General features: G+C 35.8%; 1 pseudogene; it reads left to right on the forward strand.

Moving 5' to 3' along the window:
• Positions 1 to 9,299: 9,299 nt before the first annotated feature.
• LOC118847165 lies at positions 9,300 to 199,983 on the forward strand (annotated as a pseudogene).
• Positions 199,984 to 288,358: the final 88,375 nt, after the last annotated feature.

Genomic DNA, 288,358 nt, shown 5'->3' on the forward strand with positions numbered 1-288,358 from the left:
GAGCTGAAAAACATTTGGCGGTGCAAATGTTCTAGCAGAACAAAATGCAGTGCAAACTCTAATCAAGTGATATCAAAGGCAGGGACATTTCTTTTTTAAAGGGCCTAGTCTATGGGGGTAAAAACACACACACACACACACACATACACATATATAGATACACACATATACATACATGTATGTATATAATATACATGTGTATATACATAGATACACATACAGACATATATACATATACAAACACATATATGCTTACAAAGTATATTATTATTTAATATGATATTCTGTATTCATAGCCTGGCATTTTAAATATTTTTAAACAAATAGGACATGGAGGAAGAACAGGAAAAAGAAGATGACAAGGAGGAGGAGAAGAAAGTGGATGGAGAAGAAGAAAGATCAATTAGACATATGCCCTAAGCTTTTATTATGTGTCAAATATTATGCTAAAGAATACAAACACAACAAAAACGAACAATCCCTATTGCCAAGGAGTTTTTTTAAAAAAAAATTAACTTATTTATTTTTAGTTTACAACATTAAGTTCCACAAGCTTTTGAGATCCAAATTTTCTCCCCCTCTCTTCCCTCCCCACTCCTCAAGATGGCATGATATAGTCTGTACATATACATTCATATTAAACATATTTTCACATTAGCTGTGCTGCAAAGAAGAATTATAAACAATGGAATGAACCATGAGAAAGAAGAAACAAAACAAAAAAAGGAGCAAACAGAATTCTTTGATCTGCATTCAGACTCCGCAATTCTTTTTCTGGAAGTGGATAACATTTTCCATCCAACTTCTGGAGTTGTTTTAGAAGCTTGCATTGCTGAGAGGAGCCAAGTCTATCAAAGTTAGTCATTGCACAATGTGGCTGTAAATGTGTACAATGTTCCCCTGGTTCTGCTTCCCTCACTCAGCATCAGTTCATATATGTCTTTCCAGGTTTTTCTGAAATCTGCCTGCTCATCAGTTCTTATAGCACAATGTGGTATATATTCATATACCATAACTTGTTCAACCATTCCCCAACTGATGAGCATCTCTTCAATTTCCAGTTCTTGACCCACCACAAAAAGAGCTGCTACAAATATTTTTGTACCTGTGGATTCTTTTCCCATTTGCATGATCTCTTTGGGATACAGCCCTAGAAGTGGTATTGCAGGGTCAAAGAGTATGCACACTTTTATAGTCCTTTGAGCACAATCAAATTGCTCTCCAAAATGGTTGGATCAGTTCACAACTCCACCCAGTGCATTTTCCCACATCTTCTCCAGCATTTATAATTTTCCTGTTTTGTCATGTTAACTAATCTGACAGGTGTGATGTGGTACCTAAGACTTGTTCTGATTTGCATTTTTCTAATCAATAGTGATTTAGAGCATTGTTTTCATATGACCATAGATATCTTTAATTTCTTCCTCTGAAAACTGCCTGTTCATATCCTTTGACCATTTATCAATTGGGGAGTAACTTGTATTCTTATAAATCTGACTCAATTCTCTATATATTTTAGAAACGAGGCCTTTATCAGAGACACTGGTTGCAAAACATCTTTCCTAGTTTTCTGCTTCCCTCCTAATCTTGGTTGCATTGGCTTTGTTTGCACAAAAACTTTTCAATGTAATGTGTAATCAAGAGTTTGCATTATTTTTTGGAGAGAAAGCATATACATATCTAAGTATACATAGAATAAATATAGAAAGAATAAATGCAAAATAAGTACAAGGTTGTTAAATAATAAAAAATACTTAAGGAAAGAGAACAATAGAAATTTGTGAAAATAAATAGCATTCATGTAGATATTAATACTTGAGCTGCTTCTTGCAGGAATCTTTGAGGCCAAAGTGAGGAAGGAATACATTCCATCCATGTCAGAGGACTAATGCAAAGTCACTAAATAGGACACGGACTACTGTATTTGAGGAACAGAAAGAAAACTGGTTTACCTGGAATGTAGTGTGCCAAGAAGGAACATTAAATATTATGAGGCTGGCCTTGGAACAGAAAAGCTGGGTTCCAATCATACCTCAGATTCTTACTAGGTGTATGAATATAGACAAATTAACTTAATCTCTCTGGGCCTCAGGTTTCTCATCTGTAAAATGAAGAACTTGGGCTCAATGGCCTTGAATTTTCTTTTCAGCTATAAGTTTATGATCCCATGGGGCCAAGCTGTCAGTCAAGCATATGAGATGCTTACTACGTACCAGATATCCTGATAAGGTTGTAAAGGGCTTTAAAAACCAAATAGAGGAGTGTTGGTAGTGATGGTAGTCACAGTGGTAGTCATGGTGGTGATGGTGATGATGACTATGATAATGATGGTAAAAAAGCCTTTTACATTTGGGAATTTTGGAGTAGTGGGTAGTGATCACATATTATTCACTTCTGATATATTGTTATAGCATTTTAAAGACTAAAGCTTAAATCCCTGTCATGGAGAAGAGTAATTGCCTTCACCTACTCGCCTCTCTGAAATAGCCACTTTATGGTATTAGTTTATTATGTGTAACTTCGCATTATCAAAGTTCATTGATTTTCACAATAACAACACTAGGATTTTTCCCCCTGAGGAGATACACTTTTATGTACAGAACATGAGACAGCATAATAAATTTAAAGAGTAGCATTCAGATTCTCCTTACCCAAGCAGAACCAAAACAATTTAACCTTGAACCCACATCCCTGAAACATTGAATAAATAACCTAGTTTGTTGATTCTTTAACCTTCCTTCACATGGCTTCTATCCTTTACTCCTCAACTCCTTAACACTGTGTCTCTCAATTTCTTTGAATTAGCTTGAAGTGCGCTGGTATAGCATGCCTCAAAGGACATCTGTCAATCCGGACATTTCTTTCCTAGTGACACAAAAGATAGATCTGAACTATGTACCTAGAAGAAAATGTACTTTGGGAGTCAACATTATACATGCACAAAAAGAGGTGAATGTCGTATAGAGGATACTACAATTTTATGGTATGGTATGACTATATTCAGGTTTGTGATATCAAACTATCTGGGGGAAAAGTGACACTACACAATAATCTATGTTGTTTATTTACATGATGCCACACTTATGGATAATTCTATCCAAGTCCTGATATGATTTTGACCATATAAATTCTAAATATATATATATATCTATATCTATATCTATATATATATATATATATATATATATATATTGAATCAAATTGTGATAATAGAAAATCAGATTCATTATGTATATCTAAAATTTAAATTTTGCCAGCCTAACAGTTAGTAAATGAGGTTTTCACTTGGGTTTTTATGCTTTGCTCAGCAAAAACAGTCCTAATTTCTTTTACTACAGTATTTTGCTACAAGTTCAAAGTGCTCTGTCAAATTAGGTCAACAATCACTTATGAAGCACTTTGTGCAAGCCACTGTACTAAGTGCTGTCAATGAAAATACAAGAAGGAAAGACAGACAAAAAGAAAGAAAGAAAGAAAGAAGAAAAGAAAGGAAGAAAGAAAGATGGAAGGAGGAAGGAAGGAAGGCCCACATCCTTTTGCTAGTTAGGTCTCAAGAGATGTGAAACACTCAAAGAGACATGCAACCCTTGAGAGGTGTGAAGTGCTCTGACCTTGTAGAAGTCTATAAATACTCTGAGGTTAGCATTTTGTTTGGGGCTCACTCATTGGAAGAGTATTGGTGTGGAGATTCGGGGTAGCCATTAAGGAGCCCTGCCCAGATGTTGGTGCTTTTCTCTCAGGTAACTATGTAAGTATAACTTTGGTCAGACAGCTAGAAGCCAGTCTGTTGATTTGTGTTATTTGCTCTGTTTATATTTTCTCTGTATGTAATTTCTGTTTGTATTTGCTCTGAAGTTCTGGGTGATGACTTTTTCCCCTGAACTAAGTGAATATGTTTAATTATATATATGTATGTATGTTTGACTAAAGTGGGTTTGTAAACCCTTAAAGTTGCTTTCCTTAGAAAAGCATGTAAAAGAACCTGTGCTAGTAGCCCTCCTGTGTGCTGGTGTTTTTGGCCTTACACAGCCACAGTAGCGGCAAGTAGTACTGTTATTATAGAATCCAGAGAGAAATTCCACAAACTCAGTTATAGAGCCTCAAATGGAATAAAAATATGTCTGTCCTAAGTGTTTTACTTGAAATAAAGGTTTTAAAAGGAGTAAGACAGAGGAAGAGGCTGCAGTGTGATAAAACCAGTGGTGGAATGAACTTCTGGAGCAAGAAGTCACTTAAGGTATGAAAGAGAAAGTCTACACTCTAGAGTTAGGAGTCAAACCTGTGGAGGAATGAAGACATTTTAATTACAGACATAATTATAAGATAATAAAGATAAGGACCAGAAGCACTTGTATGATTTTCTTTGTGGAAATTTGAAAATTGAGTCTCAGAGAATTGACAAGAATTGTGGAAGAGTGATCAGAGGTTTAGTTGACTGATGAAGCAGTTGCATCAGTCTTCACTATTTTGAAATACTGTAGTTTTTAACACGCCGAATTGCTTATATTAACAAAGAGGTCATGTTACCTTAGAAACTATTACTGTCCTTTCACGGCTAGAGAACCTACAAGTGGCTGAAGACTGCCATCATCTCCTACAGGAATCAGAGGACTACATAACCTTTGCTGCCTTAAAGGCAGCAGAATGGCATAAGTAGTAATATCTGGCAGCTAATTCACCACAAAAGACCCCAACAAATAGCAACATCTACCATAGTCTAGTCCACTTTTAAAGCTTAGCTCAAACAATATCTCCTCCAGAAGGTCTTCATTAAGCCACCAAATTGGTCATGACTGTCCTTGGCACACCTTACTTAAAAAGTTGCTTTGTAACTCTGCAAGTTACTTAATCATGTGTTGAATGCTTTATCTGCACTGTAGCTCAGCCCCTTTATATAAAGTAGGCTTAGTGAGAGCTGGGCTTGTTCTTATCTACAATTTGTATTTACCCCACAACCTAACAGAAAGTCCTATACACAGTTTATTCATAGAATCAACAAGCCTCAAACCCAGAATGATAATATATGCATTTGTATAATCTTTCACATTCATTACCTCCTTTGGCTCAGAGACAACCCTATTAGATGGAGAGTATGATTGCTCTCATTCACAATTTACAGTTAAGGAAGGTGAGGGTCAGAGAGGTTTATTTTTTCAAGGGCATTAAGCTGGAAGAATTTTGATCCATGATGGTCAATGATTCTAGGGAACAATGATGAAGAATGTTACCCATGTCCTGACAGAGAGGTGATGTGCAGAGTGTAAGAAGAAAACTAAAGATACTGAGAGGTTAAGCTAAAATATTCTGCAAGATGGTGGCTGGAAAGCAGGGACCAGTGTGAGCTCCCCACCGAGTCCCTCCAAAAACCTATAAAAAATGGCTCTGAAACAATTCTAGAACTGCAGAACCCACGAAATAGCAGAGGGAAGCAGGGCTCCAGCCCAGGACAGCCTGGATGTTCTCTGGGTGAGGTCTATCTTGCACACAGCTGGGAGCAGAGCAGAGCAGAGCCCAGCGTGGGCAGCGCGGACCAACCAGACCAGGAGCCGGGCAGAGCGTGCCCTAGCACCCTGAATCAGTGAGCTGCAGCAGTTACCAGACTTCTCAACCCACAAACACCAAAGACAACATGGAAGGTTAGTGGGAAAAGCTGCAGGAATGGAAGGAGTTCGGGGTTCGGCTACCCTCCCGGGGGCAGCGGAGGCGGAGCAGATACAGAACTACAGCTGCAGTTGCTTCCGGCCCCAGGCCTACCTGGTGGGAGGAATTAAGTGGGGGATCAGAGCAGGAGTGAAGAGCCTGCTGAAGATCTAAGTCTAGTCCGGGTTGGGGGTTCTTGGGGAAGGAGGAGTGCTGGTGTGACAGAGCTGGTGCATCCCCCCAGGCTTGGAACATAGTTCTCTTAACTCTACAAGAAGTCATACCCCGCTGAAAAACTCAAGGGTCAGGTTAGTTGGCTGGGAACATGGCCAGGCAGCGAAAATGCACCCAGATTCAGTCTGAGACTCTGGAATCTTTCTTTGGTGACAAAGAAGACCAAAACATACAGCCAGAAGAAATCAACAAAGTCAAAGAGCCTACAACAAAAGCCTCCAAGAAAAACATGAACTGGTCTCAGGCCATGGAAGAACTCAAAAAGGATTTGGAAAAGCAAGTTAGAGAAGTAAAGGAAAAACTGGGAACAGAAATGAGAAGGATGCGAGAAAACCATGAAAAACAAGTCAATGACTTGCTAAAGGACACCCAAAAAATACTGAAAAATACACTGAAGAAAACAACACCTTACAAAATAGACTAACTCAAATGGCAAAAGAACTCCAAAAAGCCAATGAAGAGAAGAATGCCTTGAAAGGCAGAATTAGCCAAATGGAAAAGGAGGTCTAAAAGACCACTGAAGAAAATATTACCTTAAAAATTAGATTGGAGCAAGTGGAAGCTAGTGATTTGATGAGAAATCAAGATATTATAAAACAGAACCAAAGGAATGAAAAAAATGGAAGACAATGTGAAATATCTCATTGGAAAAACCACTGACCTGGAAAATAGATCCAGGAGAGATAATTTAAAAATTATTGGACTGCCTGAAAGCCATGATCAAAATAAAGAGCCTAGATATCATCTTTCAAGCAATTATCAAGGAGAACTGCCCTGATATTCTAGAGCCACAGGGCAAAATAGAAATTGAAAGAATCCACCAATTGCCTCCTCAAATAGATCCCAAAAAGAAATCTCCTAGGAATATTGTCGCCAAATTCCAGAGCTCCCAGATCAAGGAGAAAATATTGCAAGCAACCAGAAAGAAACAATTTGAGTATTGTGGAAACATAATCAGAATAACCAAAGATCTAGCAGCTTCTACATTAAGAGACTGAAGGGCTTGGAATACGATATTCTGGAAGTCAATGGAGCTAGGATTAAAACCAGGAATCACCTACCCAGCAAAACTGAGTATCATGCTCCAAGGCAAAATATGGATTTTCAATAAAATAGAGGACTTTCAATCTTTCTCAGTGAGAAGACCAGAGCTGAATACAAAATCTGACTTTCAAACACAACAATCAAGAGAAGCATGAAAAGGTAATCAAGAAAAAGAACAAGAAAAAGAAATTGCAAGGGACTTACTAAAGTTGAACTGTTTTGTTTACATTCCTACATGGAAAGATGATGTGTATGATTCATGAGACCTCAGTATTAGGGTAGCTGAAGGGAATATGCATATATATATATATACATATATATATAATGTATATGTGAGTGTGTATGTATGTTTATATGTGTGTGTGTATATATGTTTATGTATATATATGTATATGTGAGTATATATGTATGTTTATATGTATGTGTGTGTGGAGATATATATATATATATATACAGAGAGAGAGAGAGAGAGAGAGAGAGAGAGAGAGAGAGAGCAGGCACAGGGTGAGTTGAAGATGAAGGGAAGATATCTAAAAGAAATAAAATCAAATTAAGGGATGAGAGAGGAATATATTGCAAGAGGGAGATAGGGAGAGATAGAATGGGGTAAATTATCTGACATAAAAGTGGCAAGAAAAAGCAGTTCTGTAGGAAGGGAAGAGAAGTCAGGTGAGGGGGAATGAGTGAATCTTGCTCCCATCAGATTTGACCTGAGGAGGGAATACCATACATACTCAATTGGGTATCTTACCCCACAGGAAAAAAGGAGGAAGAAGATAAAAAAGGGGGGATGATAGAAGGGAGGGCATATGGGGGTGGAAAACACTTTCGAAAGGGAACTTGGTCAAGGGAGAAAATTCAATCAAGGGGGATAGGTTAGGAAGAAACAAAATATAGTGAGTCTTTCACAACATGAGTATTGTGGAAGGGTTATATATAATGATATGCATGTGGCCTATGTTGAATTGCTTGACTTCTTAGGGAGGCTGGGTGGGAAGGGAAGAGGGGAGAGAATTTGGAACTCAAAGTTTTAAAAACAGATGTTCAGAAACAAAAAAAAAAAAGTTTTTGCATGTAACTAGAAAATAAGACACACAGGCAATGGGGCGTAGAAATTTATCCTGCCCTGCAGGAAAGGAAGGGAAAGGGGGATGGGAGGGGAGTGGGGTGACAGAAAGGAGGGCTGACTGGGGAACAGGGCAACCAGAATATACACCATCTTGGAGTGGGTGGGAGGGTAGAAATGGGGAGAAAATTTGTAATTCAAACTCTTGTGACAATTCTGAAAACTAAATATATTAAATAAAAAAGGAAAAAAAAGCTAAAACATTCTATAAACTTAAGGTATGTAGCTTATGTCTTCAAAAACATTAATGTTATAATTATATATATACATATTGACTTCATATATATACTGCATATACACTATATATATTATTATTTATACATATTTAATCATGATATTAAAGTACTTATATATATATATATGTATACATGTATAGGTATGTACACACATGTGTATGCACAAAATAGGCACACACATATATATATATATACATACACATATATATGCATGTGTGTATATACATATATGCATACATATATAGATCTTAAGAAAATGTGCAGTTGTATCACAATTTTATTCACTGCTAAGTGATTCCACATTTAAATGCCTAACTTTAAAAAGTTACATAACATTTAAATAAATGTATTTTTTCTTTAAATATCATGTGTTGTGTCCAGCTTGAGAATGCTTAAGAGACCCCGGCTAAAAATGTTGTACGTTCAAAAAACAGAGTGATCCTTTGTTGATAGAAGAGTGAAAAATTCTATTTTGATTGCTCAAGAATAGTTCCTCTTAACTAGATTTTAATTACTTTCTATTTCCTCAGAATGGAACAGAACATATTAACAGTATGAAGTTAAATGACCATGTGTAAGTTACTTCTTTCCTCTCGGCCTCAGTTTCCTCATTTATAAAATGAGGGAATAAGAGTAGGTGACTTAATGTTCCTTCCAGATCCAAAACTACATTCTTGTGGTCTTCGGCAAGACTTCTAATGAAGTACTAAAAGCCGCAGAAATGAACTGATCATCATACATTCCGTGATTCATTCACCAAATTCTGACAACTCAGAATTCAACAGAGGGCTGGGGATTAGGTCACAAAAGGCCCACTCAATTTAGGTTTCTGCATTTTTTAAAACCAAATTAAATATTTTGTGCCTATAACTCATTCCCAAATCATTCTGAGATAGTTATGTTTTGCCTAAATGTTGTGGTTGGTTTTTTTTTTTTTGCTTGTTGATACCATTGAAAAATATCAGTTCATAACATATAGTTGGTTGCAACTAATAATGAGATTGTAAACACTGCGACAGATGACTGCTGATGATTTAACTGGTAATTTTCCCCCAAATGTGAACTCTACCTCCTCAACACAAATTTTTCCAATATGTTTTTCATCTACTAAGTCTGAAAATAGCAAGACAGCAGATTTTCATTTTATATTTTCACATTTAATTACTTCTGTTTCAAGTCTTGACTGAAACATTGACTTTCACATCAATATTGTTTTTCCCATTTAAAAGTTAACCAGACCTTAAAAGATTCATTGCAGATATGGAAGCTTCACTTGTTTTTTTATTCTGTGTCCACATAATACCAAAACAACATTCAAACTGAGTGAGTAATTAGGTCAGTCTGGAGGGTTGGGGGTTGGAAGGGAAAAGGGCAAATTCTAAATAAAGGAAGAGCCTTGTGTTATTTTCTTTCTTGGATATTCTTCATCCATGTAATGCCCACTAACGGTAGGTATTCTAAAGCTTTGTCCTAGGTCTCATCTTTTATCTGTACTTTTATTTCATGATTTCATCATCTCCAATTACTTTATTACCACCTCATACCATGTAGATGACTTCCAGATCTATATAGCTAGTGTCCATCTCTGTCCTGAGCTTCAGTCTAATGTCACAAACTGCCTATTGAATGTTTTGAACTGGATGCCCTATATGTATCTCAATCTCAATATGTCCAAAAACAAAATTTTTATCTTTTTCCCAGAAGCTATTTATTTTAAACTACCTTATTTACTGTCAAGGGCATCACTATCCTGTCAGTCACCTAAGCTCACAACCTCAGTGTGCTCCTTGACTCCTCATTCTTGCTTACTCCACATATCTAATTGGTTATTAAATCTTGTCATTTTTCTCTCCACAATACAACTCACATATGGATCCTTCTCTCCATTCACACAGTTATCTCCAGAGTTCGGGCCCTCATTGTCTCTCTCCTAGATTATTACAACAATTTCCTAATTGATCTTCCTTCCTGACGTTTCATCTCACTCCAATGCATCCTCCACACAGCTGCCAAAATGACTGTCATAAAGCATAGGTCTGACCATGTTCACCTTCTACTCAATAAAATGTAAAGGCTCCCTATTACTTCTAGCATCAAATGTAAACATTTTGGCTTGGTATTTAAAACTTTCCACTGACCTGGCTCCCACCCTATTATTCCAGTATTCTTAACGCATATGTACTCTCTTCCACACAATCTACAGGTCAGTCATACTGGCTAACTCATTGTTTCTCACACATAACACTCCATCTTTCATTTCCATGATTTTTCAATAGATTTCTTTAAGCCTGGAATAAAATTTTCTCTTTACTTTTGCCTCTTAAACTTCTGGTTTCCTTCCAATTTCAACTTAGTTGCCACATTCTATGCGAGACATTTTCCAATCCTTCTATTGTGACTAGTTTTCCATATGAAGTTAACTTCCACCTACTTTTTTATATCTGATACAGCTATAGCTTTAAATTTTGTCTCCTTGTAAAAATGTAAGCTCTTTAAAGGTAAAGCCTGGGTTTTGGGGTCCTTTTCCTTTGCACAGTGCCTAGCACGTAGTAATTCCTTAATGGAGGCTTATCAATTATAAGGTAAGGTCTATGATCAGGACTTGTTTGCTAGAAGACAGATGGAGAAGGAGGTTACTGCATCTGATAAGGTTGAAGAATGCCATGATTAGGATGATAGTGGGGCCATGAACATGAGTATTGAAGTAGCGGTTCTGTTAGCAGGGCATGGCTTAGAAAGGAATATTTGAACCAGATGTTAAACTCATTAGTAGAGTCAGAAGAAAAAATGACTAGAGGTTGATAGATATCAGTGACAAGTCTGGGGAAAGAGTAGAAGAAAAAGATGGAGGAGGAGGAGGAAAAGCACAAGGAGGAGGAGGAGGAGGAAGATGAGGAGGAGGTGGAAGGAGAGGAGGAGGAAGAGGAGAAGGAAGAAAAAGAGGAGGAAGGAGAGGAGGAGGAAGAGGAGGAAGAGGTGGAAGGAGAGGAGGAGGAAGAGGAGAAGGAAGAAGAAGAGGAGGAGGAAGGAGAGGAGGAGGAAGAGGAGAAAGGATTCTGGAAAGACAGAGGAATAGGTCAGAAAATTCCAAGCTCTAAAGATTTTCCTCCACAGCAGAGATAAAACAGGACCTCAGGGCAAACACAGAATGGTAAAAATAAATAAGAGAATGGCCAGAACAGGCGTCCTCCTGGGACAATCTGAGAAGATCTTAAAAAAAAATCCCCTAACAAAGTTCGGTCCCTGGGAAGAGTAAACACCTCCAGACTAGGGGCTGCTTAAACAACAAGCATCAAGCCCTGGGGTTAGCTACATTGAGAGGCTCTCGGAGCCCCAGCCATAGGAACTTTTGCCCCCAGAACAGCAAGGGAGCAGTCAGTCTGAACCACGGAAGACTGACAAGGAATTCCAGACCCAGCCGTGCTGTGGAGGTGCCACAGGTGATAGAAAGAACCAGCACAAGCCTGGTGAGTGCAGAAGCAGTGGGGATGGAGCTACCGCTGGCTGTGGGCACTTACAGGACGTTGGAGGCCTTGGTTTGTTTGGGTTGCAGGTCAGAGAGGAGAACTAAAGGAGGATATGAGGCCAGAGGCACCACCCTCCACACCCCAAGGCTAGAGGTTGTTACAAAATTAAAAGTAAAAATAAAAACGCACAGGCAAAGGAGAAAGAATTCATTCATAGAGAGTTATTATGGGAATAGAGAAGACTTTAGAAGCTATATCACCAATGCATGGCCACAGCAGCTGCTATGAATATGCCCACGTATTCCCATGTTTGAATTGCAAGACACAAAAGACTGTCTTCGTGGAAGACCAAACCAAAACATTAATTCTAACATCAGAAAGCCAAATATCTCATAGCAACAAAGAAATCTATACACATTATCAATGAAGGGGGCACTGCCATCCCCCAAACCTTCCCTCCATCAAGCTTCCCCACAAACTCCCTTAAGCAAAGTCACCCCCTCTCTCACTCACACTGGCTGCTCTGCTCTCTCTACCTCCTCTCTCTCCAATCTCCAACTCACTCCAACTTCCTGTCCCACCCCTTCCTGCTCCACCTATTCAGCAAGCTCCTCCCACCACAGGCTCATGTGACTCAGGTTTCCATGTGACTCAAGCAGGTCACATGGGCCTGATAATGGACAAGAAAGAGCTTTCCATTTCATTAACGATACATTAACAATACAGAAGGGGACACCAAAGCAAAGAAACCCTCTACTATCCTCAAACAGTAATGTATGTATGTATGTATGTGTATATATGTATATGTGTATCTGTACATCAATATCTATATATAAATATATCTGTGCTTAATTGTGGCCTGGGGGCAGGGGGAAGGAAGAGGGGGGAAGAACAAAATAAAAAGTGTACAGCAGAGAACAGAAGAAAAACCAAAAAAAAAATGACAGCTTTTAACACAACATGTAGTTTGAAAAATATAGGCTCTCTTGAAACAAAAATTTATTGTAATATCTTTTGAATCCTCTCTTACATTCAGCTGTGTAAGACATTTTTTTCTTTTCTTATTTTATATTTGTTTTAGTATTTAAGTATATGTTTCATTTTTCTTATGTATTTAAGTTTTAGTTTTTGAGTCTTAAAAAAGGTGAAAGAACAAAAGAAAGAATGAAAGAAAGTAGCATTTATGTAGCATTTTAAGGTGTTCAGAAAATTTTACATTCATTATCTCACATGATCCTCATAGCCTGTGAGAGAACTATTATTACAGATATTACAGATGAGGTAACTAAGGGTGAGAGAGATTAAGTCACTTTCTCAGGGTTGCACAATTACTAAGTATCTGAGGGAGGAAGCAAATTCAGATCTTCCTAATTTCAAGTCAACTAGATTTTCCAGTATACAACCTAGGCACATAAACAGAAGACATGAGAGTTACTGTTTTTTTAAAAATACATTTCCCCCAATTATATGTTAAAACAATTTTTAACATTTTTTAAAGTTTTGAGTTCAAAATTTTATTCCTCCCTCCCCCAATCTCCCCGCCCCCCCACCACAGTAAAAATCAGATATGGGTTATTGCACATTCATGGGGATTATGGTTGAAGCAATCATATGTTTTGTTATAGCATGACAAACTCATCTCCTGGGTAAGTTGTGTAGAAATACCCTTATATAGTCTATATTGTATGAACAAATATGCTCTAACATGAAGATTGAAATTATTAGCTAACAAAAGCTGTAATTAATACACAAATTTCACTTTGTATTGCTTTTAAAAAATTGTGGAAGCTTAATAATTCATTCTTTTCAATTGAGAGTTATAAATAAAATTTATGTAGATATTTTGTGAAAATTTATAGTGTTTCCTTAATTTATAGTTACTTCCCAGTGAATAAAGACCACTTACTCTGTGCTAAACTATGAAAAACTCTGAGTGTTAGCTTGGCTCTGTCAGTGTCCACGGAGACTATATAGCAACAGAATTTATATGGCATCATTCTTATAGTGTTCCACTCAGGACTTAATGATATTCTATAAAATAACAGAAGCTAAAGTACTACACCACCAAAATCCAAACTGAAAAGAATGGAATTCAATTTGTTCTTAAAGAATATCAGCAATCCAGTGTTTGATGACAAGGAAAGCAGAGGTCATCAGATAAGGTTGCTTATTATTTGTGTGAGCTATCAGGGAAGCAGGGAATTATCAAGTTGAACACACAAAAGGACTCACAGGACACAAGTAAAAATATTAAACTCAGTGCAAAATATTACTAGTCAAACAAGTCAGAACTAACCGAGAACAAAATGTTAGAAACTTTTGTATAAATGCTTTTCCTTGCCCTCTGCAATTCGAAATAAAGCAAAACTAAACAAAAACAGGGTTCCTACTGCATGTAAGGCACTGTGATTAAAAGTTGGAGGAATACAAAAGTAATTAACACATAATCTCTTTCCCTCCTCCTTCAGCATCTTCAATTAATAAATAAATATTTATTAAGTGCCTAGTATGTGCCAAGCACTGTATTAAGTGCTAGGTATGTAAAAAGAGGCAAATGACAAGAGGCAAATGTTTATAGGTTCACATAGCTAGTAAGTTTCTGAGGTTGAATTTGACCTCAGGTCTTCTTGACTTGAGGCCAGCACTCTATCCACTATATCGTCTAGCTGCCTCTGAATAACAGCTAAGGTCCTTTTTAGTATTAAATCCTGACTTCTCTTTCTCTTTCATTTTTAATCTGTGAAAGGCACTTCACTTCAGTGACATGCAAATACCTTGTCTGTAACAATGGAAATATATTTATAATATAACCACGATACCTCCCTCTTGGAGTTGTGAAAATCAAATAAGATGCTCTAAGATCCTGGGGATGTTAAAAAGTTATGTAAGTATTGACTATTTCAAAAATATTTTAACCGTTAATGTCGTTGTAAATTGCTCTAATTAAGTGAGTCATAACATCAAAAGGCTATTACTTATCTTCGAATTGATTATTCTTGGTGTAAAAACTAAACACAATTAATCACATTCCTAGAGTCTATAAGCAGAAGCCTGATGTGCTAACATCACCTAATAAAAACACTGTCAAATGAATTTGTTAAGATTAATTAAATAAGCAAATGATGAGATGAAAGGCTATACACATATCTTTACTAATCTACTCTTTCTTGTACACTGATAGAGGACACCTGGTCAATAACATACATGTATCTATGTATGTATGTATATACATATATGTGTGTGTGTGTGTGTGTGTGTGTATATTACATTGATTACTTTTGACTTTATGTCAGTGTCATTGGAGATAGAGAATCCTTCTCTCCCTCTTCTGAATATAATTTTCCCTTTCAACAAAGAAATGTTCTGAAAAAAAATGGCTACAGGAGTGACTAAATCTACAATGTATGTAGTATTTGGCTCTAGTAGACCTTCATTGCTTTGCCACAAGGAAGGAGTTTGGTTTCATTTTATTATCTTCTGGACCTTTTGCAATTACTCAGATTTTGCCTTCCTTTGAGTGATCTTTTAATTTATCCCATTCTAATCATTGCATATATGGTTCTTTCAGTTCTGCTTATTTAACATTGTCAGTCCATATATACCTTCTCATGCTTTTCATTATTTCTAATATATATTTTTTTACTTCATATTATACAAGGATATGCTCTTAAATTAGGACGCTTAGGTGGTACAATGGATAGAGTGCCAGGCCTGGAGCCTGGAAGACTCTTATTCCTGAGGTCAAAGCAGGCCTCAGATGATCCTGGGCTAATAACTTAATTCTGTTTGCCTCAGTTTCCTCCTCTTATAATGAGCTGAGAAGGAAATGGCAAACCTCTCCAATATCCTTTGCCAAGAAAATCTCAAATGGGATCACAAAGAGTTGGATATGACTGAAAAAAGACTGAAAATTCCTTTATATCCAACTATTTTTTTTTGCAGCTAATTCTCAATCATTTGGGCCGCACTTGCATTTCAAGTTCTTTGCTATCACAGAGTGCTGTTCTGAATATTTTGTCATTAATAATCAAATTAATATTAATAATTAGTATTCAAATAGTGCTTTGCATTGTACAAAGCACTTACTAAACATTATCTCATTTTATGTTCACAACTTCCCTGAGAGGTTATTGTTATTATTATCCCCACTTTATGAATGAGAAACTGAGACAAAAAGAAGTTAAGTGACTTGCAACAGATTCCGTAAGGAGGAAATATCTGAAACTAGATTTGAACTTGAGTCTTCTTGACTCCAGGTCTTGGTTCTAGTTTTAGGCCACAGGGGAGAAGAGAAGGAGGATTTGAAGGCAGAGGCACCATCTTCTACACCCCAGGACTAGAGGCGATTACAAAAAACTAAGCTAATACAAAAAAAATGCACAGGCAAAGAAGAAAGAATCCAACTATAGAGAGTTAATTCAGGAATAGAAAAGATAGAGGTTTATCTTCAGAAGAGGATGCTAAAGCAAAGAAATCCTCTTCTACCCCCAAAGACTAACATCAAATGGTCATCTGCTCAAAAAGAATTCGTAGAAGAACTTTAAAAACCAAAGAGAGAGAATGAGGAAAAAAAAAACAATGCAAGAACAACAAGAAGATTATAAAAAGAAAGTCAACCAGTTAGAAAAAGAAATCCAGAATCTTAAGGAAGAAAATGACTCCTTGAAAATCAGAATGGGTCAAGGGGAAGCCAGGAAAGTTTTAAGACACCAAGAAATAAAACAAAATATAAAGAATAAAAAAATAGAAGATAATATGAAACATTTCATAAGAAAAACAACTGATCTGGAGAATAGATCAAGAAGTGAAAACATAAGAATACTCAGATTGCCTGAAAGCGATCATCAAAAAAGAATCTTGATACAATAATACAAGAAATAATAAAAAAAGTCATTCTGAGGCATTAGAATGAGAAGGGAAAGTAGCAATAGAAAAAATCCACCAATCACCACCTAAAAGAGATCCTATGAGGAAAACTCATAGGAATATTAGTCAAATTCTCAAACCCACAACTCAAGCATAAAATATTGTGAGCAACAAGAAAAACCAATTTAAATATGGCAGTACCACAATTGGAATCACATAGGACCTAGTAGCAGCAACACCAAAAGACCACAGTATATAGCAAAGAGCGAAAGAACTGGGTTTCCAGCCGTAAATGTCATACCCAGCAAAGCATAATCTTGAATGGAAAAAAAAAAGGACATTTAATGAACTGTCAGACTTTCAGGATTTCAGGATTTTGTTTAAAAAAACTGAACTTAATAGAAAATTTGACATACAAGAGCCAAGAGAAATATAAGTTATTGGCCAAGGACTAATTATAAGGGACTCAATAAGGACAAACTATTTACTTTTTATGTGTGTAAAATGTAAAACATATGTCTAAGACTGTTATTAGTAATTGGGTAGTTCAGAAGAAAGATTGGGGTAGACCTGAGTATGATATGACTTTAAAAAATAAAACCATTTAGGAATAGCCAAAAAGAGTAATTATTTTATACAAATGAGGGGCAAGAGAAAGAACTGACACAGAGGAATTAGAAGGGGAAGGAGAGTTGTTAGTTCTGGAAACCTACTTTCATCGGGAATGGGTTCAGGAGGGAATAATATGTATACACGTATGTACATATATATATATATATATTTGTATATATTTATATATACATAAACATACATAGATGAGTATAAAAGTCTTCTAAATTCAAAAAGAAATAAAACATGAAGGGGATGGGAGGGGGGAGAGGATAAGGGAGGTATCTCTAGAGGGGAGGGTGAGGAAATAGGTTAATGATGGGTGTAGAATAGTGTTTTGAATAAAGGGAATGAGAGGACAAAAGAGGGATCCTTGGGAGAATAAGGGAGAGATATTTAGAGGGGAGGGAAAGGGAATAGGTTGAAGGAGGGGTATAGAAGGGTATTTAGGTTTATGGGAATGGCAGGATAAGGGAGGGATATTTGGAGGGGCGGTAGGTTAAGAAATAGGAGGGCATGGTAGAGGACAAAAGTAAAGTAGAGGAGTTAGGAGGGATAGAAAATAAAAGTTACAAACATAAAAACAAAGATCAAAAGTAGAATTTGTTAGGGAAAGTATATGTCTATGTATGCATTCATGTATGTATATATGCATTTATGTATGTATATATGTATCCATATATCTATATATAAATATATCCATACTTAATTGTAGCCTTTTAGGTGGTGAGACTGGGGGTGTTACAGTAATTAAGGTGGGACTTTTTTACCTTCTTGGAGTACTTATTTAATCAAGTGCACTTGATGAGTCCAGCCTTTGTTTTTTTTAATTAAATCAGGAGTGTTTAATGACCTGCTTGCCTCAAGGGATAACCAAGTTTACATGGGTTTGAGTCACAGGTTTGTGATGCTTTTAGGTCATGTGGGTGAGCTGCATGTTGTGACTTTGACCCTGAATAGGGTATATAAACCCAGAGGTTGGCGTTTTTCCTTTGAGGGGCTCTGGGCAAGTCTTTGTAACTGCCCCCTGGCTTTGCTAATCCAGACCCATTGTTTCTTTGGTAATTATGAATTGGGATTTGGTCTGATTATATTGCCTCTGTAAATTGCTCTGAAGTTCAGGTTGCTGGCTTTTCCTCCTGAACTAAGTGAATGATATATGTATGTTTGCTTAAAGTGAGATTGTTAACTCCTTAAAGTTGCTTTCCTTAGAAAAGCAGATCAAAGAACTTGTGCTAGCACCCTTCCTGTTGTTGGTCTTGTGTTGGTCTTTCACCCCCATATAGCTGCCAGCCAAATTGTTGTTACAGGGGGAAAAAGTAAAAAAAAGTGCACAGCAGAGAGCAAAAGAAAACTGACAAGGAAACAAAGAAAAGCTGTCAACACAACATGTAGAATTCATTGTAAACGCTTTCTTGAAATGGAAATTTATTGCTTTATTTTTGAATCCTCTCATGTTCTGCTGTACACATGACATTTTTTTTCTTTTTTTAGTTTATATTTAAGTTTATAATGTGTTTCTTTTTTTCTTTTCTTATTGTGTATTTGTTTCACTAATAAAAAAGCAAAAAAAATAATATATACATGTGCCTATCTTCCTACACCCCTCTTGTATTAACTGTTCCCTCATTTTGTCATCTTTACCAGTTTGCTGGGCAGGAAGGAAAATGTGAGTGTTGTTTTGACTTGTGCTTCTCTTGTTATTAGTGATGTGGAACATATTTTCCATTGGTCATTTGTGGCTTACAAGTTTTTTTTAACTGTTGTTGACATTCTTTGACATTTTTTCAATTGGAAACTCTCTCATTTCATTGTGTTTAATGTAAGAAAGAGCAATAAAGTCAGTGTGCCTAGATCAGAGTGTGTGGGAGTGATGTATAACAAGTTTGGAAAGGTATATTGGAGATAAGTTACTAAGCCCTAAATGAATTTTTATTTTTTTCTAAAGTCAACAAAATCCTTTCTGAGCTAATTGAGCAGGGTAATGATCATAATCAGACTTGTACTATAGGAATATGCTATAACAGATGTGTGGAGGGAATGGGTAATGAATGGGAAGGGAGTAAGCATTTATTAAGTACCTACTATATTTCAGACACCGTGCTAATCACTTTACAAATATTACCTCATTTGATTTGGAAGATTAAAGTAGGGAGAGACTTGAGGCAGAGAGATTAATTGGGGCATATTACAACCTTTTAGTTGAGATGTTATAAAGGTTTCAATTATATTGGTTGTGGTATGATTAGAAGGAAAAGGCCATGCAAAAGGTCTTTCATAGAGGTAGAAAAAGCAAGACAGCAACTAATTGGTTATGTGGTGTAAGAAAAAAAGAGGAGCTTTCAAACCTGGGAGACTGGAATTTTGGTTGCTTCCTTGACAGAAATAGGACAATTCAAAAGACAGGAAGGTTAAGGGGAAAATATAAGTTCTATAATGGAGTCTGAATTTGAGATGCCTTTACACCATCCTTTTGAAATATCTAATAGTAGTTGGAAATGTATTACAGGAGCTTAGGAGACAAAATAATCTAGGAATTATTTTCACATATAATTGTAGGAGCTGATGAAATCACCAAATTAGAGAGTATAATTATGGCTTATGGCAGAGTTATGGTATTGTTTAAAAATAGAAAAGTAGATCAATGGGATGATATAGATCATAGGTCGGTAAACAATATTATGTTTTCTGCTTTTGTAAAGTCCATGAGTTAAGAATGGTGTTTACATATTTTTATAAAATTTTATTCTATTCTGAAGTGCAACATCGTTCTTAGCTCAGGCCATATAAGAACAGACCGTGAGCTGATTTGGCCCTCAAGCTACAATTTTCTGACCTTTGAGCTACATTGTTGTACTGATCTACTTTTCTATTCTTAACCAGTACCAAATTGTGTTGGTTATTTTTCTTTATGAAATCCGAAGTCTGGAAGTATTATTTCTGACAGCGTTGTTATTGTTGTTCATTCTTTTCAGTCATGATCTATTCCTTGTGATCCCAATTGGGGTTTTTTTTGGCAAAGATACTGGAGTGGTTCGCTATTTCCTTCTCCAATGCATTTTACAGATCAGGAAACAGAAGCAAACAGGTGATTTGCCTATGGTCACACTGCTAGTGTCTGAGGCTGGATTTGAATTCTTCCTGACTTCAGGCCCAGTGTTTTATTCACTGCGCCACACAGCTTCTCTGTTTCTGACATTATTTTTAGACATGGAGACTTTGAAATCCTGATGGAATATTAATGTATATACTCTGAAAGAGAGTTAGGAATTCAAGCATGTATCTTAGGATGTAAGTTTATGTTAGGGACATAATTGTCGGTGTCATTTACATCAAATCATACGATATTATTGATGAAGAGGATTTCAGAACACTCTATTCCAATCTCTTCAGATAAAGAAACTACAGATTAAGATAGTAAAGTAACCTAGTGAAAGATCACAGATGTAAAAGTTTAAGCTTTAGGACTAAGGAAGAATGTCCAAAGAGAGAAAATTTAGGACAATCCCTTGATGACTGCCTAAATTTTAAAGGCAAAAGGGGAAAAAGAGCCAGTGATTCAGATCATGAAAAAGCATGGTTATAAAATGAAAACCAGAATAACAATTTTTAAAAAGGGTATTAAGTTTAAGGAAATTGTGATCAACAGAATAATATGCAATAAAGATCTAAGTGAAGTCTGAGAACATAATTTTCATTGCTTATCTTCTCGAAGACAGTTTTGTCAGAATGGTATGAATTGGTATCATAATTGCCAGGAGTTAAGTTGAATGTGGCACATGTAACTAATTAATCATTCAAAACCCATTGATAAGAAGGAGAGACTGGGACAGAAGCTTGAAGGGGATAGCAGTGTGAAGGGATTAGTTTGGGATGGTATGTGTATGATATTGGTACTGGCTTTTTTGAGGTAGGAAAAATCTGATCATATTTGAAGGCAGAAGAGGAGACAAAAAAGGAGAAGGCAAAAAAAGTAAAGAAAGAGGAGGAGGGAGAGGAATGAAGAGAGAAGAACACAATTGAGTTTATAAGGCCCTGAAGGAAGTAGGAGAGAATAGGATCAAGATCAAAGGTCTAGGAGTTAACCTTGGTACAAATAGAAGGATTTTTTTTTCCCTTCAGAACCAAGATTCAAATTTAAAAGGAAGGAAGAAGAGAGTGATTATTTAAGGCAGAGAGAAGGGACATTGTGGGAGGTCAAGTGGAATACCCTCAATCTTCTCAATAATACAGGAAGCAGAAATTTACCCAGACTGTGGCCTTGGTTGCATGATTAGTTAGCAAATAACAATTACTGAGTATTTACCATATGACTTTTAAAAAAATCTCTTTGAGCATAGTATTCCTTCAAGCTATTGTGTTATGAACTCACTTCCAATCTTCTCAAAAAATTTTTCTACCTACTGACCATTTTTTCCTCACCGCTCAGTCTCTTTTTGACCCCTTGTAACTTACATTTCATTCTTATCTGTCCACTGTAACTGTACCCTTAAATGTCTCCACCAAATTTCCCAATCACCAAATCCAAACATTTTCCTTGATTTTTAAGACCTAATGTGAGTCTCATTCCATACTTTCTCCATCAGCCCACAATACTGCTATAGCACTTAACTGCTTGAACCATTCATTTAGATGGGGAAGGAAAGGAACAAGTTTATATTAATTCTCTCCTATATATCAAATACTGTGCTAAGTGCTATACTGCTAGTCCCTTATTTGATTTCTATTTATGTTCTATTTTGCCATACTTAAGTTTTCTTATGTATGTATGTGCTCATTGAGGGAAGAAGTCTTTTTTATTGCTTGAACAATGAGAACTTTGGTTTAGTATGACTTTCATATTTATATCCCTATCACTCAAAAAACTGAGTGATGCACAGTAGGCAGCTAATTCATGCTTGTTGATTTATTTATTACTATCAAATATTGAATAAATAGTAAAGTAAATATAATTTATAAGAAATATTATCAATAACCATGTATAATAGTGATAAATATTATTTGTTGCAAATTATTCTACTTGAGGCAAGGGGGAAATTTGATAACAAATCAAATTCCTGGAATATTTTGGTCTCTTAATCTTTCTTCCTTTTAGATCATTATTTCCAAGTATGTCATCAATTTTTTCTCACTGACATTGCCTAATGTTCCTTCCACAGTACCCTGACTCACATAATTGAGAATAAGAGGTCAACTTTGTATTCATTCTTGCTGCTTTTGTAGCTCATGACTTTTACTGTAGTATTTTACATTTTGCTTCTTGGGGAATGGGAGGGCCTGAGTAGGAAAGTGCAGTAACCATCAGGATAAGGTTTTCAAGGAGTAGTATAAGTATCTTTTTTGTGCCTCTGTGTTGTGTTTAATATAGAGAGACAAATGATGGAGTGCCTTGATTGATTTTTTTTTTCCAGAATTATTTGCTAGGCCTGTGTTATAATTTCAGGAGGGCATGCCATATCTGTTTGACCTAAAATCACTGATAAATTCAGTCAATTCAGTGAAAGAATCATGCAGACCCGTTGTCTGAACTAGGTAGAGAAAGACAACCAGTTTATTACTACATTTGTCATTTATCAACAGATTGTAAAAAAGAATTAACAACAATTAACAAGAATCTTAGCTTTGCAAGCATACACATAAAAGTCATCGGGGTAACATGTTAGTATAACAATGGCTTTCTTTCCAGGAGATAAATTTGATACATATATTTGTAAAGTGTTTTGTAATATAAACTTCTAAATAAATGTGTCTTGTTATTATCCTTATTTTGGTAGTCAATATCATTAAAAAGGCTGATTATTCAGTTTATGAAATATATAGGCCTTTTGCTTCTGCTGAGTTAATTTTCACCATTTTTGCTAAAGTAAAATTGAATAAAATTAAAATCAGTGCTAGCCTATCTATTATTGTCAAAGATTTAGTTTGGGACAAGTTGTAACTTTTGACTAAAGTGAGATTACAGTATCATGGATTTCAGAGAATTATGTTTTGTCATATATTTATTTTATCTTCGTTCTGTATGATCCCTCTTGATTTAGTACAGATCACTGAGTCAGCTATGAATATGTCTGTGTTCTGAAAAGGATATTAATAGTATTTACTTACTTGCTCTGGCAAAATTAATACTATACCATCAATAAATGGCTATTTGTTATGCAGATCTATATATGTACAGAAAAGACTGTGCATAACTGACATTCTTAAATACTCAAAACTGTCAAGATTTCATAGGGCTACTCCATCTAAAGGTTAAATGCTTTAACTACTAAATAGATGTCCTCAAAGGTATTTTGCAGCTTTGTGAATTTATTATGTAAGGAAGACTCTCAGATACTCAATGTAAATCTCTAAATTAAGTATGTAATGTGAAATGGTGAACAAGGTAAAAAGAAGGGGGCAATTACCTGGGAGCAGTAACTCTGATTTAATTTCCTTCTTATATTTTATACCTCAAAAATGATCATAAGAGAATTAAGTAATTAATAACTAATGTTATGAGGAGAGAGGGCTGAGGATCCATAGGTGAATCATGCCACTCAGCAAGAGAGGTTGCTTTGGGTTATTTTCCAAGTTCTTTTGCCTCTTCAGGTTCACAGAGAAGCTTGCTGTCACTGGCCTTTTGGCTTTTCCTCTTTTGGGTGGTACCTATAGTTTCCTTTTGGTGTAAGGGTTGGATATATATTATCCAATCGAATATTAAAACAGGGAACTCCTAGTCCCTCCCCACCACATACATATCCGAGCAGTTCTCCATTCATCTGTAATATTTTCAATATATTTAAGTAATGGTAACATCCGTAGGGAATTCCTCTTCCATTTTGATTTTGTGCTTAGCATTTTACATGACAACAGCAAGTAACTGTAATAATGTCATTTGGTATTAGTAATCAGAAGATCATCAAGGGTGATTGCAGTGTAGTAAGCATTTAAAATTCACCTCTATTAACTTTACCATATTTTTCAGAGCAAATTTAAACTAATCCTAAATAGATGCAATTTAAACTTCTAGTGTAATTAAACACCTGAAAATTAAATTCCAGATAGATGGGGCCCTGTGACAAATATATCAAAGAATTGAAATAGAAAAAAAAGTAGCAGGTTTTAATGGGGAGCAGTGAAATCCTTATACTAAAGTATTACTCTAATGTCTCATCATAGCATGGCAAAGAAACCCTATAATCTTGAAAGCTATGCCTCCTGGTGTCCCTAAATTCCTTCAAGTCCCTGCTAAAATCTTACCTTCTGCAACAATCTTTTCCATATCCTATTTAAGTCTAGTGCCCTCTCTGTTGATTATTGCCAAAGTATTCTGTATATAGATTGTACAAAGTTGTTTGCATTTCATCTCCCCTATTAGATGGTAAGCTTCTTGAAAGCAGGAGTTTTCCTCTTCTACCTTTTTTTTGGTATCTTCAGTGTTTATCACAGTATATAGCAGATGCTTAATAAATGACCACACTAAAGTTATTTTTTTCTTATTTTAAGGGTTATTTACTCTGGTTGTAATTGGAGCTTCAATGATGCAGGAAATGAATATATTAATATCAATAATAATGTTATTAAATGGTCCAGATTGTTTGGTACATATAACTCAGATCCGCTTTCTAGTTTCCCATTCAGATTTTGTTGTTTTCATTTAGAAATAATGTATAGCAAACAGTGAGAAATGACAAAAGGATTACAAAAGCAAAAACAATTTTTAAAAATGTGATATTAAGACTAAAAGATAAAATTAAAGAGAAGAAAGCTAAAATTTGAATTCTAATTACTTGCAGAAACCAGTTCCTGAAACACTGTTCTCCTTGTGTAAGGAGTATTAATCAGGAGGATATGGATTTAACTTTAGGAAGAAAAAATTCCTTATTGATTGACACACAGAATGATTTCCTGACTGTCACAGGGCTAAAGATCAGAATGTGATAGGTAGACATAGACCATACCAGGGGAAATCTTCAAAAGGAGAGCAGATAGCCCACTGTCCCAGGAGGACCAGAACTCCTAAATGCAGGAACAATTATCAGATGCTCTTTTGGGGTTCCTTTCAGTGATAGAGTTCTACTATAGGATGCATCTATAATGAGAGCACAAGCAAAGTGCCTGGAGATTAGATTTTCTTTTTAATGAAAATATGGAAGCTAAGTTAATGTAATAGTAGAAATAAAGCTTCTTAAGTTTTGATAAAGATGTCATATATCACACTTTTGTATTTAAAAATGGTCCTTAGCATCATGGATATGGTTGATGATAGATTAAGAGCTATAAGGAAATTTAGAGGCATCTAGTGCAACCCTCTCATCTTGCAGGTGAGGACAGTGAGGTGCTTAGAGGTACAGTAATTTGCCCAAGGTCACATAGCTAGTAAATGATTGAGTATAGATTTGATCCCGGGTCCAATATTACATTTATGGATGCTGATTTTATTTTCAAAGTTGAGACTACATTTTCTTTGAAGTTAAAATAGTCTTACCCCGTTTACTCTTAAGGTTCGTGGATTGATGCAATTGCTTTTATTATATACTTTTTCAATTATTTGCTTAATCAAGTGTAACTGGAGCAAAATCCGGTAGCGACATGGTATTTTATATTGTCATGAAGTAATTTGTTCCTAATATGGTGATCCTAGTTGCTGGTTAGATTTTTCAATTGTTAGAACATGATGATGGTAACTTAAAACACCATGCCTCCAGACAAAGATACCTGATGGAATTCTGCAGTCCATTTTTGAAAGGTTACTCTCTGAAATCAGTTGACACTACTTTCTTACTTCTTTAGGGATGAAATGTGTCATTTTAAATGATTGCGCTTTTTGCTATTATGCACCTGCCTTATGGAACATATCACTGCCTATTCACATTCCTCAGTGTTTCAAAGTCTATACTTAAGACATATGTCTGTATTTATGTGTGTGCGTGTACACAAATATAGACAAGATATATGTACAAGTATATATGTGTAGAACAATAGATGGAAGAAAAAAGAAAGATAAAGTATTTGGAAAAGTCAAAATTAGAAAATAATATGAAAGTTTGGGTAAATGAATTACTAATCTGAAAAAGGACTAGAAACAAACATGGCAAAAATATCAAAGGCAATTTAGTCAATTGCATTGATTTTACAGTCTATTTTGTTTTACCTTGACAGCATTTTTTTTCTGAAAATAAGGAAGGGTAAACCTCTAACAGTCAGTATAACATGCACAGAATAATATTTTGAGCAACCTATTTTAAGTATATGTGGACAATATTGTACCACCTAAAATTATTAATGTTAGTGGAGAGTAGTCATGTTAGATATTCTTTTCTGGTAAATTTACTTCCAACTTCATGGTATTTTAGCATCACTAGGTAGTGGAAGCTGGATAATCACAGCAAGGTGTAGGCTCAAGTGGTTAGACATTTCTGGGATTAACGTGTGGCATCTGGACTTGTGTTTATGTGTCTGGAAGAATAAAAAGAATCTGGCAAACCAAGCAAGATTTTCCCCCAATCCTTCAGTGAAAGTTCGGTAGCTCAGGAATCACTGAACTATTTCCCTATGCACAATTAACATTCATTGGAACTTGGGAATAATGGGAATGCTACTACTACTATTAACAACAAATCTACCACACCATGCTCAGAGTATGCAAGAAAAGCTACCAAGTCTAATCATTTTCTTATTTATTGTTGTGATACTAAGCTGGATCACCAGACCAATAGTAATAGAAAATTGAGTCTGTGAGGATAAGATTGGGGGATTGAAAACAGGGGGAAAATAACAGGATTTGCTGAGGAAAAGCATTCTTATATCTCATGGTGAACAGTGCAACATAGAGGATTTTTGTTTGTTTGCTAAATATATATCTATATAATGAAATACTTCTTCCATTAATTTTAGTGAGAGAAAAAATCAACCAAATGGATTAGAATAGAATATATAAAATCAAACCACAATGCCTAGAATTTCTATTATGGTAAAAGAGCATTATAAGGGAATTACTTCTGTAATAGAAATGTTACATATTCTCCTGGGAGGGAAAGCTCATCCAGGAGTAATGGAAATCACTGAGAGAAGGGCTCACTTTAGCAATCTTCCCTCCCTGTATATTTTTTCCCAGTGACTAATTAGAAGGTAGGAAAAAAGATCTATGCCCTTTCTGAAGATAATATTTCCTAAAAAATCCTTATATCTATCATTTCCATGACCACCTTTATAATGTTTATTCCAACTCAAAATCATAGCTGAAATTCTATTCTTAGCTTTATAAAGCCAGTCTTCAGGGTCTCCAGGTACTGCCATATTACACTTCATTATGTGACCCATAAAGATTTGTTTTGTGAAAATGGAAAAGATAGCACCTAGTGTAACACTAAATATTTGATGCTCATTATTACATATTTGTTCATTAGGTATTTCCTATCCTTAAAAGTAGTCTCCTAGTATTTGCTGAGAAAAGAAGCCTAACCAATTTAAAAATTGATAAGTTAGAAAGGTAGCTTTTCTGCCACTTCTCCATAAACTTAACTTGTTTGCTTAAGACCAGAATTCAACAAGGGGACAAATAATAATCTATCCACTATAGCTCTTAGAGATGTAGTCTCTCATTTACTAGCCCACAGGAAAGCCTTTTAGGTCTATATCTAATAAGGCTGTTGATTGCAACTTTTTTCCAAGACATGGCAAACATCAATTGTCATCAAGTGTACGAGTGAATAGGAAGACATTATTGTAGCCTTTCTCTGAGTCACTTATTGAGAAATGTTATGAGGAATTGAAGTTTTAAAATTATTTTGCTTATTTTGCTTATATTTATAACCTAAGTCCTTTAGACTGAGTTTGAATTTATTTGACCATGATTACATCTACTCCAGTAGTTAGTAGCTTTGATCCAAGAAGTCAAGATTGACACTGATCATCCTAATTTACAAGAAATCAGAAATGATAACTTTGGGATAATACATTTAGAGCCGGAAACAGTGATGTGGTGGTAAATAGTTAACATTCCGCTCTCCTAGGGAAAAAAATTGTATGTACAATACACTATTAAATTTAATCTATATTATTAACATTTTCTCCATTGCTTTCTTAAGACTAGACCAGAGGTGGGGAACCTGTGGCCTCGAATCTACATGTGGACCTCTAGGGACTCAATGAGACCCTTTGACTGAATCTAAACTTCAGAGACCAAATCCCTTAATAAAAAGATTTGTTCTCTAAAACGTCCACTCAGTCAAAAGGCCACACCCAAGGACATGGAAGGCCACATGTGGCCTTGAGGCCTCAGGTTTCCCACCCCTGGTCTAGACACTCACTAAAACATAATAGTCTTTTAAATAGTGATGTTGAACACATGTTTATTAAATGTTCTTCATATGAATTCATTTACATACTTAGTGAGCAGGATGGAAGCTGAAAGTCAGTAGATCTTGAGTTCAGGTGTTCTTTCTAATAAATTCTAGGTGATCTTAAGCAAATCAATTAACTTTTCCATGTTTTAGAGACTATAAATCACAGAAAAGGAGCACAATGCATTGCTGTAGTTTCCTCACTGAATAATTCCCTATGCCAGTAAAATCACAAGTCTAGACCCTTATCTATGAATTGATCGATCCACTCTACCTTTAGAGTAATAACATTTAGTTTCATTGTGATCACACATAGACCCAGACAACATCATACCTATGTACACATACCATTTCACTTAATTCTCATCTCTTTTCTATTATTACATTTGTTTTCTTAACAGAGCTTAGGAAATGCCATGGACTCAGATATTGAGAACAAGTGAAGAGTTACAAAAATGTTCTGGAAATAGTCAATGATCAATCAGTGAAAATAGAAAGGTTTAAGAAAGGGATGCTAAAGCATATAATGAAAGAATAGGATTGGATGATCCCTAAAGTTCCTTCCAGTACAAATAGCCCATTACGTCAGCTTATGTGTGATCGAACATCATTTGGCAATGGCTAATATTTGGGGAGTAAGAAGAAGCACTGAGGTGGTCAGGATACACAGATCAGTGGTTAGATTTTTGGTTGTGTTTTGGGGAAAAATAATCTGTTTTGCCATTTCTATTCTCTAGTATGTTGAAAAAACTCAACTCCATGTAGTTTGTTCATGGAGGTAGATCTAAGTTTGGGTTACAAAGAAGATGGCCATCAAGGTCCTTTGATCATTCATTTAGAGATAATAGTTGCTAAACTGATGAGATATTTGAAAAGAGCATATAGCATGTAGAATTGGAAATGTATCTGTGAGATCACCTTTCAAGTAAAGATTTCAATAATATAGAATTCCAAAGACTAAAAAAAGATAATATTTATTAAGAGATTATAAATCCATGATTCTAATCATAAGCCTTACTAAAACTGCACAGAGATGGGAAAAGGGTGATTGCTTTTTTTTAGCAACAAGCAAAGTGGATATTTAATTCACTTAATCATTTTTTATCCGCAAACATGATTTTGTGGAAAGGGATATGGTTTCGTAAAAATGCTGTAATATTTCAGTGCACATTCCCATTTAATACAAATATCCACAAACAATGTGTTAATGAGCTTCCTTAAGTTGCTATAAATATATAAATCAAAGACGGTTCATTCAGCTGTTGTACTTACTTTATGTTGAAATATTTTGCAGCTAAAGCCAATTAAATTTCTAGTAGCTTATCACAGAAATTATATGAAGCAGCAGGCCAGTTAGTAATGACTTTTTTTTTGTTAGAGGAATGCTAAGAATACCTCCAACTGCCTTTCATTACCTGGATTACAATCACAGTTTTAAATTAGGTACCAGTGAAATTCACTTTTTTGTCTGTTTTTGGACTTAATTGTTCATTAACTCGATTAGCCTAATAATTTCATTTTAGTTCTTCTAATTTCTGACACAGCAGTTCTGGGAACTTCATTCTGAAAAATTACAAATAAAGAGAAGAATATCTAAGCATTTCCCTAAGAAGCAAATAATGTTGACGATGAGACAGTTTATAAACATTTTGTGTATATTTAACATTTTCTCAGATTCTATCATTTCTTAAATGTTTCAGTCAACAGTTCAATAAGTATTTTATTTTGAATGGTAATTGTAAACTATAATTTTGTGTTTTTCATTTACAAAACTTTATATGCACCACAACTACATATTGTATTTCTTGAAAGTAGATAGTATCATAGTGCAGTATCTGGTAAAAATGATTTTAAAAAAGGCACCCATTTCTTCATATTCAGTACAGAAAGTGACTGGGTCCCACAGATGTTGCCACGTTATCAGGGAGAGATGCAAAATATAATTAGCTTTTCTAAAGGATTGCAGCACAAATGGAAATAATCATACAAATAATCAGAGTGCATGAAGCTTTGAACCTGAAGAATTCAGAAAGTTACCAACGAGGGAAACACAAGTGGTCAGTATGATGGCTTTCCCCACAAAATTGCCAACAACTATCATCCTTCCTCATTAATATGTAGTTACGATGACCTTAGTATTGTGAGGAAGTATGGCATTGTGGCTAACGTGTAATCCTTGAAGTCAGAAAGAAGCTAGTTCATGTCCTATCATCTACTACATAGACTTGCGTCATGATCAGGGGCAAGATACTTGACCTTCTGGTGTCCTAGGTACCATTCAAAGACTTTAGGTCACATATATTTAGTTAATTTGTAACAATAGAGGAAATTCCTATACTAGAAGTTTCCTATTCCAGTTATGTCATAGATGTAACTCAAATTCTACCTTAATTTTCTCTCATTGTTCCATAGTATAATGAGCATTTATTAGGTACCTATTATAGAGAACCACATATAAATCACAGGGAACACGCAAAGGTTCTATAAGATATAACCCCTTCTCTCATAAACCTTATGGTAACACTTCTTGAAAAATAGAGCTAGTTAAAAAAAAGCTGGTCATTGTTCCACCTGTGAAAGCATAGATCTGGGGAGACATAAACCAAAACACCCTGAAAGTTTTTTCCATTTTACAGATGAACGGTTTTGACTCTAGGGAAAGTAAAGTGACTTGTCTATATGAAAGAGGTTATATGTGATAGAATTAGGTTTTAGTTTCTGGTATTTTTATTGTAATTCCAATGTTTTTCCATTATATCACATAGCTTCAAATAGAAGCTATGACACAATGAAAATATTTGAGAACTACAGATTTGGATCATAACAAAGTATTAAAAATCACTTATCTCTAGCTACTGAAGGTTAGACACAATCAAGGTGCATTCACTCTTACAACAATTAATGAGGTAATCATCAGTGTACTTAGTAACTAAGTAGCGACATAATAATTGACAATTAGTAAATCTTAAGAAAAAAATATATCATCAAAAAGGCTGTTTTTTTTCTTTTGGAGAGATAAATAATTCAAATCAAAGCATTTCCTTTACAAAATGAGATAGGAAATGTCAGTGGAAACAGCTAACAATTATTGTGATGAATATTAATAATATATTTCATATTATTTATAACCTCTCTTTTAGCAAATGTTCTTCCCCTTGGCTACATGGAGGACAGGAGAAATTATGCTGATGGAATGAAAGGAAGTAATTTCACACCTCTGGTAAAGAGGTGATAACCTGATATTCTGAACTGGAAACAAATAACCACTGTGTTGGTGGCATTAGCACTCCCTGAATCTTGCTACTTAGTCCACCCACTTGAGCTAGTGAGGCCTTTAAGGGGCAAGTGGTCTTTGCCCATGACAAGGCCCGCAGGGAAAGTACCCTTCTCAGTTCCAGTTCTCTCTCAAATTCCTCACAACTGTGGAACCTGATCGCTAAATTCCAAAGTTCCTATAGATTCTTTCTAGTGCACTGAGATTTGATTGGGGAATTGCAGTGAGGAAATAAGAATTAACTAAATGTGTCCTAGAACACCTGAGGCTAGGCTGATGATACAACCTGGTTCCTAGACCTTGGATCCTATGCCTGATTCCCCAGACTTTCTCTCCCTTTTCAAAACATTCTCTTCACCTGGAGGTTTACTTACAGAACTAGACTTATGATAAAGCAAATTTTACCCTGTGGCCTCTTCCTCTAATTTATTGGTTTCTCCTAAAACTTCCATTTTAAGGATTCTCAGACCTATCATGTCTTCATTCCTCTTCATGATGCAATCCTGACTCTGACAACTTTCTCTTTTTATATATCTTTTATGTTCTTTGTTTCTTCATTAAGATTATTTAGTTCCTTGTGAGATGGGACTGTCTTTCTCTCTGCTTGTATTCATATTCTCAGAGGTTAGCACAATACCCGGCTCCCAATAAGTGATTAACAAAAGCATTTTGGCTTGACTTGATCTTAAAGAACTCCTAAATGTGGAAAAATAGTACCTTACAGCTGCTAAATGAATGTTTTATTGTTTTAGTGTGCTCTCTCTGGTTATGTTCTGTTGATTTCTTTATTGATTCTATACTAAGAAAAGAAACAAAATGAAGTATAATAAAACTTATTTACTTCTGTGTAAAGGTGATATTGATTTACCAAGGACATATATGTATGAGTGTGTGCATGTACACGTATATATGCACATGCACATATATACACATTCATACATGTATGTATGTGTTCACATATACACATATGCATATATACACAGATACATACATGTATGTGTATACATACATATGCATGTGTGTGTATGTGTGTGTGTGTGTACGCACACACACATTTTTTTCCCAATGAAACACAACTGAGTCAAAAGGCAATGGAATTAGCCGGTGGGTTGCATCTTGATTTTACATTGCGGTTGGCAAATGCATTTCACAAATTCATATGCCCCTTACCAACAATTCTCTGCTTCACCATAAAGGGAAGGAAAACGGAGGGATTAAAAAAGCTCAAATTAGAAACAGGCAGTAATGACTATTGTTACCCATTAGAACATGTAGAAACCAACAGAATAAGAGTGAAATTCTCCAATGGGTGGTTAATAGTATTATCTGGTAATTATGAGTGTGTATCCATGTACATTTTTTTGTTTGTTTATGTATATATGTATACATAGTATTATGACTGGCCATATTTGTAATTTATCAGTATAATGAAAATAGAGATAATATGATTTAATCGGACTTACCATGATTTTCTTTATGGTGTACGTATGCATATAAATATATTTACATATATTTATGCATATGCAATAGTATATATTTTATGTGTATATTATATCATTGCATGAATATTTAAGTATGCTAAAATACATATTCTAAACCTCCTAAATGTTTAAATGTGAACTTACCAAATTAAATAGGAAGGTAAAAAAGTACTTCATTGCTTGTAAAATTTTATTTATTTTAAAATCATATGTACTAGTGATTATATGTGTGTGTGTGTGTGTGTGTGTGTGTGTGTGTGTATATATATGTTCCCCTTCATGTTCTCTCTTCTTGATATCAAGACTGTATTTTGCTCACTATGTTAAATAATTTCTTCCTACCTTCAACAATGAATGCCTTTATAAAAAGTTTTTAGTATTTTCAATGTTTAACATTTTTTATTACAAGCACTAAATTCAAAGAGAAGAAAAAAGGTAACACACATCTTAACAAATAAACCAATAAAATAGCATACTATGAATCTTAGGGGTTATGAATAAGCAGGGGAAATATTAATTGTCTTATGATGTTAATCTCATTCTACTAATTTAATATAGCAATTTGTTTGGGACATGAAACACTTCGAACAGCTTTAGTGACTTAATTCAGACTTTGGCTAGCTGTTGGTACATTAAAATTGATATACCATAACTCATTTTATTTTAATATATATTTATGAATTGTAAATTTCCTCCAAGAAAAATATATATTGTTTGCAACAATTACCTTTAAGTTTTCTGTATGTTGACTGTTCCCACTGACAGAATCAACTAAGTAACAATATAGTGTTTGTACATGAATATGTCAGTAATAATTCCTTGAAGTTAAAGTATTTACTTCATGGTTTTGCACAGTTCTTGTACACTTTTAAATGTCAGGTGGCGGATAAAATATTTTCGTAGGAAGTGCATTTTTGGAGCCTGTTGATGAATTATCTTCAATTCAAGTTTTAAAAGTAAATCAAGCAGAATTTGATTTATAGTGTAATTTCTTATTTTACAAAAATATAAATGATAATTAAGGACACAGAGAAATGGAACTATCCTGTTAACTGATTTTAGACCATCAGAATTATCTCCCATAAAAATGTAAAAAAAAATAATGGTTTGGGCCAAATATTTGATATAAGAAAAAAATGTAACTTCAAATTTTGTTTTTGCTACCACTGTCATTATTAATCTATTTGACTTTTATTTGAGATATATCAGGGGATCATTTGGGGAGAGACCCAGAATGCAGATGTTGGGAAGCCCAGAAATAGTTCATAGGGTCATTCATCTAGACCTTGAAAAGTCTCAAAGGCCATCTAGTGTCACCCCTTATTTATAGGAAACTTAGACCAGAAGAAGTTAAGTGTCAGAAAGAGTAGTTGTTGGAGTTGGAATTTGAACTCAAGTTCTTTGAGTCCAGAGCCAGTACTTCCTAGTTTCAATGTACTACATTACTCTGAAAATACTAATTATTTCTGCATAATTTCTCAGAAACCAGTGTGCATATAGATATATGTCAATATATCTATGTGCACATATGTACACATTTGTATGTTTGTGTGCATATATCTTTATATGTATGCATTTGTATGTATGTTTTATACTTAAGAATAAAAAATAAAAATTTTGAAATTTAAAAAATAGAAATAGTGAACAATTTAAATAACTGGAGGAATATTGAGTGCTCATGAACATTAATGGTTATAACGTTAAGAAAGTTAGAAGAGGACCAAATTAAATACCTTTCACAGGTATGGATAGGGGACAGATTCTTAACCAAGTAAAGGACAAAAGTGATTAAAAAGATAAATAATTTAAGTTGAAGGGCTTTTGGAGCAAAAAATTTTATACAACTAGGATAAGAAGGGAAGCAGATAACTGGAGAAAAACATTTTGGAGAAAGAAAATATTTGTATTAAATATGTCCAATAAGGCTTTGATTATATAGAGAACTCACACAAATATAAGAAGCCAAAAACCATTTTGCAGTGGATAAATGGTCAAAGGAAATTAACAAACAGCTCACAAAATAAGAAGTTCAAAGTACCAGCTGCTCTACAAAAGAATGATACAACTCACTGAAAATAATAGAAATGCCAACTAAAACTGAATTTTCACTTAACCTAGCAAACTGGCAAAAAGAAAATAGAGGGTTCCAGTCAGTGTTGAGGGACTGTGAAAAGGCAAGCACATAGTACTGGTAGAAAAGTTAATTACTGCAATGATTCTAGAAAATAAATTGGAATTATGAGAAGATGAGGGAAGTATGAAAACTTTTTCATACCATTACCAAGCATATACCCTCAGGAGGTCAATGACAATGGAGAAGAGTAATACCTTTGACTGACGAGCCCTTAAAAAGGCTGCTTTCTATGTTTGTTGTCCACCTGCTACACAACTTTTATTTGTGGTTCCAACAAGCTGTAGCATACTCAGCAGTCAAACTCTAGTTAACCTTTATTTTCAGATGGGCTAAACCAGATTAAGTTAACTGATGGGCCTCAAACCACACTGTGAGTTAGGAGGGTATCTACCCACAAAATGTGAAAAATTTGTTCCAATAGGCCATGAAGGAGGCAAAAGCAGGTGCTGTGGAGCACTTAGAACTTTCTTAGGCATAGAAGATGCCAAGGTTATCTACTGCATCCAGAGCCATTGCCAGTCATCTTGACTTTTGTTTTGCCACTGGATTCTGATGATTGTAACAACAATACTGCTTGCAGCTTCTGTGGAGGTGTAAGACTGAAAACAAGAAAGTGGCAACCACATTGTCATAAGTCTATTGTTGAGTCCTTTTGGAAGGCTCAAAAGCTTATTGACTAGATAGGTTTTGATTATGAAAGCTACACCAGCCACACAATCCTCATCACTGTGGCCACTCCAGAAAAATGTGTATTTAGCTCCGACTTTGTTAAGCTTGTATTTATTTGCCAGCCTTGTTTCACTCAGGGCTACAATTTGGATGTGATACCTGCTGAATTCTCTCTCAACAAGAGTTGTTCATTTTCAGTTCTATGGGATTTCTTATTGTCCATAAGCATGCAAGAAATTGGTAACAACAATGTTACTTGCAGCTACTATGGCTGTGTAAGGCCAATAGCACCAGCACACAGGAGGGCTGCTAGCACAGGTTCTTTGATCTGCTTTTCTAAGGAAAGCAACTTTAAGGGGTTTATAATTTTATATTAATTAGACATACATATATCATTCACTTAGTTCAGGGGAATAAGTCAGCACCCTGAACTTCAGAGAAAATGCAAACAGAAACTACAAGCAGAAATTATGTAAACAGAGCAAATAGCACGAATCAGCAGACAGGGTTTCTAACTGTCTGTCCATAGCAATACATACATAATTACCAGAGAGAGAAGCACCAAGATCTGCGTTTTCAAAGCCAGGGGGCTCCTTAACGGCTACCCAGAGTCTTTTCTGGCCAAGTCACAGGAACACTCTTCCAATGAGTGAGCCCCCAAAGCAAAATGCTAATCTCAGAGTATATGTACACTTCTTCAGGATCAGCCCACAGAGGGCATCACAACGATGTGACTCAAACTTATATGACTTAGGCTTTCTTGTGACTTAAGCAGTTCACCAGAGACTCTTGATTCAATCAAAGACTCTTGGTTGAAACAAAGGCAAGACTCAGTCAAAGGCATTTGATTGCCTTAGTGCTGAGAAGCATTCCAAAAGAAAAAAAAAACAGCAAAAAGTCCCACCCTGCTTGCCACCACAATGATTCTGGAAGAGAGAGTAAGGCAACAACTTCTGCAACTCTGCCTCACTTATGCACGAGTCAAAAGATATCATCCATACCATTTTACCATTTTTACTTGCCTCTAAGTCCTATGGCATTTGCCAAGTGACAAAGTGACAGGTGTGGATACACTGGGAATTGTAGTCACAAACCTGTACACAGGCAGCTCAGGCCATAGGTCATCTTCTCACTGGATTGAAGCAGTAGTGGGATTAGGCAGCCCCCTGGCTATCTGAGCAGTCTCTTTTTAAAGACTGTACTGCTCACCTCCTAATGTGAGGAAGGGGATAGAAAAGTTGCCCCCAAAATTGTCTGTTTCATCTATAAATAAATAAAGTAACTCCAGGCTGATTACCTTACCAGGTGGGCATCTTACATTGCAGTCAAAGCATGCAAAAATGTACAAAATCTTTTGCAAAGATGATTCCACACACCATTGGTACATGGAATGTGTGCATGCTTATGGACAATAAGAAATCCCATAGAAATGAAAATGAACAACTCTTGTTGAGAGAGAATTCAGCAGGTTTCACATCCAAATTGTAGCCCTGAGTGAAACAAGGCTGGCAAATAAATACAAGCTTAACAAAGTTGGAGCTAAATACACGTTTTTCTGGAGTGGCCACAGTGATGAGGATTGTGTGGCTGGTGTAGCTTTCATACTCAAAACCTATCTAGTCAATAAGCTTTCGAGCCTTCCAAAAGGACTCAACAATAGACTCATGACAATGTGGTTGCCACTTTCATGAAAGTGTTGTACTATAATCATCAATGCATATATTCCCACCATGACACACCCTGATAAGGTAAAGAAAAAAATTATAAAGACCTGGACATAGGACTTCCCAGCATGGCTTGCCTGCATCAAAGAAAGCACTGTGCTCTATGAGCAAAGCAAAATTGCAGTAGGTCAAAAGAAATGTGAGATGCAAAATTTAGAAACATCTAAACTCCAAATTTTCATAGTCACTATTTGTGACCAACCTGTAGTAGAGTCATCCAAGCTTGTATTGGTCTGATCAACCACAGTTGTTCACACTGTACTTTGACTCCAACATAGTGATGTCATTTTCGATCCTTTGAACACAAAGAATAAAAGCTAATCAATATATCCCCAGTAGGTCAATGGCAAATAGAAATGACTCAAATAAATAAAAAAAATTATATACACATTTTCTTTGTAGTAACAAAGAACTGGAAAGAAAGTAAAAGTCCATCCTCTTGGAATGATTAAATAAGTTACAATACATAAATGCAATGAACAATTACTGTAATATAAAAACAATATCTTAAATATAGAGGTAGACAGGAAAATTTATATGACGTGCAAGGTTAAGTAAACAAATCCAGGAAAAATAGAAAGGAATAACAGAACCTGGAAAAAAAGAACCCTGTGAAATTAAAGTGGTCAAACATGACTACGAAGAAGAGATGGCATCTCCATTCTTTCTTTGCAGAGGAGGACAACTATGATTTTGAAACACTATAAATAATATATGACTTTTTCAACATCTTGGTTAGTTTTGTCAAATTATTTTTTTTTCCTTCTTTTGGAGGGGAGGGTCACACATTTTAAAATGTTGGGGATATAGTAACAAAATAAATCAATAAAATTGTAAAAAATAAAATCATGTGCTATGGATGCAGAACAATAAGTAGTCACAGTGTCAAATAAAGATTTTACAAAAGAACATATACAGATCGTCAATATCACTTGAGAAATGCTCAAGTTCTGTAACAACAAAAAGATGAGTTAGGAAAAACAGACACCTGGGTGCAGCAAGGTGGCTCAGTGAGTAGAGCACCAGCCCTGCAGACAGGAGGACCTGAGTTCAAATGCCACCTCAGACACTTGACATACTTACTACCTGTGCAACCTTGGGCAAGTCACTTACGCCCAGTTGCCCTGCCTTCCCCCCCTCCAAAAAAAAAACAAAGAAAAACAGCCATCTTCCAGTGGCCAGACCTCCTTGTGCTTTAGCGCAGTCCTAGGCAAACAGGTTGACACCAACTGTAGGGTGCCTAGGCAAATAGGCAGTCACCAAACAGCTCCACCCTGCTATTCTTCAGCATAGCCCCCAGCAAACAAGCAGCCTCCAGAGACCAGACCTAATAGGCTTCAATTTAGCCACTGGGAAACACAGAAGCACCCCACCAGACCTCAGCACAGGCCAGAAACCTCTGGTAGGACACCAGCTCAGCACCCAGACTGCTACAGCCTCAAGCAGTTCCAGCCAACCCGCAATGTACCCCCACAGTGCAGCGCCAGACAAGGGGGTCCCCCATGGACCTCGGCAATATCAGTGCCACACCAGATAAACAGTCAAGCCTGTAGCCACTAGCACAAGAAGCTGGAGACAGTGCCACTTTCACCTTGGGAGCAGAACTCAAATTTAAAACAAAGAGGCCAAAAAGCAGAGGGTGAACAGAAAGAACGAAAAGGAATCTAACCATAGAAAGTTATTATGGTAGCAGGGAAGTCCAAGACACAAACTCAGAAGAGGACAACAAAGTCAACAAAACATATAGGCAAAAACCTGAAGGAAAATGGGAAGTGATCTCAATCCCAGAAAGAGCTCATGGGAAAAGCTCAAAAACGAGCTTAAAAATCATATAAGAGAGATAGAAGAAAAATTTTGAAAATAAATGAGAGTGGTGCAAGAGAATTATGAAATAAAAGAAGAGTCAACAGCCTGGAAAATTGCTTAAAAAGTAGAATTAGCCAAATGGAAAAGGAGATAGAAAAAATCCACTGAAGAAAACAAACCCTTAAAGCAGACCTACACAACATCCAGCCCTCAGGCTGCTTGTGGCCCACAAGAAGATTTCTGGCAGCACATGAAAAATGTAGGGTTGCCACTGAGCACGCTCTTACTTGTCATGTATTTGAACCAACCATTATCAGTCTGTCTCTAAGTCTAACCTATCTGCAGCCCAAAGAAGTTGAGCCTATTTAATTTTGTCCTGTACCTACTGCCAAGTTGTGCAGATCTTCATTAAAGAGTACAACTGGCAAAATGGAAAAGAAATTATGGAAGCTAATTGAGGAAAACAATGCCTTAAAAGGTAGAATTGAGCAAGTGGAAGCTAATTACTCTATGAGACAACACAAATCAATCAAACAAATTCAAAAGAATGAAAAAATGGAAGAAAATGTAAAATACATCATGGGAAAAAAATTTACATGGAAAATAGATCCAGGAGAGACAATATCAGAATTAGTGGACTACCTGAATGTCATAATCAAAGGGAAGACCTGAACAGCATCTTTCAAGAGATTATCAAGGAAAACTGCCCTGATGTCCTGGAACAAGCTGGCAAAACAGGCATTGAAAGAATTCACCAATTACCTCAGGAAAGAGATGCCAAAACAAAAACCTCATGGAACATTATAGCCAAATTTCAGAAATATCTGCTCAAGTAAAAAATAAATACTACAAGTGGCCAGAAAGAAACAATTCAAATATCAGGGGGTCACAATTAGAATCACAGAAGACTTGGCAGCTGTAACATTAAAATATCAGAGGTCATGAAACATGATATAGCAGAGGGCAAAGGAGCTAGGACTACAACCAAGAATCACTTACCCAGCAAAATTAAGCATAATACACCAAGGGAAACAATGGTCATTCAACAAAATAGAAGGATTCCAAGCATTCCTAAGGAGAAGACCATAAATAAACCAAAAAAATGACCTTCAATATCAAGACACAAGAGAAGCATAAACAGATAAAAGGGGAAAAGAGAACATAAGGGATTCAATGGAACAAAAACTGTTTACATCCCCATGTGGGAAGATGATATTTGTAGCTCTTAAAAATTATTATCACTAACAGTACAGATAAAATGAATATACATATATCGAGGATATATGAATTTGAGTGAATGACATAAAAAATTAAGGGATGAGAAAGAGGACTACAGAAGGAAGGGAGAGGTAGAATGGGCAAATTATCTCACATGAAGAAGTGAGAAAGACCTATTACAGTCTAGGGAAGATGTGCATCACTTGAACCTTACTCTCATCAGTATTGGCCCAAAGAAGGAATGTTTTTCATGGTTTTCTCACATCTTTCTCATTTCTCTTCCCAGTGTTTCCTCTACTTCTCTAACTTGCTTTTCCAAATCCTTTTTGAGCTCTTCCATGGCCTGGGACCAGTTCATGTTTTCTTAGAGATTTCTGTTGTAGGCTCTTTGACTTTAACTTCTTCTGTCTGTATGTTTTGGTCTTCTTTGTCACCAAAGAAAGAATCCAAAGTCTGAGACTGAATCTGGGTTCATTTTCGCTCCCTGGCCATATTCCCAACCAACTAACTTGACCCTTGAGTTTTTCAGTGGGGTATGACTGCTTGTAGACTAAAGAGTTCTATGTTCCACGTTTGGGGGGCGATGTGCCAGCTCTGCCACACCAGCACTGCTCCTTCTCCAAGAACCCCCAACCCAGACTGGGCTTAAATCTTCAGCAGGCTGTGCACTCCTACTCTGATCCGCCACTTAATTCCTCCCACCAGGTGGGCCTGGGGCCAGAAGCAGCAGCAGCTGTAGCTGCCCCACCTCCGCTGCCCCCGGGGCTGGAAGTCAAACCACGAGCTCCTTCCACTCCCGCAGCTTTTTCCCACTAACCTTCTCTGTTGTCTTTGGTGTTTGTGGGTTGAGAAGTCTGGTAACTGCCGCAGCTCACTGATTCAGGGCGCTAGGGCCCGCTCCGCCTGGCTCCTGCTCTGGTTGGTCCCCGCCACTCAGGCTGGGCTCTGCTCTGCTCCACTCCCAGCTCCCAGCTCCGTGTGGGATAGACCTCACCCAGAGACCATCCAGGCTGTCCTGGGCTGGAGCCCTGCTTCCCTCTGCTGTTTTGTGGGTTCTGCAGTTCTAGAATTGGTTCAGAGCCATTTTTTATAGGTTTTTGGAGGAACTCGGCAGGGAGCTCACGCTGGTCTCTGCTTTCCGGCCGCCATCTTGGTTCCACCACCCATTAATTTTTTAAAAGTTTTTTTGAATATGTCAATTGTACTCACGTCTAACACAGGTCTTGATTTTTTGGACTAGTTTTTCTTGTGTTCTCCTGTGTCCTGTGTCCGCCTGTGTTCTCCTCCTGTCATTCATTTCTTTCCTGTAACCCCATTTGAGGAAGTACCCACATCACCCATGATCACTTCTAAGCTGTGTCAGACACTGTAGACTTATTTTCCACCTCTATTCTAGTGACCTTCTCTTTCTGGAGATCCCACGAACTCTGTGTCCTCCTCTTCTGAGTAGTTAAGTGCTCACCAAAAGATTTATATCTAAGGAAGTAATTGGGTCAACCATGCTCACTTCTAACTAGGCTTAGCTCCAGAATCTTTTGCTTTCGTGACTATCTTTCTACCTTCCTTCAATGTTTTTTCTTCTCATGTTAGAATATAAGCTAATTGTTTGTAGGGGCTGTCTTTTTTTTCTTTTGTTTGTGAGCTCAGTTCTTCTCCAAATGCCTAGTATATAGTAATTGCTTAATATTTATTTTATCTGATACAATTTAATCTTTAAAGTACCCACAGATGCCCCACAGTCTTGTTCAAATCTATTGGTCATCTATAAAGACTTTTTAAATGACTTGGCTTAGCTTATTCTCAATAGTTTTGTCATTACTGTCACTAAAATATAGGTTATGGCATAATCAAATTAGTAGCAGGAAGTACTGTTCTCTTATATGTACATTTCAAAATATTGTAGAGGTAACATTTTGTTAGATGCTTAAATACCTATATTTTCTTACTATACAATTCTATTTACTTTACCTGTGATCTTTTAAATAGAAAATTAAGTATTTCAATTCTTAGCTATTTAAGACAACAACATTTCTGTTAGCTTCGCTTAATTATTTATTTCATATAATATGTACAAGTAATGACATTACGTATATGTGTCCAAGAATGTCATATTAAAACCTTTTCGATCACCTATATAAGATTGATAATTTGTAATTTTCTATAGTACTCAAGAAAATTGGAAGCAAAGACCAAAATTCACATAAAGCCAATAATGACTAGAATCTCCCTACAATATTTTATTATTTTTGTTATTATTATTAATATTCTAGAAGAGTGTCACCCAAGTACAAAAGTAAGTCTGAGAAGCCTTGTTTAAAAAGTTTGAAATTAAAACTAGCTGTCTAGATTCCAATTAATAGGAGAATAATAAAAAAAATTTCTATAAAATATTTTGTAAAGAAATTACCATGACCGAAGCAAAACACCTCACAATTTGCATTAGGTAAATGAAGGAAACAAAGTTAGATTCAAAATTAAATCTAATTTAAGCAGCAGAAGGAAGAAAAGTGGTAAGGAGCATGATTTGATGCTCACTGTACAGAGTTTATTCACTCACCTCACAGTAACACCAACATCTCAAACATAGACATTTCAAAATATTCGAAATTTTAAATTTTCCAAATTTGTTTCTATGGATTAATTTTTTGGAGGTTTTTTTTAACCTATTAACTAAAAATGTAAGATGATTACTTCATGGAAAAAAGGGAAAGATACATTCCATTTTGTAATGTTTTAGCAAAACTTATTTGCATTTAAATGTTTAATTTACAGTTTATAATTACCTTGATTACATTTAATGAATATAATTTAAATTCATTTAAAAAATATGTCTACTTAGGATCCACAAAGTTATAGCAATAAATTTTATATTTTATCTTACTGAATCTGGATTTGGAATGAGAACGAGTGCTGATTGGGGACTTGAATATGTTTTAACTTCAATCTCCTGGAACAACACAATGTTGATATCTGCTGGCTTAACTAACAGCCAAGATATTTTTTTTTTCCTCAATGAAAAGCAAAGTCACAGAATGATACAATTTTTTCCCTGATAACGTGGCAACCTAAAGCTTGATAGTCTTGCACATAGTAGGCATTCAATAATATTTGTTTTTTAGTAAATAAAGTAAAAATTATTGTATGTAGCAATGATGGGATATGTAAATATTTCTCTGTACAAAAAGTACTTTCTCAAGGTTTTCGTTTGTGGATTAAAATTCTGAATACAAGCTTCCTAGGGCTTCATCTGTAATAGCTATTTGCCCAGTTATATAGCAAGTTGCTAATTAGTGTCTGACAGTACAGCTATTAGCCAATGTAAGAAGGGTTTTACTGTAGAATAGTAGTCATACTTATCATTTTAGGCTATGGATCACCTTTCTATAATGGGGGCATTCATGAATCATCTAGCTCTTTAGGGAAATTAAATGCTCTGAGATGAAGTGCCTTGAGGTACATTAAAATGGGATCACCCTTCTTTACAGGTTTACTTTTCAAGAAGAAACTCCTTAAGGTGAGATATAGATCTTATTTTTTAAGAATATTTTCTGCCTAAATTTCTGAAAGAAAAATAAATTTATTTTATTTCTAAATCCATATTTGCAGTAGGGAACTTGGCCCTAGTTTTTGGCCTATTGCAGTGTGGAAAATATTTACATAGAGAAAAGATAAACACTTTTAATAAAAAAGGTCAATTCATCCCTTATCTTTGTGAGCCTAACACAATTATGACACTTTCTCTGTTTTAAACAAAATAGTCTGTCAGAAATATAAAGTATTATAGGACATGCTATAAAGAGGACAGGAATGGAAGTAAATATACCTGAGATCTTTTCAGCAGGTGTGACTGATGATGAAAATTTAAGAATAAAAAAATAGTGCTTGATCAACACATATGCAAAAAAAGACACATATAATACATTCAGATATAGCCTTTATTTTTTTTTCAATCCATATATTTTGTGAACTTTGAAGGACTAGGTGCCATTTATAGCCTTGAAATCTTTGTGAGTCATGATGAATTGAATTCGTTGACTATTTAATGCTTGCCTTATTCATTTAGACCTAGTGTGTGCTTTTAGTTTCTTCATCTGCAAAATGGAACCTCTTGTCTTTTAATAATTTTTTTTCCAGTTATAATGATCAAATGTTGAGAGTGGTAATCATAAAGGCACAATGGCATAGTAAGTAGTGCCCTAGAACTGGATTCAGGAAGATCTGGGTTCAAATCTTGTTTCTGAACCTTCTTTCATTCTTACTCTACTAACTGGCCTTAGATGCTTATTAACTGTATGACACTGGACAAGTCACTTGTGTTGGTTCTTCCTCTACCACCTCATTTGTATAAAATAATTACACTTTTTAGCTGTTCCTAAATGATTTTACTTTTTAAAGTCATACCATGGTCAACCCCAATCTTTCTTATGAACTTCTCAAATACCAATAATGATCTTAGACGTAAGTTTTACATGTTATGTACATAAAAAGTAAACAGTCTGTCCTTCTTGAGTCCTTTGTAATTAGTCATTGGTACGTACCTTATATTTCTCTTGTCTCTTATATGTCAAATCTTCTATTAAGTTCAGTTTATTTTTAACAAACTCCCAAAAATCTGAAAATTCATTAAATGTCCTTTTTTCCATTCAGAATTATGCTTAGCTTTGCTAGGTATTATATTTATGGCTAGAACCTGAGTTCTTTTGACTTTTGATATACAGTGTTCCAAGACTGGAGGTCCTTTAGTATTACCTCTGCTAGGTCTTGTGGGATTCTAATTGTGGCAGAACCATATGTATTTTTTTTCTGGTTGCTCATAATATTTTATGCTTTAGCTGAGGCTTTCAGAATTTGATTATTATATTCCTATGGCTCTTCCTCATGGAATCTCTTTCAGGTGGTGAAAGAAAATTTTCTATTTCTACTTCCCCCTCTTGTTCTAATGCTTCAGGACAACTTTCTTCGATTATTTCTTGTATTATTGCATCAAGATTGTTTTTTGATAGCTTTCAGGCAGTTTTATTATTATTATGTTTTCTCTTCTTGATCTATTCTCCAGGTCAGTTTTTTTTTCCTTTTGAAATATTTCACTTTTTCTTCTGTTTTTCATTCTTTATGTTTTTACTTTGTTTCTTGATCTCTTATAACTTCTCTGGCTTCCCCTTACTGAATTCTGATTTTCAAGGAGTCATTTTCTTCCTCAAGATTCTGGATCTCCTTTTCTAATTGGCTGACCTTTTGAGCAGGTGACCATATGACATTACTTTTTGGGGTAGAAGAGGGTTTCTTTGCTTCAGTATCCTCCTCAAGATGAACCCCACTCTTCTTTGTTCCCTTAGTAACTCTCTATGTTTGAATTTTTTCTCCTTTGTCTATGCATTTTTTTTTATTTGTAGTAACTCAGTTTTTATAAACACTTCTAGTCCTGAGATATGGGGGATGGTGCCTCTGGCTTTAGATCCTCCTTCAGTTCCCCCTCTGGCTTGGAACTGGAACCAAGATCTCCTACCTTTACTGAGATGAGGGATGTGGGGGACAAACTTTTTTCTTTTTTCCATGTTTCCTGATTACCAGATTAGAATTTTAGATGACACTGAAGTACTTTCCCAGTATATCGAAGTCCAACCCCTGAATAAGATTATTCATCATAATAATGTTATTTTTTGGTGTTGTTTGCACTTATATACATTATTGCAGTTGTGGTATATATGATTCTCTTGGTTCTGCTGATCTCAAACTGTATTAGTTTGTAAAAGTCTTTCCAAGTTCTCCCAGTTCTTCATAGTTGACCTTTTTAATGGTAAATTAGCTTTTATTTTCACTTACTTCACTTTCACTTCACTTATAATTTGTTCAATTATTCCCCAGTAAATAGGAACCCATTTTGTTTCTATCCTTCAATCATCTTTCAGTGCTTAATACCACTCCACTGATAAGTGTCTTAAAATGTTAAAAGCCACACCCTTCACACAGAATATTATGCAAGTGCTGTAAACAACAAACTTAGTATTCTTTACAGATATAGCCTAACTGTAAATAAATGAATTGATGATTGTCTGCAGGAATAATAACTTTGTCAGTGAATTCTTCCTTTTGCCTAATCTATGTTCTCTTTAACATAATTTAAATTGGTTTTTATCTCATTCATCCTTCAGTAGCTCAAGAACAGACATAATTTTATATTTGGAGAGGATTTTTCTAAAAAGATGCAAATTTGATGCGTTACTACTGATGCTACTCTAACATTACCCAATAGCAGCTAAATGGACACAGTTAAACTGTCCAAGATGACTCAGTTTGCACTTTATAAAAACACAGAAATATTTTAAAAAGATAGAGAAGCTGGCATGTTTCAAATCCTCTATGAAACATGTTCTCCAACTTCCTATTAACAAAGGGCCTTGCAATAACCATTTAGGATCACTACATACTGATTATGTTTTTCTACAAAGTATAAATAAATGGCTCCCTTTTTACAATCACCTTTTTTTCTATGGGTTGATAATAAGGCTAAAGAAGATGAAGGTCATGTTTAAATTCACATCAGATGAAAACTACTTATACCCAAAAAAATCTTTGTTGGCAATACCTATCTGAAAGTTGTCACTAGGTTTTGCTACTCAGCAGGATGCTGTCAAAGAATTTATTAATAGACAAGGAACTAGAGAAGTGAATCAAAAAGCACAGCATGTCCTTTGGGAGGCTAACAGCCTGACATTCTTGTGATATTAAACTCCAGGTGAGGCTAAAAGTTTACAGAGCAATGGTGTTATTCATCCAACTATGCATGTGGATTTGCCTTGGCTGTCTCATTCCAGGCCAGTTTCTGCAACGATACCTCAGCGACACATTTAACATTAAATGACAGCAGAATCATCAGTAATGAGGTCCCAGAGTATACGTGATTTAGGATGTGATTGCAACTAACTTTGCCAGATTGATCAAGTGAATAGGCTAGAAAGGAACAAGAAAGAAGAGTAAGTTTTGGTGATTTAAATTGGGATTACTGAAAACAAGGTGGAGGGTGGATATTTTGTAAGGACACACCGAAGCACAACAAGATGTAATGTATCATCACTATCAATTGCTGAAGGGGTATAGATAGACCGTGATTGTGGAGCATGGGAAAGTGGAGTGATTTAGTTAAACAGTTAAAAATATGCTTCAGGTGCCCATGAGCCAAAACTAGAAACTGTTCCAAACTATATATAGTGTCCAGAGAATAGACAGTATATATTCTTATTTCGTTTTTGTTAAAAAAGGACTTATTTTTTAAAATTTAGTTTATAGATATACCAATAGGACTATGAGCAACAATATCTTTTAATACAAATAAGTGAGATACACATATGCGTGTATTCACATGTATTTCCCTTACAATGGCATGAGAAAGTATGTAGCTGATTTAAAAGTAATTTCTGTAAGGTCTTTCCATTTTTAACATAAGTAGTCAAAAATTAAATTTTCACAGTTAGGTGACTTGTGTTCACCATTGCAGTTTCTTGACCTTGCATATGACAAGCCAAATTAATAATTATCTTTAATTTTTAAAAGTATATTAACTTACCTACATAAAATACTTTTAGAAACACTTTACTGTGACCAAAAATTAGGTTTGTCTTCCAGATACTGAAGGAATTTATTTTACCATTGTTTTCTTTTCTGAATTAGTAAATAAAGGACAAGGAATTTCTTTTGATTTTATTTTGGGCTTTGTAATTTTCTTTAATTTTTTTTTGGCAGGCATTTGGAGTTAAGTGACTTGCCCAGGGTCATACAGCTAGAGAGTGTAAAGTGTCTGAAGCCAGATTTGAATTCAGGTTTTCCTGGCTCTAGGGCCAACATTGTGATTTTTAAGAGCTCATTAAAAGTCACAATTATTTGAAAAAAAAATAATGAAGCTTTTGTAGGAATCTAAGTGAGTTGTATATGTGTTTAAGGAGAAATAATCTTTAGAAAAAATCTACACCCAGAAGTTGGAGTTTTAATAAAAAGCAATTATTGAGAAGTTAAAAGGGAAACAAGAGCACTTTTTATCACCTTTGACTTTTTTCAATATTGTCTATTCTTTCCTGAACCTAAAGCTAAGAGGGAAGAAATATAACCTCAAGCTGCTTATGTATATCCCCCAAATTAATTGCTACAGGGAGTTATCACAGGTAAGGAGAATAGCAGCCCAGATACCTAGAAAATCCTAAAATAGAGCATCCAATAAAAAAGTAAGTGCCTAATAAAATCCATATCCAGAAATATTTGTATACAAATTCCCAAAGTTTGGATAACAACCACGAACACATGGCAAGGAGAAAAATTTATCACTATTGGTACTTAGTGAAATGAAACTGATGACTACACAATACCTCTATATCAGTATAGATGATTGAGGAGAAACAGGTTAGGGAAGAGAATGAGAGTAGGTGGGATAGCATCGTCTGTTAATTAGGAAACTCTATGTGAGAATATCTAGGAAATTAAAATAGAAAGCATGATGGAGAGTATTTGGGTGGAAGTCAAAGGAGTGAAATGGAAGTATTTTTGCCTGTGGGGTATACAAGAAATTACCTGGATAGAAAGAGAAGTGGAAGTTAATAAGTATTTATATAGCACATACTATGTGCCAGGCCCTGTGCTAACCACTTTTACAAATATCATCACACTTTAGAAGTTTCCAATTCAGATCATAAGCCTGACACAGAGTCACTGTTGTGATGAGGAACTTCAGTTATCTCAAAACCTGCCAAGCTCTCATCCTACCAAAAGCAGTGTAGATAATTTTGTGAATCACCTCAGTGATAATTTCATTCTTCAAAGGATTTAAGAATGAGTAAGGGCAAGATTTCAATTTGGATATAATTCTCACTAATAGGGAACAACTGATTATGGGGAAACACTGGGACTGTGAGGGATGTTATCATTCTATCAAAGAAACAGTGATAGAAAGTAAATCTAGGCATGGTCTTACATATAGCCTATTTTGGGGGAAAGCAGATTTCAAAGGATTCAGAGTAAAGATAGTTAACATCCCAATGAGCAAAATACTTTAGGGAATGTAAGCCCAGGAGGAATAGATGGCACTCCATAATAAAATTCTGAAGACACAAAGAGGAAAAAAAAATAAAACTTCTAGTGAAGAGGAAAGATAGGATTTGTCTAAAGAGGTATGAATGCATGAGTAACTCACTAACTAATTTAAAATTTTAAAAGAAAATTACAGATGACAGGAGCAAGTCCAGGCAACAGATAATGAATAAAAGAGTATAACACAGTAAAAACAGTGGCAGGGATGCTAAAGCTCAGAAAGAACTAATACTGCTGAGGGAAACTAAGGGCAACAAAAAGGTATTTTTAATTGTGTCATGAGAAGAAAAAGGATGATCTAAGAAGTAATGGAGAGATGAAGCAAAGATAACCAATGCCAAAAAGAAGGAAGATGTGATTTTTTTTTCAGCAAAGTAGAAAATCTTTATCCTGGAAATGACAGAGCAAAAATAACTAAAAAAGCCAATATTCAATATAGTAAAAGTACACCAGGCTGGCCTTGATTCAATCAAATTATTTAGTCTAAAAGATCTACATTTCCGGGTTCTTAAAAAGCTGGTAGATGTGAATGTGAGTGATTACAGTGGTATCTGAATCTTAAGGAAAAATAGGAGAGGCACCACAAAATTGAAGGATGATTTTTCTCCAATTTTATAAAACAGGAAAAGAATGGAGTCTGCGAGGTATGGGCTAGTAAGTTTGACTTAAAATCTTGGGGGATGATCTAAAAATGGTAGCAATCATTACAGAGATTAAGCATCAATTCATCAAGAACAGGTCATATCAGACTGACTTTATTTCCTTTTTTTGAACAGTATTGTTAGACTAGTAGGTGAAGAGAATGCATTAGATATAATTTACTTAGATTTTACAAAAGCTTTTGATAAAGTATTCCATTCTGGTCATTTTTTAAAAATCATTTGGATTGGAATCTTGACTTGAGAAATATAAAGGATGGGATTGTAGTTATATATGATCTTCTAACCATCTTGAAACAGATTTTTGTTCTATTCTTCACTATCAACCTGACAACCTGAAGTCATGGCAGAGTATCAAATGAACCACTGTCCTTATAGCTTTCTTCACTCAGTATACACTGTTTTACAATTTCATTATTAAAAGAAACTCTAGCTTACCAGTAGGCATGGTCATGGGAATCAGAAATTTCAGGGTAGAACAAAAATATCAAAAACAAATTCTAGATAGGGTCCACTGGTGGGTGGGCTATCATTGAAATGTCACTAACAGCTTTATAAGTCACTGTCCTCTTCTCTGCATCCTCCTGTCATTTCTTGTGGAAAATTCAGTCAAACATCTATAGAAGTCCCCTTTCATTTTATAATTGAAAACCTTGGACTCACCAGTGTTTGTTGCTGGGATGAAATGTTTAACCAGTCCATTCAGAATGTCACAGTAGTTTAATTTGAGTTCAGCCTCAACTAGTTGGTGATATTCCCCAATCATTTTTAGTTGTCTTCTCCTCTATTGTTTTCTGTATAATGATGCTTGTTATTCTCTAGGATGCTTTCCAAGTTCCCAACAAAATTTTATAAGCAAATGATAATAAATTTATTTCTTCAATGGTCAGTGTTCCATCCATTGTTATTATTTTCTTCATGGACTCCATCATTTCATTTTAGCACTTCGCCTGGTCCTTTGTAATCACTCAAAGGATTATCTGTAGCTGCAGCAGCAATAGCTCTAGCATGTTCTTGGGGAAGAATATATTAGTTTTTAATACAATCAGCATTGGTCTGAATCTAACAAGATGAAATTCAATAAGGGTAAAAATAAAATTCTTGCTCCCTACCCCCAAATAACTAAACTTTATAAATATAAGATGAGAGAAACATTGTTACATAGCAGTTCTGAAAAAGATCTAGAGGTTTCACTGGACTGCACTCTTTATATGTGCTTGCAGTGTTTTGTGGCAACCAAAAAAAGCAAAAGGATCCTGAAGGAGCATAATTTTCACATCTAGGGAAGTGATGCTTCCACTTAGTGACCACAAGGTGCTGCAGTAGGTAGAGCACTAGGACTGGAATCAGGCCTACCTGACTTCAAATATGGCCTCAGGCACTTATTGGCTGTAGGTCATACAGACTGTCATTTAACCTTGTTCTGCATCAATTTCTTCATCTATAAAATGGGGATATGGATATCAAATACCTCACAGGATTGTTGTGAGGTTCATATGAGATACTATTTCTAAAGCATTTAGCATAGCCTCTGACACATAATGACTTAATAGTTAATGCTCTTTTCCTTTGTTCCCTTTCCCACTTGGCTCTGACCTAGTTGGATCTCATCTAGGGTACTGATGTGTTCAGTTCTGGGCATCATGGTTTTAGAAAAACATGGATAGCTAGAGTGCGCAGAGTATAATAGTCAGAAGAGTGAAGGGTCCACAATATATGTCCAAAACACATGAGGATCAGTTGCAGAAAAAGGAGACATTTAGCTTGGAAAATCATTTTTTTGTAAATGAATTAATATTTTCCCCAATTACATGTACGAACAATCTTTAACATTTTTTTAAATTGAGTTCCAAATTCTTTCCTTCCCTTGCTTCTCTCCCCTCTCCCCCATCATTTAGAAGGCAAGCAATCTGACATAAGTTATACATGTGCAGTCATGCAAAACATATTTCCATGTTAGATATGTTGTGACAGAAAACACAGACCAAAAAAAGAAAAGAAAAATAAAGTAAAAGTGAAGAAAAGGTATGCTTTGATCTGCATTCGGACACCATCAGTTCTTTTTAGCTCAGAAAATTACGGATTCAGGTGGTATATGATGCTTGTGGTCAAGTACTTAAGGGGCTGTCATGTGAAGGAAGGGTTTGATTTGTTCTATAAGCCTCGGAAGGCAGAACCAGGAGAAATTAGGGAGAGTTATAAAGAGACAAATTTAGACTGTATGTCCAGAAAAGTTTCCTAAAGAGAGGAGCTGTCCAAAAAAGCTAGCCAGCAGGTGGTGGATTCTCATTCCCTGGAAGATTTTAAGCAGGGACTTCATAGCCACTCATTACTTAGTTTATTATGAGAATTCCTTTCATATTTGCTTTGGATTGCATGGCTGCTGAGCTCCCTTCCAAATTTCCAGTGTCAAACTTTCCCTTTCTTTAAAGTTTTGGATGTGGAATTTCTGGGCTTCTAGCCTTTTTTGTAAAGCTTATCCTTAGGTAAATATACACATGCACACACACAATCTAAGTTTTATCCCTGAAACACATTTGAACAGGATGTATTTTACTGGACTCCTTGTCCCCAACACTTTATGTGGGTTAGAACTGGATTCATATTTGATATGAATACTTTTGGGCTTGGATTAATTTAAATTCTAATTCTTGTAGTTTCTCTTCTATTGCTAAAACGTTGGCATAATTTGTTAGTATTTTTTGTTGATTTAGATTATTCAACTACCTTCTAGATAAACAGAAATAGTTTAATTTACCATTTGGTGTTATATTTGGTTTTATTATCTAAATTATTTGCCTTTCTTCATCTTACTCATTAACTGAAAGTCTGCATCACCCTTTCTGGAAAAAAATCAGTTGCCTAATTTTATTAACCTTGCTGCAGACACACTGTACAAAACAAGAGTCAATTATCATTCTCAGAAACTGAACTCTACTTCTCATTCCCAGGTTTTACATAAAACTTCTAATGAGTCCCATGCATTTAATATGTACGTTTTGTAAATCATTTGAATACTTATTCAAATTTTGGTACCGTTACATGGACCATCACTGTAATTACACAAGAAAGATGTTCTAATTATTGTGGTAAGGATTTGTCACAGAGGCAAAAACATGACTTTTTGCTTCATTTTCCAAAAGTTAAAGTATTTTATAATAGAATTAATATTTGTTAAATGAAAAATACTACTTTTGTTTCCCTTTCATTCCCTCATTGCCCACTTTCCTGGGTATATATGCTCATTTTTAAGACAAAGTTTGACTAGCAGTTAATCACTCAGACACTATTTCTAAGTAACTGTCAGATTATAAAGGAAAGTGAGGTAGTAAGAAGTGCAGTTTAATTATTTTAAAATGGATTCACAAATAGGGTTTCATATGTGGAATGGTTTGTAATGGAAGTGGAGGGAACAGCCTAGAAAAATGTATCCTTGGAGCCGTGTGCAAAATATATTAGTTTAATTGGCTAGCAGACTATTAATGAAAGAAGGTAGAAAAAAGTGTTAGGTTACTTACAGAAAGCAGGATGGCAAAAAGTTTTCCAAGATATTATGCCAGTGGACAAATGCTCTTTTTCTTCTTGAGTAGATCAACTATGGAATAAAGTTATTACAAAATGTTCTTCTTTTGGACCTCTTTGGTCTAAATTTAGCTGATCTCTCATAGTTTAGGAGATTTCTCATGAAATTCATTAATTCATTTAATATTTCTCTACAAATTTCATTGCCAGAGTATAAAGATTTCAAAGTTAATTGCCGATTTGTGACTTCTTTTTTTGTGTTTACTCTGTCCTAGTATGAATTTCAAATATATATTAAATTCTCTCCTTTGCAGGTACTCAAACAAGTTACTTTAACACACTTTTCATGGTTTCAATATCTTCCTTCTTCATAATGTGCTCAGAAGTTCCTTTCAACCCATCAATATTGCAGTAGTTAATATTACCACTTATTAATATTGTAGTAGATTTAGAAAGTTCATTAATCTCATTTTAGATATTAGCATTCTTATATCTCTTCTGACAAGAAGTATTATAGTTTGCACATTCACTTGTTATTAATATCCCTATGATCTTTAATTGGCTACCAAATGCAGAATTCATTTTCCTTCTGAGGTTTCAATTCCAGCTAAGAGTTTCTTTCAGTACAATGAAAAAGAAAATGAAAAGCCTAAGAAGGGTGGCAGTATTGTGCGGTGAATTGCTGATAACTTGAGCAAAACCATATAGTATGGAGAATCTATCATTTTGAATATATTGATGTTTTTCATGAATAAACTAGGGAATGTCACTTATTCTTCTTAAAGTTCATATGATTAGAGTATACTTTACTTTTTGTCACAAAAATATGAGTGGAGATCGTTGAAATGTTGTTTTTTATAGGCTGAACAGAACTTCTACTCTTTACTGCCCTACCACAGTCAAAATATGAATTAGAGTGCTCTCAATATTTTTGAAGTAACAAGGTCACTTTTGCTTTAAAAGAGTATTAGACTACTGGCCTTCCCACCCTGTGTCCCATCCCCTCCTGCCTGCAAAGTCTTGAAATAGAAAGCCCTTCAATGATACTTGAGATAAACACATTAGTTTTACAAATATAGTATCATAAGCATATTATCTTAAGAACATATGAGAAAGGTACATACTGTTCCATGTTGAATTAGGAAGAAAAACTGTGAATGTGAAAAGTGGAGATAACTGGAGAATAAGTGGATCTTGAATATTATGGGATGGCAAAAAGCCCTAAATTGGAGCTGTTGAATTTAGGGGATAGATGTGATGATATCTATATGCATCATTAAAAATTGTATATAAAAATGTCCTTTTTCATCTCTGGAAAGGTGAGCTGTATTGTGAGTACTTTGCATTCATGCTGCTAAGATTAAAACAAGTCAATGGGATAGCAAAGCTTTTTCACTGAATCTTTGAAAATGTCTATATCTCTATCACCCTGTGACCCTGACCCTCTATGGGATGTGATAGAGTAAGGCAGGGACTAAAAGCATGTGTTCAAGGATGGTAGTCAATGGGGAATAAATCAATGAATTGAAACCAGTTAAATATCACTTAGGCATATGAACAAAAGTATAAATTATGCAAAACAAAAATTCCTACTTTGGGAGATGCCTTAATTTTCCCAGACCACTAGTGTATCATTTAAATAAGAAGATAACAATATTGTGCTGTTTCCCTTGTGGATGAAAAGAATATTTCCACCAATAAAAGTGTCTAACATATCTGCTGAAAGCTTTTCACATTAGAGTAATATATCATAACCCTTAGAGGTTAGTGAGATATCTTTTTTATTACTGCATTCTAATTTTGCATAATGTGTTTAACTATTACATTTTATTACTCCATTTAAAAATTACCCTGACAGAAATATATGACTATATGTATGTATATATTTATATATGCATGCATGTATGTATGTACTTCTTAGAATGATGCAGATAGTCTAGTTAAGTATTATACCCACATACCAAAATAACTTTCACAAAGGATAGAGATGTATTTACTGATAGAGTATAATGTTACTCTTTCTAAATCTTTTTTACATGATCTATAACAATGTTTCTTTATATCTTAATTTTAATGGTTCCCCAATTTTCTTGATTTAAAATTATCAGGAACAGAATTAAATATATTACTGGTATCACTTATTCCTGAAATTTGTTCAATTTTTATGTAGGGACTTTATAGTGCTGATGAAATTAAACTTGGAACCAAAGTTCTGATTTAATGGCCATGAGAGGCAAGATGGATAGGAGAAGAACCAGTCAAGTCAAAGATCTGGGTTCACATCCTGATTCAGCAACCTTTTTTCAATGTGACCTTGGACAAATCACTTAAAAACCTCTGCATTTTAGTCTCCTTGCCTATAAATATCTATAGTAATACTTATATATTTCACAGGGTTGTTGGGAGAAAGATGGCATATGAGTGTAAGCCATCAATGAACTCCCTAGGAAAAAATCTCTAGGGCCAGATGGATTTATAAAGAGATTCTATCAAGCACCTAAAGAACAATTAATTCCAATGCTATATAGGCTATTTGGGAAAATGAGCAAGGAAAGAGTCCAACCAAATTCTTTTTATGATTCAAATATGGTACTGATACCTAAACCAGGAAGAGTCAAAACAGAGAAAGAAAATTATAGATCAGCTTCCCTAACGGTTATAGAGGCAAGCGAAAAGATTACAGGAACTTATCACAAGAATAATACACTATGACTAGGTAGAATTTATACCAGGAATGCAGGGCCAGTTCAGTATTAGGAAAATTATCAGCATAATTGCCCATATCAACAACAAAACTAACAGAAACAACATGATTATCTCAATACATGCAGAAAAAGCTGTTGACAAAATACAACACCCATTCCTATTTAAAAAAAAGTAGAGAGCATAGGAATAAGTGGAGTCTTCCTTAAAATGATAAGTAGCATCTACCTAAAACCATTGCAACATTATATGTAATAGGGATAAGCTAGAAGCATTTCCAATAAGATCATGGTTGAAACAAGGATGTCCATTATCACCACTGTTATTCAATAAGGTACTAGAAACATTAGGATTGGCAATAAGAGAAGAAAAAGAAATTGAAGGAATTAGAATAGGCAAAGAAGAAACAAAGCTATCACTATTTGCGGATGATATGATGGTATACTTAGAGAATCAACTAAAAATCTACTTAAAATAACAAACCACTTTGGCAAAGTTGCAGGATATAAAATGAAGCCACACAAATCGTTGGTGCTTCTATATATTACTAACAAAGCTTAAGAGCAAGAGATACAAAGAGAAATTTCATTTAAAGTTACTGTAGATATTATAAAATATTTGGGAGTCTACCTCCCAAAACAAACCCAGGAACTATGTGAATACAATTACAAAACACTTATCATGCAAATAAAGTCAGGTTTAAATAATTGGATAAAACATCAGTTGCTCGTGGGTAGGCTGAGCTAATATAATAAAAATGACAATTCTACCTAAATTAATTTGCTTATTCCGTGCCATACATATCAAACTGCCAAAAATTATTTTATAGAGCTAGAAAAAAAACAATAACGAAAGTCATCTGGAAGAACAAAAGGTCCAGAATATCAAGGAAATTAATTAAAAGAAATGCTAGGGAAAGTGGCCTAGCCATATCAGATCTTAAATTGTATTATAAAGCAGCAACTGTCAAAACTACTAAGAAATAGATTGATGAATCAGTGGAATAGGTTAGGTTCACAAGATGTAGAAGTCAATGACTATAGCTGAACAAGTTGTGCTATATGAATGTAATGGAATACTAATGTGCTATAAGAAATGATGAGCAGGCCAACTTCAGGAAAACCTGGTAAGACTTGAATAAACTGATGGTGAGTAAAGTGAGCAGGCCCAGGAGAACATTGTGAACCAGGAGAACAGTAACAGTCACAACGTGTGATGACTAACTTTGAGAGACATATCTCTTCTTAGCAACACAAGGATCTAAGACAACTCCAAACGATCATGATGGAAAATGCTCTCCACATCCAGAAATAGAACTATGGAGTCTGAACGTAGATTGAAATATATTGTTTGCTCTCTCTTTTTTTGTTTGTTTGTTTCTTCTTTTTTGTGGTTTCTCCCATTGGTTCTAATTCTTTTTTACAACATGACTAATGTGAAAATAAGTTTAATATGAATGTATATGTAGAGCCTTTATCAAATTAAATGCTGTCTTGGGGTGGGGAGAGGGGAAAGATGGGAAGAAAATTTGGAACTCAAAATCTTATGGAAGTGAATGTTGAAAACTGAAAATATATAATATTTTTAAAAAGAAATTCTTACTTAACTGTAGATGAAGCATGTCACCTACCTTCTTACAGAGGTGATAGACTCAAGGCGAAGAATAAGAAATATGCCCGAGGCACAGCCGGTCCAGAACTTGTTTTTATTCAGCTATGAATAACTGTTACCAGGATTATTTTTCTTTTTTTCTCCCACTATGAGAGAGATGGTAAGATGAAAAGAAAATTTATTTTTATTCATTAAAAAATAAAATTCAATTAAAGAAATAAAATCTTGCCCAGATGAAGATGACTGTAGAAGGAGTTTTTTATATTAGTGGGGCAAGTTCTAGAACTACTGCATTCTACCTCGGAAATGATATCCTAAATACTGAAAGAAACGTAAAAGTCTGTTCCTTGTTTCAGATTCTTTGCTTTACCAAATTAGCAGAAGGTGGTTGGTTGTGTAAAGTCATCTCATCCATGGTACATATTTCTAAAAATGTAGGTATATACCTCATTTTCCACTTAAAGTTGTTTCAGGAAGCAGTTTGAACACACGATATATCTAAATTCACTGTTACTTTTTCTAATGGATAGATGATATGGGAAACAAGTATAAAATACTCTTAAACATAATGGAAAGTGTTCTGGACTTAGGGTCAGAGACTACCTTAGACCCTTAGCTGAATAGCCATGGACAGGTCATATAACCTCTTGGGCCTTAGCTTCCTTATCTGTAAAACAAAAATGACAGCAACTGTATTATCTACCTCATAGTGCTTTTGACGGAATAAAATGAGATAATGCTTGCAAAGCCCATTGTAAAACATAAAGTGTTCACATGTAAGCTGATAGCTTTATTATTCAGTGCTACAGTTCTATTTCTGGATGTGGATAGCATTTTCCATCATGAGCCTTTGGAGTTGTCTTGGATCCTTGCATTGCTAAGAAGAGATAAGCCTATCAAAGTCAGTCATCCTACATTGTTACTGCATGCAAGGTTGTCCTGGTTCTGCTCACTCACCATCAGTTCATTCAAGTCTTACCAGGTTTTTCTGAAGTCTGCCTGCTCATCAGGGGCACCTTCGTTTAGTAGAAAGAACACTGGTTCTGGAGTCAGACTATCTGGTTCAAATCCAGTCTAGGAAGTTTAAGACATATTACCGTGGACAAATCAGTTAGCCACCCTGGACCTTGGTTTCCTTATGTCTAAATAGATTGAGTTGGAATAAGTATCTTCTCAGGTCCTGTTATCTAGTTCTAGGATGCTAATTTACCTTTAAATATTTTAATATTCTTCTGATTGTTCAGTCATTTTTTAGTTATGTCTGATTGTGACCTCATTTTGGGTTTTCTTGGCAGAGATACTGGAGTGGTTTGCCATTTCCTTCTCCAGCTCATTTTAGAGATGTAGAAACTGAGAAAAACAGGATTAAGTGACTTGCCCAGGGTCACACTGCAAATGATTGTCTGGGGCTACATTTGAACTCAGGAAGATGAGTCTTTCTGACTCCAGGCATGGTACTCTATCCACTTCTCCACCTGCCTGCCCATTTTAATATATTCATGGCAAATTATTATGTAAGATGATTACGACTGTTGAATCCAGTCAGTCAACAAGGTTTATATTAAGCCTGCCTTCATGTGCTAATGCCATTTTCTTCCTTCAATCCAGCCACACATTTCTTCTCCTACTCACTCCTCTCCCCGTTATTTTTTTTTGGTTGAAGACACAAACATTTGCTGGAAATAAATATAAATGCTTATGAGAACAAAATAAAAGGTGAGCATAAAAGAAAAATAGATGTTAAATAGTATTCGTTGGCTTTTTTATTTAGTGATAGGTATGGATTTTACTATTTTCGTTTAGACTGGTACAGGGCTCACTCTTAGAATGGGAAAGATAGATTAAAAGGCAACTAAGCCTGAGTATTATTAATTCCATAGTGCAAAGAAGAGAGGCAACTCGGGTTCAAGTGATGATTCTGACAAACACTAGCCCTAGTGACAAACACTAGTGAATTTATCTATATCATAACTTCTCTAGGACTCTGTTTCCTCATCCATAAAATGGGATGATATTTATACTATCTCCTACACAGTGTTCTTGGCAAGAAAGAGGTTTCCAACCTCAAAGAACCATGGAAATGCATGCTGCCATTGCTATTCAATTCCATAATGATTAAACTTATATGTATGGCACTGAGCCTGTTATTTTCAGGAATATGTTTAAACACTGTCTGTACTCATTTAAGTAATCGTAGAAATGAAGATTCTGTCAACTACCTTCTCAAGAGGTATTGGTATCATTTCTTCTTATTTACACTAAAGAAGCAATAATCCCCAAACCCTGGAAATTAAATCACCTAATACCACCAGGGGTAATGCTTTATTAAAGGTGGGTGGTATAAGGTCAACACATCAACATTATTATGGCACATATAATCACTTTTTGAGTCCTGCAAAAGGCTCTAATGATACTTGGTTATCAAAAATTGACCTACAAAACAGCAGCTACTGAAAACCATTGTGTGACTATTTGGGCAATTTCACTATTGTATCCACAGCTGAATACAGATGGAAATTTAATAATACAAATTGTTCCTAAGTGTTCATAAAACCCTATAACAACTGAATGACAGGTTAGAAGTGAATACATAATTATGAAGCATTTTCAGACATAGCAAGGACTTCTGACAAGTTACCTATATTTTAAGTCTCAGAAACATGCTTTCCTCATAAAATTTCAATTGCCTGATGATAAGGTAGTTGTCAATATCTCCTGATGTTGCTACTCCAAAGAAATGATATTATGCCTTTGAAATTTATATATCATACCTTATAGTAGATTTATATTTTAATGTATAAGGCATTTTAAATGTTCTAATAGAGTTGACAGTTAAGGTGTTTCATGGAATTAGGAACAAACGCATATGGTTGAACAATAGCCTAGCTAGCATTGATCCCACAAGTGAGAACATTATAATATTGTTGCATATGCCTTGATAATAGTCTTCTGAAGTCATTAAAGTCTTCATTACTGTTCCCTCCAATTTCGTCACTTTGAAGAGTACAATTTTAAATGGCTACACTTCAAGTGAAGTCCTTCAGTCATGTTTACTCTGGCTTAAATGCAGTCTTTAGTTACAGGCAGCAGGATCCTTGAGTACACTAATATAATAAATTTACTGCTAACCTGGCTTTTGAACATAGCTAAATTGTATTTAATTAAGAGTCAATAACCTTTGCAATTTCTTATTAATTTATGTGATGGATGGATAGAAAAATCTTTTGAGGCAGAAGAGTGGGGATAGAGGGGACTTGGCCTACCTGAAAGACAATAACTTGATTTTTATCCCTTAATCTCCTGGCTGATTAAAAGGAATAAGAACCAATATCAAGCTTTCACGAGGCCACGTTGTCCTAGTTCTCCTACAATTCTGATCCCTAACCTTCTGTTTCCTTTGTTAGCTTCCCTTTCTCTTTTGACTCCTAAAAAGAGACTTTCTTCTAGGTCTGCTTCTGTGCTCTGTTTACTTCCCTTCAGGAAGCCCTTCCACTCTGATGTTTTCTATCATCACTTCATATAAATGATTCTTTCATCCATATGCCCTGATCTGTCACCCCAGAGCCCCCACCTAATATTTTTGCCTTTCTACAAGCAGTGATAATGTGGGAACAAGTAATATATTACTTATAATAACTAATAAATTGATGAGCAGGCAATTAGAGCTGTCAGGCACTTTGCACCCCTACAATTTTGCTAGGACAGAGCTCCACCAGGGCTCCCTTCTTCCTGGTGGCATAACTTTTCTCTCTGCCTTTTCTATCCTATTCTATCTCCCTTCTTTTCTAGAGCATGATTTACTTCCAAACCCAACTGCAATTATGACCATACCTAACCCATCTCAGTCAGCCACTGCTGTAATCAGTGACTCCTCTTTCTCTGTAGGATGACCCTCATGAATGCAGTCTCTTTGCTCTGCTGAGTTGATAAAATAATCAATAAATTATCTCTTTCTTCTTGAATGTGAGTCCCTTGCCAGATGGGATGAATTAGATAGATAGTGGCCTCCTATGTACCATGAGCTATGTTAAATACTAGAAATGAAAGAATGAAAGAGAAGGAAAGAAAGAAAGAAAGAAAGAGAAGAGAAGGAGGGAGGGAAGGAGAGAGAGGGAGAAAAGGGGGGAGAGAGAGGGGGGAGAGAGAGAGAGAGAGAGAGAGAGAAAAGGAAGGATAGAAGGAAAGAGAAAGATAAGGAAAGACGAAAGGAAGGAAAAAGAAAGAGATGGAAAGAAGAAAGGAAGGAATGAGAGAGAGAAAGAAAGAAGAAAGGAAGAAAAGAAGGGGAGGGAGAGAGAGAGAAGGAAAGAAGGGGAGGGGGGAGGGAGGAAGGAAGGAAGGAGAGGGAGAAAGGAGGATAGGAGGAGAAGGGAATGAGAAAGAGGGGGACAGGGGGACAAGAAAACAAGAGAGTCCTTGCTCTCAGTGAGCTTAATTTTTAATTGAGGGAAGACAACATATAAAAGAGATGGAAAGCTAAGGGAGCCTGCCTGAGTGGGATAAGGCAGTCAGTGTGGAGGTGGGGCAAATATGAAAGTTAGCAAAAAGGAATGAGCAACATGGCTGCTGCTTCTGATGACATGATGGTTCTGGTCTCACCAATCCTCAAGTCAGGGCCATGGTAGTATCCTACTTAGCCTTCATGGAGATGGGGCAGATGTGAGAGTGAGAAGGAGAGGGGGGAAACTATAGTTTAAATCTTCCTGTTTATGTTTCCCAGTCCCATTCTGTTCACACACATAGTATTTAATTAATCTCAAAAAGATGCAAACACTACAACTCAGGGCTTGACTTACTGTTTTGTTGTTTGCCTCTATTTAAGAAAATGATGGAGAAAATGTAAAACAAATAGATTTAACTTAAAAGTGTCTCCTGATACACGTAGCTTAAAATGTAACTGATTTTAGTAATGTAGGATCCAAGGCAAATTATGGAAATGAAACTTGCAAAAATGCATTGTATAGTCAGCCTTTAAGAAGGAAATGGAATTTTTATTTCTTCCCAAGAGCTAATGGAAAAGGAAGTATCTGAATAAACAAGCAAATGGACAAAAGAGAGGCTTTTCACTCTGTACTAGGAAGAACCTCTCATAGACACCCACTGGCTCTGCTGCAATCTCTATCCTGCCCTAGCATTCAGTCCTGCTGTGCTGCCCTCCAATCCCTCCCACCCCTTCTGGTTCTCTACTTCAACCTCAAGAAAACTCTTGCTGACTCCAGAGAAAAGTCCAAGAGCTTTGCTGCTATATTCTCCGTCTGCTTTACTCTGTTCTGTCAGCCTCTCGCTTCCAAATTCATTTTCTACCTCAACTCCTATAGCTCCATCTCACTCCTGAAAAGCATGAAGAACTGGGAACAGCTGTAGATGAAAGAACTCATACCTTGTCATTTTTGACTTCCCATTCCTTCCAGTCTCTGTAAAAGGGTGTTACATACCTAGAAGTATCATGGAAAGAATCCATAGAAATTATGAAATGATGGGCTGGAATTTAAAGAACTTAGAGATACAGCTCATGTTTCACTTAACTCTGCCAAAGAAAAGATAGTCTTAGGAGAGGATATGGGATATAGTAAGTGAACATCTGGCCAACATGATTGGGTTGGAGAATGGGATTTGGTTCTTTGGACCATGACAAGAATTAAGTTTTATTGGCCAGGGAGGGAGTACAAGTAAAAAAAGAAGAAAAAACCAGAAAACATGCATCTCTGTGGAGGCTGGCTTATCTAGCTACAACAGCTTTAAAATGTAAGAGGGAGAGGAAGGAAAAAAAATTGTCCACTTGAAGTTATTGAACCAGATAACATAGATGGCAATAGTTATCATATAGAATAAACATCTGTCAAAGCATTCAGTATTACATAAGAGATAATGGCAGGGAAGAAGGGCAGAAATGATACCCAGTTTCTGATGCCTATAAACCGGATTATAAATAGATTGGGTTAAAGAAAAGTGAAATGATATTGTAGCATTGGGAGATAAATATGACTTCTTTGTTTTTAAAAATGCATAATTATAAAATGATTTTGCATGAAATGAATGGTATATCTAAAATTAAAACTATGAGGAGAGAATGCTTGAAAGAAATATCAGCTAAATGGGCTAGTGGCAATAGATTGTGACCTGTATCATAGGTAAAAAATTCCATTTCGTTGTGTTCACAAATGTATGTGACTGAGAAATTATCTGACTTTTCTAGGATCGTACAGTCAATTTATATTGGAGGTAGAACTTACACCCAGATATTTCTGACTTCAGTGCTGAAGCTTCTTCTCCAGCTACAAACATTTCATGTTCTTAAAAGCAGGGTTAGAAAACCTACAAACAAACTCACCCAGCAAACTTTTGCTCTCCTGGCCTAAAGAGATATATGGAAGTCCAGGGAAATAACAACCCTGATTATCATTTCATTCATGAAATCTTTTTTGGGGAGGCTGGGGGTAGGGAGGTGTTAAGTGACTGTAAGGGCAATTGCATTGGCATAACCAGGATGACTGCTAGTGCAGGTTTTTTTATCTGCTTTACTAAGGAAATATGACTGTTTCAGGAGTAAACAATCTTTCTTTTTTAATCACATAAAATACATACACAGGAAATCCAGAGAAGAGAAATCAAGACCAACAGACAGGGCTCTATTGCCTGAATCAAAGCTTTACATCCACCACTGAATCAAGAAAGCCTTTACCTCTGAGGAGTTGGGGAGCTCTGAACACATGGCCACTCAGAGTCTCAATGAGGGAACCACAACATCTTTGTCAGAAGTGAGCCTCCAACATGAAAGCTCATCTCTCACAATATATACTCTTTCAGCTAATAGGCTCAGGGCCAGAAGGCATCGCAACTGGACACATTGCCTAATCAGCTTATTAACAAAAGGTGTGCAAGCCTTCCTAGAAGCAAGCAAGCTTCCCTTAATGGGCTCCACATGAAGCCTATCAATGGGTGGGGAAGAGCTTATTCCCCATTAACCTTACTGTGACTTGCCCAGGGTCAAACAGCCAGTAAGTGTCTGCGGTCCTCCTGACTCCAGGGCTAGTGTTCTGTTCACTGTGCCACCTACCTGCCCCCATAAAATCTTTTGAAGGAAGATGGTGGAAGATTATCAGTAAGATCATTTTATAAAATGGTAAGGAGTAGAAGTGACACAAATTTACAGAAATATTATGGAAAGAGCAAATGATGTTAGGTGATCATACATACACTATGACACTTACTCATAATCTTTTGCTCTCCTCCTTTATAAGATTTTATAAGGAAGTATTTATTTTAAATTCATGTAGCACATATGTACATATTTCATTGCCTATCGTGCCACGTTGGGGATGGTACATTAACATGTTTAAATCATCCCAAAGTTATCAATACCTTTTTGATGATCTACTGATCTAAAGCTATGGAAGTCTGGTTTTTGTCTGAAATTTATATATAGAACCAGAAACCTTGACAAGCAGCTCCTAGATGGCTTCACCTGACTGAGCACATATTAGCAAGATATGAATTTTGGTTAATCTATGACACAATCTGTTGTTAATCATGCTCCTTTTATCTTTGGGACAGTTTGTTCATGGCACTCTAGTTTTCCTTTGCAATCTTATTTCCTGCTCTTTTATACTGATTACTAATAAACTTAATATATCTATTAGAAGGTGGGGTGATCGGGGGAGAAGAACAAGATGTAATTTTAACATGCCACTGAATAGAAATGAAGACTGATTATGAGTAAAAATGGTAAGAGTAAAGGACAGAATAACACAATAAGACCATGGGAAATAAAGATTTTTCTGGTGTAAGTGTTTGGGCATTAGCAGAATAACATTCAGAGTGAGAGAGAGTGAATTACATGGGAAAGAGGGCTAGTCAGGTATGGATTCAGGAATACTTATAACTCGGTGGTGTTGAGCAAGTTAATCCTTCAACGTACCCAAGCAACTGTCTATGACTAATAGATTCTGGGTTGATAGGGTTGGATCTAGATCTATTGTTTCACTGACATAGGAAACTCTCTGCTGAGAAAAGTCCCTTTATCAACGCATGTCAATACCTTCTTTGCAACTTATAGTGCTAGCTGGTTTTCTAGAATACTGAGAGGTTAAACACCTTGCCTAACATCAAACAGACAATATATATCAGAAGCAGATATGAGTCTTGGAATCTACCTGGTAGATAATCATCACACACTAACTTGCATACAAATAGAGCCTAAAAATGATTGGGGTAGTCTAGCCATAAGATAATTAAAGGATAGTCAAAGAATAGAAGAAAAAGCCTACTTGAATTTGAATGAAATTTGATAAATATAGAAAAATGTAAAATGTATAAAAGCATGAATGAAGCAATCAGGAAAATCATGTAAAACTAATATTTATTTGAGAAAAAAACTTTAAATTAGAGCAGTTTTAAATAAATTTGTATATAAAAAGACAAATACAAAAAATACTAATAGAGATATTGAAGAAGGAAATAACAAACCACTCCAGCATCTTAGCCAAGAAAACCCTAAATGGGGTCATGGAGAGTTGGACATGACTGAAAGAACTGAACAACAATAATACAAATTTATTAGAAATTATAATTTATATAATTCAACTGCATGCGTCAACCATCTAAGTATCTACTATATTCAGTCAGTCTGCTTTGGTGCTGGAGAAGATACATTGACAAATAAAAGAAGGTTTCCCTCCTCTAAAGCTTACAGTAAAATATAATTAGCTCTAAAATTTCTGACTTCAATTACATGATCACAGCTTTGGAGCTGGAAACACATGAAAGGTCTATTATTCTAGATTGGTTAAGCAACTTCCCTAAGGTCATACTTGCGATAGGTTGCAGAGGTAAGTGTCAAACCAAAATCCACAGACTAAATCCAACAAGCTCTTCCCACTCCACTATGCTGCCTCCAATGTTTAGAAACAAAAACCAGACCAAAAACATACCTACATAGGAGTTAAAACAATTAAAAAAACTCAAAAAACCTGGTGCTAGGCAGCTAGGTGCTGTGGTTGAGAGAGTACTTGACCTTGGGTCGAAAAACTCAAGTTCAAATTTGACCTCAGATACTTAAATGCAAACCATTCCGGTGTCTTTGCCAAAAACAAAACAAAACAAAACGAAACAAGAAAAAAACCTCACCAAAATGGTGTTATGAAGAGTCAGCCATGACAGAACAACAACTCACCAGATGTCTGACCTTGGGCAAGTCACTTAACCTGTCTCTCAGGTTCCTCATTTTCTTGGTAAAATGGGGATAATAATAGCACTTACCTCCTAGGGTTATTGTGAGGAAAAAATGGTATGATATTCATAAAGCATTTAGCACAGTTTGGCAGATGCTCGATAAATGCTAGCTGTCATCATCACCACCATCATCAGCATCACGAGGCTTATCATTCTTAAATCAAATGCTAGGATATTTTGAACTTATTAAGTGAAAAAAGAAACAAAGGAAAATTTTAAATAAAAATTTTTAATTTTTCATAAATTTAAAAATAGAAAATATGAACAATAGAGTTTAACATCATTTGGTTATCCTAATAAGTAGTGGAATTTGTTCTACTTCAGGATTTCCATTGCATAAGGCTTCTTTTTCCTCTGATGAATCACAGATAGCTACTGAGAAAGAGCTACTTCCCTCTAGTTTTGTAACTTGGCTTTCTGAGTGCTATGTATCATTTACCTGTTTTTCCTTATTGACTTGTTTCTCAGTAATAGCTTTAAAATCTATCTTGTTGCTTAGTGCTAGAAATGAAAACCGTATTGGATGTTGGATTTTAACCTCACTCATGTATGTGTTAGGCACTAAACCTCAATCATTTCAGCTCATTCCTGCTGTTTCATTGCTAAGGGAAGATTTGATCAAATAAGTGCTCTATCCCCCAGTTTATTTACTATTTTTTTCTTCCTATTTTTCTCCTCATTTCCCCCACCCCACCCCCTTGGTCTTTCAGAAAATATGGAATGGATTTTTTAAAAATATAAATATTAAGGAACAGTTATGAAATGATCAAGGTACTCATCCATGAGACTCAAAATAAATTTATGTAGCCTTTTTAACACTCATACAAATAGCTCATATGATAACATGTGAGAGGCAGCTAATGCATAGAGAGCTGGACTTCTTTGCAAGAAGATTTGAGATACATCCTCCCTCAGACACTTAATAGCTATGTGAAACCGGACAAGTTATAATTCCTTATTGCCTCAGTTTCCTCATCTGTAAAATAGAGCTAATTATAGCAGCTAGCTCCCAAGTTTGTTAGGATTAAGTGATATATATATATATATATATATATATATATATATATATATATATACACATATATATGTGTATATATATGCATGCTATTTTTAAAAACCTTAATGTAAGTAGGAAGCCCTAAGTTCAAATTCAGTCTTAGACACTTACTAGCTGTATGATCCTGGGCAAGTAATGTGGCCCTCTTTGCCTTGATTTCCTCATCTGTAACATGTGCTGGATAAGGAAGTGGCAAATCACTTCAGTATTTTGGTCGAGAAAATCAAAATGGGGTCATGAAGAGTCAGGCATGACTGAAAAGACTGAACAACAACTATTATCTATATCAGAAGTGTTGAACATGCCCCCCCTCCATACTCCCAATGCCAATGGCACTGACCAGATTAAAATTAAATTAAAAAATAGTTAACAAGATAAATAATGGTAACATAATAAAATGTGGACTACGTACATTTTAAAACTTGTCAATTTACAAAAAAGAACATTTTTAGTGGCCCCTTTTTCGATTTCAGCTTGACACCACTAATCTATATATGTTTTTTCCCCTCTAAAACAACCATGAAATTAATGTGGGTGAATGTGAGAAGAATTTCTCTTGGGTATTTTTTTTTCTGAGACACATTAAGTATCTCAGTCAAGTAATAAGGAGAGGAATTGGAAAAAATGGATGGCAGTGGTAAGTTGGTATTTATTAGTAACTGGTAAGTGCCAGTAAGGGACAATACAAAATTTCAAGCCAATAGTTTTTACTTTTTTACGTCCCCTGGACTTCAATGACTCAGGAAGAAAAAGTAGGATTGATGATTTTGCCTCACTCTGCCTCACTTAAATTCAATTCATGGGCAAGTCATCACCCATGATATCATTGGTCCTCTCTGTGAATGAAGGATAAACAACAACTTATGCATTTCTATACTTCAGCTCAAGCTAATACACAAACTTATTAGTATTATGTGAAAACCATCCCCAACATTTTTCTTTAGTAGAATGGAAACACATTCTTAATTTTGACATTCACATGCCTTACCTGACTTGAATAAAATTGTAAAGATTTTTTTATTAGACAAAAGCTCACATATTTATTTAGGCTTAAAGAGTTGATAAAGAACTTCACATGTATAATTCTATTTGATCATCACAACACCCATTCCCTTGAGATAAGTAGTACAAAGATGATTGTTTTCCTTTTTTGCAGTTGTGAAAACTAAGTCTCGTAGGGGTTGCCACATCTCATATCACACATCTTCCAAGTAATGGAACCAAGATTTCAAAGCAGGCTATTAGATTTCAAGGCCAATGACTCTTTTCTACTCGTAGAAAATTTGAACGTAAATTATTAAATGTTATTCAACATATCATAAAGCTTTAACTTTAAAGAATACGCATTCATTAAACAAGCATTTATCAAGCACTTCCTATGTTCCAGGAACTTTGTAAGACCCTGGGGATACAAAAGCAAAATCATAATGCTTGAATAGAATTAAGCTTTAATCATACCTAAACTTTGGAAATGTCATAAAGTTATAGCTATAGAGATATAATAGACCATAAAGATCTTTTAGTCCACTCATTTTATAGATGAAGAAACTGAAGCTAAGAGTAGGGGATGGTTTTGGTCAAAGTCTACTGCCCAGATCTTTTGGTTATACGTTCAGCATTCTTTTCACTGTAACATTCCCTACTCCTAGAGAGTAATTTCCAAGGCAGGTGGGGATATATACATATATTTTTTCTAAACTCTATATCCAAAATGTGCATATAGCAGGTGCTTGCATAAGTTATTTAATTTAAGTATATGTGCATAAGTTGTTGTTGTTTGTCTTTCATTTGCAGAGAGGACCAATGATATCATGGGTGATGTCTTGACTTGCCCACGAATTGGATTTAAGTGAGGCAGAGTTATGCAAAGTCATCAGCCTCACTCTTTTTTTCCTGAGCCATTTAAGTCCAGTGGTGTCTTTGATGCTTAACTAAGCCCTAAGCATTCAATAGCAGCTGTTCCAGTCACTTTCATGGCTTTTGGAACAAAGTGTTCTCATCAACCCATTCCAGCAGGGAAAGACTTCACATGCTTGGAGGTAGACATTTTCATAACTCATTGATGGGTTTGAAGATTGTTGGTTACCCTCAATCTGGTTTAGCCCTTCTGGCAAGATGGTTTGTCAGGGTGTGGCCTCTGTGCATGCTACAGCGTCTTGGAGCCACAGCTGAGAGTTGGGTGAATCAGGTGGACACAGATGAGCAGCCCTGAAAAGGTCTCAGCAAACCCCCACACAAGAGGTGCCGGTCATTTTGATCACCCCATAGACTCTTAGCGAGTAAGTATGAAGTCTAACTAGTAGTACAAAGAGGACTGGTCTTGGAGTATTTTAAAATTAGGTTCAAATCTGCCATCTGCCACATAATAGCTGTGTAGGCCTGGGCAAGTGTCTTAACATCTCTATGCCCTCAAGTAACCCTACAAACCCAAAATTATGAAGGTGCTCCAGTCTCTATCACCCAGGAAAGTTCCTTAAATACGTGCTTATGCCAGCACCTGCTTTATGCCAGGCTTTGCTTATAATCTTAAGATGTAATAAGCATGCAAGCTATCACATGAAAAAGAGCTTCTAAACTTATAGTTCTTATTCTGAAATCTCTGACCTTTTAAAAATGATATTTCGATGTAATTGATTTTCTTCCTAATTTTATATATTTTATTTTATGCAATTAAAATATTATTTTGAGAAGGGTCCATAAACTTTTCCAGACTTCCAGAGACATATATGAAACAGAAAAGTTCAAGAAAACCTGAGATAAATGTATACTTTGCTTAACATGTTTAAGCAATTGTTTTAAAACAATGACTAAAAAGTTAAGGGAGTTTTCTGTGCTATACGAGATTGAAACCCAACCCCAAATAATGTTGGGTTAACTGTTAGATGTTCTTATCAGTAATAATAAAACAAAACCTACTTCTGCTAGTCCCAATATATTTAACCTGTTTCTATCATAAATGAAAGCTGACAAGTATAACGGATCCAAGTTGTGAAGCGGTATTAAATTTGAACAAAAATAAGTTATATGTTACATATCAATGCTTTGAAATTTCCCTCTGATTTTTATAACAATTTTATGACAAGAACTGATCTGTCTAGTTTCTTCCACCTCCATCAGAGTTCTTATATTACTCTACCCTCTAGCTAGGTTGAAAGAATGTATAGTAATGTCCTAATTTTCAGTTTCAAAATGAACGTGGTAGAAATAAGTACCAAGACCAAGGGCAAACACATCATTTTCTAATTCTTTTCTCCCTCAGAGTCCTGTTCTTTGCTCTGCACAAAGTTAAAACATAGCTGAAATGTAATATATTTTTTACAAGATTAGAGATGAAGTTTATCCTCTAAATCTATGTACCCTTACTCCTTGTTTGGGGCCTTCTGCTACAATAAGCACAAGGAGTATCTGAAATTACATTTATGACCACAAGTTTCCCTCAAAGAGATGGGTATACTAAACAGAAGAAATAGATTTCCCAAAATGAATGCCTTATGACACACCAAAAGCTATACAAACTTGCTTAAAGAAAAAAACTAACCAAACCCAGTTTCAAACAGTTAATTTGAAAGTGACTGATTCAGTCCAATAACTAAATAAAACCTGGTTCAGCTATTTTCTTAAACTTATTTTTCAATTGGAGAGATAAAACAAAGTTGTAATTTTTGTCTTCAATTATTTCCTGTGTTTATATTAGATGCTCATTGATCAGTCATGCAAGCTCTCAAGCTAGTTATTTATTTATGCCTCCTACACAATTGGTACTTTGCTAGGATGATACACAATCAGAATTTTCAGAATTTTTAGAGCTTAAAGAAAACAAAAATCGTTGAGGTTAGAGATCTCTATTTTTAAAAATTTCATTACTATAATTTTTTTATAAAAGCATATAGCCTTAGTGTATGTATATTTTATTTATAGATTACTATTATTGTGTTAATATTTCATACAAAACATTGAAGAAAAATAGAAATTAAAAAAAAGAGATAAATATGAAATAATATTTGCTACTACAGTCAATTGGGAGCCACTGGAGATTACAGAATAGACAAGCAATGTTTGTTAGATTTGGGTTTACAAAAACTATTTGAATAGCTTTATGAGGCATGTATGAATTGGAGAAGGGAGACATTTGAGACAGGAAGATTGTATTAATTGCAATTGGTGGAGAGGTTGTGAGGACCTGAACTTGGAAGATGACTAGGAGAGTATAGAACAGATACAAAATATATTGTAGAAATAGAAACAATATTTGGCAACTAATTGGACGTGTGAGGGGTGGAGGGGCAAGGAAAGCAAATGAGGAGTGGAAGATAACACTGAAATTTTGAACCCATCTCCCCAAACCAAAAGTAGGGAGGCAGAGTTTTACTCACCACTTATTTCTCTAAAATTGAAAGGCTAGTCTCAAGCCCAGAGATGTTTTGGGAGGCAGGAAGTAAGCCTGCTGGGGGTGGGAGGTTTAAGAAGATATTTTTCCCAATGGCACATAGAAAAAATGTTTCTTATTTTGGATGGCCTCTTAGCTCTTATAATTGCCCTGAGGGGCCGACACCAGGCTCAGAAGGGAAGAGATTGGCAGCTAGCCCAGCAGAGAGAAGGGTGAAATAGGGGAATGTTGAAGGCTAAGGATAGATGTGATTGTTTTGAAAGCAAATCTTTTCATTGGCTATGAAGGAGAGCATGGGAAATGACCCACTTTCCCATCCTCTGATTGGTTGATTGAACATCCTTTGAGTTAGGGCTAAGGCCATCACTCTGATCTCAGTCTTCTCTTTCCAAGTTCCAGCTTAAGAAACTGTGGCCTAGACTGAGGGCTTAAATTTCTTGGTCAAAGGCAAGAAGTTAGTACCTGGAAGAAATGAGAGCAGAATACACAACTCTGCATTCCCTGTATTTATTTGAAACTTTTTAAAAATCAGGCATTAATCAAAGAGTACTTTAAATATTTGTTATGTTAAAGGAAAGATAAAAAATTTGTTTCTTGTTAGTTTTGTCTGATTTTGAAAGATAAAAGTTTGTTTTTCATCACATTTTGTCTGGTTTTGAAAATGTACCTGAAGCAAAGCATTTTGAGATTTTTGCTTCATTTTATTTGCTCTAATGGTTTAGGATTAAGCAAATATTAAGAGTTAAAATAATTTAAAAAATCTTAAAACAAAACAAAAACAACAACTTTTGACCTTCAGCACAACATAAAGGTATTTTCATACAGAAAGATCTACAAGGTAGAAATGATGAAGCTCTCCAACAAAGTAAGCGGTCTGTAACATAGTATATAAGTCTAAAGCTTAGCGGGGCTAGATGATTTGCCTAGGGTCATACAACTGTTAAGAATAAAAAGATTGGAAAACAGGTCTTTGGAACTACAAGCCTAGCACTCTGGCCTCTATGCTAAATGAGCTATCCAATATTTACATGCTTCCTTTCTGACAACTTTCTTGGAAATCTCGCTGACTGTTCCTTGTACAGGTTTAGCATATAAAAAGAGCAGGCCTTGCACAGCTAAGCCAGTTAGTGTTGTAAAAATCACTAACATACTGCTTCAATCATTCTATTATGGATGTAAAAAAGAAAGAAAGGTGCAAATGCTAAGAGAATCAAACAGAATGAGGGGGTCGCAGAGTGAGAAAGGACCTGGGAGGTCATCTAGTCCAACCTTTTCATTTTTAAAAATAAGAAAACTCAGGCCCAGGAAGCTAAAGACACATAAGTGATCAGTAGCTGAGCCAAGACTTGTTCCCTAGTCTTCCAACCCCAGATCCAGACTTCTTTAATGTAATGCCTCCATAACATATCCTCGGGAAAAAAATACTCAAAAAAACCCAGATTTGAATTGGACTACCCTCAGTTGTACTTTGCCCAAAGGTACATTGGCCCTGGCTAGCTCCCTTTAAGAGTTGTTACACACTCTTCAGACAGTGAGATGTGGTACTGCTATACACTGATGGCATTTACCACAGTAGCAGCAGCAGCAGCAGCAGGATTGGGAACAAAAGCAAAGACAGGAACAACATTGGCCTTACTGATGAGCCAGGCCTCCTTAGAAATGAGAGCAGCATCACATCGAACCCTTATGTGCACCAGAAAGAGTGAAATGCTGCATATATCATGTACAAGCAGCACCCAAATGGGAAGGGGAAAACAAGTAGGTAAGCAAAGAAGTTCTGGAACCAACCTAAAGAGAGAATGTTTCAAGGCAAGAGGTGAGGGGGCCAAAACCAAGAAATGATGAGGCACTGAGTGGAGCAAGATGGAGAGGAGCAAGATGGAGAGGAGCAAAGTCAGACTTTGCCCTTTGCTTCAATCATGTGGGCTATACATCAGATCAAAGGAAGAGGTTTCAATTTCAAGACAACCTCAGTTCTTTGACTGAGTGGTTGGGGTTTCTACAAGTTTTCAACTAGGATGTGTGGCATCTTAGGTCTAAAGCCATACACAGGTCTGGCGAAGTGAGAGCCTCCTTAACTGGTTGACTCCCTAGCAATACAACATTCTTTACTCTCTCAGGAGAGACCTACCCATAACAGTAATTTAAGTTATTAAGTTCATGAGAAGAGCATGAATCTCCAGTAAAGACCTGGAAGAGTGTCTTTTCAGTTTCTGGTTCAGGTGTGAGGCATTGGTGTTCTTTATCATGTTAAAGATGTATTGTCAGTGTGAATATTTGCATAAGAGCTAAAATGTCATAGACAGACACAGGTCAAATTCTGATGTCCTGGGGTGGTAGCATGAAGGGCAGGGGGAAGAGAATGTTTATACAGTGCCTACTATGTAGGAAGAGCAACTAGGTGGCATTGTAGATAGAGTGCTGGGCTTGGATTTAAGACTCATCTTGGTGAGTTAAAAAACTCAGACACTTACTAGCTATGTGACCCTGGACAAGTCACTTAACCCTGCTTGCCTCAGTTCCTCACTGGTAAAATTAGCTGGAGAAGGACATTGTAAACCATTCTAGTATCTTTGCCAAGAAAACGCCTAAAACAGGGTCATGAAAAGTTAGACATGATTGAAATGACTGAATGGCAACATACTCGAAGTATGCTATGTAAGTATGTCCTTTACAAATATTATATCAACCCTGAAAGCTTAGGTGCTATTATTATCCTCATTTTACAGTTGAGAAGACTGAGGCAAACAGAGTTTAAATGACTTACCCAAGGTCACACAGCAAGTAATTTTTCTGAGGCCAGATTTGAACTCTAGGCCCAGTCCTCTATCCACTACCCTACCTATGTGCCTCAAGCATGAAGTATAGAGTTATTGCTGAGAAACCTTGAATTTTGAACCCAGTCCATTCAAGCTTTCAGCTTTGTTAATAGGTGGTGTATTACTTAAACCTGAAGAGACCAAAGCACAGAGAGTGTCTACTATGTCTAAAGATACTCCACTAGTTATAAGCAAAGACTAGATTAAATGGCCAGGTCTTGTGCTTCCAGCATCCTAAACCATAAGGCCATTTTTGTTTTTGTAATACATATTCACTCTTCTCACGTGTGTTGGATTATAAATTCAGGCATCATATCAATTTTAATTAATATTTTCTAATAATTTCTCAGTTGTCTAGTTCTTCCATTCATAAGATCGCAGACTCTAGGCCTGAATTCTGAAGAACATTAAGCTTTTCATTTTTAAAATGTTCTAACCTTGCCACAAACACTTCTAGAAATGTCATTTTTCATCCAGCTACTTCCATCCTCTTATGGATCTCCTAAGAACTGCTCCAATTCCCTTTGTCATGGAACTGAGAAAATTGAAGCTATTCATCAATCCCAAAGAGTAGCGTTTTAAGCTGAGATACTTTCAGTGACTTTGTGGTGACCTTGTTTCCTTTGGTGTTTCAGAGGTGAAACAGAGCCAAAACATAAAGATTTGGTAGGGCCCTTTCAGAAAAAAAATAAATAACAACAAATAAACCATGAAAGATCACTAGCATGTTTGTGGGTGGACCATATGCCCTTCTTAGTTTGAGAAATTGGAAGTATAAAAAGTAGCTAAAGCTCTTAATAGTTGCATCAAAATGTTGAAACACAGAATGTGGAGAATGACTATCAGATATGCTTTCCATTTCTCCAACATTTGTTAACGCAATCTCTGGCACCCAGAAAACACTCATCTTCAGAGAGTTCTAGTGTCGAGCGCAATAAACACAAATACTTATTGAGTTGCAATGAATCTATTTGGGTAGGTTATATTTCTTCTATAGCCATTGACTAATTAACCCTATTTAGTCATGACCCAACAAATAACAGGAGAAAAAGTTATATCTGGTAACACTGCTCCAAGCAATGTGTTCCAAATTAAAGAAAAGCATTATTTTATGTGACAGAAGACATTGAACACTATAAAAATAACTGACCAAGCTTAGGCTCAGTGATGCTCATTGAAGTAATTTTTTTCAGAAAGGTAGTCTTTTAAAAAATGTTTTGGATTCATTTATTTTCCACTCAAAAGGACAAAACCTCTGCTAATATGTAAAATAGAAGTATAAATATAGATAATCAATAGAGTCATCAGGCATAATAAATAGAGTTCTAGGTTTGAAATCTTTAAAATCTAGGTTTAAATACCAATTTGACATGATCTAGCTATGTGACTCTGGGCAAGATCTGCTAGTACCTTAGGCAAGTCCCTAACGCTTACCTACTGCAGAATAGATGTTAGAAAGAGGTGCCGTGCCATGAAGTCTCCAAGCTTACAAAACTAGATTTCTCTCACATCTAGGTATAATCTATCATCTTAATTATGGTCATTGTTGATATTGTTACATAGCACTTTATGGTTTGTAAAGCAAAGTAATCATCTATACCTACTGCTCACCCCTCCACTGTGCCCACCACAAAAATGGAGATTCAGACAAAAAAGGTCCAAGTATTACGAAAGCCTACAAAATTTTACCTTTATGTATTCATAGTAATCCATTATATATTCCATTTATTCCTATAATATAAAGTCACAGTCGTTAGCCTTTCATGGGCTCAAAAAAGTCTCTATATGTAGATTTTAATAAAGGAAGTTTTCCTTACCTCTAACACTTGTTTAACTCTACCATGCAATCTAACTGCTACCTTAACATTCAGTTTCTTTCACTGTCAAATTTTCAATGAATAGTCTCAATCTGCAACCTGCTCTTCTTCATCATCCTTCATCACTTAGTAGGCATCACTCCTGATTCTCTGCACTTTTCCCATTATGCCACAGTAGTCAATCTCAAGCTGGAATTTTACTGTGACCTGGCTGTCTCATCCTGGAAGTACACTCCTTGCCTGTGGCCTTTTTCTCCTCTGAGAATTTCCATTTTAAGTCCAACCTAGCCATGTCCTGTCTGAAATCCACTTTAGAGTCTCAAGACTTTTTCTACCATATTCCTGTATGGCTACATTGCTCCCCGCAGCATTTCTTTTTGATGTATTTCTCTCCTTATTAAACTGTAAGCTGCTTGAAGGCCAGGATGGTCTTTCTACTTGCTCATATTTGTATTCCCAGAGTTTAGCTTAGTAAGTAGCTTTAGAATATATTGTGTCTAATAAATTCTTCTTGACTGTCATCCATTTTCTCATTAATATTTTGCTTTCACCCATCCCATGATATTGAAACTTAACTCTTACGAGCCCTTACATTTGTTCAGCACTTGATACAGTTGACATCTCTCTCCTTGAAGTCTTTGTGCTTCAGACTGTAATACAACCAGCGTCGGGTTTTTTTTTTTTCTTCTGATTGCTTTTTAAATTTCCTTTGCTGAATCTTTTTAGTCCTGCTAAAAACCTTTTCACCTCAAACTCCTCATCTCTACCTACCTACTGAACATTTCTTTCTGATTGAAACCTAAACTTCTTTCAATGCATCTTTGATCTCATCACTGTCCAGATTCCTTCTATCCATGCAGTTCAGACCTCATCCATGCCTTCTCATCCTGTATGTTTCTTTTCCATATTCTCCAAAAGATTCTGCCTAGGGTAGCATCCTGATCTTTATCTAAGTACTCTATACTATTGAAAATACCATGCTTCTTTTCTCCTTATCCCTCAAAGCACCCAAAGCATTTCTACTTGCCACCCTATCCCTTCTGAGGCAACTAGGTGGCATATTGGATAGGGCACTGGGCGTGTCTTCAGGAACACTCATTTTCCTGAGTTCTCATCTGGCTTAAGACACTTAGTAGCTATGTGATGCTGGATGAGTCACTTAACCCTGTTCATCTCAATTTTCCTTATTTGTAAAATGAGCTGTAGAAAAAAAGGCAAACCACTCCAGTATCCAGTATTGCCAAGAAAACCTCAAATGGAGTCATGATAATCAAACATGACTGAAATTACTTAACAAAAACAGCAACAAATCCCTTTTTAATCCATCTTTCAAGAACAACTGGTAACTTTCTTTAACTACTAAAGCACCAATCATCTCTTTCTCTGAAATTCCACAATAAGTATTCTTTATCATTCATTTGCAGTTAATAATATGCTGACTTTTTAGTTAAATTTTATACATGTTACCTCTCTCTGCACACACACACACACACACACACACACACACACACACAATCCATGTCTTATAAATAGGTGTTCAAATATTGATCAATTTATATTTCAAAAATGTATACTTACAAAGTTACTTAGGTAGTATCAGAGTACTTTTTTCCTCAACCAAAAAGTGAGGATGTTGGAATAGATGACTTTAAGGTGCCTTCTAGCTCCAAAATCCATTATTCTATTTTCTTTGATAGAAGTGAGAGAATGAAAGTGAAATTAGAGTAGTAAGAGCAAAGATAAATAGACCTAACCAGGACTTTTTTAATGACATATCATCAGGAACAATCTGCATGGCAAGAATTACTAGTTGGGGGATTGTGTTTGTATTAAAAACTTGATCTGGCAAAGTGCTATATTTCTATGTTGAAAATAATAATCAGAAAAACTTATGAGAATAACAGCTCTGAATATGTTTCCTCACACATGCCATCCTGACACATCTCCCACTCCCACTTTCTAGACGAAATTCTATCATTTGAAAATCACTTTCCCTAGTACAGCCTTCTAAAATGGGCTTTAAGGCTTATTAATAACATTGGATCTCTACTTATCTTCAGAGTTTATTAAAACAAAAGCCATATCCCATTCATTCAATGGGCCACAAAGCCACTTAAGTGTTTTATAAGTGTTATAGTGGATTGTTGCTGAATATTCAGGCCTAGATTTATTTTCTTTCCATGAATTTTAGTTCTGCCAGAATGTGGCCCATAGGTACAGTAGAACCAAGAGACACACTGTATAACTGAAGCACATCTTTTCCTTTATGGTACAGGCATCCTACCCAAGCTTTTCAGGAAAAGAAGTTCATGTTGTCACATATACAATCTCTATCTGCCACATTTCTAGCTCTGACATTCCAAGTGGAGACATTTGGCTTTATGGGCAATCTACCAATACATGTTATGTATTTTTACAAATAGTTCTTTTCCATTTTATGTACCTCATTTATGGCACTCCCTGCTTCCCCAAGGTACTCTGCTAATCCCCTTTAAACCTGAAGGCATGGCTTTTTACTTCACTGAATCAGAATGCCATCTGAAGTAGTGCAAATCACTTACTGCTTTTCATTTAAGATGTTGCCTGGAAATTTAAAATCAGTGCTCTTAAAATTTATTATTCTCCAATGTTTATGCATAAATGTATACTTTTGAATGTGCCCTTTATTTCTTTTTATTCTCTTGCCGATGGATCATTTGGTAATAGATTGTATCTCCTGGATTCAGCCAGGTAATGAGATACAAATGTGAACATGTAGTTGGGTTCTTATTGTTTCTTTTCCTCAGCCAGAAGCACTGAAAAATACTGTCTGTCCACATGGAGACAGTTGGAAAAAAAGACAAATTAAACACTGAGTAGGAGTGACTACTCCAGTCTTTGCTGAATTCTGCCAAGGTGGAACTCAAGAGATACTTCTGAAATATCAATCTTTGTCTTGAACTCCAGCTTTTCACATTGATATCCACTTGAATAAATAAGTTGGTCATCACTTATTGTGCATGTGGCTGAGGAGGAAGAAATACTCAAAGATTGTTAAAGAGCTGATCACAAAAGTCTGGCTTTTTGAAGTCAAAGTTGGAATCAAGGGGGGTGGAGCCAAGATGGCAGCTGGAAAACATGTACTTGCCTAGGGCTCTCCCCCAGGACCCTCCAAACACCGATAAAAAATGGCTCTGAACAAATTATAGAACTGCAGAACCCACAAAATAGCAGAGGGAAGCAGGGCTGCAGCCCAGGACAGCCTGGATAGTCGCTGGGTAAGGTCTATCACGCACGGAACTGGGAGCAGAGCAGAGCAGAGCAGGCTCTAGCACTCTGAATCAGTGGGCTGTGGCAGTTATCAGACCTCTCAACCCACAAACACCAAAGACAACAGAGAAGGTTAGTGGGAAAAGTTGCAGGGGACAGAGTGAAAGGAGTTCCCAGTTCAGCCACCACACTGGGGGGAACGGAGGTGGTACAACTACAGAACTACAAATGCAGTTGCTTCAGGCCCCAGGCCCACCTGGTGTGAGGAATTAAGTGGCAAATCAGAGCAGGAGTGCAGAGCCTGCTTAAGATCTGAGTTTTTTCTGGGTTGGCAGTTCTTGGGGAAGGAGGAGCACTGCTGTGAAAGAGCTTGCTGTGTAGAAATAGCTCTGAAAACAACAGCACATCCCCTCAAGCCTGAAAGAAAGTAATTTCTGCTCTACAAGCAGTCATACCCCAATGAAAAACTCAAGGGTCAAGTTGTTAGCTGGGAACATGGCCAGGCAGTGAAAATGGACTCAGATTCAGATTCAGACTTTGGAATCTTTCTTTGGTGACAAAGAAGACAAAAACATGCACCCAGAAGAATTCATCAAAGTCCAAGAGCCTACACCAAAAGCCTCCAAGAAAAACATGAACTGGTCTCTGGCCATGGAAGAGCTCAAAAAGGATTTGGAAAAGCAAGTTAGAGAAGTAGAGGAAAAATGGGAAGAGAAATGAGAATGATGTGAGAAAACCATGAAAAACAAGTCAATGACTGGCTAAAGGAGACCCAAAAAATATTGAAGAAAATAACACCTTAAAAAATAGACTAACTCAAATGGCAAAAGAGCACCAAAAGGCCACAGAGGAGAAGAATGCCTTGAAAGGCAGAATTAGCCAAATGGAAAAGGAGGTCCAAAAGACCACTGAAGAAAATACTACCTTAAAATTGGATTGGAGCAAGTGGAAGCGAGCGACTTTATGAGAAATCAAGATATTATAAGACAGAACCAAAGGAATGAAAAAAAAATGGAAGACAATATGAAATATCTCCTTGGAAAAACCACTGACCTGGAAAATAGTTCCAGGAGAGGTAATTTAAAAATTATTGGACTACCTGAAAGCCATGATCAAAAAAAGAGCCTAGATATCATCTTTCAAGAAATTACCAAGGAGAACTGCCCTGATAATCTAGAGCCAGAGGGTAAAATAGAAATTGAAAGAATCCACTGATCGCCTCCTGAAACAGATCCCAAAAAGAAAACTAGGAATATTGTTGCCAAATTCCAGAGCTCCCAGATCAAGGAGAAAATACTGCAAACAGCTAGAAAGAAACAATTGGTGTATTGTGAAAACACAATCAGAATAATCCAAGATCTAGCAGCTTCTACATTAAGGGATTGAAGGGCTTGGAATATGATATTCTAGAGGTCAATGGAGCTAAAATTAAGACCAAGAGTCACCTACCCAGCAAAACTGAATATAATGCTCCAAGGAAAAATATGGATTTTCAATAAAATGGAGGACTTTCAAGCTTTCTCAGTGAAAAGCACAGAGCTGAATAGAAAATTTGACTTTCAAACACAAGAATCAAGAGAATCATGAAAAGGTAAATAAGAAAGAGAAATCAAAAGGGACTTACTAAATTTGAATTGTTTTATTTACATTGCTACATGGAAAGATGATGTGTATAATTCATGAGACCTCAGTATTAGGGTAGCTGAAGGGAATATATGTTTATTATATATATATATATATATATATATATATATATATATATATATATATATATATATAGACAGAGGGCACAGAGTGAGTTGAATATGAAGGGATGATATCTAAAGAAATAAAATCAAATTAAGGGATGAGAGAGGAATGGATTGAGAGAGTGAGAAAGGGAGAGATAGAATGGAGTAAATTGTTTTGCATAAAAGGGGCAAGATAAAGCAGTTCTGTTGGGAGGGAAGAGGGGGCAGGTGAGGGGGAATGAGTGAATCTTGCTCTTGTCGGATTTGACGTGAGGAGGGAATACCATACACACTCAGTTGGGTATCTTACCCCACAGGAAAGGAGGGGGAAGGAGATAAAAAAGGGGGGACAACACAGAAGGGAGGCCAGATAGGGGGAGGAGGTAATCACAAACACTTTCGAAAAGGGGCAGAGTCAAGGGAGAAAAATGTATAAATGGGGATAGGATAGGAATGTGCAAAATATAGTCTTTCACAACATGAGTATTGTGGGAGGGTTTAGCATAATGACACACATGTGGCCTATGTTGAATTGCTTGATTTCTTAGGGAGTCTGGGAGGGGAGAAAAGAGGGGAGAGAATATGGAACTCAAAGTTTTAAAAGAAGATGTTCAAAAAATGTTTTTGTATGCAACTAGGAAATAAGATATACAGGCAATGGGGCATAGAAATTTATCTTGCCCTACAAGAAAGTAAGGGAAGAGGGGATTAGTGGGTAGTGGGGTGACAGAAGGGAGGGCTGACTGGGGAACGGGCTGATCAGAATATATGTCATCTTGGAGTGGGGGAGAGCGTAGAAATGGGGAGAAAATTTGTAATTCAAACTCTTGTGAAAATTAATGTTGAATACTAAAAATATTAAATAAAAACATAAAAAAGTTGAAATCACACTGTGGAGAGTAGTTCCAATGATTTTACTGTATAAGTAAAAAAGAAAGTACTATATTCAAATAATTAATATTTCTCATAAAAATACATGTAGCAGTGAAATATTGCAGGCAAGAGGTTTATAACTGCAAAGGAATACATGTGGAAGCTATTTTCAAAATATTAATTGTCCCCATTCACTTTTTGTCCCCTTGACCTTTTTAGAGAAAAATATCAATGATCAAATATTCTTTAAACACCTGCTATGGGACAAGCATTTTGCTAGGCTCTGACAACATAAAGACAGAAGTTAAATAGTCCTTGAAACAAGGATTTTATATTTTATAGAATGAATTAAAGAGTATTTTCTTAGCATCTCTTATATTTCTCTGTCATCAACACATAAGAAAAAATCATCTTTTGTGGGCAGGGCGAACTCTCCCACTGCCAAGAGGCCCATACTCAGTAGGAAAGGAAGCTGATATGCAAAATGAGTGTCAGATGTAACTGGACAAGTAACCAGAGTAGAACTTGTCACTTCTCAAATCTGGAAATTCAGTTCATCTACTTGCTAGTTGTTGTGGGCAGGCATTTACTTAGAGAAAATATCTTAATTTATAGAAAAACTAGCTCTTGGTAACATTGATGATGCTGCAAATATTTAATCACTGAATCATATAATACACTTTTCTAAGTGGCTACATTAGTGTAATAGGTGTACTTAGCTAAGTCCCTATATCTTTGAAGATGGAGGCCTCCTCATGGGATATGGATAAACTTCAAGGCCAGAGCACTGCATGTTACCAGAAGTTCTTCAGAGAACAGACAGCTCAGAGAAAACTACATGATGTGAGTCCTATAGTACCCAGTCTAGCAGATAAGAAGAGCTCCTTTGATTTCCCCAATTATATTAGGTAGATTGTTAAAACATAAAAGTTGGATAGTTTTGCAATTATTTTTTTCTACCTCTCATTTAGAATTATGCCGTTTGGAAAGTTTATTTAAAGATAACATTAGCTGTCTTCAGTCACAACCAAGAACATTGCCAGCATCCTCAGTTTTGTACTTTTTAGAGATTTCTCTTTCCTGGAGTGTGAGAATTGTAAACATAATTATTCTTAAAATTCTTGGCTTCTGATATGTTAGCAAACAAGGGTTTTTGTTGTTGTTTGGCTTGCATTTTATTTACTAACCAGTGCTAGAAATAGCATTAGAGGTAAACACTAAAGAAAAGTATGGTGATTACTAAGCTATATTTAGGATTTGACCTCACATCTATAATGCTGTTAGTATTTTTTTTAAACAGGGCAGCTAGGTAGAAGAGTGGATAGAGTGCAGGAACTGGAGTCATTAAGACCGTAGCTCAAATCAAGCCTCAGACACTTAGTAGCTATGTGACCCTAGGCAAGTCACTTAACTATTTGTCTTAGTTTCCTCATAGGTAAAATGAGCTAGAGAAGGAAATGGCAAACTGCTTCAGTATCTTTGCCAAGAAAACTCCAAGTGGGGTTACAAAGAGTTGGGCATGGGTGAAATGACTTAACAACAGCCACAAATATAAACATATTACTTAAATTCATATATAACTTCTTACCGAACCTATAATTACATTGTTTTCTGATTTTTTTTCAGTTGAGACATAAGATTTTATTGTTGTTACAAGTTCTACATGGAAATCCCATGTAGTCTCAGAGAATTGTTTGAATCATTGAGAGACAAAGTAATTTCCTTGTATTCACACAGATAATACAGGTCAAATATGGCCTTTGAAAACAGGTTAATTACTGGTTCTTTGGTTAACTTACTATCTACTTACTATTCTGTGTCACCTCTTCATGACATTTGCTTAGACTAATCTCATCACTGAAAATGTCTGTGGAATTTTGGATTTTGTTTTTATTTATTTTGAAATGTGAGTCTTTGGTTTACAAGTTCATTAAAGACTTTTAAAAAGTTTTGTTGTTGGGAAAACTTTTTTTTTCATCTAAAGCTTTCTGTTGTTCAGTTATTTCAGTCATGTTGAAATCTTTATGATACAATTTGGGATTTTCTTGGTAAAAACACTTGAGTGATTTGTCATTTCTTTTTCCAGCTCTTTTTACAGATGAGGAAAGTGTGGCAAACAGGGCTGTGACTTTTCCAGGATTGCATAGCTGGTAAGTGTCTGGGGCCAAATTTGAACTCAGGAAGGCGTCTTCCCAACTCCAGATCTGTGCCACTTAGCTGCCCCAAAACTACCTTGCTAATTCATTATAAAGTCAACATATCCCCAGTTTCTTAACATTTGTCTTTAAGGTCATCATTATAAAAAAAAAGAGTACTTTGCAAAAAACAAAAATGACTTTAATCTTCTTCAGTTTGTGTTAAAATACATTTTTTCCCTCAGGAAGGAAGCATTTTGATGACATTTCTGTTCACATGCGATATGAAATATTAGTATCTGCAGTTTAATAAATTGAAAGTCGCTTCGCTAATGTAGACCACAGAATTCTTAGTGGAAAGCACATGTAGGACTTTTTGGTTCATTGGCCATTGTGAAGACATAGGCATAAAAGATTAAAGTGGCATTTGCAAAGCACTTTCATCCAAAATGCCAATTCATGTGCATCCTTAAAAGACTGAGATTCCAGAAGCAGTTATCTGTATTTCCTCAGAAATACAATATATTCCTACAAAATGAGTCACACCACATGTATGATGTGTGGGAACTTATTTTTAAGGATATTTCAATAGTCGTGATTCATAATTTATTTTTTTTCTTTATCCCTATAGCTTTTATTTTTTATATGACATAGAACAAACTCATTGCTAATTAGGATTATTATTTTGTATCTTCAGGACTACTAAACAAATAGAATAAATTGCTGAATAAGTTTTTTTAGTATAAGGAGGGAAATATCAGGGGAGCCCCTAATCAATTTGAAGAATTCGCACAGCTTGATTGGTTTATCTATCTTCCTCCCTGTTGCAGCTACAACATAATGTAGATTTTCTTTATTAAATGGTATATTTCCAGCTGCTGTCCATATTTTCTTATATCTTACAGCTTTTTACAAACAATTTTGAAAAACAGTAGTACCCTAACCATTCTAGGAATTTTGACTTTCTATGTTATGTGCCCACCCACCCCCCTACCCCTTGTCCTGGAAGGTAGAATTTACACAAAGGAATGTGACTGATAAGCTGGGTTCTGAGACAAGTATACAGATCATTCATTTCACATCAATCTCTTATATAGGAAGGCAGACTTTTTTTTTAACTTAGGTTGAATTGTCTGGATTGATTTTTTTTATCTTGATCAGATTTACCAAGTAATTGCTTTGCTTTTCATTTCACTTATCCTATTTAGAAACAGTATCTGGAGAATGCTCAAGGGATATAGAACAACTTTGCATAAAAATAAAGAACAGAAGAAAACTGGCTTTTTCTTTTTTTGCAAATACACATTTTTAAAGTTATATTTACTTATGAGCTAACAGAAGAATCCATTGATTTGATCAGATGACCTCCTTTCTTTAATGACATGGAGATTTGATCACTTTATATTTTTTAGCTAAATATTCTTAATCCAGAGTTGATAATTTAAGTAATTTCAGCGTATACTTATCAAAAGATAGAAGAATCCATGTTTATAGAGAAATGAACTACATAAAAAAATAATTGTGTACAAAATTGCATTCAGTGGCATACAACATAACTCAGTGTATATTTTGTTTTGGTTTAAGATCTACTATTCTCCTTTTATCTGCCAAAAGGCATCCTCCTGACCTGTTTGCTTTTGAATATTCTTAGAAAAAGGGAGGAACTAACTTTCGGGACATTTAGTTTCAACTCCTTTTCTTTTTTTAACTTTCTCTGAATGAATTACCATTCTTTTCATCTGTTCTATTCTTGATTTCCCTATGGATATCACAAAGGCATCTTTGGCTATGCCCAGATACTTGAGTCAGAAAATGGAAAACATAGAAAAGTACAAATTTAGTGTATGAATCTATGTAGTAGATCGGTCCTTTGTGTAAAAGACAATAGAAAAAAATATTTTCAAATGTTAGTTCTTCCAATATATGTCTTTTTTAATCCCATTGCATTATATATATTTTTTAAATTTTCTCTTTGGTTTTTTCACCAAATTCCTTTTTTCTTACTGCTTATCTCCTTTGAATCCCTTTTTGTAATAAATTAGAGGTGGGGAAACATTTAAGGGAAATCAACAGGGAAAGCAACAATATCTGTCAGTGTATGCTAGATTCAACTTTAGTAGCCCTCGTTTCTCTACCAAGAGAAGGAATTTCTATTTCCTTGCCATTCTTTAGGGCATAAACTGTCCATTAAAGTTCATCAGAGTTCAAACACTTTTAAATGTTGTTAACAAAAGCATTATGCTCCCTTCACTCTATATCACTTTATATGTCTTTTGTTTCTATGACTTCTTCATATTAATTGTTTTTTGGAGTGAAATATTATTCCATTACATTTATATGCCACAATTTTTAAGCATTATCTCAGCAATGAGCACTAATTTTGTTTTTGTTTGGTTTATTTTTGTTTGTTCATAAGAGTGTTGCTAGGAATAAATTGTTATTTACAGGGCCTTGCTTTCTGTCTTAGACTTCCAAAAGCAGAATTTCTACATCAAAATATAATAGTTTGGTGCTTTTTTCACATAATGTCAAAAGGTTTCTAGAGTAGTTTAACAAATTTATAGTCCCACTCACTGTATTTTCTGCTTTCCTATATTCTTACCAACATTATTTGCATTTTTGTCATCTTTGCTAATGAATGGAATGTTGGACCTTAGATGTTGTATTAGCTAATATTCATAGTATTATTGCTGATTCAGAAGATGTTTTCTAAATCTGTCTATCATTTTTATTTTTTTTTGAAAATTATTGGTTCATTTTTCTTTAACTATTAGACAATGGCATCTCATTTTCTTTACTTTCATCAAATCCTTGTATGTTTTTAATACAGAACTTTTTCAGAGATATACAAGTATACTGCAAAAATTATCCAAATAATTTTTTATGATGGTACTTGATTTTGTTTGTACAACAGCTTTTAAAATTTTATTCAAATGAAATGGAATTTTGCATAAATTATATTGTCTATTTTTGTTGTATGATTACTTCATTTCATATTTGATTAAGAATTCTCCCTCTAATTGAAGCTGTGAAATATTCTTCCTTCAGACCTACTCCATTTTCTAATGATCTTTTATTTAGCTTTGGTTTCCTTCTGGGGCTTATTGTGATGGCTGACAATATATCACTAACAAATGTGTTCAGAAATGGCATAAAAGATATCACTATAAGAATGTATACTTTGAAAAGGACGTGGACCAATCATAGAGAGAGAATGAGACAAAATAGATGGATAGACTATGTGCTTGATTGGTTTCCACACAATGTCAAGACACTCATTGGAAGATACCTCAGTTCATTGATTGCTATGCAGAAGATTTTCATTCAGATGTAAATGTCAGACAGGATGGCAAAGCACAGATGGATTGTGATCTGAATCATGGGAAAGAATACTGACATTTATAATATCCCAGATCTGTGAAATATCAATGTATGTAAATATATCTTGGTATCTTAGCAATCAATTCTATACTTGTCATATTAAGAGCTACCTAAGATCTTCTGAGAGATTTGTCACCACAAATTTGACCATAGGCTAAGAAATAGGGAAGAGAAAATTTGATGAACAGAACTAGTGAGATGATAATCCTGTTAGAACTTTACTCTTGTCAGACCTTATCTGGAATATATGTACAACTTTGGGCTCAACATTCAAGAAAGAACTTTAACACATTAGAATCTGTCTATAGGAATGTAAACATGAGAATGAGAGGATGCAACACCATATTTTATGAGCATGGATTAAATATTTAGCCTGGAGAAGAGGTTTCATTGTGATGTGATAGCTATCTTAAATACTTGTTGAAAGTATGTCACATGGAAGAGTGATTAAGCTTTCTCTGCTTGGTATCCCGTGACAAAACCCTATTTTATCTGTCAGGCAAACTTCCTAACAGATACAGGGGGAAAACAGATCTGAAATCAAGCATCCAATGTTTGAATTCTTTTGTTATTTAGTTGTTGAGCGACCTTAGATAACTCACTTTTTGATTGTGGGCCACAGATTCTTCATTTGATGAGTGAAAGGGCTAGATATCATAAGCTCAAAGCTCCCTTATCTAAAATATATGTTCTGTGTCTATACCTTCTGGTGTGACATAATAGTCTCAATGCTTGGAAATTTCTCAATTTAAAGGTGTCAGATTATGTAAAATGCTTCAGTTCCTTAATATAACACCTTTTTATATTCAAAGTTGTTTTTATAATTTATGTTGCAAAAGGAATGCACCTCCCTCCATTGGGACTTGTAATATAATTTGAATTCATGTGTGTGTGTATGTGTGTGTGTGTGTGTGCAGAAGGAAACTGACTAATGAGAGCCCAGTCCTGGGATTATGCCCAGGACAAGCAACTATTTGATGAGCGTGCTTCTGGAAGCTCATTATGGGGTGGATTTGATGGTCCCAGATCTGCACTATAGAGCATTGCACAGGTATTCTTTGACTTCTATTTCCTCTGTATTTACTGTGAAGCAAAGGAAAAAGAAAAAAAAAGAAAAAGTAAAGACTGCAATGTACCCATTTACCAAATAAACCTTGAGACTAACAAGGACCAAGTGAACACAATTCATGGCAATCATGAATTGACATTGAAGTTACAATGATTTCATGACAAACTCATTATCATTTAATGAGTATGTTGCTCCACCATGTAAGGTTAGAGTGAGAGATAGAAGACTCTAAGTGAAAAAGACTACTTGCCAGTGCCAGTCATACACAGACTGCCTGATCTAGACAATGGATCATATACAGACATTATAAGTTAAAAAGACCCTATGAGCTATATCCAAAAAAATATTTGATTTATGAGAGAGGACTGAATCAAGAGGCAATACCTTTCCTGCTGAGTCTTTCAGCCATAGAACCTCATATCGTACAGAAGCATTCCTTTGTGCAAAGTTGCACAGTTAGCCAACTCAAGCCCTTTTTCTCTGATTAGATTCAGGTTTATAAGATGACAGATCTGATAAGGATTATGATCAGCTCATACCTTTGACTAGCATAGGTATAGGAGTAGATAAGTCAACAGGCCACAGGAGAGATGATACTGTCCATCAGTGATCTTACTTATTTAGACTGTCGCAGGTGAAACTTGAGGAAAGGTTTCCCCCTGTAGACAGATGTTAAAGCCAAGGTTTATGATCATATAAGGTGTACCTTAGATGAAGTTACATATCTTCATCAATGCCTAGGTTGTTCACGAATGCTTTCATTTATTTGAATTTTTGTCTTAGATCTTTTTTTTCCTTTTATTGATATTATTCCTACTATGCAGATTCATTTACCTGTTTACTTAATTTGCTTTTTGGCTTATTTTGTTGCTTAATAGGCTTAACGTTATTGTTATGCTTATTTGTTTTTGTCTTACAGTCATTCACATAAACCTGTGAAATGTTCATGAAATATATCCAAAATTTAATTTAGACTTGTGGACACTGAAGCAACCCTAGAAAATGATGCTTTTCATTGTTTTATGTCTGTTATGTATTTTGCTCTTTATTTGCTGTGATTGGTGAGTTAATTAGCATTAAGTTGATAAGTAAGGGTATACATTTGGTGCCATGTTGTATAAATATAGGTCCTAGTCCCATACAGTTGATTTTGCATGGGACTGTAAAACCACAAACCCTGGCAAAGAATGTAACTGTCCTTTTTGTAATATATGAACTGGCTGCCTTGGAGTGGTATCTCCTAAGTAGCTAGAGACCTTGAGCTTTTATTTCTTTCCAAATCAGGAAGAAAAAAAAGCCATTAATGGTTAGAACTCAGGAGATGGAAGTCCTTTTAGTTAGTCACATGGAACAGCAGCATGGTTGGCAGTTGCAATAGCAATAATGGTTCAGCTATTCCATTCCTCAAGTACTCTCAGAGAAAAATAAAGAAGGAAAAGCTAAAGGGTCAAGAAGAAGTAGCAAGGTAGAAGACGTTAGTTTTGTTTTTAATTGTGGTTGTTTCTTCAGGTAGCTCTAACTCTAACAGAAAAAATGCATTATGGGAAAATCATTTCTCAGTGCTTAGGGTTCCAGTCAAGATTCTATGTAGAACAAGGCAGACACTTTTAAAGTAAATAGCTCACTATAAATTGTTTTAGCTTTAGTTAGTCTTAAGAAGTCTAGAAAAACATCATACTGCCCTCAAAGGGACTCCACAACTTAAATGTGAACCACAGTCTGATGAAGATGTTACCCCCTCTGAGATCATAACAGAAATCTCAATGAACTCAGCCTATGTGCAATATTATGCATATAACTATATCTTGCAAGATACCAGAAGCTTTACACCCTACCTGCTAATGTTTGAGTGGGAGACTTACTACTCTATGGAGTTTAATTGAAGAGTTTCTTAGGATGGAGAAACCACTGAAACTAATGACCAATTGATAGAGAAGCCAAAAAAGCTTCTAACTTAGCTCCATGTTCAGCCAGCAAACATGCTAAAATAAATACATAGTAATAAGATGCTAATGTCCATTGTTTGTCCTTTCAACAAGATGATAGGATCCTATTGAAAAATTTTGGTGCTCGTGCTTTTTACAAGTTAGAATCTACTCTCTACCTAGTTGCAGAGAGCCAGGCTTGTCCACTGCACATGAGCAGAAACTTTCAAAAATAGACTCCATACATAGCCACATAGATCCCTTGTGCATACTCTCAGGGCTAGACAAATATTGGCCAGTACATCATTACATGTAACATATATTTGGTATTAAAAATGGGCCCATAATTAATCTCATTAGTTACCTTAGTCTATTCCTCCACCTATAGCCCATATAATAATTGAACTATTAAAGATAGATGAAAATCTATCCTACGAATGATGATCCATTCTGAAAATGATTTCTTGGAATTTTATAATATAATTTTCTCCAAGTTAGGTCTCACCTATCTAAACTATTCCCTACTGGCATGTTAGGCAATCAGGAGAATAACTTATAAATTAGGAGATTCTGGCTCATCGTATTGATATCATTAAACTGTGATATTATAGTATTTGCAAAGAAGCTGTAATTGTTTATGATTTGGATGCAGCTCTACCATTTAATAGCTTTTGAATTTGCTCCATCACAATATTGCATTACAAATACCTAATTTTCAGTGTTGGCACAGGTGTAAGCGTCCCACAGACAGAATGACAATTGTAGTTTTATGTGGGCTTTTCCATCAAGCTTATTATTTGCCACTCACAGGGGACTCTTTGCCCATGAATAAATAATATCCTCATGTGTATTCACTTCCCTAAAAGAAGTTGGCCCCTAGAATGACTAAATACATCATAATACTTTTATTTGGGGAACAGAGGAAGGAGGGGACAAATTCTACTCTGCACTTTAGAAATATGAAAAGATGACTTTCTTGATATATATCCTTATGGGAAAAATAATGGTCACAGCCCAGAAGTGTGTTGAGGCAGGAAGAAATAGATTTTCTTTCAGAAGAAGATACAACAGTTTCCACGATCATATGAGAAATTTCTGGTCACAGTGATGCAGGTTACATGGTGTTTGTGGGAATGGAGAGAACCATTAAAATGAAGTCTATAGTTCCATTTATCTGTCCACAGGGGTACCTTTAGAATGGGTTTTGCCAGTTTCCTTTTAACTAGGTCAGCAGCAGGGTGCGTAAAACTGCCCTGTGGGCCTCAGTGGGTGTGGAACATTTACTATGAATCAGTCCTCAATGGTAAACTTACTTGGATTGGATAGATGAGTCTTGTGATTTGTTTGCTTGTTTTTCTAGCTCTTAACCCTTTTTTCTCCTCATGGTTAAACCAAAATTTTTCAAATTCACTCCAAAAATGTTAGTTATGCTAATGGGACCAACAGAATTCATCACTGAGTCTTGCCTCTCTTTCCAAACTGTACTTCTTCTCCAGCAAACCATTAATAAGGCTTTCATATTTCACAGAACACTTTCAGAGCCATAGATTTTTTTTTCCTTTTGGCCAGCTTTGAAACATTTGAGAGAAGGTGTGAATCCTGCTGTTTTTAATGCAGCCTTTGAAAGGTGATGTGGATATTGTTATCATATCACTCTGATCATTCAGCAGGGAAATCACACAGAAGAAAAAACAATCTACCTCTCTGGAATGTGCTGCTGACCACAAATAACACACATAACTATTGACTGAGTAGTATAAACTGGAACTTCATAGCACCTTTTATCCCAGGATTTCAATAAAAGCAACAACCCTATATATGTAGAGTTCTGTGTCATATTTTCTACTCCTCTTTTTATGGAGAAATTTAGGGAAACATTGCATACATCAGTGATAGATAGATGAATAAGATTTCAGTCTCAATGTCTATAGGTTGCTCTGAAGACCAAAGAACATGTTATTCTGTTCCTTTGTTTTAAAGTTTTATTTTTATCATTGTAAATTGGGGAATAAGTCTTAGAATATTTTCCTTACTCATCAGATGAGGGTGGTAGAGGCAATAGCATAATTACTATCTAATTAAAATAGGAAGGGGGAAAAACCCTACTAAGAATGATGATAATTCTTAGGTCATAGCCATGAAAAAAAGTCAGGATTTAAACTGGATGATTTGAATTTCCTAAAAGGAGACAGCAGGGAAAGAAGTGCCAACTTTTGTTATTCATGTTTCTACCAGTTTTCTTTTCTCCAGCTATAAACATTCCCAGTTACTTCACTCATCCTCATATGTCACCAACTAAAGGTGCTCCATCATTCTGGTTTCCCACCTGGGGACATTCTTCTGCTTATCAATGTCCTTCTTAACCTTTGTAAACACAATACTCCAGATAAGACCTGACTAAGATAGAGTACAGTGGTGTTATCACTTCCTTGTTCCTAAAAGCTAGCCCTCCTGAAATGCAGTTCAAAATTGCATTAGATTTTGTGGCTTCCACTTTAAACTGCTGACTTCTGTTGTAGTCCACAAAAACTCCCAGATCCTTTTTCAGAATAATTGGTAAATAAAGAAACTTGATTACAAAAGGACTCAGCTGAAGTGGGAGGGCAAGAAAATGGAGGGGGTAAGGATGGTCAATTTTTCCACATCCCCCCACCCCACCCACGATACATCTACTTTTTACAGACCTTGCCACCTGAGTGACCTGGTAAGAGGAGAAGCAGTCTTGTACCTCCCATCTACCCCATTTAGCTTTCATTTCTCCCTTTAGACATAGGGTCTGATGCTTGTAACAACAATGCTGCTAGCAGCTGCTGTGGTGGTGTAAGACCAATGACACCAGCACACAGGAGGGCTGCTAGCACAGGTTCTTTGATCTGCTTTTCTAAGGAAAGCAGCTTTAAGGGGTTTACAGTCTCACTTTAATTAAACATACATATATCATTTACTTATTTAGGGGAGAGAGTCAGCACCCCGAACTTCAGAGAAAACACAAACAGAAATTACATGCACGTATACCAAAATAAAGTCAAAATGGGTTCATGATTTGGGAATAAAGACTGATACTATAAGCAATTTGGGAGAACAAGGAATAGTTTACCTGTCAGATTTATAGGAAAGGGAAGAACTGATGACCCAACAAAAGATAGAGAGCATTTCAAAATGAAAAATGGATAATTATGACTATGTTAAATTGAAAAGATTTTGTATGAAAAAAGCCAATGCAACAAAGATTAGGAGGGAAGCAGAAAATTGGGAAAAAATCTTTACAACCAGTGTCTCTAATAAAGGCCTCACATCTAAAATATACGGGGAACTGAGCCAAATTTATAGGACTAGAAGTCATTCCTCAATTGAGAAATGGTAAAAGGATATGAACAGGCAGCTTTCAGAGGAAGAAATTAAAGATATCTATAGTCATATGAAAAAATGCACTAAATCACTACTGATTAGAGAAATGCAAATCAAAACAACTTTTAGGTAGCACATCTCTCCTGTCAGATTGGCTAACATGACAAAACAGGAAAATGATAAATACTGCAGAGGATGTGGGAAAATTGGACCATTGCTACATTTTGGGTAAAGTGAACTGATCCAGCCATTCTGGAGAGCAATTTGGAACTATGCCCAAAGGGCTATAAAAATGTGCATACCCTTTGACCCCACAATACCACTTCTAGGGCTATATCTCAAAAAGATCAGACAAATGGGAAAGGGACCCATACGTACAAAAATATTTTTAGCAGATCTTTTTGTGGTGGCAAAGAGTTGAAAGTTGAGCGGATGTCCATCAAATGAGAAACGGCTAAACAAATTGTGGTATATGAATGTAATGGGATACTATTGTGCTATAAGAAATGAGGAGCAGATAGACTTCATTACAAACTGGAATGGCATATATGAACTGATGCTGAGTAAGACGAGCAGAAGTAGGAGATCAATATACACAATTACAGACACCTAGTCTCTGTAAGGACTAACTTTGATAGACTTGACTCCTTTCATCAATACAAGGTTCAAAGACAGCCCCAAAAGACACATAATATAAAAGCTATGCACATCCAGAGAAAGAATTATGGAGTCTGAATACATATTGAGGCAAACTATTTGCTCTCTTTTTTTTCCTTCTTTTTTGGTTTCATTTCTCCTCTGTCATGATTCATTCCATTCGTTATATTTTTCTTTACGACTGGACTATTATGTAAATAAATACATTGTGAAGGTAAATATAGAATCTACATTGGATTACATGCCATTTTGGTGGCAGGGCGGACAGGAGGGAAGAAGAGAAATTTTGGAACCCAAAAACCTGTGGAACTGAATGCCGTAAAACAGGGCTGTCCAAAATATGGGCCATGTGCCCCTGTGCAGCCTGCCTGTGTCCACCACAAGCACAGAAATTGACACAAATGCTTTACTTAAAACATTTGTGTCAATTTCCATGCCCATCATAAACACAGGCAAGCTGCACAAAACTGCACTGTGGGCCACATGCATCCTATGGGAAGCACTTTTGACAGTATCTGCTGTAAAGTAAAAATAAAAATTAAAAAACAAAAACAGAAATTACAAGCAGAAATTATATAAACAGCAAATAACACAAATCAACAGACAGGGCTTTTAACTGTCTGTCCATAGCAATACATACATAGTTACCAGAGAGACAAGCACCAATATCTGGTTTTTCAAAGCTGGGGGGCTCATTAATGGTAACCCAGAGTCTTGTCTGGCCAAATCACAGGAACAATCTTCCAATGAGTGAGCCCCCAAGGCCAAATAATAACCTCAGAGTATATATACTCTTCTTCAGGGTCAGCCCACAGAGGGCACCACAACCATGTGACTCAAACTCATGTGACTTTGGCTTTCTTGTGACTTAAGCAGGTCATCAAAGACCCTTGATTCAAACAAAGGCAAGGCTCAATCAAAGACATTTGATCGCCTTAGTGCTGAGGAGCACTTCAAAAGAAAAAAAAAAGAGCAAAAGGTTCCACTTTACTTGCCATTACACTGTTAAAAATGATTTCATCTATTTATCTCTTTTGTCAGCACAACTGAGGCCACCAAACTGGTAAATTAGCAGCTCTTCTCCTTCATCTCCCCCCACTTCAGGTTTTTTTTTTCTTTTTCCCCTGAGGCTTATTCAAAAGCATGCTATATTTCTTTGCCTTGAATTAGAATAGAAAACTCTAAATCCCAGTAATCTATTCAAGTTCAAAACACTGCTACACAACCCCCCCGCCCAGTAGTGGAGGTATTATATAAGCAAAAGTTCCTATATTTTGTGTCAACCAAATTTTTCATGGTATTTCTTTTATAGAAGCTGTTTTTCTCTCCTTTGCTCTTATGAGTTACTCACCATGGTTATCTACAATTCAACTGGAAAAGGAAGGTAGATGTTGGATGGAGCAAAGTGGTTTCTGAATCCTAGAGTAGCATTTAAGTTTAGTAAATACAATTGTATTCCTATCTTTTATTGACTCCATCCAGATTGTTTTTCAGTAATAAATAAATCAGATGGAAAGTTCACATAGATATTCTAATATCTCCCTCTCCTCAGTTAATGATAAATAACATTTATATAGTACTATATTATCTGCATCACTGCAGTATAGCATATGTATTACCATATGCCTTATTGCTTCACACTAAAGGCCTTCTATAATTCGTAGCCTACACGTTCCCTCCCCCCATTAGAAAGTGAAGAGAGTAACTATATTCGTTCTATTTGTATCCCCAGCACTTACAAAGCAATGTGCACAAAGTAAGCCTATGTGTGTATATGTGTGTATATATGTGTATGCATATACGTGTATGCATGCATTGATGTATGCATGCATATGTATGTGTGTGCATGTATGTATGTATGCATGTATCTAATCTGGGTTAAGTTACTTGTCCAGGATCACACTGTAAGTGTCTAAAGCTACTTAACTCATGTCCTCCTGTTTCTAGGACCAGTGCTCTATCTACTGTACACACACACACGCGCACACACACACACACACACACACACACATACATACACACATACACACGTGCACAGGCACACTTGTATGCATACATACAGATACAAATATAATATAGTATATATACATATTTATATATGGTACATGTGTATATATGCATATGTATGTATATATGCATATATACATACAGATACAAATAGAATACAGTATATATACATATATATGATGCATGTGTATGTATATATGTTTGTGTGTATATATATATATTTAGTATTTTTCCTATTTTACAGATGAGAAAACATAATCAAAGGGAAGTTAAGAAATTTGACCCTGTCCACCTATTCAGTAAATGATTTGGGTAGGTTTTGACCTGGGTGAACCTGAGTCTTCCTAAACCCAGGTTTGGTGTGTTATCTACTAGGCATGATGCTAAGTTAGTCATAATTCAGGGAACTCTGACTCTGATTAGAAGGACATAACCAAGCCCTCATAATTTGCCGCTTAATTGTAGTTAATATTACAAGAAGAAATTAATAGTATTTGTAGGCAAAGGATTAAGAGGAAATTAACAACAACTTCACTGCTGGTCTAACAAACCCAAAGTGACAGTAATATCTTATTCCCAAAGAACAATGGCTTTCGCTATGGGCCCTGAGCCAATGAACTTGACTGAATGGTCTTGTAATTCCACATTGTACCTAAATAGTCTTGTACATAGTGAGCACTTAATGATTTGAATTGACTGGCAGGGGAGGAGGATATGCATAATGATATTTGTCTTTTAATTATCTTTCACAAACTGTGCTTGAATTACCTGCACTATTTAAGTGTTCTGTGGTACAATGGCAATTAGTTGAAAGAAGTAGGAATAACTTTTTTAACTTTCTAAAGCTTAGGGTACAATGGCTCTTACATACATTATAATATGAGCAAAACACTATCAACCTATTCCTTTTATCAGTTTGATCTTCATTAAATTGTTTATATAATTAAACGTAGAATTATACATCTAGATCTCATAAGCCATATACTCTAAACCCTGCATTTTACAGATGAAGAAATCAATACTTTAAAAGATTAATTGACTTGTCTAAGGTTACATAGATAAAAAAAAAAATATCAGAAACGAGATTAGAAGTTAAGACCTATTATTTTAGAGCTTGTGATTTTGCCAGTGCACTATTAGTCTATATGAAACCTTAAAATCAAATATATTGGCCATTATGTTTATGGACTAAAATATCCTAACTACAAGTTCAAGCCACTGCCTCCTAATGACTTGTTTACTCCTGAGAACCTTTCCTGTAGTTCAAGTATGACATTAGCAAAAAGCAGCACCTTAAGTTTCTAGGTCAAAGGAGCATGAAAACCAAGCTTAATACTTGATTTCATGTCTGATTCATAGGATAAGAAACTTGACCTGATTATAACTAAGCTTCTCAACATGTGACAATTACCCATGCAAATTGCTGGCTCCCAGGGAAAATCCAGGTGATTTATAAAGATATGTGATAATTTAGTTACATTCAATAAGATATAAAAATAATTAAAAACAATAACATAATTCTATCACTTCTCTAATATTCTCTAAAAATAATCATTTATAATATCAAGTGCACTCATATAGTCCGAACCCTGAAAGGGCTTGGAGAAACACAATTTAGTCTTACAATACTGTGGATCCCATGTCGTGAATGCAAAAGAAAGACATTAGCTGAGTCAACTTTTAAAAAATTAAATTTCTCTCTCTCTCTCTCTCTCTCTCTCTCTCTCTCTCTCTCTCTCTCTCTCTCTTTCTCTGTGTCTTTCTTTATTATTTTTGTTTTCAACATTCACTTTTATAAGATTTTGAGTTCTAAATTTTTCTCCTCTTACCCTCCAAGATGGTGTGCAATCTGACATAGGCTACATGTGTACAATTACATTGAACATGTCTCCATGTTAGTCACATTGTGAAAGAAGAATCAGAACAAAAAGGAAAAAAAAAATAAGAAAAAAAATTAAAAAGAGAGAAAATAGTAGGCTTTTGGTCTGTATTCAGACTGCATAGTTCTTACTCTGGATGTGGATAAAATTTTCTATCACGAGTCTTTTGGAATTGCCTTAGATCACTGCATTCCTGAGAAGAACTAAGTCTATCAAAGTTGGTCATTGCACAATGTTGGTATTCCTGTGTACAATGCTCCTGGTTCTGCTCACTTAAGTCCAGATTTTTCTGAAATTTACCCGCTCATCATTTCCTGTAGAACAAGAGTAGTCCATTACATTTATATACCACAACTTGTTCAGCCATTCCCCAATTGATTGGGCATCCCCTCAGTTTCCGACTCTTTGCCACCACAAAAAGAGCTACTATAAATTTTTTTGTACATGTGGATCTTTTTCCCTTTCTAGTGATTTCTTTGGGATACAGACCTAGTAGTTCTATTGCAGGATCAAAGAGTATGCACATTTTGATAGCCCTTTGGGCATAGTTCCAAGTTGCTCTCCAGAATTGTTCGATCAGTTCACAGCTCCACCAACAATGCATTGGTGTTGCAATTTTACCACATCTTCTCCAACATTTATCATTTTCCTCTTTTGTCACGTTACCCAATCTGATAGGTGTGATTTGGTACCTCAGAGTTGTTTTAATTTGCATTTCTCTAATAGGTGAGTCAACTTTTCCTTGCTCTCTAAAATACTGCCAATCAAGCAATATTTCTGGCAGTTATGACTAGAAGTTTCTTGGTCACTGGTCACCATCATATCACCTATATTCTATGTGCCATTTAAATCCAAACTATATACTTACTTATGTCCACAATATGTTCACGAACACTCACATTTATATAACTAATCTTGATGATTCTTTGGCCTATGATTTCTCCATCATTTGTAGCTTTCATCTTTTTTATCATTTATGTGTGTTTTTATTTCATTGCTCATTGGAATGTCTCATTCTGTCAACATTTTTCAAGACAGACACAGTTTTATATGGTAGACAAAAAACACTTGTTTTAGAATCAGAAAAAAAACTGATATTGAATCCCAGTGGTGACAGTTATCTAATTATCTCAATTCCAGTATTTCTCTTAACTTTTCTGTGCCTCCATGTCCTTTTATTTTAATTTCTGAAACATGTTGCTAATAAAACTTGTATCTGAAGCTTCCTACATGTGTTTTCTTCCTCTATTAAGAAATTAGTTCCTTGAAAGATGAGAGTGACTTTCTTCATTTTTCTTTTTTTTAAATTTATTTAATATTTTTATTTTTCAGCATTGATTTCCACAAGATTTTGAATTGCAAACTTTCTCCCCATTTCTACCCTCTCCCCCACTCCAAGATGGCATGTATTCTGATTGCCAAATTCCCCAGTCTGCCCTCTCTTCTGTCACCCCACACCATCCATCCTCTTTTCTCTTACTTTCTGGTAGGGCAAGATAGATTTCTATGCCCCATTGTCTGTGTATCTTACTTCCTAGTTGCATGCAAAAACTTTTTTTTGAACATCTGCTTTTAAAACTTTGAGTTCCAAATTCTCTCCCCTCTTCCCTCCCACCCACCCTCCCTAAGAAGGCAAGCAATTCAACATAGGTCACATGTGTATCATTATGTAAAACCCTTCCACAATGCTCATGTTGTGAAAGACTAACTATATTTTGCTCCTTCCCAGCCCATCCCCCTTTATTGAATTTTCTCCCTTGACCCTGTTCCTTTTTGAAAGTGTTTGTTTTTGATTACCTCTTCCCCTATCTACCCTCCCTTCTATCATCCCCCCTTTTTTATGCCCTTCCTCCTTCTTTCCTGTGTGGTAACATACCCAACTGAGTGTGTATGTTATTCCCTCCTCAAGTCAAATCCAATGAGAGCAAGATTCACTCATTCCCCTTCACCTGACCCCTATTCCCTTCCAACAGAACTGCTTTTTCTTGCCAATTTTTTGTAAGATAATTTATTCCATTCTATCTCTCCCTTCCTCCCTCTCACAATACATTCCTCTCTCATCCCTTAATTTGATTTTTTTAGATATCATCCCTTCCTTTTCACCTTACCCTGTGCCCTCCGTAAATATATCTATTTAACAGTTCAACTTTAGTAAGTCCCTTATGATTTCTCTTTCTTGTTTACCTTTTCATGCTTCTCTTGATTCTTGTGTTTGAAAGTCAAATTTTCTATTCAGTTCTGGTCTTTTCACTGAGAAAGCTTGAAAGTCCTCTATTTTATTGAAAATCCAAATTTTGCCTTGGAGCATTACACTCAGTTTTGCTGGGTAGGTGATTCTTGGTTTTAATCCTAACTCCTTTGACCCACAGAATATTATATTTGAAGCCCTTCAGTCCCTTAATGTAGAAGCTGCTAGATCTTGTGTTGTCATGATTGTGTTTCCACAATACTCAGATTGTTTCTTTCTGGCTGCTTGTAGTATTTTCTCCTTAATCTGGGAGCCCCAGAATTTGGTGACAATACTCCTAGGAGTTTTCATTTTGGGATCTTTTTCAGGAGGCAATCAATGGATTCTTTCAATTTCTATTATACCCTCTGGCTCTGGAATATCAGGGCAGTTTTCCTTGATAATTTCTTGAAAGATGATATCTGCGCTCTTTTTTTGATCATGGCTTTCAGGTAGTCCAATGATTTTTAAATTATCTCTCTTGGATTTATTTTCCAGGTCAGTGGTTTTTCCAATGAGATAGTTCGCATTTTCTTCCACTTTTTTCATTCCTTTGGTTTTGTTTTATAATATCTTCATTTCTCATAAAGGCATTAGCTTCCATTTGCTACAATCTAATTTTTAAGGTCGTATTTTCTTCAGTGGTCTTTTGGACCTCGTTTTCCATTTGGCTAATTCTGCCTTTCAAGGCATTCTTCTCCTCATTGACTTTTTGGAGCTCTTTTGCCATTTGAGTTACTCTATTCTTTAAGGTGTTATTTTCTTCAGTAGTTTTTTGGATCTCCTTTAGTAAGTTGTTGACTTGTTTTTCATGGTTATCTCGCATCGCTTTCATTTCTCTTCCCAATTTTTCCTCTACTTCTCTTACTTGCTTTTCCAAATCCTTTTTGAGCTCTTCCATGTCCTGAGACCAATTCATATTTTTCTTGGAGGCTTTTGATGTAGGCTCTTTGACTTTGTTGACTTCTTCTGGCTGTATGTTTTGATCTTCTTTGTCACCAAAAAAAGATTCCAAAGTCTGAGTCTGAATCTGAGACTGTTTTCACTGCCTGTTCATGTTCCCAGCTAACTACTTGACCCTTGAGCCTTTTGTCAGGGTATGACTGCTTGTAGAGAAGAGAGTACATTGTCCCAAGCTCGAGGGGCTGGGCTGCTGTTTTTAGAGCCACTTCTGCATAGCAAGCTCTTCCACACCAGTGCTCCTTCTCCCCCAAGAACCACCAACTAGGATTACGGCCCAGATTCAGGCAGGGCAACGCAAGCTTTGAACTCCTGCTCTAATCCCCCACTTAATTCCTCCCGCCAGGTGGGTCTGGGGCTGGAAACAACTGTACCTGTAGCTCAGCAAGCAGCCTCAGAGCTGCCCACCCCCCCCACACCACCTCCGGGGCTAGGGGTGACTGTGAACTCCTTTCACTCTCTCCCAGCAGGTTTCCCACTAACCATCGCTGTTGTCTTTGGTGTTTGTGGGTTGAGAAGTCTGGTAACTGCCACAGCTCCCTGATTCAGGGTGCTATGCCTTTTCCTCCTGGTTCCTGGTCTGGTTGGTTCTGGCATGGCCCATGCTAGGCTCTGCTCTGCACTGCTCCTGGCTCCCTGTGATAGACCCTTCCCTGTGACCATCCAGGCTTTCCTGGGCTGGAGGCCTGCTTCCCTGTGCTATTTTGTGGGTTCTGCAGCTCTAGAATTTGTTCAGAGCCATTTTTATAGGTGTTTGGAGGGACCTGGGGGAGATTAAGCAAGTCCCTGCTTTCCAGTCAGCATCTTGGCCCTGCTCCCTAAGAGCAACTTTCTATTTGCATTCCCAGCACTTACCATACTAATTTACACAGTCAACACCCACATAATATTATATGCACACATACCTAAGCACATACATAAATATACGCACATACTTATATACATGCATACATATATACAATACACAGATGCATGCATATACATATATACATATAACATGCAAATATGTGTGTATATACACACACACACACACACATATATATATATACATATATATATATACATATATATATATATTTTCATTCATTCATATTATTCCCATTTTACAGATGAGAACACAGTCTCAGGAAAGTTAACGGATTTGACCATGGCCATCCAGCTGGTAAGTGATTTATGCAGGATTTTTTTTAAAACAAAGGACTTTCTTCACAACAACTGTATAAAGGTGTTTATATACAGCCATTGTGATGAAACTCCTTAGTTCACTTTAAGGTGCTATATAAATGTGAATTATGGGAGGCTGAGTCCAGGTCGCAGATAGAAGCTAGGAAGTTGCCTAAGCTCTCCTCGGTTTCCCTTAGAAACAACATTAAATCAAGCCCATAAATTGATTCTGGAGTGACTGAACCCAGAAACATATGGAATTAAACAATCTTCTTGCTTAAGATAACTTAGAAAGACTTCAGGAAAGGTTTGTCTCACTTGGGTAGAAGGAGTGTGCAGCCAGCCACAGACAATGTGTGGGCAAACTAGTGGTAAGCTATTAGTTTCAACACAGAACAGCAACCTAAGGCTCCTCATTAGTGGTTCAAGAGAAACTGGCACAGCAGGCTGTCTGGGAAGTCTCCATCCCCAGCACGGAAGGCAAATTGCCAGCCTTGGAAGCCTAGAATAATAGGCAGGGCTAGGCGAAGACATGCCTCAGTGGGAAAGCCCCAAGGACCTCAGGCCACAGCATGGAAAGCCAGTGACCAGACCCCTGGCCCTCAGGAAAGAAGCTTTGGACAGTGCCCCATGTGAGCCTGGAGCAGAGCTCAACTTTCAAAAATGAGCAAAAAATCAAAAAGAACACTGACCAGAGAAAGATATGAAGAGGAGCTAGGAAAATCAAAACACAAACTCAGAAGTGGACAACAATATCAAAATGCCCACATGTGAAACCTTAGAGGGGAATACGAACTGGTCTCAAGGCCAAAAAATCCTCTTGAAAAAGCTGAAAAAGGATTTTTCAAATTAAGTAAGAGAGTTAAAAGAAAACCCAGAAAAAGAAATGAGTTATACAGAAGAATTATGAAAAAATAGGTAAACAGCTTGGAAAAAGAAGCACAAAAATTTAACAAAAAAACCCCAAACAATTCCTTAAAAAGTAGGATTGGCCAAGTGGAAAAGAAGGTACAAAACTTAATTGAAGAAATTGATTCCTTAACAATTAGAAATGGGCAAATGGAAGCCAATGACTATGAGACATCGAAAATCAGTCCAACAAAATAAAAACAACTTAAAAAATACAGGAAAATGTAAAATACCTCATTGGAAAAACAGCTGACCTGGAAAATAGATCCAGGAGAGATATTTAATAATTAGTGGATTACCTGAAAACCATAATTAACAAAATCAAGAGCCTGGGTATCATTTTTCAAGTAGTGATCAATGAAAACTGCTCCGATATCCTAAAACCAGAGGATAAAATTCATTGAAAGAATCCACCCATCACCTCCTGAAAAAAATAACAAAATGAAATCTCCAAGGATTATTGTAGCCAAGTTACAGAATTATCAGGTTAGAGAGAAAATATTTCAAGCAGCCAGGAAGAAACAATTCAAATATCAAGAAGCCATACTCAAGATTACATAGAACTGAAGATGTCAGCTAGAAAGCAGGGACTTGCTTTAGCTCTCCCCCAAGTCCCTCCAAACACCTATAAAAATGGCTCTGAACAAATTTTAGAGCTGCAGAACCCACAAAATAGTACAGGGAAGCAAAGCTCCAGCCCAGGAAAGCCTGGATGGTCGCTGGGAAGGGTTTATCACAGGGAGCTGGGAGTGGAACTGAGCACAGCCCAGCATGGGCCATGCCAGGACCAACCAGACCAGGAGCCAGGTAGAACAGGCTGTAGGGCCCTGCATTATTGACTTGTGGCAGCTACCAGACTTCTCAACCCACAAACACTAAAGACAACAGAGAAGGTTAGTGGAAAAACTGCTAGAATGCAAGCAGCTCATGGTAGGCCCTAGCCCTGGGGGCACAGAACTGGAGCAGCTCTGGGGCTGCTACCAGAGCTACAGCTGTGGTTGCTTCCAGTCCCAGGCCCACCCTGTGGGAAGAGTTAAGTGGGGGATCAGAGCAGGAGTGCAGAGACTGCTTGGATCTGGGTCCCTGCCCAGGTTGGTGGTTCTTGAGGGAGAAGGAGCACTGGTGTGGCACAGCTTCCTGTGTAGAAGTAACTCTGAAAACAGCAGCCCAACCCCTCAAGCTTGGGTCAAAGTACTCTCTACTCTACCAGCAGTCATACCCTGACAAAAAGCTCAAGGGTCAAGTAGTTGGCTGGGAACATGAACAGGCAGTGAAAACAGTCTCAGATTCAGACTCGGACTTTGGAATCTTTTTTTGGTGACAAAGAAGATCAAAACATACAGCCAGAAGAAGTCAACAAAGTCAAAGAGCCTACATCAAAAGCCTCCAAGAAAAATATGAATTGGTCTCAGGACATGGAAGAGCTCAAAAAGGATTTGGAAAAGCAAGCAAGAGAAGTAGAGGAAAAATTGGGAAGAGAAATGAAAGCGATGCGAGAAAACCATGAAAAACAAGTCAACAACTTACTAAAGGAGATCCAAAAAACTACTGAAGAAAATAACACCTTAAAGAATAGAGTAACTCAAATGGCAAAAGAGCTCCAAAAAGTCAATGAGGAGAAGAATGCCTTGAAAGGCAGAATTAGCCAAATGGAAAACGAGGTCCAAAAGACCACTGAAGAAAATACGACCTTAAAAATTAGATTGTAGCAAATGGAAGCTAATGCCTTTATGAGAAATGAAGATATTATAAAACAAAACCAAAGGAATGAAAAGAGTGGAAGACAATGTGAAATATCTCATTGGAAAAACCACTGACTTGGAAAATAAATCCAAGAGAGATAATTTAAAAATCATTGGACTACCTGAAAGCCATGATCAAAAAGAGAGCCTAGACATCATCTTTCAAGAAATTATCAAGGAGAAATTCCCTGATATTCTAGAGCCAGAGGGTAAAATAGAAATTGAAAGAATCCATTGATTGCCTCCTGAAAAAGATCTCAAAAAGAAAACTCCTAAGAATATTGTCACCAAATTCTGGGGCTCCCAGATTAAGGAGAAAATATTGCAAGCAGCCAGAAAGAAACAATTTGAGTATTGTGGAAACACAATCATGTTAACACAAGATCTAGCAGCTTCTACATTAAGGGATTGAAGGGCTTCAAATATAATATTCTGTGGGTCAAAGGAGTTAGGATTAAAACCAAGAATCACCTACCCAGCAAAACTGAGTATCATGCTCCAAGGCAAAATATGGATTTTCAATAAAATAGAGGACTTTCAAGTCTTTCTCAGTGAAGAGATCCAGAGCTGAATAGAAAATTTGACTTTCAAACACAAGAATCAAGAGAAGCATGAAAAGGTAAACAAGAAAGAGAAATCATAAGGGACTTACTAAAGTTGACCTGTTTTGTTTACATTCCTACATGGAAAGATGATGTATGTATTTCGTGAGACCATCTCAGTATTAGGGTAATTGAAGGGAATATGCATATATATAGACAGAGGCCTCAGGGTGAGTTCAATATGAAGGGATGATATCTAAAAAAATAAAATCAAATTAAGGGATTAGAGAGGAATATATTGAGAGAGGGAGAAAGGGAGAGATAGAATGGGCTAAATTATCTCACATAAAAGTGGCAAGAAAAAGCAGTTCATTGGAAGGGAATAGGGGTCATGTGAGGGGGAATAAGTGAATCTTGCACTCATCAGATTTGACCTGAGGAGGGAATAACATACACACTCATTGGGTATCTTACCCCTCATGGAAATAGGGGGAAGTGCCTAAGAAAAAGGGAACGATAGAAGGGAGGGAAGATAGGGGGAAGAAGTAATCAAAAGCAAACACTTTAGAAAAGGGACAGGGTCAAGGGAGAAAACTGAATAAAGAGGGACAGGATAGGATGGAGAGAAATATAGTTAGTCTTTCACAACATGACCATTTATGGGAGTGTTTTGCATAATGATACATGTGTGACCTATGTTGAATTGTTTGCCTTCTTAGGGAGAGTGGGTGGGGAGGGAAGAGGGGAGAGAGTTTGGAACCCAAAGTTTTAAAAGCAGACGCTCCAAAAAAAGTTGTTTTTGCATGCAACTTCGAAATAAGATATACAGGCAATGGGGCATAGAAATCTATCTTTCCCTACAAAAATGTAAGAGGAAAAGGGGTGGGGGTGAGGGGGAAGAAGGAGAAGGGTGACAGAAGGGAAGGTTGACTGGGGAACGGGGCAATCAGAATCTGTGCCATCTTGGAGTGGGGGGAGGGTAGAAATGGGAAGAGAATTTGTAACTCAAAATCTTGTGGAAATCAATGCTGAAAAATAAAAATATTAAATAATAAAAAATTTTAAAAAAGGAAGAGAAGGCTGCAGTAACGCAGTGACAAATGAGGAGTTTCAGGGTTAATGGACTGCACCCACCCCGGAATTCATTGCTACTCAACTGGAGGTGGCTGATTGGTCAGAGGGAGTACAGGTGCCATCTGTGCACATTTGGCAGTTCCCCACCAAAGATTGGAGTTCTCAGTGGGCTACTGAGGACTGGTCTAGGGCTCCTACTGCTTAGGCCACTGAATCTGTTGGAGCTACTACAGAGTGGTCTTAAGTTTTACCCCAGATGCTCTAATAGTATTGGAAAAACGCTGATGGAAAAGAAACGTTGGTTTCTTACAAAAAAAAAAAAAAAGAATTGGAAGGAAATACCACATCATGATGAGTCATGAGTTGGATTTTACTGGAATTTCCATGATTTTGTTAAATCTAAATTTAATAGTGAGTTCTTCGTCCGGCTATACCCAGTTATTTTGAAAGTTCCTTCCTTGTGTTCCTATTTAGAATTGTTGGTGTATACCATCATGTATTCATAATTAAGGTGGGACTTATTTTTTTTTTTACTGTTTTCTTATTCGGAGCACTGAAGTAATCAAGTGCCTTTGTTTCTTAGATTGAATCTGTGAGTCTTTGATGACCTGCTTAAGAAACAAGAAAGCCTAGTTCACATAGGTTTGAGTAGCATGGTTGTGATGACCTGTGACCCTGAACATGGTATATAGACTCAGAGGTTAGCCTTTTGCTTGGGGCTCTCACTCACTGGAAGAGTGTTGTGTGATTTGACCAGAGGAGACTCTGGGTAGCTTCTGGAGCTGGGACCCCTCCCCTCACCTGGCCCCGCCTCCCTTTGGAAAAACCCAGATATTGGTGCTTCTCTGGTAACTAGGCATTGCTATGGATAGACTGGTTTGTGTTATTTGCTCTGTTTATTTAATGTATGTTTGTAATTTCTGTTTGTATATGCTCTGAAGTTCAGGGTGCTGGCTTTTCTCCTTGAACTAAGTGAATGATATATTGTTTCAACAATCCAGCTAGCAGCTGCTGTGGGGGGTATAAAACCACCAACCAGGTCACAGAATGCTGCAACCCCACGTTCTTTTTATCTGCTTTACTAAGGAAAGCAACATTAAGGGGTTAACAATGTCAATTTAATCCAGCATACAAATATCTTTCATTTGGTTCAGGGGAAAATGCCAGCACCCTGAACTTCAGAGCAAATACAAAAAATTACAAACATCAACAGACCAAATACAATTCATATTTACCAAGAGAACCATCAACATCTTAGTTCAGCCAGAAGGCCCTTACAGTGGCTGCCCAGAGTCCCGTGCCTCCAGGAGTGAGAGCCTTAAGCAAATAGCTCTGTTCTCCCTTTTCATACAGTTTCAGATGTCATCAAATGCCATCTGAGCAACCAGAACTTAGGCTCTTATGATTGGTTCTGGTGTTAGTACCTCCCTTCATTGGCCCCACCTGGAGCCCCACCTTAGTTACCAATTCACACCCACATAGGCTTAGCACCTAATAGGGGTTTGGGCCTGGGGCTTAGCACTTAGTAAGACTCAACCAAAGACACTTAATCATTTTAAAATAGTAAGAAAGTCCCAACTTAATATTACATATATGTATGTCTGATTAAAGTGACATTTTTAACCCCTTAAAAAAAGATTACATAGAACTTCTCAGCTTCTATATTAAAGGATCGGAGGGCTTGGACTATGATATTCCAGAAATTAAAGGAGCTTGAATTATAACCAAGAATCAACTGCCCAGCAAAAAATGAGCATAATCTTTCAGGGGAAAATCTGGACATTTATTGAAGTAGGGGACTTTCAAATTTTCCTTGTGAAAAGACCAGAACTGAACAAAAAAATTTGATCTTCACATACAAGACTTGAGAAGCTTAAAAGGTAAAAAGAGAAGGAAAAAAACATGTAATTCTATAAAGTTTAACCATTTACATCCCTACATGGGAAGATGATACATGTAACTCTTGAGAACTATATCTGTATCAAGGCAGTTAGAAAGAGGGTACAATAGACTGAGAATGTGGGTATAAGTTGACTTTGATGTAATGAAACAAAAAAAGAGGTGAAAAAAGGTTTGTTGTGGGAGAAAGGGGAGACAGTACAGGGTAAAGTACTTCACATGAAGAGGTGCAGAAGACCTGTTACAGTAGAGGGAAAGAAGGGAGGAGGTGAATATTGTTTGAAGTTTACTCTTATCAGATTTGATTCAAAGAGGGAATAACATAAACATTCAGTTGCATATAGAAATTTGTCTTACCCAATAGAGAAGTAGGAGGGAAAAGGGGAAAAAAAGAGGGGTAAGTGATAGAAAGGAGGGGTGATTGTTAGAGGTGGTAGTCAGAAGCAAAACACTGGAGAGGAGGGATAGCATAAAAAGGAGAGATAAAAGTATAACTAGGTCACCCTTTGTTTAATTTGATTTAAAAAAAGGAAAGAAGAAAACCAAATTACCAGTATCAAAAAATGAAAAGGGTGAATTCATCAGCAATGAAGAGGAAATTAAAGTGATAATTATGAGCTATTTTGTCAACTACCAATAAATCTGACAATCTTAGTGAAATGGATAGCTATTTACAAAAATACAAATTTCCCAGATTAACAGAAGAGGAAAAAAAATACTTAAATAGCCCCATTCTAGAAAAAAAAGAAATTGAGCAAGCTATCTCTAAGAATTTCCTAAGAAAAACATCTCCAGGGCCAGATAGATTTACAGTAGAATTCTACCACACATTAAAGAACAATTAATTCTAATACAATATAAATGATTTGGAAAAATAGACAAAGGAAGAAACCTACCAAATTACTTTTATGACACAAATATCATACTTATACCTGAACCACGAAGAACCCAAACAGAGAAAGTTAAAGAACAATTTTTCTAATGATTATCGATGCCAAGATTTTAAATAAAATATTAGGAAAAAGATTATAGCAATTAATCATGAGGATGATACACTATGACCAGGTTGGATTTATGCCAGGAATGCAAGGCTGGTTCAATATTAGAAAAAAACTATCTGCATAATTGGCCACATCAATAAAAAAAATAACAAAATTATATGATTATCTCAATAAATGCAAATAAAGCTTTTGACAAAATACAGCACCCATTCCTATTAAAACACTAGCAAACATAGGAATAAATGGAGTCTTCCTAAAAATGATAAGCAGTATCTATCTAAAACCATCATCAAGCATTATATGTAATGGGGATAAGCTAGAAGACTTCCCAATAAGATCATAGTTGAAACAAGGATGCCCATTATCACCACTATTATTCACTATTGTACTAGAAATGTTAGTATTAGCAATAAGAGAAGAAAACTAAATTGAAGTAATTAGAATAAGCAATGAGGAATGAAAACTATCACTCTTTGTAGATGATATGATCATATGCTTAGGAAATCCTGAAGAAGCAACTAAAAAACTACTTGAAAAAATCAACAACTTTAGCAACATTGCAGGATGTAAAATAAACCCACATGAATCATCAGCATTTCCATACATTGCCAATAAAGCCCAGCAGCAACAGATAGAAAGAGAAATCTCATTGAAAATAACTTTAGACAATATGAAATATTTGGCAGTCTACCTGCCAAGACAAACCCAGGTACTATATGTATAAGATTATCAACCACTTTTCACAAAATAAAGTCCTATTTAAATAATTAGAAAAAATATCATTTGCTCATGGGTAGTCCAAGCTAATATTATAAAAATGGCAATTCTACCTAAATTAATTTACTTATTCAGTGTCACGCCAATCAAACTACCAAAAATTGTTTTATAGAGCAAAAAAATGCAACAAAATTCATCTGGAAGAACAAAAGGTCAAGAATATTAAGTGACTGAAAAAAATGCAAAGTAAGGTAGCCTAGCTGGATCAAATCTAAAATTATATTTTAAAGTGGTAATCCTCAAAACTATTTGCTACTTGCTAAGGAAAAGAGTTATAGATCATTGGAATAGATTAGGTATATAAAACACAGTTGTAAATGATTATCACAATCTATTGTTTGATGAACCCAAAGACTCCAGCTTTTGGGATAAAAACTTAATATTTAACAAAAACTGCGGGGAAAACTGGAAAATAGTATGGCAAAACTAGGCATAGACCAATATCTTACACCATATAACAGGATGAGATCAAAATGGCTACATGATTTAGACATAAAGGGTGATATCTTAAGCATATTAGGAGAACAAGGAATAGTTTTCCTGTCAGATTTCTGGAGAATGGAAGAATTTGCGACCAAACAAGAGATAGAAATATGATGGAATGCAAAATGGATAATTTTGATTACTTTAAATTGAAAAGTTTTTACACAAAGTCAAGGCAACCAATATACGAAGGGAAGCGAAAACCTGGGAAACATTTTTTTACAGCCAGTGTCTCTGATAAGAGCCTCAATTCTCACATATACAGAGAACTGAGTCAAATTTATAACAATTTAAGTCATTCTCCAATTGCTAAATGTGCAAAGGATATGACAGGCAGTTTGCAGATGAAGAAATTAATGCTATGAAAAATGCTCTTCTCTTTTGTTTTTGTTTTTGGGTTGTTTTTTTTTTTTTGGTTCTGTTTCTTCTTTCTCGTGATTCATTCCATTGGTCAGTTCTTCTCTACAACTTGACTAGTGCATAAATTAATTCAATGCGAAGTTATACATGACAGTTATATGGGATTCCATGCCATCTTGGGGAGGGAGTGGGGAGGGAGGGGAGAGAATCTGGAACTCAAAACTATGTGGAGCCGTATGTGGTAAACTAAAAATAAATAAATAAATTAAAAAATTTAAAAAAAGAAAAAAAAGAAAAATGCTCTAAATAATTATTACTTCAAGATATGCCAGTTAAAACAACTCTGAGGTACCACATCACACCTATCAGATTGGCTAACATGACAAAACAGGAGAATCATAAATGTTGGAGAAGATATGGGAAAATTGGAATACTAATGCACTGCTGGTGAAGTTGTGAACTGATCTAACCATTCTGGAGAACAATTTGGAACTATAACCAAAGGGCTATAAAACTGTGCATACTCATTGAAGTAGCAATACCACTACTAGATCTGCATCCCGAAGATATCCTCAAAAAGGGAAAAGGACCCACATGTACAAAAAATAGTAGCTCTTTTTGTGGTGGCAAAGAATTAGAAATTGTGGGGATGCTCATCAATTGGGGAATGGCTGAATACATTATGGTATGTGAATGTAATGAAATGCTATTGTTGTATAAGAAATGATGAGCAGTGGATTTCAGAAAAAACCTGGAAAGATTTCCCTGTACTAATGGCGAGTGAAATAAGCAGAACCAGGAGAATATTGTATACAGTAATACCAATGCTGTGCAATGATCAACTTTGATAGACTTAGCTCTTCTCAGGAAAGCAATGATTTAAGACAATTCCAAAAGACTCATAATAGAAAATGCTATCCGAATCCAGAGAAACATCTATGGAGTTTGAATGCAGATCAAAGCAACTATTTTCACTTTTTTGTATTCTTTTTTATTTCTCATGATTTTTCCCTTTTCTTCTGATTCTTCTTTCTCAGCACAACTAACGTGAAAATATTTTTAACATAATTGTACGTGTATAACCTGTTATTAGATTTCTTGCTGTCTTGGAAAGGGTGGAAGGAAGGGAAGGAGGGAGAAATTTTTGAATTCAAAAACAAAAATGAATGTCAAAAACTATCTTTACATGTAATTGAAAAAAATATCATAAGTGCCAAAAAGGGAAAAAAAGGCACAATCCTTTTGCCAATAACAGAAAAAATAATTTGAACTATAATAATTTTCAGGACATTTGATGGCTTAAGGAAACAAGGGTGCATAGTATTTAAAATAAAGAATTCAGAATGTATGGCTCCTATGGTTCCAGGAACTTCCCTTCAACTATGGCCTACTAGGGTTAGGAAGTCAGGGAGAAGAAACTTGGGTTTATTTAAATACTTCATTGAGCCTACAAATTGCCAATTAAAAGCTATGGGTATTAGAGAAAAGGGTGGTAGCTTTGCTGCATTCTAACGTTACTTCCTTATTTTCAATAAACCACCTTCTATTTTTCTTCCATCCCTCCCTTGTCTCTACCCAAATCTTCCTCAAATATCAGCCTCAGTTCATTTGCTCCCTTTAATCCAAGGCTTTATTGAATCAGCATTTTGTTGTGTTTCTTGTTATCTCTCTTATTGTCCTTCCTAAAGTTATTTTATGTATCTCATGTCTCAGATTCTAGTATTAAGGGTACCCATATTTCCTCTCCACCCTTAGTAGTGCTGTTACCATTTGAGAAAACATGCTTAAGACAATATATTTAAAATAAAATGAGCAGAGTTACACCAAATTCATTTGAGAGCCCTTTCCCCTCAGCTCATACTTTTCCTACCCCAACATTTAAACGTTAGAACAGTAACCATACTTATCCAAGAATATGACTTTTAAAAATACTTTCAGATATAACTTAAAAGGGTTTAAAAACAAAGATATAAAATGTTTTTCTCTCAGGGACGATAAAAAAGAAATAGGACATAGAACTGCAATTTCCCATGAATTTACTGCTTGCATAGGATTATAGGATAATGCACACATAAATGGCTCACAAAGCCTTTGAATAACAAAATAAAATTCAGAAGTGGCAGAGTGAATAGAGTGCTGGACCTGGAGTCAGGAAGACCTTAGTTCAAATCATTTCTCAGACACTGTATGAACATGGGCAAGTCACTTAAAATCTCTGTGCCACGGTTTCATTACCTACAAATGAGGTCGCTGGACTTCATGACCTCCAAAGTGTCTTCCAGCTCTAAATCTATAATTCTATGAAACATGATACAAAATAACTGATGAGTTGGTAGGTTTGTGCTCCTCACCCTCCAAATTTAGATATATGATTTCCACAGTACTGGGAATTCCCCCTAATAAGACAGATTACAAATTCTTATGAAATTTATCATCACTGAAAGTTGTTTGGGATACTGACAGTGACTTGCCCATGGTCACTGTATGTTAAGCAGGGTGGGACTTTTTTGCTGTTTTCTCTTTTGGAATGCTAAGGCAATCAAATGCCTTTAATGAGTCTTGCCTTTGTCTGAATTAAAGGTAAAGTGGCACTGAGGTAATCAAGTACCTTTGATGACTTTTGCCTTTCAAATGTCATGGCAAGTAAGGTGGGAACTTTTGTTATCTTGGAGTGCTTCTCAGCACTGACTGAGGCAATTGTGCCCTCTTTGAGTCATGCCTTTGACTCTAGAGTCATTTATTGGAAACAATGTATATGATGTGCCGCTAGTGATTAATGATCTTTTCCACACCCTTTTTGCTAAGGTGCTGAGCCCTCAGGGCCCTGAACAGGGTATATTAGCTCTGAGGTTGGCGTTTTGCTTTTGTGGGTACACTCATTGGAAGAGTGTTAGTGATTTGGCCAGATGAAACTCTGGGTAGCCATAGGAGTCCCCTTGGCTTTGAAAAACCAGATGTTGGTGCCTCTCTCTCTGGTAACTATGTATGTAATGTTGTGGTCAGACAGCTAGAGGCCTGTCTGTTGACTTCTGTGTGTTAATTGCTCTGTTTATATAATTTCTGTTTGTGTTTTCCCTGAAGTTCAGGGTGCTGCCTTTTTCCCCTGAACTAAGTGAATGGTATATGCATGTTTAATTAAAGTGAGGTTGCTAACCCCTTAAAATTCCTTTCTTAGAAAAGCAGATCAAAGAATGTGTGCTAGTAGTCCTCTTGTGTGCTCTTGTTGGTCTTTTACCTCCACAGCAGCTGCTAGCAGCATTGTTATAACAGTCACCTAACTAATATGTGTCAGAGGGAAAAAAAGCAAATTCAAATGATATCCCTGTATCTAAATCTGACTCCCTTTCTACTACTCCATATTTTCCATATTCCCATAATATTAATCATGGAATACTTCTTAGAGTAGGATGTGTGTTTTGAAGGAAGAATACACAAGGTTTGTTGGAGAGTATTTGGGGTGATTCTAGGACAGTGGTTCTTTACTTAGACGCCATAGACTTCTTCTAAACAAAATATTTTGATAATTGTGTTTTAATATAGTGGTTTTCTTTTGCAATCCTATACATTTTATTTTTAAGCATTTAAAAACAGCATTCTTAGAAGCCCACTGCTTTTACGAGACTTCCAAAAAGTCCAGCGTGTACACACACACACACACACACACACACACACACACACAAATCAATATTAGAACTCTTCTAGGGCAATGGAATATTGTAAGTAAATACAGAAAAGTAGGAATAAGCAAGTTATTCATTGGGTTGATATTATATTCTTAACTAGAATGAAGACTCCACATCAGAAATGATAATTGGAATAGTGCAAAAGGTTAGTAGATATAAGGCTCTGAAGTTCAAGCAGATGTACTGGGGTCTAATAGACAAAAAAGTTTGAGAATCAAAATATTTCATTACTGGGATTCAGAATAAGAATGACAAACTTGTATTCATATGGGTCAGTAGGGTGTGTTAATGCATAATGATGTTGGGTTAATGTAGGTAAGGAAGCCCTGATATCAAATTTTAATAAAAAGTGGATTTCTGGACTCAAAGGGTCACGACAGGTATAAGAATATCATTAGGAGCTTCCCCTGATTCATCCCATATGCCACCCTCATTTTGATATATGTTCTGACTTAACATCTATAGACCTTTTGGCCTGTGGTGGGTTTTAGGAGATTTGGGCATGCTATTATAAGATGATCTCACTGATACAGCCTCCTAGCCCATGTCCTTGATTCTCATTCAATATTTTTACAGTTAAAAGAACATTAGATTTTGAGTCAAAGGACATGAAGTGAAATCCCACAACCTGTTTGATTTTGACTGTTATTCAAACTACATGAGACTTTATTTTCCTCCTTTATAAAATGAGGGAGCTGGACTAGATGACCTGTGAGATCTTTCCTCACCCTAAATCTAGGGCTCTTGGTTCACATGTGACCTTATGATCCATTGGTTATAGATTGGTTACAGATTTGCTAAACATTTAAACTTGTGATTTCATTGGCTTTGGGAATTTCCAATGATAAAACTTCCTCTATCAATGTAGATCTGTAACAATAGCTTTGCAATTTATATTTAGGGAAAGTTGCCTGTGGTAATCAGATCTTAAATAACTTGGCCAAGGTTACACAGCCATAATGTGTCAAAGACACTCTTGAACCTAGGTCTTGGTGACTCAGAAGCTCTCTCTCTATTCTCTACAACCCATTACTTCTCTTTCTAATTTTTAGTACGCTATGTATATGCCACAAATTTGGGAGTCTCCCTCTCCATCTGCTGTCCTTGCTCATTTGATGGTTACTCACTTTGTTTGCAGTTACATAGATAGTTAATTCATCTCCCTGCCTAAAATCTCTCTGTCCTTTAGTCATCTGCTCAGCTGCCAAAGTGATCTTCAGGTCTAATCATATCACCCTATGCATTAAACTCCAGTGGCTCCCTATGATTTCAAGAAGCAAATATAATATCTTCAATGTGGTCTTCAAGCTTTTCATAACTTGAATCTCCCCAATGCTTCTAGTCTTCTTATACCTTACATTCTTCCCCTTCTCCCCCACTTACTTTGTCATGCAGTAACACTGACACACTGATCTCCTTCTTGTTCTTTGAATAACACACTCCATTTCCTGACTCTGGGCATTTCCAGTGACTATCTACCATGCGTGGCAGTTTTTCCTTCCTTGTCTCTGACCTCTGGCTTCCCATGGCTTCTTTCAAGTCTTAACAAAGCTCTCATCTTCTACAAGAAGCTTTTCCTATTCCTCCTTATAATTAGTTCCTTTATTCTGAGCTTATCTCTAATTTATTATATATGCATATTTATGTATATGTATATACATATATGTATGTGGAAGTTCCTCTCTCTCTCTCTCTCTCTCACACACACACACACACATACACACACACACACACTCTCTCTCTCTCTCTCTCTTTTTCTCTCTCTCTCTATCTATCTATCATCTATGTTTGTACATGGTTGTTTTTATGTTGTCTCCCCCATTAGAATATGTGTTCCCTGAAAGCAGGGATCTTTTTTTCTTTTTCTTTCTTTGTATCACCACTGTTTAGTATAGTTCCTGGCACATAGTAGATACTTAAGAAACATTCCTTGACTTTGAAACCACACAGAGTGCTGGTATGAATAGAAGACCTTCAAGGATGGGGATTATCTCACTTTTGTATTTGTAGCCCCAGGGACTACTTCTGTGCCTGGAACATAGAAGATGCTTAATAAATATTTTTCAATTAATTGATCCATGTAAACATTGTGCTTTAGCCATCACTGTCCTAAGGATGTAGAAAAAGATTGTAGAATTTCAGAGGTAAAAGGCATATCAAGGATTTGTAATCCAAATGATACCTGAAAAAAAATCTCTACAACATACCAGGCAAATATAAATTGGAACCCACAACTTCCCTAGGAATACCAGAGCCTATTAAGCCACTACCAAGAGTAATCACATTTTAAGGGAAAAAGGATTATTTCCTACATTAAACAAGTAGCTAAGATTTTGGTTGTTTTTGCACATATGTTAGGCATTCCAAATCCATGTTTAAAGTTGTTTGCTTGAGCTTAGACAGTAAAAAGGAGAAATGCTGTATTGGAAATACGTCAAGAGATATATACAACACATTTGTGGCCCGAGGAATGCAGTGCCTGTGCTAGAAATATCATGAATACAATGCATTGATTTAAAAGCTTGCTCCAGCTTCAGCTGAATTAGCTGTTTCCAACTCACTAGAACTCTGTTTATTATGTGCTTGAGAGATTTTAGAGGAACTTGGAAAAAAAGACATGCATGGAAGGCAAGCCAGAGATAAGCAAAGCTCAGACTGCTTTTCAGTAGAATGTGTGCTTAGCTGCTTCAGAATTATGAAATAATCAGACAAGAAATAGGTGCTGATGATGTACCCTTAAATGAAGAGTAGCTAGAAATGAGATATCTCCAACTGTTTCTTAAACATTCTAAGCCCAGGGTAAGGAATAAGAAGACAGGAACAACAACAATCACAGTAAAAGCAGCAGCATAGAGAGCATAGCTCTCAAACAACCTATAGATGACATGGAATAGGAAATGCATGAAGACTAACTGAACAGTTATTTAAAAGAACCATCGGAACCGTACTGGGACCAAAAATATTGGGAAGTCCTCTTACAAATATGTTAACAGTGATGCTTAGTTCTGCTTCTTCCCTTTTATTCTTTAGTGTGTTATTTATACAAAACAATTTAAATAGACTCAATAGAGAAGAAATTGTTTCCAGCCAACTATGACAAACTAGTTCTGCTAAGCCAAATGTAAAGGATTAAAAGGACAATGAGTCATCCAAAGAGACAAATATACATATTTAATATGCAGAGAAACACATATATACACATATATGTGTGCTTATATAATCTACATATAGACAGATAGATAGATAGATAGATAGATAGATAGATAGATAGATAGGTAGATAGAAAAATAGAAAATTTCTGATTGGCTTTGAGTGGTAGGTTATACATAGTTATGAAAACTAAATTTGTAAAAAGGTTTGACTTATGGCCTAAACCATATAATAATAATTTTAAGCCCACTTGTGATACTGATTTGCAGATATTTTCAACCTGTTTAAACATCATTCTTTTCCCATAAACCAATTTATAAAGATAAAATAGTGGTATTCTGGTATAGAATCAGAGATTTATTGCTAAAAGGGACCTCAGGTGGCACCTAGTCCCTTTCCCTCATTTCACAATTGAGAAAAGAGAAATCAAAATGCTTAATGAGAGTTGTCCAAAGTTGCATTTCTAAGTATTTGAATCCAGAACCTTGGGCTCCAAATCCAGCACTCTACACTATGCTGTGTTCCCTCAATTACATGAGGAAATGAAATCTACCTTCCAGATAACATTATGTTAAGCTCTAAAAATATTTCTTTTTATGGGGCAAGAGTCGATACTTACTAATCATATAGATTTGGATTGTTCCAACAATGAACCTGGGTTCTGCTATTTTTCTCAGAATTATATGATGTGGTATTCTGTCAATGATTTTTTAAAAAAGCATTTATTAAGGACTTCCTTTGTGCCAAGAACTGTGCTGACAAATAGAAAGAAGTGAAGTGTATCTGCTTTCTATGCTCTCACATTCTAATCGGGAGAGACAATGAATGATAGTTTTGCTACATGGTTTGCAGTCTTTAGGAAGCAATGATGAGGAAGTTAGCAAGACTGTGAGATCTCCCATAAATTACATATGTCCCCTATATGGTTTTAAGGAATAAAAAGACCTCTTCTTATAGGGTGTGGCATTTGTCATTACTTTCCATTACTTTATCATGTTGCATAGCACAGAAAAGATTACAAGTCATTCATAGGACTTTTCAAACAAAACATATGAATAGCTTGCTGTTCAGTCATTTTTCAGTCATGCCTGAGTCTCCACGACCCCTTTTGGGGTTTCTTGACAAAGATACTAGAGTGGTTTGGCCATTTTCTTTCCTAGCTCATTTTACAGATGAGGAGACTAAGGCAAATAGGGTTAAGTGACTTGCCACAGTCACACAGCTAATAGATGTCTCTAGCCAGATTTGACTGCAGGAAGAAGAATCTTCCTGTGTCTAGTCCCCACACTTTCTCCATTGAGAGGCCTAGCTGCCTATATACATAGTTAATAGCATCTAAAGCAAAACACACCCACAAATTTATAAGTAAATACACACACATAATGATGTCCTGCCGTTTACCATGATCCATCAGTTTCCCAAACTATTGACATTATTTAAACCAATTTACCAATATTATTGAATTCATTAAAAAAGTAGGTTTTTTTTGTTGGATCATTTAAGTTACTGGCCCTAGAGAGTTACTGTGGTATATTAGGCCAGTTTATTTATTTCAGACAATAAGTTCTCCAGCCCTCCAGCCTGCCTCGAGGAGGGGATTAATAAATTCCTATGCATTTTTCACTAGCATAGTATTAAAATAGTATGTATGTGTTATTAGGATATAATGAGAAAGATACTTTAAGTCCATGCTCAAAATCAATGAGAACTTTTATATGATTGGAAAATGTTACATACAAAATATTGCTATAGATAAAATCAATATGTAGTACTATTTTGGACTATAGGAAATATAATATAATTAGAAATAATAATTAAAATACCTAACCAGTTTTTGCCAATAAAATGGTTCAAAGCATTGTGAAATAATCATTTAAATAAATTAGTCATATCATAATGCAGTCACACAAGGGAAAACAATTGAATATATAACAAAATCTATAATATACTTCATTTGCTCTACTAATATCATAATTAATATGTGTCTGATCTAAAGTAGCAATGAACGTGGGATGTAGTGGAAGCTATCATGCTACTTGTGGATTTTGGATTCCTCTGTATCCACAGAAGGGTGGTCTGATAGGCAAAGCTGGTATTAGATATAGACCAAATATGGATCATAATATGGACCAAAATGAAGAAAAGAATAAAGTAGGGACACAAAGGATAATAAATGAAAAATGATATTTTAAATGAGGCTTGCATAATTTAGCTGTGAATGTGTCCAGAAAATGATAGGCTAACATTGCAAGGATTATGAAGCTTTTGTATATCCCCTAGAGCACTTTAGAAAGATTCTCGGATTATTTAACCTTCAGTGGAGCAAGTATATCACAGCTTTACTTCCTGTGAAGCAACAGGTATTATATGGGATCAAGGATTCAAAAAAAATTAAAATATTAAGTATAACATCAAATTAAACCAGACAACATTATTTCAAAGAAGGGTTGATGTGACTTACGCCTCTGAGATTTTACAATAGCCTAGTTATTTAGTTATGATATAGTTGGAAGGCATTTAAACTGGAAAATTATAATCATAAGATACCTTCTAAATATAATTCCTATGAGCCATTAGGTTCTGTTGTATTTTGGGGAAACAGTGACATTTATGGGAAGAAATGATAGTTTGTTAATTACAATAGCACTGTCAGAAAAGCACTAACTTTTGAAATGGCACATTCTAAAAATATATTGTATTAGGGTCATTTGTCCTAATGTCCTAAGTAATCTCTTATGTGGTTAGGGAGATTCATGAGTGCTATAACACAGTGTCAAATATATAACAATTATTTTTTCCCAATGTATGACAATTCTATAGCTTTTTATAACACCCAAGTAACTAATTGTTTTTCAGTTTCTTAGACATGTTTGACTCTTGTAAATATAGGCTAAGTGTTTCTTAAAATGGACTTTGAACAACCTTAGTGAAAGGAGTAAACTTTTATACTTTATCCAAACATTTATACTTTATCCAAACATGATTGGTATATCCTAATTGACTGCCCATAAGAGATCCTACAAAATTAACATATGCTATTTTTAGTGTATGTAGTTAGTATACACAAATATGCACATATGTATATACATATCTATGTATACACATGTGTATATAAACCCACATATGTGTACATCTGTTGTGTGTGTAATTAATTATTGAATTTGGGTGTGAATTAAGCTGTATAAAAACAATAACAAGAAAGAAGTAAAACCTAATGCTTAGAGTATTAAACGAGTTAAGAAAGCTAGATTCAAATCTTGCCTCTGTCATTTAATGGTTATGTGATTTTAGGATAGTCACTACCTTCTGTGCACCTCAGGCAGCACCCTAGGCTTTTCCATGTAGATGGATCACGATCTACATTGATAAATGGAGCTTCATTCTTCCTATATGAATTTCTACATCAGGAGATCCCCACACTGAATAAATCACAGAAACAAGAAGACAAAGAACTTTATTAGCACAAAAGGTTACTGAGAATCTGGGCATTCCATTATTTCATCTAATGATTTAAGTTCCAGTGGGAAAATAAGTTATTTGGAATATGAGTGAATAGTAGAAAAAATAATTATATTAATTGAAGTTATTTAGCTCCTGGAGGTTTAGAATCCTTGAAACATGGATAAGTGTTGTTTGAATGCTTTCAATCCCACCACATGAAAAGGATGGCCCAGAATGAATCAGTGAGTCGTCATGAAGTCATGTCATTGGCTATGGAGCCTGAAAAATTGATGACTCAGGGATTATTGGGGAAGACCTGGAGGTGCATACAAAATGTCTTTTTCCTTTGCAGCTACAGGGAGGAGTGAATCTGAGCTGGCTAAAAAGTTAGTTGAGTGGTACTTTTCCTCCCACCCCTGTCCCACTGTAAACCGTGAACATATGACCATTTCTGCTCTTTCCTGATCTTAAGTGAACAAATATTCTGAGATGACAGTGCCAAGTACCCAATAACTTTGGGAGATAAAGAAATACCATTAAAGGTCCATCCCCAAAGATATATGGTAAGAGTGGCCTTCACCACCACCATCACCACCACCACCACCACCACCTCCACCACCACCACCAACACCACCAAAAACCACAGCTAACATTTATATAGCATTTACTTTGTACCAGGCACTGTGCTAAGCATTTTATTAATATTATCTCATTTTATTCTCCCAACAATCTTGCCAAGTAGGTTTTATTATTTCCTCCATTTTATAGATAATAAAACTGAAGTGGAGAGTGCAATTTGCCCAGGATCACAAAGTAACCAGTTTCTACTTGTTAGATCAGATTGAGAATAACAGTTCTCCTAGTTGTTTTCTACACAATTTAAAAAATATATATTATTATAAAAGTAACTTAAACATTTCCTAATGCCTCAGTTGTTTTTCAGTTTGTTTCATTTTTAGAATATTCCAACAGATACTTATATGGTTGAAATATATTATCAATATAATATTTTGCTTCTACATTAGGTTGCCCATCAAATTGCTGAAGTCCTCCTATTTTCTTCCTTCTTTCTAGATCATCTTTCATAAGGGTCTCTAAAGTGGAGTGTGTAAATTCCAAGGAGGAATGTTTAAGGATCCTTTAGGGTATGGAAAGAAAATGTAAGAACTCCTTTTTCTATTGTTTTTTTAATGTTAAAAAAGAAAGAGATTGAACTGCCATTGATTACGTGGAATATATGGAACATGGGGTATATGAAAGAATAATGGGTATTAAACAGTCTTGAGAAATTGACAGTGAGACCCTCACTCTTCTGTTTGCTTCCACTATATTGTGAGATACTATTGTTTGCCTGTGCCCTTTTAAGATTATTTATGGATTATATTATTTATTTTAACTAAACTAAGCCTCACAAAATGGACAAATAGTTTTTAAAATTCCTGTAAATGAATCATGGATTGTAAATTATTTAACAGGGCTTTGGATCCTGTCCATATTATCTAATATGAAGGTAACCAAATGGGAGATTTCATGGACATCCTTCTGGAAGAAGACATTAAGTGTCTTTTTTCACTGTTGGGGAGATAGAATAGGCTGCATTGTAGGAACTATCATACTGGGACAGTTTTTCACTCTTCCTGAAAGCATCTAGAAAAGTAAAGGTCTGTTATCATGGCATTGTTGAAATTAACTGCACTGGGTAGGGCAAAGGGTTACTTTCCCTTCTTTTATTTTTAGAACCTATGGCCCCAAGAATCAGGCTTGAGGTTTTCAGATATTTCATTTGTGATTTTCAATTCTAAATGCAATTGGTAAAGTCCCTAGACCCGGGAGCTTGTGCCATTATGATCTCAGAGACCTAGATTCCAGGCCAGACACTGTTGCAAGATTAGCAGGGAAGCCCTGAGAATCCAGAGTTCCAGTATTGAAACCCATGTGTCTTTGGAATGAAATTTGTTGGGACTATGTTAAATAGAAACTGGAAATAATTTTCTTTTCCTTGATTGAAACTAAGGTGCTATGCAGAGGGGTTATATTCCTTAGGTTGGGAGAGGTAGGTGTTATTCGTATATCGTACTATACCTTTGAAGTAAATATTCTTTTGTAAAAACTAATCTTACTTTTAAGTAGTTAAATAGAACTGAGGTACAGGTGACATCTAGAATTAAAAAATACAATTGGTGGGGGCTAGAGCCAATGGCAAAGACTAGCCACTCCTGAGTGGCTAACGAGAGAGAGAGAGAGGTTAAGGGAGAGGCCTGGGGGAGGGGTGAAATATAACATAGCTGGCATTAAATGAAAGTGAGTGAAAGGAAAATGATGAACCCCCTAATCTGAGAGAACAAGCTCAGGGTGAGACATATCACAGGGTAAAATCAATGATGGTATAATTTGCTATGATAAAATATGAGATAAAATATTTTATTGTAAATCAGTTAATAATAATAATAACAGTAACAACAACAACAATAATAATAATATCAAGCCATGCCAAAACATTTACAAACAGCTTTTGATTCTAGAAATGGTATGTATCACTGTAACAACAATGCTACTAGCAGCTACTGTGGAGGTTTAAGACCAACAACACCAGCACACAGGAGAGCTGCTAGCACAGATACTTTGATCCGCTTTTCTAAGGAAAGCAACTTTAAGTGGCTTACAATCTCACTTTAATTAAGCACACATATATCATTCATTTAGTTCGGTGCAAAAGGTCAGCACCCTGAACTTCAGAGAAAACATAAACAGAAGTTAAAAGCAGAAATTATATAAACAGAGCAAATAACACAAATCAGCAGACAGGGCTTCTGTCTGTCCATAGTAATACATACATAGTTACCAGAGAGAGAAGCACCAACATCTGGGTTTTCAAAGCTGGGGTGCTCCTTAACGGCAACCCAGAATCTCGTCTGGCAAAATCACAGGAACACTCTGCCAATGAGTGAGCCACCCCCCTCCCCCCAAGTAAAATGCTAATGTCAGAGTATATATACTGTTTCCAATCAAGGACTCTTGATTCAAACAAAGGCAAGACTCAATCAAAGGCACTTGATTACTTTAGTGATGAGAAGAACTAGAACTCCAAGAGGAAAAAGAGCAAAAACAAAAAGTCCTATTTTGCTTGCCATGACAGTCACCTACAAAAACTGTCATGTCTGTATACTTAAAAACTTGGAAACAGAATTTTCTAGCCTAGTTAATTTTTTAAAATTAAGACTATTGATAGATTTTGTACTCTTTTGTTAAAACTATGAAGATCTAACACTTTCTGATTTGTTTGTTTATAGAGTGGATAGACATCAGATGAGATGAAAATTTTTGATAGTTTTAACTAAAGTCATTGCATAATTGGTGTATATTGATTAAATTAAAATCTTGATTTAGTAATACAGGAAATAATGAAATTTTTCCTTTTGAATCCATATGTTTTTATGAGCTAACTTTTCAGTTATAATAGTCATCAAAATCACATAAGGCAAACTTAGGCAATCTCACTTTGAAATCATAGTGTTGTACGTATTCGATAGACTTAAAAATAATTTTAAAGCATATCTAATCTTATAACTAGAAATTAAGATTATTAATAATGTTATTGAAAACAAAAGCATTTTAGTATTATTAATAAAATCAAAATTATTTAAAATATTTTATTAATCTTTGTCTTTCATATATATATACATATATCAGAACAGAAGGCAAGTATATAAATTATAAATAAATATATATGTATATATTTATTTGGGCACGTGCTTAGAAAGTTTTTAATAGATAGAAGTCTGTGATCAAATGGGTCTGGCTACATATCTATAACACAGTCTAACAAAATAGTACTACTGAAAAACTGAAGCAAGATTCCTATGGGCAGTCATTTCTCCAATTCTCTGTATATGGCTGTGGGGAATGGGGTGTAGGTGAATTTGGATGGAACACAGAGAGCTAACATTAATGAAGTAGTCTTTGCAGGTATATCAAGAGGGACACCTTGATGAAACAGAAGTGGTCCAGGAAATAGTTTTCCAATTTCCAAAATGATAGAGACCAAAGATTCCCAATTGACCAGAGTAGGCCTCAACCAGAATATTTTTGTTGCTCCCTGGTGAGAAATTCTTCTTGGGTTGTGGATTATATACAAACACAGTTAGATGAGTTACCACTAAATCCTGTATCAATCATGGGAAACTCAAAAGGGCACATTTTCATATGTAAGGCTGCTTGGCTTATTTTCTCTAAAGTCTTCATCAAACTAAACTGGGTGGGTAAAAAGATAAATCATCAATAGAGAAAGAACAGAAGGAACTTTATTAGTAAGAAAGAGGGTCTCCAGGAGCTAGGTTCAGGTTTTCCATCATAAGCTATATAACTTAGCCTTTTAGCTCAATAAATTTATATCGTTGATATAGGTACTGTTTTCATTGATGCAGATCAAAAAGAAAGAACATAGCTTGTATTAGGTGCTTTGTGAGGGATTCACTTGATATACTAGAGAAGATCCTTTATATTTCTTGATATTATATGCTTATCAAAACAATATTTGTGCTGTTCATCTTTGGACAATAGCTAGTATTTATATAGCTCTGTAATGTTTGCAAAGCACTTCACAAATACTATGTCATTTTATGCTCATGGTAATTCTGGTAGGTAAGTGTTAATATTATCTCCAATTAACAGATGAGTAAAACGAGACAGGCAAAAGATTAAGTATGAATTCAAGTATTCCCAACTATGCGTCTAGCCTTCTATTTACTACACCAACCAGCTAAGTTTTATCCCTTCTCAGTACATGGTTGATTCTTCTTCTCTGGCCATGAATCCTTAAATATCTATATATATATATATATATGTATATATACACACATATATGTGTGTGTATACATGTATATATAGTTTCACTTTTTGCATGTAATTTTTGTCAGTAATATATCAAATATGTGTATACATGTGTATATAAATCCTTTATATATATATATTATATTATATATAATATATTATATGATATATTACATAAATATATATATAATTTTTTTCAGTTGTGTCTGACTCTTCATGACAACAATTGGGGTTTTCTTGGCAAATATACTAGATTGTTTTGCCATTTAATTCTGCAGCTCATTTTTTACAAATGAGGAAACTGTCCGAACAGGGTTAATTGACTTGCCCTTTGTCACACAGCTAGTAAATCTCTGAAGCCAGACTGGAACTCAGGTCTTTCTGACTCCAGGCCCAGAGCTATATCCACTGTGCCACCTGACTGACTGATTGACTATCTTTTTATCTGTCTGTTTATCTATCTATCTATCTATCTATCTATCTATCTATCTATCTATATCTATCTATCAATCTATCTATCTGTCTTTCTATCTGTCTATCTGTCTATCTATCTGTACAAACATGCACTTCCACATACATACCTCCATATACATATATGTGTAATATTTTGTATGTATGTCCACCATTCTCCATTTTACTTTTGATCATTTTGAGATTGTGGTATACCATAATTCTCTATAATATGGCATAAAATAAAAAAATAGTGATTTTTAAAGGATTGACTTTCTTAGAGTAAAAAGTTTGGTGTCCATTGAAATCACAAAATAATTTTCCAAATCCAATTCAGGCTGCTTTCTTCCTATTATTCAATTCTAAGTCCAATTTGTTTACAATCCATAGTGTCTGTCTACAATATATGTACTGATGGATAACCTCAAGGGCCTGACTATCCATCATAACCTAGACAAAAGGCATTTGGTTTCTTCTAGATGGATAGTTAAGTAAAACTCCCCTTAGTGTTTATAAATATCATTGAAAAGATTTCGCAGTTTTCTAGGGTATTATGTAACCAACATTATGTTATCCACAAAAAAAAGTAGTGTCTGGAGAATTCTACCATCTATAGGGAATTATTTTGCTCTGGAGATTCTTTATAATAATGGCAAATATCTTTTGCAAACATACATACCATAAAGCTCTCCTTTAATGCCTTACGTGCCATTAATAGAGGATCACTGAAGATAGTACAGAGGTTTCCTTTCAAAACAACCATATGATAACTCAAAGTTGTTTTACTTTTTAATAGCAAAGTTGTCACAACAAGTTCCTTGAATGAGTCTGAAGGGCATGGGTCAGAAAGTTCTGCAAGGTGATACTGATTCAAGTTCCTTTCTCTGGCCATAGAGATATGGGGAGTACAATGAAGGTGTGGATCTGCAGTGGCAGGTCTGGGTGGCCACTTGCCCAGCAGTTGATATAAACAGACATAAGCCAGTTTGTGTTATTAAATTAAATTGGGGGAGTACATTAACAAGAGTGGACAAGAGTGAAAGCCAGAGTCTGTCAGGGTCAGGTAATGTGAGAGAATAATGGCAGAAACGGGAATAGACAAGACAAGGTCAAAAGCAGGTCTGAATCAAGAGCGAAGCAATTTATGGTACAGATAGGCTAAGACAAGTGTAGGCTTCAAACTTGGTCAGTTTCAATAACCAGGAATGATGAGGTGTCAGAGTTGGGAACAGTAGTCAACTTTTACAATTCCAGTATATTTTTCTGACCATAGTTCACTAAATAGTAAAAATATGTAAGATTTCTGGGTTGTGAGAACACTATCTCACATGGTAAATGTGAGTTTTTCTTCTTAATGAGTCTTGGTTTCTTGCTGGACCCCAGTTTTTGGTGTGTCAGGACTGTCAGTCCCTCTGCTCCAAATGTCATCTAGGAGAGGGAACAGGAACATATCATCTTCATGGTGAATGAAGAGGCTCCATAGACAATGAAAGCATGCATGTTTCTGTTCTGTCAGTATCTTTACTAGATGCTTGTTCTCCTTGTATGAAGTGTAGTATTGATTCACAAAGCCTAGAATGGGTAACTGATGTCTCTTTCAGTGAAAATAAGAGATGTTACTGATAGTTGAATTTTGCCTGTAAACTGTGCTATTTGTAGCAACAGGAATTAAACAAATCTGCATAAGTACATATTCATTAATACATTTCCAACTATAAAGTCTATGCAGATGACTCCAAGTCTCTCTTTCTTGCCTTTACCTTTTTCATGAGTTCCAAACCCATTTATCAAACTTCCTGTAGGACATCTCTACATAAACAGACCACTAGCATATTGAATTGAATATGTTAAAAACTACAGCTATTAATTTACCTCAATCATGCTCTTTTTTCTGACCTACATATGACTGACCTCTTAGCAGTGTGCCTTTCATCTCATCTGAAACCATAGTATTGCAACCTCTCATGTCTAATCAATTATCACATCTTTTTTGTCTCTAATAAAATATATCCCCTGTTCAACCCTTCCTTTCCATTTCCATACTATTACTCTAGTAACAACTCTGGTTACTATTCATTTTTACTATTGCAATACTCTCCTAATTAACCCCACTTTCCATATCCCCCCATTCTGTCCTTCATATTATCAATTACAGATAAACCATCACCGAGCACAAGGTGGACCTTGTCACTGCTCTGATTGAAAATTAGTAGTTTCTTATGGCTTGGCAAATAAAGTACAAAATCCAATACCCTCCAATGTTTGACTCTATCCTACCTTTCTGGTTTTATTTCATAATTCTTTATACTATACTATATAATTCAGCCCTCCCGGATACTCCTTACCATTACCATTACAAAGCCCAAGTCCCTTCTCACCTTTTGTTATTTTTTCCAGAATGTTTGTATTTTATTTTTTCATTATATGTAAAAGTTTTAAAGTGCTTTTTAAAGAAGATTTTGAGTTCCAAATCCTGTTTTTCTCTCCACTCACCTTTTCTTGAGAAGGCAAGCACTTTGATATAGATCATACATGTACAGTCATGCAAAAAATATTTCCATATTAGTCATGTTGTAAAAGAGAACATACAAAAAAGAAAAAAATAAACAAGAAAATATAAAAAATAAAGTTTGATTTGATCTGCATTCAGTTTCCATTAGTTCTTTTTTTCTGGTCAATAGCATTTTCATCATAAGTCCTCTGGAATTATCTTGTGTTCTTATATTGTTGAGCATAGCTAAGTCATTCATAGATGATCATTATATAATATTGATGATCTCCTAGTTTTGATCATTTAACTTTGCAACTTTGAGATATAACCTCACACCTATCAGGTTGGCCAACGTGACAGAAAAGGAAAATGACAAATGTTGTAAGGAATATGGGGAAAAAAAACCTGGAAAAATAATTCATAGTTGTTGGCATTGAAAACTAGTCCAACCATTCTGGAAAACACTTTGGAACTGTGCTCAAAAGGCTATAAAACTGTGCATACCCTTTGACCTAATAATACTACTACTGGGTCTATATCTCAACAAGATTGTAGGAAAGGGAAAATGACCTATTTGTACAAAAATACTTATACCATCTCTTTTTCTAGTGGCAAAGAATTGTAAATCAAGGGGATGCCCTTCACTTGGGAAATGGCTAAACAAGTTGTGGTTTATTATTGTCTTGGAATACTATTGTACTACAAGAAACAATGAGCAGGATGGTTTCAGAAAAATATGGGAAGGCATGAATTCCTTCAGAGTCAAGTCAGCAGAATCAGGAAAACACTGTGTTCTACACAGTAATAGCAATATTATAAGGATGATCAACTTGAAAGACAGCTGATCTAATCAAGACATTGATCCCAAACAATTCCAAAGGATCCAGCTCCACAGAGAGAGCTCAAGAACTTTGAATGCAGATTAAATATACATTTTCTTTCTTTCTCTATTTTTCTTTTTTATTTGTATTCTTTTGCAATGTTGCTAATATGGAAATGTGTTTTACACATTGATGTTACATGACATCATATATATACTTGATACAAATTGCTTGATATTGAAGATATGGGAGGAACAGGAGGGAAAGAGAATTTGGAACTCAAAATGTTAAAAATGAATGTTAAAAAACTTACGTGTAATTTGGCAATACTTAATGAAATACAATATATTTTGACATGCAAAAATAACTTATTGAAGACAACTAAGATGGGGAAAAAATCTGACATAGACCAAATATTCAATAAAATGTTCTATGCTATGAGTTACCTAGTTTTGAATGTGTTATATACTCAAAAAACAAAACAAACAAACAAAAAGTCCAAAACCAAACAAAATGATAATTAAAAAAAAAGCAAAGATGAGGACCCTGGTAGCCTGAACAGGCTATACATGTAACAGAAAAGGGATTATATAAATGAAGCCAAGTAAAGGATTTCAATAAAAAGGAAAGATATATAAGCCTGAGTAATGATAGACAACCTATCAGATCTAATGCTACCTGCAATTTCTAGAGAAAATGAGATATGTTCCCACTATGTTGGGTGTCTTCTAGATAGTGAACTTACAGAGGATATGGACAGGATTCTCTTTGGTCTGCTGGGAGAAAACTAAGAATCATGATCATATCCATAAATCACTTTGAATATGTGAGAGATCCCAGTTGGGTATCTACTAACTGAATTATAACTGGCCCAAATAAATGACTCTTTTCTTTAAAAGCACATTTTTATTTGCTTATATTATTTTTACATTAGTAATACTCATGGAGATATGCCCTTGTTTTTAATATTTCAGATAATTTATTTTTAATTATTTTATTATATTTTTAAACAAAATAACTTTGTTTTGATCTAATTTATAACAATAAGACTTTTGTATAATGAATGTCTCCTAGTTCTAGTAATAGATTGTGAAGTTTTCATTAAAATTTATTTCTGAATAAACCCTGAGGTTGTTTCCTTTTTTTGACTACTCATTTATTGCTTAATCTTTCCAATATAGCATCTATGCATCACAGACTTTATCAGAGTGTAAACTGGCTGTGTGATAGATTGTTTTATTTCTCATTCAAAAACTTAATACAGCTAAGTTTTGAGAAGTTCATCAGCAGAAAGTTTGACAAAAATCAATAGCCATTTTTGACCACTGAACTTTAAATGTGAATGGTATAAGTAGCAACAGGGACAAGAATGGAAGAGCATTGATAAATATAGTAGGTTAATGAATTTTTTCCCGGTAGGTAGAAATTCTTATTGGTTTATACATTTTTTAAAGATAGTATCATTTCATATATCTAAAGATGTGGTCAGAATGAAAAGTGAGTAAGCAATAAAATTTCTAAAGAGTTGCTTTAGTAATGTCAGTGGAGGTCATTAATAGTAACCAGCACATGGAACTCTGAGAAAGAGTTCATTTATCAACCTAATTATTACTCATGAAAAAGACAATTCTTTTACCTCCACCCTCTTTCCCCCCTCGTTAATATAGTTATGACTTGCACTTATGCTCACTTGTGTTTATACAGCAATATAGACAAAAATAATGAAAGTATGGATCCTGTAGGATGACAATAAAACATATAGTGGATAAACTGAGGTTTCCTTGCCCCTTCCTCCCTTTCATTTTATAATGATGAAAATAGGTTTAATCAATGTAGAGAGGGTGAAGTTGTTCCCATCACATACATCCACTAAATGAAATTTTATATGTTAAACAAAGTTCATGGACCAAAGTTCAGTCTACACAGTATTATCCCTATGAAGGTGGAGTTATTCCTGACAGCATTAATGGAACAGTTTGCCATTGGCTAGTTAAAGATTTGTCACATCCGTGGTGACCTTTAAAGTGAATTTTTCCAACTCTGAGGGAAGTAAGCAGGGAGTAGCTTTGTGAAATGTGACCTTTACCAGAAAAGACTAGCACAGAGGTAATTTTCTTTCCCCTCTCTATTCCATTCCTATCAGATATGGGATGTTGTAGCAGAGCTGAGTAAGAAACATCCATCCTTCTAACAGGAGACAGTTCATAGCCAACTGGGAGCAGTGATGTATACTTTTCAGCCAGATACATTCACATAAGAGGCAAGAGTTAAGGCATAAAATGATTTTGAATAGTTTGACCCCTGCAGCAGAGAATAGAGGTCACTATGGATTCAGGGGAAAAAACAAAACAAAACAAAACTAGCTCTGGCAGACAAGGATCCAGCTGTGGAGAGGAGCAGCTGGGCCGAGCAACCCACCTAGCAGGGATTCTATGACCTTTGGGGATGAGTATAAGGACACTATGTGAAGAGAAAGGACACTGTGGTTCTGTAGTACTAAGAGGCCACATGGGTTTTCTGTGCCTCCTATGTATGCCTCACTACCAGTATATTTTAAGCTTATATCCAATCTTCTCCAGGACACAATGTGTGTTTGTGGGCTATTTCATTTCAGGTTTAAAGGGGGATATTTTGAAGCTACTGTTCTTCCTAGGCTGTGTTGGATTATACCTTGACTTTGAACTAATTGTACATACTTTCTGACAATATAACCAAAGTTTAGCGATGGGAGCATATAAGCATTTAAAAAAATGACATACGTATTACCCAAGATCCTGAGGAGATTATACTCTGGGAAGGAGTTTCATTTGAGGGACATAGCCTGCAAATCTATACATGTTGAGTTGAGGAAATGCAAGCTTTTGAAGTGTAACAAAACCCCCATTTTAATTAAGTTAATTTCAGTGAATAATTTTATCACAATTTTAGATAATGAACAAGTACACATTCCCTATTATCTTTTCCTTTCTCCCTTTTTCTTGTCAAGATTTAGACTAGATCTTTAAAAAGGTTTTTATGTTGCCTTTAAATGGCAAAGTGAGAAATACTGCATTGATTTCCTGGGATCAGAAAGAAAAAAAAATACACACACACACATATATCTCCAATATTCCAATGGATCTTTGATGTCATTGATGTGTTTTCCTTCTAGTAATGAAGGCCCATCAACACCTGCAAGTTCTATTCAAATCTCATCTATGTTCTCCTGTAAGTTTGCCACAGGTGTCCCACCAAACATTCCAAGAGCCTTCCTTGCTTTCTCTTGATATTGAAAAGTTACAAATGTTAACAGGCATGCTTTCTATTGATTATTGCTCAGTTTTACCGGTTGGTCAGTCTAACTTCTTTTTTCCTTCCATCATTTTAAAAATAATACCTTTCAAGCTATGTCTTCAGTGTAATCCTTTATTTGTAATATATTATAGCCTACTAAAGCATACCACGTACCTCTGCAGTTTTCTTTGGGTGAGCCTCAGTGTGAATTCTTCAGAGATTAAGAGCTCTGGCTCTGGAATCAGAGGACATAGGTTCAAATTGTTTCTGTGATGCTAAATACCTGTGTTACCTTGGACAAATGACATAAATTCCCAGACCTCAGTTTCCTCATCTGGAAAATGAGGAGGTTTGACCTAGATAACCTCTGAGATTATTCTAGATTCATGAAAATCAGGCAGTAAACAAGCATATCTTAAGTGTTTATTATATGCCAGGAACTTTGCTAAGCCCTGGGGATACAAAGAAAGGCAGTAATAGTCTTTACAATGAAGGTGCTTGCAAATTCAAATAAGGGGGACATCATGACAATGATTTTATAATATACGCAGTATAAATGTCAGATATTTTCAGAGGGAAGATACTAGTAGAGATAGGAAAAGCCAACTGTAGATTATGGGAACCAAGCAGAGTCTTAAAGGAAGTTGGGGGGAAACCAGAAAGCATAGATGAATATTGGACAGCTTCATAGGTATGGAGGACAAATAATGAAAAGGCATGGAACTGGGTGATAGAGTGTCATGTGAGAGAAATAGAAAAAAGGCCAGTGTCACAGGATTAAAGAAAAAAGGCCAGTGTCACAGGATTATAAATAAGTGGAGAGGAGAAAAGTATTTTGGAGTTATCATCTCCTAGGTTTGTTTCTTCGGTATTCCAAGGATCATGCTTTCTTTTTTTCTTTGTTGAATTCTTCTTCTTGCCTTATTTTCAAGATTAAGAGTTTTTGTTAAGACCAGGTTCTATATAATTTCTTGTTGGACTCTAATGCCCTCATATGATCCTAGACTACACAATCTGGAGTCCTGTCACAATGATTTGGCATCAACTGTTTTGCTGTTCAAGGATCACAGGGGCAATTTGACCTAGGATACTTGAGACTTTCGATGGGCTTTTTGTGGTCATATTAAGTATGTGATTTGATTGTTGCCTTTCTAGGCTTTCCAGGTCCCAGAGTCTATCTTGTTTCTAGGCAACATAGCTGCAAGAGATCCCATTGGGTTTTGCTCTAATAGATAGTAGTTGACCCCAAATGCCAGTTAACCAGCTGAAAGGAGTCACTGGTTCAGTGTGTTGCCACCCCCTTCTGGACCAAGAAGTAATTACTTCATCCACTCTGTAGGAGGTTCTGAAAAAATATCAATAGTATGTACCGCCTGTCCTCATCTCCGTTTTTCATTTTGTTTTTTGTGTGTGTTTTGTTTTTTGAGAGATCCTCAATGTTTAGTCTTCAGAGACAACACTGTATCTTGACTCATAACTACACAACACTAGAAAAATAGAGGAATTTATATATGACTCAGTTTCAGGTAGAAGCTTGGAGTCATTTAAAGAACTTTGCAATTTGTCAGGGAAATGTCATTCAATGCTTTCCTCCTCTCACTCAAATCTCAGTGCAACTTATTAAATTTACTAAAATTGGCCAAGATGGTGGCTGGAAAGCAAGGACTAGCATGAACTCCCCGCCAAGTCCCTCCAAAAACCTATACAAAATGGCTCTGAACCAATTCTAGAACTGCAGAACCCACAAAATAGCAGAGGGAAGCAGGGCTCCAGCCCAGGACAGCCTGGATGGTTGCTGGGTAAGGTCTTTCACGCATGGAGTGGAGCAGAGCCCGGTGTGGGCCATGCGGACCAACCAGACCAGGAGCTGGGCGCAGTGGGCCCTAGCACCCTGAATCAGTGAGCTGTGGCAATTGCCAGACTTCTCAACCCACAGACACCAAAGACAACAGAGAAGAACTGCAGAACCCACAGAACAGCAGAAGGAAGCAAGGCTGTAGCCCAGGACAGCCTGGATGGTCTCTGGGTAAGGTCTATCCCACATGGAGCTGGGAGCAGAGCAGAGAAGATCCTAGCATGAGCAGCGCAGAACAGCCAGACCAGGAGCTGGGCGGTGTGTGCCCTAGAGCCCTGAGTCAGTGAGCTGCAGCAGTTACCAGACTTCTCAACCCACAAACACCAAAGACAACAGAGAAAGTTAGTGGGAAAATCTTCTGGGGACAGGGGAATAGAGTTTGCAGTTCAGCCATCGCCCCGGGGGCAGCGGAGGTGGGGCTGCTACAGAATTACAGCTGCAGTTGCTTCAGGCCCCAGGCACACCTGGTGGGAGGAATTAAGTGGCGGATTAGAGCAGGAGTGCAGAGCCTGCTGAAGATGTGAGTCCAGTCCGGGTTGGGGGTTCTTGGGGAAGGAGGAGTGCTGGTGTGGCAGAGCTGGCTGTGATAGCTCTGAAATCAACAGCGTATCCCCCCCCCCAAGCAGTCATACCCCACTAAAAAACTCAAGGGTCAAATAAGTTGGCTGGGAACATGGACAGGCAGTGAAAACACACCCAGATTCACTCTCAGACTTTGGAATCTTTCTTTGGTGACAAAGAAGATCAAAACATACAACCAGAAGAAGTCAACAAAGTCAAAGAGCCTACAACAAAAGCCTCCAAGTAAAACATGGACTTAGCAAGTCAATGACTTGCTAAAGGAGACCCAAAAAAGTACTGAAAAATATACTGAAGAAAACAACACCTTAAAAAATAGACTAAATAGACTAAACCAAGAATCACCTACCCAGCAAAACTGAGTATCATGCTTCAAGGCAAAATATGGATTTTCAATAAAATAGAGGACTTTCAAGCTTTCTCAGCAAAAAGACCAGAGCTGAATAGAAAATTTGACTTTCAAACACAAGAATCAAGAGAAGCATGAAAAGGTAATCAAGAAAGAGACATCACAAGGGACTTACTAAAGTTGAACTGTTTTGTTTACATTGCTCCATGGAAAGATGATGTGTATAATTCATGAGACCTCAGTATTGGGGTAGCTGAATGGAATATGCATATATATATATATATATATATATATATATATATATATATATATATATATACATATATATATATGTGTGTGTGTGTGTGTGTATGTGTATGTATATATATGTGTGTGTATGTGTGTATGTGTATTTATATATATATATGTCTATATATATATATATATATATATATATATATATATATATAGAGAGAGAGAGAGAGAGATACAGAGAGAGACAGAGAGAGAGGGCACAGGGTGAGTTGAAGATGAAGGGATGATATCTAAAATAAATAAAATCAAAGGAATGAGGGAGGAATATATTGAGAGAGGTAGAAAGGGAGAGATAGAATGGGGTAAATTGTCTCGCATATAAGTGGCAAGAAAAAGCACTTCTGTACGAACAGAAGAGAAGGCAGGTGAGGGGGAATGAATGAATCTTGCTCTCATCAGATTTGACCTGAGGAGGGAATACCATACACACTCAATTGGGTATCTTACCCCACAGGAAAAAAGGAGGAAGAAGATAAAAAAGGGGGAATGATAGAAGGGAGGGCAGATGGGGGTGGAGGTAATCAAAAACAAACACTTTTGAAAAGGGACAGGGTCAAGGGAGAAAATTCAATAAATGGGGATAAGTTAGAAAGGAGCAAAATGTAGTTAGTCTTTCACAACATGAGTATTGTGGAAGGGATATACATAATGATACACATGTGGCCTATGTTGAATTGCTTGACTTCTCAGGGAGGGTGGGTGGGAAGGGAAGAGGGGAGAGAATTTGGAACTCAAAGTTTTAAAAACAGGTGTTCAAAAACAACAAAAAAAAAGTTTTTGCATGCAACTAGAAAATAAGATACACAGGCAATGGGGCATAGAAATTTATCTTGCCCTACAAGAAAGGAGGGGGAAAGGGGATGGGAGGGGAGTGGGGTGACAGAAAGGAGGGCTGACTGGGAATACAGGGCAACCAGAATATATGCCATCTTGGAGCGGGGAGGAGGGTAGAAATGGGGAGAAAATTTGTAATTCAAACTCTTGTGAAAATCAATGCTGAAAACTAAATATATTAAATAAATTAAATTTAAAAAAAAGTTTTACTAAAATGTAGACACTAGGGCCATAATTTGTTTTCCAGCACACAACTTCCTGAAAGATGCAGATAAGAAAAAATGTCAAACATGCTTGGTTGGTTGGTTGTTGTCCTTTGGAGGATCAAAATTGCATCAATATACTAGAGTGAAGTTACACTGTGTCTGACTGTGACTGATCAGACCAATACCAGCACAGAATGCTCTGCCACAGGTCAGACAGAAATAGTCCATGTGAATATACAGTGTGGATCCTCTAAGTTTGAACACCTCACATTTCTTTTGAGCTACTTCAATTTTGCCTTGCTCTTAGAGTATAGTACCTTCTCTGATGTGAGCATGGCATAATGAGAGGTCCTGTGCCAGTGTTCTAAATTCTTAAGAGAGACCTTGAGATTGTCCTTGTATCACTTCTTCTGACCACCACTTGAGCACTTGCCCTGTGTGAGTTCTCTACAAAATAGTCTTTCTTGCAAGTATTTGTTTTGCATTTGAACAATGTGGCCAGCCCATCAGAGTTGCACTCTCTGAAGCGGAGTTTGAATCCTTGGCAGTTGAGTTCAAGTAAGGACCTCAGTGTCCTTACTTGCCAAGTGATCTTCAGAATCTTCCTAAGACAATTCAAATGGAAGTGATTGAGTTCCCTGGCATCGTGCTGGTAGACTGTCCAGGTTTCACAGGCATACAACAATGAGGTCAGCACAATAGCTCTGTAGACATTCAGTTTGGTAGTCATACCTCTTCTCTCCCAAACTTTCCTTTGGAGCTTCCCAAATACTGAGTTAGCTTGGGCAATGTGTGAGCATCAACCTCATTATCAGTGTGCACATCCCTGAAAAGCACATTCTCAAGGGAAGTGAACTTATCCACAACATTCAAAGCTTCTCCATTTGCTGTAGCTGATCATTCCAGGTATGAATGGTGTGGTGGTGGCTTATGGAACACTTGTGCTTTTTTGTGTTAGGCCAAATTGGTTGTTTGGTTATTGTCCTTTGTCCTTGAAGAGGAACAAAACTTGTATTACTATGCTAGAGTGCAGTTACAGTGTGTCTAACTATGACTGATCAGACCAAGGTGAGCTCAGAATGCTCTACCACAGGTCGGGAACAAAATTTGGCCAAAATTAGCACAAACAATAGAAAATTTATCCATACTTTGTTGCGTCTCAGCTTCTGAGGCTGCTTTAAGTACAAAATCACCCACAAACAGAAAATCATGCACCAACATTCCTTCTACTTTGGTCTTGGTTCATAGCCTTTTGAAGTTGAAGAATTTACCACCAGTGTGGTAGCTAACCTTGATGCCATGTTCATCATCATTGAAAGCATTATCAACACAGCTGAAAACATCATGTTAAAAAGCATGGGAGCAAGCATACAGCCTTGTTTCACTCCACTGGTGACTGGAAACGGCCAAGAGTATTGTCCTTTATCCAGAACATGAGCAAGGCTGTCATGCTGTCATGAAATTTATGTATAATGCTGATGAATTTCTCCAGGCACCCAAATTTTGACCTAATTTTCTATAAGCCCTTACGACCGATAGCATTAAAAGCCTTGGTCAGATCTCCAAATGTGTATGGACCTCTGTTGTTCTCCTGGCATTTTTCCTGGAGTGGTCAGGCAGCAAACACCATAACAACCATTCCTTGGCCCATTATAAAGCCACACTGGCTCTCAGGTGAAGATCATAATCATCTTCCAGGTGAAGGATCAACCTAATAAGGAGGACTCTGGCAAGAATCTTTCCAACAATGACTGAGAGAGAGACCCCTCTGCCCCTATGATTGTCACAGGATAATTTATTTCATTTACCTTTATAGAGTTAGACAATGGACACATCCTTGAACTCCTGGGGGATAACCTTCTCTTGCCATATAACCTGGAAAATTTCAGTCAGCATTTGTATGAGCAATGGACTCCTATGCTGTAAATCTGAGCTGGGATAGAATCAGCACCAGGTGCTTTGTCACACAAAAAGACCCTAATGGCCTTTAAAACCTCTTCTTCAGTTGGAACTTCAGTTAGGGATGGATAAACTTCTACCTGAGGTCAATGGCTTCAGCACTGATTGACTATAGTCTGTTGAAACACTATGAAAGTGTTCAGTCCATCTCTCTAAGATCATGTACTTCTCATTAATCAATTTGGCTCCATCAACTCTAAGTAGTTGAGATGCATCATAGGTCTTTGGCCCCATAAATAGACTTCAGGGCATCATAAAATCACTTTGGATTGTTACTATCAGCATAAAACTGAATGTCTTCTGCCTTCTTACTAAGACATGAATCTTGCTTCTCTCTAAGCTCCTCTTGTACTTTCCTTTTGATGGAATTAAATGCTGCCTTCTTGTAGATGGATGAACTATCCCTCTGGTAAATTTGGTGGAGTTCTCATTTTTTATTTACAAGTTTCTGAATTTCCCCATCATTTTCATCAAACCAGTCTTGACATTTTCCAGTGTTCTGACACAGATGAGCAAATGCAGTGCTATACACCAAATCTCTGAAAGCTGCCCATTCCTTTTCTGCTCCACTGTTGCCTACTGTGTGTTCGCTCAACTTTCCCAAGTCAACCACAGTTCCCACTCAGAGAAGAGCTCCAATCTGTTGACATTAATTCTGGTAGTCATTTTGCCTTGGGGCTGTCAGTTGTGTTGAGTGTGAATATTTAGCTTGGAGAAGATAAGTCTGTGATCTATGTAGCACTCTGCACCACACATTGCTTTCATCTCTCTCACATCCTGTCTGTCTCTTCTCCTTACAATCACATAGCCTATTAAATGCCAATGCTTGCTGTGGGGTGCATTCATGAAATTTTATTTTGTTTAGCTAAATAGAAAACATTGTTATTTATGAGAAGATCATGAGATGTGCAAGTCTTCAGGAGTAAGTAACTCTTGCTGTTTTCAGCTCCATTCCTCCCTGGGACTCCCAGGGTCTGGTAGTGTGAGCCTAGTCTAGCATTAAAGTCACCCAGAATTTTAAGCTTGTCTTCTTTTGGCACATTGATGATAAGGGTCTCCAGGTCTTCATAAATTTTTCTTTGACCTCGTCAGAGTTCATCATGGTGGGAGCATAGGCACTGATAATGGTGACATTACATTTTCCTGCAAGTGGCAATAGCATTATCATGAGCCTGTCATTCACTCCTTTTGGTAGGCATACAAGCTTGTTGAGTAGATTACTTTCGATTGTAAAATCTACACAAGATAGCTTTACTGCAGCCACTCGAGAAACAAACAAACAAACAAACAAACAAAACATTTATCCAGCTCCAATTTCAATAAGCTGGCCTCCATTTGCCAGTCTTGTTTCACTCAGGGCTGCTATTTGGATGTGATACCTGCTGAGTTCTCTTGAAACAAGAGCTATTTGTCTTTCAGGTCTGCTGGATTTTGTGTTGTCTATGAGCGCACACATATTCCATGTGCCAATGGTAAGTAGAATCATCTTTGCAGATGTTTTTGTACTTTTTGTGTGTGTGTTTCAACCACAGAGTAGGACCCCACCTACTGTGGTAATCAGGCCAGGCTTGGGTAAGCAGGCAATTTTTAGGGAATCTTTTCTAGCCTCTTCCTCACACCAGGAAGTGAGAAGTGAAATCCTTAAAAGGCTGGGTATCTCCACCTGCTGCTTCATCACTTGCCTGTTGCCACAGGACTTTGAGATAGATATAATGGTAAAATGGTATGGGTGATGTCTTTTGATTCACTCATAAATTGGATCTAAGTGAGGCATAGTTGCATGAAGTCATCAGCCTCACTCCTCTAGAGCCATCACAGTTTAGTGGCAGGACTGAGTCAAGATGACTAGTGATAGCTTAAGATGCAGTGGATGACCTTGACATTGTTAACGCCTAACCAAACTCTAAGCACTCCGCAGTGCCTGCTTCAGCTGCCTTCATGGCTATTGTAACAAACTGTTCTCATCTTCTCATTCCGCCAGGGGAAGTCTTTACATGCTTGGGGTCGACACCCCCTAAGTCACCAATGGGTTTGACTTGGTTACCCTTGAACTGGTTTAGCTCGTCTGCCAAAATGGTTTACTGGGGAGGGCCCGTTGCACATGCCACAGCTTCTTGGAGCCACAGGTAACAGATGGAACAGATGGACCCCAAAGGAGGAAAGCAGCCCTGAAAAGGGCTCGGCAACCCTCACACCAGAGGTACTGATCTTCCCTGAACACACCCTATACCTCAATACTCATTATTTAAAAACTATTAACCTGACGTTATGTGACATAACCTAATATAATATATTATATGATGTGATAGGACATGACATGACATACCATAGCATAAGATAAAATAAGACATGGTAAGACATGGCTCATGACATAACATTTGATATGAAATCATATAATATAATAATAATCATATAATAATACTATACTATGATAATATAATGTAATATAACATAACAAAATAACATAACAGTATAATATTGTGTTATGTTATGTTATATTATATAGCATAATATTATATAATTTAATATAATATAATTAATATGTTACAATACAATATAATATAACATGACACAATGCAATACAATACAATATAAAACAATATCATATAATTTAATATAACATATAACAGAATAATATAGTATAATATTATCATATGATATAATAACCATATTTATTATTTAACTACTATGAAAATCAGGTTGTGAGGTAGAACATGATGCCACCTTTAAGTTCTGGCTCCAATAAAATGTTTTCCATTCCGTTGTTAAAAGAATTCCATACCGCATATCATAAAACATCCCCTATTCTTGGTTCCCTATTGAGGGTACATGCATGAATAGATGCATCGGTATATGTGCATGTATATTTTAAATTCATTTATGTATTATAGAATTACTAATATGTTTTAATGTTGTTTTTACTAGTATGCTGTAAGGTCCTTGAGAAAGAACATGATTTAATTTTTCCTTTGCTTTCCCAGGACCTAGCATGAGTCATAGAACAAAGTTGTACTTCGTAAATACTTGGTGATTAGCTGAGTGAAATGTATTTAAGTGAAATGACAGAAGTTCCATTGATTACATAGAGACAGCACAGAATAAAGAAGTTTCTGAATAGCATCTCTGACACACACTGGCTACTCAGCCCTGGACAAGTCATTTAGCCTCAAATTGCTCAGGTAAGTCTCTTAGACTCTAGTGTCCACCTACGTCAGTAAAGAGTGTGTCCTGAGCTTGGAGATCCTCCTACTCATGAAATAACTTGTATAGTTCCTTACCTCCATCCTTAAGTTAACTATAAAATTACATTGTTATAAACACAGTAAAGAATGATATTGGTAAATGGGAAGAAAATGGGAAGATTTGTGTAGATAGGGTGAGATTCAGGACTACAACATGTTATCAGCCAATTGTTTAGTCTATATGATTCAGAAGCATTGGTTTGACAATTTTTTTTCAATGAATTGTCCATCTGCTGCTTTTGGTAAACAGACATAGCGACTGTTTCTGTAAGTTGCTGTTAACAGTGAGTTTCTAGTATTTTTAAATCCTCAGAATGTAACATGAGTCATGTATTACACATTTTCACTCTTTCTAGCATTGTCTCAGAACAATGCACCTTTCCTCCCACACTATAATTATTAGATTGCTAAGCATTACAATTATATTCACCCCTGATGACAGAATGAGTGGTGATTGGAATCTCAGATGTTAGGGAGAGGATGAGCCTTGATTCAGATTTCTTACTGACAAAGTGATAGAAGACGAGTGGGATTTTAAAGAAAAAACAATCAGAATGAGTTGTGTGGTCTGATTATCTTTGTAATACTTGGAAAATCTATCAATGACATCATATGACACAAATATAGCTATATTTTAACCAAAATATTGTCTTCTGTTGATATGAGATATATTATTTTAGAATTTAATCTTTTTTTGTAACAGATGAAAAAAGTGGTTGGAATATGAGTTTGAAAACCATGAACTTAGAATCATATTTGGTCATTTACTTGATTTAAGAAATATTTATTAAGTGTCTTCATTATTTAGACTACTGAGTTAGGGAAAATAAAAGAGCTCAAAGTTCAGTTTCGTCTTTTCCTCTCACTTTTTGAGAGGGGACATTGAGTTGAGAGTGGTCAGAGAAAAAGGGAAGAGAACCCTAGTCACCTGACATTTAGTGTTTTCTACTATATCACACTACGAAGTCAAATTTAAACTTGAGTTTGCTAGAGATCAGGAAGTCTCACATGAGCCCCACAATTCCTTTGCTTCTCTGGATAAATTGAAATAATATGGCTCATCAGTGTAAGATAGGTGTTTCTAATTACCTGGAAAGAAAGATTATACAAGGAAACATTTTTTTTTGATGTATTGTGATGCCTTGTCACCTTTGGAATTGTCCATGGAAATGTGCCATTTCTTATTTTTCTAAATGATTTTTAATCTGCTGAGTTTTATGTTGATATCACAGCAAGGTATAAAAGCAAATAAATAAATAATCCATGCCTGGGAGTTTCAGTGCATGCGTTACTATGCATGCTGTCATTTACAGTGACAGCCACAATCTCTTTTGTAAGTGGAGTAGTACATAAGTTCCTTTTGCATAATGGTTGTGTTTTTAGGCAATGTTCCAGTGTAAATATTTTGAAATGTAGTACTAATGGAACATTGAAACACGTCATTAGAAAATAACTAACATAGTGTCCTTCCTGGTCTCCTTGTATGGAGCGCTCTGCATGCCTTTTTCATTTCTTATTTGTCTCTGACCAACTGCTGCTATTGCTCATGAGGAAAAGTTTCCAACCCAGTTCCTTTTCTATTTAGAAACATTTTTATATGTGGATTACACAAAATGATTTATCTAGTTTGTTTCAATGCTTGGTGGAATATCCTTAGGCTTATTTTCACAGCTAAGCAAGATTTTGTTAGATGATGTTTGAATTCAAGGAAGAATAGTGCTGATTATTTAGAAACTATAGCTTTATAAATGGCCTTTCCCCAACTCACTTGTTGGCAACCAATGAGAAAAGGCTGACAGTCTTCAAATAGGCTGATTTCACTTTATTTACTTCCTTCATAACTTCTTAGAAAGGACTGGAGGTCTAAGTTACTGGGGACAGGACAAGATATTTGTTTTTTTTTTTTTTTTAAAGAGATTAAGGGAAAAGTCCCAACAAGCTGCTTATAGAAGTGTGGGTATTGTGACAAGTAAATGAATGATAGAGGTTTGGTGATGAAAGAATCCAACATTCATAGCGTTCTTGTCACAGCAGTATTTACCAATCACTTACTTGCAATTTTAATTTCATTTGTGTTAATGCCTAGTATGCAGGTTTTTGTAAACCATGAAGTCTCATGTAGAAGGCAACATAATTATTAATTTTGTTCTCATTCCTTTTCAATGGAATTTAGAAAGAAGCAACTTGCTATCAAGTTATTTAAACTCAAAGTTTTGCAATCCATTGCATAAACGGATGTTTTTAAAAAAAAACTGCTTTTCGGAATTGAATAAAGGCACTAGTATGAAAGTTTATCTTCTGAAGTATCCTTGAAAGCATTTTCTGTACTATTCTCCAAGCAAACAGGATGATGGGGATAATATGCATTTTATTCTGTTCTCATACTGTTTTGATTTCTTCTTTAAAGTCTCTATGTTTTGAAACTTTTTCATTCTTCGTACTTTAGAGATCTATGCCTATTCAGAATAGCAATATCTATTAAAATATTATTCTAAAATTGTGGATGGATATTGTATCTTTGTATTTGGGGAAAACAGTTTTATCTGTTATGCTCTGATTGTGGTATAATTTATCGAATTCTCAATGATATTGTCAATATCATTATTTCATCCTTATCATCATCATATTATCATCATTTGCAGTGGAGTTAAAGAAAAATGCTGTAGGGGAAATGAATTATGTTTCTATTTATTCTACTATGTTTAATGTTCTATATTATTACATAAGTGGGTAAAATACTGAATTATTTTCCTATTAAAAACACATTGATTTAGTACCTAATTTGTGTCTCACATTGGGGGTCAGAGAGCTTCAGACAGTCAATAAAGCAGTAAAATACAATATAGTATAATGCAGATTTTGGACAATGTAGTACAAAGAAACTTCAAAAAGGAGGGAAAATAAAACCTAATTCAAGTCTACCGTCTATAAACTTTTCCCAGTTTTCCTTCACTTCTATAAGCTTTTCCCAGTGTCTTCACCCAGATTATCTCCAACTTATCCTATACATATCTTCTTTGGGCACAGTTATTTCCATATTACCTGTCCATTAGACTGTGAGCCCCTTGAGAAAAATGGATTTTTTGTTTCTGTTGTTGTTTTTCAAGGTTTTTTCTTGCTCTTTTTTGGTTGTTTGTTTTTTTGGTTTCTCTGTAAGCACAGTGCCTGGTACACACTAGGAGCTTAATTACTGTTTGTTGACTTGACTTAGTTTGTCTTCAATCCTGGGAAGAGTTAGGTCTCAGGAAAGATCTCTGTTAAGATAGCACCTAAAGTATGTTTCTTTTTTTCATACATAACGTATTTTCATATGTCATATTTTTTAAATGCAAGAAAAATAAAGTGAGAAAATTATACTTCAGTTTGCATTCAGAATCCATCAACTCTGCCTCTGGAAGAGAATAGGATATTTCCATTATGAGTCCTTTGAAATTATCTTAAATCACTGTTTTGATCAGAGTAGCCAAGTCTTTTCACAGTTGGTAATCATTGCAATATAAACTGCTACTGTGCACAATGATCTCCTGGTTCTCACTTCACTTTGTGTCAGTTCATATAGATCTTGCCATCCTCCCTCCCCCAGACCGCCATCACTTCTCACAACACAATAGCACTCCACCACAATCATATCCCACAACTTGTTTTGCCAGTGTTTAACACTTAAGCATCCCCTTGATTTCCAATACTTGGCCACCACAAAAAGAGATGCTGTAAATGTTTTTTTTTTTGTATGCATAGGTCCTTTTCCTTTTTCTTTGATATGAGCTTTAAGAAGCTTAAATTGACAACTGAGTGGAGGTTGGATGGAGATACTTAAGACAGATAGTTCAACCAGTAGGCTGTTGCAATAGTTAAGGCATGAGGAGATAGGGCAATTACCAATCTGGTGGCAGTGTCATAAGAGAGAAGGGAACACATACAAGAGACATTAATAAAGTAAAATTAAGAGAACTTGAAAAGAGATTGCATATAGACAGTAGGTGAATCACAAGGAATGAAGAATTAATTATAATACTTGAGTTATGAGCAGCTAGGTGGCACAGTGGAGAGAGCACTGGGGTTAGAATCAGGAAAACTTGTCTTTATGAATTCTAATCTGGCCTGAGGTACTAGCTGTGTGACCCTGGACAAGTCTCTTAACTCTAAAATGAGCTAGAAAAGGAAAGGACAGACGATTCTAGTATCTTTGCCAAGAACCACCCCCCAAGGGTGTCAACACAACTGAAATGACTGAACAATAACAAGATGATAAGCCTGAATGACTGGAAGATGTTGCTTTATAGTAACAAGGAAATTTGAAAAAGAGGAATTTGGGGAAAGGTAATTTCAGTTTTGTATGCATTGGGTTTAAATATTAACAAGGCCATTCAGTTTGAGATATCTAGTAGTCAGTTGGAGATGAAAGTTTAGAGGTCAAGAGAAAGACCAGGACTAGATAAGTAGACCTGAGAATAATCAACATTAAAATGATAATTGAGTCCATGGGAGCTGATGAGATTACCATGTGAAATAGTACACAGGCATGAGAGGACCCATGACAGAGCCCTATGGGATATGCATTATTAGCAGAAATGACCTGGATGAAGATCTATCAAAGGAAATTCAGAATAAGGAATCAGACAGAAAGGAGGAGGACTAATATAGAATAATGTCATGGAAATCTGGAGAGAAGAAATTATCAAGGTAAAAAGGGATATTGGCAGTGATAACGTCTGCATCACAGTAGAGAAGGATGACAATGGGAAAAAATCCTCTAGAATTGGCAATGGAAATCTCATTGGTAACTTTAGAGTGAGTAAAGTACAAAGTGAGTTTTGGTTAAATGACGAAGCCGGGAGCCAGGCTGTAGAGAGCTTAAAAAGACAGAGAGGAAAGGAAGTGAACTCACCTATTATAATCAGTACTGTCAAGTGATTTAGCCACAAAAAGAAGAGATATGATATGGTAGTGGGGATAGATGGATCAAATGAAAGGGTTTTTTTTGGAAATGGAGACATGGAAAATTTTGTAGTACATAGGGTAGCAGACAATAAAAAAGTAGAGATTTAAGACAATTGAAAATGTAGGAATAGAGAAATCAGAGCCAAAATGGCAGAGTAAAGACAGGGGCTCACTTGAACTCTCCCCCAAATTCCTCCAAAATGCTTTTAAATAACTACATTAAACAAATTCTAGAGTATCAGAACCCACAAAAAGACAGAGTGGAACAATTTTCCAGGCCAAGACAACTTAGAAGGTCAGCAGGAAGGAGTTTTGATTTCTCATAAAGTTATTAGCTTCCATTTGCTTAATTCTAATTTTTGAGGAATTATTATTTCCTTCAGTGAACTTTTGTACCTTCTTTTCCATTTGGCCAATTCTCCTTTTTAAGAAGCATTTTTTATTCAGTGATTTTTTGTGCCTTTTTTTTCACTTGCCCAATTTAGCTTTCCAAGGTATTCTTCTCTCAAGCTTTTTTTTTTTTACCTCTTTTACTGTTTGGCCTAGTTTATTTTTAAGGTGTTAATTTTCTTTGGTATTTTTTGTGTCTCCTTTACCAAGCTGTTGTTTTTTTCATGATTTTGTTTCATCACTCTCATTTCTCTTCCCAATTTTTCCTCTACCACTCTTACTTGATTTTCAAAATCATTTTTGAGCTCTTCCATATTATCAGGGAAAAAAACCAAGATGTTCTAAAACCAAGGGGTAAAATGGAAATTGAAAGAATCCACCAGTTGCCTCCTCAAAAAAAGATACCAAAATGAAAACTGCCAGGAATGTTATAGCCACTTTTCAGAGCTCCCAGGTCAAGGAGAAATTTTGCAAGCAGCCAGAAAAACATAGTTGAAGTATTGTGGAGTCAAAGACAGAATAACACAAGATTTATCAGCTTCTACTTTAAAGAAATGGAACACTTGAAATATGATATTCTAGAAGGCAAAATCATTAGGATTACAACTAAGAATCACCTACCTGGCAAAAGTGAGTATAATTCTTTAGTGGAAACAATGGATATTCAATGAAGCATTGGGCTTTCTTGATGAAAAGACCAGAGGTGAATAGAAAATTTGACTTCCAAATACAAGACTCAAGAGAAGCATAAAGAGATAAACAGGAAAGGGAAGTCATAAGGGATTTAATCATGTTAAACTTTTACATTCCTACATGGTAAGATGATACTTGTTACTCATAAGACCTTTCTCATTATTAGGTTTTCTTATTATTAGGGTACCTAAATGGAGTATATAAAGAAAGGGCAGAGGTGTGAACTAAATATGAAGGGATGATATCTAAAAAAGTAAAAATAAAAGATCAGAAAGGAATTATTGGGAGAAAGAGAAAGGGAGAGTTAGAATTGGGTAAATTATCTCACATACAAGAGGCAATAAAAAGCTTTTACAATGGAGGGCAATATCAGAGAGATGAAGGGGAGTAAGTGAACCTTACTCTCATCAGAACTGGCTAACATAGGGAATAACATACATCCTCAATTTAGTAAGACATCTATCTTATGCTACAGGAGATTTGGAGGGAAAGGGAATAAGAGAAAAGGAGCGGGGTGATAGAAGGGAAGATACACTGCAGGAGCAGCTAGTCAGAAGCAAAACAATTTTGAGGAGGGACAGGGTGAAAGGAGAGATAGAACAGAATAAATGGGAAGATGGAAGGAAATACAGTGAGCAATAGTAAATGAAAAAAATGAAGCAAGTTTCTCTGATAAAGACATCATTTCTCAAACATATAGAGAACTGAGTCAAATTTATAAAAATAAGAACCATTCCCCAGTTGACAAGTGATCAAAAGATATGAACAGCTTTCAGATAAGTAATCAAAGCTATCCATAGCCATATGAAAAATACTTTAACTCACTACTGATTGGGGAAATACAAATTAAAACAGTTCTGAGGTACTACCTCATACCTACTAGATTGACTAATAGGACAGAAATGGAAAATGACAATTGGTAGAGGGGGTGTGAGAAAAATGAGACATTAATGCACTGTTGGTAGAGTTGTGAAGTGATTCAACTATTCTGAAAAAGAATTTGGAACTATGTTCAAAAGGCTATAAAAAGATGCATACTTTTTGACCTACCAATAGCACTACTATGTCTGTTTCACAAAAGAGGTTTTTAAAAAAGGAAAAAAAAGATCTACATGTACAAAAATGTTTATAGCAGTTCTTTTCTGGTGGCAAAAATGGAAATTGAGGGGATACCCATCAGTTGGGGAATGGTCAAAGAAATCATGGTATGTGATTATGAAGGAATACTATTGTGATATAAGAAATGATGAGCAGGATGCTCTCAGAAAAACCTGGAAAGACTTATATGAGCTGAAGAAAAGGGAAATGTATTGTGTACATAGTAACAGTAATATTGTGTGATGATCAACTATAAATGACCTAGCTATTCCCAGCAATAGAATGATTCAAGACATCTCTGAAGACATCACAAAGAAAAATGCTGTCCATCAGCAAAGAAAGAACTGATGGTATCTGAATACAGATTGAAATGTACTTGTATTTTACTTTCCTTATTTTTCTTGTGGGTTTCTTTTTTCTTTTTTTGGTCTGTTTTGTTTTACAAGATTATTATGGAAATGTTTTGCATGAGTACACATTGCTTGCCTTCTCAATTGGGGGAGGGGAAGGTAGAAGGAGAAAATGTGCAACTCAAAGTTTTAAAAACAAATGTAAAATTACTCTTTTTGCATGTACCTGGTAAAAAACAAAATACTGAAAAAAGCAAGCATTGGGATGACAGAGGGGACAATCAGTTGGAGGAGTGGGGAAGAAATAGGATAATTTATACACATAAACTAATTTGTCTTTGCAAGGAGGACCACCTCTTCATATAAGAGAGAGACAAAGTAAGAGTTAGTGTCAGAAGGCATAAAGATAATTTAAGATTAGAAGGGGGGAGAAAAAGGGCATCTTGGAGAATAGGTCTTTTTTCAGAGCAATATGAGATAAGGTACTAACCTCTTGCATCTGTCATTTCATAGGTTCTATTCAAATATAACTTTCTTTTTACATTCAACATATTAAATAACATGTGTCTGTTAGCATCTTTTATTATTGCTCACCAAAATGAATTATTAATATTCCATTAAAATATTATTATTCATTACCTTCTAGACCATATTTATCTTATTATTTGTGTATTATTATAGTTTATTATTATATAATATTATCTTATCATATCCACCTATAACCTGGTAAATGTATATGTAAGACAAATTCATTGATTTTCTTCATCATTATAACATAACACTTTTAAAATTTGTACCTTCATAAATTAGGCTTGTTGCTAATATTTAAAAAAACACATACATTTTTGTCCCTCTTTCCATCTTGTATAATTTAATGAGCCCATATTTTCACAGGGCTAACAAAGTAGAGATCATGTTGCTCATTTTATTTGGGTACAGTAGGACTCTGATATGCTTTTTTTAATCAAATAATTGGGGAGAGTGTGAGAGGTAATACAAATACTGCTGCACTTAAAGACAGGAGAAACCTAGACTAAATTCTGCTTTTAAGGAATGCTATGTGACCAGTAGAAAGACACTTCAATTACCTGAATGACTTTGTTTGCATCTATAAAATGGACATATCAAAATGTGCTATATCTGTATAAGACTGTATAAGGTTGTTGAGGGACTCAAATGAAATAATGTAAGAAAAATTGCATTAAAAACCTTAAAGCATTATAGAAAGTCCTTGAAAGCAAAAAAAAAAGAAAATATGATTTTGAGGAGAGTAACTTATATTTCAGCTCATCACTTGAACCCATGAAAATTGAGATATATCCAGCAGTTAGGAGCATTGGGCTCTGACTTGGGGTGCAAAAAGGGAAGGAAGGAGGTTTAGTCTTTTATTCAGTTCTACTTGCTCTCATGTACAAATGGATCCCTGGAAGATGAAATTGATTCAGATGTAGCTCTGAACTTTTAGCTCTGTATGACCAAATTTTCAATGTAATGGTTTTCTCTAATTATTGGACCCCTGCACCAAACCTTGAGCATAGAGAGACTTTTGATTTGACTCTTGAAAATTTAGTTTAGATAAACAATAGAAATCTCTAGACCTAGAATTTATTGACAAGAATGACATGGTCTAGAATTCTCAGAACCACTCAATTAGATCTATGAATCCATACTATTCTAGACCCAAAACTATAGATCCTGGCAAGCATTAAAGTGTCTTCTCTGAAATAAGTCTTGATTACAAAAGCTTGAGCTACACACTGTAATGAATTGGGACAAGGCAATTAGGTATAAAGGGCTGTGAAAAGTTATTACCTTAAGCCATTTGGGTCTGAATCAATAGTCCTTTGCTCAGTCATAACAGAAGTCAATGGAATAAATTACCCAAGGAGGATTGCAGAATTGAGCTTGAGATATTAACAGTGAACATCTCATCCATTAGCTAACAAGATAACCTATTTTTTTTAGAAAGAGGTTGATTTATCTTTCTGCCATGAAAAATTCCTGAATCAGTGAGGTGACATTATACAGTCTATTCATTTGTTGGCACATTGATTAGATAAGATAACTTGAAGCTGTGGGTTGCCTGGTTGGTGATGCAGCCCAATATTATCTCAATTATTCCTCATTATGTGTTTTGCTAAGCTCAGGACAGAGTGTGCCAGAAGTGTGAGGATGGTGCTAAATAAGACATCATTATTAAATCAGCCAAAAGGTGTGTTCACAACATGAATGCATCATCATTTTATATTTCTCTTAAAATATTTTATAATCCATACAATTTAGAGAAGTTGAAAATGTGCATATACACGTATGTATTTATGCATAGGTGTATATATAGAAATCACATATAAAATATATATACATGTAAATATATTCATATGCATATATACATATGGTACATATATGTGTGTGTGATATGTTTGCGTGTTTGGTGGATACCGTTTGCATCCAAGAGATTGATCATCTCCCCCACACCTAACCTAAAAAGATATTCGTGTGTTAACAAAGTATAAAATTTTGTTGACCTTTGTCATTGCTTAAGGAGTTGAAGAAATTTTCCTTGATCAAATTCGAAGGGCAACACTATTGGCTTTAAAAAAATTGGTCATAACCTTTTTGGCCCCCACTCCCTCAATAAAAAGATAAGATCACAATCTCTAAAAGCCAGTCCAAACAAGAACTAACAGTAGAGAAAGAATGTTTGTATACACATACACATACATATACACTATATACATACACAGTATAATACATGCATAATTATATATGCATATATAACATAGTATATATCTTTATGTATATTTCTATGTATACTTGTGCAAATTTTCATTTGCTAGAAAATGAAATACGAAATTAATGATATACACACAAACCAAAATTTTAATAGATTAATATTGTACTATGACTTTTGGAACAACTTCTGTAAAGTATAAACAGTATTTTCCCCTGTGGTACAAATTTAACAATATTATTTAAGAGTTTACCTTTAAACAAAATAAAACTGTATTATTAAAAAGTTGTGCTCTTGACTTCATCAGCTCCTAGAGGGCAAGGAATGTTTAAAGTCTTTCTTTGTATGCATCCCCAGAACCTAGTATGGCTACATATAGTAGGTTCTTTTTTTTGCTTCAAAAAAAATGGGTTTATTTTTGCAATAAGTTTTTTTTTCAATTACATGCAAAGATAGATTTCAACATTAATTTTTATAAGATTTTGAGCTCCAAATTTTTCTCCTTCCTTCTCTTCCCTCCCCCCTCTTCCCAAGATAGCAAGCAATCTGATATAGGTTATACAAGTGTAATCATGTTAAACATATTTCCATATTAGTCATGTTATAAATAAGAACAAAAGGAAAAAAACACAAGAGAGGAAAATAAAAACAAAAACGTGAAAATGGTGTGCTTGGATCTGCATTCAGACTCCATAGTTCTTTTCTGGATGTGTATAGCATTTTTTGATCACAAGTCTTTGGGAATTGTCATGGATCATTCTATTGATGACAAGAGCAAAATCTATCATAGTTGATCATCACACAATGTTGCTGTTACCAGTTTTGCTCACTTCACTCAGCATCAGTTCATATAAGGCTTTTTTCTTTTCTTTTTTTAATAGCATTTTAATTTTTTTCCAATTACATGTAAATAAAGTTTTCAACATTCACTTTTATAAGATTTGGACTTCCAAGATTTATTCTTCCTTTTTCTCTCTCCTCCCTTCCCCAAGATGGCAAGCAATCTAATATTGGTTATACATATAAAATCATATTAAACATATTTCTACATTAGTTATGTTGTGAAAGAAGAATCAGAATAAAAGGGAAAAACCAAGAGAGAGGAAAAACAAAACAAAACAAAAAAGGTAAAAATAGTATGCTTTTATCTATTTTCAGACTACGTACTTCTTTCTCTGGATTTGAATAGCATTTTCCATCATGAGTCTTTTGGAAATGGCTTAGATCATTGCATTGCTGAGAAAAGCTATGTATATCAAAGTTGATCATCACATATTGTTGCTGTTATTGTATACGATGTTCTCCTGGTTCTGCTCACTTCACTCAGCATCAGTTCATGTAAGGCTCTCTAGGTTTTTCTCTGAAATCTACCTGCTCATCATTTTTTTTTTATAGAACAATAATATTCCATCATATCTACGTACCACAACTTGTTCAACCATTCCCCAAATGATGGGTGTCCCCTCCATTTCTAATTCTTTGCCACCACAAAAAGAGTTGCTATAAATATTTTTGTACATGTGGATCCTTTTTGATTATCTTTTTGGTATACAGACCTAGAAGTGATATTGCTGGATAAAAAGGTATGCACATTTTGATAGCCCTTTGGGCATACTTCCAACTTTGCCCTCCAGAATGGTTGCATCAGTTCACAACTCCACCCTCAGTGCATTAGTGTCCAATTTTCCCATGTGTTTTCCAACATTTGTCATTTTTTCCTTTCTGTCAGAGTAGCCAAACTGATAGGTGTGAGCTGGTACCTCGGAGTTGTTTTAATTTGCATATCTCTAAGCAATAGTTGTTTAGAGCATTTTTTCATAGCTTTAATTTCTTCATCTGAAAACTGCCTGTTCATATCCTTTGACCATTTAACAGTTGAGGAATGAGTTATATTCTTATAAATCTGACTCAGTTCTCTACATATTTGAGAAATGAGGCCTTTATCAGATACATTAGCTATATAAATTGTTTCCCATCTTTCTGCTTTCCTTCTAATCTTTGTTGCATCGGCTTTGGCTTCATTTGTCTAAAAATTTTTCAATTTAACATAATAAAAATCATCCATTTTGCATTTTATGATGTGCTCTGTCTCTTGTTTAGTCATAAATTCTTCCCTTCTCCATAGATCTGACAAGTAAACTATTCCTTGCTTCACTAATTTGCTTATGGTATCAACCTTTACATCTAAATTATATAACTATTTTGATCTTTTCTTGACATACAGTGTTTGATGTTGGTCTATGCATAGTTTCTGCCATATTATTTTAATTTTCTGTGTACACAGCAGAATCTTAATATATATTTGTTAAATTAAAAAATATTTCAAAAAGTTGTATTTTCATCTGTGCAGGTGCTTTTTCCATGCTGTACATCATAGTTCCTCCTTAATGTAGTAGATGATCCTTATAAACTGGTATGATCAAAAATTTGAATCATCTGGCGGGTTGTTTGATATTATATTAGTCCTCAGACCACAGTCATACATCAGTCCTTTCTAGCATATGAGGGCCAGCCATACTATAGACATTGAAAAAAAAGAAAAAGCCATTTCCATGCCTCAGTAAAAAGACCCGCCTCAGAAAAAGGTTAGTTCTTTGGTTGAAGATCATTAACAATATTTTTTTTTGCAAAAAACATAATTTATTACATCACTTGTAAAGCTTATGTTTATGTCACCACCTAATCTCTTCCATCACAGCACTGACCTCCATAAGTTCACCCCAACATTCTTTTATAAATATATATTCATACTAATATGTGTTCGTAAATCTTGTTCCTTGCTCTTGTTAATTTATACTTGTCAGGGGCCATTGCCTTTTCCATAAAATGCATTGATAGAAATGTCACAGACCAATGACAACTTGGCTCACAACAAAGTTAAGCTAGACAATTTCAACCTTGGCCCTCAATGCTGTTTGCAAAATATGTTTTCCATTCCTTATATATTCCTTAACAAACCAGGGAATTTTAAAATATCAGCAGCAGCAAACGGCTCTATTGCATAGCTCCCTCCACAATCTACCAGGAGATCTTATTCTTCTTTATTGAGATAAAAGCTTTCAAATACATGGTTCGTTTTTGCTCTTTTCTGTGCACACTGATCTTTCTCTTTCTCTCTTTTTTTTTTGCTTTTAAGTAGTCTTTAATTTCTTTTATTCAAGGGATAACATTTTTAAAATAATTGAAATTACCAACCTTGGAAGACATGATGTATGTATGATCCCAGTCTTAATTATTTTTATCCAGTCACTAGTTTCTTTGAAGTCTCTATTGACTTTTTAATCTTGTTTTTAAACTTTATTTTATTCTTAATTTATGTAATAAAAGAAGCATTTCCATAACATAGTATAATTAAAAAAGATAATTGCACACAAAACTGTAAATTTATTTTGTACAATTTACTACTTCTTCTTAATATTTACTAAAGTTATACTGTAATTAAAATTTTTTTTCTTCCCACCCCCCTCCACTTTAGAGATCTAGAGATGGCTACTAATAGACCTATGTAGGTGTGCAGATGTGTGTGTAAAATTATTCTGTGTGTTTCTATTTAACATGCAAGTAGCATCTTTCTTCAAATGTACTTTATTTTTAATTTGTGTATTTATGAGTCAAAATTATTCAGTCACTCAAAGCTGTTCTTAAAACAAAATTGCTGTTACTATACACAATGTTCTCTTTGTTCTGCTAACTTCACTCATCCCCATTTCTTGCAAGTCTTTCCATCCCTTTCTAAGATCATTGAGCTTAGCATTTCTTATATCATAGTAGTATTCTGTCAAAACCTTATACTACAATTTGTACAGTCATTCCGCAATTGATGGGAATGCCTGCAATTTCTGTTCTTTGCCACCACAGAGAGCTGCTCCAAGCATCCTATTCACATTCACAGTTTCCCTCTGTCTTATTTTTAGCCACTGTTTTCTTTTTCAGCCTCTCTTTATACCTTATATTTGTTACTTTATCCTCTCCCTTCAACCTCTCACTCCACATTCTACTCACCCCTCCAAGAATCCCATCACTCTCACAAATCCCAATTTAAGTGTGTGAGCACATATATGTATATGCTCATTCCTCCTCACCCACAGCCACAGCCTGGGAACACTTCTGGTAAGTGCCAGTAGGTCTGGCATCTGGAAACAGTGGAGGGGGGGGTGTGCCCCTTCAATCTTTTCCCACTCAGCCACCTGCTGTTCCTTAGGTGAGAGTTTTTTTTGAGGTAAAAGTTCATGACGTCAAAGTTCCTGAGGCTGTGAGGTAAAAGTTCATGGAGTGAAATTTCTTGAGGTTGTGAATGACATGAAATTTGAAGCTGAATTTCTTGAGTCCTAGTCTTCTTCCCAATAGAGTTGCCTTCAGGGCCTGCCGGTTGTTAATTCAGTGGAGTTGACATGGAGGTCTTCACACTTCACTTAGGCCAAACCTCAGTGCCTAGAGGTCTTCTCTTTTCTGAGGTCCTTTCAAGTTGTCTCAGGAAGACAACTGCTTTACCTTTTTTTTAAATGCTGCTATAAGTTCATTTCATAGCAATTTTCTTCTGTTTGTGGAGGAAATCTGGAGAGCCTGCAAATATCTGACCTACTTCACCTTCTTCCCAGAATGCTCCCTACTGATGTCTTTAATATCTTTTCTTACTTCTACTTTATCTCAGAAGAAGTAGGTTTCTTTTAAAAGCTAACATCTCCATTTCTTCTCTCAAACACACTCCTTCTGACTTTCTCAAGACCTTGAACTTTCAACTATTAACTCTTCTCTAACATTTCCAGGCTCTTCACTTTTCCCTTTCCTCAGATTTCAAGTATGAATAGGTATTCAATAACTTAGAAAAACTTCACTAGTGCCATTTTGCTAGTTCCATATTCCATTTCTCATTTGCTCTACCAAACTTATTGGAGTGATTGACATTCGCTGTTTCTCATTCTTTGACATAGTCAGTTGCCTGTAATTTGACTCTTTTGACCACATCACTCCACTGAGAATAGTACATAATCAAAGAGGAGAGAGAAGGAGGTGTCTACAAATAGATATGACCTATGTTAAAATGTAGGAGCAAGGGAAAGAAATCTAATAAAGGGGAAATGATCTAATAAAATTGCATGTGAATAACTTCTGTTAATGCTCAATGATGGGAAAGTACAGAATGAGATTGGAAATATGTAGTGGTACATTTTATCTAGAGTGAAAAAGTATCTGGAAAGGTAGTTTGGAATCATAGAATCATAAATTGAGAGCTGAAAGGGAACTTAGAGGGCATTGAGTTCAACCCCCTCATTGCAAAGAGGAAAAAAAGTGTAATAACCCAGGGTCATAAAGCAAGTGTCTGAAATGAAATTTGAATTTAGTTTTTCTTGACTACAAATGCAGTGACTTAGCCACTACAACACCAAGGAAGACTTTAAAAGTCAGGCTAATGAGTTTGCTTTTTTATTTCTGAGGGGGTTAGGCAGGACAATTGGGGTTAGTGACTTGCCCAGAGTCACATGGCTAGTAAATGTGTCATGTGTCTGAGGTGGATTTGAACTCAGGTCCTCCTGACTACAGGCCCAGTGCTCTACTCACTGCACCACCTAGCTGCCCAAAGGCTAATGAATTTGTATTTAGTTTATTTATGTATCATTTTATTCATTATTTATTTCGTTCATTATTTATTTATGTCTGTAAAGCAGCCAAAAAACTTTCTTGCTGTTTTGTTGTTTCAGTTGTGTCCTACTGTTGGTGTCCCCATTTGGGGATTTCTTGACAGAGATACTAGAGTGATTTGTCATTTCCATCTCCAGTTCATTTTACATATGAGGAAAATGAGGAGAACCAGATTAAATGACTTGCCCAGAGTCACTCAGGCAGAAAGTGTGTGGGGTTAGATTTAAATTCAGGAAGATGAGTCTTCCTGACTCCAGACCAGGCATTCAATACACTGGCCATCTAGATCCTAGTCCATCACAAAGTGCAAAGGGACTGGTAAAATGTGATACTCTTAATTTCCCCAAGTTCAAATCCTGTGATCAACCCCAATCCTTCTTCCCCCAGTCACAATGTTCTGGAGACAGTATGGTAAAATAGAAAGCTCATTAGATTTATGGTCAAAAATCCTAGGTGTGAATTCTTAATTTGCTATTGATTTCATGTGTTACCTTATAGAAGTCATTTTTTCCTTCCTCATTTACAAAATGAAGAGATTGTATTATTTTGAAGTATTAATTTCTATATCATAAGAACCTATGAGCCTATTCTTGGATGACAAGGAAGGGGGTCACCTGCCTTAAACTAAGAAACTCATTCTGACTGTCCCCTAAGGTATTCAGAGTAACTAATGGGTCACCTTATAGATTCGGGTTATGAAACAAAAATACAAGAGGAGACTCTCTGCAAAACTGTTAGTAAATTATATAAGAGGAAACTGTTAGTTGGGGCAACAGAAAACTCCAACTGAAATAATTCATGAGAGTATAGGAGAGTTGTAAGCTGCCTCAAAAAGTTTCACCTGAGGTTAATGGACAAATAAGAGTAACACTTTGTTAAAGTAAGGGTCACAGGAAAAGGAGAACTCTCATATTGGGTCTATAAGTTAGACTAGAAAGTGAGTTTTTTTTTTTATTACTGGCCAAGATATAAATTAAATCTAGCTATCTTCTTGTACTGTGTATAATGTTCATAGTATCCTATATTTAGACCTAGAAGGAACCTCAGAGGCTAGGTAGTCGAAGCCCCTCATTTCTGGAGGCTCAGAGAACTTAAAATCACTTACTAGAATTCACAAGAGTAGTAGATTATGAACCTAAGTCCTTTGGTTCCAGAACAAGTGTTCTTTTCACTACATCATGCCCTTTTGCTCTTAATAAACCTCTCTTTTGGTACTACACTTGGAAGGATAAGATTAAGTAACAAAGGTAATTGAAAGACTTTGACAACATAACCAGTTTCAAATCTCAAAGCAACACAAGCAGCTGGGCTTCAAGAAAAAGCTACTGGGCCATTCCAAAGAATGAACCATAGTACAGAATTCAGATGAAAAGGGAAGGCTAAGTTAATGCAGGCCAGACACCTGAGAATAATTTAAATAGCATTAAGATGCACATTAGTGAGGCAACATATATGTAATTGTTTGGAGTGTTTTAACAGCAATTCATCATACCTTGTTGTTGGTTTTCTTTAAAATAAAAAAGCTTATATTATTTCTCAGTAGAAACAAAACAGTGAATGTAAACTTGAGAGCAGGAGCTGTTTCATTTCTATGTTTGGATCCCTAGGACCTAGAACAGGTGTCTTGCTAAATTGTCTATTGAAATAAAATAAATTGAATGGGAAAAAGCTAGTCACATGAGCTGATACTTCTGGCTTTTTAGGAAGCAGGAAGAACTTTATTAATAAATTGTATTCTAACTCATCCCATCTATTAGCCAATATTGAATTGTGGAGGTAAAGTGCCAGAGTTAGTCAAATGCAATAACAACAAAAACATTACAACATACATCAAACCATCTAGGAAGTATGCCATCTGAGGCAAGCACAGAGAAGGATTCAAATATCTCAATAAGCAATGACTCTCATGAAGCATTAAATATGCCAAGTATTTTATTTTTGTCTACAGCAAACCTTAATTTAACATGTCATTTGAAAGGAATAAATTGAGGGGTATGTGGTATGGTGGAAAAAATGCTTTATTCAAAATTAGAGGACCTATGTTCCAATTCTACCCGTGTTATTTACTACTTGTATGAACTTGGCCAGGTTACTTTACATTTCTTTATCTGTAAAGAGAGAGGTTTGGAATAGATAACTACTAAGATCTGTTCCAACCTTCAATCTGTGATCTTTTGAAATATTCTGGTAAATTGAGAGTTAATCAGGAAACCATTTTTTATTTGGAGCCCTTAAGGATAAATTTTTTGTAAAATGTTTCTTTAATATGTGCTTCCTTTGATGAATCAGAAGTCGTTTATTCATTTCCACAATCTTTGTTAAATAGAATCAGGCTTTTATAGCAAAGCACTGGTCTTTACCTGAAAAGAACTGCATTTTAGTTATGGATTAGTCACTTGCCATGACAGCCCTACCCTCCATGTTGATCACAAAACTTTCCTCACCAACTGCCTACTTCACTGCTTGAACTTATTTCCTTTAGACATCTTAAACTCAACATTTTCAAAACTGAATCATTACCTTTCACCAAAAACCTTCCCTTTTCCAAACTCCACGTTTACTGCCAAAAGCACCACTAGTCTCCTAGTTGTCTAGACTCTCTAATGAGGATTCATCCTTGATTGCTCATGGTCTCACATCTCCCTGCTATCTATATCTAATCCGTTGTGAAGGCTTTTTTTCTTTTATCTTCTTTTACCTTTGGCATATTTTCTCTTCTTTCCTCTGACAGTGCATCTGCTCTGGTGCAGGCCCACATCAACTCATGCCCGGACTATTACAATGCCCTGCTGATTGGTCTGCCTATGACAAGTATCTCGCCACTCTAGTCTATCCTCCACTCAGTTGTCAAAGTGATTTTCCTGAAGTGTAGGACTGCACATGTCATCTATATACCCAATAAACTCCACTGGAGGATCAAATATAAAAGCCTCTGGCATTCAACATCTTTCATAAGCTGGCCTTTCCCTATCTTTGATCTTCTTATGCCTTATAGTACACTGCCATCCCCAAGCACTTTGGAATCCAGTGATACTGGTTACCTGGTACTGGTCATACTGATGTCTGTTCCTCGCACAAGACACTCCAACTCCTGACTTTGACCATTTTCACTGACTTCCCTCCACATAGCTACTCATCTTCACCTCTTAACTTCCCTGGCTTCCATTAAATCCCAACTAGGAGCTCATCTACAAGAAGCCTTTCCTGATTTCTGCTTAATTCTAGGGCCTTCTCTCTATTAATTATCTCCAATTTATCCCTTATATAGCTTGTTTGCTTAATTGTTTACATATTACTTCCCCCATTAGACCTCTAGTTCCTTAAAAGCAGGTAATGTCTTTTTTAAAATTTTATTTTAAATTTTTTAAATTTTATTTTGTTTTCAATTCAGAGAACAAAGCAAGAATTTCCATTACAGTAGAAGGAAAAAGACGATTGCACATGAAACTGCAAATCCACAACTTTCTGTTCCCTCCAAATATACAACAATGTTAACATGTAAATTTATTTTTCTTCTTTTCATTCTTCCCTCCCACTCCCCATTCTAAGGAGGGGTGATACAAATAGGCACACACATATGCACACATGCATGTATGTACATATGTGTGTATGTGTGTGTGTGTGTGTGTAAAATTATTCTTTATATACCTCTATTTATTAGTTCTTTCTCTGGATGTAGGTAGCATCTCTCTTTATATGTCTTTTATTTTTAATTTGTGTATTTATCATAGACAAAATAACTAACTCACTCAAAGTAGGTACTAAATAAATGTTTATTGTTGATGAAAGAAGAGTGTGTGTTCAATAAAGTTCATTGTAACCGATTGCTACAGCCTTCTAAAATGTAAAGATTGATCTGAATTGTTGCTGACCCCAATTCTTATGTTTTGTTTTTAGTAATTTGTTAGTTTTATTCTGTATTTTTGTCAACTTCCTCTTTTGTTGATATCCAAGAAAAATGCAAACAAACTGGAGTTACAGGTTTTGGAGATTCTGATTGCTGGAAGTTTTATTGTATGAATATTTCTGGGCAGATATCTAGGATTATATTATGATGGTAACATCACTATGTTTAAAATAGCCAAGAAAAATTAAGGAAATAAGCAATGCAAGACCTTTAATTATCCACAAGCTATTTTCTCTGAGACCAACCATTCCAGATTGTACATACAGTTGTCTTTGAAATCGTGAGAAAACTTACTTGTGGTTGTGTGCATATCCTCTGGGTGAAGATAGTTTGTTGCTATCATTCTTGCTTTAGTGTAATTAAGCAGATCTACTGTTACTTCATTATAAACTGCCAAACTTTAGTTTCAGACTGGAAAGGCAGAGAGTTAATTTGCTGGAACTTTAGATCACTTACTTAAAGATTATGACGCTCTACGCATCTCTCTCTACCTGGAAGCTTTCTGAATAAGGTTTGTACTCGTGTGATTTACCTAGGGACTCGGTTACTTAGCTTACAATGGTTAAGTGCTTAACTTCAGGACATCAAAGTCAATTACCAGCTGTCAGTTCCAATACTTGACCAGTTCCTCAGAAGTTGGAGGTGTGTGTTTTATTTAGTCTTTGTGTCTAGAGATTGTGAAGCTTTCTCTTTGCCTCCACTGTTTCTGGCAGCCTACCAGAATAGGTTTCCTTACATCACCTAGCCATAATTTCCTTCACTCACTTTTGCTTCTTTGTTTCTGGTTTATTCCTCTTCATGCCACTGAATGCTTTTAAGGGAAGTTCATGTTTTGCTTTTTGGGGGTTTTGGTTTTTTTTCAGTTTTGCTTTTTATCATCCTGTGCTCAGAATTACAAATTACAGGAAACTGAATAGGCATTATTACTACATATCTTTCCCCAAATAGCCTATGCACTGGAAAAATGACATACAATGTCAAGGAGAAAGTCACATTTTCTAAGGCATTTCATCATCATTTTTATTTAAAGGAGGATTTTCAAATTCCAAAAAAAATCACACTGGATGTTTTCTCATATTTTCAAGGTTTACGTTTGTTATGAAATTCCTTATTGTCTTTTGTTTGAAAGCACATTCTTTGAGGGTTTTGCTTTAAAAAATAATTTAACCACCCATATGTATTTGATGATTAGAGATGTTCAACAGATGAAGCATATAAATAACACTGAAATTGTTCAATGATATTGAGAATTGATAATATTTTGTAAATTTGTGTGTGTGCCCATTTTCTCTATACGTAAGAAAAAGTAAAATTTTCAAATGTTTTACTGAGTTGTAGAATGTAAATATGGTTGTTTTGATAGTGAATGATTGAGGTTCCTAATCTTTATTGACAAATTAGCAACACTAGAGGGAAAAACAGCAAATGCACAATGCCTTCAAATCCATCAGTAAGCATATGATCTCAGATAAAGAGAGAAATAATTATTCCTTCATATTCACCAACCATCAACAATGTGGAAGATGCTAGGGTTTCTATCTCTTATCTTTAATACCTAAATGTTTTATGTACTTAAACATGGGGATATAACAATGGCTCAGGGCTCTAACTACTGAATAGCTGATATCTAAAAGAAATAAGTGTTAGAACAAATTAAACAGTAGACTTTTAATAAGCTCTGTATTGATGAAATCCCTCCCTTCTCCATTTCTCATGCCTCTGACTTGTCTTATACATATCCATCTCCAAAACATAGAATTATCATGTAGTTTGTACAATGCACTGTACTAGTCACTATTAGAGATACAAAAAGAAATATATCTCCATATACTCATTTTGCATTTTGTAGTATTTCAGTTGATTTCATATCTGTTATCTCCTTTGTTCCTACAACAATTCTCTGAGGCAATTAGGAGAGACAATATTACTTATCCTGATTTTTTAGGCTTGAATACTTTAAGCAACTTTCCAAAGGGAGTATAAGCAGTACTTAAAGTCTGGTTCCCAGATTCCAAATCTCATAGTGGATAAAGGATTGAAATCAGAGTTTGCTAAGATCAGAGTTCAAATTTTGTCTCAGCCATGGCAACTCAGTACCCTGGGTAAGTTATTTAACTTTTCTCAGACTGTAAAATTTGGATAACAATAGTAATTACCTCACAAATTTGTTGTAGGGATAAAGTTAGATAACATATAGCAAATCTTAAAGCACTAAATAAGCATTTTAGGTGCATTTTCCAGTTTAATGTGTTTCATGTGGATTTCTACTACCTCCAAATCTCCATCTTATTCCACCCATTAAAATATAAACTTATTGAGGTCAGGGACCACATTATTTTTCATTGCCTATATTTCCAGGATATGGCCTAGTCCCTGGCAATGTGGAAGATTTATTAATGCATTTCAGTTGTTTGAAGTAATTCCTCCCCGCAACTGTTTCTTCTTCCTTTTTCTTTTTTCTCTTGTCCCTTGTTTTAGATTACCTCTTTCTCTGTCTTAGTTCTTAGGATCCTAGTATCTTTAAAATTTAGAGCAAGATAGGGCCTTGGTGATCATAAAATCCAAACTTTGCATTTTCAGATGAGCACATGGAGGTATAAGGAATCTTTCCCAAAGTGACACCGGTAATAAAGATGAGAATTGGGATTCATATGGTTCTATTGCTTCCAGATTCAGGGCTCTTTCCACTGCACCCAAACTCTTACCATATTCCCTCTTGTCTTTCTGATCTGTCTCCTTTCTTTTCCCTGTATCATTTCCTTTCAAATATTTTAAACATTTCTAGTTCCCCCACCTTCTCACCAGCTCCTTTAATCGATTTATTCATTTTTTAGTAATTTGCTTGGAATATGAACCATGGATATCTATAGTATTAATACCATTTATCCTTTCCCTCATCTATCCCCAAACCATAGATTAATCACTCATTTTGTGCGGTTTATTATACCAGGCACTGTTAGGGATAGAAAGATAAATAGAACTCCAAATACTTGCTTTGTATCGTGCAATTTTTCAGTTGGTTTCACAGATTATCTCTTTTGATCATCTAACAATTATGTGAGAGAATTGGAAGAGATAATATTATTTATCTTGACTTTACAAATGAGGAAAATCAAGCGTGGCAAATTTTAAACAACTTTCCAAAGGTTATACAACTAGTAAGTGGTAGAAACAATACTCAAATTCAGGTCCTCAGACTCTGAATCCAGTATGCTACTCAGCTTAAATACAGAATCATTGAAGGCATCTTATTCATCATCCTTCTACTGAGAAATAACATCCTTATACTATGTCAGAATTATCTATGATATTTGATTTGTATTATACCAAAATGTATTTCCATAGTTTCCCTTATTATCATAATCACTGTGTGGTGACACACATTTAGTTTACATGTTCAAGACATAGAGAGAATGACTTGGGGATAAGAGTCTTGTTCTTTGAATCAAACGTCTACATTTAAATCTCAGATTTGGTGCTTGCTAACTTTCCAACATCAGGTTCTTCATCTGAAAAACGAAAATAGCAACATGTAAATCACCTTTCCTTCCAGGGGCGTTTGATAGCAGAGACTATCAAAACAATAGAACAGTGAATAAGAGTGAGTTGATAACATAGTCAATATTATTATTGTGCCCAAAAGATTCAGTGGGTGTGAGTTGTTGTTACCATTCCATGTGACTCTAAGATCTTCAAGGAAAGCACACCAGCATCAATTTGTTTCAGAGAAAGACTTCAAATTTTGCGAGATTCTACTGCCTGAAAAATCTGGACAATAAGAAAAATTTCTATTTGATTCATTTCAATTCAACAAGCATTTGTTATGTGATTTGTGCAATGGAGATGGGAAACCACTTCAGTATCTCTGCTGAGACAACTCCAAGTAGGGTCACAAAGAGTCAGACATGACAGAAAAAATGGCTGAACAACTGAAATAATCAGCAAAGCAGAGTTTCAGAGTATACAAAAACAAACATGCAATAGTTTCAGACCTTAAGGACCTTATGTGATACATCCATATCATTATGTAGGGGCTCTTTGAAAACAAAACTTAAGCTAACACCACTGATAAATGTTTGAGACTCTTTCTGGTATCTTCTTTTCACCCTTTAAATTCCTTCTATCTTGTTGTTGTTGTTCATCCTTCATTTTCAAAGAGAACCAGTGACATCAGGAGAGAGATGTCTTGACTTGTAAGTAAATTGGATTGAAGTGAGGCAGAGCTGGGAAAAATCATCAGCATCATTCTTTCCTCCAGAATTATATGAGTCTAGTTGTAGGTCAGGATGACTGGAGATGGTCTCATTTCCAGTGGGAGACCTTGGCCTTTTTAAGCTAGTCTTTCTCAGGACTCAGCTTGTCTGAGTTGATGCCTATTCAGTAATTAAACGCTAGGTAAGAATTGAGGCAAAAGGTCACTTAGTTTGCCTTCATAAAAGAATCAATCTGGGAGGAGAGGACCCTCAGAAACGTTGCTTATCAGGAATAGACTAGGTACTATTTTATTCTTTCTTTTTTGCCTTAGCACCTAGCACAGTGACTGGTCAACAATAGGTATTTAATGATTGCTTAATTAATAAATGATGAATTTTCAGAATTATGATATTTCATATGTAAAAAAAATGTTGCTTATCCCCATCCAATCCAAAGTGGTGGTCTTATATGAAGCAAGGTGTTTTATATGCTCTGCCATATGAATTTGAGCAACTGAGACCAAAATTTACTTCATGGATATTTCTGATTCCTCAAGTAACTTGAAGTCACTTGCATATTTTTAACTCTATCCTCTAATTCTGGACCACTTTCAACCTGTATTTCCCAACACATAGCATGGTGCCTTGTACCTAGTTGGTGTTTAATAATGTTTGTTATTTCAAATCAAACTCTCTCCTAAACTGGAAAGTTCTCTTATAATCAAAATAACTTTCAGAAGAAAAAAATTGAAATATTAAACAATTTGCTGGATTGCCATGCCAAAAAATCTAAGTATTTAAGTTATTTTTGAATTTCTGACAACAGAAAATATGGAACCTCATTTCCTATTGTCCAAATAATTAGTTCAATAAACAGAAAATGGTTTCTTTCAATAGTTCTTGACACACAGTAGATCTTTAATATATGCTTGTTCACTGATTGCATAAAACAATAAAAATACAGTCCACAGAAAATCCCATAGCACAAAATGTTGGGTACTAATTGTTCTTCATGAAAAATAGACAAAGCAGGCATATGGACCTAGTCAGTGATTTCTGAAAAATTATTTCCCAATAGAGTGAAAGTTCCAAACAGAAGTTTTCAGAAATAATCAGTTTCAAATCTTTATATCAACAGATTAATTCTAGGTTTGTTTCCTGTTCACTTAAGTCTGACAGTACTCTACATTTCCAATAACAGAAAGTGGCTAGAACCTTCATGGTTATTTATCAGTCTATTAAGGTGAGTTATATAGGGAAAGTCTCTTTCTTTCACTACAACTATAAGCAGCTCAGTGGACCTGAACTTTAATGAACTATGAAAGTAAAAACAAATACAAACAGTTCACATTGACTAGAAATAACAAAAAGTTAACTTGGAGCACTGGGAATGGAATCCAAGTCAATATCACACAACATTTCAAGTTTGGAAACGTAAAGCAGCTTGGATTATAGGATCCAAGTTACTACTCCAGAAATGAAAGGTAAGGTCAGTGAGTTTTCAAAATGCATTTAAGGGACCTAGAACACTTTATCCAACACAAAAATGCTGCTTTCTTCTTCAGTTAGTAGTTGGAAATGTGCCATTTTCTCCTTTCTCCACCTTTTTGTTATGCTAAAATACAGTCTTTTCCTAAATTGTCCCAAAGTTGGAAGTGGGTGCTTTGTAGAAAGTGGCCTTCACTTGGAGCAGATAAGTATAAAATGATCATAGATGCAAGCTACTACTATCGATTATTATAATTTAGAATTTTATGATCTAGAATATTAACAGATCAGTTAATTTTTATAAAAGATTTCACCGTTTCTCATGATTTGCCATGACCATAAAATTGTCTGGGATATATTAAGCTTTTTCTTCTACTCTGCTACCACCACTGTGGGAGAGGAAAGAAGTTGCATGGCATTCCAGGTAATTTCACATTTCTTTTGTTTATTCAGTTTGTGTTTCCAAAGAACTACTAAAGAGTGGGTAAACATTTGAAAGAGATAGCCATTTCCTACTTAGTTAGGCTGGCCATTGGACAGCTCATTCACATTGTCATTGTGACCACATTCAAAGACTTTCATTATTATTAAAACCTGTTAGATCATATACAATGCTGGTATAGCCTTTAAAAACCCATGGGCATATTCGTGAGATGTTGAGGAATGAAAGTATAATTTTTAAGGAGGTTAACTATAATTTGTCCAAAAATGGAGTTAACATGTTATTAAAAGAAATGAAACATTAATGTTGACATTATTTCAATAAATGAGGCCAGAACACATAGAATGATAGGAAATAGATTCTCCTTAGAGAAGGAAATAAAGAAATTCATCCTTTGCCAGTGGCAACAACAAATAACATTTCATAAGATACTTAATCATCTTTCCTTGCAGTGCTCATGATGAATATCAACAAAAAAAGTCCCCATTAGAATAATTAAACCTTTTTGTCAATGCTTTTTGGAGAGAATGAACAAGAGTAGGAGATGCTCCATAGTGACATATGCCTAAGAGAGGTCAATAAAGATAAAGGCAGGAAAAAAAGCCTGCTTCATTTGGTGACAAATTTATAAGTGACCTTAGAGAACACCATTTCATTTGGTGATTAATAAAACTATATTAAAAAGTAGAAGAGTCAATGAGTGTTAAGAAAGTGGAGTCAACAAATATAGACATGTTTCTCCCCCTTCCCTGAGGAATTTTACCATGAAGAGTCAGAAAATGATAGCTAGTTGGCTGAAGTATGGAACTGGAGCAAAAAAAATCTTACTACTGTATGTAGTGACAGGTTAAATTGAAGCATTCCTGGTTGGTCCCTTGCTCCCCATTACAGTGTCACAGGTAACATGTATTTGAAGTCAAAGGGCTCATGCCATATCAAATACAGAATATACATATTTTGACCATATGATGTCACCAAATTCATCAAATGCTAAAGTATTTCTCTTAGGAAGGTTTGATATTTGCTGAACTGTGGGAAATCAGCTCTTCTAGAACAACCTGTTTTCAGTTCTAAACCTCCAAAATAATCACCCAAGCCACTAGTAGATAAGCCATAAAGCTTCTCTGACCTCAGCATCTAATGAAAGGAACTCACCTGGCATTTCTACTTAGAGTTATAGAAAATAAATAGAGCTTTACATATGTTGACTTAGGCAAAGCAAGTGTTATGGATAACAGGGAACATGTGTGTGTTTCTATTCTGTTTTTCTATTAATATTTTTATATATAATTTCCTATATTTGGATATTATATTAATTTCTAGAATAGGGTTTGCAAGAGTAAAGAATACCAACAATCCTTTATTCTTCACTAACAATCATCTTTTGCCTAGGCTCATACTGGAATTATCCATTTGAAGCTCATAATTACAGACAACTCAACTTGTGTATCTATTGTTAGAGTCATTTAGCAAAGTGTTGAAGAACACACACAGGAAACTCTCCTTATTTTGTGGTATTTACCTACCCAAATATTTTTCTTGCCATGCCTCCTGAGCATAGTAGGTATGACAGTGTCACTATACCTCAGTGTAGTAGATATTAGACTGAGACCTTTGTCCCCTTTCATTCCCCTTTATTCAACACAGACAGGTATACATACACACACATACATGTATATAATTATCAAAGTAAACTTTTGTTTTATAATCTATTTTATGTCTGTGTGCATTTATACAGAGCAAACTAATTTCCCATGGAGTATCTGAGAACATTTTCTCATTATTATGTCAAAGAGCTAGTATCAACATTTTATAGGACTTGTGAAATTTATAGAAATATTTCTCAACATAGACAGTGATTCTTGACCATCGGTGTGTGAAGTTGAACAGAAAAGTGACCTTAGAGAACACCATTTCATTTGGTGATTAATAAAACATATTATGAATTCATCTATGTAAGAGAAGCAGACAAATGGGTTTTATTGTGATGTACTGTGGAAATATTGTTCCCTTCCTCTCCCATGTCATTCATTTAATAACTTTTTATAGTACATGATGATTTTAGTAAGATTTGTCAGAAGAGCAGATGTCTCTAAACTTTGAAGATAAGCACAAATTTGAGAAAATAGTTTTTTTGTCACAGTATAATATGGTATCTAAAGACACAGGGGCCAGCTTCATATGGAAGCTTGACTTCTAGAAAACTTAAAATTTCAATGGCATAGCTTTCAAAGGCCACCACTAAGGTCCCATTTCATTGCTTCATTTTGATGACCCCAGGTCATCACTGGTATTCCAGTGGATCACAACTTATTCCAAGTTCTACTAAACAGAAAATCCTTCCAAGATGCATCAAGCATTGGCCTATGGTCTCCATTTCTAGACCAGTTTACTTAAGTACAGGGTGGCTCATCTTCCAAAGGTTGGCTACCTGGTGATGTTTTTTGATGTGGTTAGAGTGAAAAAAAAACATGAAAATATATATGAAGGCATGGAGATGTTGACAACCACATAATTAGTGGAAAGACTCAATGATAAAATCACAGATATTTTTGAAGTATAAGGTGGGAAAATTTTATACACATATAATTTCATCTATTTCAATGATATTCATATGTAGCAAGTGAGAAATGCAAATTATATTGTCATATGGATAGAAAATATATATTTTAAAATCAAGGGACTTTACAAATACTGAACAATTGATAATGGTTATAATGAAAAAAAATTGATGTTTTTTCCAGTTAAATACTACTTAAAAAACTCACTTGCTCCCATATTCTCTTAAAGTTTTCCATTTTTTCCATTCCTACTCCAAGTTTTTCACCTTTGCTATCCTTTTCCTCCATCTTTTCTCTCATATTCCTTTTCACATAAAAATAATTTTCAAGGAAGTTATTTATTTAAGAAACTGATGTTTATATTTAAAAACATAAAGCTATTTAATATCACTTGGATTCCAAATATCTTAGGAAAAGTTGGCTTGGGTCTTTCTTCCTAGAGGTTCCTCCTACAAGTAGTCTGATAGAATTATGTTGAAAGATTTCAGCACAAGTTCAGGAACCAGAGGGAGAAAATCAAGTGTATCAGCAGGAAGGTTTCCCTGGGTTATTCAGTGAGCCTGGAGGAGATGAAAATTAAGGGGCCTAGCTCACCTATATTGAAGCTTATATTTTTAAGAGGATTTGTTAGCCTGGCTCCAAAACCTGCTATTTATGCCAATAGAAATCTACATATTTGAAATTTCCTTGCAGATAGAATCTAGTCTTAGAGATTTATGTGGAGAAATTTTAAAGGACCAACCACACCAAGTGGTTCATTTAAAACATAATTTGCTGAAACAGTACAATTTCTTCTATTTGTGCAAATGAACTTTAAATATAAATACTTATAAGCATATACAAAAATTTTACTTTGAAATTAAAAAAAATTGTCTTACTATCTGTCTTTGCCTTATGAAAAAAATAATCCACTGCATAAATTGAACTAGTCTTTCAAAGTATTCTTTTAAATCCAGTGCTTCTCAAAAAGATTACATTGTCTATTTTTGAGGAAATCTTGTGTAAAGAGTTCGAACATTTTTAATCTGATAAATGAGTTCTTAATTAATAACCATAATAGCAACAAGAACAATTTCACAGCATCTTGTTTTCAAAGCATATTATTTCAGAATCTCACTCCAAGCCTATGAAGTGGGAATTAAATGTTACTTTATTTACTTGTTTCTGTTTTTGGTGCAGGTATTTTAATCAGTGTAGAGACTTCCCAACTGTGGAAACTCCCTTGACTTATGAAGAGCTAAAAGTTATTTAAGTAATTTGGTTTTTATTATAGAGCTATTATATTTCAGAGGCAGGACATTTTCCCCTACATATTTCTAACTCCTAAGGTGGTCCTCTTTCCACTATTTCATGTTGCCTTTCCTCATAGATAATATTATTCCCATTTTACAGACAAGGAAACCAAGGTTGTGAACATTTAAATGATTTACATTTCTAACTCAGGTAGTGAGAATCTGAGGTAGGATTTAAATCTGTCATTCTGTCCATCCTATATGCTTGCTTCTCAAATATGGGTATTTTCTAATTTTTAAAAACACCCCTGTCCCTAGATCATAGGAGTTATATATTAGGATAAAATCTCTTGCTTTCATTTCTTTCCATAGTCAATATTTGGTACTTCTGGTAGATTTCTCAGCATGTAATGAAGTGTCAACTCCCAGTAAAATCTTTCTGAGGCTGATGCTTTTTGGCAAGGCCAAAAGATTTTTTTCAAACCTTATATTCTTCTCCCAATATTTTCTAATAAGCATTTTGAAATAGAAATAATATGAAAATAGCAAGTTTGAGGAGTATGAAAATACTATAGGCGTATTAAGGCAAGACACAATGTGTCTGTAGGAATAATTTTGTATTTGGAATATTCTGCTTTTCTTCCACCTTTCCACCCACAAAGGGAGGAAGGAAGAAAGGAAAGAAGGAAGGGAGAAAGAAAGGAAGAAAGGAAGGAAGGAAGGAAGAAAGGAAGAAAGAAAGAAAGAAAGAAAGAAAAGGAGGGAGGAAGGAAGGAAGGAAGGAAAGAAAGAAAGAAAGAAAGAAAGCTTCTCAAACCTAAATATAGGAGATTACACAAAATAAAGATCCTTAGATGTGCGTTAAAATTGAAAATTTTAAATAAGCAATAAACCATGACTCACATAGGCCTTTATGAAATCAGTTACATTTTTAAAGTTTTTCTGTATACTTTTTCAAAAAAGTCCTACTACCAATGTATTCTCATAGCATGGTGGTGGCTCTAGATTCCTGGAGCCTATATCAGAGCTCTTATAGGTTCTACCAAATGAGAATTGATTCCTTCAAATACTGTCTCAGTGACAGACTGTGCCTGCTGTCCTTGGCAGAGCCTAGATAAGTACAGAGAGATTCATTACCAGCAGATTGGCTGCTAGGTGATGAAAGAAAAATCCAAAATAGCCTTCAGCTTTGTGCTTTCATAGCAATGGCAGTAGAGTGACAGAAAGGGTCTAGGGAGTTTTAAGAATTAGTTTTTAAGCAATCTATAAACATTAATTTCACTCTTGGTACCCTAAGTGTGAGATCTTTGTCCAATGACCTACAAGTTTAAATATTACTGGAAGCACTGCCCCAAGCAATATTGAGATTATAGTTATTAATATTTCACTAATCCTTTGAAAATCAATGTTTCTACTTCCTCAAATTCTAAATTCCTACATTAATTTATTAATCTTAACCAGATCTCACATTCTTGTTATGTCTTCCCCATTAATTCTCTTGAAATAAGTGTTTTAAACTGGAAAGCATAAAGGTTTCATATTTGGGCCCATCTCTCTTTTTTTTCTCCCTGTATTTTGACTTAGATTTATTATTTTACAATTTATATTGTGAGTTAATTTTCTTTATTTTCACCAGTTTGTGTAATTCAAGGAACACAGATATTTAGAAATCATTTCTGAAAAAAAATCATAAATACTCTTTATGTACCATTCACTCAAAATGCATTAAGACCTTACTTTATGAGGCATATTTAATTAGACATTAAAAAGATTATCAAAATGGATAATACATGAACTCAGTTTATGGTGTGATGGCAAAGTTCATATAATTGGAGGTTTAACTCATCAGATGTGGATAGGAGATAGCTGTCTACTTCCAGGGACATATATGGTTCTATGCTGAAAGTATATGTTGCTTTAAGATGACAAAGCAATCACATTTTGGCCACTTAGTAGGAAAAGTTGTTGAGACAGAGAACTTTAAAAAGGATATAATTTACCCTCTCCCTTTTTTTCCATCTGAAAAAAAATGTGTTATAACTATTTATGTCTGTCCTTGCAGGGATCAGGGAGGGTTATAGTGACCTTCCCCCACTTTACCAAAATGGTGGCTAAGAGCACATGGCAACAACAACATATCTTCTGTCTAGGTGAAGCCTTGGGCTTCCCTATTTTCTTTCTTTAGTGTTGCTCTTAACTCACTCTCCTAGAGAAAGATTGACTATACCATATTCTCCAGTTTCTAGGAGTAATCTGAAAAGATCAGGATATGTCTTAATATTAATCTTCCATCCTGATATGTTCCTTTGCTCTTATCCAACAATAGTTGTTATCCCAGTTCCATTGGGCCAATTGATATCTCTTTACTGTTGGTAAAGGATATTTAATGCAAGCATAAAAGGTAACAAGGACAAAAATATAAGCATTTACCTGAGACCCAGTTATAATTTTTTTTTCTATACCACCTCAGTCCCTGGGAAAACTGGGCTCTAACTTACAACAATTTCTACATAGCATTTGCTGAACAACTTCACTTCCAATTGTGGTGCAATCACATCCAGTGGATGCATAAATCTGTATCTCTACTACTTCTGGGCTAAATATCAAGTATCTCAAGACTTTGATCCTTACCTCCTGGCTTCTGGAAAACCATGACATTGATTCCAGCTTTGAGACTTCTGGTGGCTCACTCTGCTGACCTTTCAGGCTAACAAAATCATACAAACTCCAATCCTCTTCAATTAAAAGTAGTAAAGGTGAAATGCAACAGATACAGAAGCGAAAACAAGGACATGACCATATAGTCTGTGTGGCCCCAAGGGGGAAATAAAGGCTTTCCCTCAAAGGTCTTAATTTTTGGATCCTCAATTGCATACCAAGCAGATATGAGGCTTTATTCTTCACATACTTCATATTAGGAAATGGGGAACTTATATTCCATTATGCCTTTCCTGAAGCAGGCTCCCAAGTCTGGAGTTCATCCTAGTTAAACTCTTGTCCTGAGAATAAGTAGCTAAGCAGTGGTGCAGAAAGATCTACTGTCCTTGGAACAACCTTATAAGTCTGAAAGATATAGAAATCCTGGGTCCTTTAGTTGAAGTTGGCTATCACTAAAAAGGGTTTTTGCATGAGAGAAGATGACCATATGTGTATACGTATATGTATATATTTCTGCTGTTGCTACCTATTTAATAATTTGTCAATGTGTGCTTTTGAGTCTCTTGTGCTTTTATTATGTAATTTGGGAGGAGGAAATAAATGGTCCCCTTTAAACTGATTTATATTTTGAATTAAATACCTTCTTAGTCCCCATGAGGGAAAGTGTAGACATTAGTTAATATAAGCTTTAAGTAATTTTCCTCAGACTTTTTTGTTGTTCATAAAAAGTCAGATAATTCAATCAATCAATATTTTAACCTTTCTCCTTAGCAATTAATCACCTCAAGATTGAATCTGGTCCACACAACTCAGGGATCCATTGATGAGAACACACTTAGTAGAGAGGAAGAAGGCAAGTGTTAGGGCACTGTTGTATAGTTATATACACATAAAACTTATGTCAGACCCTCTTCTCTAATACAAAGAGAATAGCTACACCTTAGAAACCTCTTGATTTTTCTGATCAATTGCCTTCTAATAGGTAGAAATTGGGGGCTTCAACATGTAGTATACCTCTAAGGTTACCTAAAAGCTACTATTGGAAGTAGTAAGGCTCAGAAGGCTTCAAACAGAATAGTTATATTTATTCAGTAAAGTCATATAAATATCTTCCATCCTAACCTACACAAAGCTGAAACTCTCCCTTAATGGGGGACTGCCTTCCTCTAGAAAAAGGGCAGATTTGCTCCCCCATGTCAGTTCTATGTGACAGCTTGTTATTTCATAGGTAGCTTTCCTATGGTTTCCTTTTCCCATGCCCCACTCTGTTCTCATTCTTAACTCCTGACAGGTGCCATTGCTGCTTCTCATTGCTATCATCATCCTTAAGTTTATGTCATTTTTCCTCACTGGATCTCTTCCAAAAGATAGTGATAGTTAACTTTTGGAGCATTAGCTCCCACTTAGGAGGCAATTGGATTAATTACACTGAAGACTCAGCTGACATATTTCCATATTTTTTTTTCTATACTGGCTAGCACTCTTCCAACTTTTGTAAAGCTTTAATTTTTTGAACCATGGTCCCACACCTCATGGTCCAATATTTACACAAAGAGTCACTTCAGGTAACTATATGCATACATTTTTTTCTCTAGAATAATGACTAACCTTTGTCAACATATACAAATAATGGGGTATATGATGGCTGCATTAGGGTTCAGAGGAAGGAGAAAAAAATCTTTTGTCTAGAGAAAAAAGATGAAGCTTTCTAGAAAAGTTATGTTTTACTGGAAAACCGTATGACAGGAACTAGGCATAGACCAACTTCTTACATCATATACCAAAATAAAGTCAAAATGGGTACATGACTTAGATATAAAGGCTGATACTATAAGCAAATTGGGAGAGCAAGAAATAGTTTACCTGTCAGATTTATGCAGAATGGGACAATCTATGACCAAATGAGATAGAGAATATTACAAAATGCAAAATGGATAATTTTAATTGCATTAAATTAAAAATTTTTGTATAAACAAAGCCAATGCAACCAAGATTAGAAAGGAAGCAGAAAACTGGGAAAGAATTTTTACAGCCAGTGTCTCTGATAAAGGCCTCATTTCTAAAATATATAGAGAGCTGAGTCAAATTTATAAGAATACAAGTCATTCCCCAATTGCTAAATGTTCGCAGGGTATGAACAGGAAATTTTCAGATGAAGAAATTAAAGCTATCTATAGTTATATGAAAAGATGCTCTAAATCACTATTGATAAGAGTTATGCAAATCAAAACAACTCTGAGGTAGCACATCACACCTGTCAGATTGGCTAACAATGCAAAAGAGGAAAATGATAAATGTTGGAGAAGATGTGGAAAAATTGGCACACCAATGCATTGTTGGTGGAGTTGTGAATGGATCCAACCATTCTGGAGAGCAATTTGCAACTATTCCCAAAGGGCAATAAAAAGTGCATACTCTTTGACACAGAAATTCCAATTCTAGGTCTTTATATCAAAGCAAACATATAAATGGGAAAAGGACCCATATATACAAAAATACGTATAGCAGCTCTTTTTGTGGTGGTGAATAATTGAAAATTGAGTGGAATGCCCATCAATTGGGGAATGGCTGAACAAGTTGTGGTATATGATTGTAATGGAATACTATTGTGCTATAAGAAGTGATGAGCAGGCAGATTTCAGAAAAACCTGGAAAGACTTGAATGAACTAATGCTGAGTGAAGTTAATAGAACCAGGAGAACATTGTACATAGAAGCAGCTGCAATGTACAATGACTGATTTGGGTAGACTTATCTCTTCTTAGCAATGCAAGGATCCAAGACAACTCCAAAGTACCCGTGATGGAAAATGCTGTCCACAGCCAGAAAAAGAACTATGGAATCTGAATGTAGCTTAAAGTGTATTATTTTCTCTCTTTCTTTTTTCTTTTCTTTTATTTCTTCTTTCTTGTGGTTTCTCCCATTGGTTCTAATTCTTCTTTACAACATAACTAATGTGAAAGTAGGTTAAATATGAATATATATGTAGAGCTTATATCAAATTACATGCCATCTTGAGGTATGGGGAGGGGAGAGATGGAGAAAAATAATTGGAACTCAAAAGCTTATGGAAGTGAATGTTGAAAATGAAAACAAAATAAATTTTTATTTTAAAAAAGAAAAGTTATATGTGTTATCATTCTTTAGGGATTACTGGCATGTTGACAGTTAATGATGGGAAAGAGACCACTTGTAACTGGAAGGACCTCATTATCAAAAATGCAATGGTAGAAAAGTATGGAATATACTTAGAAACTCTCAAGTGGTCAAATTTTACAAGGGTATAAGATTTTGAGGTTTAGTGTAGCAATGGGTATTAGAAATCATCTAGTCTTGTGCCCTTATTTTACAGAAGAAAATAGATGACATAAAACCAGGATCAATAGCTAATACACTGAATGACCCAGTCAGGATACAGGAAAAAAAACAGATTTTGATATGCTAGAACATCCGTCTGAAAATATTACATTTGATTAAATGTAAAGGCCAAAATGTGGGTAGAAAGAAAATTAACTTCCAAACTCTAAAAATAGGGAAATAATACGAGATAACATTTTTTTTCTGAAAAAAAGGTAAGGAGTTTGAGCACATTGGATTCTCAATATGAGTTAACAATGTAATGTAGCAATCCAAAAAGCTAATGAGATTTTAGTTGCACTAAGAGGAGAATACTGTCCAGGTCTCGTGGGGTAATAGTCCAAAGATATCCTTTTCTCACATGATTTTTGGAATACTGAAGGCTGTTCTTGAGGCCACATTTTAGGAAGTACAAAAAAAGCTGGAGGACATCCAGAACAGATAGATTAGAAACGTAAGGGACTTTAAAATGATGTTTTACAAAGATAATTTGAAGGAACTAAGATTTTTTAGCCTTGTGGGGTTAGAGCAGAATAAAGAAAGCATGGTAACTGCCTTCTATTGTTTGAAGAGCTTTCTTGAGGATAAGGGATTAGATATTTTTTATCCTCTTGGTCCCAAAAGGCAAAACTAACAGGATTTAGTCATATTTTGGCTTGATATAAGGAAAAAAAACTTAATAAATATCAGAACTATTAAAATGGAATGTTCTCTCTTTTGGGTTAGTTAATTTTCCTTTTCCTGAGGACTTTCATTTGAAATGAGATCTTGCACCTAGAGCCCCTGCTTGTTCAGATGACATAGCTACTCAGGGGCAGGATAAGAAGACTGCTCCTAGGAGAAGCATGGTGACATATAAGTGCCTTAAAAGATAACGGAGCCAACTTAGACATTGTGCAATTGGTCATGTTCTGCTTTCCAAGTGGTTAAGAGAGGTTCCTCTGCCATTAGTTGGGTAGCTGGGGTAATTTTAAAAACACTGAGTCCCATTCAGCCTAGAAATTTGGGCAATCTTCTCTACAAATATACTCTTTCCATCCTTTTCTGATTTCTTCTCTTCTTTCTTCCCATCCTTCCTCCCTTCCTCCTTCCCTCCCCCTCTTCCTTCCTTCCTCCCAATCTGATGGGTGTGAGGTGATACCTCACATTTTTAAAAATATGCATTTATCTAATTATTAGTTATTTAGAAGATTTTTATATGGCTATTGGCAGCTTTAATTTCTTCTTCTGAATATACCCTGCTCATATCCTCTTATCATTCATCAATTGGAGGATGACTCTTATTTCTATGAATTTGTCTCAGTTTCCTATATATTTGAGAAAATAGACCATTATGATATAAACTTGCTGTAATCACATCCCTCCCCTCTTTCCTGCTTTGTTTATAATTTTGCCTACAATGGTTTTGTTTGTTCAAAATATTGATTTGGCCTCCTGTTACACTTGCTATCAGTCTTCCATTTTCTGTAGATTTGAGAGCTATTTTTTCCATGCTTCAATAATTTTCTTACATTAATATTTAGGTCTAAATCATGTACTCATTTTAAGTTTATCTTGTTATATAGTTTGAAATGTTCTTCTATGGCTAGTTTCTGCCAAACTACTTTTTATTTTTTCTCAGCAGTTTTTGTTTAAAAACAAGTTCTTGCCTCAATAGCTCACCTTAGATCTTTGGATTATCAAATACTTCTTTGTAGTTTATACCTGATCTATTCTATTGACCAACCATTGTATCTTATCCAGTATCAGATTATTTTAATGATTACTGCTTTGTAATCTGGTACCAATATGCCATATATCTTCACTTTTATTTTTCATTGCTTCCCTTGATATTCTTGACAGATGGACTTTGTTATTTTTTCTAGCTTTATAAAACAATTATTCCATAGTTTGTTTGGTATGATACTGAATGAGTAAATTAATTAAGTCAGTGTTTTCATTTTTGTTATATTGGCTCATCCTATCCATGAACAATTAATATTTATCCAAGTATTTAGATCTTTTTTAAATATGGAAAACTTTCCATAAGTATAGTCATATAGTTCCTATGTGTATCTTGTCATAAAACTCCTAATATTTTATGACATTAGAAATTATTTTAAATGAAATTCCCTTTCTATAGCTCTGCCTACTGTTTTATTTATACTATATAGAAACACTGATGATTTGTGTGGATTTATTTTATATTCTGCAACTTCGCTAAATTATTCACTGTTTCAACTGCCTTTTTTAGTTGTTTCTCTAGGGTTCTCTAAACCATTACATCATCTGTATATATGTGTGTGTGTGTGTGTGTGTGTGTGTGTATGTGTGTGTGTGTAATATATATATGTATATATATATATATATACATACATATAGATAGATAGGTAGAGAGGAGAGAGTTGTTTCCTCATTGCCTATTCTTATTCATTCATTTCTCTTCTTTTCCATTACTTATTACTATAATTAGTATTTCTAGTACACTATAGAGTAATAATAGTGATAATGGACATCTTTACTTCACCCCTAATCTCATTGGAAAGTCTTCTCAGTTATTCCTATTACAGATAATTATAACTCTTACCTTTAGACAGATCCCACATGTCATTTTAAGAAAAGCTCCATTTATTCCTATAGTTTCTAATGTTTTTAATAGTAACAGGTCTTGTATTTTTCCCATAGCTTTTCTGCATTTATTCGAACAATTGAATGATTTTTGTTTTAATGTCGATAAAGATTAATTATGCTAATAGTTTTTTGTCATATCAATTCAACCTTGCTTTCTTGATATAAATCCCACTTGGTCATAGTGTTTGAACTTTGTGATATAGAACTGCTCTCTGCTAGCTAGTATTTTATTTAAAAATCTTGCATCAATATTTATTAGGGGAAATGGTGTATGATTTTGTTTCTCTTTTCTTGTTGACCAAGGTTTAGTTTAAGTATAAGTACCATATTTGTGTCAGAGAAATAATTGGATAAGACTTCTCTTTTCTTATTTTTTCAAATAATTTATATACTATTGGAATTGTGATTTAAGTGATTAGTAGATTTTGCTTCTAAATACATTTTGTCCTGATATTCACCCCCATTTAGGAAACACATTTATTGCATGTTCAATTTATTTTTCTAAGATAGGTTTATTTAAGTATTCAATTTCCTCTTTTCTTAATCTGGGAAATTTATGTTTTTTAACTCTACATCTATTTATTTAACTAGTAAGTTTTATTGGCATATAGCTTGGCAAAATAAATATTAATAATTGCTTTAATGTTTTATTTTTTGGTTGAACATTCATGTTTTTCTTTTGGAATACTGGTAATTTGGTTATCTTCTTTCCCAAATAAAAATCAAATTAACAAATAGTTTATCTATTGTATTATTTTTATTATACCAGCTCCTAGTTTTATTTATTTGATTTTTTAACTTTCAAATTTATTAATCTCTCTTTTGATTGCCAGATTTTCCATTTTGGTGCTTAATTGGAACTTTTAATTTGTTCTTTTGCTAGTTACTTTTCATTACACACAAATTTGATGATATGCTCTCTCTTTAAATTATGTGAGTAATTAGAGATTTAAATGTTCCCTTAAGTTCTGCTCTAGGTATGTCACATGAATTTAGGTATGTTGTCTCATTATTGTCATTATTTTTAATAGCATTATTAACTGTTTCTGTGATTTTTGACCCACTTATTCTTTAGGATTTAATCATATGATTTCCAATTAATTTTTAATCTATGCTTCCACAGGCCTTTGTTGAATGTAATTTTATTATATTATGGTCCCCCAAAGTGTATATTTAGTATTTCTACTTCTTCATATTTCTCACGTTTTATGCCCTAATATATGGTCAATTTCTGTAAAGTTGCCTTGTATAGGTGAGAAAATGAATTATTTCTTTCTCTTCCCATTCAACATTATTCAGAGGTATCTCATTTCTGACTTTTCTAAGATTCTTTTCATCTCTATAGCTTCTTTTTTATTCATTTTGTGGTTAGATTTACATAAGTCTGGGTGAGTTGATCCCATTCATATTCACAGATGTAACTACTAACTTTATATTTCCCTCCATCTTCTTCTCTCCTATTTATCCTTCTCTGTTTTTAAACCTATTCCTTCCTCAGAAGTCTATTTTGGATTTAACCACCCACACTCTTATCACCTACCATTTCTCTCTGAATTCCCTGTTAGGTAAGATGACATTCTTTACCAAAGTATATGTGTTTGTGTGTGTGTTTGTGTGTGTGTGTGTGTGTGTGTGTGTGTGTGTGTGTGTGTGTATTCTGCCCTCTTTGAATGAACTCAGATGAGAGAGAAGTATAAGCCTTAACTTCTATTTCCCCACTTTCCTATCCATTATGAAAACTCTTCTTGCAAAACAATAGAAAAAAATGGGCATGAATCCAGGAGACCTAGGTTAGGAATCTGGGACTTTTGTTTATCAGCCTTGTAATTTAAAATACATCATTTATATATTTTTATTTGTATTATGTATTGTATTATTGTATTATGTTATCTCAAGGCTCAATTTCCTCATCTTTTGAAGTTGGTCAAATAATTCTTGTCCTCATTATGTCATAGGTGGGACAGAAAGTATTTGACCTATTTTAAAGACTTCTTTCAAAGTTATTGTGAGGAGGAGATACAAATCAAAATATTTATGCAAAGTTTTATTCTGGATATAAAATACATTTTGTTTGTACTTGTCTAAATTTTCCCATGTATCTATCTCAGGGATCTATGCCTTAAAACAAATGTTTCATTTTTTAAAAAAGAGGAGGAAAAGAAAATAATTTAGCAAACCCAGTTAGTACATCGAGATACATTATGTACAATGTTACAAATCCATGGATCCTCTTTAATTCTTCAAAAAAGTGAAGGTGGGTGTCTTAAAATATTTCAATTTTTGAGGCCAAATTTTTTCTTTCTTATTTTCTGCATTTATTTTATGTTTTGTAACTTCAGTTTTATGGATAAATTTGGTTTTCATATCACTTAACTTTCTCTCTGAATCCCCGTCTCCTCTTCATTCTAGAGAATCATCCCATATACCATTTTGTTAAGAAAAGAAAGAGGGAAATATTTGTAAAATTAATTAATACATCAAAAAATTCAAATTATAAGCAATATTCCTCACATGGTACTCTAAACTTTGCAAAATACTGGGGGACAGGTGTCCACTGATGGGCTCTTTTGGTCCATGCTTGTTTTTTTGTAATTTTAAGATGTTCATTTTCCTTTTTTTTTGTTTTACTATCTTTCCATTTATAATGCTGCAGTGATTGTGAATACATTTTTAAAGAGCTGCTTACTTCACTTTTGATCAGTTCATGTACGTTTTGTGAAGAACTTTTTAAAATGATTTACAATATCAGCTGATATGTATTATTCTATGGACCTGACAAGATACACTGTAGATTTTCAGAAGAGATCAAGTCAATGAAAACTGGCAGTGTCAAGAGTAGATTTCATTGATTTGTACTCTATCTTGTATGATATGTAGAATTTGAATGGGAGGAGGGTCAAAGGGAAAAGCCAAAGCATGGAACAAGGAATGTGTTTGGAATCATCATTGGAAACTGAGAAAATTAGTCTTCCTAGAGCAAAAGACATTTATTAGTGTGATGGGAAAAAGGATTGAATAAGGAGTGTGAGACCAAATTATGAAAGACCATAAAAAAGAGGCAAAACCCTACAGATTTATTAGGATAGGACAATGTGAGCCATTGAAGGCTTTTAAATAATGTAATAAACCTACATATGAAAGATTTGTCAGACATCCTTATGTTGGAAACAAAACAACCTGTAGTCAAGAAAGACAACTAGACTGGTGTAACAAGCTTGAATTAATGAAATAGTGTAGTGGTATTGGGAAAGGGAAGGAAAAAAATGAATATGAGACATATTTTGAAGGAAGAAAATGTGGGGCTAAGGTATTGAATATATCTAGGAAATTATGTCAATTTTTAAAGCTTAGGAGATGGAGGGGATTATTGTAAGCCCCTTGAATTATATGTAATTGCATATAATTTCATGTATATACACACACGCACGTATGTGTATGTTTTATGTATGTATATGTGTATGTATATGTATACACACATCTGTGTATATATATATATATATATATGTATATTTGACTAATATTGCCCCTCTTCTTTCATTATATTTTTAATGGCATGTATGATAGTTCTCTTATATGGAGGAGACGAGAGATACAGTTGGAAAATTAAATGATATAAAACCAAAATATTTCAATAAAATTTTATTTTAAAATGAATGTTTTAAAATTACAAAAAACCAAAAAGTTGGTCCAAAAGTCAAAATATATAAATATACCTCTTCCCCTTTTGAAAAAGTAAAGGGTTTCCTGAATATGGAAATTTGTGTAACAGCATATTTTTTTATATATTGATTGCTCTAACACTATTGACTAAATGCTATTCCTCGTATGGGAAGGAAACAATGACACATTACAATTTTCCTCTACGTGAACACATTAATGTTTATATTCTTTCCAATGAAGCAGATTGTAACCCATCCTTATTTTCACCCTTCTGTATGAATGTCATTTATGCCTCTCTCAAATTTTCTAAGCAGGGCCTACTCAATCTGCTATCTGTGATGGTACCCCATCATAAATGGTATTTTTGCATAAAAATAAGAGGAACCCAGAAATTTTTAGTAGTGAGGAGGTGATATAGTACAGTTCCAAACAAATTTGTTCTTTTGCCACATGAATATGGTCTGTAGATCTCATACTTACCTGTGATACATCAGACAATTTGCTTAATCTTACCTGGATATTAATTTCCTTATCTGTAAAAGGAGGAGATTAGACAAGATACCCTTTCAGATCCCTTCAGCTCTAGCCCTATGCTCCTATGAACGAATCTACCTGTCTTCTCTCCCATCTCTATGACATTTTAAATATTTGTGCAGAGAATTTTTCAGTATTTCTAAAACTTTGTGAAGAAAAGTTTTATATACATAGCAGGAGCAATTAAATATGTTTATATCATTTGCCAAAGTCTTCTTTAGTATCTGTTAATTTCATGAGTCATCTTGTGACTTTTATATATTCTCAAAAAGGCAAGGTTTATGGTCTATTATGAATGAAGTTGAGATTTTATGTTAGATATATTGATAAGACCTACACGTGGGGCAACTAGATACCACAGTGGATAGAGCACCAGGCCTGTAATAAGCTTCACCTTCACATTAAACCTCTGACACTGGCTGTATGACTCTACACAAGTCATTTAACCCCATTTGCCTCAGTTTCCTCACCTGTAAAGTGAACTAGAAAAAGAAATGGCAAACCACTCCAGTATCTCTCCAAGCAAATCGCAAAAGGGGTGACATGATTGAAACAAATGAACAATATTGATAAGACCAAGGAAGTCACCCCACTTTAGTTTTCCATAGCATTTTCAAAGACCCTTCAGAATTGAAAACAAAAATGACACCTTAGTGAATCCTTGCATAGAGAAAAATAATTTTTAAAAGTCTTTCTGATACTTTTTGAGACTGATGACACTACTCCTAGGAATGATTCTCTCAAGTTATTTTTGTAGTTGCTCTTCAATGAGAACATGAGCTTTATGAGTTTCACCAACCTATATTAATTGCAATTTATTGAGATTGTAAGGGTGGCAAACATGTTGACAACCAATACGGAAAACAAATGACACTGAAACATTTTGCTTTTTTTACCTCCCCACTGCTATTTTGCTCAAAAGAAGTTCCCCAGAAATCCATTTCTAAAAGTACTCAGGTGACAGCTGATTTAGAGCCTTATTGGGAAGTCCTAAGCCAGCTATAATGATCAAAAACCTACCCCGAACCAACTTATTCCTAAAATCCCTTAAGTATTCTTATATTGATTTGGTGGTTCTAGAATTATTTCCAAGGTGAGAGAGTTAATAAAGCAGCTATACTTTGTCCTAATTAGACCACAAGTGGAGTATTAGAACCAATTTTGGATACCTAGAAATGGCGCCAAAAACATGCGAAAGGATCTTGGAAACCAAGCCAAATTATGGTCAATTGAAGGAACTGCGATATTTAGCTTATGCAAAAGCTAACTACGAGAAAACAAACAAAGCTGTTCCAGAAAAAAAAAAATATTGGTCCACATTTGTGAAAGACATTCAAAAAATTAAGTGTTTTGTATTATATCTTTGAGAAAATATGAAACTACTGATGCTTCTTAGTGAGGGAGAAACATAGATCAGTGATTTAGTAATAGAAATTTGGCCACAGTGGATTAGAGAGGGGGAGACAGTGGAATTGGGACTAATTAAGAGGTTACTGAAATTCAAGAAGTGACAAAGGTCTTAATTTGGTGTTTCAACAATCCAGCTAGCAGCTTCTGTGGGGGTGTAAGATCCACCCACAGCCAGCACCCGGAAAGCTGCCAACAGCACAGGTTCTTTTGATCAGCTTAACTAAGGAAAGCAAGGTGAATGGGGTTGACAAGCTTACTTTAATCCAGCATACAGACAGCATTCACTTAGTTCAGGGAAAAAACCAGCACCCTGAACTTCAGAACAAAATGCAAACAAATTACAAACATCAACAGACAGACCCAATACAGATTCATAGTTACCAACATCTAGGTTCAGCCCGGGAGCTCAGAACAAGGGCTGGCCCAGAGTCACATGAGCCACCACTGCTGCGCCAAAAAGCTCCAAAGAACAGACAGCCAACCCCTGGTTTTTAGATCTTTTTCAGCATCAGGGGTGAGTCACACATGCGACTCACCCACGTGACCTATTATTTATTTATTTAACATTTTTAATTTTCAGCATTTTCACAAGAGTTTGAATTACAAATTTTCTCCCCATTTCTACCCTCCCCGCCACTCCATGATGACATATATTCTGACTTCCCCCTTACCCAGTCATGCCTCCCTTCTGTCATCCTACTCCCCTATCCCCTTTTCCCTTACTTTCTTGTAGGGCAAGATTGAGGTTTATTCCCCATTGCCTGTATATCTTATTATCTAGTTGCATGCAAAAACTGTTTTTTGAACATCTTCTTTTAAAACTTTGAGTTCCAAATTCTCTCCCCTCTTCCCTCCCTTCCCACCCTGCCTAAGAAGGCAAACAATTCAACATAGGCCACATGCGTATCATTATGCAAAACTCTTCCACAACGCTCATGTTGTGAAAGACTAACTATATTTTACTCCTTCCTATTCTATCCCCCTTTATCCAATTTTCTCCCTTGACCCTGTCCCATTTCAAAAGTGTTTGCTTTTGATTACCTCCTCCCCCATCTGCCCTCTCTTCTATCATCTCCCCTTTTTTATCTCCTTCCTCCTTCTTTCCTGTGGGGTAAGATACCGAACTGAGTGTGTATGTTATGCCTTCCCTAGGTCAAATCCAATGAGAGCAAGATTCACTCTTTCTCCCTCACCTGTCCCCTCTTCCCTCCCAATAGAACTGCTTTTTCTTGCCACTTTTATGCAAAATAATTTTCCCCATTCTCTCTCTCTCCCTTTCTCCCTCTCTCAATATATTCCTCTCTCATCCTTCAATTTGATTTTATTTTTTTAGATATCATCCCTTCATATTCAACTCACCCTGTGCCCTCTCTCTCTCTCTCTCTCTCATATATATATATATATCTATATATATATATATATATATATATATATATATATCACATATATATGCATATATATATACATGTATCTGTCCTTCAGCTACCCTAATACTGAGGTCTCATGAATTATACACACCATTTTTCCATGTAGGAATTTAAACAAAACAGTTCACCTTTAGTAAGTCCCTTGAGATTTCTCTTTCTTGTTTACTTTTTCATGCTTCTCTTGATTCTTGTGTTTGAAAGTTAGATTTTCTATTCAGCTCTGGTATTTTCATTGAGAAAGCCTGAAAGTCCTTTATTTTGTTGAAAATCCATATTTTGCCTTGGAGCATGATACTCAGTTTTGCTGGGTAGGTGATTCTTGGTTTTAATCCTAGCTCCATTGACCTCCAGAATGTCATATTCCAAGCCCTTTGATCCCTTAATATAGAAGGTGCTAGATCTTGTATTATTCTGATTGTGTTTCCACAATACTCAAATTGTTTCTTTCTGTTTGCTTTCAGTATTTTCTCCTTGATCTGGGAGCTCTGGAATTTGGTGACAATATTTCTAGGAATTTTCTTTTTGGGATCTTTTTCAGGAGGTGATCGGTGGATTCTTTCAATTTCTATTTTACCCTTAGGCTCTAGAATATCCAGGCAGTTCTCCTCCATAATTTCTTGAAAGATGATATCTAGGGTCTTTTTTTGATCATGGCTTTCAGGTAGTCCAATAATTTTTAAATTCTCTCTCCTGGATCTGTTTTCCAGGTCAGTGGTTTTTCCAATGAGATATTTCACATGGTCTTCCATATTTTCATTCCTTTGGTTCTGTTTTATAATATCTTAATTTCTCACAAAGTCACTAGCTTCCACTTGTTCCAATCTAATTTTTAAGGTAGTATTTTCTTCAGTGGTCTTTATACCTCCTTTTCCATTTGTCTAATTCTGCCTTTCCAGGCATTCTTCTCCTCATTGGCGTTTTGGAGCTCTTTTTCCATTTGAGTCAGTGTATTTTTTATGGTGTCATTTTCTTTAGTATTTTTGGGTGTCTCCTTTAGCAAGTCATTGGCTTGTTTTTCATGGTTTTCTCACATCCTTCTTGTTTCTCTTCCCAATTTTTCCTCTACTTCTCTAACTTGCTTTTCCAAATCCTTTTTGAGCTCTTCCATGGCCTGAGACCAATTCATGTTTTTGCTGCCTGGCCATGTTCCCAGCCAAGTACTTGTACCTTGAGTTTTTCGTGGGGGTATGACTGCTTGTAGAGTAAAAAGTACTTTGTTCCAAGCTTATGGGGATGCACTGTTGTTTTCAGAGCTATTTCTCACAGCAAGCTCTGCCACACCAGCGCTCCTCCTCCCCCAAGAACTGCCAACCCAGACCTGACTCAGATCTTAAACAGGCTCTACACTCCTGCTCTGATCCACCTCTTAATTCCTCTCACCAGGTGGTCCTGGAGCCGGAAGCAACTGCAGCTGTAGTTCTTTATCTGGACCACCTCTGCTGCCCCTGAGGCAGTGGCCAAACTGCGAACTTCTTTCATTCTGTCCCCAGTAGCTTTTCCCACTAACCTTCTCTGTTGTCTTTGGTGTTTGTGAGTTGAGAAGCCTGGTAACTGCCAAAGCTCACTGATTCAGGGTGCTAAGGCCTGTTCTGCCTGGCTCCTGCTCTGGATGGTCCAGGTGCAGCCCAAGCTGGGCTCTTCTCCGCTTTGCTCCCAGCTCCGTGTGTGATAGACCTTACCCAGCAACCATCCAGGCTGTCCTGGGCTGGAGCCCTGCTTCCCTCTGCTAGTTCATGGGTTCTGCAGTTCTAGAATTTGTTCAGAGCCATTTTTTTTTGGTGTTTGGAGGGTCCTGGGGGAGAACCCTAGGCAAGTCCCTGCTTTCCAGCAGCCATCTTGCTTCCACCTGGGAAATGCCATACCTTATTTTTAAAATTACTATGCATAATGTGTGAATTGGAATAATGGAATAGTAGCAACAGTTCCAATAATAGCAATAGGGAAGCTAGGTGGCATAGTGGATAGAGACCTGTGCCAAAAGTAAGACAGACTCATCTTCCTAAGTTCAAGTCTTGCCTCAGACAATTACTAACTGTTTGACAAGTCACAACCTTTTATTCCTCAGTTTCTTATCTGTAAAATGAGTTGGAGAACAAAATGGCAAATGATTTTAGTACCTTTGTAAAGAAAACCCCAAATAGGATCATGAAGACTTGGACATGACTGAAACAACTCAACAAAAAAAAAAAACTACTAATAGTTCAGTAAGAATATCTGTTACTGCGAATCAACATTCTATATGTGTTTTTGTACTGAAACAAATACAGAAATAGTTGAATTGCTGATACAGCAAGCAATATAAATAGATAGAAACTGTTGAATAAACTTAGTTAACCCCTAGGTTTCTCAAGCAAAGACAATATTTCCAATAATCACTTTCAAATATTTCTGAAATTTTGAACTTTCATATTATATGAATAATGAGGAAGTATGTGACTAGATAAAATCTTGTTGTAGGGCAGCAACAACCCTTGTATCAATACATACTCATCTCAGTGACTTTTGTCAATACCTAACACAAAATTAACTGTGAGTTATAATAGGACATAGAAGGAATCAGATCAGTTAAAGAAACTTCACTGAGATTAAGAGTGAAGTTCAAAACTCTAAGATCTATAAAGACACAGCAAGCAGCCTGGAAATAACAGCTAACTCTGGACAGCTTAAGGATGTGAAGCATAATGCCCTAAAGAAAATGAAAGGAAACTAAGCAAAAGTAAGTGTCAGGAAGCCCACTTGTACTGAACTATCATATACCTAGAAACATTGATAGAAGGGGGGTTGTGCTTAATGCAAAGATTGTGAAATTCTAACTACATCCTGTTTCTTTTGTGCTGTTTATTAAAGGGGATACATGACTGCTCAGGATACTGCTGTTTGAGTTTGACTGATGATGACCTCAGGCTCACCTTTTTGAGGTTGGTTCTTTGAAAGATTTCTTTCTTATTCACCACAATGATGATACTGTCTTCACACAAAGGTGCCTTTTTTCCTTTCTGCTGTCTTCTGGTTTTTGTTATTCTCATTCATTTACTTTGGGCTAGTTATTGTATTTTCAAGGGAATCTTTTATATCCTTAAAAATCATTATAGTGACACTATAACTGGGGTGACATACTTAGTTCTGTTAAGAATTGTTATCCACATTTTTTTTTCCAAAAAATGGCTGATGTAAGATTTAATCAATGAAATCCTAATTTGTTTTCCAATAGCTGAAATTGCAAAATAGTCTTTTTTATGTGGCTTACAGTCACTAATTTTGGTTTTACCTATATGATGTTTAACCAGTATAACTTTGTGGTGTTTTCCCCCTTGCAGGTTCATATCCAACACTATCTCATGCATGAAACACTATAGATAAAGGTGTTTTCTACAAATGTGAAGCAATAACATGATTTGAGAAACATCAAAGATTTTTCCCCTCTGTTATTAGATTTATCTAACTCTTTGTGCTGTCTGAAAAAAGAATACAGAAGTTAATTTATTTTAAAAATACTAATAAAACTAGGGCTGAAGGAAGTTTGGAGTGGTAATAAGAGAAATTCAATTAATTAGGGTCAGAGGACTTGAATTCAAATATTGCTTCTGGCATTTACTTGACCTTGAGTATGTCACCTAAACTCCCTTGCCCTAAATTTTCTCATCTATTAAATGAATGGATTGGACTTGATGTTGTTTTTTGTCTCTTTCAGGTCAAAATCTAGGATGCTATGATCATAATATAATCCCAAGTTCTATATTAGTGTTCCACAGGAGTGAGGATTTCAAAATTATCATTATTAGAAAATATAGTAATAAGTTTAAAAGTTTTAACTTTTCAAATAATTCTGAATTCTTTGCCAATCCATAGTACCATACTCTAGTTAGATCCCATAAACTCTTCACTGTTTACAAAAGTTTACAAAAGAAAATTATAGAAATACTTATGTTTCAAGGAAGGCTCCTTCTGAATCCTATTCATCTTTTCTTTATTATTTGGTAATTTATTTCCTCCCATTACATGTAAAAAATAACAATTTCCATTATTCATTTTAAAAGTTGAGTCCCAAATCATCTGCTTCCCTACCCAATACCCTCATTGAGAAGGCAAACAATTTGATATAGGTTTTACATGTGTAGTCATGAAAAACATTTCCGTATTAGTCATGTTGTAAAAGAACACATAGACCAAAATAAAAACCCAAGAAAAATAAAGAAAGTAAAAAGAATATGCTTGGATGTGTATTCAGATTCCATCAGTATTCTCTCTGGGGATGGATAGCATTTTTCATCAAAGGTCCTTCAGAGTTATCTTGGATCACTGTATTGCTGAGAATAGCTAAGTCATTCATAGCTGATAACACCATAACATTGCCTTTACTGTGTACAGTGTTCTCCTGATTCTACTCGTTTCACTTTGTGTCACTTCATTTAAGGATTCCCGGGTTTTTCTGACTGCATCTAACTCATCATTTCTTGTAGCACAATAGAATTCCATCACAATCATATACCACAAATTGTTTAGCCATTGCCCAATTGATGAGCGGCCCCTCAATTTTGAATTATTTGCCATCAGAAATGAGCTGCTATACATATTTGGGCATAGTTCCAAATCCCCCTACATAATGGTTGAATCAGTTCACAACTCTACCAACAGTGCATTAATGTCTCAATTTTCCAACATCTCCTCTGATATTGTCATTTTCCTTTTCTGTCCTATTAACCAATCTAATAGGTTTGATGGAGTACCTCAGAATTTTTTTTATGTTGCATTTTTCAATCAATAGTGAATAAGAGGATTTTTTTCATATGCTGTCTAAAGCTTTGACTACTTCATCAGAAAACTGACTTCACATTTTTGATTATTGGACTATTAGAGAATAGCTCTTATTTTGACAAATTTGATTCATTTCATACACACACAGACACACATATACACATTGTGTGTGTATATCTATATCTATATCTCCTTTATCAGAGAAACCTGCAAATTTTTTTCACAGTTTTGATTGTCAACTCTATTTCTCTTTATCCTATTTCCCCGCTGTTTATTATTTTCTCTCTCTCCTTTCAGCCTGTCCCTCCTCAAATGTCTTTTGCTTCTGACTACTGCCTCCCCAATTTGCTCTCCCCTTCTCTTGTCCCCTTCCTCTCCTAATTTCCTGTAGGGTGAAATAGATTTTTATATCCAAGTGAGTTTGTATGTTATTCCCTCTTTGAGCCAATTCTGATTAGAATAACGTTCAAGCATCCCCCCACCTCCTTCATCTTCCTCTCCACTGTAAAAGCTTTTTCTTGCCTCTTTTATGTCAGATAATTTACCCCATAGTACTTTTTCCTTTCCCTTCCTCCTAGCGATTTCCTCTTTCTCACCCCTTAATTTTGTTAGATATTCCATCATAATCAACTCACAACTGTATGCTCTGTCTCTTTATACCCCTTCTACCTGCCCTAATAATGAGAAATTTCTTATGAGTTACAGGTATAATCTTCCCATTTAGCAATACAAACAGTTTTACCTTATGAAGTCCCTTATTATTTCTTTTTCCTGTTTACCTTTTTATGCTTCTCTTGAATCTTGTATTTGGAAATCAAATTTTCTATTCAGCTCTGGTCATTTCATCAGGAATGCTAGAAAGTGCTCTATTTAATTAAATTTCCATTTTTCCCCTGAAGGATTATACTCATCTTTGCTGGGTGGATGTTATTGATTGTATTGCTAGCACCTTTGCCTTCTAGAATATCTTATCATAAGTCTTCTGATTCTTTAACACAGAAGCTGCTAAATCTTGTGTTATCCTGTCTGTGATTACATGATATTTGCATTATTTCCTTCTGGCTCCTTGTACTATTCTCTCCTTGACCTGGGAGATCCAGAATTTGGCTAATTTGGCTATAGTATTCCTTGGAGTTTTCATTTTGGGATCTCTTGCAAGAGGTTATCGGTGGATTCTTTCAATTTCTATTTTACCCTTTGTTTTTAGGATATCAGGGTAATTTTCCATGACAATTTCTTGAAAGATGATGTCTAGGCTCTTTTTTTGATCATGGCTTTCAGAAAGTCCAATTTTTTTTAAATTATCTCTCCTGGATCTATTTTCCTGATCAGTTGTTTTTCCTATGAAATATTTTGCATTGTCTTCTATTTTTCATTCTTTTGGTTTTGTATTATTTTTTCTTGATGTTTCATAGAGTCCTTAGCTTCCACTTGCTCTATTTTCATTTTTAATGAGTTATTTTCTTCAATGAAGTTTTGTATTTCCTTTTTCATTTGGCCAATTCTATTTTATAATGAGTTCTTTTCTTCAAGGAATTTTTGTGCCTCTTTTTCCATTTTGTCAATTTTTCTTTTTAAGGCATTCTTCCTTTCAGTGAATTTTCATATATATATTTTTTCCATCTGGTCAATTCTGCTTTTCATCTTTTCCTCATTGGAATTTTTTTTACCTCTTTTACCATATGGCCTAGTCTGTTTTTTAACTTATTTTCATCGGTATCTTTTTGTGTCTCCTTTACCAAACTGTTGACTCTTTTTTCCTGATTTTCTTGCATTATTCTCATATATCTTCTCAATTTTCCTCTACCTCTCTTGATTTTTAAAATCTTTTTGGATCTTTTCCATGGACTGAGACCAATTCATACTTTTCTTGTAGGCTTTGGATTTATGAGTTTTGACTTTGCTGTCATTTTTTGCCTGTGTGTTTTGATCTTCCTCGTTACCACAGTAACTTTCTATACTTTGATTTTTTTTTGTTTGTTCATTTTTCCAGCCTATTTCTTGACTTTTAAATCCTTGCTAAAGTGAAGGCTGCATACAGGGTGAAGGATACTTTGTTCTAAGCTTCAGGGGTTTTGTGCAGCTGTTTTCAGAGATACTTCTAGAAACTGGCATGTTTTCAGTTCATCCAAGATGGTATGATTCAATGAGATGTATGTTTTCTACTGTCCTGGCCTGTGTTCTGGTCTCCGAATGGCTACAAACACTCTTTCCTACCCTAGAGCAGGGATGAAGGTCCCTGCTCCATTGCAGTTGCAAGCTTAGGCCCATTAGTGCTCCTCCTTGTTCTGGGATTGCCATCCCAGACTGTGACTCAGATTGAATATGGGCAAAGCAACAGAGTCCTGCCCTCAGTGCCAACAAAGAGAAGGCTATAATATCCTTCTGTCCAGTTGTTTGACTCACTTACTGTCTGTTGGCTGAGAGCTCCAGAAGCAGCCACTACCAATGCTGATTCATTCACTCCCAAGTCCTCTTGTTGGGGCCTAGTCTTCACTGGCTATGCATGTGCTGAACTGTTCTTAACTATCACCCCAGTGCAACAGACATTTTTTTTTTTACTAAATATTGTCTTTGGCTTGAAAATTGTTTCACTCTTTGCTTTTGTGGGTCCTGCCACCCAGAGTTTGTTTTAAGGCATATTAAAGAATACTATTCTTCTTTAAGGCTTTTGTGATACAAACAACATTTGGCTTATTTGTTTTTCTTTAAAAATCAAATAATTCAGGGGGTGGGGAGTGCAGCAAGGGGAGATTAGGGAGTGGGGAGAAGGGAGTATGGGACAGGGACTGAGTGAGGAATGACAAAGACTGAGGCAGGGATTGGAGTGAGTGCAGGGGTCAGGGGTGAGGTGGGAGGGAGGGGGACTGGGACTAGGTGGAGAACAGTAGTGAGGCTGGGGTCAGGGATCTCCTAGGATCACTCTCTGTGCAGATCTTAAAGCAAAAGGGTGTCAGGCCACTTGTAAGGGACTGCTGGTGAGCACGTCGCTCGGACTAGCTGTCTTGGGGCTCCCTCTCCCCCAGTGCTGGGTACCCTTGGGGGCCAGTCCACACTTGGTTTGTTTCCTACTCTATATGGGAGCAGGTTGGGCTGATCAGGTAACAGAGAGGAAGGAGGGTGTCGGAAGAAACAGGTAGGGTCAGGGGTCTGGGTTCTGAAGTGCAGGGCCTGCTCCTCGCTCTCTGGGGGTCCTTAGAGAAGCCCCAGCCCCAGCTTGGGCTTCAATTTCCTAGTCTGGGAGGACCCAAGAGCTCCCAACCACGCGAACCAGGACACTTCATCATAATCTCCATTTAAAGCTTTTTGAAATGGAGCTGTGAAGGAACTTTGTATGTACTTTATAGACAGGCAAATAAACAGAGATTCAGAGAAGAGCCCTAGGCCTAAGAAAAGTCACACAATGGAGCCCTTGTCCTCCTTCATTTCAAACCCCCGGCCAGAAGCCATTGAGATGCAGGGACCTGGGAGAAAGAGATTAAGTTTCAAACTGCTGAAATTGACAAATTGAAAAACTTTGGAGAAGTTTGGAGAAGAAAATTCAAAACTTAAGTATTGCCTGAACTTGGTCCAAAAGAGTCTTCAAGCAGAAAGGAATAGACCAACTAAAAGCATGATTAACATCAATAGTCATCTACAAGAACTCTTTGTTTATGCTATTAAGGCTACTTATCCAGATTTGGAAAATCCTCCCCTGGTGGTCACACCAAATCAGCAACCAAAATTTGTAGATTATCAGTGTAACAGTGCTATAGGTCTCACAAAGATGCTGCTCAAAACCAAGGAAGAGAAAATTAACTCAAGAGATAGTGCAGAAAATATTGCCAGCCACCTTCCATACAATGAATACATTGAAAAACTTGAAATTGCTGGTCCTGGTTTTATTAATGTTCATCTGAGAAAAGATTTTGTATCCAAACAACTGACTAATCTTTTGGAGAACAGGGTACAGTCACAGAACAGGGTACAGTCACCTGCTCTTGGAGAAAGAAAGAAGTTTGTAGTCAATTTTTCTTCTCTAAACACAGCTAAATAGATGCATGTAGGCCATCTTTGGTCAACAATCATAGGAGAGAGCATGTGCCAATTATGATGTACTCAGGTTAAATCATGTGGGAGACTAAGGGACATAGTTTTGTACGCTCATCAGTCACCTACAAGATAAAGTCCCAGATTATGTAATGGTTTCACATCTTATAGGTGATTTTCAGGCCTTTTATAAGGAATCTAATCAGCGGTTTGACACTGAAGAAGAATTAAAGAAGCATGCATACCAGTGTGTGGTTCGACTCCAGAGTAAAATGCCAGATACCACAAAAGCTTGGAATGTTATCTGTGATGTTTCTCACCAAGAGTTCAAAAAAATCTATGAGGCTTTAGATATTTCCCTAATAGAAAGAGGGGAATCATTCTACCAAGATAGGATGACTGATATTTTCAGAGAATTTGAGGAGAAAGAATTTGTACAGGTATCGGAGGAAGATTGTGTTTGTCCTAGAATGCTCAATTCCATTAATAATAATAAAATCAGATTTAAAATATGACTTAGCTGCTCTTAAGCAAAGATTAGTGGAAGAGAAGGCAGATATAGTAATCTATGTGGTAGACAATGGACAGGCTTTGCACTTCCAGGCAATATTTGCTGCAGCTCCGACCACTGGATGGTATGACCCTAAAGTGACCTGAGTAAGCCATGCTGATTTTGGTGTAGTGTTAGGAGAAGAGAAGAAAAAGTTTAAAACTCACTCAGGTGATACAGTGTGCCTCATAGATACATTAGAGGAAGGGCTGAAAAGGTCTATAGTTAAACTGAAGGAAAAAAGAAAGAGATAAGGTTTTAACTCCAGAGGAATTGAAGGCTTCTCAGATTTCAGTGAATTTTGGCTGGATTACATATGCTTTGACAAAATGCTAGACGACAAAGGAAATACAGCTGCTTACTTGCTATATGTCTTCACTAGGATAAGATCAATTGACCGATTGGATAACATTGATGAAGAGATGTTACGGAAAGCAGCTAAAGAAACCAAGATCATTTTGGACCATGAAAAGCAATGGAAACTAGGCCGGTACATTTTACATTTTCCTGGGATTTTGCAAAAGATTTTGGATGACTTGTTTCTCCGCACACTCTGTGATGATCTCTATGAATTAGCAACCACCTTCACAGAATTCTATGACACTTGTTACTGTGTGGAGAAAGATCAACAAACTGATAAACTATTGAAGGTGAATATGTGGAGGATGTTACTGTGTGAAGCAACTTCCACTGTCATGGCTAAAGGATTTAATATCCTGGGTATAAAACCTGCCCAGAAGATATGATTAAGCCTGTGTTTGAGACATTATGTATTTTTACAAAAATGGCCATTAGTACCCTTTGTCTTTTTTATAATCATGTGGAGAAGATTTTTAAAAAAGAAATTAGGGAAAAATGCAACTTTTTCTATTAAAAAAAGAGAACAATCATTTTAGAAGGCTAAACCTCAAGCATGAGCAAGTACAATGGTTAGTATATATCCAGGTTGCATTTTTTTCTAAAGCATTTGCTTCATACCAGCTATTGTGCTAAGTGTTGGGTATACAAGTATAAACCAAAAGAAAGCTAGCCCCATGCTCTCAGAGAGTTTGCATTCTAATGGGAAGGACAACAAAGAAAATATCATTATATTAAATAATCTCAATCGTCTCCCTCAATACTTGCTTTGCTAAATAGTATGCCTATACTGTGATTTTAATACTACTCACCAAAAAGAGGAGGCCTAAACTTTTCCTAAATACGTAATTCTTTGGTCATCCCATTTCTAGAACGAGTATTCTATGTTAAGATTCCTGTTAAAAATAACCAGGAAGGATTGTGAGCTCAGCATTTGCTGGTAGGTGAGGCTGTGCTTAGAAGGTGCCGCATAGCTGCCATAAAGAAACAAGTGGTCAGTGTTTTACATTAGATAGTACACATCGATAATGATTTCACACACATGGTTCATGGATGGTTGTATAGCTAACTACAATAAAGTATTTAAAAATTAATTTTTCTATGTTTTCACTCTTGGTTTGGCTTCTTGTTGCCAACCTTTCATTTTAGTGTTTTAGACAACTCCCAGGAAGGAAATACCCCATATTTGGCACCTAAACTTCAACTTGCAGTTTGAGAGAGTTTTATGGGTGACTGAGAAGCTAAGTGATACTACCAAGATCACACATGTAGTATAGGTCAGAAGCAGGAGTTCAACTCAGGTCTTCTTGACTTTGAGCTTAGCCCTCTATCAGTAGTCTTCTGATTCATTGTTAAGTCAATCTAACAAAAAAAATCTGAAATTTTCATATCTGATGACTTTTTCTTCATTTTCCGCCTTTCATTAGAATAACAGAAAACAAAGTAATCCCAAAGAATTAAGAACAAAATACCTTGGAAGAAAAGTGTCATGAAGTCAGTAAAATGAGCACAGGGCTGCTAAGCAATATCATTCTATCTGCCAGAGCTTTAACTCAAAATTATTTTCTTTTGGACAACCAAAACAAATGTTGACTGGAACAACTAACATGAAATATCTTCAGCAGAAAGGAAAGGGCCAGTACTGGGACAGTCATGGGACACTGTCTTGTAAAGGGAGACAGAGTTATCATAGAAAAATTACTAATGAGTATACATGGGGGAGCAGGGATTGGCAAGGCAAGGTGGAACAATAGAAGAATTCACAGCAACACATTATCTACTAGCTTCCTATTTTAATTAATTCCTTTCGCTTTATTAGTTCTATACTGCTGAAGGAATAGGTCTTGCAAATTTGATGCCATCCAAATTTATCATTCTAGACCAACTCACCAGTCTCTTCTAGTTGTATCTCTGCATCCTGGGATGCTAGTTCTTCTAAACTTTAATTACTTTGATGAAATCAGTTACTCTTCACATTTTGGCCACCTTTGCCTTTCTTTTCTTTTCTCTCCTTCCATTCCTTTGTTTGACATTTGTCTAACACTCTAAAGTTGCTCATCTAAAGTTTGTATATTTTTGTCAAAGGAGCACCCCCTGGGACCTGATAGGCCCCTGCCTCTTTTGAAACAGTTTCCTGGTCACCTAAAGGGATACAAAAGTCCTCATGTGGACTTGGTGCCTCTTCAACTTGGTGGGTGTCTGAGCACCATACAAGTTACTATACTTTGCCCAACTGCCAGTTGTGATTGCATATTGAGATAGAGAACAGCTTTTCTTGAAATTAAGTACCACTGTATGCTTCAGGCATATCCTTACTAGTTTTGGATAAAATAAGCTTCCTTTGTTAATTTCCATATCTTGCTATTATGAATTTCATCTCAACATGGAACATTGTAATGTCTGGCATTAGGTTCACCCTTAATACATGTCCACTCCAAAACAAGAACTTTAATAAAATGATGAGGATCATTAGCACAAATAAGAAATTAGTAAACTTTTTTAGGGAGTAAAAATTGAAAACTCAAAGTGGGTATAACAAGAAACAAATATAACCTTTAGAACATTTATTTGGTTGAGAAAATTTCTTAAATGCCCGTGGCACAACAGAAAGAACATTGATTATGGAGGCCAAGGACCAGGATTCAAATTCTGCCTCCAATTCGTCATTTCTTTATGACCTTAGTCAAGTCACTTAATTTTCTTAGACCTCAGTTTCTTCAACTGTAAAATTTAGTGAATGCCAAGTGTAAAAAACTCTCAAATATTTTTAAGGGCACCTGAACAGACTGGTCTCCAAGGCACTTTCAAACCAATGGGTTCTTCCCAAACAGGATGTTTTGCACTTGAATTGCTAAAGGACACTGCTAAACAAGCTGCTCTCTTGTGAACCCAAACAGCCCTAGGTGTCATGTTGACTGTCAGTTTTGCAAATGCTTCCGCTAGGGCTGTTAAAGATAAGGAAAGGTCAAATGAGGTAGAAATACTGACAATACAAAAGCAGCCCAAAATTTCATAATAGTCAAGCTAATATATTGTTCAGTTCATGCCTGTTTGTCCAAAATATCTTTTGAAAAGAGATGGTAATATGGGCCAGAATTATAAACATACACATTCTTTTACATGTGTGTACATGAGCAAACACACACACACACACACACACACACACACACACACACACACACACACCCCTTGACTCTGGAATTTCCTCCACCCTAATTCTTCTATATTAACTCTAAATAATTATTTATCCCATAAATAGATTCCATTAAAATAGCACAACATATTAATGCGGGATGATTGTTGATTGACCTAGTTCTGATGTGTTTCATTTAGCTGTTATTAGAGAGCATTTCCCTTTTGTTCAATTATAGTGACAAGAGTCCTGAAGCAGGACATTGAAGAGTTGAGAAGTAATTAGAATTAGTAAAATAGTCAGCTAAAAATTATACTGGGTGGTACCTAAACAGAATGGAAAGAAACCACGTGTAAGTTACATGAGGCCAGGATTCAGTAATTTTCTCTGATAATCTCACTCTTACATTCTGAGACAGCTTAACTCCTTTTAAAAATACTTTTTTTTCTGGTTCTAAGAGTTCATTAAATATTAAGCGGAATGTAAAAGTAAATTAGAGACAAGCCTAGAGAAAATTGTGGAACATGGGAAGTCTGTCTCAGATTCTTTCTGTTATATTCTTTCCTTGGCCAATTGCATATGTCACAAAAATATCATTACAAATCACTTGCTTGAAAATTTCCAATGGATTCCCAGTGACTTCAGGATAATTACTCAATAGGTCAAAAAGCATTTATTAAGCACATACTATAGGCCAGGAATTGTGAATAAAAATTACATAAATGAAACAGTCTTTGCCCTCAAGGAGCTTGTATTCTATTGGGGTAAATGGTGGGTACAGCTATAATTATGAAGAGGTATAAAGGCTGGATCTATAATTTTATTTGTATGGAAAAACACTGGAAGTGGAAATTACGTCTACCAATTCAAGTTAATGTCATCTCTGAAAATTAGAGTAAGAGAATTCCCTAGAACTTTGAGAGGTTATATGACTTTCCTAGTGTCTCACAGCTAATAGAAGTGAGGCTTGAACTCAGGTCATATACTAAATATATGCAATGGATATATGTGTAAATATGTGTTTAGTGTGTGTGTGCATATACACACAAATATACATATACTGTGTACACATACATACAGAGAGAGTAAAGAGTATTATTTTCTATAAATGCATATATACATATAAATACACACATACAAATATATATATACATATATACATATATATATATATTTATTTGTATGTGTATGTTAAACATTCATATTTTTCCTATAGTCTATAGGAATAAGTTAGGTTCCATCTCTTTTGTGAAGACTTGTACCTGGGCATAACTTTTCACCTAACCTTCCCTTTTCTCACAGAAGACATTTCTGCATTATCTAGTCTCTCATACCATTTTATCTGGAAGCTCCATTGTATTTATTGTATCTTTGCCTTATCATATTTGTGTATCTCTTTCCCTCGCCCATTTGTAGTATTTTTTTAAAGAGGGAGAATTGTCTTATAGTTCATCTCCATGGTAAGCTGCCATATTCCCAGGCCAAGTTTCTTTAGGCTTCTTTCTGAAATATCTCCAATTCCAATGTGGCTCTGTTATTACAAAGAAGATATGGATATGAAGTTCTGGCCAGAGTGCAGTCAATTCTTCCTCCTTGCCTCATGCTTTTCTCTATGCTTCTCTCAGACTAAGAGAACAAACAAGAAATTGTTAGGTAGAGAAGTATCCCAAGGCAGTTTGCAAACATTCAAGATCCTTAATCTTCTGAAATTCTACAAATTGATCCATCATTCATGAAGTATGTACTTAAAATTTAATCCTCAGTTACAAGAGTAAAGGTGTGAGACTTTGGACTTCAATAGATTAGCAAGTTGTTAGGGGTAAGTTATGATGTCATTGAGATATAAGGGCACCTTTCAGTCTGGCTGAATTTGAACTTAGTAGAAAGCGAGTCCCTTTCATATGTAAGTGGATCATTCTTTACCTTGTAAAAGTTAAATCTTTGGCCTTCCACTCTTTCCTGGTAGGCCGGAAGCTTCAGAGACAAGATCCCAAGAGGACTGAAGTAGGGAGGCTTCTGACAGTCTTACCTATGGGTCTCTGTTCTTTCTGATAGAAGAGGTATTACAGCAAAAGACTGTGGCTTTGGCTGAAGCTCATGGTGATGAGTATAACTTGCCATTGAGGAGGAAGCCAAGTGAGTGCAGCTGACTCCTCCATACAAGAGAGATGCTATGACTTGTGAGGAAAAAGCCCAGCTGACACACTCAAGAGAGAAATGGTGCCCTGTGTTGCACAAGCTCAACCTACCCTTTAACAACATACTGAGCACTGTTACTGTGCTCAGCAGGGAACTTTATGAGGACTCTACAAAGGAAGAAAGAAAAATAAAGTAAATCCTTGTGGTTTCAAAATGATTAATTGCCTTGGTCACATGGATTTCTTATATATGCTCTTCACACCCACTATATTTGAAGCATGTGATCAGTTTCCCTATGAACACAGTGTATATTTGTGGGAAAGTGTGTGAAGAGAGCTCTCTAAATGTCAGTTGATATTAGTAATAATAATACCTAGAACTTTGAAATTCTCATTTATCTGGGAGATTTGTAAGATACAGAAATGTGAAAGGATTGTCAATCTATACTTTGTCATTTTGAAAATGTCTCGGCTGATGATGACAATTTTGAACCTTCATTTGTTTTCTGGTATATTAGCATTGACTATTCTAACATAATTGCCATTTCAAACAAGTACATATATATTAGAATACTTTTGCATATTTGCAAAACACATATATCTTTTTACTGATGATAATTACACTATTAATACTAAAAATAAATTCTGTAACCTATCCCCCATTCTCTACTCCACTAACATCTTAGTCATATATTTCATTGTCCATTGGATATGATGCTAATCTGTAGAAGGTTAGACTATATGAATGTAAGCTATATGTAATAGGTGTTACCAAGTTTAAACTACTTTAAGTTTAGTCCGAGGAAGTACAACACCCATCATCCACTGACTGGCCAAAAGGCATTGATTGTAGCTATAGTAACTCATTCAGGAAGATTTGTAATGTTTACATTTATTTGGTGAAGTTGAAAGAGATTTGTAGTTAAAAGACATGTCCAAATCCTGGTCTCTGCCACTGAGTGCCTGTATCACCTTGGTCAAATTATTTTATGTAAGATTGGTTGTCATTTTAGGGAGTTAGGTAGTACGTTGGGTAAAATGATGGAATCAGGAAGACCTGAGTTCAAATACCTCTTCACATATTTTTGAGTTGGGTAACCCCAAAAAAGTCACTTACTCACTTAACCTTTGTTTCCTCATCAAGAAATGAAGGCAAAAATAGCACCTACTTCACAGGGTTGTTATGAGGGACAAATAAGTACATAAAATGCTTTGCAAACCTTAAAGGTCTGTATAAATGCTAGCTATTTTATATTTCTATTACACAGTTTCTTGAGGAGTTTGTACTAAATGACCTGTAAAGTACCGTTCAACTTCAAATCTATGATTAAGTCAAATAATTGAAAAGCATCTATTAAACATCTGTTATGTGTGAGACAATGTGCTAGGCAATGAGGATACTGGGAAAAATGTGAAACAGTCTCTGACCTCAAACAACTTTTTTTAGAGGAGGAGGAGAATGAGTGAAAAAAAAGAGTAAGAAGAGTAGGAACCTATCTCAACACACATAAACATAGAATTATGTGAATCAATCGAAGAAATAAGGGGGAGGTGATTTAAGAATCATCAGTGAACATTGCCATGGTAGTGATGAATTGCTTTTTGTAAATTTTTCTTGCTTATAGAAAGTCTTTAATAAAAAGAAATTACTGTTGTTCCTCTTAGTGATGATAAAACTCTTTGCTCTTGGGGATACTCAAATGTAGTCCTTTATTAAATGTCCAAGTTTTCCTGAAAAAATGTCATCTATGTCTAAGAATATTTGAAAAGCAAAATTGGTTACTCCCCACTGATCTACTTCGATATGCTATGACATGTGACAATTATTTAATTTGATTTCTCTGCTCTATGCTCACTGCCTTACTCTCTCTAATGAATCTCCCTCCAGCCAAGTTGAATAAAGAAATTGTTAAGTGGCAAATATTTTAGTGAGTTCAGGAGAGAAACATATAACTCTTGATATCTGGGGAGAACAGCTTGAATTTGCAAGCTAACTAGCTAGAAGGTACTTATTATTTTTTTCTTCATAGTCTTTTCACATTTGTCAGGGAAGGAATACCCTTTTTTTTAATGGACATGTCCACTTGCATCCATCTTTTCCTCACAGCTGTCTAAATGACTGAGCAGTGACTGTGCTTTCATTTCCTTTTCCCTGCTTGATTCACATATCAATTTCCAATTTTGCTCTGATCTGTTCTCAAAGGTCAGATATCCCTGATTTAGGTAGAGTAGTTTCTATTCCAAATCTTTTCAGCTATTTATCACCCTCAAAAGTCATTAAAAATTTGTCCCCCTTTTTTGGGGATCTTAATTACTAAAAATTTGACTTACTATGCCATGGTCCCTTATGGTGCCCATAGTTCTGCTTAGCTAGAATATGACTGTATATGTTGAACCATGGGCTACTCTGCTTCTATCTGCACCATGGGAAATTTAAACTGCAATTCACTAGGTTACTGTAGTATGAAGGCAGCAGTGTCGAAAAAAGCTGTGTGTGTGTGTGTGTGTGTGTGTGTGTAGTTAAACTGGAAAACCCGAGAGAAACCATTTTTAAGAGCTTGAGGGTACTTAGATGCTGCCAAAACCAACACACACACACACACACACACACACACACACACACACACACCTGATAGAGGAAGAAATGTAAAGAAAATGGTTAAGGCTAGACTCTAAATAATGTTCAGGAAATCATCCTTTGAAAGTGAGTTTACAGAACAACTTGTGGTCAATGCTTGGTTAGCAAGAATGTAATAGCTACTGGGATTTTTGATGGCTACCAATACAAGTCATAATGAAATGACTGTTTCTGATTCTGAAATTCAACCATGGAACAGGCGGATCATGTTAGGCTTTGGATTTACATTTTTAGCATTTAGAGAGTTGATCCCTGCCCCCACCCCTCTCTCTCATCTATCAAGTATCTGTCCATCTTCTACTCAAAGAATGAAAATTTTTTTTTTAATTTTTGGTTTCAAAAAGATATCAACAAAAGAGGGTGACTTGACCTCCTGTATCCCTGTCTTTTGCACAGACCTTACTAGAGAAGAATGTAACAATAATTTAATGATGAGCATTGTCCTATCTTCCTATTTTACTTGGAATGGATATAAAGTATAACACATATTTCAAGTTAATGTCCCATGCATTTCTATTCCTTCCCATTTTAACATGTGCAAAGATTCTTCCTAGAATCTTGACTGGCAAACAAGAGGATCTGATTTAATTTTTTTTTTTAAATTTAAATTTATTTATTTAACACATTTGGTTTTCAGCATTGATTTTCACAACAGTTTGAATTACAAATTTTCTCCCCATTTCTACCCTCCCCCCCTCCAAGATGGCTTATATTCTGGTTGCCCTGTTCCCCAGTCAGCCCTCCCCTCTATCACCCCCCTACCCTCTCATCCCCTTTTCCCTTCCTTTCTTGTAGGGCAAGATAAATTTCTACACCCCATTGCCTGTGTATCTTATTTTTTAGTTGCATGCAAAAACTTTTTTTTGTTTTTGAACATCTGATTTTAAAACTTTGAGTTCCAAATTCTGTCCCCTCTTCCCTTCCTACCCACCCTCCCTAAGAAGTCGAGCACTTCAACCTAGGCCACACATGTATAATTATGTATAACACTTCCACAATACTCATGTTGTGAAAGGCTAACTACATTTTGCTCCTTCCCAACCCATCCCGCTTTATTGAATTTTCTCCCTTGACCCTGTCCCCTTTCCAAAGTGTTTGTTTTGATGACCTCCACCCCCATCTGTCCTCCCCTCCATCATCCCCCCCTTTTATTTTTCTTTTATCTTCCTCCCTCTTCTTTCCTGTGGGGTAAGATACCCAACTGAGTATGTATGGTATTCCCCCTCAGGCCAAATCTGATGAGAGCAAGGTTCACTCATTCCCCCCTCACCTGCCCTCTCCCCTCCTCCCACAGAACTGCTTCTTCTTGCCACTGTTATGCGAGATAATCCACCTCATTGTATCTCTCCCTATCTCCCTCTCTCAGTATGTTGCTCTCTCATCCCTTAATTTCATTTTATTTCTTTTAGATATCTTCCCTTCATCTTCAACTCACCCTGTGTCTGCTCTCTCTCTTTTACATATATATATACATATATACGTATATACACATAAAAACATATATATATACACACATACATACACACATATACACATAGATATATACATACATTCACATTCACTTATATATATACATAAACATATATATATATATATGTATATTCCCTTCAACTACCCTAATATTGAGGTCTCATGAATCATACACATCATCTTTCCATGTAGGAATGTAAACAAAACAGTTCAACTTTAGTAAGTCCCTTGCAGTTTCTGTTTCTTGATTACTTTTACATGCTTCTCTTGATTCTTGTGTTTGAAAGTCAAATTTTCTATTCAGTTCTGGTCTTTTCACTGAGAAAGCTTGAAAGTCCTCTATTTTATTGAAACTCCATATTTTGCCTTGGAACATGATATTCAGTTTTGCTGGGTAGGAGATTCTAGGTTTTAATCCTAGCTCCATTGACCTCCGGAATATCGCATTCCAAGCCCTTCGATCTCTTAATGTAGAAGCTGCCAGATCTTGGGTTATTCTGATTGGGTTTCCACAATATTCAAATTGTTTCTTTCTGGCTGCTTGCAGTATTTTCTCCTTGATCTGGGAGCTCTGGAATTTGGCAACAATATTCCTAGGAGATTTCTTTTTGGGATCTATTTGAGGAGGCGATCGATGGATTCTTTCAATTTCTATTTTGCCCTGTGGCTCTAGAATATCAGGGCAGTTTCTCCTTGATAATTTCTTGAAAGATGGTATCTAGGGTCTTTTTTTGATCATGGCTTTCAGGTAGTCCAATAATTTTTAAGTTATCTCTCCTGGATCTATTTTCCAGGTCAGTGGTTTTTCCAATGAGATATTTCACATTGTCTTCCATTTTTTCATTCCTTTGGTTCTATTTTATAATATCCTGATTTCTCATAAAGTCACTAGCTTCCACTGGCTCCAATCTAATTTTTAAGTGGTATTTTCCTCAGTGGTCTTTTGGACCTCCTTTTCCATTTGGCTAATTCTGCCTTTCAAGGCATTCTTCTCCTCATTGGCTTTTTGGAGCTCTTTTGCCATTTGAGTTAGTCTGTTTTTTAAGGTGTTGTTTTCTTCAGTGTATTTTTCAGTATTTTTTTGGGTCTCCTTTAGCAAGTCATTGACTTGTTTTTCATGGTTTTCTCGCATCCTTCTCATTTCTCTTCCCAATTTTTCCTCTACTTCTCTAACTTGCTTTTCCAAATCATTTTTGAGTTCTTCTATGGCCTGGGGCCAGTTCATGTTTTTCTTGGAGGCTTTTGTTGTAGGCTCTATGACTTTGTTGTCTTCTTTAGGCTGTATGTTTTGGTCTTCTTTGTCACCAAAGAAAGAATCCAAAGTCTGAGACTGAATCTGGGCGTGTTTTCACGTCCTGGCCATATTCCCAACCCACTAACTTGACCCTTGAGTTTTTCAGTGGGGTATGACTGTTTGTAGACTAACGAGTTCTATGTTCTATGTTTGGGGGGGAGGTGCCAGCTCTGTCAGACCCATACTACTCCTTCCCCAAGAACCCCCAGTCCAGACTGGGTTTAGATCTTCAGCAGGCTGTTGCACTCCTGCTCTGATCTGCCACTCAATTCCTCCCACCAGGTGGGCCTGGAGCGGAAGTAACAACAGCTGTAGCTGCCCCACCTCTGCTGCCCCCGGGGCTGGAAGCTGAACCGTGAACTCCTTCCACTCCCGCAGCTTTTCCCACTAACCTTCTCCGCCGTCTTTGGTGTTTGTGGGTCGAGGGGTCTGGTAACTGCCGCAGCTCACATATTCAGGGCCCTAGGGCCCCCTCCGCCCGGCTTCTGGTCTGGATGGTCCATGCCGCTCAGGCTGGGCTCTGCTCCACTCCGTTCCCAGCTCCCAGCTCCGTGTGGAATAGACCTCACCCAGAGACCATCCAGTCTGTCCTGGGCTGGAGCCCTGCTTCCTTCTGCTGATCTGTGGGTTCTGCCATTCTAGAATTGGTTCAGAGCCATTTTTTATAGGTTTTTGGAGGGACTCGGGTACAGAGCTCACTCTAGTCCCTGCTTACCAGCCGCCATCTTCCTGATTTAAATTTTGATAGCTGGTGTGTGGTCCTGTGTATTTCTTGATTTTACGATTGGGTCATAAGATCACCTATCACTTGTATCCTGGGTCTGTATAGCCTAAAATAGAGAACGAGGTTGGTGCATGCCATGTATCAATTCTTAGAGATAGAAGGTAATTTAGATGTTATTTTGTCCAACATACAGAAAAATATATCCTCTTTACAACAATCATAACAAGTAGTCATCTGATCTCCACTTGAGGACTACCAGTGATAGGAAACTCACTTTCTCCTCCAAACCCCTAGACATTGCCATAAGAGGTGGCTAAGGAACATAAAGCTCAAGATTTGGAGTTAAGAAGATCTAAGTTCAAGTCTTGCTTCTGATATCTATTAGATGGGTGGCCTGGGATATTGCTTAACATTTCTCAGACTACATTTCCTCATATATAAAATGGAGATAGTAAATAATACCTACACTACAAGATTGTTATGAAGAATGAATGAGACAGTAATTGAACATTTAACACACATTTAAAATACCATGTAAAATTCTGGCTTATTATTATCTACTGATGCATCTAAGAACTACTTTGTATTTCCATCTGCCCTGCAATTCAATTTATTGTGCCTAATCAGAACGTGAGTGCCTTGGATGTAGAAACTCTTACCCTACTTTTTCTATTAGTATACTTAACATTTAGTACAATATTTGACACATAACAAGTGATTAATAATTGCTTTCATTCATTCCTAGGGCAACTTGTTCCACTTTTGGATGACTAAATTTGTGAGGATTTTTTCCCCTTTGTATTGATAGCAAATCTGTTTTTCTTCATGTGTTTCTTTTTATTCTAACCTCAGACTCACCTTGTACTTCCATTTATTAGGAAAAGAAGGATGATAGAATCTTTGCCAGAAGAGAATAACAAAGTATAATAATACATGAGACTGCTGGAAACCTAATATAGGAGGAAGCTATACATTTTTAAATTAAAGCATCATTGCCCTGCTATCTTGCTCTATACATAAAACAAAACCTTGGGTACATCCCACTCATGCAATTCTCTTTTCCACGAAAATCTGAAATTTGATGGATAGATTTGAGATTGACTGGAGTCAGAGAGAGTAATTAGGATGATCTTTCAATAATCTACAGAAACAATATGTACTTATACTAGAGGAGTGGCAATGAATATGGAAAGTGGGGAATCAATAGGAAGAGAGAATTGACAGACATCCCACTAAAATTCTTTCCCAATGCATTGTGAAGTGGAAGTCACTCAGCCAACAAACACAGCTAGCATTTATATAGCACATTGGGGTTTGCAAAGCATTTTACGTATGTTATTGCATTTGATACTCATAACAATCCAGTGAGGTAGGTAACATTATCCCCATTTTAAGGCAAGTAGGTAGCACAGTGGATAGAGTGCCATATCTGGAGCTGGAAAGGTGAATTCAAATAAGGCCTCAGATACTAACTATCCGTGTGACTATGATCAAGTCACTTAAACACTATCTGTCTCAGTTTCCTCAACTGTAAAATGATGATAATAATAGCATCTTTATCAAAGAATTATAAGGATCATATACAATGATTTTTCTAAAGAGCTTAGCACAGTGCCTGAAACACAGTAGGTTCTTAATAAATGTTTACTCCCTTTGGTAAATGGACATTTTATATTTGGGGAAACTGAAGCTGAGAGGTTAAGTGACTTGTCCAGTGTCTCATAGCCAGTAAGCTTCTGAGATGGGATTTGAACTCCGATCATCCTGAATCCAATTCCAATTACCTATCCATTATATTGAGCACTAATGAGGCTCTAAGTTGCTAAATACTAGAAGGTGACTGGTAGTTTTCCTGGCCTATGTAAGTGAGGTGTATATAACATCTGGGAAATTCTACTAAGTGGAAAATGGTTTCAAGTATAGAATGCTAAGGGAATCAGTCTTCATCAATATAAAGGGAATATCCAATCTGACAAAATCAAAGATACTCATATATCAAAAATGACAGAACTTGGCATTTAATTAAATTTGGAAAGTAAGGGATAGCAAAGAATCAAAGATCATTCTGATAATTCACCAAAGTGTTTATGAGAATTGTAATACTATCAAAATATGGAAAATAAGAAGAGGACAGATATATGGGGTAAAGAAGGTAGCTGAGTTCAGCATTGCACATGTTGAGGTTGAAGTGATGATAGGACTTCCAATTGGAGATGTCTAAGAGGAATATAGAAATGAGGACCTGGAGCTAGAATTAAAGATTTTGTAATTGTTTCAACAAACTGGCTAGCAGCTTGTGTGGGGGTATAAGATTCACCCACAGCCAGCACCCAGAAAGCTGCCAACAGCACAGGTTCTTTCGATCTGCTTAATTAAGGAAAGCAAGGTGAAGGGGTTGACAAGCTTACTTTTAATTCGAAAATCATTCAGTTAGTTCAGGGGAAAAAAAACCCAGCACCCTGAACTTCAAAACAAAATGCAAACAAATTACAGACATCAACAGACTTTGTCTGATTCAAGTCCCAACAGATAGTTACCAGAGCTCAACAAAGTTTCAACATCCGGATTTACAAGCTGGAGGGCTCCTTAACTACAGCTGCCCAGAGTCTCCTCATCAACACCATCTCCAGAGCTCTGCACTAGTTGGCTCTGTCCTCCCTTCTTATAGGGCTTTAGACATCATCAGACATCATCTGAATCACCAGAGCTCAGGCTCTGGTGATTGGTTCTTGAGTTGGCTCCTCCCCTTAGGACCCTGGGAGGTTCACATCCACATGGATTATGTTAACACCTAATGGGGTTTGGGCCTGGGGCTTAGCACCTAGTAAAGCTCACTGAGATAAATTGAGTCACTCAAAGAAAACAAAGGCCATTCTGGTTACACTCCACCCCTTGTTCTAGGATACATAATCTAATCAGCCATGTATCCTAGAACATACATTGTGATCCAATTACAAAGGAAACTAAAACATGTCATTCATAATAAAGCAAACCATATCATTCAGTGACATTCCCAAATATTGGTTTACAATTCAAATGTGACCCACCCCAACGTCCCAGCAAGATAATTTCTTCAATCAATCATTCCCAAAATAATTGTTAACTATTCAAATGTCCACCCCTAGGTCAAGGCAAGTTAATCTCTTAAACTCATAAAGTGTCCAAATAAAGTGCTTCTTCAGCAGTACACTGGCATCACAGGCTTCCACGTGGCACCCAAAGTCTCAATTTCAAAGAAAGAGTTCAAACAAAGTTCTTTTAGGGTCTGTTCTCCCCATTAAGTTCCAGTCCCTGGTTCCAAGTCCCGAGGGCCTGCTGGGCAATAAAGCCAACAGGGTGGGGTCCCTGGGGGTCCAAGGCACTTCCCCCACCCAAACAAAAACAAATCCATGCCTCCCTCCTGGATCCCAAGCAGCCCAAGCTGAAGGGACCAAAAAGGCAGACTCAGTGCCTTGCTGCAAAGTTTCCATCTTGCCCCAAGACTGGAATTCAGGCTCCGGGATTCCAACTCCAGCTGACCTCACCTGGCTTCTTCTGGAATCCCGATGTAGGTGGTCCCCCATCTTTGTGCTCACCTCACCAAAGTCAGTTGGAAAGCAGCTCACTGCTCTCACCTTTCCAAAGTTCTCGTGCAGGCAATCTCTTGGATCAATATTTTGGCAGCCGCTGTCTGCTTCTTCTTTCTCACCAGCCCCTCCTGCCAAATCTGTAGGAAGGCCATTCTCCACTCCTGTTTCAAAACTCCATATACAATATAATCTCAAGACTTTCACCCTTTCAGCACAGTCCTCCGGGGCCAGGCTTATCAGCTTAAGCCCTGGGAAGAAGGGATTATCTCCTGCTCTGGGCCCCTGGGAAACCATGCCCAGCACTTCCACTGGCCTCTTTTCCTTCAGGACTTTGTTGCTCCTGAGACTGCACAGAACCATAGCCACTCCAAGTACAAAGAGCAATCCCAAAACTGGGAAACATTCAACCAACCCAGTACCCCAACACGCCATGCTTCCTTGTTAAAGGCAGATCTTGCCGACTACACCATATGTTTCAACAACCTGGCTAGCAGCTTGTGTGGGGGTATAAGATTCACCCACAGCCAGCACCCAGAAAGCTGCCAACAGCACAGGTTCTTTCGATCTGCTTAATTAAGAAAGCAAGGTGAAGGGGTTGACAAGCTTACTTTTAATTCAAAAATCATTCAGTTAGTTCAGGGGAAAAAAACCCAGCACCCTGAACTTCAAAACAAAATGCAAACAAATTACAGACATCAACAGACTTTGTCTGATTCAAGTCCCAACAGATAGTTACCAGAGTTCAACAAAGTTTCAACATCCGGATTTACAAGCTGGAGGGCTCCTTAACTACAGCTGCCCGGAGTCTCCTCATCAACACCATCTCCAGAGCCCCGCACTAGTTGGCTCTGTCCTCCCTTCTTATAGGGCTTTAGACATCATCAGACATCATCTGAATCACCAGAGCTCAGGCTGTGGTGATTGGTTCTTGAGTTGGCCCCTCCCCTTAGGACCCTGGGAGGTTCACATCCACATGGATTATGTTAACACCTAATGGGGTTTGGGCCTGGGGCTTAGCACCTAGTAAAGCTCACTGAGATAAATTGAGTCTCTCAAAGAAAACAAAGGCCATTCTGGTTACACTAATCACATTGAAAGAATAAAAAAAGCTGTCAGAGTGGATGAGCACTAGAAAACAGGAAGTTAAGAGAAGTTTCTAGCTTTAATCTGCAACACTGATTGACCAGCAGCAAATTCTTCTAATTAATGATTATTTTTATAATATTGTTTAAGATTAGTACATTTTGGCTTCTTGTAGATCTCTTAATTTTTAGTTATTTCCCTTGAGATTCTTTACATTTTGTTCTTTCAGATGAATTTTGTTAATACTGACATAGCCTTGAGTAAGTAATGTAATCTATAATATGTTCATTTTTTTATTTTATTGGCTCAGACTTCTTGGCAATTAATATTTCTCTAAATATGACTGTCTTTATTTTTATAAATATTGATTACTAGTTGAATTCATAAAGATACTATTTATAGGTAAAATCCCAAGTGTTTTACACATTATATAGTTTTCATGTAATTTCATTCATATAATTTCCGTATCAGTTCCTGCTGATTTTGTTAGTAATATTTAAAATAAAGCTGATCATTTGTGTGGAGTTGTTTTATATTCTGCTACTTTACTTGTTATTGTTTCAATTAATTTTATTTTTCTCATGATGTCCCAATTACATAAAATTCTTGTTCTCTGTTATAGATAAATAAAACTTTCCATGTTGAGCAAGGGGCAAGGTAGGGGTCAAGAAATGGTGTGGTGATATGACAATCCTTCTGGAATTGCTTCCCATCTTTTTTGTTTGGTACCACATGAAAGGTCCTAGTCCTAAGTTGTTGGTTTTTTTCTTCCCCAAATCATAACTCTCAAAGTAGTTGCTAGAGTCCTGTTACTGAAATTATGTTAACTGGAATACATAGCCTTAGGAGAGAGCTAATTGTTTTACCCAAACCCAAGATGTTTCATCACTGGATTTCTCCCAGTGGTTTGAAGAACTTCATTTCTTCTTCAAATGATTAAGCTGTTTGTACTTAGTTTATAACTTTGATTGATAAGTTGATTTACTCAATATAGGTGTATAAAAATTATTCAAACATATTTTATGTTTGATTTGTAGTTTATTCTGTAACTTCATCAAAGAAGCATTTTCATCAGATAAGGTATCAGATAGGGAACAGGACTTCTTGTTAGGTATGTTAATTGGAATCATGAGGGTGAGCCTACGTGGCATTAGTTATATGAACTTACCTGATAATTATTTAATATTCAACTTTTTATTAGCCTATGGAGGCCTGGCCTTGGCTGCCTAGTGACTTTTTTACATAGCATTTATGTGAAGCATGTAGGTTATGCACTTATGTATTCGAAAATCCAATTTTCTATTCAGCTCTGGTCTTTTCATGAAGAACACTTAAAAATCTTCTATTTCATTGAATGTTTATTTTTTCCCCTGAAGGATTATACTTACTTTGCTGGGTAGGTGGGTCTTGGTTGTAATCCTAACTACTGTGTCCCCCAGAATATCATATTCCAAGCCCTCTGATTCTTTAATGTTGAAGTGGCTAAATCCTATATAATCCTGACTGTGGCTCCACCATACTTGAATTGTTTCTTTCTGGATATTTACAATATTTTGTGAGATGTCTGGAATTTGGCTATAACATTCCTGGCAATTTTTAATTTGGGATCTCTTTCAGGAGGTGATTGGGGGATTTCTATTTTACCCTCTGATTCTAGAATATCAGGGCAGTTTTCCTTAAAATTTCTTGAAAGATGATGAATGCCTAAGTTCTTTTTTTGATAATGGCTTTGAGGTAGACCAAACATTTTTAAACTATCTCTCCTGGATCTATTTTCCAGCTTAGTTGTTTTTCCAATGAGATATTTCACTTTGTCTTCTACTTTGCTCATTATTTTGGTTTCATTTTATTGTTTTTTAAAAATTTCTCTTCAAGTTACTAGCTTACATTTCCTCAATTCCAATTTTTATGGAATTATTTTCTTCAGTGAACTTTTTTACCTAATTTTCTATTTGGTCAATTCTGTTTCTTAAGGAGTTTTTTTTTTCAGTGAATATTTGTACCTCTTTTTATCATTTGGCTTAGTCCATTAGTAAAATGTTAATTTTCTTCGGTAATCTTTTGTGTCTTCTCTACCAATCTGTTTACTCATTTTTATTGATTTTTTGACTGACTTTTTTTGAGGGGAGAAGGCAGGGCAATTGGGGTTAAGTGACTTGCCCAAGGTCACACAGCTAGTATGTCAAGTGTCTGCGACTGGATTTGAACTCAGGTCCCCCTGACTCCAGGGCCAGTGCCCCACTCACTGTGCCACCCAGCTGCCCTTTTAATTGATTTTCTTGCATCATTCTCATTTCTCTTCCCAATTTTATCTCTACCTCTCTACTTTGATTTTCAAAGTCATTTTGAGCTCTTCCATGGCCTGACCAATTCACATTGTTTTGGAGGCTCTGGATGTAGGAGGTTTGGCTGTGTTATCTTCTGAGGTGTGTTTTGATCTTCCTTGTTACCAATATTAACTTTCTATGGTCAATTTTTTTTTCTGTTGTATTCTTATATTACCAGCCTATCACTTGACTTTTATCTCTTTGTTAAAGCAGGACTCTGCTTCCAGGGTGGAGGATACACTATGCCAGGCTTTAGGGTCTTTGTGCAGCTGTTTTCAGAGTTACTGCCAGGTTCCTGTAAGTGTTTAGTCCTTATAAGTGGGTATGATCTAACAAGAGGTGTTTGCTACTATTCTGGCCTGTGCTCTTGTCTGTGGGTGACCACTAACACTCTTTACAGCTCTGGAACTGTGAAGAGGGTCTTGGCTCCACTGTAGCCATGAACTCTGATGTGCTCTCTGATGTGCTAGTGCTCTTCCTCTCCCTGGGACTGCCACCCAGGACTGTGATCTGGAACCGAATATGGGCAAAGCAACAGATTCCTGCCTCAGTACTAGCAAAGAGAGCTCTGTAATCTCCTTCTGGCCAATTGTCAACCCTCTTACTTTCAGTGGGCTGAGAGCTCTGGAAGCAGCCACTGCAACTGCTGATTCAGTGGAACTTAAGGCCTGCCCTTTGTTTTCTATGGTGGTGTCTGCACTGGACCAGACTGTAGAGGACTATGCTCCTCTCTCACCCTGGCGCAACAAACCTTTCCTGTCGACCTTCTGAATTGTCTTGGGCTGGAAAGTTGTTCCATTCCATCATTTTGTGGGTTCTGATGCTCAAAAATTTGTTTAGAGTCATTATTTAAAGACATTTTGAGAGGTTTGGGGTAGATCTCAGGCAAGTCTTTGTCTTTACTCAGCCATCTTGGCTCTGCTTCTATTGTGTACTTACATATAGTCCCCTAGAGAATACTTTGCTTAAGTATTCTCTAATGGGTAAACCAAGCTTAATTAAAGGGGAAGTAGCTTGCTCAAGGTCACAAAGAAGAAAGTAGGTGAGTTAATAATTATTCTTGGTCCTCTGATTTCAGATTTGCCATTTCCTTTTTATAAATGTCCACCTTCTTCATGCAGTTTCATAGCATCTTGGGTTTTAGAATTGCATGGGACCTTAAGGAGCTTTGGGGCTAATATTAATCTTACAAGTGAGGAAGTCAAGACCTAGAAAGATGAAATTGCCTGGTCAATATCACATAGCTAGGTATTAGAGTTGAAAGCAGAACATAAGTATTAATTATATACTGTGTTACTTATGATTTTTCATTTTAAATCATACTTCACTTTCCCAAATTACATGTAAAAACAATGTTTAACATCTTTTATTAAATTTTGAGTTCCAAATTATATACCTTCCTCCCTCCTCAACCCCTTCTCTGAGATAGTAAGCAATCTGATGTAGGTTATACATGAGCAATCATACAACATATTTAGCCATTTAGTGAAAGAAGACTGGGACAAGAAAAAGAAAGAAGGAAGGAAAGTGAAAGGCAGTATGCTTTAGTCTGTGTTCAGATGGTATCAGTTCTTTCTCTGGAGGTGGAGAACATTTTCCATCATGAGTCCTTTGGGATTATCTTGGATTATTGAATTGTTGAGAATAAGTCATTCACAGGTGTATGCGATTTTCCAAGTTTTTCTAAAATCATTTTGCTTGTCATTTCTTTTCCCCCCACTTAAGAGTATTTATTTTTCTTCTAATTACATGTAGAGAGGTTGAGATTCTCTACTAGTATAGTTTTGCTGTCTAATCCTTCCTGTATCTCACTTACCTCCTCCTCTATTAATTTGGATGATATGCAACTGGGTGCACATATGTTTAGTATTGATATTATTTCATTGTCTATGTTGCCTTTTAGCAAGATGTAGTTTTCTTCCTTATCTCTCAATAAGATCCATTTTTGCTTTTGCTTTGTCTGAGATCAGGATTATGACCCCCGCTGCTTTTTTTTAACTTCAGCTAAAGAATAATATATTTGGTTTCAGCCTTTTACCTTTACTCTATGTGTATTTCTTTGCTTAAAATGTTTTTCTTGTAAACAACATATTGTAGAATTATGTTTTTAATGCACTCTATGACCAGCTTCCTTTTCATAAGAGAGCTCATCCCATTCACATTCACAGTTATGATTACTAACTGTGTCTTTCTCTCCATCCTGTTTCCTATCCTGTTTATACTTTTCTTTCTCTTTTTACCCTTTACCTCCTCACCAGTATTTTGCTTCTGATGATTACCTCCTCCTAATTGCCCTCCCTTTTTAAAGCTCCCCTCCCTGTTCTTTCCACTTTCTCCTACTGCCCTATAGAATGTTAGGTTTCTATAGCCAATTTCTATAGCCAATTCTATAACTCCCTCCTTGAATGAAATCCAATGAGAGAAAGGTTGAACATTTCTCACCCTCCCCTTCTTTCCCTCTTCTATAATAGTTCTTTAAGCCTTCTCATATGATGTAATTTATCATATTCTGCCTCCCCTGTTTCTCTTCTCACTGCACAATCCTTTTTTTCACCCCTTAATTAATTAACTTTTTATCATTGAATCATAGTCAACTTCTACCTACACCTTCTGATAATGTATACCCCTTCTAAGTGTTGTAATAAAGATACAGTTCTCAAGAGTTATAAGTATCACCTTCCTGCATAGGGATGTAAATAATTTAACCATATTGAATAACATGATTTTTCCCCTCTCTTGTTTACCTTTTATGCTTCTCTTGAATCTTGTGTTTGAAGATCCAATTTTCTGCTCAGCTCTGGTTTTTTCACCGGTAATGATGGAAAGTCCCCCTTTTTATAGAATATCCATATTTTCCCTTGAAAGATTACAGTCAGTTTTGCTGGGCTGTTGATTATTTATTATAATCCAAGCTTCCTTGCTTTCTGGAATATATTCCAAGCCCTATGATCCTTTAAGGTCAAAGCTGCTAAGTCCTGTGCAATGATGACTGTGGCTTCAAAGTATTAAAATTGTTTCTATTTGCTTGCAGTATTTTCTCCTTGACCTAATAATTCTGAAATTTAGCTACAATATTCCTTGGAGCTTTAATTTTGGGATCTATTTCAAGAGGGGATCAGTGGATTCTTCCAATGACTATTTTACTCTCTGGTAATTCTAGGATATTGTAATGTTAATGGGGAATAAGATCTTCCCTGTACATCCATAGGCCTCATGTGGTGCCCATTTGCTAATTTCTACTTAGGCATTCAGTCAGGAGAGTCATGATGCCTTCTGGATCTGAGCCTATTAGCTAAAAGAGTATATAATCTGAGAAGTGAGCTTTTGCTTTGAGGGCTTGCTTACAAGAAGAATCTTATGATTCCCTGGTTGAGAATCTGAGTGGCTATATATTCAGAGCTCCCTGACTGCTCAGAAGCAAAGGCTCTCTCCATTCAGTGGTAGATGTAAAGTATATAGCACTTTTGCTTTGATTCAGGCAGTAGAGCCATGTCTGTTGGTCTTTATTTCTCTTCTCTGCCTTTCCTCCATTTATATTTTATGTAATTAAAGAAGATTTTTGACCCCTGAAACAGCTAACTTTCCTAGTAAACCAGATCTAAGAACTTGTGCTAGCAGCCATCCTGGGTGTGGCAGTGTGGTTGCCATTACAGATATCAGGGCAGCTTTCTGTGATAATTTCTTGAAAGTTGCTGTCCATGTTCTTTTTTTTGGATCATGGTTTTTGGTAGTGCAATAATTCTTAATTTTTCTCTCCTGGATCTATTTTCCAGGTAAGCTATTTTCCCATGAGGTATTTTATGTTTTATCTCATTTTTTCATTCTTTTGATTTTGTTTGACTGATTCTTGATGTTTCATGGAGTCTTCAGCTTCCACTTGCCCAATCCTAATTTTTTTTCACCTGTACAAAAATCTTTTAATAGTTTTCTTTGTGGTATCAAGGAACTGAAAATTAAGGGGATACACTCATCAATTGGGGAATTGGGGGACATACAACCTTGAGGCCACATGTGGCCCTCTAGGTCCTCAAATATGGCTCTCCGACTGAGTCTAAGTTTTTTTTTTTCTTTTCTTTAATTTATTTAATATATTTAGTTTTCAGCACTGATTTTCACAAGAGTTTGAATTGCGAATGTTCTCCCCATTTCTATCCTCCCGCCCACTCCAAGATGGCCTATATTCTGGTTGCTCCATTCCCCAGTCAGCCCTCCCTTCTGTTGCCCCACTGCCCTCCCATCCCCCTTTCCCTTCTTCTCTTGTAGGTCAAGATAAAATTCTATGCCACGTTGCCTGTGTATCTTATTTCCTAGTTGCAGGCAAAAACTTTATTTTTGTCTTTGAACATCTGTTTTTAAAACTTTGAGTTCCAAATTCTCTCCCCTCTTCCCTCCCTGCCCACCCTCCCTAAGAAGGCAAGCAATTCAACATAGGCCACATGCATATTGTTATGTAAAACCCTTCCACAATACTCATGTTGTGAAAGATTAACTATGTTTTGCTCCTTTCTAGCCTATCCCCCTTTATTGAATTTTCTCCCTTGATCCTGTCCCTTTTGGAAAGTGTTTGTTTTTGATTACCTCCTCCCCCTGTCTGCCCTCCCTTCTATCGCCCCCCCCCCCTTTTTATCTTCTTCCTCCTTCTTTCCTGTGGGGTAAGATACCCAATTAAGTGTGTATGGTATTCCCTCCTCAGGTCAGATCCGATGAGAGCAAGATTTACTCATTCTTCTTTACCTGCCCCCTCTTCCCTTCCTACAGATGCACTTTTTCTTGCCACTTTTATGCAAGATAATTTACCCCATTCTATCTCTCCCTTTCTCCCTCTCTCAATATATTCCTTTCCTATCCCTTAATTTGATTTTATTTTTTTAGATATCATCCCTTCATATTCAACTCACCCTGTGCCCTCTTGTCTACATACACACACACACACACACACACACACACACACATATATATATACACCTACATATATACATACATAGACACACACATATGCATATATATATACATACACACATATATATATGTATATATATATGCATATTCCTTTCAGCTACTATGATACTGAGGTCTCATGAATCATACACATCATCTTTCCATGTATGAATGTAAACAAAACGGTTCAACTTTAGTAAAGTCCCTTATGATTTCTCTTTCTTGTTTACCTTTTCATGATTCTCTTGATTCTTGTGTTTGAAAGTTAAATTTTGAAGAAATGGGGTCAATGACTAGACAGTTCAAAGATGCAAACTCAAGAATAATGTAATGAAAACTTTCCTAATAATTAAAGCTATCCAAAAGACGAATTGATATTTCTCGGGTATTAGTAGGTATCCTCTTATTGGAAATCTTCTGGCAGAAAATGGATGGCCACTTGCCGTGTTATTGTGTGCTATGTTATTCAGGTATAGGCTGGACTAGATGATGATCTCTTTGCTCTTTTCAACTTATGAGATTCAGTGATTCTTTGGAATTTGGGATTTAAGGTTATCTGTTCACCATGTTATTTCTTCATGTCATGAGTTTAGTATTTCAGATCACTCAGGGACTTTTGAAGTAATGTAGTTAATTTCCATCATTTTATGAATATATAAAATGTGGCTGACATGAATGAAGCAGTGCTTGTGTAACTAAGAGAGTTCCAAGTAAGGCAACCTGTTTATGATCAGTTTGATTTTGATTTTCTTTAGGAAATATCTTGGGATTATATACATGTAAGCATATATCTTTCTCTAATCCTCAATTTTCTTTACCTGTAAAACTAGAATTATAATACTTGTATTACCTAATTCCTAAGGACAAAAATATCCCCAAACTTTGTAAACCTTAAAGCACTACATAAATGTGAAGTGTTGTTCTTTGTTTTCCTGACTTAGAGCTGAAACTTTCCTTGATTAATGTATTTTCCTGACATTAAGTGCCAGTCTCACTTTCCTGAGATGGCAAAAGAAAGGGATAATAGCCTATATCAGTAAGTCAAGATTCATGACCTTGAGGATGACCATGAACATGTCTCTGAATGGTTCAGATTCTCAACATATAAAAGAAATTCTCTAGGTAGAAGGCAGAGTAAGTATAACATTTATTTATATGTGAGATAATCCAATCCCAGGACCAGTAATTCCAATTCCATATAGTAGCAATAATATCCGAAAGGTATTAGGCTCACCTCAATGTAGCAACAAGGAAATTGTAACACAATATTATAGCAAGGAGCCAAGTCATCCTGTAACCTTCCCCCTGCTAGGGCCTTCCTGCAAACAATCACTCACTAATCCTAACTCTCCGCTCAGCGCTCTCTTCTGCAGCTCTGTAGACTCCAAGTTCCTGCTCCTTCTCCTTGGGCTGAATTCTGGTTCCTGTAACTCTCACTGCCTCATCAAACTCTTGATGTCTGATTCTGAGTCCTGCCACTCTCAGTTCTGCTGCTCTGCTGCTCTCAGTTCTGGGCTCTCTTTTATACAGTACTAGCTAGCATCTGATTGACTAGAACTCGGTGCACATAACATTGGCTCTGGTCTTAGCAACTCCTGTTACGGCCCTAAGTGGTACATGCTCACATCCACTTAACTAGCAAAATGTTGTGGACCTGGCACCTCACACCTAGTTAGTGAAAGGTTGTGGGCCTGCCTCTAATCAAGCCTCCCTTTGTTGGCCCCACCTGAGGCCTATTCAAAGATCTTTCACTTACTGATTGTCCTTACATAGCCATAACATTTGGCTCAGCACAGGAATCGAAAAGGTCAGTCAAAGCAGTGAAAGGAGTCAAAGAGTGAAGGAAGAAGATGCAGATCTTGGGAGAATGTTGCTAGGGGCTGGATTGTTCCTTTGCCTCCAGCATTTTTTGGTCTGAATAAACCATGGGCTCAGTCAGTTATCTAGTGTGGCAGTGTGGAAACATCAGCACTTAAGTCAGGGGACATGGGTTAAATTCCATATATGACACTTACACAATGGGAGTCGGGATAGGAAATATGATGAGGGATTCCTGTTCAATTTATTTTTGTCAGTCCACCTCATGAAACTGAAGAAGCAGTGAATGCTGTTTGGAAGCTTTTGAAGTATAGTTTTAGGACTACAGACTCACAAAATACCTTGATGTTAATTATCTCTCAGGGTACTCAAGTGACAAGGCCATATAAACAGTGACAACCCAGGAGGTTCACTATATTTATTGCCAATTTGTCCTGGGTTTGAACATCTCATTCTTTAATTGTAAAACTAGGGAGGTTTGGGCTAGAAGGCCTCCAAAGTCCCAAATAATTCTAGATCTGTAATGCCATGATCCTTATACAAATAGCAAATGAACTAAATGGTGTCTAAGGTCCTTATAGTTCAAGATTATGAATCTAGATAACTTCCCCAAATGGTATTATTTCATGGGGGTCTAGAAGGCACTCCACTTCTAAAAGTAATCCCATGTAGGTACTTTATATTTAAAGACTAGATTTTCACAAGTATATATGCATGAAAGAGGCAACAGAATAGCTTTGGGTTATTATTAATGCATATACCTAGATTTGGGGAAGAAGAAAAGGGATTATGAAGGCACAGAACACAACATGAACATGGTATTGGGACAACAGAAGCATTAATTTTCTGTGGTCGAATGGAATTACCATGTAATAAAGGAATAAAGATCCAGAAAAAGTGGGTGACTAAAACAATAGGTTATTAAAAAACAAAAAAAATATATAATACTGTTAAGGATAGACCTGATCTTTATTTAGCTTCTCTCTTTCATTCCACAAGGTCAGCCATCTCCAGTTAAGGTCCTAGCATTTCAAGCAAAGTAAGGAAGGCCTTTGTTGAAATAAAGAATCCTAGAACAACTGAATTGTACAGTCATTCATGTATCTGAAGCAGGGAGTGACTGTAGTGAGGCACAAGAATCCAGTTAGAAACTATGGAGGAGAAAGTGAGGCTGGTGACTTTACATAGTCCTCCCTCACTCAAATCAAATTCAATTGCTAGTCTTGTCATTATCTCCCTGATGTAATGGTCCTCTTTGAGAATGAAGGACAAACCACAATCACACATGTGATCAGAAACTATATTATGGAGATACTGTATTTAATTGAATGCTTTATGTTGGCCATATTGATAAACACCTTCAAAAGATTACTATTTTTTTTCAATAACAAGAAGATTCTTTTCAAAGTTAGTCATATTTTGACTTTTCCTAAATTTTTTGTTGGGTATAGTTGGAAATTTCGAAACTTCATATAATCTAAACCTTAAAAGCCTAGGATTTGGTATTCTCATCAATGCTGATTGTTTTGTTACTTATTCTGTCATATTAAAAGCATGTAAGCAAAAAGGAGGAAAAGTTCACATTCTTGCAACAACATTTCCCAAGAAACAATAATTGCAGGAAATTGGAAATAAAGCCATTAGCAAAAGTCGAAAGCAGGGAGCTGTCTAATGAATGCATGAGATTTGAACAGTCTCCATAACATTTTCTAAGTGAAGAGGTCAGAGAGGTTGACGGTTTTTTTTGGAGAGGAAGGAGTTTGATTGTCCTCTTTCACTTCAGCAGTACAGGAAGCACTCTCCTGAAAGTACCACTAATGCCAGTCAATGGCTTGGGTGAGGAATTGCTGTCAAAGCAGCATACCAGCCTGGGCTTAGCACTTCCCCTTACACTGAATGTAGCACATTGCTTTTCTTCCTGTGTTTCAACAGTATAGCTATTGTGCCAACTGTGGATCAATATTTGGGATGTCTCTTGGCTGGATGCCAGTGCTGAAGCATTCACTAATACTTCAAGGTCCCAAGAGAGTAGGCAAAGGGCATGTTGAATCTCAGTAAGATTTGCTGATAAATAATGACACTTTTACAGAGAGTACAAGAGAGTAGGTCTTCAAAGTCATGTACATCCTGTTAATAATACTCATATTCACTTCCTGGTATTAGAGTATCGTGTGACTATCTTAGAGTCATTTACACATTACTACTTACTGGTTGTAATAAGGAAGGAAAGATTGGTGACTTCTGTGAGATTATAGGATTCCAACATAGAGAATGGTTTTGTAGACTATGATATTTTTCTTTGTGGAAAACTCCCAAGTTATAGCCCAGCCAAATTACTGTGAAAAAACTTTGTTTTGTGCCTATATTTTCAGTGCTGTGCTTATATTTTGCAGAAAACTGTACTTTAGATAAGAATTTCCCATGTCCCTTCACACTGACTTGATTTGTTGGAAGGAGAATAGGAATAAAGTTGTTGGGATCAAATAGGGGAAGGAGATTATTAGGGAGAAAAAGGGCAGTAATATGGAATCCTCAAAAGAAATATTTCATGCAGATGATGACATTCTCATTCTAGAGATACTCTCTCCTCTTTGTTTTTGATGACACAGTCTCTTATTTCTTTCTCTACTGTTTGATTATTGCTTCTAAATCCCACTTACTAGATCATTATCTATATCTTAACTCCTGAATGTTGTTATGCCCTAAGCTCTTTTCTGCACAGTCTCCTATTCTCCATTTACAGACTCTCTGTCTCTCTCTGTCTCTGTTTCTCTCTCTCTGTGTCTCTGTCTCTCTGTCACTCTCTCTCTCTCAGCTTAATTATTATGTTGACTCAAGATAACTCCAACTTCTACATATGTGATGGCATAGCTTTGTCTGCTTTGTCCTAGATCCACTCCTCTGCAACCTTTTCAGGCTATTCACATGCTAAGCTAACATGGGTCTATTTCCCATTTCCCTTTCTTTTCCCACTTCTAGTTTTCCTTTATGTGTTGTCTTTATTATTTAGAATGCAAACTCCTTGAAGGCAGAGACCAACTTGCTTTCTTCTACTTATATCCTGAACACTTAGCGTATGGTAAATACTCAATAAATTATCTGTCCTGTCCTATCCTTTCCTATCCTATCCTATCCTATCCTATCCTATCCTATCCTATCCTATCCTATCCTATCCTATCCTATCCCATCCCATCCCATCCCATCCCATCCTGTCCCGTCCTATCTATCTATCTATCTATATCTATCTGTCTATCTATCTATCTATGTATGTCTAGTTTTTCTATAAAACTCCAGGCCCACTTTATCAACTGCCTATTATACATTTTGAGCCAAATGCTCCATAGCCATCTTAAATTCAACATGTCTAAAATAGAACTCATTATCTTTCCACACAAATCAATCATTCTTTAAAATGTCCCTCTTACTGAAAAGGACTCTACTATCCTTCTATTCAACCTTAGTGTCTTGAACTGTCCACTTCTAATCAGTTATCAAGTCTTGACAATGCTACCTCCACATTATCTCTTATTTCTAACTCTTAATCTCAATTCACCTGGCTATGGCCCAAATTCAGGTCCTCATTACTCTCAGTCAGACAATTATGACAGTTACTCTGTTGTACACCATGGCTTAAAAGACTAAACCATCCTCCATACAGTTATCAAAGTGATATTTCTGAATCATGGGAATGACTATGTTACTAATTTTCAGGCCATAGGATCATATGTACTTAAGAGCTGGAAGAGCTAGTGCAGTGTTCAGGAAGTCCTAAAGGAAAGTGTTGGAAAGAAGAGGTATTAAAACTCCTAACAAACCGAATGTCTACAGAACCATCGTGCTAACATCATTGTTTATGCCTGTGAAACATGAATAGTATATCAGTGCCATGCCAGGAAACTGAATCATTTCCATTTGAATTGTCTTAGGAAGATTCTGAAGATCACCTGGCAAGATAAAGTGCCAGACACTGAGGTCCTTTCTTGAGCTAAACTGCAAAGAATTCAAAATCTACTGCAAAGAGCATGATTCTGATGGCCTGGCCACATTGTTCAAATACCAAATATATATTTGCCTACAAGATTATTTTACAGAGAACTCACAAAAGGCAAGTACTCACCTGGAGGTCAGAAGAAGGGATACAACAATACCCTTCAAGGTTTCTGTGAAGAACTTTGGAATTGATTGCATGACGTGACAGATGCTGGCAAAGGACTGCCCAGCATGGTGTGCCCATATCAAAGAAAATATTGTGCTCCATGAGCAAAACAGAATTTCAGTAGATCAAAAGAAAAGTGAGATTGCAAATTTAGACATCTCCACTCCAAATGTTCACATGGACTATTTGTCACTCACATGTGCTAGAGCCTTTCAAGTTCATATTGGTCTGATCAGCCACAGTTGGGCACACTTTGACTCAACCATCATGATGTCATTTTGGACCTCTTCAAGAACAAAGGACAAAAACCAACCTATATTTCAGACCATAGGATCATATGTATTCAAGAGCTGAAAGGGATCTGAGAGATCATCTAGGACAATATCTAATTAAATATGAAGAAACTGATACTAAGGATGATAATAAGGGTAGTGAACAAGGTAACAGTGATGGTTACCATCAGAGGTGAAATTTAAACTCAAAGAGCTAGTATTCTTTCTAATGTAACAAAATTTAATAAGTAGACTTCTTCCCTTTGGTCAGAAACCACAAGTAAGATGGGGGAACGACCTCCTAAGAAAAACTGTGATGCTTAGGGCATTTCCAATTATTAGGAAATTCATCATTACAAGAAGCCTAAATTTGGTTTTCTGAATTTTCCTCATATTACCCTTAATTTTACTCTGTGAGCCCAAACAGAATAAGTCCTATCCCTCCTTCTCAAATATGTTCCCCAAATACTTGAAGACAGTTGTCTTTTACTATTTCCTTCTACGGATTAAATTTAACTAGTTACTTTATCTTAATTGTATGTAGTTTAAACTGCAATTCACAGATTTACCTGGTTACCCTGTTCTTGACATGCTCTAGCTTGTTAATAATCTCCAATGTGATATCCATAACTAAATACAATTTGATAGATAGGTTCTTATAGGAGCAGAATACAAAAGCATACTTTGCCATTACATTTGAAAAGCAAAACTCATCAAAGCTACTTGATTGCCTTAACATTCCAAAAGAGAAAACAGTAAAAAAAAATGTCCCACCCTAATTACCATAACAACTCCACCAACAATGCAGTAGCATTCCATTTTTCCCACATCTTCTCCAACATTTATAATGTTCTTTTTTTGTCATATTAGCCAAACAAATAGGTATGATGTGGTATCTCGGAATTGTTTTAACTTCCATTTCTCTAACCTATAATGATTTAGAGTTATTAGAATGATTTTTTTATAATTATAGATAGCTTTAATTTCTTCATCTGAAAATTCTCTGTTCATAACCTTTGAACATTTGCAATTGGGGCATTACTTGTATTCCTATAAATTTGACTAATTTCTCTATATATTTTAGAAATGAGGCCTTTATCAGAGACACTGGCTCTAACAATTCCCAGATTTCTGTTTCCCTTCTAATCTTCATTGCATTGGCTTTGTTGGTGCAAAAACTTTTAAAATGTAATGTAATCAAAATTATCCATTTTGCATTTCATAATGTTTTCTACCTCTTGTTTGCTCATAAATTCTTCCCTTCTCCATACATCTGAAAGGTAAACTATTCCTTGCTTTCCCAGTTTGCTTATAGTATCACCTTTTATTTATAAATCATGCACCCATTTTGACCTTATCTTGGTATGTGGTTTAAGATGTTGATCTATGCCTAGTTTCTGCCATACTACTTTCCAGTTTTCCCAGCAGTTTTTATCAAATAGTGGGTTCTTATCCCAGAAGCTGGAGTCTTTGGGTTTATCAAACATTAGATTACTAAAGTCATTGACTACTGTGTCTTGTGTACCTAACCTATTCCACTGATCCACCACTCTATTTCTTAGCCAGTACCAAATAGTTTTGATGATTGCTGCTTTATAATACAGTTTTAGATCTGGTATGGCTAAGAAACCTTCCTTTGAATTTTTTTAATCAATTCTCTTGGTATTCTGTAGCTTTTGTTCTTCCAGATAAATTTTGTTTCTATTTTTTCTATAAAATATTTTTGTTCATTTCATTATGATATTGAATAAATTTGGTAGAAAATTCATTTTTATTATATTAGCTAGTCCTACCCATGAGCAACTGATATTTTCCAATTATTTAGATTTGACTTTATCTGTTTGAAAAGTGTTTTGTGATTGTGTTCATATAGTTCCTGGGTTCCTCTTGGCAGATAGTTTCCCAAGTATTTTATATTGTCTAATGTTATATTAAATGGCATTTTGCTTTCTATCGCTTGCTGCAGGGCTGTTTTAAGTAAAATATACAAATGCTGATTATTTATGTGGGTTTATTTTAAATCCTACAATTTAACTACATTTTTAATTTTTTCAAATAATTTTTAAATTGATTTTATAGGATTCTCTATATACCATCACATCATCTGCAAAGAGTGATACCATTGTTGCCTCACTGTGAATTCTAATTTTGTTTTAATTTCTTTTTCTTCTGCTATTGCTAAAGGAATCCTTTTTCACCCCTGATCTTATTGGGAATGTTTCTGGCTTATCCCCACATGCACAGAGAATGCTTGCAGATGCTTTTAGATATATGCTACTTATCATTTTAAGAGAAAGCCCATTTATTCCCTTTGCTGTCTAGCGTTATTAATTGAAATGGGTGTTGTATTTTGTGAAAGGCCTTTTCTGTATCTATTGAGATAATCGTATGAGTTATGTTAATTTTGTTATTAAAATGGTCTATTATGCTGATAGTTTTCCTAATATTGAACCAACCCAGCAGCCCTGATATAAATCCCACTTAATCATAGTGTATTATCCTCATGATAAGTTGCTATAATCTTTTTGTTAATATTTTATTTGAAATTTTGGCATCGATATTCATTAGGGAAAATGGTCTATAATTTTCTTTCTCTGTTTTGACTCTGCTTGGTTTAGCCATTAGAACTATATTTGTCACATTAAAAAAAATGGTGAAACTCCTACTTTATCTATTTTCCCAAATAGTTTGTATAGTGTTGGAATAATCTATTCTCAAAATATTTTGTAAAATTCATTTGTAAATCCATCTTGCCACAGTGGTTTTTTCTTGGGGAGGTCATTGGTGGCTTATTCAATTTATTTTTTGAAATGAGGTATTTATGTATTTTATTTCCTCTTCTGTTAATCTGGGCAATTTCAATTTTTGTAACTATTCATCCATTTTACATAGATTGTCAGATTTATTGTCATAAAGTTGGGCAAAATAGCTCCTAATTATTAATTTAATTTACTCATCATTGGTGGTAAATTCATCCTTTTCATTATCGATATTGGTAATTTGGTTTTCTCTTTTTTTAATCCAGTCAACAAACCTTCATCTATGTCATTGTTTTTTTTTCATAAAACCAGCTCCTAGTTTTATTGATTAGCTCAATAGTTCTTAATTGCAATTATATTAATGTCTTCATTGATTTTAAGCATTTCTTATTTATTATTTTATTGGGGATTTTAATTTGTTTTTTTCCCTAGTTTTTTTTTAGTTTACATGCCAAATTCATTGATCTCCTCTTTCTCTACTTTATTCATGTAAGCATTTAAAGATATAAAACTTTCCCTAAGAACTTCTGTGGATGATAATCATACAAGACAGAGCCAAGATGGCAGAGTAAAAGCATGGACTTGCTTGAACTCACCCCCAACCCTGCCGAAAATCTGTAACAATGACTCTAAACAAATTATAGAATAGCATAACCCACAAAATGACTTAGTGAAACAAATTTCCACCCCAAGACATCCTGGAAGATAGACAGGAAATGTCTGTCGCACCAGTCTGAGAGAAGAGCATGGTCTGGCCCCAGCCCCTGAGTAGTGGCAGTGGCAGGAGCTGTACCAACAGCAGCTGCTTTCAGAATTCTCAGACCACAGATGGTGGGGGAATCAAGCACCTGATCAGAGGCAGAGGTATCTCTTTGCTGGCACTGAGACTGGATTCTCTTGCTTTGCCCATGCCTGAATCTGGGTCACAGTCCTGGGTGGCAGGCCTAGGATAAGGAGGAGAACTAGTATGGCAGAGCTTGTGGAACTGGTGGAGAAGGAATCCTCACAGTTCCAAGGCATAAAAGAGTGCTTGTGCTTACTCACAGAACAGAGCACAGGCCAGGAGAGGAGTAAACACCTCTCTTTTGAGCATCCAACCTTGGAAGAACTGAAAATCTATAGGTACATAGAAAAATATCTGGAAACAGCTTCACAAAACCCTTAAAGCTTGATAATGTACACCTTCCACACTGAAAGCAAAGTCCTACCTTAACAAAGAATTAAAAAGTCAAGTAATTAGCTGGAAAAATGAGCAAACAGCAGGAAAAAATCAAACTGTAAAAACTTACTTTGCTGACAAGGAAGATCAAAACATAAAACCAGAAGAAGACAACAAAGTCAATGCTCCTAAATCAAAAGAGTCCAAGAAAAATGTGAATTGGTCGCAGGTGATAGAAGATCTCAAAAAAGATTTTGAAAATCAAATAAGAGAAGCAGAGGAAAAAATAGGAAGAGAAATTAGTGATGCAAGAAAATCATGAAAAATGAGTCAACAGCTTGCTAGAGAAGACCTCCCAACATAATGAAGAAAATAACACCTTAAAAATAGATTAAGCCAAATGGCAAAAGAGGTTCAAAAATTCAATGGGGTGAAGAATGCCTTTAAAAGCAGAATTGGCCAAATGGAAGAGGAGATCCAAAAGCTCACTGATGAAAATAATTCTTTAAAAGTTAGAATGGAGTAAATGGAAGCTAATGACTTCATGAGAAACCAAGATATTATAAAACAGAATCAAAAGAATAAAAAAATAAAAGACAATGTGAAGTATGTGATTGGAAAAGCCGTTGACCTAGAAAATAGATTGAGGAGAGATAATTTAAAAAAAATATTGGACTACCTGAAAGCCATGATCAAAAAAAGAGCCTAGACAGCATCTTTCAAAAAATGATCAAGGAAACCTGCTCTGATATTCTAGAATCAGAGGGTAAAATAGAAATTGAAAGAATCCACTGATTGCCTCTTAAAAGAGACCCCAAAAGGAAAACTTCTAGGAATATTGTAGGTAAATTCCAGAGTTCCAGGTCAAGGAGAAAATATTGCAAGCAACCGGAAAGAACTAATTCAAGTATTGTGGAAACATGATCAGGATAACACAAGATCTAGTAGCTTCTACATTAAGGGATAGGAGGCCTTGGAGTATGATATTCTGAAGGTCAAATGAGCTAGGATTATAACCAAGAATCACCTTTCTAGAAAAACTGAGTATAATGCTTTAGGGGAAAAATAGGCATTCAATGAAATAGAAGACTTTAAAACATTCTGATGAAAAGACCAAAGCTGAATAGAAAATTTGACTTTCAAATACAAGACTCAAGAAAATATGAAAATGTAGAGGAAAGAGAAACCATAAGGGAGCTATTAAAGTTGATCTGTTTACATTCCTATATGGAAAGAAGATATGTGTAACTCATGAGACCTTTCTTAGTATTAGGGTAGTTGGAGGGAATATCTCTATCTCTAACTCTATAGACATATAAAGATAGAGATGGATATAGGTATGTGTGTGTGTGTGTGTGTGTGTGTGTGTGTGTGTGTGTATGCACACACAGAGAGAGCACACAGGGTCAGTTGGATATGAAGGGATATTACATAAAAATAAAATTAAAGGGTGAGAGAGGAATGTACTGGGAAAGGGAGAAAGGGAGAGGCAGAATGAGGTAATTTATCTCACATAAAAGAGGCAAGAAAAAGGTTTTACATAGGAGGGGAAGAGGGGAGAGTTGAGAGGGAATGAGTGAAAATTTTCTCATCAGATTTGGCTTTAGGAGGGAATAACATACACACTGAATTGGATGTGAATATTTATCTTTCCCTATTGGAAAGCAGGGATGAAGGAGAAAAGGAGTGTAATAGAAGGGAGGGGCAATTGGGGGAGGGGTAATCAGAAGCAAACACTTTTGAGGAGCATAGGTTCAAAGGAGAGAATAGAATAAACAGGGAGCAGGAAGGAGGGAATTATAGTCTTTCACAACATGACTATTATGGAGGTGTTTTGCATGACTACACATGTACAACCCATATTGAATTGCTTGCTCTCTCAGTAAGGGTGGGTGGAGAGGGAAAAGAGAGAGATTTTGGAACTCAAAGTGTTAAAAAATGAATGTTAAAAAGTGTTTTTACATGCAACTGGGAAATTGGATACACAGGCAATGGGGTATAGAAATCTAGCCTACCCTACAGAAAAATAGAAGGGGAGGGGTAAAGGGAAGGGGAAGGGTTGGGGGTGTGATAGAAGGGAGGGCAGATTGGAGAAAGCAGTAAACAGAATGCATGCTGTCATGGGGTAAGGGGAGAGGAGAGATGGACAGAAAATTTGGAACTCAAAATTTTGTGAAAATGAATCTTGAAAGCTAAAATAAATAAACTGAACCTTGAAAAAATGATCTTCTTTTCTGACTGGTTGACTTTCTTTTCGTAATCTTCATGTTTTTCTTGGATTGTTCTTATTTTTTTTTGTTTTTCCTCAGTCTCTCTCATTTGGTTTTTAAAGTCTTTTTAAAGTTCTTTGATTATTTTTTAAAGTAGAATTTGGGAGGGGGGAGCCAAGATGGCAACTTGAAAACAGGGGCTCACTTAAGCACTGCCCCAAAACTCCTCCAAACACCTGTGAAAAATGACTCTAAACAAATTCTAGAGCTACAGAACCCACAATCACAGAGGAAAACAAGTCTCCAGGCCACAAAGTCTGGATGGTCACTGGGAAGGGCGCACAGTGCTGGGAATGGAGTGGTGCCCAACTTGGGTGACACCTGAAGAGACTAGGCCAGGAGTAGACCAGGCAGAGCAGGCCTCAGGGCCCTGCATCACTGAGCTGTGGCAGTTATCAGACTTCTCAAACCACAACTGCCAACGACAGCAGAGCAGGTTAGTAGGAAAACTGCTGGATCTTGGTGAGAGAAGTGTGCAGTCTGGCCCCAGCCGTGGGGATGGTGGAGGTGGCACTTGGCAGCAGCAGGAAGCTGCAGCAGCTGCTTCCAGAGCTCCTGGCTCACAGGGTGGGATGAATCAAGTGGCCAATCAAAGTGGGAGTGGAAGAAGCCCTTTGTTAGCATGGAGGTAGGGTTCCCTTGCTTTGCCCTGTTTGAATCTAGGGGAGGAGGAGTGTTGGTGTGGCAGACCTTATAGTGACTCTGGAGTGGGAGTCCTCCTGGTAGGTAGATGGCAGAAAGGAGTGCTTGCACTCTGAAAGCAGTCATACTCTGACAAAAAGGTCAAAAGTCAAGTAATTGGCGGGAGTCTGCGGGTTCCCTGGCTATGCTAAAGCATATAGAGTATCCTGGTACTTGTGTTTCCTTCTCTACCACACTGGGGCTGAGATCTCCCACTGGTTTGAGGAGGTGGGGGTTTCTGCTGGCTTGTTGGGATGCAACTTGTGCTGCACTGTGTGCCCTTTTAACAAAGTGAGAAGGAACTTTCTTGCTGATCCTCCAAGTGTCCTGTGCTAAGAGAAAAATCAACCCCATCTTTCTGCTGGCTCAGCTATTTCAGGATGTGTTTCTGGGTGCTATTTTATAATTGTTTGGAGGTGGATATGGGAGAGCTACAGTGAACCACTGTTTACTCTGCCATCTTGGCTCCCAGAAGTCCTGAACGATATTTTTTTAAACTGATATAGGATTTAATTACTGAAAATAGTTAAAAACCATATGGATAACAAAATGTTCTATGGAAATGAACTGGGTCCTTGGAAAAGAATTTTCTCAACTTAAATACTAAGAGAGTTCATTTTTCTTCTTAACCATTGTTGTTTAGAACTGGCCTATGTCTAAAACACTTTCAAGTCAGTAGGTGCCAGATGCTTGGCTCAATTTCCTTTGAAGCATGGATTACGATTAGCTATAAGCAGTAGCTCACCAAAACACTCTGAAACAATGTATAGATTTACCATCTAAGTATTGATTTTGCTAACTTGGTGTGATGTAACAAGCAGTGCAGTCCCCATTATAAAAGCACGGGAAAATGTCAAGTCCTCCATCAAGCTATTTTTCAATATGGAGCTATGCAAGCACAGAAGCTGCTCCCAAGTTCAATTGTTATAAGGAAGAATACTATGGCTAAAAATACAAGTCACAGTTTCAATTACCTGCCTGAAAGTATGAGTAGAAAATCAGTGAGAATACAGAAAACAGTAAAACAACAGGAATAATAACCTAAGAATGATCTTGAGGAAGACAACTTTTAAGCTGTAAGTGTGTGTGTGTGTAGACACACATATACAGATAGATAGATAGATAGATAGATAGATAGATAGATAGATAGATTATTACATAGATAGATATGAAGAATATGTAAAATACTCCATTGGAAAAAAAATGACCTGAAAAATAATTTAAGATTGGTTTATGTGAAAGCCATAATGAAAAAAAGAGCCTGGACAACAGCTTCTAAGAAACTATCAAAGAAAACAGCTCTAAGGTCCTAGAACCAGAGGGTAAAAAAGTCACTGAAAGAATTCACTGATCACCTGCTGAAAGACATCCCAAAATGAAAATGCCAGGGAATATTCTAGCTAAGTTCCAGAATTATCAGGTCAAGGAGAAAATATTGCAAACAACCAGAAATAAACAATTTAAATAGCATGGAACCACAGTCATCATTATGCAGGACCTAGCAACTTCTACGTTAAAGCATCTGAGGGCTTAAAATATGATATTCCATAAGGCAAAGGAGCTTGGATTAAAACCAAGGATGAACTATTCAGCAAAACTGAGAATAATCTTTCGGGGGGGGTGGAGATTGACATTCAATGAAATAAGGGACATCCAAACATTCCTAATGAAAAGACCAGAGCTCAACAGAAAATTTGCTCTTCAAATACAAGACTCGAGAAAGGCATAAAAAGGTAAACGGGAAAGAAAAAAGAACATGTTACACAGTAAGGGTAAACTGTTTACATCCCTAACTGGGAAGATGATACTTGTTTCTTTTGAGAAATGTATCTTTAGTATGACATTACAAGGGGTATACATAGACAATGGGTGTGGGTATAAGTTGACTTTGATGTGATGATAAAAAATAATTAAGGAATGGAAAAAAAATAATTTCATTGGGAGAATAGCATAGCAGGAGACAGAAAATGGTAAATTACCTTATGTAAGGAGGCCCAAAGACCTATTACAGTAGAGGGAAAGAAGGGAGGGAGGTGAGCATTGTTTTACTCTCATTGGATTTGGCTGAGAGAGGGGATAACATACACACTCAATTGTGTATAGAAATCTATCTTACCCTATAGGAAGTAGGAGGGGAAAGAAAAGGGAGAGGGTGGATAGAAGGGAGAGCAGAAGGGAGGGAAGAAGTAGCAAGGAAAAGAGGAAAGAAAAGGGAGAGGGTGTGATAGATGAGAAAGAAGATTAAGGGTGTCAGTGGTCAGAAGCAAAACACTGGTGAGGAGGAAAAAGGAAAAAGGAAAGAGAAACAAATAAATTGGGGTGGGGAGATTAGATGGAGAAAAAGACCCAGTAATAATAATAGTGAATGTGAATTGGATGAACTCTTCCATAAAACAGAAGTGGATAGGAGAATGGATTAAAAACCATAATTCTACAATATGTTGTTTACAAGAAACACATTTGAAACAGAGAGATACACACAGAGTAAAGGTAAGAGACGTGAGCAAAATATATTTGTATTCAGCTGAAGTTAAGAAAAAAAGGCAAGGGTAGCAATCCTGATCTCAGACAAAGCAAAAGCAAAAATAGATCTAATTAAAAGGGATAAGGAAGGAAACTATATCCTGCTATAAGGTATAGACAATGAAGTAATATGAATACTAAGCATATATGCACCAAGTGGTACAGCATCTTAATACTTAGAGAAGTTAAGTGAGTTACAGGAAGAAATAGACATCAAAACTTTACTAGTGAGGGGCCTCAAGCTCTGCCCCCCAGAACTAGATAAATCTAGCTACAAAATACACAAGAAAAAAGTTAAGGAGGTTAATAGAATTTTAGAAAATATAGATATAGTAGACCTCTGGAAAAAATTGAATGGAGATAGAAAAGAATATACATTTTCTGAGTGTTAAATGGCACCTGCACAAAATTGACAATGTACTAAAGCATAAAAACCTCACAATCCAGTGCAGAAAGTCAGGAATATTAAACAAATTCTTTTCAGATCATGATGCAATAAAAATTACATGTCATAAGAGGTCATGGATTGATAGACTAAAGATTAATTGGAAACTAAATAATGTGTTCCTTTGCTCCTTCCTATCTTCTGCCTTACTATTATTTCTTTCTTCCCCTTATTCCCATCTTCCTTGTTATAATAACTGCTTCTTGTGAGCGAGGATTGTTTCATTCTTTCTATTTTTATGACTACCACCCCCATTCTTAGCACAGCTCCATGCGCATAGTATATGTTTTACAAATTTTAATTGATTGGATAGCCATGCCTTTCTATTTAGCCATCTATCCATCTATCTCTCTATCATTTATCTCAAAGATAGAAGTAGTAATTTAGAAGAAGTAATTACAGATATAGAAGAAACAGTGAGGAAAAGGATTTCTTAAGCCTCCTGTATGTGTAAGCAACTGTACTAGGTGCTAGGGCCTTCCATCCAAGAGAACTAATGTATCTATCCATACATCCATCAATCAGTAAATAAATATTGATTAAACACCTATTGTGCACCAAGCTTTGTGCTAAGCACATATACAAAGTAATTTTCGGATGGAAGTTACAAGCAACTAGCAGAGATTAAGATGTGCTTTTTTATTAGAAGTGGCACTCGACATGAATCTTACAAAAAGTTGGAATAGAGTTGAAGCAGAGTGAAGCAGACATTTGAGATATCTTTTCCAGAGAGAGAGATTGGAGTTGGAGTATTCGGACTATGCAAAAGAAAGGAGGCCATTTTGGTTGGAAAGAAGAGTGTGTGTGAAAGATACTAACATTCAATAAATGTAGAAAGGTTAGTTGGAGGAGACCCTGAAGCCCTTTGAACAGGATTGTGACATAGTTTATCGTATGTATTAGGAACAGCAATATAGCAGTATACAGACACACACACACACACACACACACACACACACGTGTGTGTGTGTGTGTGTGTGTGTGTCCCTGTAATTCACACTTCTATTCAGTCATTGAACAAAGTTTATTCTGCTGTTTTATCATTCAATTGGTCATATATAACTTTTTTTTTATTTTTGGCAGGGCAATTGGAGTTAAGTGACTTGCCCAAGGTTACACAGCTAGTACATGTGTCAAGTGTCTGAGGCTGGATTTGAACTCAGGTCCTCCTGACTCCAGGGCCAATGCTCTACTCACTGCATCACCTAGCTGCCCCAGGTCATATACACCTTTGATATATGAAAGGAAGCAACTTACTATAGAACCATAATGTTTTGTTCTACCTAATCAACTTATTAAAATAGCAAAAACAGAACAGACATACTTGTGTCTTGACATCTCTATATAATTTGGCCAATTGTATGACTAAAATGTGTAGAATATCTCTTTGCTGACAGCCTTCCTAGTCTCCTGCCATACATTCCTCAGGGATGCTCTCAGTAAAATGGCATCATGAATTTCAAGCTAGAAGTAATATGATCTCATTTAGTTTACCTCCTTGATTTTATTGATGAGGATATTGAAGAACAGAAGGTTTAAATGACTTGCGCAGGGTCATACAGCTATAAATAGTTGAGGTGAGATTTGACACAGATCTTTCTGGAATTCCTAGTTCAATGCCTTATTCACTGTTATCCTGCCTGACCATGTGTTGATTATTTTTATAAACATTTGTAGAGATATAAAAGAGGTACAAAGGCCTAGAGTAAGTGAAATTTTTTAAATCAATTTTTCTGGGAAATGAAAAGATACATGACTTTTTCCAAATATTTGAAATTCCTTTTTTGTTTTTTGATGTATAAAGTATCAATTTCTCCCTCCCATTATAACTGTATAAGCTATAAGACAATGTCCCTATGGGCATATTTATTCTCTTCTAGTTGCTTTTCTCAGTTTTGTTTTCTTTGTTTTATGTGGGTGATACTAAGTTATTCAACCACAAGTTCAATGATGATTTAGTATGTTTGTCATCTAAAGATTAACCAAGGTAAAGCTCATCACTAAAAGGCTTACTGAAGGATGGATTTTTAAAAGATAACAGGTTACAAAGACTGTCTACTAAATTAGGAGGATTGAAATCTGCATCACTGGAATAAACTTAAAGACATCTTTGTGTAATAGAAGAATTTCCCCTATCCACCATAGAGCCTAGGATAGTGCTAAGTATATGAGACATTCAATAAATGTTTATTAAATGACTGTTTTATTGCTACTCTTCTTCAAGAGAAGTAGCACTTTTATGTTAACACTGAAAGTGTGGTATAGATAGGCAATAGTATGATGGACTCAGTTTCAGGAAGACCTGGATATTTAGAAGCTGTGTGACAGTGGGCAAGACACTCATGGGCCTCAGTATTCTCATCTAAAAATGTGGATAAGATCACTCAATTCTGAGGGTTATTATGAAGTTCAAATGACATAATGTATATAAAGTATTAATAAGACTGGCTGCTGTGATGATGCTGGTGCTAATGATGATAATGATATTCCAATGCGGCAAGAAGTTCTTCTTCAGGTTTAAAGAAGGGTTTAGATCACTTTCAGGATATTTGATATACACATTTTGTGGAACAGTTTAAAATGATTACAAAAGTTATTTCCTGGTTTGTAAATTTCAAGTCAGATCCCATCACCATACATATATTTTTCAATGCTATATAGAAAGGGGAACCCGTATTGATAGCATCACAGATCCATTGAAGCTTCAAAATAAGATCTAGGTAGATGGTAGATATATACATAAAAATAGAAAGACAGGAGAGACATAGTATCTGTCTTCATCTATTTAAAAGTCTGTGACATGGAAGTTGATAGTTTGAGGCCAAGTGTAATACTTGTCCATGCGGACTTCTCTGCTACTTTTCTACCCATTGTGACAGTCTCATGACATCTTTCCTGCAGTTACCTCAAGGCATTGCACTACCAAGAAGAATTTGGTATTATTTGCAAAATTGGAGACTTCATTAACCACATCATTTTTAGAACATTTTATTTTTGTAATGTGGATTTCAAATTTATTCCCTTCTTTGGTTCCTAGGACATGTAAATTTTTACCCTGCTCAATTCAAAGAGGAAAATACAACTCTGAGATACGGGAACCTTGCAGAAAATTGACAAACCATCATGCATTTAGCAAATGTTAAGCACAGAATGCCATTATAGGAAAACAGTCATGTATGCAAAGGGTGACCAATGCAGCTGAATGAAATTATTATCAACTTTTATTGGAGACAGTAAGCCTAGGCTTACAGGAACCAATGTCAGGACTATTTACTTACTTTTGTTCTGATGGACAACTATTCTCAGATGTACAAAATTGTAGCATCTCAAAATATTAAGGGACTTGATAAATTATGGACTCCAACCTGTACCTGAAAATAAGAATCTTCTTTGTGACACTTTAACAATAGTCATTCAAACTTTGAACACCTTCATGGACAGAGGACACTTGACCTGAGGATGCACATACCACTTTTGGATAGCTCTAATTGTTAGTAAACTTTTTCTAATATTGAGCCAGAACTATGGCTCTGTGGAATCTCCAGCATTGCTCCTAGTTCCACCATCAGGTGTCAGGCAAAAGAAGTTTTAGTACCTGCTCAACCTATTACCTCTTCAGATGGTTTAACAGAGCTACTATTTACTTTCTGTCTTCTTTTTACCAGGCTAAATATTGTGTTCCTTTAATGAACCAGGTATATGGCATTAATGTACTTTCTTCATTCTAGTTGCCTTCTTCTGGACATGCATGGTCTTGATTGGGTCTTTACTAAAATGAAGTGCCTAGAACAGAACACAGATCTCTAAATGTAGCTCAAGTAACTTGGTTATAACATAACCATGCCCATCACTCACTTTCTTCTGAAAGTTATACTCATATTAATATACATCATATTAATGTAGTGTTGGATAACCTATGCATTTTTAGACTGTCAGATAATGTTCTTGTTCAGATTCAAAGGATTGTGGCAAATACATACATACATACATGTATGTATACATATATACATACACATGCATACCAGTACAGATCCACAATACACACATATATACATATACACATACAAATACATGTACATATATACATTCACGTACTTATATGTATGCATATGCATACATATATGCATACATATACATATATACACATATATCTATATCTACCTATCTATATCTCTCCATCTATCTATCTATCTATCTACCTATCTATCTAAATCTAAGTATCTATAATTAACCCTGACAAGGGAATTAAATCCTTGAAAAATGACCATTTCTATATTCTGGTAGATGACATAAAATATAAGTCTTAGCCCATCTTTTTAGGCTACCTTTCACTTTACAAATCTGCTTTTATCTTTTGAATTCCTTCTCATTAGTCAGGAGTGATCATTTTCTATCCAATTATTGTCTAGTAATATCTTCCCCATTCTGTAATTGTGTATTTGAGCTTTTATTTGCAAGTGTAGGACATACATTTATTAATATTAAGCTCCAACTAATTATATTTGGCCAATTGTTCTAATATTAAGATATTTTGGATCCTGACTCTCTCATTTAATGTATTAGCTATTCTTTGAAGACTGGTATTATCCACAAATTTGAAAAACATGGTATATAACCCATTATCTAATAATTGATAACAAATGAGAAATATAGTAAGGCAAGAACAAATTTCTGGGACATTCCTCCAAAGTCTGCAAGTTGATATTAACCTATATTTTTTAGTTCAAGTCACTGAATCAGTTTAAATTCACATAACTGCACATATAATTAGTTCTCATCTTCCCATCCTCTGCAAATTGACTTTATGAAAGATTTTGTCCAATGTCTTAATGAAATTAAGGTGCACTTTAAAATTTGCTATGTAATACATATGTGTATATCTATATTAAGATTATGTGTATACATATGTGCATGTATGTATATATCTGCACATATATTAATTAATTTGATCCTTTAACAACATTATGTGATGGATACTATTATTATTACCATTTTAAGAAGAGGAATCTGAGACACACAGTGATTAAAAGATTTCTCTTTAGGGTCACAGAGCTAGTAAAGAAAATAATTTTTCTGGATGTAGAATATGAATAGAGGCTTTCCTAACTCCAAGTCTCAAAATCTATTACTTATGCTACTTAGCTGCTTCCATTGATTGGACCTATTCCATTGGATCTATGATGTTTTCTTTAAAAAAATTTTAAAAAAGATATCAATTTCTGTTTCTGTTGCACACCACCCATTCTCCATAATGTTTCCAAAATCACAGAGAATAGATCAGAAATCACATTTGCTATTTTTTGGTACCAGGGAACACAATTATGTAGGGCTTATTGAGGACAGCTAGGTATTATTTAACCATCTCTTCACTTACCTATGATTTATCATTTTATGATTTGTCATTTCCCTTAGTTCAACAGCTTAAGTTCCTTATGGCATGGATCCAACCTCACTTTCTTGTCTTCTGTGACATTATTCATCATACTGTGACCCAATTGTTAAATTTTCTTTTTTAAAAATTTCAATTGTAAGTTTTTATTGGAAACATCTGAACCTCATAAATGACTAATAACAACAGGAGGTGGAGCCAAGATGGCAGAGAAAAAGTGGAGACTCACCTGAGCTCTCCCCCAAACCCCTCTAAACAACTTTAAATAAATAATGTTTTAGAACAAAGTCTGGAGTGGCAGAACCTATAAAAGAATAATGTAAAACAATATTCCATCCCAAGGCAAGTTAGAAGGTTGGCAGGAAAAGTCTGTTGCACCAGGGTGAGAGTGGAGTACTGTCCAGCACAGGCAACACTCCAGCAAACCAGAAGGAGGCCCTAAGGGTGACTGAATTAGTAGCAGCAGTGGCAGATTCTAGACCTCTCAGTCCACAGATGGGGGGTGGGGTGGTAACAGCTAATTTGAAGGAGATTACAGGAATTCCTTTGCTGGTATTTGGGGAGTATTCTGGTGCATGGTCATACCTGGATCTGGATTGCAATCTTGGGTCTTAGTCTCAGAGTAAAAAGGTATAATATCCAGTTCTATGGCAGAAAAGAGTGCTTCTGGTAGCATACAGGTCAGAGCACAGGGTAGAAGAGTGGTAAACACACATCTCTCCAGATCATACCACACTGGAATAACTGAAGACTTATAGTTTACCAGAATTATTTATGAAAACAGCTACACAAAACCCTGAAGGTTGGCACCTTACCCTCTTCACTTTAAAAGCAGAGCTCCAGGGGCAGCTAGGTGGTGCAGTGAGTAGAGCACTGGCCCTGGAGTCAGCAGAACCTGAGTTCAAATCCGGCCTCAGACACTTGACACACTTACTGGCTGTGTGACCTTGGGCAAGTCACTTAACCCCAATTGCCCTGCCTTCTCCCTCTCTTAAATAAATAAATAATTAAAAAAAAAAAGCAGAGCTCCACTTTAGCATAGAGTTAAAAGTCAAGAAATAAGCTCAAAAAGCAAATAACAACAACGACAAAAGATATGGACTATAGAAAGTTACTATAGTGACATGGAAGACTAAATCACAAACTCAAAAGAAGACGACAAAGTCAAAACAGCCACATCCAAAGACTGAAATAAAATAATGAATTGGTATCAGGCCATGGAAGAGCTCAAAAAAGATTTTAAAAATCAAGTAATACAGGTAGAGGAAAAATTGGGAAGAGAAATGAGAATGATGCAAGAAAACCAAGAACAAAGAGTCAACAGTTTGGTAAAGGAGGCACAAAAAACCAGAATAGACCAAAAGTAAAAGCAGAAAAATTCAGTGAGGAGGAGACTACCTTGAAAAGTAGAATTGGCTAATTGGAAAGTGAAGTACAAAAGTTCACTGAAAAAAATAATTCCTTAAAATTTAGAATTAGGCGAGTGGAAGCTAATGATTTTATGATTCATCAAGAAACAACAAACATAAATCAGAAGAATGCAAAATAGAAAAAAAAATGTGAAATATCTCACTGGAAAAAAATGATGTGGAAAATAGATTCAGGAAGATAATGTAAGAATTATTGGGTTACCTGAAAGTCATGATAAAAAAGAACCTAGAAATCATCTGTTAAGAAATTATATAGAAAAACTGCCCTGGTATTCTAGAACCGGAGGATAAAATACAAATTTAAAGAATCCACTTATCAACTCCTGAAACAGATCCCAAAATGGAAACTTCCAGTAATATTATAGCCAAATTCCAGTCCTCTCTCATCAAGAAGAAAATATTTCAAACAACCAAAAAAAGGAACAATTCATATATCATGGAGCCATAGTTAGAATAACACAAAATATAACAGTTCCTACTTTAAAGGATAGGAAGCTTTGGAATATGATATGCTAGAAAGGAAAAGAGCTGGGATTACAACTAAGAATCACCTACCCATGGGCTAGCTATACCAGATATGAAACTGTATTATAAAGCAGCAATCATCAAAATTCTTTGGTACTGGCTAAGAAATAGAGTGGTAGGTCAGTGGAATAGGTTAGGTACACGAGGCACAGTAGTCAATTACTATAGTAATCTACTATTTGATAAACCCAAAGACTACAGCTTCTCACTATTTGACAAAAACTGCTGGAAAAACTGGAAAATAACATGGCAGAAACAAGGCATAGACCAACAGCTTACACCATGTAGCAAAATAAAGTCAAAATGTGTACATGATTTAGACATAAAGGGTGATACCTTAACAATTCAGGAGAGCAAAGAATAGTTTACCTTTCAGATCTATGGAGAAGGGAAGAATTTATAACCAAACAAGAGACAGAGAACATTATGAAATGAATAATGAATAATTTTGATTGCATTAAATTAAAAAAAGTTTTGCACAAAGTCACTGCAACCAAGATTAGAAGGAAAGCAAAAATATGTGAAACAATCTTTACAGCCAGTGTCTCTGATAAAGGCCTCACTTCTAAAATATACAGAGAACCGGGCCAAATTTATAAGAATATAAATCATTCTCCAATTGACATATAGTCAAAGGATATGAAAAGGCAGTTTTCAGATGAATAAATTAAAGCTATCCATAGTCATATAAAATGCTCTAAATCATTACTGATGAGAGAAATGCAAATTAAAACAACTCTGATGAATACTTCACACTTATCCAATTGACTAATATGACAAAAAAGGAAAATTATAAATGTCAAAAAAATGTGGGAAAATTAGGACACTGGTGTATTTTTGGTGCAGTTGTGAACTGATCCAACTATTCTGGAGGGAAATTTGGAACTATACCCAAAGGGCTATAAAACTGTGCATACCATTTGATCTGACAATACCACTACTAGATCTGTATCACGAAGAGATCATAAAAATGGGGAAATGTTTATAGCAGTTCTTTTGTGGCGGCAAAGAATTGTTTGTTTTTTTTTTTTGTTTTTTTGGCAGGGCAATTGGGATTAAGTGACTTGCCCAAGGTCACACAGCTAGTACGCGTCAAGTGTCCGAGGCTGGATTTGAACTCAGGTCTTCCTGACTCCAAGTCTGGTGCTCTACTCACTGCCCCACCTAGCTGTCCCAGTGGCAAAGAATTGGAAACTGAGAGGATGCCCATCAATTGGTTAGTGGATGAACAAGTTGTGATATTTGTATGTAATGGAATACTATTATTCTATAAGAAATGACGAAAAGGAAAATTTCTGAAAAACTTAGAAAGTCTTACCTGAATTGCATTGATAGACTCAGCAACACAGTGATCTAAGACAATTCCAAAAGACTCATGATGGAAAATGCTATGCATATCCAAAGAAAGAACTATGGAGTCTGAATGCATCTTGAAAAATACTATTCTCAACCTCTCTCTCTCTCTCTCTCTCTCTCTCTCTCTCTCTCTCTCTCTCCTCTCCTGTGGGATTTTCCCTTTTGTTCCGATTCTTCTTTCACAATGTGACTAATGTGAAAATATATTTAATATGATTGTACATATATAGCCTATATCAAATTGTTTATTGTCTTGGGAAAGGGGGAGAGAGAGAGGGGGAAAAATTGGGAACTCAAAATCTTATAGAAGTGAATGTTGGAAAAAAAGATTCACCAACCCAGCAAAACTGAATATAATCTTTCAAAGGAAAAAAGTTGATATTCAGTGAAATAGAGGACTTTCAAACTTTCATGATGAAAAGTTCAGAGCTGAATAGAAAAAAATGACTTTCAAATACAAGATTCAAGGGCAGCATAAAAAGGTAAACAGGAAGGAGAAAGCATAAGGGATTCAATAAGGTTATATTGCCTACATCCCTTCATGGGAAAATGATATTGTAATTCCTAAAACTTTCTCATTATTAGGGCAGTTAGTAGGATTATACAAAGAGAGAGATCATGGTTTTGAGTTGAATATAATGGGTTGATTATCTAAAGGAAATATAATTAAGGGGCGAGAAAGAGGAATGTGCTAGAACAAAGGGGAAAGGGAGGTACAGTATGGGTTAAACTATCTGAAATAAAAGAGGCAAGAAAGAGCTCTTTTTATAGGAGGAAGAGCGTGAATCTTACTCTCATCAGAACTGGTTTAAAGAAGGAATAACATACACTCATTTGGGTATAGAAATCTATCTTATCATATAGCAAAGTAGGAGGGGAAAGGGATAAGAGAAGGGTAGGGGAGTGATTGAAGGTAAAGCAGCTTGTGGAAGGTAAAACTCAGAAGCATAAAACTTTTGAAAATGGACAGGGTGAAAGAAGAGATATAATAGGATTAACAGGGGAAAATAGGATGGAAGGAAATATATTTAGTATTGATAATTGTAAAAAATTACAAGTATCTCTGATAAAGACCTTATTTCTTAAATATATAGAGAACAGAGTCCAATTTACAGAAATAAGAGCCTTCTTCATTTTATAAATAATCAAAGGATATGAATATGCAGCTTTCAGATGAAGTAGTCAAAGCTATCTATAGTAATATGAAAAATTCTCTAAATCACTATTGAATAGAGGAATGCAAATTAAAGCAACTCTGAGCTACCACTTCACTGCTATCAGATTGGTTAACATGACAGAAAAGAAGATAATGAATATTGGAGGGGATGTGGTAAAAATGAGACATTAATGCATTGTTGGTGAAATTTTGTACTGATTCAACCATTCTGTAGAACAATTTGGGACTGTGCCCAAAGGGCTATAAAACCGTGCATACCCTTTCACACAGCAATACCACCTAAAGAGATTTTACAAAAAAAAAGGAAAATGGATTGTATGTACCAAAATATATAGAGTAGCTCTTTATGTGGGGAAAAGAATTGGAAAATGATGGTATGTCCATCATTAAGGGAATGGCTGAATAAAATGTAGTATATGATTGTGCTGAAATGTTATTGTGATATAAGAAATGATGAGCATATTGATTTCAGAAAAACCTGGAAAGATTTACATAATCTGATGCAGAGTTAAGTGAGCAGAACCAGGAGAGCACCAGATACAAGTACAGCACTATTGCATGATGATCTGTTGTGAATGACTTAGCTATTTTCATCAATACAATGATCCAAGATGATTCTGGAGGACTTATGATGAAAAATGCTACTCTTCTCCAGAGAAAGAACTGATGCAGTCTGAGTGCAGATAGGAGCAAACTTTTTCTTTAATTTGCTTAAATTGCTTGTTTTATGTCTTTTTGACATGACTAACATAGTGTATGACTAATATGACTGCACATGTATAACCTATATCAATATTGCTTGCCTTCTCAAGAACAGGGCAGAGGAGGGAAAGGAGGAGAGAACTGGAACTCAACATTTTAAAATATGAATGTTAAAAATTGGTTTATGCACAATTGGGGGAAATATATTAAATAAAAAACCAATAGCTACAAATCATGACTTGATTTATTGTTTTATTGATTGTCTAGAACTAAGAAAGTTAAATTAAAATTAAAAGATCATATGTATACATTTTCCTCCAGAAGTCTCCTGTTGTTGAACATTTATCAGCACACCCCTCTATTGTTTTAGAAATTTTGCTTGAGCTCAGCAGAAGTGCAATAGAAAATTCAGGGAATAATGTCATCATCATCCTGGAAGCCTGGCAATTACAAGCTAATGATAATTAGAAAGGCTAACTGGCATTTATATTGTACTTTAAGGTTTGTGAAATCCTTCATATCCATTATCTCATTTGAACCTCATAGCTTCCTTATCTATACTGCATCTCAAACTGAACAGTATACTATAATCATAAGCCATCCTATATCTTTCAGCCTCTAAATTGAAGTTCATGTTGTTTACTATTCTTGCAATGCCACCCTAACAGTTTAATCTGTGAAAATAGTGTGTCTCTGTATCTTCGTCTGATTTACAAACTTGGAAATGACCTTTCCTTCCTTAGAAACATCAAAGTGTTTTATTTATACTCCTCTTATGCTCCTACCACTTTTTTCCCTTTTATTAGAGATATTCGCCATATTTCCTTATTAGATCATCAGATCTTCAAGTGTAGGAATTATCCTTTATTTATCTTTTTCTCTTCCTCAGGGCCTAGTACAGCACTCTGAACCCAGTAGACCATTAATTTAATTACTGAATTATGTTTCCCCTTCTTCTGTATGTACAAAGCTATATCCCCTCATATCTATTCCCCCTAGAGTATTTTTAAAATTCTATCATAGTGATTATTCTCTTTTTATCAAATCTGTGAAATGCCAACTATATCATGGTCCTTGATATTATGCTTGATGCTATGAATTTCAGTTCACTCTTTAAAAAAAGTGGTTTACCTTTCCAGTCTAGTAAGATGACTATGGAGAGGGAAATGTCAAACCACACCAGTATCTCTGCCTAGAAAACCCCAAATAGTGTTGCAAAGAGTTTGATATAACTGAAAAATGGCTTAACAATCACAAAAGATGACTACTGTGCCCTGGCCTCTGTCTGAGTAGGAACATGACATTGTTGTCTTCACATCCCTCAAGCAAAATACATTCCTCTCATCGTTCTTTTCCCTTTGTCCAATTTACTATGACCCAAAGGAAATGAAGGCAATTGATAATGTTCCAAAAAATTTCAAAAATGAATCCTTCTACCTTATTTCAGCCACACTCAGGAGAAGTTCAAGGATAGCACAGCAGAATAAAATGAACTCTTGCCTAGGATTCAATACAGACACACTCAGTTCAAATTCCAACTATCTGACTTCTTGTTACCTAGACAAAGTCATTTCATTCCACTGAACCTAAATTTCCAAGTCTATGCAACAAAAAGCGTATTTAAGCAAATGATTGTGATATTAAATCCAACTGTCAAATTCTATGAATTTATTCTCTGAGAGATAGATGAATGCAATAAGTAATGATGCACCTAGGACCAATTTGAACTATATTAATCTTAGTAAAGGTCTTATTTCCTTCCTTAATTAATGAAGAATAATGGAATTTAGTTTTTAAGCAAATTTTCTATAAAATATTCCCAGGTTCCACTTTCATTTACACACATACATACATTCATTCATTCACACACACACACACACACACACACACACACACACACACATATACAAATACATTGAGCAGAAACCTGATTTGTTGTAAACCCATAGCATCTTCTGGACTTTCTGTTCATTGTTCTGGTGACATATGGGCACTGGCCCAACCTTCACCATCATTAGCTCACTGTGGCAGAGAGTACTCTGCTGTAGGGCGAGACTGACTTTATGGCAAAGGACACAGAGGACGATTCCTATTCAATCAGAAGATACCCTATGTCCTCAGTTCATACTGAAGGAGTGAGTGCTTGAGGCTTTCATTTCTGGGCAGATCCTTTCACCCAAGTGAAATTTAATCTGCATAGGTCAGGGCAATACTAATAAAGTGAAGATTTCAGAGAGGATAATTATCCAGCTATATTGAGCCAGAGGAAAGGACAGAGTAACCAAAAAATACAAAAATCAGAAGCACACATATACTCTGTTTAAACTCGCTATCCTTTACGTGGAATATTTCCTTTGAAATGATTTATGTGAAAGTTCTTTCAATGCAATTCAATTTAATTCAAATCAGCAAATGCATATGTATAGGTAAATCTGTCTATATCTATAGATATATAAATACACTGATATATGATAGACATATATCTATATGTTGATATATTCGGATAAATAGATATTCTATAGATAGATATTCTATTATTTGCAAAGCATTATGGTAGCTATTGTTTATACAAATAAATATATATAAAATGACAAGCCCTGCCCTTAAGGATCTTGCATTATACTAGTGAGGAAGAAAAGAAGTGAGATGGTACCAATCATAAAGAAGTATTTTAACACCAAAGAATTTAGCATAAAGAAGTATTAAAGAAGGTAGAATATGATTGGGGGCAGGGAGGAAAGAGCCAACGAATCTTTTAAATTTGGCAAGGGTAAGATCACTTTCAGCTGAAGCTCCATTGTAGTGTAGAAAAGGGGAATGCTTCTCTCAATTGCTAATTGTGAGATTAAATAAAGATACCATTTTGTTCTCATTTGCCCATAGCAAATGGGTGGTAAGTTTCCCAAGCTTTTCTCTTTGTTAACCTATGGCAAACCCCTTTATATAGGCTTTAGAAACCTCTCAGACTGAAAGCTAGAATGGATCTTAGAGAACATCTAGTTAACTGCCTCCAAATTTCCTTCCTTTATAGAAACCATACATGAAAAGTTTATGGGTGTTGAATAAGAGGATGGGAAAACTACTTATTTTCCTCTCTTTGGTAAGTGCTCGATGTCTCTAGTAATGACCTATTATTCAGTGATACAAGGAGGAGAAGAAACCCAGGCGTTTCTAATTTGCACTTTATTTTATTTATTTATTTTTAGTTTACAACATACATTTCCACAAGCTTTTGAGTTCTAAATTTTCTCCCCTTCTCTCCCTGCCCCCCTCCCCAAGACAGCATGCAATCTGATATAGGATCTACATATACATTAAACATATTTTCACATTAGTCATGTTGCAAAGAATTATAACCAATAGAATGAACCATGAGAAAGAAGAAACAAAGCAAAGAAAACCAAAAAGAGAGAGAGCAAATAGTATGCCTTGCTCTGCATTCAGACTCCACAATTCTTTCTCTGGATGTGGACAGCATTTTCCATCATGAGCGTTTTGGAGTTGTCTTAGAACCTTGCATTGCTGAAAAGAGCCAAGTCTATCAAAGTTAGTCATTGCACAATGCGGCTGTGACTGGGTGCAATGTTCTCTTGGTTCTGCTCCCCTCACTTAGCATCAGTTCATATAAGTCTCTCCAGGTTTTTCTGAAATCTGCCTCCTCATCATTACTTATAGCACAATAGTATTCTATGACATTCATAAATCATAACTTGTTCAGCTATTCCACAATTGATGGGCATCCCCCAATTTCCAGTTCTATGTCACCACAAAAAGAGCTTTTGTAAATATTTTTGTACATGTGGGTTCTTTTCCCATTTGTATGATCTCTTTGGAAAACAGCCCTAAAAGTGGTATTACAGGGTCAATGGGTATGTACATTTTTGTAGTCCTTTGGGAATATTTCCAAATTGTTCTCCAAAATGGTCGGATCAGTTCACAACTCCAACAACAATGCATTATTAGTGTTCCAATTTTCCCACCTCTTCTCCAGCATTTATAATTTTCCTGTTTTGTCATGTTAGCTAATCTGACAGATGTGATGTGGTACATAAAAGTTGTTTTGATTTGCATTTCTCTAATCAATAGTGATTTAGAGCATTTTTTCATATGACTATAGATATCTTTAATTTCTTCCTCTGAAAACTGCCTGTTCATATCCTTTGATCATTTTATCAATTGGGGAATGGCTTGTCTTCTTCTAAATTTGACTCAGTTCTCTGTAAATTTCAGAAATGAGGCCTTTATCAGAGACCTTGATTGTATCTAGTTTTCATTTTAAAGAACCCTTTGAAAGGGAGTGAAATAGGACTGATAATGTGCATGGTATTACCAGTCTTTCCCAGGTGCAAGGAATAATTTACAAATGCCAGAAGTGCAAGTCAGGCATGCAGGTGCCATCCAAGATTGAAGGAAATCTGTGAGCTCTCAAAGGTCTGACAGGTTTGAATTTTCCTTCTGTATCATATATCACTTCACTTATGTTCCAGTGATCTGGTTTAATTTGCCTATTTTTTTGGGATGAACAATTGGTAGAGTAAAAGAGTGATGCTTTTTGTATGGAAACAAAATTGGAATAAGGGTTCTTCTTTTGTTGAATTAATATATATCTAGAATTCAGCAAACATTTATTTTTCTCTATTTCCAAAGGAGAGTATTAATGTTAGGACTTTGGAGATCATATCCTAAGATGAAAAAAAGTTCATATGCATTAGTTAGGTGTATTCAATAACAAAAATAAGTAAACGTTTAACTTTTGTGGAATATTATTGCACACAAGTTACTTTTGCATTCATAAATAAAAGTGATTCTGCAATTTTAAGAGCTGAATATATCCCTTAAAATTGTCTTTCGACTCATAGGTGCCTCCCTCTTTTTCTTTCCTTTTTCATTCTGAAGTTTAAATTTTCTGTTTAAGTCCAAAGCTTTTAATTTGCTGAGTCCAATGGTCCATGTTGTGCCCTTAAGAATATAGCTGACAAAGCAGATGGAGGGCTTATTGGACATCTAGGAGGACAGATGTATTCACTAGAATACCCGGGATGACCACAAGCAACTAATTAGATCTCCTGTGGGGAATGTTATGCCCTTGAAATACTTCTCTACCCTTGTTATTCTAATGTCTTTAGAACAGGACTCTGACAGTTTTGTAGCCTAACTTTGGGTGTATAGTTTCTGCTACTGAGAATATGCATGTATGTTTGGTTATGGGGAAAAAGCAAAGAGAAGCAGGCTGGGGCTTTAGTACAGGAAATTAGGTTGAACCCTAAGTTCTGTGAAGATTTGGAATTCCACTTACTCTCCTTTTAATCATGTCTTGTCAAATTCGACTTGACAGCCTAAATAGTTAACCTTTGAGGGGGTTTCATTAGTCCCCTTTGTAAGGTTTTTGGATTGTGCTGATTGGCAAACTAACCAGTGTTCTCTCTCCTTATTCAAGATACTGTTTCTTTTTTCTGTTTCCTCCTAATTAGACATCCTGAATGTGAATAAAAATGATAAAACTTTCTTTTAAGAAAAGCAAAACAGACTCTTAGTGGATTTCAATGCTTTTGATTTCTTTTTTTTTGCATTTTATTTAATGCCTTTATAATGTAATAAAAATTAAGGTGAGATATAAGGCAGCAGGGAAAATAAAAGAACTGTCATATCAGGGATAAATAAAATACATGCTTACTTTATTCAGGTACTTTGAAAAGGATATGGATATAACAAAAAAGTCTGATAAAAAAGCCAAATAGACATTATATTACGATTTAAAATCCACACAAACAGCAAGCTTACACCAGTCTCCACATCTTTGGGTATCACGTTCACATTGTGTTTTTTTTAAATCCAGGTTCATATAGAGCCATGATAAAGGGGAACAGTGCAAGTGCTTAGCTGTAACACAGGATGGGGGTGAAAGTTTCCCATAGAGAGCTCGAGAAGCAAAACAAAGGCCAGAAAAGACCAGAAATGTCATGCACCTTCCTGTTTCTTTACTGGCTCCTTCTGTAAGACCCTTTTCCTTTCAGTATCATCTGTTTCCCCACCGAGCCTCAGTCTCAAGTTTTTGCTTCTCCCACATTATAATGAAAGTAGCTTTTTGTTCCTGGGTATCTCACCTAAGTCACATACGTTTCATTCTTACACAGAAGGGAACACAGCAGTGACCATGGAGAGCTTCCAGTAGAGTGAGGCAGAAAGAACATTATACTTTGTCATTTGGAACTTGAAAGGGAATTTCTGACACTTTACATTTATAGAGGAAGAAAGGAACTAGGGGTGAATGAGTATAACATTATTGATAACATTACCTATGTGATTAAAATATTTATAATTTTATTACATACGGCCAATCCTATTCCTCTCTCCTAGAATCTGAAACCAAAGAAACTACATATTAAACTTGATTCAGACTCATAATTACCCACTATACTACACGCGGCATATTCCACAATTTTAGTGTATATACAGCCATAAAATTTTTGTTACACCCTTTATATTTATAATTAATTACATTGCTGGACACATTGCATACTTCTCACAGTTGAGATGAATTTATCAATTTCCAAGACTTTGTAAGTTATCAGAAATGTGACATCTAGGTGTGAACAATACACGCTCTGAATCTGATATTCAGGTATAACTAAATAAGGATATATAACTAGGACAGATTTGAGTTCCTTCTGAAATTATATAGCATTTACTATTTCAGTGTCTATTTCTGTCACTCCTTGAGGGCAGGGATAATATTTTTAACTTTCTGTTCATCCTTAATAAATTACATAATTCCTGCTATAAAGTAAGTGCTTAATAAATGTATGTATACATTTATATATATATATATATATATAGTTATATATACATGCATGTATAGTTGACTGATAAAACTATATATGTATATTTATGTATATATGTATGTGTATACACACAATCACCTTAAAATTTATAAAACACTTTCTGTAAAGCCATCCTATGTGATAGTGAATATATCATCATCCACATTTGTGGATAAGAAAATTGATATTCAGAGGTAGTAAGTAAAATACTGACAGATAGAGCATTGAAACCAGATCTTCTGACTCTACACCCAATGCATTTTCCCCTCTCATACCTTTGCCCTGACTCACAACTGAACTTAAATGCAAGCACCACAAAGTCACCATTCAGGTTATGAGTCTAGGAGGGTGGAAATTCTGACCTGATCTCACCAGTACCTTTTGTACAATTCCCCCAGTCACAAAATGTCAGTTTTAATAAAAAAATGTTACATGACATTATGATGGGAAGTAGAATAAATGTCATTTTTACCTATTCATTTGTTACTATTGATGCTTATCAAATAAGTTAGTCCTCTAGATCTAAAATGAAAAATAACCAGTCATTCCTCTAGCCTTCTTAGTCAGAATATGATGTGAATAAAATGATTTTTAAAATGTGATTCTTAGCAAATAGTGAATGAGAGAGAAGAAATAATGATTACTTTAAACCAGAGCCTGCCACCTAGGGAAAAATAAATACTTGTTGACTGACTGATATAACAACAATTTACATTTATTATTGTTGTTCATCCTTCATTCTCAAAGAGGACTAATGACATTATTAGAGTGATGTCTTGACTTGCATATGAATTGGATTTAAGTGAGGCAGAGTTTTACAAAGTCATCAGCCTCACTCTTTCCTCCAGAGTCATCAAAGTTCAGTGGCAAGAAGAAATCAAGATGATTTTAGGTGTTCAGGGATGCAGTAGATGACCTTGGTCTTTCTAAATTAAGGTCTTTCTGTGGACTCATTTTGTCTGAGACCATGCCAATTCAATAAATAAGGGCCAGGTAATAGTGTAACGAGGAATTCAAAAGAGTAACATGTCTTCAGGCTGTATCAAGAAAGAAGTATAATGTCCAGAAAATGACAAAGGAGAGAGGTGGAACTGATAGTCTCACTATAATCTTCCTTGGTTAAAAGATACCTAGATTATTCTTTGAAACATTTTTTTCTGGGGGATATTGAACAGCTGGATTGTGCTTCGAGTACTTTGTGAAAGTATTAGCGTTCTGATTTTCCCACATCTTCTCCAACAATTATAATTTTCCTTTTATGTCATAATAGCCAATCTCATAGGGTATGAGGTGGTGCCTCAGATTTATTTTAATTTTCATTTCTCTAATCAATAGTGATTTAGAACATTTATTCATATGTTTATAAATAGCCTTAATTTCTTCCTCTGAAAACTACCTGTTCGTATTGTTTGACCATTTATCAATTAGGGAATGGCTTGTATTCTTATAAATTAGACTCACTTCTCTAAATATTTGAAAAATGAGGTTTTATCAGAAATGCTGGCTGTATAAAGAAAAAAAAGCTTTCTGCTTACCTTCTAATCTTGGTTGCATTGTTTTTGTGTGAAAACTTTTTTTTAATTTAATGTAATCAAAATTAACCACTTTTCATAATGTTCTTTATTTCTTATTTGGTCATAAATTTTTCACTTCTCCATAGATCTGACAAGTAAAGTATTTCTTGCTCTCCTAATATGCTTAGTGTATGACTGTTTATGTCTAAATCATACCCATTTTGACCTTATCTTGGTATATGGCCAGAGGCTGCCCACTTAACTTGGGATTTTCTGACTAGATTTCTTTCTTTCTTTCTTTCTTTCTTTCTTTCTTTCTTTCTTTCTTTCTTTCTTTCTTTTTCTTTTCTTCATTCTCTCTCTCTCTCTCTCTCTCTCTCTCTCTCTCTCTCTCTCTCTCTCTCTCTCTCTCTCCTTCACAAAACCATAAACTCAGTTCACTCTAAAGCTCATAGATCCCTGCCCAAACTCCACTTAGTCACTGTATTTTCAGCCTTCCTGACTTAGAGTGAATGTCAATGGTAACTGTTTCTCTTTGGAACAGCAACCCTGAACAGCAACCCTCCCTGCTTGATTGAAAAAACCTTAGCCTAAAAGGCAAGGGTCTCCCATTGCATACCGGGCTATCTCCAATCAACCTGATAAATATCAGTCCACTGGACTCAGATGGTTCTAGAGGAGAAAGTGAGGCTGATGTCCTTGCACAATGCTCCGTCACTCAAATCAAAGTCAACTGCAAGTCATGTCATCATTTCCCTGATGCCATAGTCCTCTTTGAAAACAAAGGACAAACATAACAACCTGTGAGTATATGGTGTAAGATCTTGGTCTATGCCTAGTTTCTGCCATACAGTTTTTCAATTTCCCCAGTAGTTTTTTGTCAAATACTGAGTTCTCATCCCATAAGCTGGAGTCTTTGGGTTTATCAAACAGTAAACTATTATAGTCATTCGTTACTGTGTCTTGCATACCTAACCTATTCCACTGATCCACCACTAGGTATCTTAGCCAGTACCAAACAGTTTTGATGATTACTGCTTTACAAAATAGTTTGAGATCTGGTACAGCTAGGCCACCTTCCTTTGCATTTTTTTCATCAATTCTCTTGATATTCTGGAATTTTTATTCTCCCAGATGAATTTTGTTACAATTTTTTCTACCTCCATGCAAGAATTTTTTGTAGTTTGATTGGTTTGGCACTTAATAAGTAAATTAATTTAAGCAGAATTGTCATTTTTATTATATTTATTTTTATTATTTATTATATTAGCTCATCCTACCCATGAGCAATTGATATTTTTCCAATTGTTTAGATCTGACTTTGTGTGAAGAATGTTTTGTAATTGTGTTTATATAGTTCCTGATTTTGTCTTGGTGAATACGTTCCCAAATATTTCATATTGTCTACAGTTATTTTAAGAGGAATTTCTCTTTCTAGCTCTTGCTGCTGGGGTTTGTTAGTAATATATAGAAATGCTATTGACTTATGTGGGTTCATATTATATTTTGCAAATTTGCTAAAGTTGTTAATTATTCAAGTAGTTGTTTTAGTTGATTCTCTAGGATTCCCTAAGCGTATCATCACATCATCTATAAAGACTGATGGCTTTGTTTCCTCATTTCTTATTCTAATTCCTTCGATTTATTTTTCTTTTCTTATTGCTAAAGCTAACATTGCTAGTACAATATTGAATAATAATGGTGATAATGGACATCCTTGTTTCACCACTGATCTCATGGGAAAGTTTCTAGCTTATCCCCATTACATATCATGCTTTCTAGTGGTTTTAGCTAATTACTGCTTATCATTGTAAAGAAACTCCATTTATTCCTATGCTCTCTAATCTTTTTGATAGGAATGTGTGTTGTATTTTGTCAAAAGCTTTTGCATCTATTGAGATAATCATATGTTTTCCATTAGTTTTGTTACTAGAATGGTAAAATATTGAACCTGCCTTGCTTTCCTGCTATAGATCCCTTGTGGTCACAGTGTATTATCCTCTACATAAATTGCTGTAATCTCTTTGTGAATATTTATTTAAAATTTTGCATCAACATTCATTAGGGAAATTCATCTATAATTTTCTTTGTTTTGACTCTTCCTGATCTAGGTTTCAGCACCATTTGTATCATAAAAGAAATTTGGAAGGACTCCTTCACATATTTTTCCAAATAGTTTATATAGTATTAGAATTTATTGTTCTCCAACTCTTTGATAGAATTCACTTGCGAATCCATTTGGCTCTGGTGATTTTTCCCTAGAAAATTCACTGATGGCTTGTTCAATTTCTTTTTCTGAAATGGGGCTATTTAAGTATTTTGTTTCCCTTTTTATTAATCTGGGCAATTTATATTTTTATAAATATTCATCCATTTCTCTTAGATTGTCATATTTATTGTCATACAGTTGAGTAAAATAGTTCCTAATTAGTGTTTAATTTCTTCTTCATTGGTGTTTAACTCATTCATTTAATTTTTCATACTGGTAATTTGGTTCTCTTCTTTTTTAAAATCAAATTAACCAAAGGCTTATCTATTTTGTTACTTTTTTCATAAAACCAGCTCAGAGTTTTATTTTTTAGTTTAATAGTTTTTATTTCAATTTTATTAATCTCCTTTGATTTTCAGAATTTATAATTTTGTATTTAATTAAGGGTTTTAAATTTGTTTTTTCTAGCTTTTTTAGTTGTGTGTCCAATTCTTGGATCTCCTTTTTCTCTATTTTATTCACGTTAGAATTTAGAGATAGAAATTTTCCCCTAAGAACTCCTTTGGCTACATCCTGTAAATTTTGGTATGTTGTCTCATTATTGTCATTCACTTCAAAGAAATTATTGATTTTTTTCTACATTTTGTTGTTTGAACCACTCATTATTTAGGATTAGGTTAGTTTCCAATTAATTTTTAGACTATCTTTCTAAAGCCTTTTATTACACGTAATTTTTATTGCAACATGAGCTGAAAGGGATGCATTTAACATTTCTGCTTTCTGCATTGGATTGTGGTTTTTTTATGCTTTCATACATGGTTAATTTTTGCTAGGTGCCAGATACCACTGAGTAAAATGTATATTCCTTTCTATCCCCATTCAATTTTATCCAGCAGTCTACCATATCTAACTTTTCTAAAATTCTATTCACCTCCTTAACTTCTGTCTTGTTTATTTTGTGGTTAAAATTATCTTGTTCTGAGGGGGAGTTACATGTGCCCCACTAGTATGATTTTGCTGTCTCTTTCTTCCTGTAATTCACTTAACTTTTCCTCTAGGAATCTGGATGCTGTACCTCTTGGTACTTATATGCTTAGTATTGATATTACTTCATTGTCCATGGTAACTTTTTAGTGAGATATAGTTTTCTTCCTTATCTCTTTTGATTAGGTCTATTTTTGCTTGTGCTGTTTCTGAGATCAGGATTACTATCCCTGCTTTTTTTCTAAACTTCAACTGCCGCATAATTACTTTTACTCTGTGTGTATCTCTCTGCTTCAGATATTTTTGTTGTAAACAACACACTTCATTCAGTATTCTGATTTTCAATCCACTCTGCTATCCGCTTCCTTTTTATGGGAGAGTTCATCCCATTCACATTCAGAATTATTATTACTGTGTATTTTCTGCCATCCTATTTTCCCCAGTTTACACATTTTTCTCTCTCCTTTCACCCTGTCTCTTCTCCCCAGTGTTTTTCTTCTAACCAACACTTTCCTTAATCTGCCCTCCCTTCTATCAGTTCCCCTTTTCCTTCCCCCTTTCCCATCCTACTTCTACCCTTCCTTCTATCAGCCCCCCTTTCCCTTTCTTTCCTTTTTCCTCTCCTCCTTCTCTATAGGGTAAGATAAATTTCTATACCCAACTGTGTATGTATGTTATTCCCTCTTGGATTCAATTCTGATGAGAGTAAGGTTCAAACAATGCTCCCTTCCTCCCTTCTTTCCCTCTACTCTAATGGGTCTTTTTTAGTCACTTCATGTGATATAATTTACCCTATTCTACCTCCCCCTTTCTACTTCTCCAAGTACAATCCTTTCTTTGACCCCTTTTTTATATCATCACATCGAAGTCAACTTTTACCCACATGCTTTATCTTCATTCTCTATCTATCTATACTCCTCCTAAATGCCCTAATGGAGATAACATTTCTCAGGAGTTTAAAGTATCATCTTCTTGTGTAGAGATGTAAACAGATTAATCTTATTGAATAACATGTTTTTTTTTTCTTTCTGGTTTACCTTTTTATGCTTCTCTTGAGTCTTTTATTTAAAGACTGAATTTTCTGTACAGCTCTGGTCTTTTCATTAAATATCCATCTCTTCCCCTGAAGGATAATACCCAGTTTTGCTTGGTTGTAATCCAAGATCCTTTGCCTTCTGGAATATCAGATTCCAAACCTTCCAGACTTTTAATGTAGAAGCTGCTAAGTCCTGTGTAATCCTAACTGTGTCTTCTTGTTATTGGAATAGTTTCTTTCAGCATTTTCTCCTTGACCTGATAATTATGGAATCTGTATGATATTCCTTGGACTTTTCATTTTAGGAGGTGATCAGTGGATTCTTTCAATGATTATTTTACTCTCTGTTTCTAGGTCATCAGGGCAGTTTTCCTCGATAACTTCTTGAAAGAGGCTGCCCAAGCTTTTTTTTTTTGACCATGGCTTTCCAGTAGACCAATAATTCTTAAATTATCTCTCCTAGATCTTTTTTTTGAAGTCAGTTGTTTTCCCAATGAGGTATTTAACATTTGCTTCTATTTTTTCTTTCTTTTGATTTTGACAGATTCTTGATGTCTCATAGAGTCATTAGCTTCCACCTGTCCAATTCTAATTTTTAAGGAATTATTCCCTTCAGTGAGCTTTTGTGCATCCTTTTCTATTTGGCCAATTCTATTTTTAAGGAGTTGTTTTCTTCAGTTTATTTTTGTACTTTGTTTTCCAAGCTGTTGACTATTTTCTTTTCATAATTCACCTGCATAACTCTGATTTCTTTTCCCAATTTTTCTTCTATCTCTCATACTTTATTTTTAAAATCCTTTTTGAGATCTTCCAAGAGGATTTTTTTTGGTCTTGAGGCCAATTCGTATTTCCCTTTCAGGCTTCACACATAGGTACTTTGACATTGTTGTATTCTTCTGAGTTTGCATTTTCCTTTGCAATGGTATCTTTCTATGGTCAGTATACTTTTTGGGGTTTTTTGCTCATTTGTTTAAGTTAAGCCGTACTCCTGGGGCTTGGGGAGCATTGTCCCAAGCTTTTTATGCTAGGGCCAGGGGTCTGGTCACGAATTTTCTGGTCTGGGGCTTCAGGAGCTGGTGGTATACCCTCTGTACTGTGTTTACATGGTTTAGTCTCACCTGTTCTGGGTTTTGGGGCTGGCAATTTGTCTTCTATGCTTGGGTTGGAGGTCTCACAGCTGGATTGCTATGCCACTGGCCTGCTGAACCAGGATCAAAGGACCTGCGTTAATAATCTGTGTTGTGGCTAAGAGCTGGCTTACCCAGACATCATCTATGCTGGGCTGTGCTCCTCTTTTACCCAAGAGAGACAGACCTTTCTTGAAATCTTTCCAAGTTATCTTAAGCTGGAAAATTGTTTCACTCAGTCTTTTTTGTGGGTTCTGTCACTCTAAAATCTGTTTAGGGCTTGATTTAATGTTGTTTCCAAGGGAAACTGGGGAGAGCTTAGGCAGCTTCCTAACTTTCCTCTGCCATTTAGCTCCCATTGATTCATATCTTAATCACCTAAAAGAGATAAGAGAATCACATAGTCATTAAGTGTAATGCAATCCAACCTTCTCATTTTACATCCTATTTTTGTACTTGATAAAGTTCTTTAAAAAATGAGGAGACTAGGGGCAACTAGGTGGTACAGTGGATGAGTACCATCCCTGGAGTCAGGAGGACCTGAGCTCAAATCTGGTCTCAGACATTTTACACATACTAGCTGTGTGACCCTGGACAAGTCAATTAACCCCAATTGCTTCGCAAAAAAAAAAAAAAATGAGGAACCTGATGCTAGGAGGATTGACATGGCTCACTCAGGGTCACACTTATTAGCTTATGTTGCAAGTGTCTCATGCAGTATTTGAACGTAGGTTTCCTCAGTTGAAGTCCTATGTTCCCCATTCATTAATATCTGAAACCTTCTATTCATTGAGCCTTAATGAGCGTATAAGAGACTTTTGATCTCTTGTGGTGAGTGTGTGTGTGTGTGTGTGTGTATGTGTGTTTCTCTTAATATTATGAAACACTCGTATAGACACACGCATATATACATATGCATATATGTGTATGCGTGTGTACACACACACACACACACACACACACACACACACACATGCTGAAAGGAACCAGAGTTCTCTGAGCTTCTCTGAGATCTTCACCATCTAGGTTGTTTATTTTTTTTAGATGTAAGTCTTGAAATAAACAGGAATTTTTATTTTTTTCAAATCAGTCTCTATGATTACTATAATCAAAGATTAATTGTCCTTGCATGTCTTCTATTCATCTGTATATTACAAATATCTAATAAATGTCATTTCTCTAATTCTGGAGAGCAAGTCTCTGAAATAATTTTATTTAGGGGCATAGATCAAATATTTCCACAGTCAGAGTTATATATTCTAAACATGTTTATTACCCATAACCAAAAATGACATGTCTAAAGTCATACTTTTACATGCATTCTTTCTCTTTATCTCATATATATGTTATTATGATGTTCTGGTATATTTCAATATTGTCTTAAATTCATTTCTGTGCATTTGCCACAGATAAGTGACAATATGACTAAGTTAAGCTTTTAGATTGGCTTTTAAAAGCCACTTATGAAACTGTGAAGTGTACTTGTAAATAAATTTTTTAATTATACAATAATTAGGACTTCTTAGCCTCCCACTGACAGTAGCCATCCTGCTGAAAATTGAAGTCATTTTTGTCAGCAGTCGTTTTTAAGTCCAGTGTCTGAAAAGTGTTTCCTTTCTTTCTCTCACTGCTATGATGCTCAAAATAGTATATATTTCCCCCTTCCTTTTAGGCTTATCTGTTAATTATGTCCATTTTACCAAGTGCCCATTTTACTTGGCTAATACATTGACTTATGTAAATTCAACTTGATACGTTAATAGGACAATCTTTTAAAAGATGGGAGCAAAATTATAGACCCTCTACTCTAATATTATATTCTCATTTTACAGATGAGGAAACTGAGTCACAGAGACTCTAAGTCACCTTTCTTGCCCAGGTTATAAGTAACAGAGCCAGTATTGAAGGTCCTTTGCTCCTTTCATTAATAAACTCTTCTCTCTTTCTTGAATTATGAACTATTATGAGATCCCTGAATAATGCACAGTGAACCTTGTCAGTTCTGGAAGACGGTGTGTTCCTCATTTTGTGGTGGATCTCAGGTCTGATTATTTCTCTATGCCACTCTCCTTGCTTAGGGTTGGATGAAGTCATGCAACTCCTTTATCTGATAGTCCATTTATTTTCTATTCTCCCAGTATAATTTTAACTCCTAAGAATGGAAATTGCCTCACTTTTGTATTTATATCCACAGTGCATTGATAAGGAATTGAAATATAGTAGGAATTAAATAAATTTGTACTGAAAGGCAGTGTGATATAGTAGATAGATAGTTGTATTTGGAGTCAGGAAGACACGGGTTTTACTCTTGCACGATAGTGAGTATCATTGGGACTAAGGGTGATGTCTTAGTTTTCTCATCTGTGCAATGAGAGAGTTAGATTCTATAAGGTTATCGTCTCTTCAACTCTAAGTCTATGATGTTATGATTTTCAGTTTCAAGGGAAGTATATACTATATTCACTCGAGGATACTTTGTTTCCTAATACTTCAAATAATATCTTTATCCATTATTACTTTTTTAAGCTGGACCTATGATTTTATGAGGGTAGAAAACTCCTGGTGTATACATGTTCTTTACTGTTCAAAATTGATAACTTACCTAAAATTTAAATGGATGAATTAATCATTGACCATACAATTATGTTTTACTGTGTTCCAGAAACTGTTAAAAGTGCTATGGATTCCAATAAAGTGAAAGACAACAACAGCAATGTATTTACCTTCCAAGTACTTATAATAATAGATAATTGTTTGGAGGTATCAAGAGGGTTGAAGTGTCCAGGATTCCACAGCTAGGATGTGTCAGAGGAAGATTTTGTATGTGTGTCATTCTGGCTCCAGGTACAGCCTACTCTCTCTTATCATACTTTGTAATAATAAAGAAGTCAAATGCACTAGGACAATATACACTTCTCATTTTCTCTTTCCAGCCTTCCTTCCCACCACTCTCCTCTCTTTCCACTCTTCTCTCCAAATTTTGCTGTTAAAAAAAAACCTAAGGGAAGGAGGCTTATGGATGTGCATGTAGGTAGTAAGTCTCAGATATGAGATTTGAATCTAGGTCCTGACTCTGGAGGCAATATATCACATGTTGAACACTTTCTATCCATTTGCATTTCATGGCAGTAACCCCTCCTTTCTCACTATAGTTTTTAGGACTCCTGGCTTCATAGGGCATGAAATGAATGGAACAGTTTTCAAACCATATATCACAGTCTTAATTTAACCACATACCTATACAAACACATGAAGGGAAAATGAAAATGGAAGAGATAGGACATGCTGTGTTGATCATGAAAATACACAGAGCAAAAATGACACAGTATATAAAATATATTAGACTTTACAGTTTTCCTTTCACTTCTTATTCTGAACACTATTTTATTGTAGTATACTTCATAATGAGGCAGCACCCTTAGGGCTTGGCTCTGCCCTCAGATATGCAGATACGTATCACGAGAAAATAGAATAATTGCTTGCATTTAAGACATTGCAAAAGCCTCTAAATCAAACTGATTTGCACAGTAGTATATTACGGTGTTCTTCAAATTGAAATATCTCACTCTTGGCAACATGAGAAATACATTAGGGGATTAGGTTAGTGCAGTGGAAAAGAGATAAAAATGGAAGGGAAAGTAGGCTCCAGCCCTGACTGTGCTACCAGCAAGTGATGTGATCATGTGAGGGTCACTTTTTCACCTAATAAAGGAAGGAACTGGCTCAAATCGTAGATCCCTTCCAGCCATTCCATTTTTTGTGGAGCCTGGAGTGTGACTACAGGTTGGCTATAAAATATTTACCTTAATTTAGAATTGATAACTCAAATTTATGTAGTATTTTCAATGTTTTCAATTCACTTTACAGACATCCTTTCATTTGATTCTCAGAACAACTCAGTATAAACATGCTTTAGGTATTATGATAGTCAGCAATGAAGGGCAGCTGGGTGGTTCAATGAATAGTGTGCCAGATATGGAGTCAGGAAGACATATCTTCCTGAATTCAAATCTGGCCTCAGACACTAGCTGTGTGACCATGAGTATGTCACTTAACCCATTTCCCTCATGTGTAAAATGAGGTGGAGAAGGAAAAGGCAAATCACTACAGTATCTCTGCCAAGAAATTCCCAAATGGGGTCACAAAGAATCAGACACAACAGAAGAATGAGTAAACAAAAACAACATGATAGCTATTTTATAAGTGATAGCTTTGAGGATGAGAGAGATTGAATAACTTACCTAGATGCATACAACTGGTGAGTGTCAGAGTCAGGACGAGAACTCAAATATCCCTGTCTCCAAGTCCAGCATTTTAACCATTATATAATGCTACCTTTATTTGGCAACATTCTTTTTAAAAAATCTAATATAAAAACCTAATTCCATAGCAAGCTAAATTCTACACACTCAGATTTAATTTGAAACATACATAAAGATAATTTAAAATATTTAATGAATTTTCTATTTGATTTAGTTTGAGTTCAGAAGTATTTAGTAAATATCTCTAATGTCTGAGGCACTTTGTTTACCATTGAGGTTAAAAAGATGAACAAATGCAAAATCTCTGCCATCATAGTGCTTATAGCATACCGGGCATATGAAGGATAAGAAACATATATGAAATTTATAATACCAATTAAAATATGATAAGAAGTCATATAGACTGAGAGATTTAGAGAGGGATAATCCCTGTCAACTAGGGAGATTGGGGAAAGTTTCACAATTATCTTATATTTTTTATCTCTTTACTTGTCAAATCACGCAGTAGAACATAAGTTCCTTGAGGTAAGAAAGACCTTGTTCTTCCTCTCTTTGTTCCATAACTGAATGTTACACAGAATAAGAGTTTAACTTAGGGAACTTTTGTTAAGTTGCATTGAACTGGCTCCTAAGCCTTCAAGGAAGAGAAAAATTTCACTACAGTGTAATGGAAAAAACACTTAATTTGGATACAAAAACCAAGGGATCTAATCTCACTACTTGTGAGGCAAATCATTCTAGCTCTCTGGCCTAGGGGTTCTTTTTTGTAGAGTCAGCAGATTAGACTAGCCACCACAGCATTTAAGAACCCCCTTCTAGGTCTAAATCTCAGGTTTTCTGCTAAGCATCTTTCCATATCTATGTTACAGGAATAGTGGAAGAAGTGTGGACACTGTTCCAAAAATACCATGTTTCTTTGTTTGTGAAGGCAGCAGAGGAAAGACTGTTCATGATCAAAAGCAATAAAACAGTCAATAGTTCATTTCATCTGTGATTTACAATTTAAGAGAATAACAACAATAACAAGAATGATTCTAAAAATAATAATACTTAATATTTGTACAGCACATACAATGCACCACACATGTCTAAGGGCTCTACCAAGATCTTATTTGATCATCACAACAACACTCAGAGTTAGGTGCTATTATTATACCCATTTTACAGATGAGAAAACTGGGGTAAACAGAATAAGTGCCTTGTCCAAGGTGACACCATATATTGTAAGTGTCTGAGACTGGATTTGAACTCAGGCCTTCCTGACACCAAACTTGATGCTCTATCCATTGTGCCACCTATCAAAAACTAACAATTTTGGTATAGCCAAATTTTGGAGGGTTTTATATGCCAAACAGAGGAGCTTAATATTTTATGCCCTAGTAAAGGGAGCTGGTGGCATTTTTCAAGAAGGAGAATGAGACAATGGGACTTGTGCATTAAAAAGACAACTTTGTCAACAGAATGAAGGACTAGCTTGAGAGAGTACAAATTTGAAGCAGAAAAACTACTTTGAAAGCTAATGAAGTATTTAATGATAACAAAAATAAATTTAAATAGCACTTTATGGTTTCCAAATGTTTTCCCCACGGTAGCCTGTCATTTAAGTCACTAAAATATTATTAGCCCATTTTACCTAGGAGGAAATAGAGGTATAGAGAAAATTATTTGTTCCAAGTTATATAGCTAGCTAGTAGGTAGCGAGAGAATGTTAAACATACGTATCCTGATTCCAAATCATTTTTTCCAGTTACTTTGTTAGAAGTATGAGAGCTGGAAGTACTACTTGTAGTCACAAAAAGAAAGAGACAAGTGGAATAGAATTTGGGGAGGTAGGATGGATGGGACTGGAAAACTCTTTGGATGATGAGAGAGACAAAATAATCAAGCATCGCAGGATCACAGGTTTAAAGGTGGAAGGGACCTTAGAAATCATTGATCCTCACCTCCACATTTTACAGTATAAAAAAACTAAGACTAAGTGAGATTAAGCAATTTCCTCCAATACACACAATTTCTCAGATAAAATTCAAATCCAAGTATTCCAGACTCCAAATCCAGGGCTCTGACCACTAAAACTCAGATATAATTTCAAGATTGGGAAATGGCAGCTTAAAATATACAAAAATGGTAGCAAAAATAACTATCATGATTATAGATATTACCATTATTAACTCCTGAAAAGGATATTAACAGTAGTTTCACTTATTTCATAGTCTGCATTTTGATTGATGGTAGAAGCATTGTTGCATGTAGCTGATCGGGGTAGAGTTATGTCAGTCATTTCGCATCTTCCATGGCAATATCATCAGTAACAGTGAGTAGCTGTGACAGGGCAGAAATGGTTTCCTACCTCAGCTTTAGTTTTTGGTGCTCCAGGTATCAATGTTAACATTTTTAAGGACAGTATAAATTGCAAACAACGTGAGATATTGACATATTTATCATGTAGTTGAGAATCTTCCAGTGTTTCCCCAAATCCAGATCATTGGTTAGAATTTTTTTTGTGTTGCATGCAGATTAGTTTCTTGGATGTGGAGTCTTCAATGTGGATGTGATTGGTGTCGTTCAGTATTACCTCACTATACCTATGATGGCTGGCAGTAGAAGACACATGGTGTTTCCTAATGTAATTATGCTTTAGGTTATATTTATATTTTAACTCCAAGGTCTAGTACTGCCCCAAATAGTATATTAAGAAGGTTCTAAGTACAAAGAACCCAGAGCATTTTTACTATACTAAAGAGAAATGAAACAAAGAATAATTTATGTGTATCACACTTTTACATGTCATTTCTAAAATACTAAATTATAAAGGTAGCACAGACCCCTTCCTGTTCAATGTTTTTAACCAATAAGGCAGTAAGTGATGGGAGGGATTAATTACTTTTTTTTTTGACTCCGTTAATTACATAAGGATTATCTCGTTAATTTTGATTGACTTTGTAAGCTCAATCAACTTGTGTCTGTTAGCCACAAAACAAATTAATTATGTAGTGATCCTGCTTTCATCATATTATTAAATTATCCATCAAGAATTAAAGGATTTTGTTAGGCTATTATTTAAAAAAAAAGAAAATTCTGCTTTTCAAATAAGTTGTTATCCTCTCAACAATTACCAATTTTTATGCAGTGCCAAAGGAGAGGAGAGGGAGAGGGGTAAGGGGAGAGAAGGGGATGAAGAGAGAAACAAGAGGGATAAATTGAAAAAAAAAACACCTCACCTAGTTGAAAATTAGGGACACATAATAGACTGATGTTACTCCTCAATTTATTATAAGAGACATAATTCATCATTCAGTTTTCTTTTTGAAGTTTTCAAGGTATGGTGCTTTCAGAGCTCTAAATAAATGCAATTTTTAAACTTCTCTTTTGAACAATAAATTCTCCATTTTATTTTTGCCAGACCAAACCCCTACTAAAAAGGCTGGTAGTATTTCTATCATTTTTTTTTACATATAATGGTAATATCTTAAATTTACTTTGCCCTTTACTTCTCCAAGTTCTATCCAAATTCTGCCATTGTTTTTTGTTTTAAATTGATCTTTATCTATATGACTAATTAGATATTGTGATTATTGTTAACTTTGGCTTGATTCAAATTAGGGGCTTAATCCACATTTATTGAATAAATTGTAAGTGAACTATGGAAAACCTATTCTTCATGTCTTTCCATTATCACATGTCTTTTTTTAACTCTAAAAGATTATGAATTATTTCCATTTCTTTTTCTTAAGTGTTCTTTCTCAAATTTAAAAAAAATTCTCTGGTCATTTTTTTTCTTCTGCAGATGATAGTTTTTGAAAAAATGTTTGTAGTAATTCAGTCAACAAGTCTCAGTGTTTTATTTTCCTTCCTTTTCAGGTCTTTTTGTTATTTTTTTCTTCAAATTTTATTCTATTTAAACATAAATTTAATTTTTTATTAAATAACATCTATTTTCAGTATCCCATACATCTACCAGTGGGGAGGAAATGAGTGTGAAAACTATACATAAGCATCAAGCAAAACCCCTGAATTGCCCATGCCCAATACTACCTACCTACCTATCTTTCCTTTTTCTTTCTTTCTTTCTTTCTTTCTTCCTTTCTCTCTCTCTCTCTCTCTCTCTCTCTCTCTCTCTCTCTCTCTCTCTCTCTCTCTCTCTCTCTCTCTGTCTTTCCCTCTTTCTGTCTATCTATCTGTAGGTCTACCTATCTATCATCTCCCTACCTATTAATCTCATTCTACTCCATTAGCCCATCACCTCTCTCAGGATGTAGATAGCATGCTTCATCCTCAGTCCTCTGGAATCATGATTTTTCAGTGAGTTAATCAGTCATACTAATACTTTTTAAAATATATATCTATTTAATTATTTTTAGTTTACAACATTCAGTTCCACAAGCTTTTGAGTTCCAAATGATCTCTCCCTCCTTCTTCTATCCCCCTCAAAAACACAGCATGTAATCTGATATAGGCACTATATATACATTCACATTAAACATATCTTCACACTAGTCATGTTGCAAAGAAGAATTATAACCAATGGAATGAACCATAAGAAAGAAGAAACAAAACAAAAAAAGAGAGAGAGCAAATAGTATGCTTCAATCTGCACTCAGTCTCCATAATTCTTTCTCTGGATGTGGTTAGCATTTTCGATCATGAGCTTTTTGGAGTTGCCTTAGAACTTTGCCTTGCTGAGAAGAGCTAAGTCCATCAAAGCTGGTCATCACACTGTGTGGCTGTAACAGTGTGCAATGTTCTTCTGGTTCTGTTCCCCTCACTCAACATCTGTTCATATAAGTCTTTCCAGGTTTTTCTGAAGCCCACCTGCTCATCACTTTTTATAGCACAATAGTATTCCATTACAATCATATGCCATAACTTGTTCAGCCATTCTCCAATTGATGGGCATCCCCTCAATTTCCAGTTCTTTGCCACCACAAAAAGAGCTGCTATAAATATTTTATACATGTGGGTCCTTTTCCCATTTGTGTGATATCTTTGGGATACAGCCCTAGAAGTGGCATTTCAGGGTCGAAGGGTATACACACTTTTGTAGTACTTTGGTTATAGTTCCAAATTGCTTTCCAAAATAGTTGGATCAGTTCACAACTCCACCACCAATGCATTAGTGTTCCAAATTCCCTGCCTCTTCTCCAGCATTTATAATTTTCCTGTTTTGTCATTTTAGCCAATCTGACAGGTGTGATGTGCTACCTAAGAGTTGTTTTGATTTGCATTTCGCTAATCAATAGTGATTTAGAGCATTTTTTCACATGACTATAGATATATTTAATTTCTTCCTCTGAAAACTGCCTGTTCATTTCCTTTGACCATTTATCAGTCCAGAAATGACTTGTAATTCTTATAAATTTGACTCCAGTTCTCTATATATATTAGAAATGAGGCCTTTATCAGAGACACTGGTTGTAAAAATTCTTTCCCAATTTTCTGCTTCCCTCCTAATCAAAGCATTGGCTTTGTTTGTATAAAAATTTTTCAATTTAATGTAATCAAAATTATCCATTTTGCATTTTATAATGTTCTCTCTCTCTTGTTCATTCCTAAATTCTTCCACTCTCCATAACTCTGACAGGTAGACTATTCCTTGCTCTCCCAGTTTGCTTGTAGTACCAGCCTTTATTTCTAAATTGTGTGACCATTTGGACTTTAGTTTTGAATACAGTGCAAGATATTGGTCTATGCCCAGTTTCTGCCACACTATTTTCCAGTTTTCCCAGCCGTTTTTGTCCAATACTGAGTTCTTATCCCAGAAGCTGGAGTCTTTGGGTTTATCAAACGGTAAATTACTATAGTCATTGGCTACTGTGTCTTGTGTACCTAATCTATTTCACTGATCCACCACTATTTCTTCACCAGCACCAAGTAGTTTGGATGATTGATGCTCCATAATAGAATTTAAGATCTGGTATGGCAAGGCAACCTTCCCTAGCAATTGTTTTCATTAATTGCCTTGATATCGCCTTTTGTTCTTCCCAGTCAATTCTGTTATTACTTTTTCTGGCTCTATAAAATCTTCCTAATACTTTTAAAGCTTTTATTTTTTGTAATGTTATGAATATATAAGTTGTTCTCCTGGCTTTATTTACACCCCTCTGGACCAGTTTCCGGGTTCCTTTGAAAATATCTCTTTCATTATCTATTACCAGGCAAATAAATGTGTATGCATGTTACATGTGCACACCAATATTTGTCCATCCTCCAATATTTGTCCATTTCTCCAAATAATGAAACACTTATTTTCTTTGCCCCCAAATATGTCCCATTTCTTGTTTATTTTATCTTTTTTTTCTGATATTGGCCTGGTAACAGGATTATTGAACTAAAGAGTATGCAAAATTTAGTAACTTTTAGCTATAATTTCAAATTGCTTTCCAGATTGGTGGATCAATTGGCTCCACCAACAGCACATTAATTAGTTTTTTTTTTTCCCACAGCCCCTCCAACATTTCTCCAATGTTTGGCCACTTTTCTGATTATCCTTCCGCGTTTTTAGGTAAGACTTCAATCAAGAATTTTACTTAGAAACTTCTCATTTCAATAATGAAAGGATTGTTGAATAACTATTGCTATTTAATTTCAGATTGGGTATTCATTTGCTACTTGTGAAATCTTTTCTTTAATATATCTTAATATCCATTTCATTTTCCATAACTTTTATTCTATAATTCTATAGGTTTGCAGACAATTTCCTACCCCTGACTTAAATCAAACCCTTTTCTCATCTTTCATGGAGAAGATGAGCATCATGTTATCTGATTTTCTTCAACTTTCTTGTTAAGTATTTCAATATCTACACACATATTATCTTTCTTCCTTCATGTCTCACGGGAAAAGGAATCTCTATTCCTCACCAAAACCAATAATCATACTTCTTCACTTTATTTCATTGCCTCCTACATTTTCCAAGACCTCACTCCTTCAATTCCTCTAGTTAAAGTGTATTATCATTTGTCCTTTTTTATTGTTGTTTGCCATTAAACCTCATGGATAGGATTAAATAATTCATTTCTTGCCATCATTACTACTTTTTCATGACATAGTATGAATTTCAGACACTAATTCAGACCACTTTTCATCAACTGGACTATTTCCAATTCATGCTGAAATCAGGTCAAAGTTGGTAATCAGGTAGATATGTTTTAGTTCTACGATAACTTACTATGTATCATGTAGCCAATGTTCCTTTCATGTTACCTGATTTTTGTGAATGTTCTTCTCTGGACTGAACAAATTAGATAGCCTCTGTACTGCTATAATTTTTCTTGTAGGCCCAGGACATCATTTAGAAACAGAATATAATCATTTATTTTCTATGAAATTTAAATACATAAGATATTCACAAGGAAGTATCATTCTACTCTTCCAGTAATTTTGAAACCACACATGATTTATAGCTTTTCCTAATCTTCGGTTAATTCTCTCACCACCATCCCATATTAACTATTTGTGAAAACAGAAAAAAAAAACTCAAAAATGTCTAATATTGGTTTTGTGGAAAGTTAATTTTCTGGATGATTTTTTGTGAGTGCTGATTCTGTATACATCTATGAAGAGAATCATGTGAGTTCTAGATCTAGTATTTATCTCCTAAATGTCGACAAACACCAGATTTGGCTCAGTCTTATGAAATGAGTTCAATATTATATTTTCTAATGAGTGAAAAATCATTGTGTAGTAGTCCACAAATGCATAATATAAATGGGTGTATGTTTTTTCTTTAAGTTTTGGAAATGTATATAGGAAATTGATGGCGAAATAATGGCATGAAGACAATCCTATTTTGTGACTGGGACAAAGCGGTAGCAGCAGAATTTATTATGAAAGTTAAAAGTGGGTGGAGACTGACTACATAGAGTATTCAAGGAGAGAATGATTGATTTGAGTGCTGTTTTCTGTTTTAATCAAAAGTCTCTTTCTGCTTTTTTTGGGCTCCATTTTTTTCTCATATTCACTTCAAATGAAATTATCTCAATTCTCCATGTTATTTATGATGCCTTAACCTGATTTTCCATTGTCATATGGGGTTGATTCCTAATGAGGCTGTCATAGTTTCAATTAGCCCCTTTCCCCTAAAATTAAAATAATTTATAATTCTAAGATTGTGGCTTCTGTGTGAATTTCTTTTGGAGATCCCTTTCCACTGGCCATGCTCTTTACCTGAAATGTAATCTTTTCTCAACTCAGCAATATAATCCCACTCTCCCTTCAGGATGCAATTCAAGCATCACTTTCTAAAAGAATAATTTCCTTCAACAAGTCATGACCTAAGTATTTTATACTGAACTACTACTTTTGCTTTGAGACATTGCTGGATCTATTCTTTCCAATGTTCTTTTTTTTGTGAAGACAAAAGTCACCTCATGCCTTGGGGGATATTCATTTAACAGAGCAGTCCCATTCCCTCGGAAGCATAACTGTAAACTCCATTTCCTATTTCACATCTAGTGACAACTACTTGCCACAGAAAATAGAACTCTGAACCTGGTCTCAGGAAGAAGTGAGTTCAAATCTGACTTCAGACACTTACTAGATGCAAGACGCTGTGCAAAGCATTTAACCCTCCTTGCTTCAGTTTCTTCAAACAAAATGAGCTAGAGAAGGAAATGGCAAACCACACCAGTATGTTTGCAAAGGAAACCCCAAAAGGAGTAATAAAGAGTCTGAAAGAACTGAACAATAACAACCAAAATGCTATATCTGGATGAAGAACTGCTAAATTTTTTTTACTTAACTTAGGATGGATTTCATTTTGTCCTCTTGAATCATAGCTTTAATAATAATTAAGCTCATGCCTTCACTTCCACCAATAAAGTCCTTTCATTAGACTTTGTTAATTATAATGAGTGTCTTGCGTTCATCTTCCTCCACACATCAGTCTCAGCTAGTAGAGTAAGATCTGGCTGGAAAAAACAAATAACTTAACCATTCTATACTTCCATTTTTTTTAAAAAAAACTTCTGGTAACAGAAGCTGATATTTGTTTGACATTATTTTGTTATTTTATTTAGCATTAAGTTGCTTGTATTGCACTGGGCCCTCACTGATCATTCCCATTGCATCATATCAGTAGGTCCTTCCCACAAGATGTCTGGGTGAGTTTAGTGAACTCAATTGTTAGCTACTTCACTTCTCCACTCTCTTTTTTGGTAGTGATCTATAATCATAAAATACTAGCCTTTCATTAATTTCAATTTGTTATTAGGCTGAGCCAAGAGGCATTTCATTCAGCTGCATTGGGAAAAGAATGCTTATTCAGCAATGGTGGGTATATCTGAGTAGTCAATATGGAAGTTGAGTATCAGAACTTAAAAAAAAAATCCAAAGCCTAGGAACCAAGACGGCAGAGTAAAGACAGAGCCTCCCCAAATGTCATCAAATATCTTTAAATAATGACTCTAAACCAATTTTAGATAGCAGAACCCACAAAAAGATGAAGTGAAATAATTTTCCAGCCTAAGGCAGCTTAGAAGTTCAGCAGAAAAGGTCTATTACACCAGGGTGAAAGAGGAGCACAGTACAGCACAAGGCTCTGACAAACCAGAAACAGGCCTCAGGGTGACTGAATCAGGGGCACCAGGGGCAGTTTCCAGACATCTTAGCCCACAGACTGTACAGGAATCAGACAATGGGTCAGGAGGAGATTTATAGAGGTACTTTTGCTGGCACCAGGGGCAGGGTTCTGTTGCATTGCTTACACTTGGATCTGGGTCTCATTCCTGAGTCACAGTTCCAGTTTGAGGAGTAGTACTAAAATAGGAGAGCTTTCAGCAGCAATGGAGCAGGGTTTCAGGTCACAGCTCCAGGACTGAAAAGAGTGATTGTAATTGTTCACAAACCAGTGCACAGTAAAGGAGAGTAGTAAACACAACTCCCCCTAGATGATATCAAGTTAGAAGAGATAAAAACTTACAGGTCACCAAAATTACCTCTGAAAACAGCTGCACAAAACACCTGGAGCTTGGTACAGTCCCACCTCCACTTGGGTAGCAGAGCCCCACTTTAGCATCGATTTAAAAATAAGAAATAAGCCAGAAAGTGAGCAAACAACAGAAAAAATTCTGACCATAAAAAGTTACTACTGTGACAAGGAACATCAACATATACTCTCAGAAGAAGATAACAAAGTCAACATCCCTGCATCCAAAGCCTCCAAGAAAAATATGAATTGGTCTCATAACACTGAAGAACTCAAAAAGGATTTTAAAAATGTAGTAATAGAGGTAGAGGAAAAATTGGTAAGAGAAATGTGAGTGATGCAAGAAAAACATGAAAAAAGAATCAAGCTTGATAAAGAAGGCACAGTAAATGCTGAAGAAAATAACACCTTAGATGTGTGGGAGTGAAGCCGAGATGGCCATGTGAAAACATTGTCTTACCAGAGCTCTCTCACAAGTTCTTTCTGATACCTCTAAAAAAATAAATCTGAGCAGATTTGAGAGAGTTGCAAGCCATTAGTAGACTGAGTGGGGCAAGTTTCCAAGTCAGGAGAGTCCACAAGGTCTACAGGGCAGATCTGTAGGCTGGGAGAGTGCCCAGCACATGGAGCTGCACCAGACCACACCAAAGAAGAGACAGCTGCTGAAACCAGCCAGAGATTCAGGCTGGGAGAAAACTGGGTGCAGGAAACTGGAGGAGATTCCCAGGCCTCCCATCACAGGAAAGCAGTCTGTTAAAGTGATTGGGGGGGCGGGTAGGGGGCAGCAGTGCAGTGCCTGCAGCTGAGAGACACCTACTCCTGAGGCTTGCAACCCAAAGGTTTGGAGCTTGCCTTCTTGAACTTTTGGGAGATGTAATGGCCAAGTAAATGGCTCTCATCCCTCCCTCCCTGACCCAGAGAGAATACCTTGGGAAAAACCCTGGAAAAGAGGAGACCAAAGTGGGGTTTCAGTAGCCAAACAGTGGTAATTCCTGAGTCCTAGAAGAGTGGAGCTAGCAAGGGTCAACACCAGTAACCCAGAGGTGCCTTCATACAGCCAGAGGAAGTGGCAGACATCAGCACAGACAATGGCTGAGACCACCCTGCTGGAGAGCAGCCCCAGGGGAAGAGGAGACTTCCAGCAGCCACATGAACCCTCCCACCCACATCTCAGGAAATGTAAGGCCACAACACATAAAGCCAGTAACTAGGCTCACATTTCTTGGAACAAGAAACCTGGGACAGAGCTCCCTGAGCCCCAAAAGCAGAAATACGCTGTAAAACCAGGAAAATGCCAATCACCATGAAGAAGAACATGAAAAAACCGAGGACCATTGATTCTTTTCATGGAGATCAAAATACCACTTTGGAAGAGGACTGCATTGACACTATACCCACAGCTGATGCCTCAAAAGGGAATGTAAACTGGTCCCAAACTGAAAAAGCATTCCTGGAAGAGCTAAAGGAGGATTTTAAAAACCAAATTAGGGAGGTAAAATGAAAAAATGGAAAAAACACTGATGAGATCAAATCTTTAAAAAGTAAAATTGGTGAAATGGCTGAGGAGATTCAGAGTCAAAGTAGAGAAAATGACACCCTTAAAGGTAAAATCAACGAATTGGAAAAGGAGACTCAAAAGTAAAATGAAGACAGCAATTCATTAAAAATTAGAATTGAGCAAATGTAAGCTAATGACTCTATGAGGCATCATGAAGTAGTCAAACAAAATGTAAAAAATGAAAAAATAGAAGAAAACATTAAATATCTGATTGGAAAAACAACTGACCTGGGAAAATAGATCCAGGAGAGATAATTTAAGGATTATTGGCCTACTGGAAAGCCACGATGAAAAAAAGAGCCTGGACAGTATCTTCGAAGAAATTTTCAAAGATAACTGCCCAGAGGTCCTAGAACCAGAGGGGAAAATAATCATTGAAAGATCATTGATCACCCCCTGAAAGAGATCCCAAATTGAAAACTCCAAGAAACATTATAGCCAAATTTCAGAATCATCAAGTCAAGGAGAAAATACTGCAAGCAGCCAAAAAGAAACCATTCAAATATTGTGATACTAGAGTCAGGATCACTCAGGATCTTTCAGCTTCTACATTAAATGACAGGAGAAATTAGAATATGATATTTTGAAGGGCAAAGGAGCTTGGACTACAACCAAGGATCAAATAAATACCCAGCAAAATTGAGCACAATTTCTCAGGCAGGGAGATGGACATTCAATGAAATAAGTGAATTCCAGACCTTCCTGATGAAAAGGCCAGAACTCAATGAAAAATTTGATCTTCAAATATAAAACTCAAGAGAGACATAAAAAGGTAAACAGGGGGAACAAAAATCCCACAAACTTCATTGATCAATAAGGGCAAATTGTTTACATCCTTATATATGATTATATTGTTTTATATATGTTATATATACATATGTCAATTTTGAGAATAGTACAGTTATTATTACAATTGAAAGAGATACCCATAGACTGTGGGTGTCACTATAAAATAACTGCTATAATGATAAAAACATAATTGAGATGTAAAGGGAGGGTATTTTTGTACAGAGGAGAGCTTCTAGCATTCACTGCAATAATAAAATAGGGTAATTATATTAGGATTTCAAAATCCTTTCCTGGTTTTCCTTTTTTTTGCAGTTTTGTGAACCACTACTGAACATATAGCTAGGTCTCAATTAGCATGAATAATGAGCTCCTTGAAGTAGTCATATATATTCAAATTAGTACTATTCAAAGTTATAAGTACGTAAAATATGGTAACTGATTCCAACCCAATGAAAATATGTAGAGTGAATTTGAATAATTGGAACTCTTCACACCTCAATACTGAGAATAGAGCCCAACTTTAACAAAAAATTGAAAAAATAGTGTGGAAAAATAAACAGATAAACAAAAAAAGAACTTGACCATAAAAGCTACTATGGTGACAAGAAAGATCAAGACACAAACTTAGAAGAAGGCCATGATATCAAAACATGTACAAACAAAGCCTCAAATGAAAAATGTGTATTGGACAAAAGTCCAAGAATTCCTGGAAGAGCTAAAAATAATGATTTTCAAAATCAAATAAGAGTGATAGAAGAAAAATAGGTAAGTAAAATGAAAGCAAAAAAAAAAAACATAAAAATACAAATAACAAAAGAGGCACAGAAATACTGAAGAAAATGACACCTTAAAAGTGGAATTATCTAAATGGAAAAAGAGATACAAAACTTAATTGGTGAAAATAACTCCTGAACAAAGAAGAATTGACCAAATGGGAAAAAAGGACAAAATCTCACTGAAGAAAATAAGTCCTTAAAAATTAGAATTGGCCACATAGAAACTAATGACTCCATGAGACATCAGGAAACAACAAAACAAAGTGGGAAAGAATGGGAAAAAAGAAGAAAATGCTAAATATCTCATTTGAAAAATAATTCACCAGAAAAATAGAGGAGAGATAATTTAAGAATTATTGGACTACCCAAAATCTGTGATCAAAAAAATTTTTTTTAAAAGAGCCTAGATATCACATTTCAAGAAATTATCAAGATAAATTTCCCTGGCATCCTAGAACCAGAGGGTAAAAAAGAAATGGAAAGAATGCAGCAATCACCACCTTAAAGAGATCCCAAAATAAAAACTCCCTGGAATATTATAGCCAAATCACAGAATTTGGAAGACAAAGAGAATACACTTCAAGTAGCCAGAAAGAACGTATCAAAATAACATAAAGCCACAGTTAGGATCACAAAATATTTAGCAGCTACCATAGTAAAGGCTCGAGAGGTTTGGAATATGACATTCTGAAAGGCAAAATAAGCTGGGCTTACCACCAAGAAAATCTTACTGAGCAAAACTGAGTATAATCCTTAAGGAGAACAATTGATATTTAACAAAATAGAAAACTTTCAAGAATTATTGATGAAAATACCAGAGCTGAATAGAAAATCTGACTTTCAAATACAAGATTCAAGAGAAGCATAAAAAGGTAAATATGAAAAAATAAACCATAAGGGGCTCAATAATGTTAAACTGTTTACCATTCCATATGAGAGGATGATACACATAACTTCCAAAAACTTTGTCATTATTAGAGCAATTGCAAGGATTCTGCATAAGACTTAGGTGATTAAGTGAGTTGATTATGTTGTAATGGTGTAAAAAATTTGGATAGGCAAGAAAGAGGGATGACTTGGGAGAAAGAAGAAATTAGCAGAATGAGGAAAATTCTTTCTCATAAAAGAAATTTGCTAGAAAAAGCTTTTACAGTGGAGGAAAAAATGCTAAGGATGGGTAGACAACATTGAATATCTTCATTCACATCTACACACACAGACACACACACAATTTGTAGTAGAAATCTATCTTATAATTTGGGAAAGTAGGAGGGTAATGGGATAAGAGAAACATGGGGGTGATAAAAGGGAGAGCAAATAAAAGAAGGCAGTTGTGGGAAATGAAACAGATTTTAAAGTGGGGAACAGAGAGAGAGAGAGAGAGAGAGAGAGAGAAGAGGAAGGAGAAGAAGAAGGAATGGAAGAAAATGAACAGTTACTAATCATAAATGTGAATGAGATTAACTCAGTTATAAAATGGAAGTGGACAGCAGAATGGATTAGAAACCAAAATTCATGTTGCTTGCATTCCATTCAGCCCTCACTTTTGAACAGATGAGGAAGCTGAAGTTATATTAGAGTGTAAATTCTTAAGGGCAAGTACTGTTTATTTTTTTCCTATTTGTATCCCTAACACCTAGACCAGTGCTTCACACATATTAGCCATTTAATAAATGTTTAATGATTGATTAATTGAAATAACAATAGAGGAAGTAATTCACAAAGGACTTCAAGTTAGTACATTTTGACAGTAAGGTCAGGAACTAGCTAATAGAATCAAGTGATATATCTCTTTCAGAAAGAATTAAACATGTTTACATGTTGATTTGGCAAACTATTAACATCTTGGATCTATAGGATCCCTTTCTGTGAAGAATACTTCTAAGAGTGAAGATCCTATATAGCCCAAAGAATCCATTCTACTCAGATCAGCTAAATGGATGTCAGAATAAATAAGGAACAAATATTGTCATAACCTCAGGTTTATTATGTTTAATTTGATGAACTTTAAACCTTCTTTTAATTTCATGTACTACTTTAGGGATAGAAATTCCAACTACAATTGCTTTGGGGGCACTGTACAAATGCTGTTTTTTTTTATTTGAACAGATATAATCAGTGGTGAGGCACTTTATGATAATCTCTTTTCTAAATATTCCATAGCTATTTGATGAAATTATTGCTTAACCTGAACTGATGGTAAGACCATATAGTCATCAGCAAATACCAGTGTCTAATGTTGCTGTACATACCTATACCCAGGTAATAGGTATCAGACTGGCAGCATTGCTAGATAAAAGCTGTGCTTTTTATATGTATATTTCACTGCTGAGATTTTTCCTAAGCCATCAAGAAAGGCATTTTGATTATCCTTGAATAAATTTAAATTTTAGAATGATTTGGAAATGCTTTTTCCCCCATTCAACCTCAGGAATCTTCTGGGCCAGAAGGCTCTCCTGGTTATAGTATCCCTCCCTATTCAATGAGGTTAGTGTCCGTAAGAATACTCCTAAATGCCCCTAGTTGCTTTCAAATGGTCCAGTTCTGCATAAGTATTTTTCCTCTGAATATACATAGAAACAATGGATCAAAATAACAGCATGATTATCTTCCTTCGAATAATATTTTACTGCCATTCATGTTTTAATTTAACCACAGAGTGTGGAATCTGACTCAGATATTTTCTGTTCATATTCAAAGGCACATTTTTTTCTCCCTGTACCAGGGCTTATTGTGAAGGATAAAGAACTATCGTTACCAGAAAATGAAGTTCAGTGCTTGACTTTAAAATAGTCATTAGGCCACTTGCAGAATAGCACTAGCTCACATTTATACTCCTGTACATATAAGGGGGAAATGAGCAAAACATATTTCAAAGCCTCCTGTAAAGCTAACTGGTAGAGAAACAAATATTGCCAAATTACTAACTTTACAGAGGGCTTACTTAGGTATGCATCAGGAAAATAATTTTAACTGACTACCCATGTAGAGAATTCACGACAAATCCTCCTGATAAAATAATCCTGGCTGATCCCTTAGGTGTTCTGTTCACTTTCCTAGAGGAGAATAGGAGGTAACATTGGCCAGATAGTGAGGGAGCCTTGTCCACGTTTGTTCTTCCTGATCTGACTGATGGTTGCTGAACATATTGCACATTCATTGGGGATGGGTGGGAAGAACTCTAGGCTTCTTCTAACCTTTACTTTTGGAATAGTTCTGAGAAATAAGCAGCACATATAATAGGGTTTTTACTGATTACACTAATGGCAGAGTTTATGATCAGTTATAATCTTCTTTAAGTGGTCATTCAGAAGGCTAGCTTGTGAATTAGCTAATATTATTCAGCAATTCAAAATTAAGACTGAGCTTTTTTAAGTTCAATATATTCACAAAGATTTGATCTGCTGCTGATGAATGAAGGTGAGGATAATGATTATGGTACTTGATTTTTTTTTTTCCTGGACTGCCATTCACCTAACTTGAGAGCTGAGAAAGAAAAAGCAATGATATTCATTCTTAAAGATTTCTGCATTTTCACTGAGAAAATCACTTTATATGCATTCTCAGTGTACATCTGATATCTTTGTCTTTTATCAAATGCTTCCCCTCCCTCTCCACATTTAGGCATAGATCAAAGGAAAGTAATTATAGGAAGGAAGGGAAGGAGGGAGGGAGAATAGGAGGCAGAAAAAGAAAAACAGCCTCTGCCATCAATCTGCTTACAATCTAATGGGGGAAAATAGCACACAAGTATGTTCTGCAAAGCTTTGAGGATGAAGGACAAAGATACTCAATACAGGAGTATGGTTTTGAAGTCAAGAAATTCAGGAACAAAGTTTAGCGGAGAAAGAAAACAAGTTGTCCTAGGTCCTTTCAAAAAATGGAGATAGGGAGTGATGGCTTACAGGGTGAACAGGAAAGAGGTACCATAGGTAGTTCCATGAAGGAGGTACCATAGGTAGTTCCAGGGCAAGGAAGTCTTGAGCACTGAGAAAGTTTCCAGGGTAAACCAGTATAAAAAGGTAGAAGAAGGGGCATCATTTCGATGTCCAGAATGTCAGAACAGGGTCAAGAAAAGAAATGGTCTTTGATTACCCCCAATGGTTCAAAAACTAAAGTCTTCAGGTATTTCTTCTAGCCTTTAACACATAGCCATGAATATGGTAGGCAAAATAATGACTAAAAGTAGACATTTATTTAGTATTTCTTGAGTAGAACTGAGTGAGCATTGGGAACTAGTTTAGCTAAAAGAGTGAAATATGCTGTGAGACACACATACACCTATCTGGCAGTAGCTGCAGAGACACCTCCTTGCCACCAGAAAGGACTATGTAGATTTATATAGAGAGATCTTTTTTGAAAAATATAAGCCCATAGACTTCTCAGTTACACAGCTTTATGGATATGCTTCCGTCTTCTACATTTGCACTAGTTTTCCTCATTTCTCAGCTTTATGGTATTATAATGAAACCAGTGAAAGGGAAATTCTGCAGATCCTGACATGGGTTGTTACCAGTCTCACAGGATAGGCTAGAATGGATCTTAGAAGTTATCAAGTCTAACCTCTCCATTTTGTAAATGAGGAAAGGAAGTGTAGGCAGATTAACTGGCTTGAGCAGGATCAAAGTTTAGTAAATATATGAGTTAGGATTTGAACACAGGTTGTCTTGATTCCAGGTCAGTTGCCCTATCCACTAAACCATCTATCTCAGAAACTTCTGTTTTACCTGAGGGTTTTGGTTAGCAGTATCCAAAGGCAGAGATTTTACAGAGATTTTGTATTGAAAAATCTTTTATTTCTTATTTTGAATTATCATTTAATTTAAAATTGATATTCATGACTAATCTCTATTTTGAATTAAAAAATATATTTCCCTCAAATACTCAAAGTATTTGAAGAGGAGCATTTTTGAAAGTAAATTGGAAATCTGTTAATCATGCTTATCTTGCTGGCTTTCCTTTTTGTTCATTAATGAAGGCTGTCTACCTTGAATGGAATTCCCTCCTTCCAAATTTTCAACAGTTGAAATTTATATTTTTCTCAAGAGCACTTAAATTCCAGACTTGTTATGAGGATAAGACAATATTCATAAAATACTGTAAAACTTGGAGTATTTTGTACTTAGTTTTTGTTACTGTTATTCAAGACCTAATTCATATGTTGCTTTCTCCATGCGAAGCCTTCCCTGATGTTCCTAGCTAAAAATGAAAATCACCATCCTTGAATATCTTATAATACTTTGTACTTGTCTTTTGTCCATTATCACATCTTATCTTGCATCATATTTATGTATGGATATTTCTGATCTCTTTTATTAGGTAATCATCTTTTTGAGGAATGGACTCCATTGTTTTCTTCTTCCTGTCTTCATTTATGTGTAAAGCAGTATTGCATTGTGAATGGAGAACCAGTGTTGATATGAGGAAGACCTCAGCCATTCTGACCCAAATGATATATATGGCCATGCAGCCATGGATAAATCACACAGTCTCTCACTGTCCCAAGGCAGATTACTAATACTGTAAATTTGAGAAAAGTTGCTCATCTGTATTAAGGATGGGAATTACTACAACGAGCTTTCCCCTTATAGAATATATAAAAAAGTTTGGACCAGCAATAACCACAGCAAAATGCTCACATAATTCTTGGAAATTTGCAGCAAAGTGTTAAATTGAATTTCTACCTGTTATGTTTGTTACTTACTATTGCTGTGTTTACTTAACTTGTTTATTGCTGTAGTCCCCTAACTACCTTCTCCTGCACCCCAATTTACCAATATATAATTTAAGTCACCAGAGAAACTTTTGGGAGCCAAAATGGCAGATTCAGCAGTAAACAGCCGTAGTTCTCCCATATTCACCTCCAAACAACAAAACAACCACCAAATAGTGCTTCAGAATAAATCCTGAAACAGCAGAGCCAGTGAAAAATCAAGATGGAGTGGCCTTTTAGCCCAGAAGACTTGGATGATTGGCAAGAAAGGTCTATCTCACTCTGGTAAAAGGGGCGCTCTTTCTAAGACAAGAAGTGTTTCAGCAAGCCCAGTCCTCAGGAAACTATTGGGATATCCTGAGCCCCAGTATGGTGGAGCAGACAAACACCAACACCAGGACTCACTCCTCCCAGCACCACTCCCCCAAACCCACCTCTCCATGTGCCTTAGCATAGACAGAGGAACGAACTGACATACTCCAGCTCCAAGAACCACCACATGCTTTGGTGCACCCTCAGGCAGGTAGGCATCCTCCAGAGGCCAGACCTCCTCATGGTTCATCATTGCCCTGGGCAGATGTCCTATCAGAGCTGTACCTCCACATACTTCAGTGCAACCCAAGGCAAAGAGGCATATTCCAGGGGGCAGAACTCCATAAGCTTCAGGGTAGCTCTGGAGAAATGCAGAAAAACCCCACCTGTCCTCAGCACAAACCAGACACCACAAGCAGGACCTCAGCTTAGCACTAGGTAGACTGCCAGACTCCTACAGCCACATCCCTACCACATACCTCCAACACAGCACCAGACATGAGGGTCCCTGTGGGCCTCAGGGCAACATCAGCCCACTACCAGGTAAAGAGGCAGGGCCTGAAGCCACTGTCACAAGAAGCCTGAGACAGACACCCTTCTACCCTGGAAGCAAAAATCAAATTTATGAGAAAGGAAAAAGACCAAAAAAAGATGAGCAAAAAGCAACAAAAAATAATCTGACCATAGAAAGTCACTATGGTGACAGGGAAGACCAAGACACAAACTCAGAAGGGAGCAACAATGGCAAAAGTCATATGGGCAAAACCCCAAAGAAAAAAAGGGAAGTGTTCTCAAGCCCAGAAAGAACTCATGGAAGAACTCAAAAAGGAGCTTAAACTGATATAAAAGAGGCGGAAGAAAAATTGGGAAATGAGTGATGCAAGAGAATTTTTTTAAGTCAACAGCTTGAAACCTTTTAAAAAGTAGAACTGGCCAAATGGAAAAGAAAGTACAAAAGTTAATTTATGAAAACAACACCTTAAAAGTTGGAATTCAGCAATTGGAAAGTAATAACTCTACAACACATAATGAATCAATCAATTACAAAAGAATGGAAAAAATGGAAGAAAATGTAAAATACCTTATGGAAAAAAAATTTGACCTAGAAAAGAAATCCAGGAGAGATATTATCAGAATTATTGGACTTCCTGAAAGCCATAATCAAAAGGAGGACCTGGACAGCATCTTTCAAGAAATTACCAAGGAAAACTGCCCTAATATCCTGGAACCAGATGGCAAAGTAGGCATTGAAAGACTCCACTAATCACCTCAGGAAAGAGATTCCAAAATAAAAACCCAAAGGAATATTATAGCCTAATTTCAGAACTATCAGACAAAAGGAAAATATAATTAAAGTGGCCAGAAAGAAATAATTCAAATATCAGGGAGTCATAATCAGGATCACAGACAACTTGGCAGCTGCAACATTAAAGGATTAGAGGTCATGGAATATGATATTCCAAAGGGGAAAGGAGCTAGAATTATAATCAAGAATCACTTACCAGGAAAAATTAAGCATAATACATCAAGGTAAAAAAGGCTATTCAATGAAATAGAAAGATTTCAAGCCTTCATAAGGGAGAAGACCAGAATTAAACTAAAACTTTAACCTCTAATATAAAGACCAAAGAGAACCATAAACAGGTTAAAGGGGAAAAGAAAAACAAAACATAAGGGATTCAATAGAGCTAAACTGTTTATATCCCTACACAGGAAGATGATGCCTGTAACTCTTAAAAATTGTACCTCTAACAGTACAGAT

Source organism: Trichosurus vulpecula, chromosome 4 (genome assembly GCF_011100635.1).
Source record: "Trichosurus vulpecula isolate mTriVul1 chromosome 4, mTriVul1.pri, whole genome shotgun sequence".
NCBI classification, from domain to species: domain Eukaryota; kingdom Metazoa; phylum Chordata; class Mammalia; order Diprotodontia; family Phalangeridae; genus Trichosurus; species Trichosurus vulpecula.